Source organism: Vulpes vulpes, chromosome 15 (genome assembly GCF_048418805.1).
Source record: "Vulpes vulpes isolate BD-2025 chromosome 15, VulVul3, whole genome shotgun sequence".
In the NCBI taxonomy this organism is placed as follows: domain Eukaryota; kingdom Metazoa; phylum Chordata; class Mammalia; order Carnivora; family Canidae; genus Vulpes; species Vulpes vulpes.
Genome location: NC_132794.1, coordinates 12,167,071 through 12,455,428, shown reverse-complemented (window position 1 = coordinate 12,455,428; position 288,358 = coordinate 12,167,071). Strand labels below are relative to the sequence as shown.

At 46.4% G+C, this 288,358-nt stretch overlaps 4 protein-coding genes across 11 annotated transcripts; 2 read left to right on the top strand and 2 right to left on the bottom strand.

Annotated features, from left to right (window-relative positions):
• Positions 1–49,637: 49,637 nt before the first annotated feature.
• On the bottom strand, positions 49,638–62,998 carry MIS18A (MIS18 kinetochore protein A). Its single transcript, XM_025985178.2, has 5 exons — positions 62,618–62,998; positions 58,685–58,751; positions 53,818–53,940; positions 51,183–51,279; positions 49,638–50,618 (listed from the first exon to the last, which is right to left on the bottom strand). Exons 1-5 carry the CDS (start codon positions 62,961–62,963, stop codon positions 50,538–50,540), a joined length of 714 nt encoding a protein of 237 aa, XP_025840963.2. The 5' UTR covers positions 62,964–62,998; the 3' UTR covers positions 49,638–50,537.
• Positions 62,999–82,855: 19,857 nt separating this feature from the next.
• Positions 82,856–107,075, top strand: MRAP (melanocortin 2 receptor accessory protein). The gene is made up of 3 exons (XM_025985179.2): positions 82,856–83,498; positions 104,125–104,224; positions 106,516–107,075. The coding sequence occupies exons 1-3, from the start codon at positions 83,393–83,395 to the stop codon at positions 106,643–106,645; spliced, it is 336 nt and encodes a 111-aa protein (XP_025840964.1). The 5' UTR covers positions 82,856–83,392; the 3' UTR covers positions 106,646–107,075.
• Positions 107,076–108,586: 1,511 nt separating this feature from the next.
• On the bottom strand, positions 108,587–200,276 carry URB1 (URB1 ribosome biogenesis homolog). Of its 2 annotated transcripts, none has more exons than XM_072740844.1 (39): positions 199,458–200,276; positions 176,149–176,288; positions 174,789–174,940; positions 173,495–173,627; positions 167,753–167,849; positions 165,357–165,442; positions 163,603–163,728; positions 161,146–161,270; positions 157,224–157,419; positions 155,623–155,760; positions 153,218–153,391; positions 152,429–152,558; positions 151,702–151,818; positions 150,488–150,600; positions 148,791–148,910; positions 147,263–147,379; positions 146,158–146,296; positions 145,195–145,365; positions 143,988–144,181; positions 141,834–142,073; positions 140,953–141,132; positions 138,707–139,562; positions 137,445–137,646; positions 136,556–136,742; positions 134,461–134,519; positions 132,667–132,860; positions 131,342–131,452; positions 130,849–130,912; positions 127,653–127,824; positions 127,105–127,207; positions 118,141–118,301; positions 117,434–117,545; positions 115,919–116,025; positions 115,053–115,196; positions 113,555–113,664; positions 112,971–113,168; positions 111,585–111,826; positions 110,585–111,184; positions 108,587–109,376 (listed from the first exon to the last, which is right to left on the bottom strand). In XM_072740844.1, the coding sequence occupies exons 3-39, from the start codon at positions 174,938–174,940 to the stop codon at positions 109,198–109,200; spliced, it is 6,549 nt and encodes a 2,182-aa protein (XP_072596945.1). In that variant the 5' UTR covers positions 176,149–176,288; positions 199,458–200,276; the 3' UTR covers positions 108,587–109,197. The 2 variants fall into 2 exon arrangements, with proteins under 2 accessions (XP_072596945.1, XP_025840908.2); XM_025985123.2 differs by lacking the exon at positions 199,458–200,276 and adding an exon at positions 179,061–179,329.
• On the top strand, positions 198,847–279,396 carry EVA1C (eva-1 homolog C). Of its 7 annotated transcripts, none has more exons than XM_072740848.1 (8): positions 198,847–199,201; positions 237,200–237,396; positions 240,508–240,631; positions 249,434–249,586; positions 260,205–260,348; positions 268,582–268,653; positions 270,075–270,164; positions 278,345–279,396. In XM_072740848.1, exons 1-8 carry the CDS (start codon positions 199,042–199,044, stop codon positions 278,719–278,721), a joined length of 1,317 nt encoding a protein of 438 aa, XP_072596949.1. In that variant the 5' UTR covers positions 198,847–199,041; the 3' UTR covers positions 278,722–279,396. The 7 variants fall into 7 exon arrangements, with proteins under 7 accessions (XP_072596949.1, XP_072596948.1, XP_072596951.1 ...); XM_072740847.1 differs by having other exon boundaries at positions 268,582–268,662; XM_072740846.1 differs by having other exon boundaries at positions 198,901–199,255.
• Positions 279,397–288,358: the final 8,962 nt, after the last annotated feature.

Below are 288,358 nucleotides of genomic sequence, written 5' to 3'. Positions count from 1 at the left end.
ATAAACTGAGAACCACCTTCAGAGAGGTTCTGGGGTCAAGGGCCAACCCCTTCACACTATGGTGTTAGAAAATGGCTCGATTCAAGTAGCTAAGGAGGATGACTGCCCTGGTTCTCCAGAGATCCCCTGCCTCTTTCATCCCCTGGTTCCTGAGTCCCTGGCCCCCAGGAGAGGTCCCAGCCTCCCCAGGGAGAGGCCATGGGGCTGCAGCTGAGGGTTCCTGTGGGAAGGGGAGCTCATTTGCAGGGAGCCAAGGCTGGTGGCCCAGGTAAGGGGTAAGAGGAAGGTCAGAAGCAGGCACCGTAAACCAGAGTGCAGAATCGGGGGCCAAAGGCTCGGAGGAACTGAAGAGAAGGTCCAAGAGTCAAGAGAGAGAACCAGAGAGGCCCTGGGGAGTCTTGTGATGAGGTTGCTGTCTGGGGGGCCATCTATCATCCCAGCACAGCACACGAGGGCACGTGTGACAAAGGCTGGGAGTGAAGGGCCAGGCACTAGGGGCACCGGGCTCTGGTGGGGGCAGCACCAAATGCCTTATCTGGGGTCAGGTCACGATTCAGCCCTTTCTCCTCTCAGGATTCACACACTGAGAGCAGAAATGCTGAGTCTCCCTATTGGTAATTAATCCCAATTCAGACTCAAAGCACAGGCTCTTCGCTGGCCGTGTTTCTACAGCGCCACCAAGCTTGGAGTCCCCATCTGTGGCTGCGTGGCTCTGTGCACTCAGGGGTGAGCACCCCAGACAGCATTCGGACGGAACCTCCCCTCTGTCTGGAACATCCCACGAAACAATTAAAATAAAATAAAGCAAGGCAAGCTCCGAGGTAGTCACCCAACGCGGCATTTTCATTTTGTGAGTGAAAAATAAGTTGCACAACGTTTCAGGAGAGCTAGGACAGCAAAGTCCTAATTTAAGAATATATGCTAACGTGACAATCTAAAAAAAAAAAAAAAAAAAAAAAGGTGACCTGCTATGACTCCCTGTTCATATCTAGGATTAGCATCTCTGTGCTATGTTAGACTCTGGGGAGTTTGGGCTCAGGACCAAGCCCTCTCTTCACATTCTCTGTCCTCATTATTTCCAAAAAGACATTGCTGGGGCACCTGGGGGCTGGGTGGTTGAACATCTGCCTTTGGCTTCGGTCCTGATCCCAGGGTCCTGGGATCCAGCCCCACATCAGGCTCCCCTGCATGGAGCCTGCTTCTCCCTCTGCCTGTGTCTCAGCCTCTCTCTGTGTGTCTCTCATGAATAAATAAATGAAATCTTTAAAAACAAAAACCAAACCAAAAAGACATTGCCTTGTGGTGGTTTCTCACGTCACCCTATGAAATTTATCTCCATAGCTGGAGCTCTCCGAGGCTCTAATACCTGTTTCCTACCGACCCTGGCATTTAGATATCCACTGTCCGTCTATGGGTGCTGTGCGATGCATGGATTTGCGTCTCCACATCCATCAGTCAGTTCTAGCCACTGCCAAACAGATGATAAAGCCCAAGGACCTAAAAAGAGTTTTTGTTGTCCTTGATCACTGTGCTTTGTTCTTCTTTTTTGATCGTTCTTGTCTTTATTGATTAATGTCTGGCAAATTATATGGCCAGTAGGCAGCTTCGGGTTATCTTCTGGAGAGATCAATGATATCACAACCTTGGGGACGGCTTACCACAAACGGTGACAAGATGCTAAGAGCTTCTGTACTGACATCATGATTATGTAATGTTCAGCATGTGCCAAAAACTTTTAATGCTGATGAATGAGTTCTGAGCAGTGGAAAGGAAATGCACTATCTGCACTCTGCATAGGCTCCGACGCACGCATCGGGGAGGACGATTCGTGGGCCCAGAGGATCCCCATGGCTGGTAGCACTTCTTCGAAAGGCCAGTGCTTCCCAGCTCCACAAGAGTTTCACCACCACTTGATGGAACCGAGTCAGGTGCTATTTTGCAAAGAAACTGGGTGAAAGTGGCGTCCATGTGTCCAAATGGGCAACCCTGCAGGCTCCATGGAAGAGGTCATTTCCACTTCTAGAACACGTGTAGATTCAAGAAGTGATGGATTAAAAAGAAAGGGTTTTTGATTGATTCAATGCTTGCGGCATCGAGGGAAAGGTCCCGGGATCCATAAGGCTGAAACTGCATATTCTGGGTGACTTCACACAAATGAAATAATCACATTAAATTTTGAAATATTTTGATCGTTTATGTGAAACCGTCCACCTGCTTTCTGATTAAAGCCCGGCAGAGGAGAGTTTCCTTGTAATCTCCTCCCTTTTTCACTGGAGGGCGGGAAACACTTTTCACAGATGCCCTGGAGCTGTAAGTCAAGGGAAGGACAGGGAGACCCGGAGCCTGAGGTCTGGATGGTGCACCCCAGCCACAGAGCTGTCTTCCTCACCAGCGCTTGGCCCAAACCAGCCCTCCGTTGTTTCCAGTCCCTTGTCGTGCCTCTAATTCCACAGAAATGGCTATTTTGCTTGGCTTTCACCCCATTTCTCATGCAGTGCAACATGTCTGTGCAGCCACATGTCCAAGAAAGTGAAATGGAAGAGATTAAAAACAGATTTGTCTGGTGAACAGGTGTCGAGCATTATCTAATAGCAAACTAAATATAAAAAGGGAGACTAATTAGAGTCCTGGCATCTCTCCGGCTGTTGGTTTCATAGCTCGTTAACTCTTGAAATGCTCCTCAGATGGAAGACCAGAACTTACTGAAAAGGAGACAGTGACTCCACACCCCTGTATTTGGGGGGCATAGGAGGGTCTGTGTCAGGGAAGAAAGAGGGTCAGGGAGGGCAGTAGTACCTCCTGACGATGCCCAACAATGAGGAAGGCTGAGAAGAAGTTGCTGTCCTAGTGTGGAGAACCCACCCTTCTAGAACCTTGCTCCTTGAAGGGTGGTCCTTGGACCGGCAGCATCAGTATGCCCTGGGAGCCTGTTAGATATACAGGGCTCCATCCTAGAGGTACCAAATCGGAAGTGGTATTTCTAACAACTGATTGCCAGTTGACTTGTATGCAACTTAAAGTTTCAAGATGCACAGATCCTAGAAATGAAGTAGAGCTCATGGTGGGATGGGGTAAGGCTGAGGAGATGTTTCCTGAAAGAGCAGATTTGGGTGGGTTTCTTGGTGATTAGCTAGGCAAGGGTCAGCAAACTTCTTCTGTAAAGTCCAGACAGCAAATATTTAAACTATACAGTCTCTGTCACTACTAGTCAATCCTATCATTGTGGGGCCAAAACAACAACCACCACCATAAAACAAATAAACAAAAAAACAAAACAAAACAAACAAACAAAAAAACAACCCAGCCATGGACAGTATGTAAATAAATGGGCATGATTGAATTCCAGTGAAACTTTACACAAAGTAGGTGCTGGGCCCCATTTGGTTCATTGGCAGTAGTTTGCTGACCCCTGTTCTAAGGGAACAAGTGTGTCTTCATACAGTATGGAATATTCTAGACCAATTATAGGTTTGATTACATCTGATCTTAAACTTGGGGACTCACTAGCTTCTGAACCCAGCCCTGTCTGTGAGACGGAATACTTTAAATCAAGGCCTTTTTGTTGAAAATTAGGGACATAAAATAAATAAATAAATAAATAACATTTAAAAAAATTTTTTTAAAAAGAAGAAAATTAGGGACATGTGATCTAGTCCTGTTCCTCAAATATGCTTCTTTTTTTAAATATATTTTTTAAGATTTTATTTATTTCTTTGAAAGAGAGAGGGAGCACAAGTGGTGGGTGGGACAGAGGGACAAACAGACTCCCCGCTGAGCAGGGAGCCCGAAGCAGGGCTTGATCCCAGCACCCTGGGATCATGACCTGAGCCTAAGCCAGATGCTTAACTGACTGAGCCACCCAGGTGCTCCTCAAATATGCTTCTGATTGTAAGACATGCTTAAAATTTAGGTTATTGCATTGGCTGCTTGGGGCACTTGCAATTATCTCCTGAGATGATCCTCAGTAGGTAAGAGAACCAGAGAAAGAAGAAAATTAGTTACTTAAGGTAAACCCCACATAGTTCACCAGAGCTTACAAACATTTTTGCCCAGTTGTAAACTAGAGCTGGGGTTGGTGTCCTACCCTTTCATCTTTTATGGCCAGACCGTAACCCCCATCATGATGTGTGCCTCTCATACTAACTCCTCTTTCTTAGTCTGCTGTATGGGGGTCCGGATCACAGAAAGCTTTAGAAGAGGAAAAGAATCACCGAGAAAAGACTGACAGCCAGAAGCACTTCAATGCTGAGTTAGCAGGCACCCTCGCCTGACATTGCAAAGACTGGCTTAGTTTTATGCGAAGGACCAACAAATACTTCTGGACCTCATTAACTTCTGTGACCTCAAAGCAACCCTATAAAATTCCACTATCTGGGTCTGGGTTCCCCCAGGAGCAAACCCTGAGACAGAGATTCTCATGCAGGTAGTTTGTTTGTGAGGTGATCCCAGAGGCCCCCGATAGGAGAGTGTGGAAGTGAGACAGAGAAGAGAAGGAAGCCACAAACGTACGTGCTATCAAGGCAGCTACTACTGTGGGCAAATGAGGCTCCAATCTGCTCGAAGTATCCGTGGGCATCCTGGGAGCCGGTGTGAAACCTGATTCAGAATTATCTCACCTGAGGGGCAAGGGAGCTGGGGTATTTATATACCAACCCCATCAGCCATTGGTTGGTGGATGCTCCCAAATAGTGAGAATGAGGGGAATACGATTGCCCTGAAACGTCCTTCCAGACTGTCCCAGGCTAGAAAAACACCTCAAGCAAAGTCACAGGTGCTGGCAGATAGAAATCAGGCTGCCATGCTGAGAAATGGTGAGCACCGACATCTGCCAGGTCATCATAGACTACAACTTCTTTTCTTTTTTTTTTTTTTTTAGATTTTATTTATTTTTCCATGAGAGACACACAGAGAGGCAGAGATATAGGCAGAGGAAGCATGCAGGGAGCCCGATGTGGGACTCGATCTCAGGACTCCGGGATCATGCCCTGAGCCAAAGGTCAACCACTGAGCCACCCAGATGCTTTTAGACCACAACTTCTATAATCACCCTCTCTGAGCATATAACTGAGCACAGATTTCTACTAACAGACAGAGAAAATTGATGTCAGCATGGGCTGCATTCAGCTGCAAATAACAGAAAATGTGACTAAATAGGGGTTTAAATATATTAGAGGTTTTGTTTTTCACATAACAAGAAGTTGTGAGCCCATCAGGTCTAACGTGGTGGCCCCTGCGATGCCATCAGAGATCCAGCCTCCTTCTGCTCTACCGTCAGCCATCCTAATTGTATGACTGACCTCACGTTGGTCAACTGATGGCCGCAAGATGACAACTCCAGCCTCAGCACCCTGTCCATAGTGGAGGCAAGGGGAAGGGGAGAGATCGAGAGTCATGCCAGCTAAGTGAGCCCCATTTAAAAAAGCTTTCCTAAAAAGTCCTACTTGTTTGCATCCTATTTGTCTGTAAAGGAGATGGGGAGATGGAGATTTAATTTTAAATGATTGCTGTCTGAAACAAAAATTGAGGTTCTGTTGGTAGAGATGTAGAGGACACATGTTGAGTAGGAAATTACCAGTTAGTGCCACTAAAATGTTTCCCACACATATGCTATAAGGTTGACACACTACTAACCCGAGGTTGGGGGTGAAAGGGGAAATTTATTTCCTAGATATATCCTACTTCCTAGAAAATATTTGAAAACTACAGACTTTTTGGACTGAGGATAAAGAGAAGGGAACCTAATCTACAAAAGACAAAACTCAAAAATTCCTTAGGGCAGGCAGACCGCTAACTAGGGCAGGCTCTGTTATAGCAAATGCCACGCCATTTGTTGGTCACTTAAATGACTTATTTTGCAAGCCTGGCCCAGCATCTAAATAAAGACGGCCAGTTTCTGTGAAGTCAACAGTTGTAACTTTTTGTAACTTTTTTAACACAGCTTAACCTTGCAGATTATTCTTCTCTTGTTTCCAAAACTCCAAAAATGGCAGTAAAGGAAAAAATTTAAGTGTAAACCACAAGGACAAAAAGAATGGGGCAGGAGCCCAGATAAAAGATTACAAAGTAGAAGGAGGGTGTTGAGTGATGAGTACAGGTAAAGGAGCTCCAGAAGACGTACAAAGAAGTAAGCCATTCCCCCCACTCTACAAATCATGGGGAAAGCCCAGGAAATGGAGACCCCAAAAACACAGAAAGAAAAGGTAAGTCCCAAGGCTGAAAGATGAGGACAGTCTAAAAGTATACACAGGACAGTTGAGTCTCTATTTTCCCACCCCCCCCCCCCCCATCTCCTAGAACGGATAAAAGAAATTCGTTCTGTAGAGAAATTGAACTAAAAAGGGTTCAACTCAGGCAAGCAGGAGGCAAATGGAGAACCATGATTAAAAATATGGGAATTAAGTGAAAGTGTATGTACAAACTGGTGGAACCCTTGTGCCCTCCCCCACTCTGAACTTGGGAAGGCAATTAAACTTGTCTCTAGAGTTTCTGAAAAAACACCAGAATAAAGACCTGCAGCTGTTGACATCTTGGGATCCCCAACTGAAATGACTGCCTCACTGTCCACTGATTCTCTGGCGAAACCTACCAATCAAAGATATCACCCCCAACACAGGAATCTCCACTCGGTTTTGGATTACCTCACTCAAATATGAATAGAAAGCTGGATGGTCCCTGATACTCAAGGGAAGACCACAACATTAAAGACAAATAACAAAACAAACTAGGGATTATGAAACCACAGGTTCTAGAGATACTGTTGGAGACAGAACACTAGTTTTTTATTATTGTTTTAAATTTTCAGTAAATTCCACCCCCACCATAGACTCCAGCAGAAGGACTCTCTCTATCTCTCTCTCAAATAAATAAATAAAATCTTTTTAAAATAAATAAAATAAAATAGCAACAACCTTAAAGTACAACTTTTAATGGACAGCAAGAGTTGATAAATAAAAAACCCTTGTTTAAAAAAAAAAAAAAAACCCTTGTTTTCCATGAAATGGATGGCCAGTTCTGGGAGGCACTCTGTATATGCCTCAGAAGTTTTGGCAGAACGAAGCCACCTTTGCCTACCTCAGTGACTTAACTAACACACCTGTATGTGGGCTTATCCTTCTTCTGTGTCATTCTCTACCCCTCCACCATTCTTGGTTTCTAGGATCACATCTCTAATAAACTACCTGCACTGAAAATAAACCCCACTTTATTCTTCTTCTCCTGCCCCCCTACTTAAATCCACTCTGCAAAAGCTACTTTCTGTTCCACCATTTGAATGAAATGTAGAGCAAGTCCTCTGATTGGTATGTGTATGGAGAAGGATACCTTTATTAAATAATTTAAAAGACTTCCGGTCATCTATAATCATAAAAATGCTTCATTTCAGTAATTGAAATGTCCAGACCTATCTAATGGTATGGTCGTCCCTCAAATTTAAAGCTATGCCCCTTTGACTATTCAGGTCTATGATAGCTTGACTGTCACAGGGGATGGACAACTCAGACTTGTGCTTCATCTCTTTTCAGTTTGCTAAGCAAAAGTTCTAGCCTTTTCAAGGTGGGAGCAGAGGGAAGAAGGGAGAGGTAAGGAGATAAGAAGGTTCCCCCCACTGCCCCTTTTTATTCTGATGAGTGCTATCGTGAGATGGAAAAGCTATTTCTGAGCTGGGTGTATGTTTAGAGATGATGCCTTCTCTTATGGGGCACTTTGGGAGAGAGCAGAGATAGCCCCACCCCAACAATTCTTGGGAATTTCTCATCTGTAATTCTCTTGACAGGCAAATGCCCTTCCCTGCTGGCCCCCCCCCCCCTCCCCTTTGGCTCCTGGGAATCCAGTGGTCTACACCCCTTTCAGGACCAAGATGCTCTTCCAGATTGTCCTCTTGGACACAGGTGACGTCTCCCATGTGAGCTATCTGGCCCAAGTGACATAGCCTTCAGTTTTTGCTCTGACAAACTCTGGGAGCACAGGGCATCCCCAATGCTGCCACTTCTTTTGTCCCTACCACCAGAGCCACAAGGTCTCATCTTCAGATTTTTCAGGAGTGATTCAGACACTACTAGGTTCACTCAAGCTCTTGGAGACTTGGAGTAGGCTCTGGGGGGACCCACTGAAGCCCCTTTCCCTAGGCTATAGGTGAGGGGGGAAGTACCACCCATCACCTCCATATGTATTGCTGTGGAATGGAGTCAGGGAGTGTTGTGTTACAATTCTCAGCTGTTGATAGTTCTCTACAAAAATGTTCATCTAATCCCCAACTTCCTAGGTTTCTACAGCCCTGTTTTATGGACTGGAGCTGGGTGGTCAACTAAGGGCAAAATCTAGTTACTCGATTCTCTACTGCAAGTCCTGCTTAGGTGACCCCATTCCTCACTTTGGAAAGTGGGAATCATTACGATCTGTTGTCTTGGAGATGCAGCCTTAATTGAGAAAAAAAGTGGGGGGAGTGTCCCTGTTTAACATCCTGTTGCACATAATATACAAATTGGCTCAGCAGTAAACAATATTTACAAGGTCCTAATAATGTAAACATGGGAGACTGATATAACCAAAAATAATGATGGGAACCTAATGAGAGATGGGAAGCAGCATCACAGAGCCATTTCATCCACAGAGTGTGTAAGTCAAGGCTCCTAGGTGTAAACAACAGGTTCTATTCTGGCTCATTAAAGCAGGAAATGAGGTTTTTAGAGGATATATAGCAGGTGCAGTCCAGAATCTCTGGGAGCAATGTCTGACATACTACAGGCTGCACTCGTGGATGCTCCTCTGTTGCCAGTGCCTGGCACCCAAGCTGCAGCCAGCACATCATGCCACGACACCCTAGACCATGTGTCAGAGCCTCTGACCCTCTGACCCTTTGGCCTCCCCGAAGCCAGACCTATACCTCCATGGGCACCAGAATACACCTTCCTCTGCATGCCTCTTTCTCCATGTGCTCACTTCAGAATCAAACTTCGACCAGGTGCATCTGATTGATGACGTCCAAATTACATCGCTGCACACCCAGCTGTCAGGGAGGCTGAGAATGCGATTTTTATGGCTTCTATCTTGGGAATGCAGGAAATGACCAAAATATGTGGAATCTTCAAAAAATATCAAGCCTCTACCAAAAGCAAATTTCTCCTTCCAGAAGTCAATAGATGATGACAAAAACTGATAAATCCAAAAAATTGCAGACAAGCATCTTATCCAGAAAAATGATGGTAAATGCCACAAGAAACAACTAGAGCAGAAAGTCCCGGAAAGAAGGATGGAAAGTAAAGGGTAGTGGGTTAAGGGATAGCTTTTTTTTTTTTTTTTTTTCAAAGAAGTTGTTGGGAAGTGTGAATTTTTTTTTACAGCGTGTGTATGTGGTACCCTGATAAATATAAAACTGTTAAAGGGGTCACATTTTATAAGCATCAGACTTGAAAGGTGACACATCTCAGATACCCCAGGGCAGCTGGCCCAGTAGAACCACATGCTGCCAAATACCGAGTTTGCTGCTGATCTGCCCCCAGCTGTCTGCTGTGGAACTTGCTGCTGGATCTCTTGCTAACCGTTCAGCGTTGGCATAAGTGGGGAAGCAAATTGGCTCTTGTTGGATTTTTTTCATCCACGATAAATATGAAGACCACATGAAAGTTTAAAAGAAAAGTATAATACCAAGTTTACCAAACATTTCTCAATGCAGGATCTTACATTTTACAAGGCTATAGTTTCAAGGACAGACCAGAAGAGCCCACTGTGCCTCTTTACTTCATGTGCCGGGGCCAGCTTCACAGGGGTACTACCCTATCCCAGAAGGATCCCACACTTGGTGCTCTGCTGTTGCTGTCTCAAAATCCTTAATAGTTTTTTTGACAGGAAGCCCCTGGATCTTCATTTGGCACTGGGTCTCGCAAACTCTGCAGACAGTCTTGCATGTGCCTTAAAGTCCAGTACTAAATTTAAGAATTAAACGAAGAAGACACATTAGTCAAGGTTTTAGTATATTTTCCTGTCTCTCTCTGTGTCTGTGATTCTTAATCTTGGGGCTCCTGAAATTGCACACAGCCCTTTCTGTAGACATGTAAACCATGCACCCGTGCATTTTTCTTGAGGTCTTAGTCTATATCAGATTCTCAAAAATTCCACGACCCTCGAAAGTCTAAGAACCACCAATGAGATTTGACCTTCCAGTTCCTCGTTGACAACACAGGATAAGTGTGTAGATCATCCTAAATCACCTCTCAATTTTGTTGACAGTAGGTGGTGTGTAAATTATAATGACATCATGTGTTCATTCTGTAGGCTGAACCATGTGCTCACATTTCTCATCACCAGGCATCCCTCCCAATGCAGGGGACAGCGCCAAGCAATGGGCAACCTTCCCTTGTTTAAAGTGGTTGGAAATGGCACAGCTGTTAGATTCTTTTCTTAGGCAAAAACTTAGGTGCTTAGAAGCAAAGTTGTCCGTCTGGAAGGAGTCGTTTTATGTATGCAAGGCAGCCCATCAAAAGGAAAATTCATTTGATACAGTGTGACTTTAAGAGTTACTTGCCTTTCATGGAATCCTCTTGATAATAATAAACTCTGAAAAAAAGTAGAATCAAAGCATGTTAAAACTGGATGGGCTCCTAGAGACGGATGGGAGCTGCTCACACAAAAAAGCTGAGCGTATGTTAAAGCATTTTAGGGACAGTTTGCCAAAGTTTATTTAGTCTTGTGATTTTGACAGGTTAAATGGACCTTTGAGATCTTTCTTCCTCAAACACACAGGCTCACTTGCATAATTAACAGAGTCCCACAAGAGCAGGGGGTGGTCTTAGCTCCAACGTCTTGCCTAGGATTCTAGAGTTAGCACAGGGCTCTCACATGCCCAAATTACTATATTCCATTTTCTCCATTTTCCTTGGGGTAAGAAATATCATCCATCATTGTTCAGGTAAAGAAATCAAAACCCAGAGAAGTTGCATAATATGCTCAAGGCCTAGAACGGGGGTGGTGCTGCTGACTCCTAACCAAATTCTGCTTCCCCTACCTCTCCAGCTTTGGGAGACATCCAGGCAGTGACACTTCCCCAGATGGGTTCTCTGCAAAGTCTCAGACTTTGCAGTTGAAAGTTGGGTGGCTCTGAAGGCTCTGCTGGGAGGCTCTCGCATCCACTTCTTAGCACTGTGATCTTAGGCAGGTCACTTAACTTCTCCATGCCTCAGCCTCTTAAACCTTATAATTAGAACAGTAATACTACCCATCTCTTAGAATTTCAGTGAGAAGTGAGTTTTTATATGTAAAAGTCTTTCTTAAAAGTCCTAGCTTGTAATAAGCAATAAGCACCATGGTATTCACTGGCACTATTAGTGGTAATACTATTATAATTATCCTTACATGTCACCAATATTGGAAATTATTTCTAAATAGCTTCCACAATCTGGAGACAAAAATAATCAGGAGACAAGAAGAGAAGAATCTTGGTGTTGTTTTGATGCTCACACTTGGAGACCTAGAGATGAACTCTTCTTTATTTACCATTTATATTTATTTTGTGCATGGCCTCACCACGTGCTCATGCATTTTTAACACCAAGCCAAGAAGGGCTTTGGGCTGACAGTGTCGATTGGATGGGATTGATGTATTTTAATGTGCCCTCCTCCCTCCTCGTTCTGTACATTGAATGGTGACACTAGGCTGTCATGAATACAAAGGTCTCCTCAAAACTAATTTCATTGTCCACTTGGAATGAAGTTTGAGGAGCAGAAATGCTGTCTCTGATAAATCAGGGTGTTAACAATTCCATGGTTGGGGAGAAGGCAAACAATATGACCCACTCATTCTCCTTAGAGGCATTAAAAGCGGATCGACCGTTATTCCTTCAAATATATTTAAATTCCCCTGCAATCTGCTGTCCAGCCACTCAGCAGCCCACACAAGCCAACCAATGGGCAGGATTTTTACGTGGAGAAATGAAGGAGTAGATGTATGACTATTTCAGTAAATCGCACCTCACTCTTCTTCCTCTGTATCAATTTCCATCAGGAAATTAAATGCACCCCCTGCCAGCTGTGTTCCTTCACTGGCACCTCAGAGGCCAACTCCTAACAACAGGATCTGTTCTTAGACATGACTACCACCTCGCCCTGACCCTGTCTGCGAGGTGTCTGGAAGATAGGTACGCTCAGCAGCCCCCCTGCCATCTTTGAGCTTTACTTTTAGGACCTCCTAGCAGGCAACCAACCCATGATGGAAGCCTAAGGAGGGGGGTGTATGTTAGATGGGGGATTTGAAACTTCTCTTTGTGAGTTTTCTGATCCTATTTCTGACCATTTGGCCAGGCATTTTTCTGGTGGACTTCATAATAATCCAGGCCACAACAGCCAGAGAGAGAGAGAGAGAGAAGGAAAGAAAGATCTAAAATACTATGCACAAAGAGAATAGCCCAAACTACATGATTTCATCCCCATCTGCATTGATGGAATAACTTTATGCTTTCAGGGACTAAGTATCTAGTAAGACCAGAGACTCCTTTTCCTCCTCTGCTGGCCCCTCACTATCTCCATATCCACAAAGAGACTCCGCAGCTGCACTCCGTGCCCCAATACACACTCTGATTTCAGCACAACAGATTCATTTAGAGAACTAATTGGTAAATAAGAGATCTTTGGCAAGAAAAGAGGTCTAAAATTAATAGTGCCTTTTAACCAGAGGGTGAGTATGGGGTGATTACAGTACTCATGAAATAAACCTGCTGGGGGAAAGACAGAAGCGAGGCAAGTCGGAGAGGGAAGGCTAACATCAAGGCGACCCGGTGAGTTTTTTGTCTGAGTAGCTGGATGACTTTCCCTTACATAAAGTTGTTATTCAGATTAGTAGGAGAGGCTTGATAAGTGTCAAATGCAGAGCAATCAGAAGATATGGCTTTAATGTGTCCTGAAAATGCAGTCATGCCTTCGTTCTTCTAATATTCCGGTGTTTGCAGGATTACACAGCAGCTCACTGCCGCTGTCCTGTCCCTGAATGCCCTGGACTTTGCTTCTCAGCTGCAAGGCCCTAACTTATATCAAGACATGAAGGATGCTGTCCAAGAAAAAACTGGAGAAGTCAGGCTCTCACACCCACTTCTCCAGGAGGTCTGAAAGCTCAGTGAGGGGAGACAGGGTGCAGGCTTGCATCCAGAGCCCCGCCCCCCGGCCTAGGTAGACGTGCAGGTGCTGGGGTCACTGGGCAGGAGGCTCCCAGGCTTGGGGCATCGGTGCCTCAAGTTCTTCTCAAGACTCCATTCCCAGAGTTGCCAAGGTCTCCCAGTCCCCATCTGTCAAGTTGTTAGAGAACATCAAGTCAGATGACATGCTGTGTCGCCAGAGGCTGGGGGCACACACCTCCAAACACTGCTGCTGGGAGTGTGAACTGCTATCTCAAAGGTGGGCAGCTTGGCAATATCTAGCCAAATAAAGAAATGCACATGCCCTTTGGGAGAGCCATCCCACGTACACAAAGTGCAGTATCACTAGGATCTCCGCCGTAGCATCATTTGCACTAGAAAGAAATTGGACACAACCTAAAAGTCTATCACAAGATGCCCAGTTGTGTAAATGATAACATGCATACAAAGAAAATTGACATTGCCATTACACACAAGAATCCCTGCCCCCCCTACAATCAATCCCTGACACAGGATCAGCTCCATGATACTATGAAGTAGAAAAAGAGAAGGGCACAAGCTTGTGTGTAATATGCTACTATTTGCCCGCAGCGTACATTTGTGCGCGTACCTGCTTGTCAGAATTACTCTGCAAGTGTCTGCAAGGAACCGGTTAACTGCAGTTCCTTCTAAGGAGAAGCCTCTGGAAGCTGAGAGTCAGGAGAGGAGAAAGAGTTGCTTCCCAGCTTCCAGCATGGACCGTAGTCTAGTATTAATTTTTTATTTTATTTTTTAATTTTTTTTTAATTTTTATTTATTTATGATAGTCACACACAGAGAGAGAGAGAGAGAGAGAGGCAGAGACATAGGCAGAGGGAGAAGCAGGCTCCATGCACCGGGAGCCTGATGTGGGATTCGATCCCGGGTCTCCAGGGTCGCGCCCTGGGCCAAAGGCAGGCGTCAAACCGCTGTGCCACCCAGGGATCCCAAGTATTAATTTTTTAAACAAACAAACAAAAAAAACCCCACAGTTATTTTTTTTATTTGATTTAAATTCAATTAATTAACATAGAATGTATTATTTGGTTTCAGAGGTAGAGGTCAGTGACTCATCGGTCTTTTTAAATTTTATGTATTTTTAAGATTTTTAATTTACTTATTCATGAGAGACGCAGAGAGAGAGGCAGAGACATAGGCAGGGGGAGAAGCAGGCTCCCTGCCTGGAGCCCAATGTGGGACTCGATCCCAGGACCCCGGGATCGTGCCCTGAGCCAAAGGCAGATGCTCAACCACCGAGCCACCCAGGTGCCCCTCATCAGTCTTATAGAACACCCAGTGCTCATGACATTACCTGTGCTCCTTGATGCCCATCACCCCGTTACCCGACCCCCTTACCCCGCCCCCTCCTACAACCTCCAGTTTGTTTCTTATGATTAAGAGCCTCTTATGAAAACCCCTCATTTATCTATAAAAGGCATTATGACTGTCATCTGGAATTCTTCTAACATTCTAAAGGTCAGAAGTCCAAGATCAGTCTCACTGGGCTAAAACCAGGACTGGTTCTTTCTGGAATCTCTAGAGGAAAATCCAATTCCTTGCATTTTCCAGCTTCAAGAGGCTGCCTGCATTCCTTGGTACGTGGCCACACCCCTCTGGCCTGTGCTTCTATGGTCACATCTCCTCTCCGACTCTGACCCTCCTGACTCCTTCCTCGAAGGACACTTGTAATTAAATTGGGCCCAGAATAGTCCACAATATTTCACAGATTCTGGGGATTAGGACATGGACATCTTTGGCATCCATTATGCAGGCTACCCCAGGGTGCATGGGCAAAAAGTATTCCTGTTCTCACCTCATTACTTTTTCCACTGTTTCTCTTAGAACATTCTAGTGAGTACCTGCCATTCCACAGCAGGGTTCACTGCGTTTAAGACCTCACTGTCTCACTCTCTTGAGTGCCCATGTCCTTGACCCTACACTTCTCTACTTTTATTCTCTGATAAGCATAGCTATCAGGTCCACCTTCAGAGCCTGGAAGCCTCCACTCTGGGATGGGACATTTGAGAATGTTCTAGATTCCCCTGGTGGTTTGCTCAGAGCTCCACATCTTAACAGCTAGGCCTTACCTAGATTGCCCAATGCATCCAGTCCATTGACATTTCTGACAATGCCAGATACATTGGCCAGAGCCCTGGAAGGTGAGACAGCTAGGATTTAGACAAGGTCACAAGAGTCATAGTCAGGGCGGTTTTGTGCCACACTTCCCAACCTATTTTTTACATATAAAAAGTTGACCAGTGACCCCTTTATTAATTTTCTTCTATCAGCTCATGAGTTTTAAAAGCTTTTTTCTTCCATACGATTTATATTTACTAAGTAGCAGCCTGTGCGTTCTACTCACAAATTAAGGCATGATTTCCATTAAGCTTTCAAAAATACCCAATAGTCGGGTGCCTAGGGGTTAAGTTGATTAAACATCTACCTTCAGCTCAGGTCATGATCTCAGGGTCTTGGGATTGAGCTCCAGTTGGACTTCCTGCTCAGTGGGGAGCCTGCTTCTCCCTCTCCCTCTGACCCTTTCTCGCCACCCCCCACTCATGTTCTGTCTCTCTCTCAAATAAATAAAATCTTAAAAAAAAACACCCAATAGAAACACATAAACCTCCATTACCATATCTAGGGATAAAAGTCTTGAGAGTCCAAGCAGTCTGGGTGGGGAAATGCAGGTACAGAAATAACACAGAGATAACAGCAATGCTAGTTAGTCATAGTACCAAGAGCACCGAGTGGAGGGTTGGGATGCCCGGAGCTGTCTCCACACTGCCACTCACTAGCTGTGCGAAGTGGGGAAGTCACATCCCTGCTCACGATCTCACGGTCCTCATCTGAAAATCACAGGCCTCTGCCCAAGGCTCTGATTTAATAGGCCCAGGGTGGGATTTAAGCTTTGGTATTTTTAAATGTTCCCCAGATGACTGAAATGTGAAGCCAGGGATGAGACCACTGGTGGAACAGGATCTAGCCACCTCAGAGAACACGCCGGGCCCCTGTCTGATAGCTGGTCCGGGACGCCTGGGGGAAACACATGGGAGCCTGCGTGGGAGCAGGAGGGCAGCTGGGAAGGCAGGTGGGGCAGTCTGGCAGAGGGAAGCAGGCCAAGCAATGCCTAGAGGCTGCAAACATTGACTCCCAAGGGGCTCAGGCCACCTGGTGAGGCCAAGCAGAAGAGCTCTTGGCAGTTCTGACATAGCTCATCAAGTCAGCGACAGCCAGAGCCTAATGTGATTTGAAAGCCTCCAAAGGAGACATTGCAAATCAGGGTCACAGCCGGGGTGGTCAGCAGGCTGCTGCCGAGGCTCGCCCGCTGTCCCTCCCCAAGGAGCATCTCCCCCCCCACCCCCGCACTCACCCCGTCTGAGCTGAATCATCCTTCCACCAACACCTACAGGGGCAGCATTGCGGGGCAACATTTAGGAGCTGGCTCTGGCTCTGGCCTGGCTGTGAAAAGCTTCTCCCCTACCAGTTCTTAAACAGAAAAGATAGTGGCTTCCCAGCAAGGCTGATTTCCCAGACAACAGGAGCCTGGTAGGCCCAGAGGCAAGGGATAGAGGCATGAGGTGGTAGTGGGTTGGGCCTTGGGCTAATGTCTACTAGGAGCTAGCCTAGGACTTAAATGAGGCCAAGGTAGGGCAGGATATATTACCCTCACTGAGATCCTATGGCGAGTTGGTGTCCATCTCAGAGGGAGCTCTAGGGGGAAAGCAGAACCATGCTGAATGTCCCCTTTTGTTGGGACATAAAATTAATTGCTGTCTTTCTTCTCTGCCCTGTTTCTCATGCCCTTTGTCCTATAGAGGATTCTGGAGGAAGCCTCCCAACTTACTTGGAGTAACCATGAGTCCTCTGTCTCTCTGGCATGTGATGATTTTGCTCCATGATTACAGTGATCTGATATCTGAACCCAAAATGGAGAGATAGTTTAGTATATAAGGTTTTCCGATGGTAGGTTTTCCCATTATTTGAAACTCCATGTAAACAAAAAGATACCCAGATAGAATACCAAAATCTAGACCATGACAAAAAAAAAAAAAAAGTAACATTCAAAGATGAAATTCCAAGACTTTGTGATGCCATCGCCATAAAAATGCACTGCAGTGGGGGTACGAGGGAGGTGTCAGCCAAAATGGTGGAAGAAGGTAGACTGATGATGCACCAAACAATAGGCCAACCAACAACAAAGAAGCTAAAAAGAAAAAGCCAAAGAATGAGTTATTCACAGGGGTTTTTGAAAAGCTCCAAAAATATTCCTGGGCTTCTAGAAAGCCACACACATACATAGGATGGTAGGCATGCCCTGCACTGTATTATGCTCAGGAAAGGCTGCAAAGGCCGTAAGCTCTCACCTCCAACTGACCTTGAGGCTGTGTGCAAGCAGGAAGTGAAGGCCAAGGAGAAGCTGTAAACTGCCTGTCTGGGTGTTGAAGGTCTGCCCCTCAGGACACACACAGAGCTCCCCAAGAAGCTGGAGAGACTCATTGGTGCTAGGTTTTTAAGGAACCTCTGTCCCATCATGAAGCACATCACCAAGTGAAATAAGCAGAGACTTCATGGCCATCCATGACAGAGAAGACAGACTTTACAGGATTCATTCAGAAAAGCCACTAAAACAACACAACAAACCCTGGAGAGGGGTAAGAATCTGATTCCTAGAGTTGCCATGTTATATTATTTCTTATATTTTGTTTATTTATTCATGAGAGAGGCAGACACAAAGGGAAGCTCCACGGGGAGCCCAATGCAGGACTCAATCCCAGAACCCTGGGATCACGCTCTGAGCCAAAGACAAACTCTCAACCACTGAGCTACCCAGGTGCCCCAATATTATTTAAATAAGGTCCCATGTGACCTCTGATATATCAACTCCTAGGTATACATATTCAATGGAAATAAACATCAAATTCACTTAAAAATGTGTACACACATTTCTAGCAGTCTAGTCATAATGGCCAAAAAAAGAAAAGAAGCAACCCAAATACCCATCAATGGATAAATGGGTGAATGGATAAATGGATAAATAAAATGTCGTGTGTGAATGCTATGAAATATTACTTGGCAGTAAAAAGGAAGGGACACCTGACACACACTACTATGTGCATTGACCTTGAAAACATTATGCTAAGTGAAAGAAGCCAGGCAGAAAAACAGTGGCCTCAAAAATTTGCCCTTCCTCCCTCTTTCTCTTCAGGGTGTTAGAGATGAGAAGAATCATGAGGAACTTGGAAATCATCGTTCTACCTTTCTTGCCCAGCTCGACATACACAATAAGACCATTTCTATTTGACAACGTGATGTAGCCACAAAGAGGCAAGTGTCTAAACTCCCTTAACCTTTACATCCTATGCAAACAAATAATAGTCCAGTGTGCCAAAGAGCAACAGGTGTCTTTAAAGAGGCCAGAGTTTAATTGCTTTCCTGGATAAATTCTTTGTTTTCTAAATAAAGGCAAGAGTCAGTGAATTCAAGGAGTTCAGCTCAGTTCAGTGAGCACTACAGTTGTTTGCTGTGCAAATGACCTATTTAGAGATGAATCCGATTTCTGAATTTTCTTCAGTCGCTTTTAACCAAGGGTCTCAGACATCCCTTGTTCCATAATCTTCGGAGTGGAGGTGGAGGAGAGAAACAAAAGAAATAACAAATTAATTATATCTTGTAATCTGTAGGAAACTACCATTTGGGGATTTGCTATTTTGTTTACAGGCAAAAATTGCTGTGTGCCGCGACACTGTAATCAAAATGACTAGCAATGGGGAAGGAATTTCAGGCATACTGGCTTTTTTTAAGCTTAGGCACAGAGAATAAAGTATGCAATAGCCACATATTTTGTTCTGTTCAGAAAAACTCAGTTTTTTTCTCTATAATTGCTTGACCTTGGCCATTAGTTCTGTGCTGCTTCTTATTTTACTATTTGGGGCACATGTAAATCGTCTTGCTGGGAGTTGTAATTCGGGTCATCTAATTTTGCAGGAAGGAGAGCCTAATTAGATCACCAGTTATAGGCAAAAGCTTGGGTGGCTGGAATTCACAAAGATCTCCCTCCACCCCTACCTCCACCTTCACTCCCAACCCCCATGGGCTGCTCTGTCTCCACCTTGCCCCTGGCTATGGCCAGTTGATCCAAGGAGGGAGACGCTAGGCTCAAACTGGGCCAAAATTTGAAGAGACTCAAAGCAGAAGATGTGCTACAGAATACTTGACCAGTATTCCTCAAAAGTGTCAAAGTCATAAAAAACAAGGAAAGCCTGAAAATTTCACAGTGTAAAGGATCCTAAGGATTTACACTATGAAATGTAATACAGTGCCCTGGATAGGATCCTGGGACAGATAAATGTTATTAGGTTAAAAATAAGGTTAGGTAAGGGATTCCTGGATGGCTTAGTCAGTTAAGCATCTGCCTTTGGTTCAAGTCATGATCCCAAGGTCCTGGGATTGAGTCCTGCATTGGGCTCCCTGCTCAGTGGGGAATCTGCTTCTGCTTCTCCCTTTCCCTCTGCCTGCTGCTCCCTCTGTTTGTACTTTCTCTCTTTCTCTATTAAATAAATAAATAAAATCTTAAAAAGAAGAAAGAAGAAGAAGAAGAAGAAGAAGAAGAAGAAGAAGAAGAAGAAGAACAGAAACATAGAGACCAAAAGTACTTGGAGCTGAATGTTATGGCACCACCCTGGGAAGCAATCTGTATGGTTCTGCTGCTGAGGTCCCTGCAATTAGCCCTAAATTCCATTAGTTCTTTCCATTTCTTTCCCACAGTCCTAATGTGTGAAGTGAGCAGGGGTGAATTCTGTTGCTTGCAACTCACAGATCTTGCCCTCACTTTCTGCTCCTGTGTCCTCAGGAAAGAGGTAGTCCCAGATCTCAGTTTATAAGGCAATGGTTGGGCTGTAACACAAATCGCTTGCTGTGATTTCCACAGAACTTCCTTCCTGACTGAATTCTGTAGTAGTTTGATGTGGAGCAGCACCTTTTTTAGCCCTCCCTCTTCTCCTAGCATGAGACGTCTACACACTTCTCTACAGAGATGTCTCCCATGCCCATAGCAGACATCGCTAATTGATCACAACATTCATTCTCTGAGCAGGAACGCAGAATAATAGATGCTGGGGTGTGCAAGCCAGATCTTCTTTATCGGCAAGTATCCTTGTCCTTCTCCCAGCTGCTATGAATGCCACCTGCTAGAGGCTTACACCTGCCCTCACCTCCAGAGAATTGCCTTCCACAAAATGAGATGTGGCTCATCTAAGGTAGCCAACAACCAACAACTGACAAATAAGGGATTAGGAAAGTCCAGCCCTCCTGCCTCAAGGCAGAACCAGCTGTAAGGTGTGATTTGTGCGCCCAGGCCCTCAAGGCATCATACTGAAGCTAGGCTGCAGCTGAGACTACATCTTCATGTGGCTCCTTCCATACCATTTGGCTTCCTTTGCTCCCTTTCTCTGGAAAGTCCTCCCTCAATGAACCGAGAGCTTTGGAATCCCTATCTCAGGTTCTGCTTCAGAAAACCCCCCTAAGACATCTGACACAGAGTCCTTTTCAACATGGTGCCCATGGTGCCCCTACCAAGATATGAGCTGACACATGAGGTGAAACCTGTGTGACATTTCTACCGGAAATAATACTAGCAAATAGGAGAAATTATACCAGCACACAAGGAAACATTGACAGTCCAGAAGCCTAGGTGAACTGTTGACTTAACCACTGGCTCCTGCAGAGTAAAGACTCTGTGACTTCGTTGTTGAGATGCAGGATTTAGGTATGGTTTGGAGACCTGCCCACTTGTATTTCTTCTTCTTCAGTCCATCATTCAGGACAATAATTCTACAGGAAGGATGTCTGCAAGACAAAGTGGATAAAGATGGAGTTAAAGAGGTACAGTCTTTACTCCAAGAAGTTGGCATATCTAACAGTAGGAGGCATTTCTCACTCTCTTTGGCTGAGTATCGTAGTTAAGGAGCAGGTGCACTGTCTTAAGAGCATCCCCACAGGTGGCGTCAGGGAAGTATCACAGTTGGGCATCTTTATTACTAAATATAACCTTGCTTTTTTCCATGCTATTATTTAATGCCAGCTGAGTTTTACAAAAATGGAATGTATTGGGTAGGAAATGGGTAAAGACTGCTAAAATACAAACCCAAAATAACAGTGGCGAAAAATAAACCAAAATCTATTTATCTCTTATGGAGAAAGCCAGGCTGGTGTGGTGGCTCAATGGCACAGAACTTGAGGGGCTTGGAACTCCTTGTACCTTGCTGATTTGTCATCCCTAGGGTGTCATCCTTGTCCACTGATGGTCCAACACAGTTCTAAATTTCAGACACTTGGAAATGGCCAAGGGTAGAGGAGAGGGCATCTGTCTCTTCCATTTAAGGGAATGATCTGGATCACATATCACAGTGGCTCACTTTCCATTGATCCAAGAGTTTGATACAAGCCACACCTAACTCCACGGGAGCCTGGGGAAGAAAGGATGTAACCTGCAGTCCAGATAGAAACTGAGCATTCTTTTCATTGTGAGAGAAAAGAGAATGGATCTTCAGGGACAGAGAGGTGATAAGATGTCACAAACACAAGCAATGACCTGAAAAATGGCGTCATCTTAGGGTAAGTGGGCTGATTGATGGTCTCAAATGCTCCAGGTCAGTGCCTCTGGTCACCAAACTCTGGTTTTCTTTCATTGTGTCCCTCCTTCCACATCAACTTGCTTTGGCCAATGAAATGTGGGCAGAAGTGATATGTGCCACTTTCGGCAGAAGCTTTAAAGACCAATGCATGGTTCATGGTGTGTGTCTCTCTTCTCTCTGCCATGAGACTAGGGGTGCTCTAGAAAGAGGCTGCTCCACCAGCCTCTGAACTGTAGATGGTATGAACAGAGCACCAGCTTCCCCAAGATGGGTTTACAGGATGAGGGAGAAATAGACCTTGATGCTGCTGTGGGCCAGTGAGATTGCTCGGTGGCTGGTGTGTCACGGCAGCATAGCCAAGCCCAGCCAGCCAGATTCAGCACCCATGTCCTCCTGCCAGCAGATCTGCAATGGAATCTTGGTTCAAAAAGTGCAGCCCATTGACATAAACATAATAGTACTAATGGATGCCTTTTATCAAACATTTACGATGAGCTAGGCCCATTCAACTTCACCTGGTGTTGATAATCAATTTACAGATGGTTCCTAATGCCTGCGCTTTGTAATTCATCACTTAAATGCACACCAGTTACTGCTTCTTGAAATAACCCTACTGGATGAATCCTTTTATAAAACAAGAATCTTTGGGGAATAAGCCCTGCCCCTAAATATGTTTCCTGAGTTCAGCTTTTCACAAATGGCAAAACTATAAAGTTATGTTCCCAGTAATTAGGAGAAAGTGATATTAATGATTTTATTATTAATGTACTACTTACCATTAGAAGGATGGCTAGGATATTAGGACCGCAAGTAGGGGAAGAACCCACTAAAGTGGTTAAAATGAAAAGGATGGGAATGCCTGGGTGGCTCAGTGGTTGAGCATCTGCCTTCAACTCAGGGCATGATGCTGGGGTCCTGGGATCGAGTCCCACATCAGGCTCCCCCCAGGGAGCCTGCTTCTCCCTCTGCCTATGTCTCTGTCTCTCATGAATAAATAAATAAAATCTTTTTTTTTTAATATAAAGGATGTTCCTAATTCCATCAAAAGCAAAAAGGCAAAAAGGCAAAAAAAAAAAAAAAAAAAAAAAAAGCAAAATGGCAGGGAAGCTCTAGGGTTGGTTCACTGGCTCTGTGGTATTATTGAAGACCCAGATATCTTCCATCTTTCTGCTCTGCCATCCTCAGAATGTCAGTGATGTCACTCTCCTCATGGTCCCAAGGAGGCTGCCACAGTCCCCAGCACCATATCCACCCATGACAACCTCTGGCCAAAAAAAAAAAAAAAAGAGGGGGGAGGAAGAAAGGCAGTGTTGCCTCACTTGTCTCTTTTCCTAAGGCTGGAAAACCATTTTCAGAAGCCCCACAGTGGATCCCAACTGTGCTACACAGGCACTTTGCCCACACCAAGCCACAAGCAGGATCAGGAAAGCAAAGTTCTGGCACTATCAGCCTCTGCTGTGGGAACCTGCAGGGCCAAATAGGACAGAATAGGTTGTACCTGCAGTGACAAACACCCCCAAATCTCAATAGCTTAATACAACTCACATTTGTTTCATACGTTTATACCGAAAGTCCATGAAGTCTCTCAAGGATCCAGGGTGCACCATTTGTAATGCAAGGCCTCCTCCGTCCCCACGGCAGAGGAAGAGGTAGCTGGAGAGTCATATGCCAGCTCTTCTTTACCTCACTCTGAGAGTAATTTGTTACTTCCACCTTCTTTAAACACACCTTGTCCCATGACCCTGCCTTGCTGCAAGCAAGCTGGGATGTGTACAGGGGTGGATGAAACCCCATCTCCGCCATACTGGCTTTTTCTTATTATTGCCTCTCCCTGTGTTACTCTCTTGCCCCTTCCTCAGCAAACCCTAATCCCATCACCAATGTGCCCTTATTTCTCTGGCTAATGTTGTCTCTCCCTTCTTCAGATTCCCGTGGGTCCAAGTCTTCCATGAATCTTAATAACTTCTTCTAAGTCAAAGCATTCTTTCGCTACCTGTTGTTGCTGTCGAGAAGAGGGAGGGATGAGTTTGGGAAGGAGATGGATCAGGAGTCTCTCATTTCAAGGCATGTTCTGCTTTTTCCTAAAATGTCTAAATAATCATTCTGACTTCATCCTATGAGGATTCATTTCCTGAAACAAACCTTTCTCGGCTCCATAAAAGAGATGCAGATGCCCTCCTGTTGACATAATGTCAACTTTATAATTTCAGTTGTGTAAAAAAAAAAAAAAGTCCTATATGTGCAGTGGAGAGAAATCTTAGCAAAATATTGATAGTGTTCATACCTGTGTAATGGAACTATGAGTAATTTTGATTTTCTTCTTAACATACAAACATAACCCTTTAATGGATAAGGATGGGGAGGGACTTTTCTTTTCTTTTTTTTTTTTTTTTTTTAAAGAAGTCAAGCTTCTATCAGCTCCAAGTGTCTCTTCCCTACATTTGCACTCAGGGTGACCAGGAGAAGTTAATTGCTAGCACAAACATCAAGTAATATAATTATCAGGGATTCATTTTCTGGAGGGGAGGTAGGAGCCAGGGACAGGGGGAAGGCTATTTTACCTGGACTTAAGGTTGAGACCATCTATTTGATTTTCACTTGCCAGAAACCACCTTCCAACCTGCCTCAAATATCTTTGGACCCCAGCTGATACTGATAAGCTTTGACAGAAAATAAAATTCTAGTCATTTTTACCCCAAAATATTGGCAAGAAAGCCAAAGAAGGGTAAAGAATTTCCAACCCCACAAGCTTTCTTGAGCTGTTATTTATAAGACTCTCAGCAGGAAAAGGTCCCCATGAAGGGGTGGTTACAGGCGGGCATGTGTGAGCTGCCGCAGAAGAGAAATGAGATCCTTGACAGACTCTGGGCCCCAGGAGGCTTTCATAATATTCTGACCACAGAGAAGCCACAAGAAAGAAAACAGAATGGGAGAAAGGCTCAGCTAAGTTCCACCTTCTGGTTTGGTGTTTGCTGCTTCTCAGATAATGAAAGCTCAAACTCCGTCTGGCCCTCCGTGGAGGAGAAGTGCTATGGGGCTGGTACATTAATTATACACAGGGGGCCTTTTCCTAAGGAGAAAATCTTTAGTAGTTTGAAAGAAAAATACAGTATAGTTCCCGGGTTGTTCCCGCTCACATTTCCTGAACCACAGGCTTCTGCCTCTTTTTGAAACTGCAGAAACAAAGGCATTTCTAACTAAAGAAACAGGGGCCTTTGATGCAGGAATCGAATCTTAGTTGTTGGGAATCATGTAGGAATAATAGGCCCACATCTGGTGGGGAGCACTCAGTAATATCAGGGTCACTGTGTGGAGAGGTTCTGGAGACCAGCAGGACCAACACTGACCTCTTATTGGCACTGGGCAAAATCAAAGGATAGAGCCAGACTCTGTTTCAATGTCTGCAGGGTGAGGATGATAACAGCCATGACACTGTCATTAGGATTAAGGAAAATAAACCACAATGTCAGAGGTTTATTGTTTTATTTACTTACTTACTTACTTACCTACTTATTAGATTTTTATCTGAGAGAGAGAGTGTGTGCGCTCAGAGGAGGAGCAGAGGGAGAAAGACAAGCAGACTCCGTGCTGAGCATGGGGCCTGACATGGGGCTTGATCCCATGACTCTGAAATCATGACCTGAGCCAAAACCAAGAGTCAGATGCTCAACCAGCTGAGCCCCCCAGGTGCATCATTATCATCATCATCATCATCATCATCATCACCACCATCATCACCACCATCATCACAGTTTCATTGTTGTTTTTGAGCTTTGGTTGGTTTGGTTTTTGTTTTCTGTTTTCTTTTTTAATTATTTACTCAAGAAAATTTGCCCAGCAGTCACTTCTCAGTGAACTGTTACTGCCAAGTCCATCTACACATCTCCTCCCTGGATTCATTTATTTGTGGCTTACGTTCCTAGCAGCCACTACAATCCCAGAACACAGGTAGTGCTGCTCATGGGTTACTTCTGGGAGACTTGACAGATGCTGGTTAAATATTTTAGAAATTTCTCTTTAAAGAAAGGGGCTTAAAAAAAAAAAAAAGAGGTTGCTCGAGCTGCTAAAATGAGGTCTTACCCCTCAAAGTCACCTTTAAATGTCAAGGTTGTATTTGGCTTTCAGTATTTTTGGAGGGACCTTAGAGATTTTGTATGTGTGGTTTCTTTCAAAGTCAGTATGATGGTATTACCTACTCATAATCTTCATACACAGGTTCATGGCTCTGAAAATTAAACATATAACTAACTATTCACTTTCAGGTTTAAGTAAATCATTTAGTGTGGTTATTATGAAAGTAGAACTTTAAATTCTTCACTAACCAAAGAAAACACAATCAAAATCCAAGCAACATTCCAGGAGAGTGCTGCTCTATTTGAAGAAGCAAAGTGTCTGGTTGACAGTGAGAAACACGCAAGAAGATAAGAGGGCCAATTCCCATAGATGTGACACGGTAGTGGTGACTTAAAAATGATCACTCGTGGTACACCTGGGTGGCTCAGTGATTGAGCATCTGCCTTTGGCTAATGGCGTGATTCCAGGATCCTGGGATCCAGTCCCACATCAGGCTCCCTTCAGAGTCTGTTTCTCCTTTTATCTGTCTCTCTCTCTCTCTCATAAATAAATAAAATCTTTAAAAAAAAATCACTCACTAACAGTTCTGCATCAGTGAAGATGGTGTGCTAAGTCAATGCATTAGATCCTGAGGATCTCCCTTTTTGGGGAAGGAAGAAACATGAAGTCCTTGAGAATTTAGAGAGCCTCCAAGCCAACCTCTCCAGGCTTATCACTTGTCTCCTGGAGCCGACTGAAATATCAGAGAAGGGACAGTGAGTCAGAAACCCAGCCTGTCCCTGGGTTTCTTTCCTTTTTTTTTTTTAAGATTTTTTATTTATTTATGAGAGAATGAGAGAGAGAGAGAGAGAGAGGCAGAGACACAGGCAGAGGGAGAAGCAGGGTCCATGCAGTGGGACTGGATCCCCTGATGTGGGACTGGATCCTGGGACTCCAGAATCATACCCTGGGCCGAAGGCAGGCACTAAACTGCTGAGCCACCCAGACGTCCCCTATCCCTGGGTTTCTGACCCTCCCTGACCCCTAACACCCAGAAGAGAAACACATGGCAACCCTCCATAGCTGAGAGACATCACAGGCAACATTTCATTATAAAGAGCACCATTATGAAAATTGACTTACCAAGCTATTTCCATGTCCCACAAAAGGCTGAAAGAAATTTTGCTTTGTTGGTCTCTTGACAATCAATTGCTTACTAGAAAAACTCTTTACAACAGTAAGAAACAGCCTGATACTGACTAGTTTCCCAATATGAGCCAATTCCACTCCAGGATGAAGGATGATAAGGCTTCCAATGACCATCACTTCTCAAATAGATGTGGACAGTTCAGTGCCAGTTTCCTCATTCATATTATTTTATTGAATAAAATAGGTGATCTTAGATATGAAAAATAACATTTCTCCCCTGGGGTATAATATAACTATTTCATTTTCATTGAAAAAAAGCTATAAGCCATAAATATATTTCTTTACCTGAATTGGGCTATACTAAGACAAAAATATTTCTCACCACTGCAAGACAGCAAAATGTCTCTGTCTGTTCCTCATTTGTGACATAGTTACTCTGTGAACAAAAAGCCTCTTGCTGAATGTGGCCTCTTATCCATCTTCTTGAATGTAGACAGCACTCAGCTCATACAACGTTAGTCATTTTATTCAACAAATGTCATTAAGCACTGCTATGTGACAGGCCCTGTACTGGGCAGATATAAAGGAATGCCACTGTCCCTGCCCTGCAGAAGCCCACAGGGCTGGGGTGCCTTGGTGGCTCGGTCAGTTAAGCATCGGACTCTTGGTCTCAGCTCAGATATTGATATCAGAGTTTTGAGTTCAAGTGCCATGTTGGGCTCCACACTATGCATGGAGCCTACTTTAAAAAATATATATATTCTCCTGTGGCACCTGGGTGGCTTAGATTATGTTCTCAGGGTCATGAGATAGAGCCCCAGGGCAGCCCAGATGGCGCAGCGGTTTAGCGCCACCTGCAGCCCGGGGTGTGATCCTGGAGTCTCAGGATAGAGTCCCACGTCGGGCTCCCTGCATGGAGCCTGCTTCTCCCTCTTCCTGTGTCTCTGCCTCTCTCTCTCTCTCTCTCTCTCAATAAATAAATAAAATCTTTTAAAAAAAAGAGAGAGATAGAACCCCAAATTGGGCTCCATGCTGGGAATGGAGTCTCCTTAAGATTCTCTCTCTCTCTCTCTCCCTCCACTCCTCCCCCATCTTAAAAAGAAGAAGGAAGAAAGAAGAAGAAAGAAGAAGAAGAAGAAGAAGAAGAAGAAGAAGAAGAAGAAGAAGAAGAAGAAAGAAGAAGAAGAAGAAAGAAGAAGAAGAAGAAGAAGAAGAAGAAAGAAGAAGAAGAAGAAGAAGAAGAAGAAGAAGAAGAAGAAGAAGAAGAAAAGAAGAAGAAGAAGAAGAAGAAGAAGAAGAAGAAGAAGAAGAAGAAGAAGAAGAAGAAGAAGAATCTCACATAGCTGAGGGTCTGAGATAGAGGGACCAGGGCTGCAAAGAGGCAAAGGTGGAGAGGTCAGTTCTACCTGGTAATGTTTCAAGAGAACTCTTCCGATAAAAGTGTGAGCTGAGTCCTAACAAATGAGTGAACTCTTTATTCATTTATCTGTCTCCCCAGGACAGTGTGGTAGTAGTAGAACAAAACAGAGGAACTGGAAATAGACCCGCCCAAACATGACCATGTGATTTTTTACAAAGGTGCAAAAGCAATTCAATGGAAGAAGGATGATCTTTTCAACACATGTGCTGGAACAACTGGATGTCCATAAACCAACAAAAAGAAAAAAAATAACTTCGGCGTAAAGCTCTCACTTTCTATAACAACAATGAAATTCAAATAGATGATACTCCTAAATGAAAAATATAAAACTTTATTTTTTTTTAAATTTTTTATTTATTTATGATAGTCACACACACAGAGAGAGAGGCAGAGACATAGGCAGAGGGAGAAGCAGGTTCCATGCACCGGGAGCCCGACGTGGGATTCGATCCTGGGTCTCCAGGATCGCGCCCTGGGCCAAAGGCAGGCGCCAAACCGCTGCGCCACCCAGGGATCCCAAAACTTTAAAGAAGAAAACATAGCAGAAAATCCTTGGAATCTGAGGTTAGCAAAGAGTTCTCAGGGCCCCAAAGATTAAAATTGTTAAATTGGGCTTCAGCACAATTTAGAAGTTTTGGTCTGTGAAAACAGTTAAGAAAAAGACAAACTACGTATCTGAGAATCACATAGCTGACTGAGGGGCCTTGCATCTAGAATATATCAAGAACTCCCAAAAATCAGCAAGGAAGCAAACAACTCCACTTAAAAAAGAAAATTCAAAAAGCTTAAGCAGATGCTTTACCGAAAAGTAATATGGGTGCCAGATGAGCACATGAACAGGTGGTCACCATTAGTCCTTAGGCAAATTCAAATTTGAACATCCATGAAGCACCACCATACATCTATTAAAATAGGTAAAATTAAAAATCTGATAATAGCAAGTACTGGTGAGGATGTAGAGGAACCATAACACACAAATATTTCTTGTAAAAGTGAACATAAGACCATGCCATATGACCATGACCCAGCAATCCCACCATTAGGTATTTACCCGGAAGTGTGAGCATGTGTTCACTCACAAATTTGTATGCAAATATTAATTCAAAGGGGGTTTTTTGTTTTGATTTTTTAAAAGATTTTATTTATTTACTTGAGAGAGGGAGAGATCATGCATGAAGAGAGGCAGAGGGAGAGAGAGAGAGAGAGAGAGAGAGAGAGAATCTCAAGTAGACTCCCCACTGAACACAAAGCCTGTTGCAAGGCTCAATCCCACAACCCTGAGATCATGACCTGAGCCCAAATCAAGAGTCGGATGTTTAACTAACTGAGCCACCCAGGCACCCCTCGAGGTTTTACTCAGAAGCAGGAGACAGCCCAAAGGTCCCTCCACAGTGGATGGAAAACACGGTGCTGTACATTCACACGGTGGGTCATCACCAGCATAAAGAACAGCTAGTGCTTCCTGCAGTAACGTGGGTGATCCCAAAAGCATTATGCTTAGTGAAAAGAGGTCAGACATTAAAGACTACACCCTGTAGGATTCCCTTATTCTAAAATTTTAGAAAAGAAAAGAAAAAAAAACCACAGTCACAGAACAGCAGGCCAGGGGCCAGAGGTGAGGAGGGGATTTGGTTGCAAAAGGGTACAAGGGAAGTTTTGAGGTGACAAAATTTACAGTTATGATGTAGAACATTATCATATCTATATCATAACCATAAAGGTAGTCACATGACTATACCTATTTGTCAAAACTCGTCGAATTGTACGACGATCCCTGGGTGGCGCAGTGGTTTGGCGCCTGCCTTTGGCCCAGGGCGCGATCCTGGAGACCCGGGATCGAATCCCACATCAGGCTCCCGGTGCATGGAGCCTGCTTCTCCCTCCGCCTGTGTCTCTGCCTCTCTCTCTCTCTCTCTCTGTGACTATCATAAAAAAAAAAAAAAAAAAAAAAAGGCAGAGAACTACAGGAAAAAAAAAAAAAAAACTTCAGTTTCCACTAATTTTATTTGTATATAAATTCTATCACAATAAAGCTGATTTCTCTAAAAAAATTGACAGGAGGCAAAGCCTCATAGATGAAGCCAAGACATTTGAGAAAAGGCATGACAATGAAAGAATTTGCTCCGGGAGACACCAAAATATACCATAAGGTTATCATAATTTTCAAAGTGTGCTATTGATCCAGCAACAGACAAATAATCAACTGACTTAGAGTCCAAAACCTGTAGCGTCCACATCAATGTACGTATCTAGCAAATATTTTAGGAAGCAATTTAATTAGTGGGGAAAGAATGGACCATTGAAGAAATTGAGTTGAAATCTGGGTTCTGTTCAGAAAAAGAATTCAAGTTAGCTCCATAATTCACACCATTCTCAAAAATTAAACCAGAATTGGTTAATTGGGCATTGACCTAATATAAAGGCTCACTCTATTGATCTCATTACCCTGCTGAATGCTGAGGAGAGCACTTAGCTCATCAGGGTAAGGTCTTACGGTAAATAAAAAGGATTCTAACAAACACCCACGCTAACTGTAGGCACTTCTGCTTTCCGAGGGGAGGTGGCATCGCTCGTCACAGTGGGAAAGTAAATGTCTGTGTTGTTTCCTGCCACTTGCACAGACCAGAGAGAGTGAAAGGGTGAAGTCCCTGCTAACTCTTCTGAGATGTCAAAGGGTGAAATCCCGGGGAGACAGGGTGCTTTGATGCTCCTTGGATGTGCAGTGGAGGGGATGAACAGCTAAAATTCTCTCTGCATAACAAGGGAAATGCTGTGGGGGAAGTGTCTTCAAGGAGCAGAGGACCCTGCAACACGAGAAGAGCTGCAGCTTGGCCAGGAGGAAGGCAGGGAAGAAATCCTGGTGGCGGGCTAGCCAAAGGGCTGCCAGAGACAAAGAGGGCTAATGGCTGATGTGCAGTGTTAAGCTGTCAGTGTCCTGCAGTGTGACCTCCCCTCTGTCACATCAGGTGTCAGTAAAGACTTCTCACCCTGAATATCTTGGGTGGTCGTCCTGGGGACAGCAGCAGTGTGGAGAGGCCTTTCTTCCCAATTCCTGGTATTTCCTTTCATGAGGCCAACATCCATTAGCAGAAGGCTCTTCCATCATCTGTTGGAAAGAGTTGCCGGGTCATCACTCAGCCCCGGGCTCCATCCCTCATCCTTCAGATCTGGCCAGATCGAGATCTGGGACACACGGATTTGGTCTCTTGCTCCTTGGCCTGTGTATGATTCTCTGGTTTCTATTAGGAAACTCAGCACTGTGCCCTAGGGCACTTTCTCCTCCCCTTTTTGCTTATCCTCAGTTACTTCTAGATTCAGGTGAAGAGGGGAGGGTGCAATTCCTTGAGCCCTCAAACTCCAGCAAGGGGTCCTGTGTGAAGTAAAAGCCCCAAGAGTCATCCAAGTGAACAGTCAACCCAGGGCAGGCTTCTCTCGTGGGAACATTCCAGAACCCAGAGTGGAGGAGACCTTGCTGGGGTTATCTTAGTCTGACTCCTGCTCTAACTCCTTCACTTTGTTGCCAGAGCCTTCTCTCTCAGTAACTGGCCTTCAGAGTTCCAGGGCAGCATCTGGAGCTGTGCAAAGACATCCCAGCCGTGTCGGCCACAGCTGGAGCCTGGCAGATGAGGTGATGACTGAGGGGAACAAGCAGAGAGAGACTTTCTCTGAGACTTCCCTCCCAAAGCATGTGCTGCTCTGGCTCCAAAGGGCAGAGTTTCTTTGTTTGGTTTTGAGGGGGTAGGTAGAGAAGCACAGAAGAAAGAGAGATGAGTTCCTTTTGACCAAAAAAGTCAGCCACTCATGAAGGATGACTGGCTTCAGCCCAAGCAAAGATTATGGGAAACACCCAGTTCTGAGCAAGCACAAATGCTTTCTCAGTTATTCTAGCCAACACCCAATTACTACTCCTCACTTTGGCACCCTGCCCTTAACCACTGCAAGGCTCGGAGTCAGTGAGTCCTTGGATCATTGAGTCCGCTCATCTCTCTCTAACCACCCCCATTTTACACCTGAGGAACAGACTCAAAGATGACATCTCTTACCTACTTGGTGAGCAGTGGTACGGCCCAGATTGGGAACCTGAACCCAGAGTCCCAAGTCTCTTCCCATGGCTTGAGATTCCATGGCTCCCCTGGAGGAGGGTGAGTCCCCTGATAATAGAGACCTAGTGTTTTGCCTGGAGAACAGGAGTGGACCACCATCTTTTAAAAATTTTTTTATTTTACTTATTTATTCATGAGAGACACAGAGAGAGGCAGACACATAGGCAGAGGGAGAAGCAGGCTTCCTACAGGGAACCCAATGCAGGACACAATCCCCAAACCCCAGGATCATGCCCTGAGTCGAAGGCAGATGCTCAAACACTAAGCCACCCAGGGGCCCCAGAAGTGGACCACTGTTTAAAAAGAGCCTACCATGTTCCCATCACCGGGGTAGGGACATTACTGAGAACATAATTTTAGGCACATCTCCCCAGCCCCCAGCAAGCCCCTTTGTTGTAGGGAACTGCTATGGGCTGAATCGTGTCTGGCAAAAAGTCCACACACTGAAATCCTAACCCCCAGTACCACAGAATGGGACTGTATTTGGACAAAGGGTCTTTAAAGGGGTCATTAAGTCAGAATGAGGTCATCATCATGGGCCCTTATCCAATATGACTGGTGTCCTTATCAGAGGAGATTAGGACACAGACAGGACAGAGAAAAGACCATGTAAAGACACAGGGAGAAGATGGCCAACTACAAGCCAAGCAGCGAGGCCTCAGAAAAAAAACCACATCTACCAACATCTTAATCTCAGGCCTCCAAAACTGTGCAAAAACATCAAGTCCTGTTGTTTACCCCACCCAGTCTTTGGTATGCTATCATGACAGCAGTAGCAGACTAATACAGGCATCTGCTTCCTGGCCTACCCGTGCTTCTAGACTGGGACCCTGCCCCTCTGGCTGTTACTGAGCCACACAGACACTTTACATCAGAGTGTACACACCAAAGCGTAGGTGAGTAGGTGGCACGCACAAACAATTGGAGCCAAAGGGAAATAAAACCCATGCAAGAGTTGTGTTCATTTTTCTACCCTTCTCTGTTTAGATCGAATGAGGTTGGAGATTGTAAGCTAGGTTTTCAGTGGAGCTCTGGCTCACTCAGGGAGACCAAGACACAGTTTTGGCCCTACTGACCTCACAAGTCCTCCCTAACTCTTCCCCTGCATGGAGCTGGGCAGCTACTCCAGCAGCAGCAGGACTTCATATTGTCTAGAAGAAATATTTGAACCCTGAGTCTCTCTTCCTTCCTCCCCCTCTCCCATTTGTCTCATAGCAAAAGGACACAAACCACCCTTTGTCCAGGACAGTAAACTTGCCTTTCTTTCATGGGGCTCGGGAAGTAAGAGGAATCAAGAAGCCAGGGGGGAAAAAATACATATATATGAAGAAAGGGCTTGGCTGGCAAGGGTTTCTGGGCATTTTTCTCATCTTTATAAAAATAAAATTACTTTCCCCCTCTTGCTTTGGAAAACCCCCAAAACAAACCCGAGATCACTTGTATAGCTGTCATTAAACTTCCCCGGCTGACCAAGGCTCCAAAGTTTGCTGGCAGAGAGAACGATGGTGGATATGGCCTTGCCATCTTGTATTTCAACAGGGATGCCTGAAGTTTGGGAGGGGGGGCCTCCTGGAGCCATGAGGGAGCAGTTCAGGATTCTCTGACATTTTGCAGACCAGGGGAGAAAGGCTGCGTGCGGAGGTCTTTTTTCCACTGCACAGCACTCTATCCCAGGCCCCCCAGACCCACTGCCTGGGCCTCCTGGTTGCCCACACTCTAACACAGGCTCTCAGGGGGAAGAGGACGCCACAGAAATGCAGTACAATGTTGAGCAGAAGCTCACTGACAAATGTTTGTGTTTCCATCATCCAGAAGCCATAATTGAGTGTGTTGAGGTGAAGGCTAAGGGGAGGAACCATGGATAGTCCATTCTCGGCAGGGAAAAAACACACCAACGTGCTGCTCAGAGCTCCACATTGATGTGGCAATTTGCAAAGCAGTATTTACGGAGAGTCCTCTTAGCCTCTCAAACCCTGTGCAGGGTGCCACATAGGCCTCTCAACAGCCCCGTTTCGCAGAGGGGAACACTGAGGCTCAGGAGCCAGCTGCTGCCTGACAGAAAGGAGCAGGGGAGAAACAAACAAAAAACCCCTGTCTTCCGACTTCAGACTCCTCTCTCCCTTGCCTTATGCCCAGGCTGTGAGCTGACCACCAGCATGGATCCCACCAGCCCCCAATATCTGAACCTAATTAAGCCTCGATTCTCGCCCACAATTTTTTTTTCCAAAATGAAAATATCTATACTCAGTTGTTTGGGGGTTTTTTTTGTTTTGTTTTGTTTTGTTTTAAGTAATTATATAATACACCCTTGTTAAAAAAAAAAATGTTTTTTGAATAACCAACTAAGCCTCCCCTGTCCTGACAGCAAGTCCATAAATCCACCCACATTAGCAGGACCTCATGTCTCTTCTGTCCCCCAGCTACTTCTCGGAGCTCCCCAAAGACACACATAGTGCACACAGGCTACCCCCCAAGGCCTTTGGGGCAGCGCCCGTCCCTCCTTTCCCCTGCTGGTGTCCAGAGGAGACCTCAGAGCTTCCAGAAGGCAGGATTGAGCTTCTCAGAGGCTGACTGGACAGTGTAAAGTCTTACCTCTCACTAGCCACTCTGGCACAGACCCTTGGGCAGCCTTCTTCCTTGCCCTTCTCTCTCAGTTGAGAAAGCCCCATAGAATTAAGAGCCCTGGTGGGGCCAAGAAGGGCAAAGAAGGGCTTTAAACAGCTTCCTCCAAGGCTGTCCCTTCAGAGGTGATGAAGAAGTATCAGTGAGCCTATTTCTCACTAGCATGCAAATAGCCTTGAGGGATAATTCTCTAGGATGATTCTTGTGGCTCCTAAAGATGCTAGATCAATACAGAGTCTCCCTCCTCTCTCCCTCCCTCCCCCCTCCTCCTTTCCTGCCTCTCTCTCCCTACCCCCCTTTCTCCCTCCCTCCCTCCCCTTCCTTCTCTCTCCTTACCCACCTCTCTCCCTCCCCTCCTCTCTCTCTCCCCCTCCTCCTCTTTTCCTTTCTTCCATACTCCCTCTCTCAAGTTGGCCTAACCCCAAACCCTTAGGTCACTAACCACCACCTCCCCTTGAGAAACCACTTCCCGTTAGCACTTGCTGCCCAGGTGGGAGGAAGCTCCAAACGTGACCTCTATCTAACCCACCTGGGGCTTCTGTATATCTCTTCTGAAACTCATCATTTAAGAGAAGAAACCCAAATAAAGTCTGTCCTTCCCCTTACGATTTGTCAGCAATTGAAAAAATGAAGTCATCAAACAGAAACAGGAACTGGATCTCTGAAGGCAACCCCAAAAAAAGTTACCTACTTATTCCAAACGAAGGCTTTTCCCAAGCTCCGCTGAAGGCAAGAGACCATCTCTGTGCAGTGGGAATTAATCCCTCCCAGAAGTGCCCGAGTTTTTCTGCTCGTGGTCCGTAGTAGAGACTCGCCTTTTCTATTTATCAGGTACTTCCAGCCTTTCTTTGCACTTAAATAGCAACTAAAATAAAAGTCGGTCATACCAGTAGGGCTCCCCCTTCTTCTCTGTTCTCATCAGTACAATTTTAAAACCTGGGGAAATGTACTGCTACATTTACTTGGTCAGCGTTATATGGCATATTTAAAATATCCAGGGGAACTTAAAATAATTGCAGTGGAGGTATCTACAGGCAGGCAAAGAAAGGGCTTCTAGAAGCCTGGCACTTGTCTGTCTCCGCTGGAGCTGAACCGGTGTACTCCCATCCCTCGGCCCCAGTACACCAGCTGGCAGAAATACCCTCCCCTGTCTGCTCCCTCTGTTGATTAAGTTGGCCTCCTACTACAATGAAACTCATGTTTTCGAGTCATCTCCAGGGAAGAAAAATATGTTAGCTTTACAAAACACCTTGCAGTGAACTCGAAGATGTTGTCTTTACGGTTTGGGGTTTACCATTTCCTTCCAATGCAAGCCATCTTCCAATGTGGGTGGGAGTGAATGTTCTTTTCTTTAGGGACCCTGAGAATTAACAGTGGAATTCCTGCAAGTTACTTTGATGGCAAGCTGGGTGGGAGGTCCTCAGCCCCCTCTCTGTGGCTCCTACTGTTGGCTCACCCATTCAGGGAGCACAATGAGCATTTACTATCTGCTCCTTGCAAGATGAAAAGGTGCCCCCCACCACCACCACCACCGGAGTTGTGCACTGATGGCCTGTGGGTGAGGGTCAGAGGGAGGGGAGTCTTTGGACCCCTTCCTGTGTGCTGAGCAGTATTTCATCCCCCCACCCCCACCCCACCGTGCCTTTCTGTCCCATGGGTGAATGGCAGGTATGTGGGAGGCATGCATGGTTTCCAGCCATGGGTGTGTCGTCTTTGGGGTTAATTCAGGCTGCAAATTTCCATTCATGCTCCTGACTTGCCCCCTTGGGGCCCGCTCCAACTGGAGCTGGAATTCCCAGGATTTTTTATTAAAATATTTCCCCCAGACTTGCCTTCCAACAGCCGTTGTTATCTCTGACAGCAGGCTGGCCTCTGTCTCTCTCAGGCTGGACAGGATCAGCCCCAAATTACTCTCCTGTTTCAGAGCAGTGTCCTGGCTGATGGCTGAGGGTGAGGGAGCGAAGAGGGGGAACTACCCATGCCTCCTCCATACCCACCCACTCCCCCTCCCCCAACCATTTTACACCAAGGGTTACTTCCTTTGCAAAGCCTGTGCTCCCTCTGCCTTTGGTTTGTGATCATCATCTGGAAGGCAGGCAGGCAGGTGTCTGATTAGCCTGAGTTTCTAGTAGCTTCTCCCTGGAAGCGCTCACTCAGGCGCCATGACTTCCAAATTATGCAATGTTTGTTAGTTGGTTCATAAAAATCAGTTTTCCTAGAGAATGTCAGAAAATTGGAAGAAGTTTTAGTCGATGTAATAGAATTTTTCGAAATAGCATTTGGGGCCCCTGGGTGGCTCAATAGGTTAAGCACCCGCCTTCGGCTCAAGTCACAATTCCAGGGTCCTGGGATGGAGCCCCACCTGCTCAGGGAGGACCTGCTTCTCCCTACCCCTCAGCACCTTCCCCTGCTCATTCTCTCTCGTTATCTCTCTCTCTCTCAAATAAATAAATAAAATCTTTTTTAAAAAAACAAAATGAGGGACGCCTGGGTGGCTCAGTGGTTGAGCGTCTGCCTTTGGCCCAGGGCATGATCCTCCAGTCCCAGGATCGAGTCCTGCATCGGGCTCCCTGCATGGAGCCTGCTTCTCCCTCTGCCTATGTCTCTGCCTCTGTGTCTCTCATGAACAAATAAATAAAATCTTTTTAAAAAAATTTTTTAAATAAAATGAAATAGCATTTTGCAAAGAAAGTCATAAATCCCTATAAAGGTAAATTGCTTTATGACTTTATTTTTTTATTATTATTTTTTTTGCTTTATGACTTTAAATGGTTTTTCACACACTTACCTTATTGGATCTTTACAATAATCCAGTTCAAGGAACAACAGCATTGCTCATGTCTAATTTTTGTTCTGTTACAAATCAGAAAACCTAAACAGAGAGGTTAAGGTATGCACTCGGGATTATGTGTCTGGGCCAGAACTAGAACCCATGTCCGGTCCTCCATTTTTGTCACGTGTACATTCCACAATCAGATCATCAACAGACCCCAGAGTTAACGGGTCAGATGGCCCACTGAAGTCACACATTCCAGAGTCACTCATTATATACGCAGAGATTCTACTAGATGTTCAATACCCTGTTGTCTGTAATACAGAAAATATAGAAACAGTCTCGTACCTGATGCCAAGAATTTGGGTAAACAAACTACTCACTACTATGAAACATTACATAGTTATTAAAACAATGTTCTACAAGCACATTTGCTGATACGGAAAACTGTTCATAATATGATAATAATTATTATTACAGCTATCATTTTAATAATTATAAGTATAGGCATAAGTAAAATGCGTAAGAGAGGGTGTGCAAGGATCCATACTAAAATCTGAATAGTGCTTGGATTACAGATGATTTTATTGTCTTCATTTACCTGTATCTTCTCATTTTTCTATAGCAAAAGTACATTTTTTGAGTACTTTGCAATGGACCAAATATTGTGTTGCTCCCCAAATTCATGTTAAATCCTACCCACAGGGACATCTGAGTGGTTCAGTGGTTGAGCATCTGCCTTTAGCTCAGGGTGTGATCCTGAGGTCCTGGGATCGAGTCCCACATCGGGCTCCCCTCAGGGAGCCTGCTTCTCTCTCTGCCTGTGTCTCTGCCTCATTCTGTGTCTCTCATGAATAAATAAATAAAATATTAAGAAAAAAAAAAAAAGAAATCCTATCCCACAGTGTGGGCCTTCAGGAGGTGATTAGGTCATGAGAGTGGAGCCCTTGTGATTGGGGTCAGTGCCCTCTATAAAAGGAGCCCCAGAGAGGCCCCTTATCTTCTCCCCCTCACTTGGGGATATAGCAAGGAAACAGCCACCCACAGCCAGGAAAGAAGGCCCCCCAGAACCCGGCCATGCCAGTGCCTTGCTCTGGGACTTCACTTCCAGCCTGCAGAACTGGGACAAGTAGATTTCTGGTGTTCATACCCCACCCAGTCCATGGCATTTTGTTAGAGCAGCCCAAACAGGCTAAAACATACCTTTGATTTTTATTTTTTATTATTTTTTATTATTTTTTTTTAAAGATTTATTTATTTACTCATGAGAGACTCAAAGAGAGCGGCAGAGACACAGGCAGACGGAGAAGCAGGCTCCCTGTGGGGAGCCCGATGTGGGACTCGATCCCAGGACCCCAGGATCATGACCTGAGCCAAAGGCAGCCGCTCAACCACTGAGCCACCCAGGCGCCCCTGTTCACTTCTTTGACACCCTGTCACATTTCCCTTAACTGCCATCCAAAGCCTCCACGTTTCTTGGTTTCCCTCTTCTGTTCCCCCATGACCCCCTGACCGGTCTCATCAGAGGACCAGGAATCTTGATCACAGGAGCCTGGTGATTTTCCATCTCCATGGGCTGGGAAGGATCTTTGTTCCAAGGACTCCTTACTGTGCAACACAGAAGGCAGGGAGACGTGTGCTGGCCTGCCTCGGATGGTTTATGTCTGTCAGGCCTGCTTAATTGTTAAATCTCCCCCCGATCCCTGTCTAAAGTGCCCTGGTTTAGGGGAGGCTGGGTGGCTCAGTGGTTGAGCATCTGCCTTTGGCTCAGGTCATGACCCGGGGCCCTGGGATTGAGTCCCACCCACATCAGGCTCCACAGGGGGAGCCTGCTTCTCCCTCTGCCTGTGTCTCTGCCTCTCTCTGTGTGTGTCTCTCATGAATAAATGAATGTAATAAATGAATGAAGAAAGAAGAAAGAAGAAAGGAAGGAAGGAAGGAAGGAAGGAAGGAAGGAAGGAAGGAAGGAGAAAGAAAGAAAGAAAGAAAGAAAGAAAGAAAGAAAGAAAGAAAGGAAGGAAGGAAGGAAGGAAGGAAGGAAGGAAGGAAGGAAGGAAGGAAGGAAGGAAGAGTCCTGGTTTGGACAATAAATTTTACAGTCTCAGCAACAATGAGAAAAACATTGCAAAACCAGAGCTGCCCTGGTTGGGGGCTATCCCTAGCCCCTTAATCCGCATCTTGGCTCCTGCTAATCCTCCCACCCCCACCCCCCATGTCATGACAGAAATTATTTTTTTCCAGTGAGAATTCTGACCCCGTTACTCCTTCATCCTTGGAGGGTCACCCAGTGATTTCTCAGCCCAGTGATCTTCCGTGCCCACCACCCAAGAGTTCCGTTTAAATTCAAATCCTCATCTCAGCACTGGGGCAGATAAACGCAGGACTTATCCTTCCAGAGAAAAATCGGAAACAGGCCTGGAACCAGAGTCCTCATTCCCAGATTGTCTTGCCGGGTGCTGGTTCTCTTCAGAGCCACGTCAGGAGAGAGGCTCCAGGGCTCCCCCCCTTCAGCCCGGGGAGGGAGACAGCAGGGGTTGCCTTGGAAACCACCGGGTGGGCTGGCATCACAGGGTTCTGCTGGGCCTGCTCTGTGGCTGACATCCAGCCCTAACTGCAGCTCTGGTTGCTCATGGCTTTGCCAAGGGGGTACAGTGACGGGGGCTGGAGGGGAGACCAGGCAAAAGTAAAATGACTACAGCAGGACGTACGTCTTTTTCACTGAACATGCAGCTCAACGGGACCTGAGCCATGACAAGAGGGATCAACCAAAGTATTTTAATGATTCATATCCTCAGGGAGGCTGGGGGGCTCAGTAGGTTGAGCATCTGACTCTGGGTCTCTCAGCTCAGGTCTTGATCTCAGAGTTGGGAGTTCAAGCCCTGTGTTGAGCTCCACACTGGGTGGGGAGCCTGATAAAAAAGAAAAAAGAAAAAGAAAAGAAAAGAAAAAAGAGAAGAGAAAAGAAAAGAAAAGAGAAATAAAAGAAAAGAAGAAAGAAAGAAAAGAAAAGAAAAGAAAAGAAAAGAAAAAAGAAAAGAAAAGAAAAGAAAGAAAAGAAAAAAATTGATTAATCTTCTTAATGAAACAGTGGTGGCCAGAGATGCTGTTAAATCAAGTGTTCACGTGCCCGCGTGTTGATTCTTTTCAGAATTCCATGAGCTGATTCAAGAATATCTTCAAGACAGCCACCTGCCAGCCACCTACGTACGACCAAGCAGCAGCAGCAGCAAATGTGGGTGGCACTTCCATTCGAAGGCTCTTTTGTGGTCTTGGTTCTCCAAAAGGGAGAGTATTGTCAACGTCTATCTGATTCCAGATGCTTTGTGGGATCTATCAGCCACGGATCAAGTTTGCCACTTCAAGTCAATGCTTCATTAGAACAACAAAAGACCTTCCGATTTACTAGGTTAATGAAAGGAGGAACCTTCTCAATCATTCTAGTCCAGCCTCTTCATCATAGAGATGGGGAAACCAAGGCTAAGTGACCAAGACTTGCTCTGCTAGTCTAAGCTCGGCAGGACCCAGACCCCCCCACTTCCCTCCGCCCCAGGCTCAGGGCTTCCCAGTCCAGTCTGAGGTCACAGCACCTCTTTGGCTGGGCCACCTTCTGTTGGGTAAAATAATGTAATGCTCGAGTATATACACACATACCTAAAGACTTCCATTTCAAGTCTGACTTCAAATGGGATTGTCCAAATTTACCTTAGGGTCTTGGAAAATGGATGAATCTGAATACAATGCTTTTGAGGCCTCATCCCAGAAAAAGATAATAGCATTATAGCATTTCTTCTCATTTCCAGAAGAACGGATGGCGTTAATACATAGGCTAGGATTCCTGGGATCAGCCAGGTGATCAGATCAGCCAGGTGATCAGAAATGTGTTTTTTCAGGCAGGCTGACACCTCTCACTTGGCAATTCCCAAGGGCTCTGGGAAACACCACATTCAGGACTGGGAAAGCATCAGGGGAGGGGGCTTAGTAAAGAACCTGAGTCATGGAAACTCCAGAAGTGACTGCAAGAGAAAACATAATTAACTTCTCAGTGTAAAACGTTAAGTCTCTTGGGGGAAATGCTCTGCTCGTGGGAGTGTAGGTGTAGAGAATTTCAGGAATGAATACCCAGCAACCCAAGCTGCCGGCAATCTGGTGGGGGGGTTAGCAGGTGGGGGGGTGGGGGGGAAGGCCTTGAATGTGATTTTAATTAAGGAGCTCGGGTAAGGCTACCAGAGGGATAGACTTCCAGGTCGAGATGAAGCACCCCCCCCCCCCCACCCAGGGCAAGGGGCCTCCTGCTGCCACTGGGCCAGCCAGACACGATGAATATTTATGTGGTAAAATGCGGCCCCTTGTGGTCAGATTAAGGAAAAAATATCCACCCTGGAGCAGGATGGTAATACTAACCTACTTCAATAGGGGGGTTGCAGAGGGGGAGATGGGTGGGGAGATGGGGTAACCGGGTGACGGGCATTAAAATGGCATGTGATGGGGGTCCCTGGGTGGCTCAGTGGTTTAGTGCCTGCCTTTGGCCTGGGGCATGGTCCAGGAGTCCCGGGATCAAGTCCCGCATCAGGCTTCCTGCATGGGCCTGCTTCTCCCTCTGCCTCTCCTTCTCTCTCTCTCTCATGAATAAATAAAATCTTAAAAAAAAAAAAAAAAAAAAGGGCACGTGATGAGATGAGCCCTGAGTGTTATACTCTATGTTGGCAAATTGAATTGAAATAAAACTTTTTAAAAAATAGGGTGTCATATGGAGGGACAGCAAAAATCACCAGGGTGCTCAGAGAACTTCATAATCGTGATAAAAACAGATGAGCATGAGCATGGTGATGAGGTGCCTTACTCACCGTCCTCTAAACCAGCGCATCTCAGATCCCAGCACGCGTGGGGACCACCTGGGGGGTCTTGCTGAACTCAGGTCCGGGTCAGAGCAGGCCAGAGAGTTCCCAGGAGATGCCCACCCTGTGAGTGTCCGGGGCCTGGACAGAAGGCCCCTGCCCTCGGGTGGACCCGGGCCGCACCATCAGATTCCTTCGCTGCAGGGCCCCCGGAGAGCATCCCCAGAGGTCCCAGTTCCCAGACACCTGCAGGCGTGGACAAACACTGTTCTCTTGCCTCTGCAAGCTCAAGGGCCTGTCCACCCCAGTTCCACGGTTTACTTTCTCTACCCCGACCCCACCCCCAGGAAACAGTGTCCTGAGCCAGAGCCCACTCCCTGACACCTATCTTTTCAGCAAAAGCAACTATTTCGGGTTGCCATAGGGCTGTGCCTACTGGATTCCCAAGGGATTAAAAGCCACGGTTTCCTTTCCTGGCTTTCCTGATCACTGAACATCACTGGCAGGATGTTTCCAGGGCCACCGACTTCCAAACCTCCTTTGAAGGTGGCTAACGACGTCTATGGGCCGGGCTCCTGACCCACAAGCTGGGGCCTGAGGTCCACGGTGATCCAGGTCTTGTTTCTAGCAGCAGGGCTGTCTTCACACACACACACACCCCATTCCAAGAATTCACTGCATTAGGTTAGGAAGAAAATGTTTGATACAAAGTATTTTTAACTTCCATGTGGGAGGAGAAAGAGGGACTAGATAAGACCAGAGAATGATCACAGGTGGGTAATTACACATGTAAATGAGTCCAATTTGATCATTTTTCCCTTGAATTCCTGTTTACGTGGTTAATGGTGAATTCTAACCCCACACCGCCACGGCGTTTTGGGGAGATTTCTTTTTATTTTTCTATGTCAATTCTGAAATACTGAAAGCAATTTGGAATGCTCTGGCATCAACACTTTTCTGAGCTCTGTGGGTTTTTTTCCTTGCAGATTTTTCCATTTACCATCATAACTGTACAAAGTAGACGGGGAACGAAAATTTTTTCTTCATTTAACAAGTATTAACTGCCTCCAGCATATGAGGCCTCACAACATGTTGGGCCTCTGGAAAAACAAAACCAAACAAAACCTGTTAGTCTTGCCGGAAAGTTTCCCACGTAACCATAGTACGAAATCAAATGAGGCAAGAAAAACATCCTGAAGTAATTTAGGAACGATGAGGTGGGATAAATTACTTCTGAGAAATCGGCAAGGGCTTCTTGGAGGAAGTGGCATCACAGCAAGGCCTTGAAGGACAATTAAAAACTGTAAATATATATACATATATATTAAATATATATACATAGATGTAAATATATATATTTTTTTTCTAATGGCATATGTAAGACACAGAATGTTCTGGTTGGCAAAAGCTCAGAGTCTCCGATAAGAAAAATGGGAGATAGAGCCAGGAAGCCATCTGGGGCCAGACTCAGAGGCTAGAGTCTCAGTTTAAGAGACTTACACCTGTATTCTGTGCGCCCTGGGGTAATGCCAAGGATGGGAAGACACCTTTGACAGCGGCGTGTTCCTTGGATCGGGGGTAGGGGATTAACAGCTCAAAGACCAACTAAACCATAGTTCAACCAAGTGATAATGAAGCCTAAGGTGGAAATGGTGGGGATGGGGATGGGGGGACAAATGGGTCTGGGAAAGGACAACAGACAGGACAGTGAGGTGGAGGTGGGGCAAGGAAGGAAGAGCTCGTGTGACCAGGGTTTCAGGTCCAGGGCACAAGAGGGAGACGATGTCACATGGAGGGCACCTGGCGGCGTCTGCAGGTGGCTGGGAATTCAGAACCAGGGCCTAAGGGGCACAGTCAAGCCTGTGGGACTTAGAGACTCAGGATGGTCACTGAAGTCATGGCAGGGTGAGAGGTGTCTGAGACAGAAGAGGGGAGGCAGGAGGAGGGAGGGCAGGAGGGAAGGGGGGCAAGCAGGGAGGGTGGGAGGGCAGGTCAGATGCTGGTAAGGATGGAGCAGGACAGCACACGGGTGCCTGGGTTTGACCAGACACCTGAGCACGCTTGCAGGGCACTAGTGGGGTGGACAGTAGCTAGGGTGTGAGCAAAAGGGGACGTGATACAGCAGTATTCCCTCCCCCCCACCCCACCCCCCGCAAGATGTTCACTGAGCACTCGCTGTGGGGCTGCATCCCTTGGGGCATGACCCGGGACCCGAGACCCCTGCCCGCCCAGGGTGGGGGGGTGAAGGGGAATGGGGAAGGTGGGGGAGTGGGGGGGTAACCCTCCAACAGATGGCACAGGGAGGTGGTGCCAGGAGATCCAAGATGCAGCAAGAGGGAGACCCTGCACCAGGCCAGCGGGGAATCTCAAGGGAGAGACAAAGGAAGTGGAGCAAAGTCTAGGCAAAGGGGCTCAATCAGCTCCGTTTTATAGAAAAGGGAGAGGTTTGTGGCTTCGAGGTCCTTCTAGACACTAAGGTTGCAAGCACTACAGGCAGTGACTCACCTTCCCTTACGTATTTGAACACTAAGAACCAAGGAGGCATCGCTATGGCAGCTCGCGAATAGAGCCAGGAGGCAGCAACGCACGGCACAGCCCTGGGAATTTAGGCCTGAGTTAACGTCTCTGAGCCTCAGTTTCCGCATCTGTAAAATGGGAGGAAGGATTCCAGTGAAAGAGGGTTTTGTGAGAACCGGGTGAGCTCCCAGCTCCCAGCACGGTGCTTGGTACGTAGGGTATGATCACTAGGTGTTTGCTACCAAAGCGCAGAAGTCATCCCCCGGGGAAGCAGCTGGGGGGAGGAAGCAGCTGTCTGGGAAAACCTTTGAAGGCTTCAGAACATTGCTCTCCAAAATGGTGACCTACTCTTATATTTGGTTTGGAAAACGTTGATCAAACATATATCCCCACTTCTCCAGAATCTCTGTTACTCTCAGGAAGCTTCCAGAATTCTAAGCCCGGGCTCCTGGTAACGGTACAGGGGTCAGTGGGAGCCACGTGAAGGTGACAGTGTGCATGGGGAAGAGAACTCAAGTCTGCAAAATCAGCTCAGGGATTCTCACCTCCCCCCACCCCCCTTGAGTTATTTCTCATTTCCTTTTTCAGCTCACATAAGTTAAGAGGCTGAAAGGGCCCTTGAGGGGACCTTGTCCATCTCTTCACCTTAAAGTCAGATGGAGGATATCTAAAACCCTGGTGGTAATTGTTTAGGGGGGGAAAGAGTTAGGGTTAATTTAATTTTGTCAAGCTAGCAGAAGTCGATAGGCTCTGCCTTGAATGAAATGAGGCTGGTTCTATTTCAAATCACATTTGGCCCAATAAAATTTGACGCCGGCACATCACTCCTCTGACCCCTCGCTTCATGCTGCCGTCTAGTTATTATCACAATTTAGACAAGTGTACACATTCCGAAGAGACTACAGTTACATAGATTGACCTTGACACGCATGCCACCGTGATCACCTGCCTAGATAAAACCCCTGCCAGACAGCTCTTATTAAACAAAATTAATGATCAGTCCCCAAAACAAGTCTGGCTTAGATCAAAGAATAAATGATCTTCCCTTAGTTCAAAGTAATTGCAAATGAGCTTTCTCTGCTGGTTCATAGGCATGCAACCGCCCACCTATTTATCTTATTCAGGAAGAACAAAAATATATATATACAACATTGACTATTGATACAAAATTTTTAGTCGTTAGCTTTCAGGTTATTTTTGCTTTTGCTCCAGAGACCATGAAGAATGTGGCTGAAGTCTTAAGATGGTGTTTCATTTTAGGTTTATTAAATGAAAAGATGTTAGGATGGAGTCTTTCTGGGTGATGAAAAGAGAAATCCGTTTCTTTCTCTTAAACTTTAAGTCAAACAGTGTGGAGATTTAAATAGACACAGTAATGTCCTGGGGAACCATCTGGTGGGGGTGGGGGGTGTTTTTCAGGTTTTTTAGCTCGGGCTGGTTTTTCTGGTGTAAATACTCCTAGCCATGGCCCACTCGAAGCTACCAACAGCTTAATAACCAGCTCACAAAATTCCTGACAATTTAACAGCTGCCTCTCAGCTCCTGCACAGCCTGGAGCTAGACAGAAGTAACCGGTCTAAGATTTCTCTCGCTCCTTACCTCTTATTTGACAAGCAAACTCAGCTGTTAAGCCACTAAAAAGTGTGCATTTCATACCATCTGATTACACTTAAACAGGTTTTAAAATAAACATTTCCTTAAAAATAGGTAGTCACTAAAAATCAGGTTGTAAAAGATTTAATGATGCAGAAACAGTTACAGTTTAAGTGAAAACAGTATGTTTGGTGTGGTTCCAAATTTGCAGATAAAAATGACTACGAAGATATACCCCAAAAAGTGATGAACTTTTTTAGTTGTGAGATTATGTGTCGGTTTTATTTCCTTCTTTGTGCCATTCTTTTTTTTTTTCCTAAGATTTTTAAAATTTATTTGAGAGAGAGCATGAGCAATGGAGGGAGCAGGAGGGCAGGGGGAGAGAATCCAGAGCAGACTCCTCGCCCCCGCCCCCAAGCAGACTCGGGGCTCGACCCCATGACTGCAAGATCATGACCTGAGCGGAAGCAAAGAGGTGGACATTCAACTGACTGAGCCCCCCAGGCGCTTCATTTGTGCCATTCTTTTTTTCAAAATTTCTACAATGTTCATGTAGTATATTTGCAGTTGGAGAAAAAAATAAATTCAATAAATGGTAACATATTTATTATGGTGTTCCAGATTTCTCCCTTTACATCCATAGAATCTTATGAGTATACTAGCTAGGAGAGTCAATCAGATCAACTCTATTTTAAATAAGGCTAAATTGTTGTCACTTGATTTTTGTGATGTGTTACTGTTTCCAAAGTACTCTCATAAGCATTATCTAATTTGATAACCTGTGATTCAAGGGAAGGTTATCATATCCTCATTTTACAGATGAGGAAACAGAGGCTCAAAATGATGAAATAATTTGCTCAAGGTCACATGGCTAAGAAAGCGGTTGAACTGGGATCCCGAACCAGGACTTCAGCTACCGGTAAGACCATCTCTCAAAAACAAGCTGAGGGAAGCCCCACTCGCGACTTCTTTGTTCAAGAACTTCCCACTAAATGCCTAGACCCAATTCTGCAAGGAGACATTCTCCTGATTTTGCCCATTTTAAATCTCCAGAGCTTGACTAGAATCATCCAGGTAGACTGCATTCTGTCCAAGCAGAGATGCTACACAGAGCAATGACCTCAGTGGGCTCTCTGGCTTAGAAATCTACAAAACACGATGGGACCATTTGCTGAGAACTACAGAACCCACACTCTGGGGTGAAACTCTATAATGTTCTACACATAGTTAGAAGAGTCTAGAAAGGCCACCTACTAAGTTCTGGCAGCAGGTTCCGTAGCTTCTTACTAAAGAACTGGGGAGTGCCCTTTACAGGAAGTGCTTAAGAACAATTTCTGGATCCATCTACCTGAAGGCTCTTTGCCAGGTCTTCCGTAATTCGGACTGAACGTCTGTTTCTTGCTTCCGCACCCTCACTCCTGCTCATAAGCAGTGCTTTACTGGAACTTGGTAACCAGAAACGAAAGCAGTATTTTTCAGGTACAAGGTTCAGAAAGAAGAACCCATTGCCTCAAGTCTTGTAGATTTTAGGATATACAGGATGAGTTTTAAAAGTAGCATTCTGATGAGACCTCATGTGAAGCCAGAAAAGCCAGGCTTGCCAGGCTTTGGGGAAACAGGTGGCCCCAGGAAAGGCTGGCCCAGAGTGGGGGGTCACCTCCTTCTCCAAGATGTCATAGAGCAGCATGCAGGGAGGACAAAGCAGTCCCACTCGGAGTCCTCAGGGTGAACAGTTTGGGAACCTCAACATCTCTCTCCGCGGCAGTGGCAGGCAAACCCCTTGGTGACATCACGGGCAGAGGCCAAAGATGCAGACTCTACCTTAGGAAACCCAACCACCTCCTGGGGATTCCCATCAGATGCTTCTGTGAAGAGCATGTGGTACAAATGTGGATGACCTTTTCATCTGTACCAGGAGTAGTCAGTTAACTTCATCTGTAGGATCCTAAAAGGAAAGACAACGGTGGGGATGGCTAATCAAAGGCCCACACTAGAGGTAAGCCTAAAGCACCTGAGCTAAGCTTATCTCCTGATCCACAAGAGAGGCTTAGTCAGCACTATGGATATCAGAAATTATTTTTCATTGGTGAAGTGAGTAGTTTTCGAGATGCGTGGATTGGCTAGATATCCTGCCCCAGTATGAGCAGGGAAAAAGGAATTAGGGAGCCAAACCACCTGTCCTTTGGAATAGCCCTGAAGTGACTGCTGGTGTATTGTTCCCTGCACAGCCAGGAAGTTAGCTGAATCCTGCTGTAACCATACTCTCCCATCTGTTCTGAATGAACTTTCAGGAAAGCTGCCCCTAAAGCACCTGAGGGGACAGACACTTGGGACTGCATCAAGCTGAGGTAAGAGGACTGTCTTGTTCCTGGTAGGTACAAGTATGTGTGTTCTCTCCACCGTTTCCTACCTGGTCGCATGTCTGTGAGAGGAGACCTAGAGGGCTCACTCATTTCTCATTATCAGCTAATCTATCAAAAATAATTCAATAACTGTAAGTGAGTCAGCTGATTTGACTTAAGACCTTTTATTAGGATACCTTTAAGAATTATCAGAAATAAATAGGGAGCTTCTGAGCAGAAACTGAGTTCTCACTCACACAGAGTACTAATCTGGTACTCAGATTAGTGGCCTCATCTGTACCACAAAACAGAAAGGGGCCTGGAGAAATCTGGGGTTACCTTTACATTCCTGAGCAGGCCTCCCACATCACCACAACCAGTAAATGTGTTGAAGTCATGGCATCAGGATTTCTGAGTTCAGTTAAATACCACAACTCAGTTTTGTAAAAATCAATCTTAAAATACTTGGTTTTAATCTTTATTCTCCCACTTTTAAAAATAGCACATGTTGCATAAGTCTCACATTGAAAATTCCACAGAATCCCACCCTCAGAGATATATTATTCCAGGTTTTGGGGGCCATATAGTAGTAAACAAACAGACCAAGTGGAATTCTACTACCATTAGAATATATTCTATTCTCCTCTTGTGCAAGTTTTCAAACAGTTCTGACAAATAATTCAACTGACCAGTTTCTTCAGAGAGCTTTATGGATCTGTTTTCAGAGAGTCAATCAAACAGTGGATGGAAAAACCTCTAAGATTTTCTTGCCATTCAATATTAAATACTTCCCAAGGTATTAGAGGTGAATGAAATTTTTTTTAAAAAAGACTTTATTTATTTATTCATGAGAGACACAGAGAGAGAGGCAGAGACACAGGCAGAGGGAGAAGCAGGCTCCATGCAGGGAGCCCAATGTGGGACTTGATCCCTGGTCTCCAGGATCAGGCCCTTGGCTGAAGGCGGCGCTAAACCGCTGAGCCACCCGGGCTGCCCTGAAAATTTTTTTTAAAAGGAAATGAATTCAATAAAGAGAAATAAACACTTCAGAAAATGAGGGCAGTTTCTTATCAAAGCAAAAACTACTAAATTCCAGTTTCAGCAAGTATCATAAAATGACTTTAAAATTCAGCTTTGGGAAACAGCCATCCTTTTAGGATCTTTTTAGCCATCCATTTACTACATCCATAAAAGTAATTCTGAAATCCTTCTCACTTAGTCAACACATGAGACCACCACATATACATACAGCCACTTAGAATTCCTTCCATTCTAAGTGAAATCAAATGAGAACCAGAATTGCTGCATATGAAAGAAGTGTCCATCAGCAGGGAGTCCAGAGTGGGGGGCTTGGAAAAGATTTCAGTTTTTGCAACTGGTAAAGGACAGTTTTGATTCAACCTCCCACAGCTTCATTTGTAACGCTTTCAAAACATCTTCCATCTATTGAATTGAAAAAAATATTTTCAGATACACATATGATTATGATTAAAATCGCACATGATTAAATTATTAACGTATGTATTGCTAATGAGATTTATGAATATGTTATGCATTACACATGAAATTATTTAGAGGCATAAACTAAATTTTATGTAAATAAGGCAGAATTCTATTATCAGTAGTTCTCAACCTCTAACCTAGAGCTCTTTTATACACTCATGGGTATCCTGCCTATCTGGCTGTGAGAAGATGTTAACATTCAAAACTCAGGTTGTTTATACCATGAGAATTGAATCAAATGAAATATAGTTTACTAGTTTTAGAATATATACTGTCTTGATTGAGGCATGAAATGTCTTATAATTTTTTTGATTAAGCTTTAGCTTAGTTTATAGTTTGGCTAACCCCCAAAATCAACTTTCCTAACAACTGAAATAAAATAAGCACTCTCTTACCATGAAAGCACTAAGATCAAAACAGATGCCATTCTGAGGATTATTTGTGGAGGAGCTCACTAAAAGAAGTTGTTCACACAAAGATATAAAAAGTACAGAACGGAATTACCTGCTTCAGAGACTTTTCTATTTCAACTCTGCTTTCAAGATTAAAAAGTTCTTTATCTTCTGACACAATTTGCTTTTCCGAGGATCCTAAGATATAACTGAAGTATAGTGCAGTACAAAGTTAAAATATGAAAATGAGGCAAATATTAAATTCATGTTAATTAAATAATATTAAAACTCTTATGTTACACTACATGTTTGTACTGAGTAAACACAAAATAACTACTTTTGTTAATAGCAACCTACATAGGAAGTTGTGCTGCATAAAATCATGTTTTTCTCCATAACAGATTTGTCCAGGTATTCCTACATATTTTCCAATATTCTGAGCATTTCATTACTGGAACAAGTTTGCTCTTTTGTTAACTGAGTGGCAAAAGATTAACACTCATAGTTCAAAATTCTATGATTAAAAAGTTTAAAAAGATCCAGAAGAAGCCACTGCATTTTTACTTTCTATAACTTTTTGGGAACATGTGTACTTTCAAATTTGACTTTTAGTAAATAACGTATGGAGTCAACTCTTCGTTACTTTGATCTGGCAACTTCAACGGTTATCTTAAAACTCACGTTCTGCTCGGGTCCCTGGGTTAGGAGACACTCTGCTGTAGAAAATACGGGATAAGAGAAATATGGCCTGCAAATGAGGAAAACAGGCCCACTGTTGCGAACCCAATAAATCTAAATGGCAAATAAGAAGGTGCTAGATTTCTCCGAAGAAAACTTGATTAACTTGCATTTCTTTCTAAGTCTTTCATCACTTGTAGCAACTTCAATGTCACTTCTTTTGTCAAATAAGAACAAGCTTGCTTTGGACACCTCAGTGAAAAATTGCATGGGAGGTGAAATTGCAGAAGCCAATTAACATCCAGTTTAGGAAGGAAGAATGAGATGAAGGAAATGAAGGGGCAGTAAATCATTTACAAAACTGTAAATTGGGGCGCCTGCTGGCTTAGTCCATAGAGCATGTGACTCTTGGTCTTGGGGTCATGAGTTTGAGCTGACAATGGGTACAGAGACTACTTAAAGTCTTAAACAAAAAAGTAAATAAACACTTCTAAAACCAGCCAGGTTCCTTGGCATTAAAACTCTGCCCTAAGAGGTAACTTTTACCCTAAACTTCAGCTGTTCAGGAAAAAACAACTTCAATATTATAATCTCCTGTGGCAAACAGTCTTCCAATGTTTTCTTTTATACAGAAACTCATCACTTTTGAAAGTTTTGAACTAACCCAACTGAATTTCATGCCTTTCATGAAATTCACTTAATTTTCACACATCTTAGTAATTTCACACATCTTAGTAAAATTCCCATGGAGATTAAGGGAGCTTCTGTTTAGACCTGGGTCTTCTATTTATATATTTAAGCCAAAATAGATCTCTCTCCAGATAGACATACATGCTTACAACAATGAGCAATACCTGTTCTATCATCCTTTTGTTTAAGGACTGTAAGAGATTTATGAGTTTAAAATTTTGATCAACACCTGTCTACTTTCAAACAAGGTGGCATATTACAGTTATCAAAGAATAAGTAGCTGAGAAATCATAATTAGGAAAAAAAACACAGTCATATCTTTTCAGGAGAAAATCTAAGGAATTCAATGGCAGTGACAAAATACCTCAAGTAATGAAAAATATAGGCATTCTTTTCTTCTTAAATTGTTCTTTCCTGATATAGGAGGTTTTTAAACGTCTTTAAAGTCTTGAAGGTCACATCTTTTGTAGGATAAGTGAAAATACATTGGGGTCAAATGAGTTATTCAATTTTGTGTTTCTAACTGAATAAGGCTAATGAATTTAGAAGACCTTTAAGATATCTGAAACTCTTTAACTGACATCTGTCATCAGCCTCCTATTTACCTTGTTTCCGAACATGTACTTGTATAGAAATCTTGGAGAATGAAGGCACTTCCTCGCATACCTCAGAAAAAATAGGCGATTCCTTTTACTAGACCCATGAAAATAGCTGGACTTTGTATTTCTACTTTTTCCAGAATACCAAAGGGACTTCTCTCCTAACCAGTTTTTAAATTCCTAATTCTTGATGATATTTTAGGCAGCTAAAAACTAGGGGAGAAAATAAAATGAACGACACGTATTGATCCACACAACTGCTTAAAAAAAAGTCCTATTGAATTAATTCAATTTTTAGGAAAAATTGAACATATTTTTTACTCTGGAAAAATGTTCTCACCGTGCTTGCTCTTTATAATTTAGAATGTATGATTTTCAAATACCAAATACATCAGGTCAAAACAAAACAACAAAAAATCACTGGCTATATTGTCAGAAATTATTACTTAAAATTACATTTTAACCAAATAGTGTTGATTTAGTTTGGATGTTTTCATATTAATTTTTCTGCAAAAAACTATCTGAGAAATCAGTTATGAGGTATCCATTTGTTTATCAAGCTTACCTTTCTTTTTTTTTTTTTTTTTTAAAGATTTTTATTTATTTATTCATAGAGACACACACACAGAGAGAGAGAGAGAGGCAGAGACACAGGCAGAGGGAGAAGCAGGCTCCATGCAGGGAGCCTGAGGTGGGACTCGATCCCGGGTCTCCAGGATCACGCCCTGGGCTGCAGGCAGCACTAAACCGCTGTGCCACCGGGGCTGCCCTCAAGCTTACCTTTCAATGGCTTCAACACTGAGGCAAAACAAGTCTCTCTTGTAATCTAGATTCTTGGGTGTGCATCTATATACGTAGCCAAGATTGAGTGAGCACCCTGTGCAGTACAAAGTCTCCAGAATGCTGCAATGAAGAAGTGCCATTGTTTTAGCAAAGTAGCAACTCGTTATAACAAAAATCCCATTGTTAAAAATCCATAAACATTTAACATTTAAGTTGCTAAAATATGTCAGTCCAACCTTACTAAGTCATGTGTATAAAGAAGGGGGGCGGGAAATGATAGTAAAATGTTTATATTAGAAATGTAGACAGTTAAGGGCAGCCCGGGTGGCTCAGCAGTTTAGCACTGCCTTCAGCCTAGGGTGTGATCCTGGAGACCCGAGATCAAGTCCCATGTCAGACTCCCTGCATGGAACCTGCTTCTCCCTCAGCCTGTGTCTCTCTGCCTCTCTCTCTCATTCTCTGTGTCTCTCGTGAATAAATAAAATCTTAATAAAAAAAAAAAAAAGAAAGAAATGTAGATAGTCACCTCGAGGCTACAGTGCCTTAAGCACTTAGTGACATACAGAAAAGTGACAAGAAAGAATACTGATGTGGTGTTTTTCTAGGATGTAAATGCCTCAATCTGGTATTAAGAAAAAGTATCTAAAATTTGAAAATAAGATAAGGATTCCACATGCCCTTTCAATTTCATATTGTCCAATACGACCATAGATAGATTTGTTCTATAATGATCCAGGGAACAAACATTTCAGGTTTGTAGGCCATGTGGTATCTGTTGCAATGATTCGCCTCTACTATTGTAGCACAGAAGCAGCCACAGACAAGACATAACTGAATAGGCACTGTCCATGTTCCAATAAAAGTATATTTACAAAAAAAGTGCCTGGCCCATGGGCCATACTTTGCTCTCCTGGAAGGTAACACTGGTTGTTCACTAGTTACTATTGATTAGGGCCCAGACTCTCTGAAGTTAGATGATAACTTACAGAAAGATTAGTAAAATTAGTAATTTGTAAAATTATAAATAATTTTAGTCTAGTAAAGACACAAATGTTCTCTGCTAGTAGGAAAGGTAACTTCAAAGGCTGAGGCTTTATTGTCCTGTGGGACATTAACTAAATTTGTTCTACAGAGAGTATCCTCCTCTAAACCAGCTTTGCCATGTTCTGACTGCCTCAGTAATGAGTTAAATAAATCTCTAACATGTTCATCTATCTGTTAGGGTTGCCTTTCTCTTTTTAATTATACTTTGACCTAAAAAAAAAAAATAATAATAATAATAATTATACTTTGACCTAACACTTTTCTTCCACTATGGATATGTTCCACATAGGCAACTCACAAATATTTTACTTAATGATTCATGTTCTCTACATAATTGTTCCTTCATTCTAGTTATTTCTCAGCTCAGGCTCTGCATATTTGAATATAATCTCCCCTACCAATGTTGATTCATGTCTTCTTTAAATCTTAGAATCCAGTCACCCAAATGCCTTGCCAAGCTGATCTATCCAAATTTGCCATTCTATAAATATCTATAATAAACCACAATCCCAACATATAGCAAATTGATGATAACTGAAGATTGAAATCTAGTGATCAGGGACACCTGGGTGGCTCAGCAGTTTGACGCCTGACTTTGGCTCAGGGCATGATTCTCGAGATCCAGGATCGAGTCCTGCATCGGGCTCCCTGCATGGAGCCTGCTTCTCCCTCTGCCTATGTCTCTGCCTATGTCTCTCATGAATAAATAAATAAATAATATCTTTTAAAAATAAATACATAAATACATAAATCTAGTGATCATAATATACAACCCAAAAGATAGTTATTATTTCAAAAGAATTATATAATTCCTATTGATATTGAGCCACCTGTAATAACTAAATAGCTACTCCTGTTACTGAAAAAATGGAGCCAACCAAGACTCAAACAACATATTATAGACTGCATTATTGTTTACTTAAATATACCAAGAGACTTAACTACTGCATCTACATATGGAAGAGAATGCCCAATAAATTTTAAGTTCTCACTAGTGATAAAATTAGCTAGATAGTATGACACTGGTCATATATTAAGCTCCCACATGCTTTTATATTTTATATTTTTATGTATATTCTAAATATTTTAATATTTTATATATGTTTTTTATATTTTATATTTCTTAGTAAATAAAGCCCGGGAGGCAACCCTATCTATACTACCAAGAGTGTACAGGAAAATCTAACCTCTATCTAACATCTAATCTAACATCTCTAACCTCATAATCTTGAGGCTGCCATACACAATTACCAAGATTGTGAACTAACATATAAGGTAGGTGTAATCAGCCAAGAAAAGCTACTTAAATAAACCCAAAATACAAAACACACTGATCAACGGATAGCATTGTTTTATCCCAAATTACCAAAATCAAAGTAAACACCAGTGAAGAATACACACAAACCCATTCATACTTCCAGAGTGATCTAAGGAATGATGACGAGAGTGTAGTTACAATTATTGCAGTGTCTTTCTGCTTTCACCACTGGCAAGGGTTTGGCCAGAACTCACCATTAACGCTGAACAACAATACTGAGAAAGCAGTGCCAGAAATCATGGAGTGATTTTCTGACAGAAATGAGTAAGGATGTGAGAACCTTAACAAATGACAGAACGAACCCAGGAAACAGCACGGCTACCTTTACAACACATTTCTGAGCCCCAGGGACTCTTGCTGACCAGCTACAGGCAGCTCAGGCAACTATTCCATAGGACAGGCATCCTAAGGCAATATGGTTATCTCCTCAAGTGTAGAATATGGGACCTTAGTCAATGTCCTGAATTTGAATTTGTGTGGCATAAATGATGGGTTCAAGAGACACACATAAACAGGACTAAATAACACTGGCTCACAGAGTAAGAGTCAGTGCCCCCTTACAGTTCTTATCAATCCTAAGAAGTGCTAGGAAGTCTTTAACACAAACCTCACAGCTGCAAATCTTTTAACAGTGAGAAAACAGACCTTAGGCTCAGATCAGGCAGGCAATAGCATCTCTGCTAGAGTTTAATAACATCTGTTTTCATTGTGGTCCACTTCTAGTTAACAGCAAATGATATGGCAGTAATATTAGATTCCTTTTTAAATTTATTAAATAAAAATCCTGAGTCAATGTAATAAAAGCTATGAAGTACAAGATAGCAAAGGTGGTAGATGGATATGGCAAAAATGGTGAAACTGGCCTCAAAATGGCTAAAATTGGGAAGGAAAGAAGAAAAAACACTTTGCAAGAAGGAAGGAGAGATACAGGCATCATCCTAGCTCTAACTACTAAAAAGTCCTGTGGCTTTAGCAAACTTCTAATCTCCCTAAAGCCTTACTTTCTTCAAATGAGGAATATCTAAGGCTGGTTTTCCAAACTGAGGTCACCTGCAGCACATCTGTCACATCCACATACTATGTGTACTACTATTAATTTAATTCTCCTTAGAGTTTTTTTTTTTTTTAAGATTTTTTTATTTATTTATTCATGAGACACAGAAAGAGGCAGAGACACAGGCAGAGGGAGAAACAGGCTCCATGCAGGGAGCCCAATGCGGGACTCGATCCCGGGACTCCCGGATCACTCCGTGGGCCGAAGGCAGGCACCAAACCGCTGAGCCACCTAGAGATCCCAGAGTAATTTTTTCATTGAAATAATACTTTAGGGGGATCCCTGGGTGGCTCAGCAGTTTAGTGTCTCCTTTCAGCTCAGGGCACGATCCTGGAGTCCCAGGATCGAATGTCACATCAGGCTCCCTGCATGGAGCCTGCGTCTCCCTCTGCCTATGTCTCTACCTCTCGGTGTGTCTCTCATGAATAAATAAATAAAATCTTAAAAAAAAAAAAAAAAAGAAAGAAAGACTTTATTTGGATGGATACTCCAGTATTACTTTAAAATGAAAAACCAGGGGAAGCCCGGTGGCTCAGCGGTTTAGTGCCGCCTTCAGCCCAGGGTGTGATCTTGGAAACCTGGGGTGGAGTCTCATGTCGGGCTCCCTGCATGGAGCCTGCATCTCCCTCTGCCTGTCTGTATCTGTGTGTGTGTGTGTGTGTGTGTGTGTGTGTGTGTGTGTGTCTCATAAATAAATAAATAAAATCTTTAAAAATAAATAAATAAATAAATAAATAAATAAATAAATAAATAAATAAATAAAATAAAATGAAAAACCAGTATTTTTAAATACACACTAGAAAAACATACATGATTATTAATTTGTTTGGTTGTTTGTATATCACCTAAAGTTACTTCATATATATTGGTTAAGACCCGTTTTGGGCAACAATTAGATAAGGGAAAGCCTCCCATTCAGTTTATTGAGGATGCTACTTGTAGCAGTGGGTGGCAGATAATGCCAAGAGAGTGATCCCTTTGACCCTTGGAATGGCAGCACCGGGCCTGGGATCACTGAGCCCCTGTGCTGGTTGCTTCTGGCCTCATGCAGAGAGGCATGTACATGTGTATAAGTGTGATACTAGCATTTTCTATGGGTTACATGACATTAAAAAAAAAATACTATTGATCTAAGGCAACTTTGAGATTTTTATGATACATTTTCTTTTTCTACTTTTATTTTCAGTTTGCTTTAGCACTAAGCCCAAAGACCAAAAAGAGCGCAGTACGTAACTTAATATATTTAGAAATTCTTCCAACACGATATCTAAAAAAGATGGCCATCACTCAAGAATTGATACATTAAAATGACTGATTCTATACTGATCACCATGAATAAAGTCTTACCCCAATTAATCTTACCGGTAATGATTTTATTAAAGATTTTTAGTTGAAAAGTAAACATTTTCCCTAATACACATATTCACACAGATAAAAGCTTTACTCACCAACCATTTTCGTTCTTACGTTTGGATAGTATCTGTTCTTTATCCACAGAAACATTACAGGAAACACCTGGAGCAAAGTAACAATAATTCATTAATGTGGTTTGCTATAATATACGTGCAGATACTTAGAGAACCTCTAATTTAATTTTTACTTTAGAACTCTGAGAACCAGGGGGTCCCTGGGTGGCTCAGCGGTTTAGCGCCTGCCTTTAGCCCAGCACATGATCTGGGAGTCCCAGGATTGAGTCCCACGTCGGGCTCCCTGCATGGAGCCTGCTTCTCCCTCTGCCTGTGTCTCTGTCTCCTCTCTCTCTCTCTCTCTCTCTGTGTGTGTGTGTGTGTCTCTCATAAATAAATAAATAAAATTAAAAAAAAAAAAAAGAACTCAACCAGAGAAAATAACAGCCCAAAGTCACACATACACAAGGGTGGTTCAAAATTAAATGTACGGAGGTCTTCTGGAAAAAAGATGGCAGAATGAAAGTTATTTCCTTCTCTTTCTTGAAAACCACTGACATTAATAAAATGAGTAAAATTAAGGGGAAAATTCCACTGCCAGTAAAGCTTGGAACAATTGGAACCTCAATCACAGACTACAAAGAATGCCTATAAGGTATAATAAAATTGGGATAAAACCAAGAAAGATGCTAAAAGCCAATGTACACATCCCTAGATGTTAAGTGCGGAGATCTCCGGGACCTGTACAGAAATCTCTCCTTTAGACCATAACTTGAGAACAGGAAACATTTCCAGAGGGTCCAGGTCCAAGATACACTAAAGGAAGGGCATGGAATGGAGGGAAATGAAGAAGGGACATCACTCCTAAAAATGTCCAAAGCGACTGATTTCACCTCCTACAGTCCCCCTGAACTGGGTGAATTCCACCTTCATCAACCCAGCTGCCCAAATCAGAAAGCAGGGCATCATCCTTTATTCTTCATCCCCTCCATCCTGATCCCCCATATTCCACTCCACTGATAAGTCCTGTCAATTCCACCTCACACATTGCACTTCTGTTCCCAAGCCATCACTACCTCCTCTTGCCCAGACTATTGCACTAGCTCCTACTGACCTTCCACATCCATGCTTATTCTTCCCTTCAGTGCTTCCTCCAAAGAAACATCTGGGTCCTATCACCCCCTTGCTTAAACACCTCACTCAATAGAATAGATTCCAGTTCTGAAGAACGGCTTCCAAGGCCCTGAATTTGCTAGCCCCCTCCTTCCTCTCTTTTATTGCCTCCTTCCTCTTCTTTCTGCTCTTCAGTCACAGAAGCCTCGGGGCCTTTGAACTAGCTGCTCCGTGCCTGGAAAAAGCAAAGAGCATGATCCCAAAATTGTACATGTTGTCAAGTTGTCATTCATGTAAAAGAGAACAGAAAGACATTTTCAACAACTCAAACTCAAAGTTTTCTTGGGGATTAGGGCAGAGGTTGGGAGGGTCTACTGATGACGATTAAAGAAATAAACAACTCAGGAATGAGAAAGCAATTAATAAGCTTTCTTGTATTAGTAAGAGTCCTGGAGTTGAAAAACAAATTCATGCAAATGTTACATTAAGGCTCAATGACCCTGCTATGGCTAGAGAACTGAACTTAAATGTTACAAACCTTGACGAAGTAAAAGTAATCAAACTAACTCAAAACTGAGGCGGAGGGAATGGAAGTTAACTCAAGAGTTCATTTCTTTATCTTTCATGGCTGTAGTAGTGAATGGGAGGAGTAAATCGAATGGTCTAAAGCTGACAGTTTTTAAAATTTAAAAACTGATACAGAAAAAGTAAATAACATAAGTGTTTTTATATATAAAACAAAAAAGAAAACAGGCAAAAAAAAAAGGAAAAAAAAGCATGGGACAAGATAGAAAAGAGGCAAGATAGAAAGTACAAGCAAAATGAAAGATTTAACACCAAATATACTATTTCTTGCCTACTAAAAAAGAGATGCTCCTACTGTATCAAAAATCTCAACCCAAGTGCAAGCTGTTCTAATGGCAGCAAGTCTGAAAACAATCTAGACTTCTATCAACAGATACAGATCAAGAGGATTAACAGTACCTCCGTTAGAAAAATCACTTAAGTGGCCCTTCCTAGACATTCTGAGCTCATGATACACAGTAACCCACTTAATCCTAACTACCCCATGAATGTACTATCCTTCTTTTACAGAGCACAAAACTGAAGCACAGACAGGTTAACTAATCCGCCCAAGAATACACAGCTATTAAGTGGCAAGTCAGGATTCAAATATAAGCAAGTCCAGAACCTCCATTACCATGCAGTATTGCCTCTCAACAAGAGGACACCAGAAGTTCCTAAAAATGTAAGAAATATCATGTGGAAACATTCAATATATATACAATTTTTAAAAATAAGAATGCATAAATAGTATCTCAAGTGTGGTTTTTTTTTTTAATTTAAATTTGTTCATACATGCATGAAGGGTATCTGGAAGGATAAATGAAACTAAGGCATGTGAGTGTCAGTGTGGGGGGAGAAGTCTTTTTTACTTGTATACCCTTCTGCACCTATTAAAGTGCAAAGAATCTTCATGGTTACCACTTTGTAGCCCACCCGACCCACTGAACTAGATCTGTGAAGACAGGGCCCAGAAATCTGTTTCAACCAGCTTGCAGGTGACTTTTAGGCACGCTAACATTTGAGGGGCTGTCGCCCGGAGGGTGGGGGAACGAAGCTGTAGAAAGCAGGTGTGTTCCTAAATCCTCTTCTCTGGGTGATGCGTGGGGCGGCGTATTCATTTTAATAACTAGTAAAGGGGCTCCCCAAGCCTACTGGCCGCCAGATCTCCAGCAGCTCTAATCTCCTCCAATATCCTTTAGTAGGTGCAAAGAAATCCCAATGAATTACCACGGGAAATAGATGTTCTTAGGCTTATGTTTAACAATCGAAAAGGACCCAGCAGTTAATGTCAATGAGCGAATGCATTTTTTGGAAAACAGCAGGTCCCAAAAAGTTCCAGGTAACTGGCGGACGCGCTGTTCTTCTGTCTTCTCAATGTTCTATCCCAAAAGGGAAAACATTCCACATAGCTCAATAAATCCCTGGTGAATTTCTGCCACTAAAATATTTCTAGAATTCAGAGCGTAAACTTGATCTTGATAACCACAAGTCCAAAAGGAATAGCCATTTTTACGCCCATTCAGAAAAACACGTGAACTGCTCCCCTAAAGAAATACTACGCAATCAACAATATGAGAGTAGTGGGAAAACATACAGGTAACTGGCATAGCTAGTGTTAGAAGCTAGGACTCAAGCCACCTTCTTGACTTTTTTTTTTTTTACTATTAACTCCTTCCTCCCCAATTCTGAAGGGATTATTGGTGCTTTTATTACAAGTTTCCTTTTTGAATTTTTTTTTTTCTGATAGTAACGTGTTCTGGCAACTCTATGGTTGTTAACACTTCCGAGAGGAAAGGCATCCGCTAACACAACTAATAAGATAAGAAAAATCAATCCTGACATCCCCCTGCAGGAATCAGGTAGCTGACAAGCTTAATTTCCCAAATAAACCAATAATAATATTACTTACCAACTGGCAGCTAGCTAATTACCAATTAACAGCTAGCTAATACCCCAAATGCTTACGGTTTAGTTGGTCATTTTTTACTGAGCAATGCACACAAAGATGCTGATTGAATCGCTGCTCTTCTGGGCTGGGGGGCCTGGGGGGGGAACCCCAGAAAAGGGACTCATCACTCGCGAGCCCAAGGTGCCAGGGTGACCATCCTCCTCCCCGTTTCCCGGGACAGCTCACCTTCCCAGATTTTCCTGCTTGTAAAAACCCCGGGCATACTCGAAATAACCCCCACCCCTTCTCCTCCCCGGTCGTTCGGTTGCTGCACCCCGGGAAAGGCGGCGGCCCCAGGCTCCTCCCCACCCCCACCCCCCTCTTCCACCCTCCGCTCGGCAACTGACAGCGCAGCAAGATGCAGTTGGCGTCCTCCTGGCTCGCCACCCAGCTCAGCGAGTCGCCCAGCGGCCGCCTGCAGCCAGAGCACAGAAACACCAGGGGCCTGTCCTCCTCCTCCTCCTCCTCCTCCTCCTCGGCCGGCTCCGCAGTCTCCTCGCGCCGCGTCCCCTTTGCACAGGCCACCGACGCGTCCCCGCTCACGGAGTTCCACATGCTTGTCCACTTCTGCAGCAGCTGGTGACGGCTCGAGTCTTCCGAGAGCCGCCTGCCCCACTTGTCCTTGTCGCCGCCACACGCACAGCTCGTAGAAGGGCATCCTTCCAGACAACCGGACGAACCGGCGCCCGCCATTCTTCCAAACCGCCCGCGCCGCGGAGCGTCACGGGAAATGCGCCGCTGCGCATGCGCGGGGCGGGGCAAGGAGGCGGAGGTCGGAAAGGGGCGTGGCCTAAGGGGGCGGAGCCTGAGGGAGATGAAACTGCGGGCAACCCGCTAGTGCGCATGCTCCTTGTCGGGCTGAGCCCAACCGGGTGATCTCTGGGGCTGAGTCAGATTTTCCATCATTAGGAGGTTGGAGCTGCTGCAGATCTGGCGGCCAGTAGGCTTGGGGGGCCGTGTTGAGCCCCTTTACTAGTTATTAAAATGAATAGGCCGGGCAGCCCGGATGGCTCAGTGGTTGAGCATCTGCCTTTGGCCCAGGTCATGACCCTAGAGACGCAGGATCGAGTCCCACATCGGGCTCCCTGCATGGAGCCTGCTTCTCCCTCTGCCTGTGTTTCTGCCTCTCTCTCACTCTGTGTCTCTCATGATTAAATAAATAAAATCTTAAAAAAAAAAAATGAATAGGCCGCCCCATGCACCACCCAGAGAAGAGGATTTAGGAACACACCTGCTCTCTACAGCCTCCGGGCAACAGCTCCTCAATTGTGAGCGTGCCTAAGAGTCACCTGCAAGCTGGGTGAAACAGATTTCTGGGCCCTGTCTTCACAGATCTAGTTCAGTGGGTCGGGTGGGCTACGAAGCGGTAACCGTGAAGCAAACTGGAAAAGCTATTTGCCTTCCCTGAGTTAAATGGGTCAGTACTGAGCCCGGGTTGTCAGGAGGACCAAGTGGATAGGATGTGCTTGAAAATAGTTTAACTGCAATGTACCGTGTCCATGTTAATTAGTCTCCAATCCGAGGAAAATTGCCTTCCCTCCTACTTTTTTTGGTGTTCAAGCAAGCCTGACCTCCCTGAAAAAAAAAAAAAAAAAAAAAAAAGCCTGACCTCCCTGGACTGTTGTTCTCAAGCACAAGAGTATCTCTATACAACATTGATAGAACCCACATCTGTTCTTTGAGCAGGTGGGCAGTAACCTCTGAATTCAAAGGGGTGATCTCCTTGCCTCACACTGCAGGTTCTTATCATCAACACCTGAATTCTGTGGTGGGATATCTCAGTAAAGAAGGAATGCAAAGGTGCTGCTTGATTAGTTTCTCACCCATGCACTTTTGCCTTGGTAGGTCCATTCCCCTATTAATAATAATTATTATTATACGAATTACATTTTACAACTGTAATGCTATAAAGATGAATATATAAATATTGCAGACTAAAACATTTTCTTGGGACACCTGGGTGGCTCAGTGAGCAGTTTAGCGCCACCTTCGGCCCAGGGCGTGATCCTAGAGACCAGGGATCGAGTCCCACGTCGGGCTCCCCGCATGGAGCCTGCTTCTCCCTGTGCCTGTGTCTCTGCCTCTCTCTCTCTCTCTCTCTCTCTCTCTCTCTCTGTCTCTCATGAACAAATAAAATATTTTTAAAAATATATTAAAAAAAACATTTTCATTGACCTTGAAGTTCCTTTTTTTTCCTTCTGATTTTAAAAGAAATTAAAACATCCTCATGGGGCTGTAAAAATATCACAGGCCCCAGGCACTGTACCTAATGGAGAAGTCGGCCCCAATGCAAAATGAATCCCTCTGTAATCACAAGTATGTTTGTATTATGAATATGAAATATATAGATCCCCCACAAAACCATATTTTATGTGGGACAAATGCTTGAGTAAGATGACCTTGGACTCAGTGGTGGCAGGTGCTTCCTGAACAACCATTCCAACCCCTTCCTCTTAGTTATACAGCTGGGAGATTTGCACAAGGTTGAGTTCAACCCTCATGTCCGCTAACATCACTCTCAATTCCAGAAATGGATCCCCAGAAGCTTAACCCAATTAGGTAACCCATCTCTCTTCCACTGTCACTGTGCAGTGAAGGCCCCACCCAAGACTTGAGTCAATCAGCACACTGTGCTCTCTTGGTGATAAGAATTGGTCAGTTGAGGGCAGCCCCGGTGGCGCAGCAGTTTAGCGCCTGCCTTTGGCCCAGGGCGTGATCCTGGAGACCCTGGATTGAGTCCCATGTCAGGCTCCCTGCATGGGGCCTGCTTCTCCCTGTGCCTGTGTCTCTGCCTCTCTCTCTCTCTCTCTCTCTCTGTGTCTCTATGAATAAATAAATAAAATCTTAAAAAAAAAAAAAAAAAGAATTGGTCGGTTGAACAACTGCACCTAAGTTGCCAGGTTTTGTCCAGTCAGAGCAAATCTCAGGACTCTTGTTCAGTGGTTGAAGGAAGAGATGTCCTCTTTGCTCCCTGGGTATGAACAAGGAAACACATGCCTAGATTGCTTCAAGCAGCCATCCTGAAAACCCGGGAAAAGGCTGAACGAAAGAATCACAGAGTAACTGAGCATCCAACCTCTGGACTCTTTCAGGTAGATGAACCAACAAATCCTCTTTATTGTGAAAGAGAGTTTAGACTGCTTTGTATTATCTAGCAACTAAAAGTGTCTGTAATGATCTGATACAGTATGTTAAAATTGAGATTTTGACTGGGACTCCCAGGTGAAGCAAAAATGACATACCACAATGTGCAAGAGACAGATGGCCGCCCTCCCCTGGGGAGATGTCCAGAGTGGATGTTGGAGAATTAATTCCCTCCTGTCCTTAAACCTCCTCCCACATTTTGGCAATATGAAGGACTGGAGAAAATGGCGGCCAAGATGACTTCATAAGAGTCAGGTTGTTGAGCTGTTTTAGTAGCACAACAAAGATGAGCCAGATAGGAACTTTGCTGGTTCAACCTTCCCACCTAGAATCTTAAATTCTGCCCAAGGTAACCTGGAAGGGTGAAGACTCTCCAGCAGTGAGCATCCAAGTATGGAAAGGCCTCTGGAGAACCAACCCAAGAGGAGATCTTCCTGGGTCATGGGTGGGCAGCTGGCGGTGGGAGTGCAGGGAGTTTCTGAGGGGCCAGGGGAGAGTTGGCTCTAACCATGCCAGGCCAGAGAGTGCAAAACCAGATTATGATAGAACCAATTAAAGCAAAAACTGTTTAGTCCCCTTTGTTCCCCATTTCAGCCTAGGAATGGAAATAGCAAGGAACAGATAAGGTGAGAAAGAAAGTAGAGCCAGCCATACACCCTTCCCGCACTAGAGGAAGGTGTCCACCTATGTGTTCCACCTGGGGAAGGAGGATTACAATTCTTATCCTGGAGAGAAGACTGAAGTGGTGATTAATATCTTGGACTGGATACCATCATTCTGCAACTGAAGTAGCTGCATAACTATTTACTCCCTAGAGAATACACTCAAATTGCAATAATATAAGGAGGGTTTCTTTACAAAGTGTCAAACAAGAAAGGTATAGCCAGCATGTGGGAGACATCCTCAAGGGATCGGGAACCCATGTTAACAGCCTTGACCCACAAGGACATGGGGAAGGCATTTTCCCAAAGCAAAGAGAGCTGTGAAGAGCTTACCACCTTGGGAGGATCACCTTTCCTTCAAGGGATGCAGCCAGCTGAGTTGACCTCACAAGGAGAGTGGCTGGAGATTAAATTCCTTGACCTTGTTCTCACCCTTTCCTCCAGTATCCTGCTGGCCCATTGCCCAAGTTCAACCAGAATCCATAGGGCACATAGCATATTGATGTGGTCCATTACAAGTCTAGTTGGTGAGTGGACCTGGAAGGACAAATGGAGGGAACCCCACACACAGACTGCCCTTGTCGTCACCCAGGAGCAAAAGGAAGGCTATGCTAACCAAACGAGTGTTAAAGTCATAGTAGGAAGCAACATTAAAAATAAGATTCCATTTTGATTCCATCCTTCTATCCTTCTTGCTCAACATATCCGTCACTCAGACTACCTGATTCAACTCTCATTTCTGGCTGGGTTCAAAAGACTGTATGATTAACAACAAATTCTAGTCTAATAAATATCTATGGCTAGCACCAGTAGAAAGAGAGACAAAGCAAGAAAATGTAACTAGGGGAGAGAAGGAACAAAAAAAAAAAAAAAAGGAGAAGAAACAAATGAGACCTTCATAATTTTGCTGAAGAATTTATGCCTTTTGAAAAGTACACTAGCAATTGAGGAAAATCAGAAATTAATGGCTGCTGATTACAATCATGGACTACATTTAAATTGCTAGACTTCCTTACCCCTACACAAGAATGACAATGAGGAGTGATTGCAAGTCCCTGGAGTCAGTCAGCTGGCCCGGTTAGTATGTAGAGAGCTGGCTGCAGCTGCATTTGAGAACCACTTGGTCCAACTCTTACTGGGAGAGATACTGGGAACCAAATGGCATCCATAGCTGCATTCTCTGACCAGCTGGCACCAAGAGAATGCCATGCCGGGCATTCAGCCCCCAGGGACCTTCTGGCACAATCAGAGCCCTCCTCAGGGATAAAATGTGCTTTGGGAAAAGTTTGGTTAGATATTTCTATGTGTGCTTCAGAGGTGAAGCTCCAGGAATATGTTTCACCTTCTTAAAAATCCTCACAGACAGGATGTTCTTTAAATAGTTCTGTTTCCCTCTCCCTATTTAATGTGTGGAACCATGCTTTTCTGGTCTTTAACAGAGATATTTAATTCTCATGCAAGTTAAAAAAGAATAAGGAGAAAAACGTGATTTTCAGTAAATTCATAATATATTTGAGCTGGGAAAGAATCCCAGAGATGCTTAATCTACACGTCTCACTCCACGAATAGAAAGGCTGAGGTCCAGTGTGGTTCAGGAGTCATGGATCTAACTCACAGAGATTAGTGGACATCTGGGCTGTTATATGTGCAGTACCCTTCCTCTTCCTAGGAAAACCACTCCACTCCCTCCCTCATTCCAACAATGTGGCTGCAGTGGGGCTTCACATCGTGAAGGTCTTACCTAAGGTGGGCCCCATCCCAGACCACCACCTTCCTGGCCACAGAGATTGGTTCTAGGTGAGCAGGTGTCAGAACTAGAGCCAGTCTGAGTCCATCCCTGGAACTTTTCATGCCAAAGTTGGGAGGGAGAGTCTTCTGCTCACCCATTCCTCTTGAGTCATGATCCCAAAGTTGTCATCAACCATGCCTCCAGCTATGTGGAACATCCTGGCGTGACATGACCCTCAGTGAGAAACAAAATATGAGGTGCAGATTAAGAGTAACAGCAGCATCCCCATTCTCACCGGTCTCCATCCAGTTCTGTGGGTACCCCTCATAGCATGTTCCCATTAAGACCTGCTGGTGTTTAAGCTAGTTAGAGTCAAGTTTCTGTCACTTACTACCAAGAGTCCTGACTAATACACAGATTTCAGTCTAGAGCCTAGGTCTCTGGACCCCAAGTACAGTAGTCACACCACTACACCAAATTATTGAAATATAATACCATATATTTATGGGACTCCTAAGTGGCTCAGTGGTGGAGTGTTTGCCTTTAGCTCAAGGTGTGATCCCCAGTCCTGGGATTGAGTCCCACACTGGCCTCCCTACAGGGAGCCTGCTTCTCCCCCTGCCTATGTCTGCCTCTCTCCGTGTGTCTCTCATGAATAAAAAAAAAGAAATCTTAAAAAAAAAAGAAATATAATACCATATATTTAATACTGCCTTGTAGTTTTCAAAATACAGTCTTTCAAGGGGCCTAATTCTGGAGAATTATAATATCATGTAAGAGAAGAATGCATTTCCAGTATAAAATTCTGAAGTCAGCCTTTCACATTCTTTCCAAGCATTCCTTTGTTTCCTCTGTTCTTTCCATTTTTAAAAATTATATAGCGAGAGGAAGGTCTCAGGGAATAAAAATCTTTAATGCCTATTCTAAACACCCATAAATCTATCTTTTAACTAAGAGGAAGTTCTCTAAACTCAACACAGACTGATCAAAAAGTAAAAACTGTAGCTCCTGATTCTGGAATAATACTAAAGAGACCCTAAGTATCAAAGATGCAAATAATGTATCTTTAGAGAGATTTGAGACAATATCACATCCACAGTAGAAGTGGAAGAAAAAATTTAAGAAAATTCACAGAGAGTAGAATAGAATAATTTGAGAATAAATATAAAAGATGGGGAAAAGATCAAACACATAAGCAATCAGTCCAGGAGGTCCAACATCTGACTAATAGCCAGATCAAGTACACAGGGAAGACAAAATAAAGAACAAATAGTCGGGATGCCTGGGTGGCTCAGCGGTTGAGTGTCTGCCTTCGGCTCAGGGTGTGATCCTGGAGTTCCAGGATCGAGTCCCACATCGGGCTCTCTGAGAGGAGCCTGTCTCTCCCTCTGCCCATGTCTCTGCCTCTCTCTCTCTGTGTGTGTGTCTCTCATGAATAAATAAATAAAATCTGGGGGATCCCTGGGTGGCGCAGTGGTTTGGCGCCTGCCTTTGGCCCAGGGCGCGATCCTGGAGATCCGGGATCGAATCCCACGTCGGGCTCCCGGTGCATGGAGCCTGCTTCTCCTCCCTCTGGCTGTGTCTCTGCCTCTCTCTCTCTCTGTGACTATCATAAATAAAATAAAATAAAATTCTTTAAAAAAAATAAATAAAAATAAAATCTTAAAAAAAAGAAGAACAAATAATCAAACAAATAATATAATATCATTTATTAGAGTGAGGGCATTTGGGTGGCTCAGTCAGTTAAACATTTGACTCTATCTCAGCTCAGGTCTTGATTTCAGGGTCATGAGTTCAAGCCCCATGCTAGGGTGGAGCCTACTAAAATAAAATAAAATAAAATAAAATAAAATAAAATAAAATAGTAAAATAAAATAAAATAAAATAACCAACTGCTCAGCCCAAGAAATGAAAAAATCTCACACCAAGACTTATCATAGTGAAATAAGAGAACTCCAACTCTCCAGAGAAGATTCCAAAGTTTCAAAAAGAGAAAAAAATTGCAAGAATCAGAGTGACATTACATGTCTCATTAGAAACTCAACTTCAGAAGCTAGAAAGTTCACAATTTAGAGGGCAAATAAGTTTCAGTCAAGAATTACATACCCATTCAAATCATGATCCAGCGACAGTTGACATTTTCAGATATAACTGAATGTAGAAAATACATCTTCACCATATCCTTTCTTATTAAAAAATGTGCTGCAACAAGAAATGTGAGATGTGAAGCCTCACTAAAAGAAAAGCAAATATTTAACATATGAAAAGATTCTCTGCCACGTTTATTTTTAAACTACACTGAAAACCAATAGCTCCCTTACTGGTTTGATAAAATTTGGAAGTTTGACAACATAATTTCTGGTTTAGGACAGATAGTTTGATACATTGCTGGTAGAAATACAAGTTATTATAACCTCTATGGAAAGGAATTTGACCATATCTAACACAATTACATTAGTGTGTAGCCTTCAACAGTACTCACTTTCGGGAAGTATTCACTTTCGGGAATAGATTCCAAGAATATGATAAAAACATGAACACAAGGCATTGCAGCACTATTTGCAATAGAAAAACTGAAAACAACCCAAACATCCACCAACTGGGACCTGGATGAATAAGCTGTACTATATCCATACAATAGCAGCATTAGGTATTTGTGGGAAAAAAAAAAAATCTCTCCATGCCAGTGGGAGATCTCCAGAATAAGTTAAGTAAAAAAGCAAGATGTATTAAAAAAAAAAAAGAAGAAGAAGAAATGTGGTTATTTTACAACTAAAAATGGGGGAAGAGAAAGACTGAATACTTATATTTTAAAAATAGAAGGATAAACCAAAAACTTTTAGAAAGTGCTCACTTGGATGAAAGTCACAGGAAGGGAAGGCAGGAATAGAAGCTAGAATTCTACAAATATACCTTATTTTGTGTATTTGACTTTGGGATCATGTGAATATTTTACATAATTATGAAACTGAATTTTTAAAAAGCAATCTCTAAAAATTGAAATATTCAATATATTTAGTGAATGGCAAACTGCATAGGGAAGAACTGTTTCAAATGAGTTTAAAACGTGATTTTGACTATACATATTTGATAGGAGATACTCAAATAATGAAAAAATTGCCCCCTTCATAAAATGTCTCAAATTGTTTTCAGTAATCATGTTGTTCCTATTGTTGATACTGAAATTATGATAACAATCATAATCCTATTTATGTGTATATCGCATATTGAATAATTTTGTTAGTATTGTTGGAATAGGATTTTAAGTTTTGAAGAAAAGGGATACAGCTAAGAAAAATAAGGTTAAGTGAAACTCTACGGTTGTAATTTTGAATTAGATTTATTTGTATGAACTCATGATGTTTTATCTTAAAAAATAAATATATCCTAGCTCCCTACATTGAATAGGTCTGAACATGTAACCAACCCAACAATAATAAGCACCCTTAGTGCCCAGATTATGATAACTAAACACCATTTCCCATTAAAAGAAAGCAGGAGTCCTTGGGAGAAATAGCTGAATTCATGGTCTGGGGTAAGAAATGTACAAAATGAGCCTGGACCATCTTGTCATTCCAGAAACCAAGGAGGTTATAAAAATCAAGGCAAAGCAAACTACTAATGTTACCAATCTGAAGCAGCTCTCACTGTTCAAATATGTAATTTGTGCATCACTAATGGTAATAACTATATGGATTGGAACACATCAAAAAGATTTAATTGCATGAGCTCATAATGACTTTTAAAACAATCCTCTCACTGTTCACTGGGAGGAGCTAGAAAACCCAATCATTATTTTGAAAACTGGCAATTAAACAAACAAGTAAATCAAACATTTATCCCACCTTGGGACACCTGAGGGTTCAGTTGGTTAAGTATTGGACTCTTGATTTTGGCTCCAGTCATCATCTCAGGGTCATCATCTCAGGATTGTGAGATCGAGCCCCATGTGGGGCTCCATGTTGGGCATAGAGCCTGTGTAATATTCTCTCTCTCCCTCTGCCACTCCCCACCCTTCTAGTGGTCTCTTTCTCTTTCAAAAAACATACAATCAAACATTTATCCCACCTCGATGTGAATTGTTCCTCAAACAACCAAATAGTTCATGAAGGAAGGTTTTCTTTTTTGTTTGTTTTTAAAGGACAGTAATAATGAAGGAGGGATGATAGAAGAAGGGGATCACTATTTTTACAATGCTTAATGCATTAAAGAATTGCAGCAAGAATGATCACTGGCTGGTACTTTCACAAAAAAGAGACAACCAGACATTATGTGTCTCTTGAGGGAAGGACACCACACCACCTATGAGGTACTCTCGCCAAAAAAATCAAACCAAAGCCTCTAGATCTAATTTCACTTTCCAGGAAATACAGGGAATGAAGAACATGACTAACTCCACCATGGCATCCAACTGGCAAGGTCTTCAGGGCAAATAATCCATTTCCTCAACAAATAAATTGCAAGTTCAAAAAAAAGAGAGTGGGAGGAGGGAGAAAAAACTGTAAATTTAACTAGACTTCAGAGCCATAGCAACCAACTGCAACATATGCACCTTATTTATTTGCTCCTGATTTGGGCAAATTAAAGAAATTATGAGACAAACTGGGAAAATTTGAACGTCAACTGGATATTTGATGCACTTAGACAATTATTATTCAATTATAAGTTGGATAATAGTATTATGGTTTTATTTTTTTAAAGAATCCTCTTTGAGAGATACAGATCAAAATATTTACAGATGAAATGATATATTTAGAATTTGCTTTGCAGTAGCCCAGAATAGAGGGGAGTGGACGGGAGTACAGATAAAACTAAATTAGCTGCAACTTGATCATTGTTGAGGCTGAGTGACGGGTACATGAAGTTTCATTATGCTATTTTTGCTGCTTTTGCAAATGTTTGAAATTGCCTTTGATAAAAAAAAAAAATTTCTAGTCATGCAAAGTTTGCGATTTCTGCTATAGCCCAATGCTTGTTTCATATTAAAATGTTAACTCTTGGAGCAGTCCGGGTGGCTCAGCGGTTTAGTGCCTGCCTTCAGCCTGGGGCATGACCCTGGAGTCCCAGGATTGAGTCCCACATCAGGCTCCCTGCATGGAGCTTGCTTCTCCCTCTGCCTGTGTCTCTGCCTCTCTCCCCCTTGCTCTTTCTGTGTCTCTCATGAATAAATAAATAAAATATTTTTTAAAATAATAAATAAAATAAAATGTTAACTCTTTACCCAAAATCATTGTTATATTCCTATGCCTAAGTGTAACTGTTTACCAAAAATCTTTGAAGAAAATGGACACTCTACAGAAAAATGCTGTGTTTACTTTAAGGCTTTGTATGCCTACAACATAACATTGTCTGCTTACATGTGGAAGGCTGAATAATAGCTCCCCAAGATATCCATATCTTAATTCTGAAACCTGTGAATATTACTTTTCATGGCAGAGGGGACTCTACAGATGTGACTAAATTAAGGACTTTGAGATGCGGAGATTATCCTGGACTATCTGGGTGGGCCAAATGTAATCCTAAATATCTTTCTAAGAAAGTGGAAGAGAGGGAGCACCTGGGTGGCTCAGTGGTTCAACATCTGCCTTTGGCTCAGGTCATGATCCCAGGGTCATGGGATCGAGTCCTGTATTGGGTTCCCCATAGGGAGCCTGCTTCTCCCTCTGCTTATGTCTCTGCCTCTCTCTCTCTCTGTCTCTTATGAACAAATAAATAAAATCTTAAAAAAATAAAAAAAATAAATGTTAATCCTCCCTTTCTAGGCGTCTTCCTTTTACCTTCTCCTCTTCCCTTAACATGTAGTCACAATGACAGCTAATGAGCATGCACATTTCCTATAAAAGAAAACACCGTCAAAAAAACAACTTCACCTTCAAGCTTCAGGTTATAAATTAGAGCGAGAAGAAAAACAATGCCAACAGATAAGGTCTTTGAGGTATTTGCTAATAGAAATATGTTATTACTATGTCAGAGAGTGACCTTGATGGGAGTGTTAGTTCTTACTAATGTCAAAGGGGGAAAACATTGTTTTATTCTGGTTTTCTCCCAGGGTACTTTCATGAGTATTTTAAAGTCAAGATTAATGCCAGACCAAGAAATTCATTTTAATAATCAGTATTTTGTCAGGGAAAAGTGAAAAGTCCAAACTAATGGGATTAAATTATGTTCAATTTCAAGAGGGAGGGAGGGAGGAAGGAAGGAAGGAAGGAAGGAAGGAAGGAAGGAAGGAAGGGAAGGAGGGAGGGAGGGAGGGAGGGAGGGAGGGAGGGAGGAAGGAAAGAAAGAAAGAAAGAAAGAAAGAAAGAAAGAAAGAAAGAAGGAAGGAAAGAAAGAAAGAAGGAAAGAAAGAAAGAAGGAAGAATGGGATCCCTGGGTGGCTCAGCGGTTTAGCGCCTGCCTTTGGCCCAGGGCGCGATCCTGGAGACCTGGGATCGAATCCCATGTCAGGCTCCCGGTGCATGGAGCCTGCTTCTCCCTCTGCCTGTGTCTCTGCCTCTCTCTCTCTGTGTGACTATCATAAATAAATAAAAATTTAAAAAAAAAAAAAAAAGGAAGGAAAGAAGAGAGGGAAGAAGGAAGGAAAGAGGGAAGGAAGGGAGGAAGGAAGGTGCTTATTTTATGTGTCTTCTTGACTGGATCACAGGAGGCCTAGATAACTGATTAAACACTATTTTTGGGTGTGTCTGTGTGCTTCCAGAAAAGATTAGCATTTGAATCAGTGGATTCAAATCCTACATAGGAGGATTGTATGTAGATGGTGGATGGTTTCAATCTACTGAGGGCCTGAGAGAACAAAAAGCTTGCATTCATTCATTCCCTATCCAGCCGGTGAACTGGGACATGGATCTCCTGCATGGCTCTCAGACCTTCAGTCTGACTCTAGAATCTATACCAGCTGCTCACTGGCTCTCAGGCTTTTGAACGACACCACTGGCTTTTCCAGACCTCCAGTTTGTAGACGATGATATATATTATTGGGATCTATCTATATGGGATCCATCTATCTATCCACCTATCTATCTCTCCTAAATCTCCATATACATCTCCTATTAGCTCTGTTTCTGTAGAGAATCCTGAAGGAAATAAATAATCCAGAAAGAAAGAAAGAAAAGAAAAAGGTACATTTTTTCTTGATTTGATTTTCCTTGATTTGAATTTCCTAAAATCAATACCTTGATTTTTTTTAAATTTATTTATTTATGATAGTCACAGAGAGAGAGAGGCAGAGACACAGGCAGAGGGAGAAGCAGGCTCCATGCAGCGGGAGCCCGACGTGGGATTCGACCCCTGGTCTCCAGGATCGTGCCCTGAGCCAAAGGCAGGCGCCAAACCGCTGCACCACCCAGGTATCCCTCAATACCTTGATTTTAAAAAGGCTACATAAAGATGTGAAAATCCTCCCCTAAACCCCAACCAACCTCTTAATTTCAATCCATAGATATTCTTATACAAATCTGTTGACCTTTAGGAAAGTCTATAAACTTCTGAAGGCCTTGTCCCAGCCTCACTTCCCAGAAGGTGGTGGACCCAGGGAAGAGACTAGGTTCCAGATCATCCAACAGGTGGGCTCAGCAGAGTTGTGGGGTACTGTCAAGCAGAACTCTGTAACACCTTACTGACAAACTGGACTCATGAAGAATTCCTTAAAATGGAAGAGTAAATTTTGATAGTTTACGGATATAATTCTTCAGAAATAGGCAATTGAATTAAGTACTTTTTGGTTTTGTTTTGGAAACAGCTGTTTTAAAACAGCATTTATTTTGTTTACAGATCAGATAAAATTTACATACCGTGAAAAGCACAAACCTTTTTGTTTGTTTTTGCCTTTTTTTTTTTTTTTTTTTTTAGAGAGAGAGAGCTGTGGGGGAGGAGCAGAAAGAGAAGGAGATAGAGAATCTTAAGCAGTGTCCATGCCCAGCACAGATCTGCATGCAAGGCTCCATCTCATGACCCCGAGATCATGACCTGACCCCAAACCAAGAGTTGGATGCTTAACTGACTGAGCCACCCAGCCACCCCTGGAAAGCACAAATCTTAAGTATACAATTCAATGAGTTTTGAAAAATGTACATACATATGTAATTCACATCTGTGTTGAAAAAAAAAAAAAAGAAAAGAAAAAGAAAACACCATCATCCCCAGAAAGTTCCCTTTGGTCTCTCCCCAGTCTCTCCACAACTGCCACACCCAGAGGCAACCAATTAAAAAAATGTTTTTTGCATGGTTTTGCCCTTTCCAGCATCACACCTGTGGAATAGTACTCTATCAGGCTGTATGTGCCCGGTGTCTTCCTTTCAAAGTATTTGTACCATCTTGCATCCCCAGGAGCAATATTTGAGATTTCCAGTTGTTCTAACTTACCACTGTCGGTATTTTTTTTTTTTTTTTAAGATTCATTCATTTATTTGATCAAGAGAAAGAGCGGGGACAGGCGAGGGAGAGAATCTCAAGCAGAGTCCTCGATGAGCACAGAGAGAGCCTGAGGGGGCTCAACCCTGAGATCATGACCTGAGCCGAAATCATGAGCTGGGCATCCAACCAACTGAGCCACCCAGGCACCCCAGCACTGTCATTTTTTTTTTAATTTTACCATTCTGTTTTATAGAGAGATATCTCCTGGTTTTATTTGCATTTCCCTGATGACTAATGATGTTAAACATTTTTTAAAATGTGTATATTAGCTACTTTGTGTACCTTTCTTTGCGAAGTATCTGTTCAAGTCTATTACCATCTTTTAAATTGGGTTGGCTTGGGATCCCTGGGTGGCGCAGCAGTTTGGCGCCTGCCTTTGGCCCAGGGTGTGATCCTGGAGACCCGGGATCGAATCCCACATCGGGCTCCCGGTGCATGGAACCTGCTTCTCTCTCTTCCTATGTCTCTGCCCCTCTCTCTCTCTCTGTGTGTGTGACTATCATAAATAAATAAAAATTAAAAAAAAAAGAATTAAAAAAATAAATTGGGTTGGCTTTTTTATTATTGGGTTATATATTCTGTATAAAAATTCTTTATTGGGTCCATAATTTGTGTTTTCTTACAGTACCTGGCTTGCCAATTTGTTTTCTTAATGGTTTCTTCTGTTAAGCAGAATTTTAAGATTTTAGCAAAACACTATGTATCATTATGCCCATTTCTATTTTTTTTTAAATTGCTGAGATTCTAATTGGGATTGCATCGAATCTATAAATCAATCTGGGATCAACTGATATCTTAATAATACTGAATTTGTATTGTTTCACCCATAAGCACGATTTTTCTCCCTAAGGTTTAGGTCTTATTTAATTTCTCTCAGTAATATTTTGCATTTTTTAGTCTTGCACAGCTTTTGCTAATTTTATCCCTATGTCTTTATGAGCCATTTTTTTTTACACTGGCAGTAAACATTTTTAATAGTATCTAAAAGTATAAATTATATTTGAAAGATGTGTATTCGGGGATCCCTGGGTGGCGCAGCAGTTTAGTGCCCTGCCTTTGGCCCAGGGCGCGATCCTGGAGACCCGGGATCGAATCCCACGTTGGGCTCCCGGTGCATGGAGCCTGCTTCTCCCTCTGCCTATGTCTCTGCCTCTCTCTCTCTCTCACTGTGTGCCTATCATAAATAAATAAATAAATAAAAGAAAGATGTGTATTCTGCAGCTGTTGGGTGTAGTGTTCTATGCAGTTAGGTTGAGACGATTGATAATTATATTAGTTTGCTGGGGTTGTCATAACAAAATACCAAACCATGAGTAGGTTAAGGAAGGGAAATTAATTTTCTCCCAATGGTGGAGGCTTGAAGTCTGAGATCAAGATGTCAGCAGGGTTGGTTTCATTCTGAGCCCCCTCTCCTTGGCTTGCAGATAGCCACCTTTCACTGTATGTTCACATGGCCTTCCCTCTGTGTGTGTCCATGTCCTAATCTCCTCTTTTCAGTAGAGCATGCCACTCCTGACCTTGGGGTTGTGAGTTCAAGCCCCACACTGGGGCAGAGCTTATTTAAAAAACAAAACAAAACGAAAAATGAATTTAAAATACTATTAAAAGAAGGTCCATGGCATGCAGCACCCAAATGTGGGCCTTCTGCCAAAGAAGCAAGTGGGAGAAATTTAGGAGTTGAGGAATGAAGATTAAAGAGTATGAGGAAGTACCTATCCCCTTACAAAATAAGGACACCAGCATATTGGATTAGGGCGTGCCCTCACAGCCTTATCTTAATTTAAGTACCACTTGAAAGACCCTTTCCCCCAATAGAGTCACATTCTGAGGTACTGGAGGTTAGGACCTCAACATATAAACTGGGAGGGTACACAAATGAGCCCGTAACAATAGTGTTCTTTATGTATTCTACATCCTTTTGGGTTTTTTGTCTAGTTATTCTTTTTTTTTTTAAGATTGTATTTATTTATTCATGAGAGACACAGAGAGAGAGGCAGAGACATAGGCAGGGGGAGAAGTAGGCTCCCTGCAGGGAGCCCGATCTGGGACCCGATCCTGGGATCATGAGCTGAGCCAAAGGCAGACATCAACCACTGAGCTACCCAGGCATCCCTTGTCTAATTATTCTATCAAAGATTGATCTCCCAGTGTTTAAAACCCAGCTTTGCAGATTTTCCTCTCTCCTGTTAATACCTTATGTTTTTGTCTCATGTATTTTGTGTTCTCTCATTAAACACATGCAGATTTTTCACTTTTATGCTGTCTTTGAGTTAAATTTTATCCCTGCCTAGTAGGATATGCTTAGATGTGATTTTCATTCTATTTATTTCCTTTGGGGTTTGCCAAGCATCTTAGATCCCCAAGTTTATGTTTTTCACCCAATTTAGGGAATGTTCAGCCATTATTCCTTAAAAAAATTTTTTTTCTACCCCATCCTCTCTTTCCTGCCCTTTGGATTATCACTTATACATATGCAAGGCTGCTTTATCTGTTCCATATATCACAGAATCTGTCCATTTTCTAAATCTTTCTCATGGTTTCTTAGATTGAATAAGTTCCTTTTTATTTTTTTTAAGATTTTCTTTCTTTCTTTCTTTCTTTCTTTCTTTCTTTCTTTCTTTCTTTCTTCTTTCTTTCTTTATTATTTATTTATTTATGAGAGATACGAGAGAGAGGCAGAGACACAGGCAGAGGGAGAAGCAGGCTCCCTGTGAGGAGCCCGATTTGGGTCTTGACCCCAGGACCCTGGGGGGATCAGGACCTGAGCCAAAGGTAGACACTCAACCACTGAGCCACCCAGGTGTCCCTGGATAAGTTCTAATTATTGCTCCTCATGTTCCCCAACCATACCTACTATCATCTTCATTACTGTGTTAAGCCCATCCCGTGAAGTTTTCATTATAGATTCTATACTTTTCGAGTCTGGATTTTCCTTTTTTTTTTTTTGATCATTGTTTTTAGGTTTCCTTTCTTTGCTCAGATTCCCCCATTTGTTCATTAACTTTGGTCATGTTTCCTGTTTAGGTCTTTGGTGGACGTATTTATAATAGTTGCTTTAAGGTCCTTGTCTGCTAATTCCAATATCTAGACGACCTTGGAGTTGGTTTCAATTGACTTCATTTTCTCCACACCAGAAGTCACAGCTTTCCTGTGTCTTTGTCATTCCAGAGGGTTGTTTTGTTTGTTTACGATATTCTGAACACTGTGGATGACGAATCTTTTCCAGATTTTGTCATTGTTATCTGTGGGCCAGTTAGTGTGATGCATGCCACTCCACAATTACTAAGAACCATTTGAATGGGCTCTGATTTCATAATTTTATAGGCCAAGGACCCAGATTCATTGGCAATTACATTATTCTTTGCAGCCTTAAGATTTCTGGTTTTTAGAAATAAGCTTGGTTTGTCTCACCTATTAGTATGATTGGTGCTGTCAACAAATACTGATATTACAGCTACTGTGTAAAGTGTGGTCTTCATCTTCAAAAACTTTTAAGAGTAGCAAGGGAAGTTAGGACGTGTACACAAGTGAATGTTAAAATGCGGTAGACATTACTAGAATAGCTAAGCATGACAGATTGACAATAACAAAGGTTGGTGAAGAGAGAGAGCAACTGAAACGTTCATATTTTATCAATGACACTTTTCTGTGGAACAAGTCACCCCAAAATTAGTGGTTTAGAGGAAAAATAATTCATGTAGCTCAAAAATCTCACAATTCTGAAAATCAGTTCAGTAAAGTGAAAATTAGATTTTTGCTACGCTCACTCATGGGTCTCCAGTTAGCAGCCAGCCAGCTAGGGTGCTCTGCTCTGAGGGGGGATAGTTGGCTGTTGACTGGGCAATAGGTCTCTGATTATCCAGCTTGCTCTGGGTACTCTTGCTTGCTCTTATTCACACAGGGACTGGGCAGGGGTACAGGAGCACAGACACATGGAAAGGTTTGGCTAGTACCTTTTTAATTTTTATTTATTTTTTATTCTTTATTTTTTTAAAGATTTTATTTATTTATTCATGAGAAACACAGAGAGAGAGAGAGAGACAAAGAGACAGAGACAGAGGCAGAAGCAGGCTCCATGCAGGGAGCCTGACATGGGACTTGATCCCGGGTCTCCAGGATCACTCCCTGGGCCAAAGGCAGGCGCTTAACTGCTGAGCCACCCAGGGATTCCCTATTTTTATTTTATTTTTATTTTTTTTTAATTTTTATTTATTTATGATAGTCACACACAGAGAGAGAGAGGGGCAGAGACACAGGCAGAGAGAGAAGCAGGCTCCATGCACCGGGAGCCCGACGTGGGATTCGATCCCGGGTCTCCAGGATCGCGCCCTGGGCCAAAGGCAGGCGCTAAACTGCTGCGCCACCCAGGGATCCCTATTTTTATTTTTTTTAAGTAGGTTCCATGCACAGTGTGGAGTCTAAAGCGGGGCTTGAACTCATGCCCCTGAGATCAAGACTGATCTGCAGCACAACAGAGACATGTGCTTTTCCTGTGTATACACGGAAAAGAACTGTAGCCATTCTTGCAATATGCCATACATATAGTACTTTGTGGGAGTGTAAATTGGCACTGATGCTTTTGAAGACGATTTAGTTGTATCTAGTAAAGCTATCTATCAATTCTATTGCTGATATATACTCAAGAGAAATTAGTGCTTATGTCTACCCAATACATGGAAAAAAGTGTTCAGGAGCACCTGGGAGGCTCAGTCATTTGGGCAGCTGCCTTTGGCTTAGGTCATGATCCTGGAGTCCTGAGATCAAGCCCTGCATCAGGCTCCCTGCTTCTCCTTCTCCCTCTGCCTTCTGCTCTGCCTGCTTACTTTCTCTCTGTCAAATCAATAGATAAAATCTTTAATATAAAAAGGAAAGAAAGAAAGAAAGAAAGAAAGAAAGAAAGAAAGAAAGAAAGAAAGAAAATGTCCATAACCCATTTATTCATAATTACCAAACCCAGAAAATAATGCAAATGTTCATCAATAGAAAAATGGAGAAATGCATTATGGAACATTTATATAATGGAACACCATATGGAAAATAAAAGAACAAAGACTGGTACATGCAGCAATCTGGTGAATAAAGAACCAGACACAAAAGGATACATATTGTGTTGTATGATTAGATTAGATTAGATTAGATTAGATTAGATTAGTTGAGGTTTGAAACTGGGCAAAACTGATCTGTGATGATAGAAGCCGGAATAGTGGTTTCCTTGCTGTGTGTGTTGGGGGGGAGGAGGGTGAAGGTAGTTACCTGGCAGGAAGGAATGTGAGAGAACCTTGACATTCGAGTGTTCTCTATCTTGATGTGAGTGATCGTGTGTATGTGTGTGAGGGTGTGTGTATGTGATAGTCATCAAGCTATATCTGTAAAATTTAGACATTTAATTTATTGTCAATTATACCTCCATTTAAAAATACTTTTAAAAAATATTTTATTTTTTAAAAGCCATCTCTACACCCAATGTGGGGCTTAAACTCACGACCCTGAGATCAAGAGTCATGTGTTCCTCCTACTGAGCCAGTCAGGCTCCCTTAAAAGAATTTTTTTAAGGGGTGATGGTGATGACAAATACATGTAATTGGAGTAAAGAGGAGAGGAGGGCACTGGGGCCTGGCAGGACTAGAAGTTGTTTTGGGCCAACGGGAACTTCATCTTGAAGGAGCCAAGGAGGAGGAGGGTTTGGGGATTGGTAGAGTGAGAGGCAAGCTCTCCAACCTGACTCGACTACTCTCACACTCTGCATCCACTCCACCTGCCAGTCTTGCACATCCTCTTGACCCCAATGTTCCAACTTTCTAAGTTGAGAATGAGGAAAGGAAAAATTATAGTGACAGGAACAGATAATACATTAAATTGCTTAAAAGTATCAAAACACGGGGACACCTGGGTGGCTCAGTGGTTGAGCATCTGCCTTCGGCTCAGGTCATGATCCCGGGGTTCTGGGATCGAGTCCTGTATCGGGCTCCCTGCAGGGAGCCTGCTTCTCCCTCTGCCTATGTCTGTGTGTCTCTCATGAATAAATAAAATCTTTTTAAATAAAAGGCTCAAAACACGTACAACCCAAATTAAGGAAGAGCTAGTAGAACAATTGTTTCTGTTCAACCCATTCTTCAAAGTCAGACACATCAAACCTAGTCCCAGCAAAAGCTTTAGTATCATGCTGGGGACACAGGAAGTCCTCAACAAATGCGGATGGGGACGTGCACCCTATCAATGCCCAGCTTTACTCTGCAGTGTAGACGTGAGTTAACATTACTAGTTGGTATATTGGAGGGAAAGGCCCCACCATTCTGGGAATTTTGACTTCCTTACTGATGACTCTCAGAGGCTAACTCCTAGGGCTCCTCTCACATTGAGTCCTGCTCATTCCAAATATTTGGAATATTTCTCTCGATTGCACCCAAGGCTCTTAAAAAAAAAAAAAAATGAATGGATAACTTAGAGTCATTCCCTACTGAAACCTCAAAGAAGCCTTGTCACACGTGTCATCAGCCAAAGGCTGGGTGAACTCTCAGCCCTATTGCCTAAGAGCCGGATCTGTGTGGGATTCCGGCCCAGGCAAACAGTCTTTTCACTAGGGACAAAATGCAGCTGATTGCTTCGTTCCTGGGGGGCTTAGATAAAAGCCAGGAGGTGTTCTCAGTTGGGCCAAGTGGGTACTCTTGGTTTAATTAACTGGCTATGTGTACATGAGAGAGGCTAAGTTCAGGGCTGACATCACTCAATTTCTGCGCTCAGATATTAAATCTAAGGCAGTGATTCGCTGGTTGCTCAATAGCCCCAAGAACCGCCTTCATGTAAGTCAAGGGCACTGCCAGCCTTTTGCTGTGGTTTTATTAATTTTTTAAATCATAAAGCAAGCAGCGAGTGTCCTTCCAGTCCTATTAGGCATCTTGTTTTTCAAGGGGTCCAACCCAGAGCTTTTGCTGGTAACCTCAGTCTCCTGCCTTGTAGCTCTGTTTATTTTGGATTTCTATCAAGGAGGGACAGGGTGGAAAGTTCTACGTGGGGGCTGAGATGTCAGGCACAGCCCCCTGGCCTTTCTCCCAGCCAAACAGCTCGGAGAAGTGGGCAGGCCTTGAGCTCGGAGACCCACAGACACACTTGGATGACTTTACAGAAATCCTGTTGGCCAAGCTCTCCCAGGGCTCCGACCAGCTCCGGATGCAGACATGGCCAACGAGACCAACGCCTCCACCCTGTACGACAGCTACGAGTACTACCTGGACTACTTGGACCTCATTCCCGTGGATGAGAGGAAGCTGAAAGCCAACAAATGTGAGTTCTGAACCGGGGAGGCCAGCCAGGCAGAGGCTGGGGGTTGGCCCAAAAGACTTTCTCCACTCACCTCCAACAGATGTCAAAGAGGAGCTCAAACATGACCCTCTACTTGGAGATAGAAGACAACAACCCAGTGGTATCTGGTATTAGGCTTGAATTAGGCTTGAATCTAACCCCCTAAGACCCTCAGCCACTTGGGGAGCAGAAATGCCTTTAAGGCCGATTTCTTTGATTGCATTTGATTTGTCTGGGGTTCCAATAAGCACGGTGAATTTCTTCGAATGGTCGATTTTGCATTCTCTCTTGCTCTGTGCAGATTCGGGAGAGGTCATCGTGTCCACCCCTAAGATAAATGACTTACTAATTTCTGTTAAAATACCAGCCTATTTAATTTTTTTTTTGTATTTTTTTGTTGGAGTTCGATTTGCCTACCTATAGTATAACACCCAATGCTCATCCCGTCAAATGCCCCCCTCAGTCACCCAGTCACCCCATCCCCCTGCCCACCTCCCCTTCCACTACCCCTTGTTCTTTTCCCAGAGTTAAGTGTCTCTCATGTTTTGTCACCCTGATTTTTCCCACTCATTTTCTCTCCTTTCCCCTATAATCCCTTTCACTATTTTTTATATTCCCCATATGAGTGAAACCATATAATGTTTGTCCTTCTCTGATTGACTTACTTCACTCAGCATAATACCCTCCAATTCCGTCCACGATGAAGCAAATGGTGGGTATTCTTCGTTTCTAATGGCTGAGCAATATTCCATTGTATCCATAGACCACAGCTTCTTATCCATTCATCTGTCAGTGGACACCGAGGCTCCTTCCACAGTTTGGCTATTGTGGACATTGCTGCTATAAACATCGGGGTGCAGGTGTCCCGTCGTTTCACTGCATCGTTATCTTTGGAGTAAATCCCCCGCAGTGCAATTGCCGGGTCGTAGGGTAGCTCTATTTTTAATTCTTTGAGGAACCTCCACACCGTTTTCCAGAGTGGCTGCACCAGTTCACATTCCCACCAACAGTGCAAGAGGGTTCCCCTTTCTCCACATCCTCTCCAACATTTGTGGTTTCCTGCCTTGTTTATTTTCCCCATTCTCACTGGTATGAGGTGGGATCTCATTGTGGTTTTGATTTGTATTTCCCTGATGGCCAGTGATGCGGAGCATTTTCTCATGTGCTTGTTGGCCATGTGTAGGTCTTCTTTTTTTTTTTTTTAATTTTTTTATTTATGATAGTCACAGAGAGACAGAGAGAGAGAGAGAGAGGCAGAGACACAGGCAGAGAGAGAGAAGCAGGCTCCATGCACCGGGAGCCCGATGTGGGATTCGATCCCGGGTCTCCAGGATCACGCCCTGGGCCAAAGGCAGGCGCCAAACCGCTGCGCCACCCAGGGATCCCTGTGTAGGTCTTCTTTTGTGAAATTTGCTGTTCATATCTTTTGCCCATTTCATGATTGGATTGTTGGTTTCTTTGCTGTTGAGTTTAATAAGTTCTTTATAGATCTTGGATACTAGCCCTTTATCAGATAGGTCATTTGCAAATCTCTTCTCCCATTCTGTAGGTTGTCTTTTAGTTTTGTTGACTGTTTCCTTTGCTGTATTGAAGCTTTTAATCTTGATGAAGTCCTAGTTCATTTTTGCTTTTGTTTTCCTTGTCTTCATAGATGTATCTTGTAAGAAGTTGCTTTGGCCAAGTTCAAAAAGGGTGTTGCCTGTGTTCTCCTCTAGGATTTTGATGGATTCTTGTCTCACATTTAGGTCTTTCATCCATTTTGTGTCTGGTGTAAGAGAATGGTCTAGTTCATTCTTCTGCACGTGGTTGTCCAATTTTCCTACCACCATTTATTGAAGAGACTGTCCTTTTTCCAGTGGATATTCTTTCCTGCTTTGTCAAATATTAGTTGACCATAGAGTTGAGGGCCCATTTCTAGGTTCTCTATTCTGTTCCATTGATCTATGTGCCTGTTTTTGTGCCAGTACCACACTGTCTTGATGACCACAGCTTTATAGTACAGCTTGAAATCCAGCATTGTGATGCCGCCGGCTTTGGTTTTCTTTTTCAGAGAAAGAGAACTCTGGCTCTTCCACCCCTGGCTATTCAGGGTCTTTTCTGATTCCACACAAATCTTAAGATGATTTGTTCCAACTCCCTGAAGAAAGTCCATGGTATTTTGATAAGGATTGCATTAAATGTGTAAATTGTCCTGGGTAGCACTGACATTTTCACAATATTAATTCTTCCAATCCATAAGCATGGAATGTTTTTCCATCTCTTTGTGTCTTCCTCAATTTCTTTTAGACGTGTTCTGTAGTTTTTAGGGTATAGATCCTTTACGTCTTTGATTAGGTTTATTCCTAGGTATCTTATGCTTTTGGGTGCAATTATAAATGGGATTGACTCCTTAATTTCTTTTTCTTCAGTCTCATTGTTAGTGTATAGAAATGCCACTGATTTCTGGGCATTGGTTTTGTATCCTGCCTCACTGCCAAATTGCTCTATGAGTTCTAGCAATCTTGGGGTGGAGTCTTTTGGGTTTTCTAAGTACAGTATCATGTCATCTGTGAAGAGGGAGAGTTTGACTTCTTCTTTGCCAATTTGAGTGCTTTTTATTTCTTTTTTTTAAAGATTTTATTTATTTATTCATGAGACACACACACATACACACACACACACACAGAGAGAGAGAGAGAGAGAGAGAGAGAGAGAGACAGGCAGAGGGAGAAGCAGGCTCCATGCAGGGAGCCAGATGTGGGACTCGATCCCAGGTCTCCAGGATCACACCCTGGACTGAAGGCAGTGCTAAACCGCTGAGCCACCCAGGCTGCCCGCCTTTATTTCTTTTTGTTGCCTGATTGCTGAGGCTATGACTTCCAGTACTATGTTGAATAGCAGTGGTGAGAGTGGACATCCCTGTCGTGTTCCTTATCTTAGGGGAAAGGCTCCCAGTGTTTCCCCATTGAGAATGATATTTGCTGTGGGCTTTTCATAGATGGCTTTTAAGATGCTGAGGAATGTTCCCTCTATCCCTACACTCTGAAGAGTTTTAATCAGGAATGGATGCTGCATTTTGTCAAATGTTTTCTCTGCATCTATAGATAGGATCATATGGTTCTTGTCTTTTCTCTTGTTGATGTGATCTATCATGTTGATTGTTTTACGAGTGTTGAACCAACCTTGCATCCCAGGGATAAATCCCACTTGATCATGGTGAATAATCTTCTTAATGTACTGCTGGATCCTATTGGCTAGTATCTGTTTGAGAATTTTTGCATCTGTGTTCATCACGGATATTGGTCAGTAATTCTCCTTTTTGGTGGGGTCTTTGTCTGGTTTTGGAATTAAGGCGATTCCAGCCTTGTAAAATGAGTTTGGAAGTATCCCATCCCTTTCTATCTTTCGGAACAGCTTTAGAAGAATAGGTATTGTTTCTTCTTTAAACGTTTCATAGAATTCCCCTGGGAAGCCATCAGTCCCTGAACTTTTTTTGTCTTGGGAGGTGTTTGATGACTGCTTCAATTTCCTCCCTGGTTATTGGCCTGTTCAGGTTTTCTATTTCTTCCCGTTCCAGTTTTGGTAATTTGTGGTTTTCCAGAAATGCATCCATTTCTTCTAGATTGCCTAAATTATTGGCATATAGATGCTCATAATACGTTTTTAAAATCGTTTGTATTCCTTGGTATTGGTTGTGATCTCTCCTTTTTCACTCGTGATTTTATTAATTTTAGTTTTTTCTCTTTTGTTTTTAATAAGGCTGGCCAATGGTTTATCTATCTTATTAATTCTTTCAAAGAACCAACTCCTGGTTGTGTTGATCTGTTCTACAGTTCTTCTGGCCTATATTTCATTGAGGTTGCTTGAATCTTTATTAACTCTCTTCTCCTGCTTGGTGTAGTTTTATTTGCTGTTCTTTCTCCAGTTCCTTTAGGTGCAAGGTTATCTTGTGTATTTAGGTTTTTTCCAACTTTTTGAGGGATGCTTGTATTGCGATGTATTTCCCTCTTAGGACAGCTTTTGCTGTATCCCAAAGATTTTGAATGGTTGTATCTTCATTAGTTTCCATGAATCTTTTTAATTCTTCTCTAATTTCCTAGTTGACCCTTTCATGTTTTAGCAGGATGTTCTTTAACCTCCATGTGTTTGAGTTTCTTCCAAATTTCTTCTTGCGATTGAGTTCAAGTTTCAAAGCATTATGATCTGGAAATATGCAGGGGACAATCCCAATCTTTTGGTATCAGTTGAGACCCGATTTGTGACCCAGTATGTGGTCTATTCTGGAGAAAGTTCCATGTGCACTTGAGAAGAACATGTATTCAGTTGTGTTCAGATGTAAAGTACGTATCTGTGAAATCCATCTGGTCCAGTGTATCATTTAAAGCTCTTGTTTCTTTGGAGATGTTGTGCTTAGAATATCTGTCATTTGCAGAAAGCGCCGTGTTGAAGTCTCCCAGTATTAGTGTATTATTATTTAAGTATGTCTTTACTTTGGTTATTAATTGATTGATATACTTGGCAGCTCCCACATTAGGGGCATAAATATTCATGATTGTTAGGTCCTCCTGTTCGATAGCTCCTTTAAGTATGATATACTGTCCCTCTTCATCTCTTACTACAGTCTTTGGGATAAACTTTAATTTATCTGATATGAGGATTGCTACCCCAGCTTTCTTTTGAGGATCATTTGAATGGTAAATCGTTCTCCAACCTTTCATTTTCAGGCTGCAGGTGTCCTTAGGTCTAAAATGAGTCTCTTGTAGACAGCAAATATATGGGTCTTGCTTTTTTATCCATTCTTTTCAGTTTTATACCTTTATTTTACTTTTTTTTAAATTTACCTTTAATCAGTGATTAGTTCTCATCCACATTAACAGTCTGTAGATTTTTTAAACTGATGACAGGTACGTAGGTAACCAGTGTGTAGAGCTTGTTTGGTGAATCTTCATCCTCATTACATTTTCTGGACTACCACACATGGATACAGTATGGAATATTCCTTATTCCTTTGGCCCAGAGCTTTGTTGAGCCTGGTGTCAATGCACACCTCTGGAGTTCCCATCTCCTTCATGGAAAATTTCTGGATTTCTTTGAGTGCCCGAGGGGCACACTTCTTGAAACCCACTCCATGGATATGTTTGTGAATGTTGATGGTATATTCTCTGGTCACTACCTCATTGATTGCAGAATGGCCCTTCTTCTTGCCACCCTTCTTTGCCAGGCCCTAGTTGGAAAAGAAGGGCGTGAGGTATTGTGGGAGAGGGAAAGCGGCATCCTACCAGCCTATTTTAATCTTCCTGGTCCCAGGAAGGACCAGCAGAACAAACCAACATCTTGGTTTCTCTGAGTCTTTCATCTCTCTCTCTGAGTCTTTCTCTCTCTGGTTAAGTTGGTGCTCTGTGAACAATCTTCTCTGATTATACCAGCTCCTCCATCAGGATGACAAGTTAGCTGAGGAAATGAGTATGAAAAACAAAATAGAAGAAAAACAAAGTCCCCAGTACAGGGGATGCATCCTCTGCCAGCCCCACGTCTCCTTGGGGATTTCATGCCCTCCAATCACAAAATCTGTCAAAAAGTAATTGTAGTCACTAAAAGAAAAAGGATGCTTTTTATAGGAAAAGCAAGAGAACCTGTTTACACACCAGCTCAAAACTGAAATCTAGGGACACCTGGATGGTTTAGTGGTTGAGTGTCTGCCTTCAGCTCAGGTCATGATCCCGGGGTCCTGGGATTGAATTCCGTATTGGGCTTCCTGCGGGGAGCCTGCTTCTCCCTCTGCCTGTGTCTCTGCCTCTCTCAGTGTGTCCCTCATGAATAAATAAATAAAATCTTAAAAAGGAAAAAACGATAAATCTGAAATCTATTTGGATGTTATTGCTAATAAAAGGCTGATCCCTGGCAGAGCCTTGGAGGAAGTCATCTAGAATGTCTTGTGAAAAAGTGTTCCTATTTCCAGTTTCCCTTACAACCTCCAGAAGCCTAGGTACCCATCCATGTTTGCTGAGGACTTACTGTGTCCCCAGCATAACCCTGAAGCTTTTGGGGGGAATGATAGATTTGGTGTGTGTTTTCCAATGCAAGGTATATACTCATGAAATTAAAATGCAGATTTTGGCACATACAGCTCACAATAAGGAGGACATACAGTGATAGGGAGAAAGTGGCAGGGCTGAAATAAAAGCCCACTCATATGTATCAACAGAAGTTCAGAACTTCAGGATACATTTTCATCTGGAAAAAAATATAGATTTGGTTTTTTCCTTTTTTTCCCCTTGTTTTGTTTTCAAAATGTAGATTTGTATTCAGGAAAATCTTTTTTTTTTTTTTTGTAAAGATTTTGTTTATTTATTCATGAGGCCAAATATTTATTTGATTTTATTTATGTATTTGACAAATGAGGTTAAATAAGAAACTCCTCCTCAAACTCCCAAATGCAATATAGACCATCTCCATGAGGAAACGGTTTCAGGGGAAGCCCAGTTGCTGGATTTCCCCTGCCACCCTAGATGTCAGGAGTCTTTGACACCCACAGAGAGAGGTACTCCTTCTGGCTTTCTTTATTCCTGTTCTATCTCAGTCTTTATGTGTTATCTGAATTTAATTTCCATTTTTTCTAAAAAAGAAGTTTGGGGCCAGACAAAAATGCTCTCCCAGGATGTTTATGTCCTGGATGGGTCGTTGCCTAGCTTGTTCTAGGCGATCAGCTGGGAGGCAGTGGCACACAGATGGAAGGAGCCTTCCAAGCAACAGAACACCAAGGACAAAGGCTCTGAGGCAGGGGAATGAATGCCCACTGTATCCCAGGGATGAAAAGAGAGTGCAGTGACTAGTTCCTTGCATTTTGGAAACTACCTTGGAAACATCTTTTATCCCCCTTGAAATGGAAACCACTTCATTATTTCATAAGTCAGTGCAATCCCTCAACCAACAAGAAAAATGATCAGTAGAAATATGAACAAATGATACAAAAAGACAGTCACAGAAAAAGAAACTCAAATAGCCAATGAATAGGAGAAAATGCTCAACTCCACGAGTACTCAGGGAAGTGCACTGGGGAAGGACACGGAGATACCATTTCACACTCATTCGATCGGCAGATACTAGAACATTGATATTCAGAGTGTCCAGGTAGGAAGCAGAGAAATTAGTATTGCCTTATGCTGCTGAAGGAAAGCATCCAAGGAAGATGCCATGAAAGCTTACGTCAACAAAGTAGAAGATCTAAAGAAAAAATATGGAATATAACGGCTGGATTTGGCTGCCAGCAGTGCATTTCGTCTAAACTGATCTAATGCCTTGTTTTTCTAATACTGTGGATGACATGAAATCATGCAAATAGCCCGTTAACCTAGGTGCTGAAGACCATGCAGGACATGGCTCCAACAGAGTAGGGGTTGCCATGGTTACTGACCTGCACTGAGTAGTTTTTATCCAGAAATCAATTAAAGTTGCATTTGTTACTTTTAAAAAAAATGAATGAAAACCCAATGAAAATTGGGTTCACCATTTTGGAGATGGAATTGCCAAGGACCAGAAAAGTCGAAGATAGGGGCATCTGGGTGATTCAGTGGTTGAGTATTTGCCTTCAGCTAAGGTCGTGATCCCAGGGTCCCAGGATTGAGTCCCACATTGGGCTCCCTGCATGGAACCTGCTTCTCCCTCTGCCTATGTCTCTGCTTCTCTCTCTGTGTCTCTTATGAATAAAAGACTTAAATCTTAAAAAAAAAAAAAAGAAAAGAAAAGAAAAGAAAAGTTGAAGATGCTCACAAGGCATAACCAGGCATAAACCAGGTATCCCTGTCCCAGGCGCCCCGAGGGAACACTTGTATGCAGCCACAAGGATACATGTATTTCCGTGTTCACTGCAGCACTGTTTGTGATAGTCAGAAATTGGAAATGACATCGTATCCATCAACAGGAGGAGGGATAAATAAGTTATGATCACATTACTATCACCGGCAATATAGAAGTGGTTATAATGCATGAGCCAGATTTGCATGTGCCAATATGAGCAGATTGCTTAAGTATCATGAAGGTAAAAAGCCATGGGCAAAATGTACATCCTACAGAATTAACTTATGTTAATTATTAATGATCCTATTGATTATAATGACATCTCCTTAAATTAAAATGACTTTGTTATAATTAATCGTGTAATTAATTTATATTAGTTTGTAAACACAAAACACACATGTTCTTTGCTATGGGGGTGCATACTCCTAGGAAGACGTAATTGCATTACATCAATTTTAGGATTGTGGTTTCCCCTGAAGGGGAAGGGCAGTGGCCTGGGGGGGAGGGGGGTTCCAACCTTATCTGTAATCATTTAATATCCTTTTTTATTTTTTAAAAGATTTTATTTATTTATTCATGAGAGACACAGAGTGAGAGGTAGAGACACAGGCAGAGGGAGAAGCAGGCTCCATGCAGGTAGCCCAACGTGGGACTCGATCCTGGGTCTCCAGGATCACACCCTAGGCTAAAGGCAGCACTAAACCACTGAGCTACCCAGGGATCCCTAATATCCTTTTTTTAAAAAAGGATCTAAAGCAAGTATTTGGTGCATAAATACTCTGTATTTTTCTATATATTTGGAGCACTTTATACTTCAAATTTAAAACACATATGTATTTATTTTAGAGATACAGCACATGTGTGAGTTGAGAGAGGGGCAGAGGGAGAGGAGAGAGAGAGAGAACCTCAAGCAGACTCCCCCCTCCCCTCCCCAGTGCAGAATCCAACAAGGGGCTCAATCCCAGGACCCTGAGATCATGACCTGAGCCAAAGCCAAGAGTCAGCCACTTAACCGACTGAGCCGCCCAGGCACCCCTAAAATATATATTTTTAAAGGTTAACATGCTTTTAGTAAAAGATTCAGACAGTAAATTACTTCACTCTACTGTTCAGAAAAAAAATCAGTGTTAGCATTTTGATGCCTGGCTCACCAGGGTTTCTCTGTGTCTTACACCCCTGTGTACACGGGCACACACCGCTGTGCACGTATACACAAATGGACTCCTACTCTTCATGCTGTCTGTAATAACTCCTGAGGGGAAACTGAGAACTCCCTTGAGTTACCTCCCTCCTCCTTGGCCCCGTCTGTGACTGTGTCAGGCAGGGCCCAGCTGGTGGCAAAGTGGCCATTCTCTCTAGTGGATGGACGAGCTCAGCTTGAGGGTGGGGGTGAGGATCCTGAGCCTGCTGGAGGTTGATGACAATAACTCCATGCTCTGGACAGTCTGGCAGGATTGTAAACAGTTACTTCATTTTGACAAGGACCTTTTTTTTTTTTTCTAATTGTGAGAAATGTATATATTTTGTTACATCAGCCTGAACTAAGACAGCACCTCACATAAGTGGAATCATACGGTATTTGTCCTCTTGTGACTAACTTATTTCACTTAGTCTTCAATGCGACAAGGATTTGATTTTCATTCGTCTCAACAAGGCCCACTTCCGCACCATTCCAGAAACACACCAGACCTGTCTTACCTTCTTGCTTTTTGCTCATGATTCATTCAACAATCAAAATTTTGTAACTATCCATGATAGGCCAGGCAGCTAGAAGGAGGCACCAATGCAAAAAGGCTAAATCCCTGCCCCTGACTTTTCTCAAGAATGATTTTATTACCATTATTACCTATTTTATGATGGCGTGTTTCCAAGTGGGTTACAGACATCAGGACATCCCTCCACCAAACTTAGGAAAATAGTATCAAGTAAGAACACGCCACTATATCTAAACATTTCAATAATGATGTCTCGGTGTCATCTAATATTCAATCTATATCGGACTTTCCTCATTTCCCTAAAAGATGCTTACGAGCCACTTGGTCTGCTCTGTGTTGATGTGCTACATCGGGTGACATCCCTGCAGCTGGCTTTTGCCTAGAACGGGCCCTTTTTGCAGGAGACACGGACTCAAGGAAGAGAGAGAGAGAGTGGGCCACTCTTTTTGTCCTCAACTGTCCAGCCAGACAGCAGATGCGGATCATGAATAAGCTGCTCGGCGATCAAGGGTGTTGTGCTGGACATTTGCAGAAGTTGCCAGCAGAGCACAGAGAGGGAAGTTGTAAGGAAGGCTCCACGGGAAAGATGGGCTAGGCTGAGTCAGCTGACCCACAGGGTCTGTGGCAGGCCCACAGAGGACCCGCCCTCGGTGGGGAGAACAGTCACACGGTGCTTCCAGGAAGCATGACAAGGAGGGTGTTTTGGGGAAGAGTGACACGGGGGTCACACGGAGGGTGGGCAGACCCTTCCAGATCAGCCACAGAAGATTCACGGAAGCTGCAGGGAGTCACTTAAAGTTATAAGTGGAGAAGAGACAAGGTCCAATTTGCTTGCTAAAAATATCCCCCTGGCGAATATAGGAATTTGAGGTTTGGGTGGGTGGTGGGTGACACATAGGCAGGAAACAGCCACACACTGGGCCTGGAAGCATAAAGTGCAAAAGATCTCTACCCTCAGGAGTCGGCAGTCTAGGAAGGGGTGTTATGGTGTTGCAGCCACGGGGAATGAAAGTGGTGGGGGGTATCCTGGGGCCCCGAGAAGCCAAGGGACTTCCTCAAGGTCACCCAGCAAAATATTTGCAGAGCTGGGACTTCAGTTCTAGGCTCCGATCCCTTAGGACTGTTCCCAGGACACTTGACATGATTAGTGGGCAGCCTCTCTCTCACCAGATGGTAGGAAGCAGGAGAGCAGGGGCCCGTCCGGGTCTTGACCGCTCTATCCCCAGCCCCTGACTGCGCCTGGCACGCGTCGGGCACAGGCTCTGCAGAATGAAGAAATAAGCTAAAGCGAAGGAAGCAGCTCTTGTGCGCGCTAATTTTCATGATGGATATCTGTCGTCAGTTATCAGTGTGTTGCCCTCTAAATACGCTCTGTGATCAACGATGGAATTCCTTGAAAGTGAGCCGGGAGTTAAGAGGCCCTGGTTGGGGGGTGCCTCCTGTGGCAGGAGGGCTAGGGGTTGGCGGTGGGGGTGTGAGGACATGTGGTGTAATCAGCCCCAGTCACTGGTCCAGAACACAGTCCCTTCCCGTGGCAATAACCTCCCTGCAGCCATCTCGACCTGGAAACCGAGGCCTCCTGGCAATCCGTGGCCGGTGGGGGCAGGAGTCCCAAGGCCCTGACAGGGGGACTCCACTACCCGTTGTGGGTCATTTGTACCCCACCGGAACTCTGGAGGGCTGTCTGTGGTTTGTCCAGCAGCTCCAGACCAGCTCAGGCCTGGCTGATCCAGCCAACATCTCCCCGATCCAGTGGCCAAACCACCTCTCCATTGAAGTCTGAACCTCTCCCAACTGTGTCCTTCCTTGGTGTTATGCGCTGGGCTGTGGCCCCCACCCAATTCCTATGGTGAAGTGTTCACCTCCCACTCTTAAGAGTGTGACAATATTTGGAGAAGGAGTGGGGGTATCTTCAAAGAGGTGATGAAGTTCTATTGTCCAAGGGTGAGTCCTAATCCAATATGACCAGTGTCCTTATAAGATGAAATCAGGGCCCAGACACCCACAGAGGGAAGGCCACGTGAGGACACGGGGAGAAGACGGCCATCCACCAGCTGAGGAGAGAAGCCTCAGGAAGAGTCAACCCTGTGGACACTTTGGTCTTGGACTTCAGAATTGTGAGAAAATCCATTTCTGTTCCTTGAGCCGCCATCTTAGTCTGTTCAGGCTGATATAACAAAACGCTGTAGGCTGGGTGGCTTCTAAACAACAAAACAGGTACTTCTCACAGTTCTGCAGGCCGGGGAGTCCCACGTGAAGGCCCCAGCAATGGTTGTGTTTGGCTGAGGGACCTTTTTCCCTGGCCCCCCGCTGGCGTCCTCTGGCTGAGTCCTCTCAGGATGGAGGGGGTGAGGCAATCTCTCTGGAACCTCTTGTAGAAAGGCACTAATCTCACTCATGGGGGCTCCACCCTTATGACATAAGCACCCCCAGAGCCCCCACTGCCAGTGGGCATGAGGACCTGACATAAGAATTTAAGGGAATGGGGGCGCCTGGGTGGCTCAGTTGGTTAGGCCGCCGGCTCAGGTCGCCATCCCAGGGTCCTGGGCTCAAGCCCCACATTGGGCTTTGTGCTCTGGGAGGGGGAGCCTGCTCCCTCTGCTGCTCCCCCTGCTTGTCCTCTTTCTCTCTGTCAAATAAATAAATAAAATCTTAAAAAAAAATTAAGGGAATGCAATGTTCTGGCCTTAACACAACCTGAGCAAAGGAACACACCTGGGGCCCCTCCCTCAGCCCCAGGGGCACCTTGGAGACTTTCCTTATATCTTATAGATACTCTTTTATCCCAGTTAATAATGTTTTATATCAGACTTCCCATTTGTCCTTCTGTGGGGTTTCTACCCCCTGCTGGGGCCTAAGCTGCCTCCGTGTCCCCTCCAGTCTTCATCTGCATAATTGCAGGGAACTGCTGCATTGAAAGCAGGCTCCTGGAGCGCAGTCAGGAAGCTGCTTTAATTTTTTTCTGGGCCGCAAACCTACTTAGTGGTGCCGGCTCTTCCCCTGCCCCTGGGGACAATCTGGAGCAGACCTCATGCTCACTCTTAAATTAAAAAAAAAAAAAAAAAAAAAAAAAAAAATCTACCAATCAGTCTAGTTAGCAAAGCGAATGTCTAATCCTATAAAATAAATTTCAAAAGAGTTTAAAAACGAGCCACCTTCAAACTTCATTCAAAGTGAGAACTTCCTGGGGCTCCTGGGTGGCTCAGTGGTTGAGCGTCTGCCTTCAGTTCAGGGCGTGATCCTGGGGTCCTGGGATCGAGTCCCACATCCGGCTCCTTGCAGGGAGCCTGCTTCCCCCTCTGCCTGTGTCTCTGCCTCTCTCTGTGTCTCTCATGAGTAAAGAAATAAAATCTTAAAAGAGAGAGAGAGAGAGAGAGAAAACCCAAAGGAGAACTTCCTCTTTCCCTGGCTCAGGGCAGGGGTGCCTCTTCCTTTTTTGCTCTGCTGGCAACTTTCTCCTGGCCACCTGCCCCATCCTGGTTTGTGACACATCTTCGCTGGGGCACAAGGGATGGAATGAAGTGAAGGGCAGAAAGGACAGCGGGGTTTGGCAGTGAGGCAGCTCAGATTTTTTTTTTTTTTTAAGATTTTATTTATTCATGAGAGACACACAGAGAGAGGCAGAGACACAGGCAGAGGGGGAAGAAGGCTCCCTGCAGGGAGCCCCACGCGGGACTTGATCCAGGGTCTCTAGGATCAGGCCCTGGGCTGAAGGCAGCACCAAACCCCTGAGCCACCGGGGCTGCCCCAGCAGCTGAAGACCCCAGCACTGTGAGCCCGCGGTGTCCCCCCAGGGGGCCTGCTCTGCTACCCTGTTCTTGTCAGCTTTGCTTCCCTTCCTCACATCAGCACGGTGCAGGGGGCGGGGGGGTGGTCCTCTGCATGTTCCCTGGGACGACAGTCACCAGCTCTGGTGACCGGTGTGGGGAAGGTGACTTTCCTCCGCAGCTGTTATTACTTCTTGGCTAAACTCTTGCACTGGCCTCTTCCTGGCTCCCCTGCCCCCCAGTCACGCTGGGGACTGGCCCTAGTCTGGGGGGTGTGGTGTCCCCTGCCTGGAGCAGCAAGTCAGCCTGGCTCCTCCTTTCCTGGCGGGAGCTTTGTGAGATCCCCCACCAGGGGCCATGCTCTCTCTTGCTGGCCTTGTGACCATTTGATCCTCAGGATTCTGTGCTCTGAGGCCAACCTCTACCTGGACTGTTTGGTTAGAGGCCCACCTCCCCTCCAGGCCGTGCTCAAGCATGCGTCCCTTTAGGCCAGCTCCAGGCCGGCTCTGAGCCCACACCCTCCAAGGACACAGCTCTGTCCCTTGTCATCTCAGCAGAAGGGTGGTTCCTTCTACTCTCCTGATTGCCGAATCTCTCGCTTCCCAGATTTTCTCAAGCACACATCACATTCCAGTCCACCATGTCCCATTAAGTGCAAAGGACACCTGCAGAGTGCCCTGGAGTGGCACTACTGCTCCTACAGGGTGCGGGGCCATGGGGGAACTCTCTGCTGTCTCTAAAGAAAATCCCTTCGAGGTAAGGATCCCAAAACTAGATTTTAAGCAGCCAACACCTATGCTAGTCTATTCGGGCTGCTGTAACAAAATATTATAGACTGGGAGCTTCGACAACGGCCATTCATTTCTCACAGTTCTAGAGGCTGGAAGTCCAAGATCAAGGTGGCAGCAGATTTGCTGTCTGGTGAGGACTTGCTTCCTGGCTTGTAGACAGCTAGTTTCTTACTGTGGGCTCACATGGCCTTTCTTCCATGCCTGTGAATGGAGAGAGCCTGGGGGGAGATGCAGCAGAGAGGTTGGGGGGGTGGGATGGGGGAGAGGGAGAAAGAGTCTTCCTTTTCTTCTAAGGACACTAATCTCATCATGGGGCCCCACCCTCATGATCCCTTCTAAACCTAATGACCTCTCACAGGCCCCACTTCCAAATACCATCAGTCTGGAGATTAGGGCTTCCACACTGGGAGGTGGGGGGGCATAGTCAATCCACAGCCCCGCCTTTCTACAGAGCCCACTATGACCACCCTGTCTCCCCTAAATATTGCAAACAAGAGCTGGCTGCCTATGCTGTTTTGTACTTTGCTCTTATCGACTCAACAATGTTTCGTATCCTAGTGGGGTTAAATATTCTTTCACAAAGATTTTGCAAACAACTGCATGGTGTCCTAGAAATTTGTATTTTTGAACACAGAGAATGATTGTCGGATTTTGCCAGTACCAGCAGTGGACTTGGGGAGAAGAACAACTTCTGTTGTGTGTCAAGTAAAGATGATCTGGCCTACTTTTGTCCACAGTATTTGAACCCAAAGAAGTTTACTAAATAATCAACAACAGCAAACCGCCCCAACATGCAGAAACAGAAATCTCCATCATCCACACTCTGGGCTACTGTTATCACTGTGTCATTTTTGTTTTCTGTAATGATCAGCCAAAGGCAGTGTCAGGCGGTCTCAGGGAAGCTCTGTTGTTACTTGGCTTTGAAGGTCGGTAAGGTAAGCATGAGGCCAGGTGAGGATGGACAGAGGTCACATGCAGAAAAGCAGGGGAGCTTCATTGCTGACAAATGTACCTCTCTCTCCTCACCAGTTCCTCTGAATTGGATCTCCGACTCGGTCAAACAGATCAGAGAGCTTCACCTCTCAGTTCTGTGCAGAGGTACATATCAAAGGCAGAGTGATGCTGGGCATGGAGCCATGAGCCAGGGATGCTTTACGGTGAGACAAAGTCAAAGCTTCTGGAAGGTCACCTGGGGCGGCTGGTTGAAACGTGGAAGACCAGGCTGGGTTTGACTTTCTGTGCCAAGTAGAGAAGGAAACAAAACAGAAGGAAAGATATCCAGATTCATGCATTAATCTAACAGGCAGGAAGGATTTTAAGATTTTTGTGTTCATGCCCATACACTGGAATTTATTCCATCATGATGGGCAGATCATTGGAAACATCTATCATCTATCTATCTATCTATCTATCTATCTATCTATCTATCTATCTATCATCTATTTTTTTTCCCCATGGAGCATTCAGCGCTGACTTGAAGGCTCTGGGCTGCTCTTTCCCAGGGTGGGCTTGAAATCGGGTGTGATTTTGTTACAGGGACTTCACAAGGATTTTTATCCTTGTGATTTTCAGATGTTTTCAGGGAAAGGTTAAGAATATCCCCAATACTGTCAAAAAGGGGGAAATGCAACTCTGTTTCTTGAGGATTTGCCTGAGCTAATTATATGTTTGCTTTTCTATCTGTCTCCTTTTCAGAGGCAAAGCTTAGGGGAAGACAGTCCCAGATACCAATGTCACCCCAGCAATATATATTATTCTAATGCGATGAATCTCCAGATACTGCTCGGATGCTCCCTTGGAGGGAGCAGCAAGATGGCTTGATTTCCCTTGGGTAGTGCCTGGCTTTCATGCTGTATTATTTACTTCTCAGGTCAAGAGGTCTTCTTCCTTTAATTATGGCTTAGGAAAAATTTGTCAGAGCCTACATCGACTTCCCCTGATGTACTACTGGTTCTGGCAGATTCAATAATAAGGTGGTCTGTACATCGGCTGCTCTCATGGAAACAGGTCACTAACTCATCTCTTCTGAACACAAGGCAGAGAACTCATGATACATAATTCTTTTCTTGCGTCGGAGCAATTAATTTCATGTTACGACTTTAACGGAGACTTCTGACTCTTCAGCAAATGGTCAACCCTGTGGGTAGGACATAAGTAGTGAAAGTGATTTTTAAACAAGATTTGAGCCTGTTTACCTCAGAATGACTTTCCCATGGAGGTAGCCCCAACTAGAGGAGCTACACATGAATGATTCCATTATTGTTCAAAAACTTCATGGGACTCTTCTTTTGGAACTGACTTTGGTAGTGACAGCATATTCTATGGGACATCTGCAGTGCTAAACTACGTACATCTCTCCAGGGTGGATTTGCTTTTGGGAAATAGTTAAGAATCACCCATAAACCAATCAGGTGAATGGGAGGGATGATGGAGCTGATTGGTACCACCTGGGGGTTGAAAATAAGATGTGATTTTACAAAGTAGCAAAACTGGTGTGTGTGTGTGTGTGTGTGTGTGTGTGTGTGTGTATGTCCTTGATGGTAATTCCAAAAGAATAATTGAAAAGTACTTTGAGGGACCCCTGGGTGACTCAGAGGTTGAGCATCCGCCTTTGGCCCAGGGTGTGATCCTGGGGTCCTGGGATCAAGTCCTGCAGGGAGCCTGCTTCTTCCTCTGCTCGTGTCTCTGCCTCTCTCCGTGTGTCTCTCGTGAATAAATAAATAAAATATTAAAAAAAAATAAAAAAAAAAAATAAAAGTACTTATGAATCTTTGGCAAATGTTTGTAAATGTTTAATCAAGATACGTATTTCAGGAAAATTTATATGACTATGATAGAGGATGATTACTGTGAAAGTCAGCATCCATTTGGGTTTGTAAGTCTTGGTGTGCTCATTGAAAAAGTCAGCTTGTTTACTGATTCAATGAAGAAGACTGGTTATGAGTAAGAGGACCAGACGAAACAGAAGTAGGTTTCTCTCTCAACGTAAAAGTCTGCAGGTGCTGGGTCTGCTCCATGGAAGCCTCAGAAGCCAGCTTCCTTCCAGCTCCTTGCTCTGCCTGCCCTGGACCTGTCCCTCAGGTCCGAGCCTCCCGCCAGCAAAGTAGAGTAGGGACCCATGAAGGGATCCATAGTTACTAGAAATCTAGCAGTCAAAAAAAAAAAAAAAAGAAGAAGAAGAAGAAATCTAGCAGTCTCTGTAGGACATGTAGGACATCCAGGAACAGCCCCCTCACATCTCATTGGTCAGAACCTTGTCACATGACCATATCCAGCCAAAAGGAGCCTGGGAAATGTAGTCTTTATCTCAGGCCTCAAGATGCAGGGCCTCTGTTACTGTGAAAGCACTTGCGAGCAAACATTAGGATGGAGAGCCACCTGTCTACACCACAATCACCTTTGCTCATATACTACATTACGGCAGAGCCTGAAGGACACAGTGACATCGCCTGCCACAATACCCTCTTAACAGAAATAATAATTTTAGTTCTTTTTTATCATTTCACAACCATTAACTAGGAATGGTGCCATGTGCATTCTGTATGCAAATCATTTTATTTAATCCACCCAGCAGTCTATATAATACACACCATCACCCCTATTTAACAGGGTTAGAGATGTAAAAATCCCAGATTGCCCAAGATCCCGTGCCTAGAAAATGGCCAAGACAGAGTTTGAATCCAAAGCCACCCACGTGCAGAACCTAGGTTCTTACCCCCAGTGTTGTTCCCCAAGAAGGGAAAAAAAAATCTTGGAGTTAGTCTCCTACCAGGATGCTGGGACCCAAATGCTAATTAGCAGCATTTGGAGGAATGCTAAAACAGGTTTAGCAGTTAACAAAATTTAACAAAACTGGGGTGCCTGCCGTTCGAGTAGGGAGTATATGGGTCAGATTACTGACCTATAGCTCCGAGGTAGGGTGAGAAATCCCCAATGTGATGCCGCACCATGCCTTCTTGTCAATGGATTGTGGATGCCTAATCTTCTCATTCTGCCAGGGGGGGAGGGGAAGAGAAGAGAGGGGGAGGGGTGAAGTGGAGGAGGAGGAGAAGGGGGGGAAGAGGCGGGAAGGGAGGAAGTTTTCTGTGACTGGGCCAGTTTCCTTGTCAAGCCAGCCTGGTGCTCCCCATTGCAAAAACAAGCTCAGGGATGTTTAAACATTTCCATCACCAGGGCAGCTCTTCCCCTGGAACAGAATGTTCTCTCCAAGCACTTAGACTGAATCTTCAGTGGGAAGAGGAAAAAGACCCGTATTTTTTTGGCCATCTTTTTCAATAGAGCATAAGGAAAGAGAATTTAGTACAGGAAATGGCTACTGATAGCCTTTCTGGTCTGAGAAAAAACTCAACTCACGCTTCTCTGAAGACATCGTGTTCTGTGCAAGGTGTCGCGTCATTTCCTGCCCAGTTAGGTGGGGATAGTGACGGAGGGCCAGGTGGACCAGTGTGAGCCCAGGGGAAGGGGAGGGGCTGTCTCAGCTCGGAAACTTTTGACTGTTTTCTTAGAGGCCCGGACAGAACTTACCTAGGTGCTGAAGACCTCAAAGCCTGTATTATTATGAAGGAGAGAGAGCAGTGGTGTCTGCCTAAATCTAAAACACCCTTACAGAGGAAACCCAAAACTTCTGAAAGCATTTATCCCGTCACACTTTGGGGGTTGTAAAATCAGTTGTGACCAGAGCAGGTGTTCCAGCATCGTGCGTGGTGAGCAGAGAATGCTAAGAACTTCAGAGGCTCCTTTCAAAAGTCCTTCAGTTTAGGACAGACAGTAACGACCCCATTCCCTGTTTCCTGGGAGCCCACAGGCCCCCTTAAACTGGTCAGTGCTCTGGGGCGCGACCATCTGTTTTGAGAGAGGATGTGGGGAAGCCAGCCTGGGGGCTTTCATTGTCCTTGTCTCTCCAGAGCAGGAAGGCCAAGTGGCTGATGCATTGTTACATCAATGGCGGTGGGAGGGTGGTGGTGGTGGTGGGGTGGGGTGGTGGTGGTGGTGGGCTCTGATTCCTTTGGCAAGAACTGCATCTATTTATTATCTCTTCCTTGTAACTGGTTCTGATGCTGTTAAGGCCTAAGATCAACTTTTAACAGGATTTCACTTTCTCCGGCTTGGGTCACGGAGAGTTGAGGCGACACTCTACTCCAGTACCATTATTTACCCCTAGGGCCTTCACTTCCAGCCCTATGTGAAGGACACATTGATCTCTAACACTCCACCCATCCATCCATCCACCTACCCATCCATCCATCCATCCATCCACCACCCATCCACGCACCCACTCATTCATTCATTCATTCATTCATTCAGTTTGTTCCTTTCCTCATTTGTGTACCCATTCATAAACAGAACACAACACAGGCAGGGCTGGCTTACCCCCAAAGTACTGTGGGGGTTCAGGGGAGGATGCTGGGGGAGGACCGACCAGGAGAGAGGTGTCGGCCATTTCTGCTGCACTCGTTTGGCCCCCTCTGAATCCTTCACAGCCCCTGGCCTGAGTGGGTGCTTAATAAATCCCTGTGGGGTGATCACCCTTCAGTAGCCTCCTTTGCTCACACATGTAGGTGCCATAGCAGGTCCAGTTGGGGGCATCTGGGCCTGGGGGCATGAGCGTGTCTGGGCTAAGATACTTGCACATGCCAATTATGAGTCCGGTGCCCTGTGCCTGCCCCTAGAGGAACCACTGAGAAACATTATCGTATTGCAACAGTACCTAGTGACTTGTAGAACATTCCTGATCTGGAGCCCAGGAGAACAGCACCTCCTGGCCTGCCAGGCTCTGCCTAGGGCCCCAAAGAGGCCAACGGTGTTTCCTAGTTTCCCTGCCCCTCCAGCCTCTGGCCCCAAATACAGGCACATTGCTATTGCTGCCTGCCCAGGTCTTCTTCCCTCCTGATCCTACTCGCCAACTCCCCCCACCCCTCCCTCCCACCCGCACCCGCCCCTGCCCCCTGCTGTTCGGATGCCCCTGACAGAAAGGGGCCAGTGAGGCCTGGGTTAAAAATTCTGCCTTGCCCGCCTCGGGAGCATTGCAGTACCCTAGTCTAGCTCATCTCCTCCTAATCTCTTGCTCCCGGGGGCTCTAAGGCTGCCCCCAGTGGAGCAGTCACCAAAGGCCCCTGCAGCCCTCACGGTGAAGGGGAGGTTGGCTGTCACACGAGCTGAGCTGCCCTGCTCATAGCCCTTTCTTTGCTCTCTGAAGAGGAAGGGGAATGAGGGAAGCAGCACCACCAGCAAACCCATGGGGTGCCACCCAATTCAGCAATCTCCCTAACTCACCCTGCCCTAGTTCTGGAAGAAGTCACTTCCTTGCTGCCCTGTTCCTTCCCAAGATTGTTGTTAATGGAAAGTCTTCCCAATGGTCACTGCTGAAAGGCTGGAAGAGAGAACACCTCTGCTCAGGGCCCTACACCCCAGTGCTCGGGGGGCCCTCAGTTCCCCTGGTCCAGTGCTTGGGGGGCCCTCAGCTCCCCTGGCCCCAGTGCTTGGGGGGGGGACCCTCATTTCCCCCGGCTGTGGGCTTCTGTGGCCATCACGCTGAGATGCACCAACCCTCCTCCTGCAGATCTGATTGTCATCGCCTTCTGGGTGAGCCTGGCACTTTTCGTCATGCTTCTCTTCCTCATCCTGCTCTACATGTCCTGGTCAGGCTCCTCACAGGTGAGGTGAGTAAGGAGGGTGCCGATGCAGGTAAGTCACTGGGCTAAACAGTGAGTGACCGCAGGTCCACGCCATGGACTATTATTCAGTTGCAAAAAGGTACGAATCACCGATTCATTCACTCCGATTCATTCACTCCGACGCGGATGCACTTCAAAGACACTGTGCTCAGTGAAAGAAGCTAGACACAAAAGGCTCCATATTGCAGGATTCCATTGATCTGAAACACCTAGAATGAGTAAAATCCTAGAGACGGAAAGCAGATTAGGGCTTGCTCATGGGGCCAGGGCTGCTTTTTAGGATGACAAGAATATCTTAAAGCAGAGTTTGTTGATGGTTGCACCATTTTGTGAATATATTGAAGATCTTTGAATTTTTACATTTTAAGCGGGTGAACTTTGCTGTATATAAACTCTATCTCAATGAAGCGGTTAAAGAAAATAAAGCCAAAGTGACCCCACATGCCATTAGGTCTTGCCAAATGACTCACTAGGAAAAGAGGACCCAAATTTAGGCATCTATGGCCATTATTGAATCCCTACTGTGTGCCTCAGTAGCACAACCGGAGGTAAAATCTTGGAGCTCCAAGCAGTAATTAGCTAATAATTAACTTATCTCATTGTAGGTTAATTCTCCTGTGCTAGACAATTGGCCCACCACATCCAATTTCCCCTTCTAGCTTAATCTGCACCCCCCCCCTCGCCCCCACCAAAGCTACTGCTGTCCTTAATGATGGTTCTAGCTAGGGACCTTGTAGTGCCTTTCCCTCTGCCTCAGCTGAGGGGATCAGGGGTGGGCAACTGACCCAACAGAGCCTGCCCAGGGCTGGTCAAAGCCCCTCGAATCATGGCCTGGCAGGAGAGCTGGGGCCAGGGAACACTGAGTGGTCTGGGGGGAAGACTGGGGCTGGCCGCCATCATGGACCAAGCTATCTTGGGGAGTGGAAACCATGAGCCAGCACAGGAAGCTGGCAGCAGAGAGATGAGCAAAGCTGGTCTGGGAGAGGAGGGGATGAGGAGTGCAAAGCCCCTGAGAGAAAAGAGGGGAGGCTTGCTACCTGGTGGGGTCCCATGGCCAGTTCAGGGGGGACCTGCCCATCTGTGAATGTCCAGGTCTACCTCAGGGGGCCCTGTCTCCCTGCCTCCACCCTTCCCTGCCCAGAGTGGCTCACCAAGTCACTTCTGGTTCATCTTGGTTACCAGGGGAGGCCGGGGCCGGCTCCTGAGCAATAAGAAATCTATTCTTTTCTTCTTAAGAACTCACGTTGAATTTAAGCAGATTGATACCCCAAGAAGTACCTGGGGTGGGGCGGCAGGGGGGACGGTGGAATGAATGCACTCTTCTAAGGGGGCTTGTCGCCAGCCCTGTGCTAGGGACAGTTTGCAAGAATGGTCGCCTATCCTCCCAGTGGAAAGATCCCCAGTCCGGAGGGCACACAGGCCGCCGTGGGTGAGGAGTCCTGCAGGTCTTTAGGGCTACAATTTTATGGGGCAAATGGATGATGCTGTTCACCTTGGCACCAAAGAAAGCACTCTCCAGGCACTTTGAAACAGCCAAGTGGGTCTTCAGTAAGCCTTGGGAAAGACAGGCTGAGTTGCTCCTTGAGGAGTTGCTCTTTCTATGCTTAAAAAAATAAATACATAAATTGTGCTAGTGTCGTCTGAAAGGAGGGCTCTGCTCCATCGGGCCCCCTTCCTGACCGTCTTCACTCATGTGGGAATTATAACTCGTTGAAACTAGTTCTCTGGCATAGACTAGTTCTCTACCAATGTTATCACCTCAGGTTGCCCTGATGATAGCTAGGAGGTGATTACGGTCCCATTTCATTGATGAAACTGAAGGCAGGTGAGATGTGGTGAGCTGGCTCACGCTGGGCAGCTGTGCCCACTGCCCCCAGCACCCCACGTTCAGGAGAGGCATCCAGAGTATGGATTTCTAGCTAAGATACAAGTTGGCTGGAGGCAGAGATATCTGAGCTATATATTCAAACATGGATGGATGGAAGGTCAACCTGCCTGCTCCCCATCATAACTGGACAAGAGGGAGAAGTGACCTCAGAGGGAATGACCTAGGGTCAAGGTCACCATCAAGCACTACCTGTTAATTTCTCCACAGTGGTGACCTTTGTGAGCTGGGCTGACCCTCTCCCAGGGTCTGGTTCCCTAGAGGAGGTGCTTCAGCCCTGTGCTGCCTTCTTTACGGGCTTTGGGCAGGCAGGACAGTGCCACAGGAAAGCATCCAGTAAGTTCTCTCCCCAGCTTTGATGCCTGTCTCCTCTCACCTGCTCTGTCCACAGGAACAATGCCCAGCACCACCCAATATGCCCCTGGAGTCACAGCCTCCACCTCCCACTCTGCATCCGGAGACACCCCACAGGATCCATGGAGCTCGGGCGAGGAACCAGGGAGCGGAGTATCCAGCCCTGAGCAGTGGTTGTGGCCAGGAGCCCCTCCGACTTGCCCCACTCTGCCCCGCGAGACCCACCCTCCTCTCCTCCAGGACTGACCTTCGATGGGGACCCCCACAGCATCAGCTGACATCCAGAACAAGTGGGGCGAGCCTCCGCCTGGAGACAGAACCTCTCAATCATAGAATTGACATCAGCAAATCGGTGAACTCAAACCAACCAGGACACCGAAGTGCCTTTGCAAAGCCTGCTTGCATGTAGCAGGAAGGGCAACTAGGCCAGATGTACTCTCCAAGGGAACACAAATATGCATTATCCGGGGCCTGCAGGACCCATCCTAGCACAGGGAAGTAGCCCTAGATATTGCTGATTTTTAGTGCCTTTTACCTGCATACTTACTCTTTGTGTTCACTTTGGGAAGGGTCGAAAATAAAACATACATGAATTAACTCTAAAAAATATTTGCTTGCTTATCTTTACTGGGACATTTTTTAGCTTCAACTCCTACTGCTGTAATATAGTCTTTCTAAAATATTTATTTGGGCAGGAGGAAGAGCACATGCATGTGTGTGTGCATGTGTGCGTGCCAGGGGAAGGCCAGAGAGAGGGAGACAGGCAGATGCCCTGCTGAGCAGGGAGCCCAACATGGGGCTCCAACCCAGGATCCTGAGATCATGACTGGAGCTGAAACCAACAGTCTGATGCTTAACCAACTGAGCCACCCAGGAGCCCCATCTTGCTGTAATATTTGTCAACCCTTGAGTTCTAGGTGGATCTGAACAGTCTTTAGGACACTCAGGGAGGGCTGTGAAGTTCCTACCCATCCCCCACTGACAGCAGCACAGGCCCTGCCAGGCTAGTTGACCGTGGTCAAGGGACCCAAGTTACACTCCCAACCTCCTCAAAGCCTCTAAAAGACAGATTCCAAGAGGAGAGGGTCTGCATCAGAATGTTGTTGCGGGACCTCTTTGAGCTGCTAGGATGGGTCCCGTCTGGGTGACGTTATGGGACCTCTGGTCTGAGCTCTCCGAAGGATCAGTCCTCTAGTGCTCAACGGTCTGGCTCCAGCAGAGACAGCACCGAAGTACAGAGCCCACAGAACCACCCCACCCCCGCCCCAAGGCAGACTGACAGTTTCTCCAGAGGAAGGTCCGCTTGGCCTCACCTGACTCGGGGCTGTGGGTTAGAGGGGAGATGAGGGAGGGAAGACTGATGAGCTCTGGAGACACTGCAGTGGGGGAATGGGGGGTGTGTGGGGGGTGTGGGGAGTGAGAAAGAGCATGCAGCCCTTCTTACTTGAATCTAAACACAGGATTCTGACTTAGGGATGGTCTCCAAAAACATGGTTGTGGGTGTTTGGGGGAAGATGGGGAGACGAGGCAGCTGCTCCCTGTTTTCTAGATAATGAGCCCATATGTGGTGAGGGGACTGGAGGCAGAGAAGCATTACTCGTAACCTGGTTAAAAATCCTAAATTGTTGGAACGCCTGGATGGCTCAGTGGTTGAGCATCTGCCTTCGCTCAGGTCATGATCCTGGGGTCCTGGGATTGAGTCCCTCATTGGACTCCCTGCAGGGAGCCTACTTCTCCCTTTGCGTATGTCTCTGCCTCTCTGTCTCTCATCAATTAAAAAAAAAAAATCCTAAATCGTGAGAAACAACTAGAAATGAGCCTAAGGAAGATTGGAGGAATATGAAAGTGTAAATGCTTGAGCTGAGCCGATGGACAGGGAACACTATTGTGCTGACCTGTGACCTGTGACCAGCCCCTGGCGGCCAAGCTGCTCAGGAGGGGAGTGGGCACTCGGAGCTCTAAGTCCCCAGGCCAGAGCTCTCCTGAGGTTTGTCAGCTGCTGCTCCAATTAATACAGGAACCTGAAAAGCCAAATCTTGACCTCTAAAACAAAGGTTTCTGTGAAACAAAATGACCTATTAATATCAATCAAGAAAAACACAAAAGCCTAACAAAAATAGACATTTATTAACAAGTTATAAAATCCCAAATCCCTCTTTTGAGACAGTTTAAAAAAAATACAGGCTCTCCTCCCAAAGCAGAGGTCAAATCAATTTTATACTCTAAGGATCTACATAACACCCTTTTACTTACTAAAATAATTACGGGCAGGAGCTCATTCACTCAAAAAGTTATACAAAGCTTTGCAAGACTTCTCATGGAAAGAAAAGCTGAAACATTTCACACTCTTTTATCTGACATATCATATTCTTGGACATTTTAGCTTAAATATCTACAAATTCCTTAGGTGCTCAGAAATGTTACTTCAATTTGAGGTCTTTTCTTTCAAGAGCAACAAAGCCGAGAGGAAGGGTCTTACCTTTTGGAACACCGAACGGGCTTGAGGCCCAGATGGACCCATGCCCATCACAGCGTTGACCACGTTGTATGCACAGTCCCTTGAGCTTAATACTTATTGGTGACTTAAATAAGTCAGCTTCACTTGTCAGGAAACTGAGTTAATATGGACAGAACTTGTCATTATATAAGCCTTGCTTGGAAATCCTGACTCAATGAAACTTCTAGAACCTGGTGCCAGGAGGTGTCAGGTGGCAGGGCGTCAAGCATCGGGGACTGAGGCGGCGATGTCCTTGCAGAGGATGACGATGGCCTCATCACCACCTGGCGTGTCCTCTGTGGCGTCACAGATCATTTGGACATGACTTAAGAGGGTGTCTGGCCGCTGAGCCCCCAGCCAGATGTCCTTAATGTAGAGAGACACCAGGAATGCTGCAGCAGCTGAGGAAGAGGCGGACATGATCATGAGGACGCAAACCTACTCCGCTGGAAGTCAGTCATCCCCCAACCCCCACCCCACGCACACGCATGGGACCCAGGGGCTTTATCAGGAGGTGAGGTGAGCGTTTGTTTAAGACAAACTTAAGACCCGTGCCTTTGCTTCACTTTGGGGTTAATCTTTGTTACTTTAAAGTTTATCTTTTTAGGTGCAGCTGGGGGGCTCAGTGGTTGAGTGTCTGCCTTCGGCTCAGGTCGTGATCCTGGGGTCCTGGGATCAAGCCCTGCATCAGGGGCTCTCCCACTCTCCCTGCTTGTGCTCCCTCTCCCTCTGTGTGTGTGTGTAAAATAGGTAAAATTTTTTTTAAGAAGTTAAAAATTAAATTTAAAAAATTACCTTTTAATTTGATCATGTGTGGAATGTAAAAAAAAGTTACTACAAGCCAACTTTCTTCCTGGTTCTGACCACTTGTGCAGAGAACCAGAATCGAGGTTTGAGAAAAGGTTCCAAGGCTCAGTTCATTTCCTCAACGGAATAGGTGAGGAAAAAGGGTTTCCTGGGCCCAGACTCAACTCCCCAGCAGCATCCAGATGAAAGAAGAGGTCGCTCCCCAGGGGAGTTCATCTGCCCAGACTCTGGCCTACCCGCCTTCCCTGTCCCCTCCCATCCCTGGTGAAAGGAACAATCTTCTCAGATGGAGGCGGCCACACACACGTGGTCACAGCCTCCGTCTTCTTCCTTACAGTCTTTTAAAGCCTTTGGTCTTCGGTCATTCATTCTTTGCTGCATTTAAGCCTTTACTAAGCACCAGCTAAATGCTGAGCACATAAACTGTGGGCATATACGTACAAGTCTACACATACACACACGTCTGCAGCCATGTGTATGTCTGAACAGGCTGTGACAGGTAATTCTTCCCTTGAGTAACAGCTGAAAGGCAGGAAAGCCGCCACTCTGCACTGGTTCTGGGCACCTCTTTCCACTGTAAATACTGTTGTCACTGGGCTCTGACCTGAGAGCAAAGGCAAAGGCCTCTTCTCCCTTCACGTCCAGGGCCTGATGGCAAACTATCTGTGATCCTAAGAACTCTGGCTGGGCCACACAAATACTTCATCGAAAGTACCTGATGGGTTCTAAGAACTGGGGGTTGCTCCCCAGCCCGCACCCATTCATGCATCCCTTCAGCCTTGGACCAAAGACCTGGCCTCACCTCGAGTGGCTTCATCCTCCTCCTGCAGACATGAGAGGCAGAGGCTCTCCATCACCGGGTGGAAGGGGCTCTGCTCGGGGTCCTGGGCCGCCACCAACTGCAGCATGACCGTGTTGAACAGGCAGGCAACACTCTGCGTGGGCCCCACCAGCTCCTCAGCACTACAGAACCGGCTGTACAGCTTGAATATGTTACTCCTCACGGCGCTGTCCCTGAGAAGGTCAGCCACGACCACTGGCTGGGGCAAAATGTGGCTCTTGAGCCAGCGGAGGAGTCCTGAAGTCTCCACCCTGCTCAGTGGGTGCTCAGCCACTGACCACAGCACCCACCTGACCACCAGGGGAGCGGTGGCATACGCGAGGCCTGGCGTATCGCTCTTGGGGGTGGCCTGGTCCACAGGCTCCTGGGTCCGTGCAGGGCGGGGGAATGCTGGCCTCCAGTGGGTCAGTATGGATCTCAGGAGGCCCCTGCATATCTCCAAGGTAGACGCCTGTTGCTCAGGGTCAGCAGTCTCCTCTGCCTCCCCAGGCCTCCTTTTCCGGCCCCGTGGGCCTTTGGCTCGGGCTGGCACGATAGGCTTGTTCCTATCCTTGAGCATCTCTGTTACACACAGAGAGAGGAAGGCAGTGAGACTGATGCCTGTCTTCCCCACACTGATGCAGGAGGCAGGCAGGCAGGTAATACAGGGGGGAGGAGGGAAAGGCAGAGGAGGGGCAGCTTACAGGTCCCAAGTGCTGGCCCCTGCTTGGCTCCCACAGGACTGTGATGTTCACCACTACTCTTATGACGAACCCATCCGATCCTCAGCACAACCAGAACCACCCGCTATCGCTCAGAGTGAGCGCCGACAGTGCCAGAGCTGGGACTCAAAGCCAGGGTTCCCCAAGGAGGGAGGACGCACCCTGTTCCTAAGCCTTGTTGGCTATGACTATGCTGCTCAGAGAGGGACAGTGCCGGCTGCACTGTGGGGAAAGCCAGACAGCCGGGGCCTGACACTCACTCAGTAACTCCTTGACTTGGTATTTCTCAATGGCTGCTCTCAGGTCCTCCTGGAGCTTCATGTCTCTCTCGAGGAGGCTCCATTTGTGCAGGAGGACAAGGACATCTTTGGTGGACAGCACTGTCTCGTTCATGGTGAAGCGGTTCATGTCGCTGAAGGCCTGCATGACGGTGGCCCGGTACCTGAGCACAGACTCGAGTGCCCCGAAGAAGTGAGTCAGCTGGGCGGAGGCCAAGGTCGGCCTATGGGGAGCCAATGTCACAGACTGAGCAAAAGCTGCGGCCTCGTCCCGTAGCCCAGGACCGCGGTGGCTGGGTGGTGCCACAGGCCCAAGGGCGCCAGCGGTCCACCCACTACTCGAATGTACCTTCAAACAGATGTGGAAGTGGAGGACCCAGCACAAAGAACAGGAAACGCCAGGTGCACCCAGGGGGGACCCGAGTCTCACCTTCATGCCAGAGGCACAGAGATTTCTTGGAAACCCTGGCGACCCGGAAGAGTGTGAGGGTCTGGGCACCAGGCACCTAACCAAACACTGCAGGACTGCTGACCCCGCTGCGCCTCAAGGCGGCTCAGACTCAGCCCCACCCGAGGCCAACCTGCTTATGGGCACTGCAGGAAATCCACTCTGAACTCGAGGGAATTTAAAATTCACTACCATCTGCTGCACACAATTTTAACATTATTTCAAATAGCAATCAGTTCTCAAACACCAAATGTGTCTTTTGACAACCCTGGAATAAAAAAATGGGTCTACTGGCACTGATTTAACAATTTAATTCATAAAGACGAAAGGCCAAATGCCCTGTGCTTTATCAAGAAAGCTCTCACTCTGAGATTATAATCCATTTGAGATCAATCTTCTGGTTCCGATCAGCATACTCTGTTCCCAAGTCAGAACTCCGTGAGTGCACAGGCTCTATTTTCTCTACGACAGTACAATCTGAGGAGGATTTAGCTCTCTGAGGAAGTGAAGAGCATTATTCCAAGGGGCCGGATGAAAATACTGAAATGTTCTAGAAGATTCTCGGGTACATGAGTCTGTGTGGGCTCGTGAAGGCAAGTCTCAGGACACCCTGACTTTCTTAGGTTTAAGGTCATGGAAAACACGTTCTTTCTACAGAACATCACTTCGAGTGCTTGAATCAAACCATCAAGTCATCTGCCTACTAAAGATGACCCAGTAGGACATGTTTAGGTTTCTATAATATCGAGTTCTCAGGGTCTTGGAAGGAGCGCCCTAAAGTTGAAGCAGAAAAGCAGCAGCAGATAAAATAGGTTTTCTGATGCTACCTGCAACCAGCAGCGGCTGCGGAGCCGTGACCAAGGGGACTGCTGAGAGGCGATGCCCACAAGTGACCCATGCCTGGCGGGGCCGGGGCTTACCTCAGGTGCTTCGTGAGCACGATGAGGACATAAAGGAACTCGCTGACCACGTGCAGGGCGAGCAGCTTCGGGGGCTCCTGGGACCCCAGCCTGCAGGAAGGCTGGCCTTCCAAGTCCACTCCCTTGTCTCCCAGGTTGGTCACCCAGAGTGTGTGCAGCAGGGAGATTATGTTGGACAGCAGCTGGGTCTCCAGAAACCTGAAACCAAGTGCAGAACGCTCAGCGCCCCATCCTCTCCCTTCGGTGACCTCGGCTGGAGCAGGGGTGGGTGGGAGCATGGGCCACACTATGCCCATGGGCAGCACCTGGCGGTGGGTGGCAGGCTGGCCCCTCTCCCAGCAATTCCATCCGCTCACCCCCACCGCAGCCCCCAAGGCCCAGCATCGAAGTCAAAACAGGGAGCCTGCCACACAAATGCAGCTTCAGAGTCCGCCTTCTAGCTGGACGACCAGCTGAAATCCCAACCGGAGAGTATGGGTTCTCCTGCACATTTCCAGTCACCCCTAAAGCCAGCAGTAGACACCATGGTCTCTACCCAACTCTCTTCCCATCCAACACACCTCTCACACACACAAGGTACTTACTTGCTCTCAAGGATGTGTAAGATCCACGTTAAAAGGCTATAGTCCCGTAGGATCTCATACGCACACTGGGCGTCCCGGGCAGCATTCTGCAGAATTTCCAGGATCCAATTCTGAAAACCCAAAATGAAGAGTTACCTCTCGGTATGAAAATCAAATTTCCTCGAGCAAAGGAACAAGTTGAACAACATGATGGTATGTTATCCTTCCAGGGGGCGGCTGCACACGGAGCTTGCTTTGCTAAGTCTGGAAGAGGGGTGGCCGTGCCGGCCAGAGAACACGGGCCTTCACAGCAATTGCCAGGCCCTGGGGGTGCCCACTCCTGCTGGTCCATCGTAAGGAAACCAACCCACGGGCACGAAGTTGCAGCTCAGAAACCACGTGGTCCAGATAGGAGGCTGGGAGAGAACGTGGAGTCCTGCTGCGCCCAAACAGCTAGCAGCCCATTTTGCCCTCATGGGGAAACTGGGCAACTGAGGCAGCAAAAGTACCTTGGGTTTTAGTTTTAGCATCTGGAAAGGAAGACATAAAAAAAATGGGACTGCCCCCTAAATGGTTAATTGGGTGTTTCAGAATTCTCACATGTCATAAAACATAAAAACTACCATATCCAAATTCCGTTTATTCCAGTGAGTATTTTACTCCTGACTTGCTCTCATTTACCCACATTTTATATATCACCAGATGCAAAAGCTGACGGGGCGAGCAATTAGTTCAAATACCAAAGGCTTTGCCCAGTGACTCTTTCCAACCACCCGTGGCATTGAGCACACTCTCACACGAGCTGTTGGTCAAGGAGATTCTGTTGTTGGCTCTGACACAGTTGGTTTTAACTCCTGATGCTAGTTTCTTAGCTGAGTTTTCAGAATCTACAGCTTCTGTTCATTTAGTGACATTCTGGTGGCTCAAAACTGTCTCAGTGAAAGCACTTAGTCATTTAAGGAGGTTATTTGTCCCTAGACTTTGTAAGCCAGCTCCAAGGCTCACGACTTTCGGTCAGTTCCTCCCTCTGCACAGGCCTTACTCTCAGGCCAGGACACAGCCAAGAGGCCATGACAAGCAGCATTTCACCAGAGGACAGACGGTGGTGGGTGCCAGCCCCACACGGCAATATGAAAGGCACTCATGGGATCTCACTTTCCCTCGTCGAAGTCAGTTTAATGGCAAATCAGTAGGTTGGTCATGTCCTGGCTGGGATGAGAACTCACCTGGGTGTGACTTCCAAAGAAAACCTTCAGGGAAAATGGGGCGCACTGGGTGGCTCAGTGCCTGACTCCTGGTTTTGTTCAGGTCATGATCTCAAGGTCATGAGACTGAGTCCTGCATCGGGCTCCACCTTGAGCAGAGTCTGCTTGAGACTGTCTCTCTCTCTCTCTCTCTGCTCCTCCCCTGCTCATTCTTTCTCTCTCCCCACCCCCAAACCACCAAATAAATAAACAACCCCCCCCCCCAAAAAAAGTACAGACTTTTTATTTTCAAACAGATTGTGGGACCTGCCTACCTGTGCCTCCTCGTCACACAGAGGGCTGCTGAAGAAGGAAAGGATGATGTGGAAGATTCCTCGCCTGGCGTAGAGATTGTAGCAGTGCTTGTCCCGCATCCCCTGCCGTAGGATCCCGAACACCCATTCCCGTTCTGTCTTTTGCTATGAGCCAGGCAAACAGAGACTACTGTTAATAAGTTAAAGCCCTTTTAACTGACGGCTCTTCAACCCCACTCTTTCCAAGTGGTGGCAACACGGCAGCAAAAAAATTTCCATTTCTGAGTATGTCATCTAAAGTCCTCAATAGTGGGGGCACCTGGGTGGCTCAGTTGGTGAAGCGTCTGCCTCTGGCTCAGGTCATGATCTCAGGGTCCTGGAATTAGCCCTGCGTCAGGCTCCCTGTTCAGCACAGAGTCTCTCTCCTGTCCCTCCTCTCCACTTGTGCTCTCTCTCTCTCCTCTCTCAAATAAATAAAATCTTAAAACAAAAAAAACAACTTGATATTTGATTCAGTTTCTTCAGGTCAGAAGTAAAGGAGCAAGTCAAGTTTAAACTCTGCATTGTGTTGACTCACACATGTGTCCTACAAAAGCATGTTTAATACTTAACCCAGGCATCCACCAAGAAAATATTAACGAGAATGCCATAAAACTTATTAGGCCTCTGAAGTAGAGTTTTTAAGGTGTGAGAAGCCACCTAAAAACGAATACATGGAATGAAAAGCATTTCTGTAAGAGAGCCTACGTGATCTTTCCCCTTCCTGACCTTGTTCCAACAATTATGCTGCTGTACCGTCAACAGTACCTGGGGGAACATGTCAGAATGACAGCAGGGGCTAATAATCCAATGTCTTTTGGGGATCTCGGGGACTTCAGAAGCATTACCTCAAAGTCGGAGCTGTAGAAGAACTGGTAGAAGCCAGGCACTTTGTTCATATTCAAGTACTCATGTGACAGCAGGAACTTGTTGATCTTCAAGTACATGTGCTCCTCTGAGAACAAAGGCAGACGGTGGCTTACCGCAGGCACCAAGCGCCACCCCCATGCTCTGCTGGAGGTGGGGAGCAGGGGTTGAGGGGGTCAGGCATAAATCTCTGCGCTGTGGAGCTTTTGTATCCTTATCCAGATCCTCAGTTCTCGAGAATCAGACTGCAGTAAGACTGCCCCACTCTATGCCGCATACAGGCTTTCTCCCCCGGTTCGGAAACCACTATGGGATGTTGCCCACCCCCCCAACAGCAGCCTCCTACTAAGCCCCGATCAGCAGGTATGCAGAGGGAGACTCGATCAGGTCACACGGAGAGCTGGGGGCTGACACCCACCCTCATCAGCCTCTCACTGAAGGGCACTGTCACAGCACAGGAGGCTCACACACCCCCAGGGTCACTTTGCTCTGGAACGCAATGACACCAATGTGGACAGACACCTCCTCCACTCTGCGTTGCTTCCCACTCTGGGATGGATCACCGCTTCCATCCTGTACAGACTGCAGGGATCCTCGGAGGCCACCCCATGACCACTGCTGCCCAGGCCCCTGACCCTGACATGAGGTCTGAGGCAGCAGAGGCTGGACCAGTCACCGAAGCCTCTGCTAAGACATTTTCTTAAAAAGTGTTTCTTTTCTTTAGAGTCTACAAATGACTGTCTTCCCTCCTATAATTTCTAAGGGGAAGAAAAATCATAAAAACTATACAGGAATTGGTGGATACCAGATCTGAATTCTAATAGCAACCTGGCTGGAGATGAACTGTGGGGCCTTGGACACGCTATCTGATCTGGGGGGCCTCAGATGGGTGGACACTGCCTCACTGAATGTGACCATGTGAAGACTCTAAGAACCCATGGCCTGTAATGGTGCCAACATGTGTATTCATGCCACCTCAGCAGTGGTAGTTTGGGGTGAGTCACAGAAGGAGCTGGTTCTCGAGCCCTAGCCAGCACTTACGCAGTGACACATGGACCAGATACCTTCTGGGTAAGGACCCACAAGCCACACAGACTCTTACTTCCAAGTACGGATCCGTAGCTGCTGATGGACAGACTTCCCATGTTAGGCGCCCTCCTGTGCAAGATCCACATCCCCCCCAACCCAAGTGCTGTGATATGCGTGTACCTCAGGTTTACACATCTATCAGCAAATGCAAATACATACTTCGTGCCTATCTTGTATACACTGGTCTACACTGGGCTTTCTCACTGTTTTTTTTTTTTTCTTTTTCTGATTTCACTCACAGGGGCCCATACAGAGCTTCCTCACAGTCATGCTTTGTTCCCTGGCCACTTCTGTGGACATCCAAGTGGCTCACTGTTACATGCATGGGATGACCCAGACAGGTCCTTTCTCACACGTGTGATGGATAACGCCTGCAGGATTAACGCTGACAAATGGACCAGTGGTACCTGGTTTCAAAATCTGCTGGGCTGCCTTGGCAATGAAGAGAGTCAAGGTGAAGGTGAGTCTCATGTTCTGCGTTCGGATCCCATTCCGGACTACATCCAACAGGTAAAGTAGCTTAAAGCCAAGAAAAAAGAAGGAAAAAAAAAAAAAAGGACAAGAATTTTCAGAACTGTGACCAGCCTTGTCTTACGCTGCTTCCACTATAGTTTTGCTGGGTTGCCTACTCTTCACATCCCAGAGGCCACTGAAGATGATGCTCATGATGGCAATGCCCCTGCTCACTGCCATCTCAGAAACACTTCTGCTTTTCCTTGAGAACCAGGCATGTGCATAAGGGCATAGAGAACCCCTGGCCCCACGCCTCGACAATCCAGTCTGTTCCCCTTCCCTGCCACCTTGGAGCATGGACTTCTGGGGCTCTGTGTGTTCTGGATAACAGCTGCCTTAACCACGGAGTTCAGACCAGAGAAACTGAACTGCTTTGCCCACCTACAGCCAAGAAGTATTTGAAAGGGGAGAGTTTTCTCAATCTCCCCAAAGGTTGAGAACTAGAAGCAATCTCCAGCATTAATCCCTAAAAGGGAACGGACCTGGCTCTTTATCAGAAGTCTCCTGCCAACACGCCTATGTTTTCCCCAGAAATCCTTCTACCAGACCTAGTGGAAAGCCAGCTCTCTGAGGTCTGCCCAGGACCCTCAGCCCCACTCACCTGGGACTGCTCTCGGAACCGTGCCCCCTCTAGGTGCGAGTAGTAGGCTGCGAGGACGTAGTAGGCTGCAGCTCGCATCTGGGGGTCATAGCTGCTGAGGGCTGCGACAGTTAGGCCCAGAGAATTGGAATCCAAAAATTTTCGACAATCCACCACAAATTCTATGAAAGTAAAATACAGCATTTAACACACACACATACACACACACACACACACACACACACACACGGGATGATCACGATGCTTGTGTAACATGTAGAATTAAATTTCCTTTTGCATTTTGCCAACATCAGCTATGAGTGAGCGATACAAGAAATGAAGTCTCTCCAGCTCCCCTTAACTTCCACTTAGGTTGGATAAAAGCCTATCTTCTCTTGCATGGCAATAATCCATACTTGCAGCTTCTAAAATGCTTGTCGATCCCAATCAGGATTATTTCATTACTTCGCACAAGCATTCAACAAGCCAGAGAAGAATGGAGGTGCCATTCAGACCTGAGATATAAGATCCCAGCCTGCCGGAGGCCTGGGAAACACGACTGGGAAGCTGGCAGAGAAAAGCAGCTCCCTGTCTCTATCTTGTTCAGCCCGCAGCATCTGGATTCCTAGCCACAAACATCAATCTTAAAAATACAAGAGGCAGGGAGGCTAGAAAATTCAGTCAGTGCAAACTTGTCTGATCTTTCAATTTCCTTATTTTTATTTTTATTTTTTTTTTTATTTTATTTTTTTTTTAAATTGAAGGAAGGCTTTCCTTTATTTTTTCTTTTTTTTTTAAATTTTTTTTTTATTTATGATAGTCACAGAGAGAGAGAGAGAGAGAGGGAGGCAGAGACACAGGCAGAGGGAGAAGCAGGCTCCATGCACCGGGAGCCCGATGTGGGATTCGATCCCGGGTCTCCAGGATCGCGCCCTGGGCCAAAGACAGGCGCCAAACCGCTGCGCCACCCAGGGATCCCTAATTTCCTTATTTTTAAAGATTTTATTTATTTGAGAGAGAGAGAGAGAGAGAGAGAGAGAGAGAGAGGGAGGACACAAGCAAAGGAGAAGGAGCCCAATGCGGGGCTTGATCCCAGAACTCTGAGATCATGATGAGCTGAAGGCACTGAACCACCCAGGGCCCCTGGCCCATCAATTTTATGAAGGATTAACTTATACCCATTCTCCAACCCTACTTCTTTCTTCAAACAAACAAAAATGTCACAGAAGAGCGGCTTACCAAGCTGGAGCAAAAGTTACAGTCTAAAGAGCTTGCTCGCTGATGTCCGTCTGTCACCCGTGAGGCCTTGTGAAAACTCACAACCACTTCAGGAAATGACATGACCAAGAGAGAAGGCCAGATATAAAAGGGAACTCACCGGACCACAACTTGAAGGATGTGATTACCAATAACAAAATTCAGAACACTTTAAATCCTCTTTAATAAAGATCTAGGCCTTTTTACAATAAAAACACATAAATGCAAATAAAATGCTTTTACAACATAAACAGATCACAAATTATGTGATTAAAACTGTGAAAGGGGATCCCTGGGAGGCTCAGTGGTTTAGCGCCTGCCTTCGGCCCAAGGCGTGATCCTGGAGTCCCAGGATCGAGTCCGACATTGGGCTCCCTGCATGGAGCCTGCTTCTCCCTCTGCCCGTGTCTCTGCCTCTCTCTTTCTCTGTGTCTTTCATGAATAAATAAATAAAATCTTAAAAAAAAAAACAAAAACTGTGAAGAAAAGCCTTAGAACAAGGATAGGTCACTGTGTTTAAAAATGATTAAGCAGCAGGTCTGGTCATGATAATCACCCACACAGACGTTCTTTAGACTGCCTGGTGACCTGGTTAAATTAGGAACCAAACACAAACCAACTGACATGACGACCCCAAATGTGTAATCTTGGAATATACTACTGATACAAGAAATACCACCAATAATGTTTTTAAAAGGTCAAACACTTTTTCCTTAAAGTTAGACTTAAAAGGATAGCTTTGGCAATTAAAAAAAAACCTGAGAATAAATAAGAAAAAGAAAAATTGTAATCATCAGCTACTTCTCTGTAATCCAAACAGCTCCATAGGCATATAATTGTCTTCAAATGCGTGGCTGCCCAAAAGCATAGAAATTCCTTTACACCATCAAGTTTCCTTCTCCCTCAGGAGTAGCAGAGCTCCTTGGACCTTCCACCAGCATCTCCCCTGAGGGGTGACCAATGGTGATGCAGACACATACATACTGTTCCCTTCCTCTGTCTCAATGTTTATATCATAACAAAGAATAACCAGGCTTTCCACTTCCAGCCACGAGAGTGGCAGAAACCTGATTTACCTGTCCGCCAGAAGCAACTAAAAAACTAGAAATGATACAAGGATTTTCAAGACATTGGACACGAGGCAACAATTGACAACAATCTGAGAGAAAAAACAAACAGAATGAAACTTCTCACTGTCCCAGCTCGAAGCCTGGAGATTTCTAGGCTAAAATACAGGGAGGGCAAACCTAGGCAGAGACAGGAGAACTCAGAGTTGTGCAGACAGAGCACACAACTGGGAGGCCAAGGTGGCCAAAGTGCACAAGGGAGAGGCCCAGAGAAGAGAGCTCCAATCAGAGCACCAGAGTCTTCAGCTGAGTTCCACTCGGCAAGAGTGCATAAGGAAGCTACCAGAGCCTGAGGAACAAGGGGAACACGGGGGACACCAGGCTTGTACCTGCCTGGATGTAGGTCCTGTCCTCACCAGCCAGGGCAAAATCCTCACAGTTCATAGGGAGAGGGCAGACTGCTCAGAAGGATTTAAAGTCAGCTGTGGGGTGAAACACTGCTGTAGTGCCACCTCACAGAGATTCAAAGCAAGACTGGAAGGATCAAACCATCTCTAAGTAGCTCAAAGGTGTCCTAGAACAAGCTCAAGAACATTCACAGGAATATAAAAATATCCAGCACCAAACAAGGTAAAACTCATAATGTCTGGTTTACAACAAAAAATTATCAGATGTTAAAGCAGGAATAAAGCCCATTAGAAGAGAAAAATCCGTATGAAAATGACTCAGATACAACAAAGGTAACAGGAACTAGGATTCTGTTGTAACTACTACAACTGTATTCTAGATGTTCAAGAAGCTAGAGAAAACACTGAGTATGTTAAATGGACACACAGAAGTTATAAAAACTCAAACTGAGGTTCCAGACATGAATATTAAAATGTCTGAGATGAAAAATGCACTGGAGGGGATTATTGGCAGATCAGACATTATAGACAAAGAGATCAGTGAACTCTAAGGCAGCAACAGAAATGATCCAAATTGAAACACAGAGAGGAAAAAAAAAATTAAAACCTGGAACAGAACATCAGTGAGCTGTGGGACAATTTTCAAGCAGGTTAATAATATTTGTGCAGTTGGAGTCCCTGAAAAGTTTGAAGAAATAATGGCCAAAACTTTCCAAAAATTGACAAGAACTTCATAAATGTAGAACCAAGAAGCTCAGTGAATACCCCCAAATAAAAGAAACAAATCACACTAAAGCACACTCTACTTACATTGCTTGAAACCAATGAGTAAACAAACAAAAAATCTTCAAAGCAATCACACAACAGAGAAACAAAATAAAAATGACAGTAGATTTCTTTTTTTAAGTACGCTCTGTGCTGAGCATGGAGCCCAACGCAAGGCTTGAACTCATGACTTTGAGATCAAGAGTCAGATGCTCAACCAACTGAGCCCCCCAGGCATCCTGATAGTAGGTTTCTTGTTAGAAACAATGTAACCCAAAATCAGGTGGCAGCATCTTTTAAGTATAGTAAGAAAAAAACAAACTTGTCAGCCTAGAATTTTATACCCTATGAAAACCTTTCAAAAGTTCTTTTTTTTTTTCCTATAAAGAAGCTGAAGAATTGATCAACAGATGTGAACTACAAGTTCTTCAAGGAAGTGTTTGAGGCAGAAGGAAAATGAAAGAAGATGGAAATCTGGGTCTACACAGAGGAGTTAAGAGAACCAGAAATGGTAACTGTAAGATGGTGAATATAAGACACTTAAATCTCCTTAAAAGGTAACTAACAATTTGAAGCAAAAATAAAAACATATTGTGAGGCTTATAGCATACAGCAGTAAAATGTCTGGTAAGAATAGCATGGAAAGTGAGGTGGGGCACAAGTGGATTGATTCTACTGTAAGGTGCTTCTACGTATCCATGAGGTAGTATAATCTCACTTGAAGGTAAACTGAAATAAATTGAAGGTGAGTTCTATTAACCCTCAAGCTACATACACATATGCACTGTAGCTAAAAACCAACAAAGAAAACAAAACAGAATCAGATCAATAACCACATTAAATATGAATGGTGTACACATCTTAATTAAAAGGGAGAGATGGTCAGATTGGGCTTCAAAAAGGCAAAACCCAAGTACATCTGTCAACAGAAAACCACTTCCAATATCAAGACACAGATTAAAAGGATGAAAAAAGAAAAAATGGGAGACTTTTGGGCTCTAAGAGCATACAGACTAAATCTCATTTGTAACAAATGACAGTGACTGGTTTTGATGAAAAGCGGCTCAGCAGCTTAGTGCCTGCATTTGCCCCAGGGCATGATCCTGGGGTCCCAGGATCGAGTCCCGTGTCGGGCTCCCTGCACGGAGCTTGCTTCTCCCTCTGCCTATGTCTCTGCTCTCTCTCTCTGTTGGTCTCTCATGAATAAATAGAATCTTAAAAAAGAAAAAAAGAAAAAAAGGCAGGGAAAAAACCCCCAAAGCTTTAAAAAAGCAACCAATTAGGATAACTTTGTTTAGGAGAAGAGATGTGTTAAGGTACACCTACATAACCTATACACCAAACACATGTAAAGGGAATATATTTGGGAAAGAGAACAGTCTAAACATTCAATATTACACTGGCTAAAAACAGCTAGTACTCAGCTGGCTAGGGTATTTTTAGTAATCACTGACGTTCTGGAAGACAAATGGATTTTCCACGCATCCCTGAGGAAAAGTCAATTTCATGTTTGTGGTCACCTGCTGTTCTATGAAGTCTTGGCTTTGTTAACACTTCAGGAGGAGAGCTGCCCTGGGGTGCTCAAAGTATAGCAGGCTATCAAAACGTAGTTATAAACGCCACTCTCTGTTTCAGGAAGCTTGCACATAGCAATTTGGCCTTCTGATAACAGATCTTTGGATTGAAATGGTTTAACCAGCACAATTAGCAAGGATTAAGAGAAAAAGCCCCCCAGGTTGTATGGGCTTTGGCGGTGTACAGCCGTGCTGCCAGAGTACCAGGAGCTATCCTCACGTCTCTTCCTCGAGGGTGGCCTGGCAGGTGAGCGAGGAGTCCACAAGGACCTGTGTCCCCAAGGTCTGGTGACGAGGCTCAGAGAACTGCACACTGGCCTGCCTCTCTGCTCTGTGATGTACGTGAGTTATGAGCTGAAGCTATCAGCCCAGTTCTGTTGAGGACAAGAATTCACTGTGGAAAAAGCATTTGTCACTGCTGCTGCTGTGAACAGCCCTGGCTGACCCTGTTTCTCAGCCAAGGACTCAACGCCGGGAAGCAGGAAGGTTAAGAAAATAGGTTCCCATTTGCAGGAAAGGCTGAAATGGAGCCGCGAGGCTATGGTTTCTCTGACGTCTGGCAGCCACGCTTAAAAACTGATCATCTGCCCAATTTAGGATCTCAAGATGTCAGGAACACTGGGACCCGGGGGCCAGTGCGGGAAGTGAGCACGCTGTTGAGAGCTTCTGCTCCGTACCCAATGTGAAGGAATCTCACAAACACAATGCGTGGTGCATAGAGCTGAGACAAAAGAACACATCACGAAGAGCACCATTCCCATAAAGTTCAAATACAGGGCCCTGGCTCCTGTTGGGGAGGAAGGGGGTACTGCCTAGGAAGGGGGCCTGAGGAGCTGCCCGGTACATTCTGCTCCTTGATCCAGCTGGGTGTTTTCAACAAAACTCCCACTACACACACAGGATTTGTGGTCGTTCCCATATACCATGCTTCAATAAAAGCACACTTAAAACATTCTTTATGCTTACTTCTCTGCCAAGGGCAGAAGTGAAAAGAAAAATACATGTTAAAAAATAATTCGAGAAATAAATTCATGATTTAATTCAACAACAATAAACCTAGCCTACACTGCCCACATGCTGTTCAGAGATTTCTGTTCTGTTCAACTTACCATTTTACTGCCAGAAATTTCCCTTTCCCTACAAACTGGTGTGCTTCCCTTTATCAGACAACAAAATTTGTTTAAAACATATTTCTGCCTTTGGTTCTGGATGATAAGTATTCCTGAGCAAAATTTAATGATCTAGTTTGTCTCGTCTGTTCTTTTTAATTTTTGTATTTTTAGATCTTTATCCACCTCTTTGCTTTTAAAGATTTTCTACTTTGTTGTGAAAGATTTTAGTGTAATTGGTATCTTAAGCTATCACAAATCTTCTTTAGGGTAGACATGTTTAGCAAATTTTCCTATCCGTATTATCCCTATAAAACTCAAAATAGGCTGTATTTGGAGATTTTCTTAATTTAAAAGACCATTTAATACTTCTCTCAACAAAGGCCTCCCAGACACTGTCCACCCATCCAAGGGTGGCATTTGAGATTCTGAGAACAACACTGTGTCCTAATCTTAGGATTTTTTTTATTAGTGTTTTCCAAGGTTTTTTTTTTGCCTTCTGTCTCTCTTAAAATCTCTGAAGGGAGGGAGCAACAGACTAAGTGATTTGCTGTAATCCACTTGAGTTATCTCCTATTTTCAGACTACGGAAAATCTATTTTTGTGTTTGATAAGAAACAGATCTCATGGGGGCTGAAGGCGGGGGAAGCAGGAGAGCATCCGGGCCGCACACTGGTCCCTGTGGCTCTGTTAAGCTCCCAGAAAGATCTCTGCTTGCTCAGCATGGTGATCGGACACTGGCAGGAAAGGTCCCCACTGCCCCTGCTCTCTGGCAAACAAAATCTGGCTAAGCCACAGAATGTCATGTTCACTGAGGCTGGGGGGCCACGGCAACCCCAGGGGTCACCAGTGAGAAGACCCAGCTCCGTCATCTTGTTGTTAGGAAAGGCAACGGTGCAGGATCAGCAAATCTGTTCACATGTACGAGCACCAGAGCATAAAGGACAACTGTAAGTTGAAACAGGGGCAAAAGAGCATGAATAAGGAGCTGTGGTCTTCTGCTGCACCAAAACCCAGGCGGCCCGGGGGTCCCTGCAGGCCTCACGCTGCCATGCCAAAGAGCAGAGACACAGAACACACGCCTGCACCCGCCCACCACGCCTGCCCCTGGGTGCCCTCCATGGGGGCCTGACTGGAGTCACGACAGGCCGCGAGGAAGCAAGCGAGGCCCAGGAGCACATGTGAGGAACAGCTAACACGTGTCCCTGCTTGGAGGAAACAACGGCTGGAGCTCAGGTGGGAAGACAGTGTCACCACACACCCTTTGGTACCACCTGAATTTTGAACTGTGACTATATCATCCAAAGTTCAAAATTACTTAAGTTACATGTAGAATTCTGGGAAGATGGAGCTGACGTTATTTTCTCTGTTTTTACGAGTTAAGTACAACTGAAAAATCCTGGATTGATGGAAGATGACTATAAAAGGTGGAAAGGAAGCTGACCAGCTAGGGGTCTTCAGGTGAATTCCCTAAGTTTTCTTTCTGCTTCTGGTGTCCTAGACTCTGAGCTGAAGAAGCCAGTGACCAGAAAACCAACTGGCACAACAGAGCCTGAAAACAAGCCTGCTCTCTCTAGTCTCTAGATAAAAGACTAGAAAAGGAGCAGCCTAGCAAGACAAGAAATCTGGACAACTGCTCTGCTCTGGCCAAACATCTCAGAGAAAGCCCTGGCCCCGCTCTCACCCACGCCAGCAAAGGCGGAGTGTGGGGCCTGTCAGGTTGTGGGACAGGACCCCAAGTCCCCTGTTGGAGTGGTGTTTGTCAGAAAAGGCCCAGAGAGAGGTGGGAGGCAATAAACAGAGGCCCCTCCTGCTCCCCGCTGGGCATCAGAGGAGGCTTCCTCATCAGGAGAGGCCCAGTGAGGAGCAGCCACAGGTCCCTCCTGCCTCTCCCAGCCAGGAGTATCAGTGCAGGTGTGATCCGTAAAAAGAAAAATTGATCAACTGAACTTGCTCAAAATGAAGAACTTAAGCTCTGTGAAAGACGTTGTCAAGAGGATGACAAGATAAGCTATAGACTGGGAGGAAATATCTGTAAGTCACATATCCAACAAAGGACAAGTATCTAGAATATATAAAGAACCCTCAAAACTCAACAGTAAAAAAAAAAAAAAAAATCCCATTAGAAAATGGGCAAAAGACACGACAAACATTTCACTGAAGAGGACATACAGATGGCAGATGAACCAGAAGACACTTGTCGTCATTAGCCATTGGGAAAACGCAAATGAAAACCACAATGAGATAACATTACATGCCTATCGGTGATGAAATACCACAAACCAACAGACCTGCCGCACCTGGGAATCAGACACTGGTCCTCACCAGTAGGTGCACGTGCATGCATGTCATCTGTCTCCTCCCTACGTTCACTCAACAAAGACTCCTACCGTCTGGCTACTAGACACAAAATGCAGTTTCACTTTCTTAAACCAAGAAAAAGCCAACCTTGGCAGGTTCTCGCTTGATCTCAAGGATAAAGTCTGATGCTATTCGATCATTATCTAGTGAGAATTCAGAAAAGGCCCTTGCCATTGAGAATTAGGAAAACATCAAGAATGAAGGGACGCTCCCAGATTTTAAAATTACAATTTTTTAAAAAAAATCACTGTATATTCAAAACATTCACTGTTACTTCTGAAAATCACTGAAATGAAAAGGTGAGAAGGTGGATGAAAGCCCTTTAGGATTAACAATGAGCCTTCAATTACATGGTGGTAATTCCCATGGACACCTGATTGCGGTCACAGCCCTGGCCACGCACAGCAGGTGCTGCTTCTCCCCCCCTGCCAAGGGCCATGGTTACCTGGCCTGGTCAGTTCACTGAAGAGATGTAGGAGAAAGCAGGGATCGTAAAGACCATCGAGATCCATTGTGCTCCGGTCCTTAAATATCAGTTCCTGTGTGTCCTGAAATAGCCCGAAACGAACAAAAATGTGTGGTTTGGCCCCATGAATGTAATAACATGTGAATGCTTATCCTTCTACATCTAGAGTTCAAGTTATTTTGAATATTCAAAAGCATAAGAAAAACCCCACCAGTGCTTCTGCATGAAATGGTTATCTTTGGGATCTGCTTTAAAAATTAGTCTTTCTGACAGGGAATCATGAATGGAACAAGCATGGCCAGTGTTGATATTGGCTGAAGCTGAGTGACAGGTCCACAGGGGTCCTGTCTTGGTACCTGCGTACACAGTTGGAATTTTACTCAAATGATGTTAATGATCCATAAAAGAAATAGCGCTTGTATCTTACGGTATGCTAAAGCTGAGGGTGCACACAGAACCCCCAAAGGGGCGAGCAGAACAACACCCTCTGCCACTGGGAGTGCTCCCTGATGACCCCACCCCCGCACCTCGGGGGGCAGCAGCCTCCGGTTCTGGGGGAAGTGGAGGATGGTCTTCATCATCCGGTCCCGATCCAGCAGGCGGAGGATGTCCCCGACGCTCGGCTGCTGCCACAGCGACTTGCCCAGGCTCCGGCAGGTCTTGTGATGCTCCACCGCTGCCGGGCCCCACAGCAACACTCTGGAGCCGGGGAGGGGAGAAGAGACAGAAAAGAATTCATGATGATGACGAGGACCATCACAATCACAGGTAGCTTAGTCGAGCAGCAAGCACATGCCAGGCATTGTCTGGGGCATGCGACATGTGTTCTATTGTTTAATCCCCGTTGTAACAAAGGAGGTGGTGGGGGTGGTGGAGGCAATGATGAGGGTGGGGGGGACAGGGTGGGGGGATGATGACAGCTGCATGGAGCTTATGATGTGTCACTTACTCCAAGCCCTTCACCTGTGTGACAACCCCTCCCTAAGGTAGGTACTCTTATGATCCCCATTTTGCAGATGAGGGAAGATGCACAGAGAGGGTCAGGAAAGTTGCTCAGCTGGTCACTTAGCCCAGCTGGTTAGTGGCAGAGCGGGAATGCAAAACTGAGAAGTCTGGCTCCAGAGTCCAGTGGCTGGGCCACAGCAGCTCTGCCCCCACAGCCTTTTAGCTGTCCGTGCCTCGAGTCTACCATATGAACGCCTCTACCTGGTATGCCACCAGCACCCGCTGCAGCTGCCCCAAGAGACTACCTTCCCTTCCTTCTACTTCTCTCCCCACTATCTCCCACCCACCTCCCCACCGGTGGAGGATGCTCCCTGAAAGCCCCCCACGGGGGCCACTTCTCTGCCCCACAATATCTATCAGCTGTCTCTCCTGGATGGAAATGATAGTATTTCCATCTGATACTTAAGATCCTTACTAACCAGCCTGTCCGGCCTTCCCACCACCTTTTCCCTACACGTATCTTGTGATGTACATAAGTGGACCCGCTCACCATTCCCAGAAATGTACTGACTTTCCCGACTCCCAGTGGTAGTGACATTGTTCCCTCCGAGTGGCACCCCAGGCTCCTTCAACCAACCCTCACCACCATCAAATCCCTCCAGTGCCAACCGGGTCATGAAGCATTCCCTGACTCCCCTAAGGAGAGAGTGCTCCCCTAACAGCTTAGTTACATCACCAAAGGCCAATTAAAAAGTTACATTTACAATAATCTGATCCCCTTAACAGACAGCAAGGCTGTGTCTCACTCTGGGTATTCCCAGTGACACTGGTCCCAGCACCCTGTAAAACAGCCAACGTTCAAAGAACATCTATTTAGTTAAATATTTCTAAACTGGGGGTGCCTGGATGACTCAGTGGTTAAGGGTCTGCCTTCAGCTCAGGTTGTGATCCCAGGGTCCTGGGATCGAGCCCCGCATCAGGCTCCCTCTCCCGCTGCCCCTGCCCTGCTCATGCTCTCTCTCATGTGCTGTATCTCAAATGAACAAATACAAATCTTAAAACAAACAAACAAACAAACAAAACCTTCTAAACCAAATTCTAAATATAGACTTCTGGGGATCCCTGGATGGCTCAGTGGTTTAGTGCCTGCCTTCAGCCTGGGGCATGATCCTGGAGGCCCGGGATCAAGTCCCACGTCGGGCTCCCTGCATGGAGCCTGCTTCTCTCTCTGCCTGTGTCTCTGCCTCCCTCTATCTCTCTGTGCCTCTCATGAATAAAAAAATAAACTCTTTAAAAAATAAAAATAAAAAAAATAAATAAGTACAGACTTCTTTCTGTGCAGGTCAATAAGAGTCACTCAAGTCAAAATATAAATCAGCCTCTTCAGGAGGCTGTTCCCCAGTGGGGAAGCAGGCAAGCAGCTGACAGACTGGAGACACCCGTCGATGGGGCACTGTCCGCTGGTGGCAGATCCTTCCACCGGCCGTCCACAGAGTTTCCATGTGCTGGAAAGCAGAGTTTCCGCTGCTCCAGGGGTGGAAATGGATGTGACGTGCAGGCTGGCTGACTGAGGAGACTCTTCTGTTCTCGGCTGTACGGAGTCCTGTGGGCACCACCTCCCCTCTCCCGCTCCTCCCACAACCAACTCTGACCCATCTGGGCAGCCCAGTTCAACTGTCTTCAACTCTCTCAGAGACAGCGGCTGAAATGGCTCTTTCTTCACTGAGAGACTGTTTCCGTTTTGTTCTCCTTTACGGACACATGGTCTGTTTACTCCAGAAAGGATACAGCTGACACAGCACCAATGTCAAAGCAGTAGGGGGAGGCCAGCTCATAAGGGGAAGGGAAAGAACGGCTATTCATAATCTGCACATCCTCAAGAGATAGAAAATGTTCTTTTTCTTTGCAGGGGGCGGGTGGTTCTTTGGCTAATACAGCTTTTATCTTTAAAAAGAAGTATTCCGCCATGAGAATTATTTTTTCTCCTCCCTGCAGAGTCCTCCTGAACTATTTATGTTGGCCCAGTTCACTCACTTTCTGCCTTAACGCACCAAACTCTTCTTCATGAACGTACTGGGTAGGTGTTGGGGGCTGGCCCTAATGACAAGGAGAAAAGGCGACACTAGGGTAGCCCAGAGCATCTAAGCTGCTTTCCATGAATAGCACATCGAACAAAAGTCCCGTTAGGCCAGACCCTGGTGGTGGTGGGGGGGGGGGGGGGGCGCAGGGCCCATAGGGGAAGGCACCCATCTCGGCCCCTCAGGCCCAAGCTGTGCTGAGAACCCAGGAGGGACGGACAGAGAGGCAGACAAGAAAGACACATTCGGACAGAACAGGTCCAGAGACAGACACAGCGTGTGCGTGCCCGGAGAGGCAGAGAGAACATCCCTTAAAATCCAGTCTGCCCCTCCCTCCTCTCCCCAGCAGCACCCCATCCAAGTCACTCCTGTCCAAAGTAAATAGTGAGAAAAAGGACTTTCAGAAAAATCAACTAAACTAGACACTCCAGCTGGAAATGAGGGTGGGCAGTTCTATGACAACCAGGAGGGCCACCCTGACAACGCAGCCCCCTGCCAAAGGACCATCCTGAGACCGCGAGGCCAAGCTTTCCATGGGAGCTGGTGTGTGAGCTAGGGGAGCTCCATCCATGCCACTCTCTCCTCAAGAATCAAAAACGTATGAGGGAAAATTTGGAGAGTTTGCTGTGCGGAACACACTCCCTCAGTCCGGGGTAACAGCTTCAAAGCCTGCTGCTCACACCTCCAAGCCCAACCTCACCTGAAGTTCACGAGGCTGAGGTTGTTCTGTTCATAGGCCCGGAGAAGAAGTAAAATCTTCTGGTCTACAAGTCAAATCAAGTCCATTTAGAAAGCTGAACCCCTCATAGCCTCCTTCCATCCTGTCACACCACCTGGGCTCATACTTCCTGGTCACACTGCCCAGTCCCCTCACACCCCTTGGTTATACACTTGCCTTGTCTCTTCACACTTCGTGGCATATAGCCTGGTCCTCTTACACTCCCCAGTCACACTCCTTCCTGCCTGGTCTCTTCACACCCCCGGTCACACTGTCTGCCTGGTCCCCTCACACCCCCCGGTCACATTGTCTACCTGGTCCCCTCACACTCCCTGGCCACACTGCCCGCCTGGCCCCCTCACACTCCCTGCCAGACTCACACTGCCTGCTGGTCCCCTCAGACTCCCTGGTCACACTGTCCGCCTGGTCCCCTCACACTCCCCAGGCATATACCACTCAGTCCTCACACCCTTACCCAGCACGCTGAGAGTGGCACCATAGGCCCCCAGAAGCACCGCAAAATGGCTGCTTTCACAGACAGAAGGACACAACTTCACCACCACCGACATCAGATCCACCAGCGCTTCTGGAAGGAAAAGAACACTGAAACACACAGCAGTGCAGGGGGATATGCACACGGAGAGAATAGAAGTAGAGGAGGAAGCACTTCGGGGAACTTTTAAATGCTTAAATATTCTTCTCTGAACAATACCAGTATTTAGACTGTGCCTTGTCCCTCTTTTTCCTTTTTTTATTTTTACTTATTTTTTATTTTTATTGGAGTTCAATTTGCCAACATACAGCATAACACCCAGTGCTCATCCCATCAAGTGCCCCCCTCAGTGCCCGTCACCCAGTCACCCCCACCCCCTGCCCACCTCCCTTTCCACCACCCCTTGTTTGTTTCCCAGAGTTATCTTTTTCCTTTTTTAAAAGATGCCCATGTTCATAGTCATCTCCCTCCCCAGGTCTTCGGCCAGGCTGTCATCACTTTTTTTACTCCCCCTCCCAAGTCTTAGGCCACCACAGATTTCAACACCTAAGCGTCTTCCCCATGACTGTGTCAGCCAAGAGTCTAATCTCCCTCTGCTCCTGCCTAAATACAGGGCGGGCCCTTCTGGTCTTCCTACCACCCACACCAGGAACTTGGGGGATAGTTCTCTTCAGTCGAGCAATCCATTACACACCGACCCCATGGGGATTTCTACCGGGTCTGAGCATGTTAATCCTGTTCCTAAACAGAGCATGGCTTCAAGACGACTGGACCCTACAGACCATCTCCTCTGAACTCTCCCGCAGCCTATACCAAGCTCAAGAGCATGGTGCTGAAACAAACCCCACAGAACCAACTAGGGGCAGAGCTTTCAGAACCTGGGCTTTCAGAGAGCTTCCTGGCAGGGAACTACCAGCGGGGACATTTGAACTCTTCACCCTTGACAAAGGCTTCGATCTTCTCATTAAAGCATTTCACACAACTAAACAACTTTTCTCAGGGCAGCCGAACTTCCCCTAATTCCCAGATTTTAGCACTTTACCACAATAGGGCAGTTAAGACCTCACACACAACTTCTGGAAGCCAGAACAGACTCTGAAAAGAGGTCTGTATTTGCTCCTTGGCCCCAGGTCAGAGGAAACACTTTTTGAGCTTTGATTTAATAGAAACAAAATATCCTAATGCCATTTTGGTAAAGCTTCCTTAGCTCTGAAAACAGGTGTGAAACCTCAGTGTATAGCTAGCTCCACAAGTCAGGACATAAAATCTGCCCCTGAAATGGGAGGCTGGGGAGGAGAGGGGGTCACCTTTCACTTGATTGTCTGGGCCTTCCTCTTCTTCAGACTTCAGGAGAGTTGGCAAAAACAGAGAATGTTGTGTGAGCATCATGTGGACCAGTGGAAGCTGGATAAGCTGTGAGCACATGGAGTTTTCGGGAAGATATAGGTGCTGTATGGCAGCATGGAGGGCCTTTAAAAATGCGTGGTCCTGATACCGAAATCTAGGAGGCAAGAATCGAAGGGGGAAAGATCTTCATACGGGGAAGTTTGATTTTGCAGGAGACGATAAAAAAACCTTTTTCTTGGCATTTTATTAAGAAAAACTTCGAACACGCCACAAAGATGAGAATATTACAGTGTGTTTCTGTCTACCTGTTTCGATTTTGCTGTGGGACCCTTGCTTTATCATGCACCTAGCCACCCACCTGTCACAGGGGGGCATTTCTGAAAACAGGGAGGGGACACATTTCCCTGCAGGATGAACACCAAACAAACTTCCTGTTTCGTTAAAGTGCCAGGAGGCAGCAGAACAGCTGAGCCTGAATCAAGATGACCCTCACTGCTCAGCATACCTTGCCAGGTCAGCCTCCCTCCTTCCTTATTTCCAGCTACTCAGAACTCAGAACTCCCACCCAGTGGTTCGGATGCCTTCTGTTTTAAGCCCCTCATAAACCCACCGAAGGAATGAAAGCATCATCAGGCTCTTGAACGAAGCAGCTTTCCAGTCATATGTGAATAATGTTGAGAATCACTTAGCATATAGTGGGCATTCTAGAAATACAAACCAAAGCCTGAAAGAAATGTCACCATTTTGTGATGGTGATCACTGGTGGTCATTTATCTGTGACCCTCCTTCACACCTTTCTCTCCTCTTAGGCGAGGTATTTTTCTCTGTTTCAAGGTGGTGCCTGACCAGGAAAATGAAAATGATAGGCACAATGAAACCCCGTTTTGTGACTACCTGGTTACTGAACACCGAAGAGTCTGACTCTAAACAGCCAGGGAGGTCTGAGGAAAAGATGTGCTAGGTTAGCTCAGAAACTTTGGAGAGAAAATTAAAAATTTAGCCAGACTGAAGCTCTGCCCACACTTAGTGCCAGTGAATGGCCCTCCCTGAGAAAACCTGGCACGGGGCACTGAGAGCCAAGCAGCCCTCACTGCGGGCATGGGAGGGAGGGAGGCAGATGTCCACCAGCAGGGGGCTGGCTGTATAAACTGCGGTGTAGTCAGGAAACAGGCTTGCCCCCCACCCCCCACTGGCCCTGCAGCAAAAACAAATGGGCTGAGATCTGTGTGTATTAGCCTGAGTCAAAAACACCTCAGTGCAAAAAAAAAGGGGGGGGGGCGGGGCACATAATGTGATACATTTGTACGGAATGTGAAGCCGACTGAAATAACGTCACTGCTGTTTAGATACACGCTGTTTAGGGCTGGCATGCAACCAAAGTAGGCAAAGGCCCACAGCCGTGACAAAGCCTGACCTCAGGAAAGTGATGCTTGAAGGGGAGGAAGGAGAATGAACCAGGCAAACACAGGAAGCTGTCAGTGCTTATTAAATCTGGGCGCTGCTGCAGGATTCTCTGTGTGCATCTGGTTTCTAAAACGTATTTCATTTTTTAAAGGCCCTGAGATCCAGAAGCAGACCCCATGTTAATAGGCCAATCATCCAGCTCTCTGGCCTTCTGCAGCTTGTCATCCCCAACACAGGAGCAGCAGAGGCCCACCCCCACCCCCAACGCCGTGCTCATGAGCTAAGTCTGGCTCTGCATCAGACACATACATCCCTTACCCAGTCACAGCGAGAGGATGAAACGGACTTACTTGAGTCCAGTCTTCACAAATTTCTGCCAATCGCCAGGATCAACTTCATTAAGGGAACTCTGTGAATAAAATAAGCAAGAAATAGTCACAGGACCTCTTCAATGCATTTAAAACAGAGAATACAGAACTTGAATTACAGCTATTCAGGAAACACGAATATAGTTACCTAAGCGACCCACGAAAGCAAGTGGTTGTTTCTTTCTTCAATTTTTAAAAGTGTTTTATTATTTCTGCTAGCAGCTCTGTCATTTCATTAGCATGTCTACGACCACCAAAGGAGCAGGAGAAAACTCCCTGAAGTCCTGTTCTTTCCCTTGCCCACCATTTCAGAGGGCACCAGCGGCCTGCAGCACGCACAGGGCCAGCCACATATGGCTTCAACACAGGACAGCGCATCCCTGGGGGACGACCTCTGCACCACCAGCAGAGACAATGCTGATCCCATCACTGACGCAGAGAAAATCTCCAAATATGGTGCTAAGTTATATCAGAGGGGTGGGTGCTCTGGAGGGAAGGGGATCTTCTGGGATGATGACAATCTCTGATGGGAGTGTGGGCACAAGGGTCTATGCACTTGTCAACACTAAACTGTACACTTAGGAGCTTGTATGTCTCACACACACACACACACACACACACACACACACACACACACTGGATTTCACGTGAAAATGAGTCCTCAGTTAAAAGGGTTGGTGAGGTGGGCCGAGAGTAGGGGGCTGTGTGTGCCTGGGGACGGGGGCACAGGGGATCTCTGTACTGTCTGCTCAGCTCTGCTGCGAACCTAAAACCACCCTGGAAACATGACATCTATGAGAGACGGGAAAAAGGAGAGAGAGAAAAGGAGCTGGGGAAGGCAAGGCAGACGGCGTGCCCGGAGCACAAATCCCTGAAGGGCACAGCCCGCCATCAGCCAGCAAGTCAGCCTGCTGGGTGAGGGGCCACACGGGAAGGCCCAGCACCCTCCTCTACACTCTGCTCTCTCTAGATCTCGGGGGTGTTCCTTGCACCCCCCACTTCTGCCACGTTTGGGCTCCTAGGAGCCTTGAATGCACAAACCTGTGACACAAGGAATTAAAGCTGAGATAGAGATTATAAAGTCTCTTAATACAACGTAAGCACGCTGCTTGATCTCTAACCTACCAATCTATTTATCACACAACTGTCACCTGGGGTTGTTCTCTTCAGGATTACTTTTTAAATTTTGGGTCCAGAGTTTAAACACAAGTCACAGACTCTGATTTTTACTGCAACTTTACATCATGCACTAAGGAGTAATTCATATGCTTCAGGATGTTATTTTTGTGAAGAATTTAAAAAAAAATGACACTTCAATAAAAGGGAATAATGACCAAAAATAAGAGCTGAATATTTCCAAATTTTATGACAGCTCTAGGCTAATAGCGGCAAGAAGTTCCGTGAACCCCAAACGTAAGAATCTTAAAGAAAACTATTCTAAGGCACATCATGATCACGTTGTTTTAAACAATATAAGGAAAAAAGATCCTAAGGTAGGAAAATAAAGAATGACAGATTTTTATCAAGACCAAGGCGTGCCAGAAGACACTAAAGCAACACTTTAAAATGCTACAGGAAATACAAAACCTGGATTGAAACGCTTCTCAACTCACTCTGAGTTGATCCTAAACCAGGCAAAGAAAGACTGCTAGAAAATAAAATCACAAAGAAAACAAATATCCCACCTGCACATAGATGGAAAGATTCATAATATGAAATATTAGCACATCAAATCCAACACTATGAGAAGACTAATCAAGCAGGTACATCCCAGGAACGTAAAGTTACTTTTAACGATCAAAAATTAATGAATGTAAGTCATATTAACAGACTTAAAAAAACAAAACCATAAACCATCTCGGTAGAAGTACAAAAAGCACTTGACAAAATCCAATATCCATCCTTGGAAGACGGCGGCACATGGTTTCAGGACCTGCCCCCCGCCTGCCACTTTGCCTCCCAGACACAGCCCCGCTCATCTCCCACTAGTTCTTGGAGCACATCTGTGAATTCTGGTCTGCCTAGTCCACACTTTCCCTTAAGAGTGTAATCAGGCTCTCTACGAAAAGACACCTACCAACAGATCATTAAATCTCAGCAGCATCTGCCTCTCTTCATCCTGGGCACTGTTGTGGTCCGGCTGGCCACTACTGAAAGACACGATCAGCCATTTCACACAGGAGTCCAGCAGAGTCCTTCTCCAGGCACGCAGCTCTTGTGCCGACCCTTCCAGGACTGCAGAGACAGAGTCAGCCACACTCCAACTGCAGCAGAAGACAAGAGGCACAGAGTCAGGGCGATGGCCTAAATCCCTCCAGCTTTAGAGTAGCTCACATTACAGTGGGCCATCGGGGCAGATGCCCTGGTCCTGCCCCCCTTCAGCACCCAAGCACGGAGTCCCAGGCTGCCCTGGCTTCCTTGGCTCCAGCAGATATACCAGCATTTTTACAATTACAGGAAACAATTATTATTTAACCAGGAAACAATTATTATTTAACCAGAAACAAAAATTTGTTATCCAGACTTTGCCTAAATTAGACTGTCTCAGGGTCAGTATTACTGACACGCTGGGCCAGATTATTCTTTCAGGGGGAGGGGAGGGCAGTCCTATGCATAATAAGATATTTAGCAGCACTCCTGGCCTTTACCCTCTAGATGCCAGAAACCCCCCACCCCCCGCCACCCCATCGTGACAATATAAAACGTCAGATGTTGCCAACTGTGCCCAGGAAGGTGCAAAGCCACCCCTGGTTGAGAACTGCTGCTCTCAGGGAATCTGACCCAACCAACCACTCTTGGAGACGTGCTTGCGCTCCAGGCAGGATGGCTGGAAGACTTCTTGTAGGAAGTGCTTTCTCACCGACTGTCACCACAGCAGCACAGCAAATTCTCACCATTTTATAAAAACTAGAGGGAAAAGTGAAGTGGAAAGGGGAACGGCCACCCAGCGATCTAAGCCTTCATACCTCTTGTGCCTGCCTAGAGTCTGAAGCAAGCCAGGCAGATGGGCCATGAGGGCAGCAAGGTCCTTGGCTCTTGCAAAGGGGACCAGCTGGGCCAGGACCTCCTGATGCAGCCCAGACTCTGGGGGCCCATCCGTGCTGAGCAGCCTGGTCTGCAGCTGTCTCCAAAGGGCCTTCCTCAACACAGGAATGACAGCAGAGGACACTAGGTAGAGACGAGGAGGAGAGACAGTCACACACTGCTGTGCCGGGCCCAGCATGCACCAGCTTACAGAGCCCCTGGCTAACTTGGAGGAATCCTGACTGGCTGAGGTCACACTTGTAGCTCCTGGCCTGGGCAGGAGCACGATGGATGTCATGGAGACTGACCGAGGCAAGGCCCGTTTGTTAACCACTGACCAGCACGCCACTGGTCACCTCTTGTCAGTCAATCCTCCTGAGCCTAACGCCTTGCTCAAAGCTGGTAATGGGACTGTGAGTACCAAAACTCTGGACTCACTCGGGATTTGTGCCCCAAAGGCACAGGAACCAGGGGGGCCCGTCAGAAGATGTGCACCAGGAATCACTAGAGGGGGCGCCTGGGCGGCTCAGTGGGTGAAGTGGCCAACCACTAGTTTCGGCTCGGGTCACGATCTCAGGGTTGTGAGATAGAGCCCCACATCGGACTCCCTACTCGGTGGGGAGTCTGCTTGAGATTCTCTATCTCTCTAAAAGAAATAAATAAAAAAATTTTTAAGACTTTTTAAAGTATCTATTGTCATTGGTGTGAAGTCATGACACACCAAGGCAAAGCGGTAAGTGAACCACCATTCACACACACGATAAAGGGGATTAAAGTAGACTTCAGGTGGTCACAAAGTGCCTCAGACCTGAAACCCTACAGGTAGAGGAAGAGGGCTGGGCCCAAGCTGCCCTGCCTCAGCGTCAATGCACCGACCCTCTTTCTGGAGGGGACAATGGGACAAGACGAAGGGCAGTCACCCCAATGCCTCCCCTGCCCCAGAGCTGACCCTTTGTCGGCCCACCCCTCCCCAGCTTCCGGTGGGGGGCTCAGGGTGGACAGGAGCATCAGGGCAGCATCTCAAACCACAGGCTGAATCCCTCCTCTTTCTCCATCTCCCAAGCTGGGTCCGTGGCTGGAGGAGAGACAGAACCTCACCACGTCGCAAACGTGGAAGGTACAGGTGTAGAAAGGGACCTGCAGATCCCACCTCCTCCGCCCCAGACTCACATGCCCAGCTTCCCAAAGCCTCCAATTTCCGTACCTCCTGCCAGGCGTGCAAAGCGGCCCTGGGTCCTGCCCTGGAGGTACACGTGGACGACGGGGAGGAAGTCATCGAGGTGCTCCTGGAGGCAGACCCCCACGCCGGGCCGCCCGCACCACAGCTCGAACCGCAGCAGGTGGGTGCAGCTCAGCCGCACGAGCAGGGTGGCCACGCTGAGCGCAGGCTGCGACCGCCGGGCCAGGCAGTCGTCGAGCAGGTCCGCCCGGACCGCGGGGGCCAGCGCGGGCTCTCTCTGCAGAGCATGGAGGAATACGGCATCCAGCTCGTCCACGGCCAATGTGGGGAGCAGAGCCCCCAGGCCTTTCACAAACTCGGAAGCCCACAGGAGCTCGTTGCTCTGCAGCTGGTCCTGGGTGCTGCCAGTCAACAGCTGGACCAGGGTCTTGCCAAGAGCGTTCAGATGTCTCTCCTTCTGGGGAGACTTTGTGGGTCGCTGGGTCACCAGCTGGGCCTCAGGCAGCCTCAGCAGGGCCAGGATGACCTCATGGAGCTGGGCGCCCTCCATGTAGGGATGCAGTCCCTGCAGGGCTTCCAGCTGCGGGAGGGTCTTTGGTGGTGACGTGGCCGGGGCCGCCCTCCTGTTTCTCAGCTCTTTCAACACGCTCTGGGTGATGGCCTCCGAGTACCTGGCCAGGAGGCTCCGCTGACCAATGCTCTGGAGGACCGGGGCGCTTGCCATCAGTAGCTGCAGGACCCCTGCGCTGAGATGGGCTGCCAGAAGTTTCACAAGGATGGGGCTGAGGGTGTGTGGAGGAAGGGCCTGTTGCTCCAGGGCCAGGTACCAGCCCTCCAGTGTGGGGTGTCTAAGGATGGCCACTAGCACCTCCTCCAGCGTCTGAAATACAGTGACAAGGCACAGAGCTCACACATGGCCCAGGGCGAGGAGGGAGTAGGATGGAGGGCAGAAAATAGCATTCCTAAGCCACTCCATCCTCAAGCCTGAGTTCTGACACCCCTCTCAGGGGTGCCCCACAGAATCCCAACCCAAGCCCAGGCCAAGCTATGACCTGACTGTAGTGCATCGCCTCCCCAGGTGACTGTGACAGCTGGATCTTGGCTTGGCCAGTGCCCCACCCAGACTGACAGGTGTCGGACGAATTCAGCCTGAACGAATTTACTATACAACAAAACTGCTCTCCGCCAGGGGATGGGCTACGCAGAAACATCAAAACGTGTTGAAGATCAATCATCTGGTTTCTGCTTAGCAGCCCTGCCCTCCAACATCAATCCCATTGAGGAATGTGGGTTTCTCCTGAGAACGGAGCAGCGTGATCAGTGTGGGAGAGACCCTGTGTCTGGGAATCAAGCTGCTGTGTGAGCCCACGAGCCGGAACTGAAGGTAGCACGCGGGCGGAGGCTAAGCCTTGAGCAACCCTGGGGAACTAGCTCTGCCCCAGCACCGTGTTTAAGCCATGGAGCAGAAAGCGGCCGAGCGCCCTTGCTGGATTAGAGACTAATCTGATCCAGCCGTTCTAAGCAGCTGTGCAGAACACAATTCCTAGCAATGAAGTGACACCAGTCCCCAGGGACGGGAATACATTCTCTTCATTTACTTGTCAGGTAAGGAAAGAGGAGCCCGTCACACCTTCCAACAGAGAAGCACAATTTCCTGTCACCACCTACCAAACAGCTAACAGGTGGTCCTGCACCCATAGACACCTCCCAGAAAGTCAAGCCCGAGATCAAAGGAAGGAGGATGTCCATTAGGAGTGAGACATGAACGTGGCTGCTTCCCGAGCCCAGGAAACCAGGGAAAGTGGCAGACGGTGAGCAATGCACCCTGGCCCAAATCTACAGTGGCCTGGTGGTTCACAGCAGGGGAGGGGCTTCCGCCCAGAGCCACAAGTTCTCGGGGTGAACTGACTGGCCACCATACCCGCTGCCCAGCCTTCGTCCAACACAGACTGCAACTGCCCAAAAGGAAAGCGTCCCCGTTGTCTCTCCAGGTGCTCACATGTCCTCCGGTGTAAGACAAACTGCTCACAGGGAGGGCAAGTGGGAGCAGAGAAACAGGTGAAGAGCTACACACCCAAATGATACCAAGCTTTTCTGTGGGTGCAGGGGTCGGGGGTGTTTCCAGTGTCTCCTCCACAGGGTTCTATGTTTCTTTATTTGCCTACAACGCACACGTCATCTTGGACCAGAAGCAGAGGGAAAGCCAGGGTCTGAGAGTGTACAGGAAAAGGCTAACAGGAAGGAGACCCATGGAAAAAGGGCAGCAGTACCTTGTCACTGGCCAGCTCCAGCGAGGCCATGGACTCCATGTCTAAAAAGAGGTCAGCCTCAGCCTGGGCAGCCTGGCATTTCTGCTGGTTCTCTGCATCCAGCTGCACACAGTGGACGACCAGGCACCTGAGGAGATCCAGGAGGAGCTGCAGGAGGGCAGGCCCTGTACTTCGGCCCAGCTGTGAGGACAAGAGGCCAGGGAAGGGCTCACAGTCACAACGGTCACCACCGACTCCCTCTGTGCCCAAAAGCTGCCATGTTACCAGAAATAAGGACTGAGGAGGCACGCTAGAGTGGCAACTCCTTATAAAACACCAATAACCTCAAAATCCTTTCTCCGTATGGTGTGTGCCCTAAATCTTAATGAAGTGTGGTTTACCTTGACCAAGATGAGGGAAACCCAAACTAACATGCTATAAACCACACCGGGAATGGAAAGCCCACCAAGGAACTCTACTAAATTCAAACTTAGGAAAGACAGTGGGTCTGGCAGTGCACTGATCCAGTCTGCTGTTGGAAGGGCCCTGCCTGATAGCTGCCCCAGCAACACGGTCGGCCATGCTACCTCCAAGCGAGGCCCGCAGGAAATGAGTGCTAAAGTCACCTGCGCACATCTGTTCCAGGGAGGAGAAGCAGCCCGGCAGAGTGGGGCAGGGAGTGAACTAGCAGCCTGGGCTCCCTGTGTGTGTGTTGGGGGGAGGGCGGGCAGAGTGGGTGCCCTGCAGGTGTCACATCACCAAGTCCCTTCATGTGCAACAGGGTGACGAGACTCCAGGATTCTATCATCACGCAGTCTGGGCCCGACTCAGAGGGGGCCACCCTGGGGGCAGAGTGGTGAAAACATGTGGGGGCGGCAGGGTGAGGCAGGAGTGGTACGGACCTGGCCAAAGCTCTCCACAGTGCTCCTGACATAGAGCAGCAGGTGTTTCGCCGAGCGCAGGACCTGGTGCATCGGGATGTGCTGGAGGGCCACCCGCAGCTGTGTTTGAACCTGCTCGTCCAGGAGTGAGCCTTCGCTCTCGTAGGCTGTCTGCAGCAGGGTGGCGAAGGAGGTGGCGGGAGGGCCCTGGGGACCAAGGTTGCCTGGTGTCTGAAGGGGCTTGGGGAGGCCGAGAAAGCCCTGAGAGGAGGAAAGACAAACAACCACAGGTGAGAACCACAGTCTGCAAAGACAGGTACAGGGGGATGTTCACGACAAAGGAACAGTTCACTGTCTCATTCTATTACTAAAAAATATGTGACCACATGGCGGTTTACTTAAATAAATTAAGCCCTAATGTTTTCAGTTACACGGACATTCCTAGAGGCCGTCAACACAGCAGTGGACCAGGGAGGTGTCCACACACACTGGGGAACAGACGCTGCGACTGGAGCTGCGTGGGACAGACACTTCACTCAGAAGAGTCGCTGGGCAGCCAAGCATCTGACTTTCGATTTTGGCTCAGGTCATGGTCTCAGGGTCCAGGGATTGAGCCCTACAGCAGGCTCTATGCTCAGCCGGGGGTCTGCTTCTCCCTCCACTCCTCCCCCCACTTGTGCTTGTTCTCTCTCTCTTTCAAATAAATAGAATCTTTGAAAAAAAAAAAAAAAAAGAGGATTCATCACTGGAAACTGGGAGATTGCAGCCGGGACAGAGCCAGCTTGCTAAGCTGCATGGCCTCCAAAGGCCTCCCCCGGGAGCCTCGCTCAGAGAACCTTTTTGGGAGGCTAACAAGACAGTGGACAGAATGAAGACAAATTTCTGGAATTCCACCTCAAACCGAAGTTGCTTACTTCTACAACAATCTCCATGCTGCCTTCTCTAATGACTCCACATGCCTTTCATTACTTTAACTCCAAACACTCCCAAGGCCAAGGAAACGAGGCTGCACGTGTCTGGAAAGGCAGCAGGGCTCCGGGTGGGGTCCCTGGACCAGCAGCAGCGCTGCATGGGCACCGCCCGGAGAGGCCAAACCCCAGAGCCTGGGGTAGAGGTGCTGAACCAAACCCACTGAGCGTGGGGCCCAGAGACTGTGGGTGGTACTCCTTGGAGGGTGAGAAGCACTGCTGGGACCTACTCAACAAAGTGGATACCTGCCTTCCAGCACCCATGCGGTGCAGCCCTGAACTGTGACGCTTCCTCTGGGCTCTGAAAGACCACCACCAAGTCTGAACCACAGGCTAGCCAGCGGAGGAAGGTGGCAGTGGCCGGGAAGGGTGTGGATGTTGGAGCCCAGGGCCTAGGTGGGATCCTGACCCCCCACTTCCGCTGCTGCCTAGTGCTGGAACCACGCTGTGCCTCAGTTTCCTCATGTGTGTAATGAACCCAGAAAGTCCTAACCACCTTCTCGGAGTTGCTGTGAGGACTGACTTAAAATACACATAGTATCCTCAGCACCACCGTAAGCAACAGCTACAGGTATCACAAGACAGAGGCCCCGAGCCACCTGCTTTTTCAAGAACAGCTAAAATCCAATGCATACACAAAACACACACCACAAAGTTAATTTCTTCGCCCCTGCCCCCTAACATTTGTAAATTCTCTGCACTGGGGCCAGACCTGCAGCACCCCATTAGAAGGATATAGTCCCCACCTAAAGAGAATTCTTTGTTTCACTTTCCCAGTCTTCCTAGAATGGAGACTGCTGAGGCCCAGTAGGGCCTGGTCTGACAGCTGAGCCGTATTGCCAGGTGCAAGCTAAGGCCCGCTGAAGAAGGCCAGAACTGGGTATGCCAGATGATCTGACAAGGAGAAAAGGCAACTTCCTCCCTCCCTGAAGCTGGCACCTGATGAGGCAACCATCCTGTCAGCAGGAAATTCAATTCCACTGCATCACCGAACCATCCACGCTCCATCCTATCAGCTGAGCAGCAGTGACACCACTAAGCTCCTTCTCTTGTGCAGGGAAATCAGAAGGTTAACACGTTTCTTCCTGGAAACCGAGGAGCTGTAAAGCTACAGAGCTGGGGCACAGGCAGAGTGACCCACTGAAGACACCTCGGGATTTTCTAGGGAAAGGCCTGGTTTCCCAGGAGCAGTGATGCCGCAGCTCACCGAGGCCTCTCGGGCTGGCTCTGGGATCCAGCGGCTGTAGTATCTGTGGAACCGGGCCAGCTGGTGGCAGCAAGGTGGGAATGGAGGCTCCAACTTGTCGTAAGCCTGAAGCAGCAGACACAGAGCCAGAGGGTCTCTCTGGGTATGGAGGAGATCTGTCAGCACGGCTGTCAGATAGACCACGATGTTCTCTCCTGCAAGGGAATGAGATGCATGAGGGCAGCCTGCTGGGACCACCCATCAATAACACCAACTCCCATACACATTCCACACTCAGCAAAATGCATGCCAATTCCACAAGGGATTAGGTAAACACACTGGAAGGCAGGTGTGATCACTGCAGAGCTCACCCAGGTTCTGTTTCATTAAATGTGTGACACACAGTCAGGCTTCAGGTCTTGATGCCAGGAAGTGGGGATCCAGGCACAGAAGAAGTGATACAAAAACTACCTGGGGCTGAGACTTGCTTGGTGCCCACCAAACCATCTCTTGTTCCTAGCCCATGGGCCGCCCCTGTGGTTAGCCTGGGACCAAGTGACTGATTTTTTAGCCACATCTAGGCAAGGCTAGAACAGCCTCTGCTCAACTATCTGCTCTCTCTTCCTCTTCCAGAGTGACCCTGGAAGGCATACATTGAAATGGCACAGCTACAAGGTGCCAGGATCCCTGAGCTGCCTCCTGGCAGGCAATCACCCAAGACAGCAACGTGACCTGCACTGGACTACAACAAAGTCTAGAAAGACACCTTTACTCATTAAACCACTACAAGTTGGGGCTTACTTGTTATTGCAGCAAAGCCTAAGCAAACCTGACTAATCACACCATTGTCATCTATGAGTACTTGCTTGGTTCTAGGTTCTGGCAACTCCCAGGAAGTACGAAGGACTCACACTTTAGCACTGTGATAGCAAGAATAAACATCGAGGACAAACCATCAATGTTCTAGCAGGGGTCTGCACAGCCACGCAAATGCGTTACTATGGACTTATCCCTCAAAGGACCAATTTCCCCGAAGTCCAGCTAATGTCTAGATTCTTATCTGTACATGCTTAACTCTAAAGGCCAGGTAGCTATCAAGGTGGTGGGTCTGAACCTTGTTGCCTTGGATTTTCAACAATTATTTTCAGAGGCCCTGGAATCACACCTCCTACCCCACGGAGACCCAGCTGGATGGTGCACCCAGAAGATCCTGACGACAGATGGGTACCTGTTTCACTTTCCGTCCCAAGGAGCAACTTATTTCTGGCTTCTAGGGCTGCAGGAACCACTGCACTGAATGGGAACGTGAGCAGGATCATGTCTTCATTCAGAAGGAATCCAATTTCCTCATCCAAGCCTTCGCTGCCCTCCACCAGGACATCCACCATGTCAAGAACATCTGAAGACAGAAAGGGGACAGTCAACCTGAGGCAAGAGCCACCAAAGGACCCTAGTGCAAAGAGCTCCACAGGAAGGTATAAGAGAATGTTTGGTAAAAGAGAAAACATAAAAGCTAAACCTCTCTGGGGAAAAAGACTTAATATGAAGCTTGTTCTCAACAGATGAGGACATCAGCTATCACATCTTAAGATCCTTGCCAAAATGCAGGATATCCAGCTTAGGTGATAAGAGATTGAAGTTTCCTCAAGTCACACCAAGAAGTCTGAAAATCTCAACCTGGATATCAAGGCAAGTGAGTCGGAATCTGAGAGGCAAGAAAGCATAAGGGTTTTGAAGCACAGACCAGAGCCAGTGTCTGGATTCAAATCCTGACTTTCCTATGGACTAGCTATGTAAATTTGCTCTAATTACCTAAACTTTCTGTGCCTCAGCTGCCTTATCACTGTATAATATGACGATGAGGACTCCTGCCACAAGGGTGGTTCACAAGGTTGCAGGAGATAGATTTAGGAAGAGTTGCCATCAGCACCTGGCACAGAAGAAACACTGCACAAATAAAAATAGCTCAGCACATAGATTCTGTACATACTCCCTGTTATTATGAGCAAGTAAGGCAATTTTCACTTCCAGAGTAGGCTGATCTTTTGACTAAAAGGAACAGACGTCTGAACTCTGCATTAAGACATTAATTCTCATTTTCAATGTTCATTTTTCTCATTTTCATCACTGATACACCACGGTGGCTCCATCCTCAGGAGCCTGAGGAGCACAAAGAGGCAGTGACACCTACCGTCAATGTGAGAGATGGGAATGCTGACATCATCAGCATCCTGCTTCGTCCCAGTGGCCTGCAGTGTGCTGGCTTCCTGGACAAAGTCGGATGCTTTGTCTGTGTATAAATAGGGATTCGCCACCAACGTCAGTAAAACCTGGGCATTTAGATGGTCATAACGTCAGTAAAACATTTGATGGTCACAAATGAAATGAAAATATGCCCAAAAATGTCACTGGTAACATTAAGGGAAGAGCTGGGGCACCTGGATGGTACAGTCAGTTAAACATCTGCCTTTGGTTTCAACTCAGGTCATGATCTCAGAGTCCTGAGATTAAGTCCTGTGTTAGGCTCTGCACTCAGCGTGGAGTGTGCTTCAGATTTTTTCTCCCTCTCCCCCCGCATCTACACACACACACACACACACACACACACACACACAGACATGCACGCACACACATGCGCGCATACTCTCTCTCTCAATTAAATAAATCTTTAAAAAAAAGTAAAAAGGGAAGAGCTAAAATGTTAGCAGTCTTCAGTAAGAACAATAATTCTTCTACATTTTTTTTAAACTTTTGTTACAGAATATACGTATTTATCTATTTGAAGATCTTATTTATTTATTTATTTATTTACTTACTTACTTATTTATTTATTTGAGAGACCTAGTATGAGCAGGAGGTGGGGGGAGCAGAGGGAGAGGGAAAAGCAGACTCCCTGCTGAGCAAGGAGCCTGTTGCAGGGCTCGAGCCAGGGACTCCAAGATTGTGACCTGAACCGAAGGCAGACGCTTATCTGACTGAGCCACCCAGGTGTCCCTTATAGAATTAAAAAAAAAAATTTCCTTTAAGTATAAACCATTGCTTTTAATATTGCTCTAAGCATATCACTATTTTCATTATGCAAAAACAAATCCCCAAAAGGAAATTAGTCAACAGTAATATATTCCCATTTTACAGATTCTCAAACTAAATAGATTCTGACATCTCAGCAGGAATTAGAAAGTAAATCAGAAAACAGTGGGCTTTTGGCACTGGTGCTTCAAAAATGTCTTCATTTAACTGAAGGCCACTTGGCATATTTAGGAATATGCTCCTTTATGCTGAAAATACATGCTTACGCGTTCCAAAAACTGAATCACAGTTTCTTGTTTCTCTTCCACAGTGTCATCTAAGTGCTCCAGCCACAGCTCCAGCTCCTTCCATGTGTGTTCGAACACACCCGTGTCCCGCAGAATCTGTCAGGAAGCAGACGCGGAGGGGTAGGGGTAGGGTGGGGTCAGAGCCTCATCTGCAGTTCTATTCCAAAAGCCACTCTTTCAAAACAACACTCCCAAGGTTGACGGAAACAAGGAAAAGTGATCATTCTGCGCTCCACCAAAGATCACATGACCCCTGGCTTTGCTACTTCCTATTCCTTTCTTTCAACTCCTAAATGATAAATAGAAAAAAAAAAAAAAAACCCAGCTGCTACTCAGGAGTCTGGTTTTTATATCTGGATCTTTCCAAAGACCCCAGGTAAACATGTATGACCCGGCCCCTCACAGCAACCAGCCATCAGCTTGCGTGAAATTCTCCAAGATGACACACCACTGTCATGTCGTGTCACGTCCGTGCGGCCCCTCAAGCCTCAAACCCAGGACCAGTATTCCAAAGAGAAAAGAATGTGTTAACAGACAGGACCTTGGACCATAGTGATTAAATGACGTCCCCAGATGGCCTGATGCCATGGACTCAGAGTCTGAGCAGCCCCACTGCATGAGCCCTGCGGCAGAGTGCACCAAAAGGAGACCCAGCTGTGCCAACACCACCCACGTGCAGTCAGCGATCACGAAATTAGGCCAGGGTCAAGTACAGGCCTATAGGGAAACGGCAACTTGTTGAGATCAAGACCCAGATGTTCACATTCGTCAAACAGTTCAGGCCAGAAGGTTGTAGGGTAGCAAGATTATTAGCCCCTCAAAGAAAGGTAAAATCTCTGCACCCTAAAAACAATGCACGTGAATTCTGTAGCACCCCTGAGACATTTGCTGTGTGACAGAAATGAGGAATTAGATTTCCTCTGGCTACATCAACTAAGTACCGAGTGTAAGAAAGAGAGGTTCATGGTACAACTCCCCTTCTCCGCCACTGACTTTGACACCTTACTGTGGGTGATGGAGGAGGTCAGGAAGGCTGAGGTCCAGAGAAGGCTGAGTCTGGACACATGGGAAGAGGGATGGTCTATGCAAATAGTTCCCTGAAGGGCCGGAAATACATTTATTGAGCCTACAATGTACAAGGAGTGACTACTATGTGATCACAAGTACTCTCCTCTGCAATCCTTTCGGTTTATCATTCCCATTCACCATGGGAAAATGAAGTTCAGAGAGCTTGAGTAATTTGCCCCATGCCACCCAGGAAGGAGTAGAACCAGGACTCAAATCTGGAAACAGGACCTCAAAGCCCATGTTTTCACTTCACTGTGCTGCCTCTCAGGAATGTGGCTGAGTTTAGATGTCACAAATTAAAGCTGCCATAAAACCTCCTACTTTTAGGTTTACAGAAGTCTTGATACACCTTTAATTCTTAACAACTGTTTACTAAGCACCTACTATAACAAAGAGTAAAAAAGCTTCTCTGAATCAGGAACCAGCAGAAAATGCTCACCTTTATGATCAGCAGCTTGGTCGATGACTTGAGCTGTAGATGGTTACTGGTCACAAACATTTTCATTAGTAAGTAAAATACAGATCGTTCTCCTCCAATAATTTCTGCATCTGGGCCTTCCTGGAATTTGAAGAGCAGCACGTTATAAACATTACAGAGGCCACTATATGCTGAGCAAACAGGTACCGCATGCCCAGTATGCTTCCAGGCCTCTTATCTCTTCTCATTTTACCTGTGACCTGGCAAGACTGCTGGGATTTTAGACATGAGGAGCTTCAGAATCTCAACCAAACCCCAAACAGCAGTTGGGGAACTAAGCTGGCTGCATTTCAGCAAGATGCTGGTCCTGATAGAATCGACCCCTTATGAGTAATTTAGCCTCTCACAAAGGCCTCTGAGTTTCAAATGCACATCTCAGAGAAGTACATGGAGCTCCAGATCGTCGGTCCAAATGCCAATAAGACTGTGTTTGGCTGGAGTGTCCCTGCAGCCCCTGGCAATGACGATGACCCTGAACATAAGAGCTGGTGTTCATGAAGCCCAGCAGACTTTACGTTAAAGCAGAAGGTGGGGCATAGAATATAAATTAATATTTGAATACTGGTTCTTGCAAAGAGGCCTCTCCCTCTGTTCACTTTTTCAATCATCAGGATCCCACTGGCCCTATTCAGCTGGGGTGAAAAACTCAATGATGCCCCTGGCTGGTCATCCCTCTGGAGTCGGCAGTGACCTCACGGTGGGATAAGGAGGTTGAGAGCAAGGCTGTGGCCACACTGTCTGTGGCCAATTCTGGATCCTCCAGCTAGGGCTGGCATCTTGCACAGGTGTCCTAACCACTCTGTGCCCCGGCTGCCTCATCAGTAAGTAGCAGTAAAGGTGCAGATGCATGGAGCACGCATGTCAATCCTCAATTGTGATGCAGGTGAGGATCCAGCAACCCCCCCCAACCCCACCGCATTGGCATGCCTTTCCGGAAATATGACATGTGAAAACGCCCACAAACGTTTCCACACGATTGGTTCTGTAAGATTTTAAATAAGATCCAAGTCACTAAAAAAACAGTCATCTGAGCTACTGAGAAACACACTTTGACAATGCTTAATTTTGCCTGGTCACTTTTTCTTTGAATAGAAGTGACACGGCATCCCATGCTTAAGTACACAAGTGAGGATGTGCTGCATCTGGAGTTCCCTTTGATTCAACATCATATTCTCCAGAATGTTCTAGAAGATGCTATTAAAGGCAGAAAAAAATGCCAGCAAGTTTTACAGATTTTTCCACCAGCCAGTATCCTCTCCGGCTTGGTATCTACTCCGATCTCTGTCTTAAGTTCTTCTAGAATAAAGGACAAAGGAAAAATAACGTATTTTATTTCCAGAAAGGTTTTAAAATGACAAGCAAGATGTAAAATGTCGAGATAAAAAAAAGAAACAACCCAAAACTCCCAGCACCCAGCAATGATATCGTTTCAGTTAAGGACACATGAAAACATCTTATTTTGCAAAAGCAGAGAGACTAACAGCCCTCCTGGTTCATGACGCAGGCCCTGGCCTCGGCCCTAGAAGCATCTGAAAGGGGAACTGCAAATGTCTTCTCTGTAACTATCAGGTTCTGATCCACTTACAAATTTCCAGGCCAAAAAACCAACATGCCCAAGTGTGAGTTACCAGAACGCGGGAGAGCTCTTTGCTTCCTACCTGTGCTTTTAACCACAAAAACTTGCTGGCGGGCAGCTCCAGGGCCACCTTGAGAATGTGGTGCTGCAGAATAGGAGGCACCTCCTCGCGGAGGCCCTGCTCTGAGATGACGCCTGTGGGCAGGAAAAGAGGGAAAGAGACAGAAGTCAGGTGGATGAAGGTGCCCAGCAACTGCAGCCCCTGGCCGAGGGGACCTCCCATTTGCAGAAGAAGGGGGAATATGGGGCTCTGTCCTGCCCTATCCTGGGCCCACTCTTCTGCCTAGACACAACTCCCCTGACACATCATCCCACCCTGTGGTCTGTCCCAAATCTTCAGTAAAAAGCCCCAACCGTACCCACCCAAAGCAGCCCCTTGGCCCACACCGACCTCTCCCTACAGCCTGAAGCCTGGCAACTGATGCTGCCCCCCTGGGTGTGGTCTCTCACTGATGTTATCCCGGGTGGGAGGCATTAGCCTTACTCCCCATACTGCAGGCATTTCGTGAGTACACTGTGGCCACCGGAGCCCAGGACTAGGTCCTCATCCTCTGGCCTGAGTTCGGATTTCTCTTTGCTTGAGAACAACATGGTATTAAATGGTAAATGGCCACATTCTGGTAAATTTTGTATTCTTACAGCAAAGAGGACCTTTCGCCTTCCAACAATTAAAAAAATAATTATAGGTTTTCATTAGGGTTATTCCAATAGCTTATATAAATCCCAGGAATGGCATTTCTGCAAGTTTTCTTCTGTAGGCCCATTTATAAAGCAGATTTTATTAGACAAAGTTTCCACCAAAGAAACGTGACCAGACAGGCATAACGTTACCTTTACAAGATATGGTTTGAACCTGTCTCACTGGGTAAAATATGAGTAAACTTTGTCAGAAGTATCTGCATGAATGAGACATCCCTTCGAAGTGGCTCTAACTTCTGCATCCCTGCGCCTCTGAAAAGAGGCTTTCATGTTACATGATCTGTCACTCATCCCCAGGAGACAACTCAGGCTGCCTGGCTTCTCTTCTCTGTCTGTGGCTGCTAAGGGTTCCCTGATCTTTACTTTAAAAAGCCTGGCTATTTAAAAAAGTATGAGTCCAAATGCAAATAACCAGGCCGATGGATCACACTTGCCAGTGAAATGGCCCGCCAGCCCTCCTGGCCCCCAGCTCCAGGGGCTCTTTCATCCCTGCTGGCAGAAACAGCAGAGGGCCACCTGCAGGCTCCTGAGACGCACCTTTCAGGAGCTTGCTGAAGTCAAAGTTGTACTGCGTGACCACGTGTGGGACCACCTTTTGGTATAGGCATATGACCTGGAGCAGAACGGCTTTCAGAAGAATGGTTTCAGCATCATCTGAACCAAGATAAAACACCTTAAATTAGAAAGCACACTCGTTCTTTGCCTTTAATCAGCAGTCAGGAAGCAGCCAAGCCGTCTGTGAACCACTACAGTCAGCAACACGCTGAACACAGAGGCTACAGATAGATCCCTATGACATCAACGTGGTAAAGGTCAAGACTGTCCAAACGGATTGGGTTTAAATCCCCATTTGTTGCTGTGACCTGAGACATGTTAAAGTTACCCTGTCTACTTGAGCATCCTCATCTGAACAATGAGGACATAGCACTGCCCACCCCCGCAGGACCACCATATGGATTAAGTAGCACCCAGGCAGAAGGTACAAGGCCCACTGCCTGGCAGGCCAACAGCAAGGTCTGAGTCAATGTATCTCATTACTGGGGGGACTGGTTACCCCACCTCTACTCACACAGCAAAAGAGAGGGCCATGGAAAGTCCAGAGCACATGGTACCCATCATTCAAGTCTTTAGAGGGGTCATAGTACTTGCATAAAGCCTGCACACATTTCCAACAGATACTCTGAAAGCCCCTCTAGACAGGAGGTGTCCCCAGCTGCCTTTGCCCCCTCTGTCCACACACAACAGAGCCCCGCGCAGCCCTCACCTCGTTCGGGAGCCGCACAGGTGGCAGGAGTCCAGTGGTCCCTCTTCTTTCCTTTCTCATCATCCTGTTTTGTGTCCTGTTTTCGAAGGGACTGCCAGACCCACACAATGGTGTTGAGGTCTGGCAAAATCTAAAAGGGAAAACAAACAAAAACCCTAGTCACACTAAACAAGGGAGAGAAACAAATGAAATGAACCTACGAAGAAGAAACAACAATGAAGAGAAGATAATGAGCACATGTGGGTGTGTGTTAAGTGTGTGTAAGACACGGGATGTGGAGGGACAAGAGGCCCATGCCCCTCCCCGCCCCCCGCGACTTCTGCTCTGTGCTGATTCTCACAATTGCAGACAGCATGGACTTGGTGACCAAACAAGCCCTGAAAATTACAACAAATTGCCTGATGACTCATTCCCCTGCAAGACACTGGGAACAAAGAAAGCTGACCCCTGAGTGGCTGGAGGTCTTGCCCAGCATGACCCCATCTACGATGATTGCCCTTCCCTACTTATCAGAAGGGTCCACAGGGAAGAGAGTGCAGGAGGGACCTCCCAAGTCACCCCCTCACTCTGGCCCCCCCTACAGTGTGGATGCGGTGACTGGGGAGGGAGAAACGATGAGCTCCCGAAGGGACTGAGGTCCCATGGAGCATCCCAACCCCTCCACAGCACTTCATTCTGCACCCAGCCTGTCCTGGGACTGCCTCTCATCTCGGTGTACTGGCCTGTGACAGCTGGGAGGAATGCCCCAGAACCTCATCTGGAATGGCCAAAGCTGGTTCCCATGCCTACCTTGCTCAGAGCTTCTCTGAAGAGCTGCACAAACTCTCCCATCACTGTGGCCGTGTACACGCCTGATCCTTGCCACATCTCTTTATTCAGGCAGTGGTCAATAGTTTTCAATGCTCTTTTCAAAATGACAGAAATAAGGGATAAAGCTGTGTGTTTCACTGACTTGCTGTCCAACTGGAAAGAAAAAGAGGTAAATCCACAAGTCTGTAGGCTGCACGGTGGACACAGACCTCCCAAGTCCTGGGTCTGGCTGGCTCTTGCCTCTCTTGGGGGGAAGCAGCAGCCTGGGGACCCTAACCTCTTGACCTCCTGCAGAGCTGACCTCAGCAGTGGCAATACAAAGAAGAGTCTAATAGTTATTTTTAATTGTTTCATTGTCTGTGTTTGGTCAGTCTTTCTCTGACAGCCACTGAGCTCCTATGGATTATCCCCATCAAGAACAGCCACGATCTCACCAGAACCCCACCCTGGAAAAGCATGTAATGTCATCGAGTGCACAGGTGACAAAAAAAGGCACCATGCACTGAGTATGAAAAACCACCTCCAGGCTTGGTAAGCATGCAGCCCCTCAGTACAGGCCTCCAACAACCAGACTCTACCTGGGTTCAGAATGACAGCCAGGAGAGTGTTCCAAATCCTCAGTTGCTGCAGAGATGGAATAAATAGCTCAAGAACCTGAGCTATAACCAAAATGAGGGTACATCCTGGGAGACCCGGGCTCAGGCCTAGCCCTCACCAAGTCCATCGGGCCCAGGTGCATTCAAGGTATGGTGCAGCCCCGGGCTCACTGGATGGGCCATGAAGACTGGCAGGCAGGCAGGCACACACAAAGTGGCTTTCTGATGGGCTTCCAGTTTAGCAAGCATGACACCACATTTTCCTAGCATTCCAATTAGCTAGGGGTTCATTTCGTACGGATGCTGGACATGAAAGTAGCGCTACATGAAATGCCCTAAGCCAGCAGTGACTCCCTCTCCATAATCGTTTCAAAGGCAGGGCCCGAACAAGTGTTCGTGGGCACACACTGCCTCCCAACACCTCATTTCCAGTTTCTAAAATGGGCTCTTTTGTGATTCTAAAATCAGAAATTAGACTAGTAAAAACTTTCAGATGACACTGTAAAGAAAAGAAAAACGTAAAACATACACACATGTACACAGAGTCCACAGCCTTAGCAGCCACCCCCAGACACACTCCCGAGTCGCCGGTCTCACTGTCACAGTCAGGAAGGGCCCACTCAGGATGAGGCCCACCCAGGGGACACCCCCTCCCATCAAGGGCACTACCCCCTGTCCTGAAACGACACTGGGAGAGGGAAGGGGTGGCTTTCCATCCCAGACCACCTGCCAGAACCGCTCCCTGGGGGCACCAACACAGCCGCTGTGGACATGGTCTTCCACCCACAAACGGCAGCTCCGACATAGGCCTTTCAGTTCTGTTTCCTCGAAAGCCCCTTGAGATAAAACAGTCTGTGCCTCTCATCAGACTAATGAGCAAGCGAGCTGGGTCCTAATTTTGGTTATTGTGATTTGGCAACCTGAACAAATGGGCCTTTCTGCCCAGCCCCACACCGGCTTCCACTCTGCTCCTTGCCCACTGCCCACTCTTAGCACAGAACCTGGACAGGTACCAGAGATGTGGAGCCCCACTGCACAACCAAAGGAGTCCTCGCCACTCTGCGCTGACTGCCCCATCATCGCTGGGACCACCTCATGCCCATGCCACTCAACACGGCAGATCCGAGTCCTGCTGTATCCACGACCCAGCCTCTCCCGGCTAAGCCTCAAGGCCACCTGGGTTTAGGAGGGACTGGCAGGGTCCACAGCCATTCACTCAAGGCCTCGGTATTATGCACGTGTCCCTCAAAACACAGCTTTTGGAAGGACTTGAGGACCTTCATAACAATGAAATTTAATTTTTCTGCAAATGTGTCACATTTTTTTCCATGAACATGTCCTCTCAAAATACCTGAAACCAGCTGATCCTCAAAGTAAATGTTCTCCACTATTCACTTAAACCACAAAAGACAAGATTTGCTAAATTATAGTCCTACTCCATCCACGAATCCTCAACTGATACTGAGCTGAGGGGCTGAGCACACTGCCCTTCCTAAATCCAACAGACTCCCACCCTCTGGCCAGTGTAGAGAGCAATGCAGTGCAGAGAGCCATGCAGGGGTCTGTGGTCCTGCTCTGTGCTGGAGCAGTAACATCAGCAGCTGCATCCCCTGGCAGGAATGCTCCTCGGGCTCCAGGGTCCCTTGCCCAGGTAAGTGGACTCACGGAAAGCCTGAGGCTCATTGACAAAACACCATCCAATAAATCCAAGCAGGCATTCTCAGAACGATCCCCAAAAAGGCCAATGTGGTGAACTGAGAAAGCTCTAGAAGAAAGGCAACCACTTACATTTAATGCTTGGGTGAACATGATCTTATTGCACACCAGAGGTGCGGTGGTCACCATCACCATTGCCAGGAGCCGAGGCAAGGGGATGAACTCTCTGGTCTGAAAAGCCCGGGAAATGTCTGGCTGGGCCTCATAGATCTACGAAAAAGTGAAAAGAGCATGAGCTGGTTACGTTTCAAGCCTGAGCCTCACTGTAGGCACCCCACAGTGAAGCCATTCCAACGAAATGATTATAAGTGATAAAGGTCCAAGGCTTGCCACGGAACAGGGTCCAGGAGATTAACCTCTGAATCTACTTGTTAGAGAAAAGTCAGATCACGAGACTGTTACCAGGGCAGTGACCTGCAAAGCAGAGCTCAGCTTGCAGCCTGGGGAGCCCCTTAAAACTTCTGATGGCAAATAAGTCACTGCTAGAATTAACAAACGTATTACTCTCAAGTTACTGCACTTGATGGGCACCTGACGAATCATGTCATCTTTTGAATACTTCATGACTACACTTTGGGGTAGGAATATTTTATATTAAAATAAAAAAACATTCATGGATGACAAAATTGGACCTCAATGAGGTTAAGTAATTTTCCCAGGGGCACAGAGCTAGAAATCAGTGAAGCAAGGACTTGCACCCAGGCCTGCAAAGGTCATGCATTTGCCCCCTACCCTTCCCTGGGCAGAGCAGCTCCCAAGGGGGGTGATGGCCACAGGACTACCTTCCCCCAAATGAGGAGGCAAGATGCCTCCTTCTTGTCCCAAGATATACATGGGTACTGCATACACACACACCCAGGCAAAATGAAAGAATATTTGAATAAAAGCTTGTTTTACAGATAATCCCATGCTCAGATCGAGGCACAAGAAAACAATCCTAGATATTTCACCTTAGGCAGGCCACAGATCAGAGAGAGCATAACTGAGCCAGGCAGTACGGCCAAAGAATGTACAATTGGTACCTCCATTGTGGTGGATGAAGGAAGGCTGTTGCCTGTGATCAGAAGATGTTAACAGTGGTGCCTGAGTGGCTTAGTCAGTTAAACAGCCGACTCTTGGTTTTGGCTTGTGGGATCAAGTCCCACGCCTGGCTCCATGCTCAGCCGGTAGTCGGCTTGAGATTTTTCTCTTTCCCTCTACCCCTCCCCCTGCTCATCTGCGTGCTCTTTCTCTCAAATAAATAGATCTTAAAAAAAAAAAGATATTAATGCATAGTCACTTAGATTATTTCATAGCTTACTTCAAGCTGTTCTAAGTACTTAAAACAGTAGTCTTTAGACGATCCTACATTTCAGACATTTCACTAATTCCAGCCTAAATGTGCTAAAATTCATTAAGATCTCACTCTAAGCAAAATCTGGATGAAGGCGATGAATTTGGCTTAACAGACTTGAAAGGCATCCACCTCAAAATTCAGCTCAATGAAAAGCTGAATGTCTTCAGAGGACCAGATGCCAGCCTGACACATTCTAAAGTATCCCCGAAGAATGCCTGAAAGGTTCTCCATCCTGACGTTCACGGGCACGTCACTGTCTCTCTCCCTAGGCACCATGTCCCTGCTCCTGACACTCTGCCCACCACCTGACACACTCCGGAATGCCCAGGTTTGTTACCTTGTTCAGTAGTTTGATGTTATTTGACCAAGTGGACTTCACTCTTGGGAGAAAGGAAAATGTGACTTCCTTGAAGTATTTGTTCAGTAAGTCCGGGCACACTTTGAGGATGTTCACCACAAGCTCACCCACCAGCTCGTCGTCAGCGGCCGTTTTCAAACCCAACAGGAAGTGCAAGAGGGTCAGGTTCCCACCTCTGCCAGAGAAAGGAGAGAAGGGTCTGCAGCATTTTCAAAACACACCGTGAACACAGTTACAACACAAGGGGCTGGCAAACAGCACCTCTGAATCTCCCTCATGACACAAAGTGGGGTGTTCCCATGGCCTGTGGGGTTCCAGCTCTCCAACAAAGGGCTTCAATTTCCCCCTGTATTTCTGAGTGGCTGAAAGTCTCCACTTTGTCCTGTTCTCCCATTTCTCTTTGCCTCCCTTGAGTTCCATTTGATTTTTACGCAGAGGAAGAAACCCACTGTCTGTCTCCACCCCATCCACCTGCCAGTCTGCCCAGAAGTCAAGGCTACTATAAAGAAAGGACCAAACCCACAGGGAGGAAGGAATCCACTCCCAGAATTTCACTGTGAGATTTTCCTGACCTCTTTCCTCTAAATGCACATGAAAAAGCACATGTGTAAAGAAATATGCATGTTGAGCATTAAGTATAAAAGAGAGGATATGTTTTTCCTTTGAAAATATTTTTACACGAAGTGCTTACAAAACTGCCTTGTGGTCCACAGTGCCACAAATTTCTGAAATGCGACAAAATGACACAGGCTCCACGGGTTTTCCACCTCCTCTGTTTCTAACTTATTTCTAATTCCTGTGCCTTCACTTAGCAGCCACAAGCAGCTCATCTAGGGGGAAAAAAATCTACTGTATGAAAATATTCAAAACTTGTCCCAACGTGGGCAGTTTTCAAAAGTGTAAGATCAGGGCAGCCCCAGTGGTGCAGCAGTTTAGCGCCGCCTGCAGCCCACAGCGTGATCCTGGAGACCCTGGATCGAGTCCCACATCAGGCTCTCTGCATGGAGCCTGCTTCTCCCTCGGCCTGTGTCTCTGCCTCTCATTCTCTCTCTGTGTCTCTATGAATAAATAAATAAAATCTTAAAAAAGTGTAAGATCATAAAAATAATAATCAAGAAAACCTGTGGACATTAAAACTTGCAGAAAATAAGCAACTAGCCCAGGATCTACACAGGCAAACCCACAGGACTCTATGTTTACCCCCAGATCCTTCTAAGGAAGGATGATTTTTCATTTCTGCCTGTCTCTGGGAAGTTATAATTCCAGAAAATCTCAGAATTTACCACTAGCATGCCACGTTGATAGCTTCTAGGATCCTCACGGTTCCATATCCCCTTATAAAACTGACTAAAACTAAGATGCAATATGCAGTTTTACATATAATTTTTCAAAAACTGCATTAGAGGGTAATTTGATCAGAAACCTATGCTCTATAAGCCTAAAAAGCTTACATTCTTAATATGAAAATTTCACGAGCAAAAGTTAGTGCTATCAAACGAACACAATGCTGAATCTACAAAGTACACTAGAAATACGACACATCCACATGATTTCAAGCAGTTTGTAATAAAATAGATGACATTTATATTTACAGTGTGCAACATGTGCCAGCCACTGCTCCAGGCAGTTTCCACACGCTACTTTTCTCTAAGGTGGATACTAATTTTGATTCCATTTTACAGATGTGGCAACAGAGGCAGAGAGAAGCAAGTATTTGTCGAGGTCTCACAGCTGACTCTAAATTCTGTTCTCTTAACTTTCACACCAGGGGTTGACAAACTACAACCCACCATCTGTCTTTGTAAATAAAGCTTTAATTGGAACAGTTACACCCATTATGTCCATGGCTGCTCCACTACGACAATGGTAGAGTTGAGTGGTCACAATACAGACTGTATGGCACACCAAGCCTAAAATATTACCTCTCCCTTAGAGAAGTTTACCAACCCCGGCCTACGCTATAGTGCCTCGCTTTCAAACATTCACGATGTGCCAGGCACTGTTCTAGACCCTGGGGATCCCAAAAAGACCAGCCTACGTTCTCATCAATTCTTGTCTATCAGGTAACAAACAAGTAAATAAATAAATGTGCATGGTGGTACTAAGTCATGGTCAAAAGCAAGAGCCAGGCAGAAGGGCAGTGACAGAAGATGGGCTATTTCAGAAAAGGGTTGCCAGGGAAGGCCTCTCAGATGTAGTGACATGAGCCCTGAATGGAGCCGCAAGAGCCTTACAACTACTGCCAGACAACACATTTAATTTTCTCAAAGTTTTACATCAATATCCCCACAAACAAAATTCCCTTCCTCTCCTAAGTGCAAACATCTGCATTTGCCCTGGCTTCAAAAAACTGATATAAGCCACAGCTTATTTGAACAAAACCATACCTACAAGTTGATTCAAATATGTTCATCAAATGATGATCTATTTTATGGGTCTTACAGAGGAAAATACATGTGTTTTAGGCATGATGTTATATACTACAAATCTTATATATTACACGTTATTATATATAGCATATGTTAATGTTAATATATGCTATATAATATGTATATTAGATTATAAAAATCTGCTGTTATCTTTAGCAGGCAAGTGAGCTGATTTTTTTGCTAATGAGGGAAAAGCTACACTATCATGAAATAAAGTTAAAAGAAAAAGAAATGAGGTGGGGCAAGTTAATTCACAATAACCTCAGAATCAAAACAAGTCACAAGCAGGAAAAAAATTTCCACTGTGTTATCTCATTCTGAAGGAATCGGTCATCTGCCTGGGTGCGTGAAACTAAATCAAACCACCTGTATCTTTATAAAAATAAAATGCCACAGAGGGAGGGAGGGAGGGAGGGAGGGAGGGAGGGAGGTACATACATAAATAAATAAATAAATTCATGATGACCAGAAAATATTCCTAATATTTTTACAATCGAGAGGGGCAGAAAAGCAGGTTAATAAATCCAACAGTATGCTATTTTGGTTATTAAAAACTAGTAACATGGATATGTATTACAGCTAGACTAAAACAGAAGGATAATTCTGGGGCACCTGGGTAGCTCAGTCAGTTAAGTGCCTGCCTTCAGCTCAGGTCATGATCTCAGGCCGGAGATCAAGCCCCGCATGTTGAGAGTCTGCGTCTCCCTCTCCCTCTGTCCCTCCCCACCCACTTTCCACACATGCTTACCCTCTCTCTCAAATAAATAAAACCTTTTTAAAAAGATTTTTATTAATTAAGTTTAAAATAAATACACAAGCTTAAATTATATAAATAAATAAATGAAAGAACATAATCTAAACTATCAGCTCTGGGCTTTGCTTCCTCACTGATGAAATGGCACCATAACTGTGCAACATAAAATGAAATACAAAAAAACCAAACCGTGAAAACCTAGCTCATTAGCGGCTGTCTTTGAGGAGAGGAAGGACTATTGTGCCTGGTACGAGGATGGGCATGGAACCAGACTCCCTGGGTTTCAATCTGAACTCTGGGCCTGACCCAGAGTTGACCAACCTCTGAATGGCTCACCTCCCTTATCGGTTAAACTGGGATCACAGTGGCTCCCACCTCAGGAGAGCATCGAGGCCCGCAAAGGGGCTCACGCTCTCTGGGGAGGCAGAGGTAAAACTTACCCTCAGACCCAGCCAATGCCACATCCGGAGTGAAACCCGCGGCACCTCACTGGGTGAGACATCGACTGGGCTACCCCAAGCCCTTTGCCCTGAGGGCCTGTAATGAGCAGCCACTCTCTGGGTCACCAAATGTTCATCGCTGAGATGAGTTAGTTAATGTCTAGAATCCTAGTTGTAACCCAGCACGATCCCATCACTCCATGGGTCTTCCCAGCAAGTCACGTACGTGAGGAGTACTGAGGAGTGCACACTCGGGGTTCCCAGGGGTGCTATCTTACCTGCTGAGGGTGCCGAGCGATGCGTCATAAAAATTAATCCCATGCTTGAGTGAACAGCACAGATCCATCAGGAAGGTGTGGACAAGCTCCCTCACCATGGTTTTCCCTGCATCCTCAGCAGAAGCCTACAAGGTTTTTTTAAAAATTCAATGAAAATCTCAAGTTTATAAGCCTCGGTAAGAGCTGTGGAGTAAAACTGGATAATACCAGGCATCTGATGACCTCTTAGAAAACATCTTGAATGCTTCGTATCATTCAAAAAAAACAAAGAACAGAAACACCAATCAAGATTTAAAAAACCCACAGCTTATGCATGTAATTGAAAAAGAAATTAATAAGTTAAATAAAAAACAACAACAACAAACAAGCTCATGGACACAGAGAAAGAGTGGTGGTTGCCAGAGGTGGGAGTGGCAGGGTGGTGAAGGAAATGGATGAACTGTTTTTGTTTTAGTTCAAATAAACTGAGTTAAAAAAGAAAATATTTCTTTTTGAAGTTGAATGGAGTTGCTAGAACAAGAAACTACAGATAACTCAACATTTTTATGTTATTTTGTATTGTTTCCAAGTACTTGACAATAAGGGTTCTCATTTAACTTTTACAGCAGCCCCATGTGTCTGGCAGAGCAAACCAATGGTACAGCTGAAGTCCCCACAGGGCTAGCGAGTGGAGAGCAGGCCAGTATCAGAGCCCCCATGATTAAAAAGTTTCTCTTTATGAGGCACCTGGGTGGCTCAGCAGTTGAGCATCTATCTGCCTTTGGCTCAGGGTGTGGTCCCGGGGTCCTGGGATCGAGTCCCGCATCAGGCTCCCTGCATGGAACCTGCTTCTCCCTCTGCCTATGTCTCTGCCTCTCATGAATACATAACATCTTTAAAAAAAAAAAAAAAAAAAAAAGTCTCTCTTTACAGCATATACTTCAGTTACAGAATCATTTCTTTAAGCTTCTCTTTGCTTTTGTGCTGATACTGTGATAGAAGAAATACAGCTGAACTTTGAACAACACGGGTTTGAACTGCACAGTTCTGCTTATGCGGATTGCTTTCCATACAGTGCAGTACTATAAATGTATTTTCTCCTATGATTTAATTACTAACATTTACTTTCCTCCAGCTTACTCCACTGTAACAGCACGGTATATAATACACATAACATACAAAACATGTGCTCATCGACTGTTTATGTTATGGGTAAGTCTGCCAATCAATAGTAGGTTATTAGTAGTTAGGTTAAGTTTTTCAGGAAGTCAAAAACTGTATACAGATTTTTGACTGCATGGGGGTCAGTGCCCCTAGCCCCTGCCTAGTTCAGGGGTAAAGTGAATTTGGTCTGCACCCCCAGTTCCTGGAGGAGGGCTTCTAAAACCGCTGTACATTCCTGAGTGGTGGGGTGAGACTAATGTCCATATGGAGTTCTAAAATCCCCTAGACTGTCCTGAGTGATAGGAGCATTTTTTATTCTAATGAGGCCAAACTCTTAATGGGCTCCTGGATAGCTTCTGGCTGGACACCAGAACATAACCAGTGATGAGAGCATTACCTAACTCTGAATTTGAACATCCTCACCTATAAGGTAGAACCATTAAAAAAAGAAAAAAAATACTCTTAAGAGGGACAAGTTTAAACCTGTATTTTTAAACAAGCTTAAGAATGACTTAATTTCTCTTGCTCTTTTGAATAAAATTCCACGTTTGGGAGTGTTTTTATTAAGCCCCCAAGGCTTCCTGGTAATAAAGCATACAAAACATGTTGAAAACAAGAGGACAGAGGCAAGTCACCAAGATAAAAGGAGGTAAAACACAGGGCTCTTGAGAGGTAAATTACTATAAAGTTCACAGGAAGTCTGAGCCTTCACTACTCTGGCCAACTCCACGTTCAGAAACACCCTGAGGAAAATCAAAATTAGGAGAATTAAAAGGTACTCCGGGCTTGGGTCAACTCAAGAGCAACTGGTCTAACTCAACACTTGAGTGACTATTACAAAATAAATCACACATGTCAGGAGTTGAGGAAATTGGGGTTTTCCTAAGGCACTTGGGATCCTGAAGTGAAAGCAATAGGCCTTGAAATTCTAAAGGCTCATATGGAAAGAACAGAAAGATGGAAAAGAAGAGGTCAATGAGAAAAGGAAGAGAGCCTGGATCAATACCATGTGTCTACAGGGCAAGCCCTGTAGGGAAACCAGCATGTCACTCAGCTAAAGGAGTAAGAGTTTTCTCTTTAATGGGAGGGGAAAAAAAAAAAGTCTAATACCAGAATACTGCAGAGATTAAAAAAAAAATAAAATGTGAAAGACCATATTACATCTAGGTAGAGAATTAATATAATCATAAGCCAAGACCCAGATCAAATGGGGGATCTTTTTTTTTTTTTTTAAAGGCAGGTGGATTCCTCAGCCTCCAGCAGTGAGGACCACACGCTAACAGTAAGGTCAATTCAGAGCCAACAGGACTGTACCTCAACATTTTCCAGGTTTACATCAACAATCCCATTCCAGCTGTAGAGAGCTGCTATGTGGTTCAGTAACTGCCCAGTAAAGAAACGCACCTTCTGGGTTTTGGTGATATTTTTATTGTGAACTACCTAAAAACAATAGAACAAATTAATTTCAAGGAATTTGATTTTTAGAAGTGTTTCTTGTACTTCGTCATTACAAAAACCACGTAGGCCTATGGCAAAATGCTTGACTGAAAAAAGGAAAAACATGAAGAGAAAAACAACAAAAGTCAACAACCTCTGAACCATCCTAGGATATGCACAGTTAGCATCATGGTACATTCCCTTTTAGCTCTCTGCCCCACAACACATAATATATACGTACATACCATTTGTTTATTTACCTCTTTGATATTATACTTAGAGTTTTCTGCCTACTTATATAGCATGAGCTTTTTCCACATTATTAAAAACTCCTTTAGGGATCCCTGGGTGGTTCAGCGGTTTAGAGCCTGCCTTCCACCTAAAGTGCGATCCTGGAGTCCCGGGATCAAGTCCCATATCGGGCTCCCTGCATGGAGTCTGCTTCTCTCTCTGCCTCTCTCTCTCTGTGTCTCTCATGGATAAATAAATAAAATTAAAAAAATAAAAATAAAAACTCCTTTAGAACCTCATTTTGGAGGGCTCGATATCACTCTAGCCTGAGTAACCATAATTTATTTCACCTTTCCCATGGTGTGTACAATTAGGCTGTTTCCACTCTGGCTGTCATCAGCATCCCTGTACAGAGTCTGTATCCCTGATTATAGGGCTAGAAATGGGGCACTGGTTCTCAGCTCCCCATAAACCCACTCCCAGAACCTCTAGGGATGTGGCCCAGATGTATGTGTTTCAAATTTGCTTCCTGGGTGATTCTGAGAACCTCCCAACACCCCCAAGGCTAGGAACATCTTTAAGACCTTTGACACATACTGCCAGACCTGCTCTAACACTTCCTCCACAAAAGTACCTGATTCAAAGCATCTCTGCTAGCACTGAATATCATTGTTTTAAAAGATGAATGCTAATTTGATAGGTGAAAAAAAATCTGTTATCTCCTGACTTATATTACTTTTAGTCAGGGTTTCTTAACCCCAGCACAATTGACATTTTGGGCCAAATAATGGTTGTAACAGACTATCTTGTGCAATACAGGATGCTGAGCACCATCCCTGGCCTCTGCCCACTTGTACTTGTACCAGTTGTACTTCTCCAGTCATGACAACCAAAAATGTTTCCAGGTGCTTTCAAATGTCCCACAGTGGGGAGGAGGGGAACAAAAATCACTCCCAGCTGAGAACCACAGTTTGAAATATTACGCTAACTAGCTATTTTTACAGGGACTACCAATTCATGGTTTTCACTTTTTCTACTGGGAGGATCATAGTTTTTCTAACTGATCATTTAAGTCGCTTCTGTATTAAAGACAGCGATTCCTTCAGCCAGTTCTAAAATTTCTACCAGATGCTTGTAAAAGGCGGAATATGTAAGGTAATTCAAAATAATGTTTTGCTAGGTGTGTAAATGAAAAACAGCTGTAATTTACAGCTTTCAATTAATCCAATGGCTTCCCGTGAAATAGTGAGCAACTCCTGGTGTGATAATATGGAAGCCTTAAGAAAGTTTTCCATTTCACCTATAAGTCAACCCTAATGTGTGCCCTACACCATTACAGCTCTAGGGTCCTGTCAAACACTGGAAAAGACAAATGACAGGAACACTGAATAAACACGTACCTTGGTTTTCAGCGTGGATAACAAAATATTGACGGTAGAAATCCTGTCTTCCTTTATGCCTGAGCTAAAGATGCAAGGAATAAATTCTGAAAGTAAAAGGTTCAAAGCATTAAACTCAGAAATATTTTGAACATGAGAACAGATGAGAGAACATTACTTCTTAAAATGGCACAGCACACAATGCCATTTTTTTTTAGGTTTTGTCTTTCTTAAAAATGCAAGTTTACAGTAGGAATAACTACTTCACAGGAAATCAGTATCTAAAGGTAAAACAACAGAACCATTAAAGTTCATTAGTTCTGTTATTTCACTTTCCATTAATTTAAATAAAATTAAAAATAAATAAATAAATAAATAAATAAAATTAATTCTGTATTGACCGTTTGAATGTACGGTATGATTACGATTTTGCTAAATGTCTCTCTTTGCTTAGAATTGCTCAGAGTTACATTTTAAATGATGGTCATCAGGGGGACCCCTGGGTGGCTCAGCAGTTTGGCACCTGCCTTCGGCCCAAGGCATGATCCTGGAGACCCAGGATTGAGTCCCACGTCGGGATTGAGTCCCACGTCAGGCTCCCTGCATGGAGCCTGCTTCTCCCTCTGCCTGTGTCTCCGCCTCTCTCTCTCTCTCTCTCTGCTTCTCCCTCTGCCTGTGTTGTCTCTGCCTCTCTCTCTGCGTCTCTCATGAATAAATAAAATCTTTAAAAAACTAACTAAATAAATGATGGTCATCATTTTATTGACTGGTGGTAGAATTCAGAATGATTGCTTTTCAAACTTCTGGATCCCCAAGGAATCAGCCACCACAGCTTGATGCCATACCATTGCTAATGTCCTGGTGATACAGGGCAGAAACTTCAGAGCAATTATAATTTCACCTGCTCCAGAGGTGCTCCACGGACACACATTCGACAAAAGCAAATTCATTCCCCAAAAATGAAAAATTGGAAAATACCAGTTACTAAATAACAGTGTTAACCTCTAGATTACTAGCTGTGAGCCTTCTGATATTCTGATCCATATTCTGTTCTATTTATCTTTTAGTAAAATGGGGTACTTGACAGCTTTACACAGAGTTTATACCTAATTGCATACTGTTTAAAAGGCTGATGTCAGGAAGCATATGTCAACATCATTTTTAATAGCTGCATTCCATCTTACGATTAGCCCTCAGTTTGCACAATCAATGCCTTGCTGGTGGACAGTTAGGAGTTCAATTTTCAGCTAATATGAAAAAATATCCCCTAAGAAAACCTCTACTCACATCCTTAATTCTTCCCTTAGGATAAATGACTAGACATGGAAAGGCCGGATCGAACGTGTTTAAAGTTCTGATGCATACTGGCCTAAATGCCTTGCAAAACACCAATTGAAGTGCAGCCCTGTCTGTTAGCAGTGTAGGTGGATAACCCCAAATCACAGTCCTTTAATGAAAGTCAGATAGCTGAGATGAGCCAGGGGAATTCTGCAGAACTCCTAGCCCTGGCAGCAGCAGCAGTTCCCACAGGAGCTGGCCCCAAGCAGGAAAGGCACACAATGAAGGTATCTCCACGGTGCTTCCTCCCTAGTGCAAGGTGGCTATGCGCACGGACCAGGGCTGATATACAGGGTGACCAGCACCTACACCTTGTTATTAAATGGTGCCTGGCAATCATCTGGAGAGAGCTTAGGTCTTCCACCCTGGGGGAGGTGAGAGACAGGCTGGAGACCCAACCACATGGGACCACAGGCACCGTGTCATTCCTCCAACAACTCCCAGAGCTCCAGCAAGGGCGTGGAACCTCACCCCACCTGCAGACAGGGCTGGATTCTAGGGGGGGATCATACAGAGCAATTGCCATGTGCTAAGTGTGGTCTGGCACTACTATTCCCTGTCTTACTGAATCTCTTGATAATATGCAAGTGTCCTCAACTAACTCAACTAAGTCCAGCCTGGCTCTAGGGTGACAGCCACCAGAAGGTGGTCCAGTTGGAATTCCTTGAAGCTCTATAAGTGATATTCTGGTTAACATTTGGTAAAGCTATCGAAGCAACTAAACTTTATTTTTTCCTTAAGTACAAAGGAAAACCAGGTAGCCAGGGTACATATCTACCCATGTTCTGAAACCATAAAGCCCCCTTTGTTCATACGAGTCTCTGAAGTTTGCATCCATTCTTTGTTGGGACATCGCTCAGCATTCCAGGGAACATAGCAAGAATACCTCTGTTCATGCTGACTAGCCACCTCCCAACCGCACTGACCTGACTGGAAGCTTCACCACATACGCATCCTTCATTCTAGCGTGCAGCAGCAGCTGTAAAAGCTGCAGACCTTTTTTATCCTGGGAAAACTGCTTTGCAGGAGACTGCAATCAGCTGCAATCAGGCTTTGCTATGAGACAGAGGCACACCTACCTTTCAACTCCAGCACTTGCATGATCGTGCTGTCATCGCCGGCAATCAGAAAGGAAAGGGCAAACTGAATGTAGGCCAGCCGGACATCATGCACACCCTAGGGGGAAGGAGACCATGTGTCATGTGTGTATCCATACCCCTTGCCCAGCGCCAAAGCAAGAACGCAGCAACGGAAGTCTCTGGTCTTATGCTGTCAGGAGGCTCAAAGTCTAAAACCAGCAGTCATCTCTCTGTGGGAACACAGGGTTTTTTCTTTGCTCTTTTCCCTCCATCTTCTGCTCTATTTTTCTTTCCTTCAAGCTGTTTCTACATACAAAAGTATGGAGGTCCTGGGTGGCTCAGTCAGGTAAGTATCTGACTTGGTTTTGGTTCAGGTCATGATCTCAGGGTCAGACATCAGATCGAATCCTGTGCTGGGCTCCACATTAGGTGTGGAGCCTGCTAAAGAGTCTCTCTCGGGATGGGCTCCACATTGGGTGTGGAGCCTGCTAAAGAGTCTCTCTCGGGATGCCTGGGTGGCTCAGCGGTTGGGCACCTGCCTTCAGCTCAGATGGTGATCCTAGGATCCGGGATCAAGTCCCGTATCAGGCTCCCTGCGAGGAGCCTGCTTCTCCCTTTGCCTGTGTCTCTGCCTCTCTGTGTCTCTCATGAATAAATTTTAAAAAAAAATTCTCTCTCTCCACCCCCCTTCCCGTGCCCCTTCTCTTAAAAAAAAAAAAAAGAAATCAAATGTCAAGAAACAAGCCAAAAATAAAAATTATCAAGATGTCTATCTGCATTACATCTTTTCATCCACTGTGCTTAAAAGCCATAGCATAATGGCTCACTGCTACATAAACATAAAAGTATGGATAAAGTATAGTTGTGTCCCCTTCCCCCATCATACTTAAACATTTGTGGTTCATGGACCACTTCAGCATAGAGCAGAAGATTCTCAGCCCATCTAGATACCATCTATTTCACTTCCCAGTGAAATCATATACACTTTTTTGAAAATCCAGAGCCAATGGAAAGACCGGTTCTACTTCAGCTGACACCAATGAGGTGATGTCTGGGTTATACAGGTACTATAAATTAGGTACTATAAATGCACTCTGGACATCAAAGCACAGATGCTGTCACATTACAAACCAGTGTGGCCTTTCCAGGAGAGTGGACATCCTCAAGGAGGGCCCACAGGCCATGGCCAGTCGTCAACACTTCAGGGGAAGTGATGGGGACCATCTGATCAACTATCCCTCCCAGTAATTTTAAGACACACATCGTGTCTTCTCGTCTGTTTCAAACCCTGGTGGCTGATCATGTGCATCGCTCATTGGCTGTACTAGCACTAGCTCATACACTGGGATCCTCTGGTGCTTCAACTGTACTCTCCCCCTACTTCAGTTATTCCAAAGATATCTTAATTTGCTGCAAAGAAGCTAATACCATGGAGAATTATTGCCCTTGGATGCCTGGAAAAATTAAGAAGTCTGTCTTCCAGATAGTTCCATTCCTATTAGTAATGGCAGGGTGGTGGTAATGATGGTGGAATGGTGAAGAGGAGGACATCACTGTCATTTACTGAGCACTTACTATATTCCAGACACTAAGTCAAAGGCTGCAAATGTGTGACTTCATTTACTCCTTATGACAACTTGAGGTGGAGATGCCTTCTATACCCATTTTACAGATGAGGAAATGGAAATTTAAAAAACTCATTCCAGGCCCCATAGCTACTAAGCAAATATGTCCTAGAATTAGACATTGTTCAAACATACCGCTTCCTGCTCAACTTCATGTCTGACTACAGAGAAGTGCTTTCTTCTCAGAACTTCCAGAGCATTTTCATTTTGCTTTTCCTCAAGATGAAAGGACCACACTTGGAACCATGTAGGTCTCTATGTGAGTATTTCATTACTTCTGTCTCGTCCTGCCGGGTGTATGTTTCTCAGGGAGAGAAGAAAGGCCATCTGACTCATACTCTGCAACAACTGGATGGGGATCTTACACGTTGACTGTATTCCTGGGTCTACACCTCCATCCATGCCCCACAGCATTCCAGCAAGACCTTATCAGACCTTACTCCAACTCCACTATGAGCTTAAAACCATCCTCCTTATTCCAGGGACTACTCTAGAGACCTCCTCACAATGTGGAGTTTGGATACCATGTGAAAATGAGCTGCATTTCCTCAGAGTACAGCAACGTTTTGGTGCCTTAAAAACTCACCAATTCAATGTTCAAACACCAATTGTATTCAAGATTCCATGATCTCAGGCCGAGAGAGGACATGGCAATGACTAAGATATTGTCCCTGTCCTCAGGAAGCTTAACATAAACACTGCTCCCAAGCTACCTAGATGCCTGGTCGTTGAAAGAAACCTGTCAACTAATCCAAGCAGTTAACTTGTTAGCCTTATCTATGTATGCCTTGTGTTTCAAAAGAATGCTGGTATGATGCTGAAACTTGCCTGGTAAGATTAAATTAGGTTCTGTGCTCTGCTAGCTAGTTGGGAAGGTTCTACACGTTCTGGGGTTTTGGTTGTTAGGGTTTTTTTTTGTTTTGTTTTGTTTTGTTTTGTTTTTTGTCCACTAAGTCCTGGAAGCAAGAGTCCTAGAACGTAGATCTCAGTTATCTACTATTCTAGATCTTTCCATCCTGCTTATACACAGCAACTGGGACAAGATCCCCTGCAGGGTACCAGCCCGCCCCCCCGCCCGCCCCAGCAATGAGTTTTGAGCTGACACGGAATGTCTTCACCTCCTGGTATCCATCTTGTATATTCCAGCCAACCCCAAATTTCAGGTTCCTGACATTGTGGACAAGCCAAGATGCCCAAGAGAAAGCATCTGCACCCCACTCCAAGCAGTCACGGCCATGCCTTCTGCTCAACCTCGACTAGACAGCCCCTCACTGTCCCCTGGGCCTCCACCTCCATCCCCAGCAAGCCCCATCAAAGGCAAGAGGGTCACATGCTTACTCCTCATTCCTACTCTGTGACTTCACAATGCTATTCATCCTAGGAAGAAAACATCCTGAACTCCTTATGGCTTGTTCTGCAAAACACTGTCTAAAATAGACCAAAATACATTTGGTAAAACTGCTTTTTGGCAAACGACATGAACAGTGCTTTCTTTGGCTGGATGAAAAAGAACCATAATCCTCTCTCCTCATGAGGCTAATAATTCCCCTCAAAATGTTAAAATGCACTTATTAAAAAAAAAAAAAAAGATCTAGATAACCATCAGCTTCTTCAATAACTAAATGACATGAAAAAAAAAAAAAAGGTCAGGGAGAGGGGATCCCTGGGTGGCTCAGCGATTTAGCGCCTGCCTTTGGCCCTGGGTGCAATCCTGGAGTCCCAGGATCGAGTCCCACGTCGGGCTCCCGGCGTGGAGCCTGCTTCTCCCTCCTCCTGTGTCTCTGCCTCTCTCTCTCTCTCTCTCTCTCTCTCTCGCTATCATGATTAAATAAATAAATAATTTAAAAAAAAAAAAAAAGACTGGAGAGGAGTAGGGATCGAAAACTCAACATTAAGAAATTTAAGAAACATACCCACCAAACACAATACGTAGCCCTGGTCTGGATCCTGATTTGAAACACAAAGTGTAAGGACATTTCAGAAATGGTGGGGAAAAACTGAGACCAAACTGGGCATTTGGTGATATTAAAAGTTATTTACGGTAACATGTACAAGAATAGTACTGTGGTTTTGTGTTTTGTTTTTTAAAGATTTTATTTATTTATTTAGCAGAGAGAGCACAAGGAGAGGGAGTGGAAGAGGGAGAAGCAGATACCATGCTGAGCAGGGAGCCTAATGCAGGGCTCGATCCCAGGACCCCAGGACCCCAGGACCATGACCTGAACCGAAGGCAGATGCTTAACCAACTGAGCCCCCCGATCGCCTCTGGTTTTGTTTCAAAAGGTTGCTTTCTATTAGAGATACACACTGAAATATGCATGAGGGAATATGGTTCACATGTGGGATCAGCTATACCTGATTGCCCCAAAACAAACCAAAAACACGGCGGAGGTAACCGTCTGCAGCTGGAGGATGGGTACATGGGGGGTTCTCTGTGCTGCTCTCTATTTTTTAACGTCCTCATTCAATATCCATGAGACTCATTCCTATGTGGAACATAAAAATTTAATGTCTAAAAACCATTTCCCATGAAAAAATAGTTAAGGTACACCATAAACTAAAAAAACACTTCCATCTTGAGAATAATTCCCATTTTACAGATCAAGGACATGTAAAAACACTTGTCAAGAGGACCCTGAGGTGAGGCAGCACATGCACAGCCTATAGCTGGCATCCATTCGGGCAGAGGAGCCCTACTTCTAGGGCTTTCTCTCGTGTCTTGGTGGGTGGTCGGGGTACTGATGTATTTTACTTACAGGGCTGAACTGGTTGAGATCAGAGAGACAGGGTGGAAGAGGGAAGGGAACTTGCATCATTACTGACAGGCCGACTGCCAAGCTAAGACCAAAGAACCGTGACATTTGCCCTAGTGTGCAAACAGCACGCAAATTCTTTTTATTAGAAATGCATTTAAATGTCAGTAACCATTATTCAATGAATGGAATCTGTTGACACATTCAGGGTATGTAAATAACTCACAGTAATAAAAAAGAATATCCATGAGACACCAAGACCTGGAATCTTCTCCTCAGAGCACACCTTATTTGTCATGCCAGGACCACCCTTAACACTGAGCTGACCTCACAGAGCCAGAAAAGTTATCGGATGTTACTATGATTAACCTTCAGCCTATTACCTGGCAGTGTGGAAACTCTTACTAATTTCCCCGAAGAGTGAGATGACAGGGTGCAGAAGTAAATCAGGCTAACGTGGCTCTCTGCTTTGGCAGACACGTGGGTAACTGTCGGTCTGCTGTCTGTGCAGGGGACCGGGGTGTGGAGTGGGGAGCCCCAGCTGTCCTCGGGGCCAGCTGGGAGCACTGAGACAACTACGGCTGGCGCGTAACAACTCTCCCACTTCTGAGTCCTCCCGCTTCTGAGTCCTCCCACTTGTGTTTCCTCCTCAAGACTCTAAACCCAAAGGAAACTTCTAGAGTCACCAGGACTTTTTTTTATAAAAGCTCTCCTGAAAACCAGTCACACTTCCATTCCCTTTGGCATAGTCCGACAGCTACTTGTTGTAAGACTCACTGACAGATAGGGACACCTGGATGGCTCAGCGGTTGAGTGTCTGCCTTCGGCTCGGGCCCTGATCCCGGGGTCTGGGATCGAGTCCCGCAATGGGTTCCTTGTGGGGAGCCTGCTTCTCCCTCTACTTATGTCTCTGCCTCTCTGTGTCTTTCATGAATAAATAAATAAAATCTTATATATAAAACAAAAAGATTCACTGACAGGAAACACAAGGAACATTAAAAAGCCATATGTGTCCTCCATGATGATGTCACTGGTTTAAACCTCCAAGGGTTTTCTCCAAAGTGGACAGAATAGAAACGGGACTGGGATGCCCCAAGGTCCATGCTGCAAGGCACACGGAGATCATTTCCTCTGCTCTGTGAAGATGCTCACAAACTGTGTCATCCTCACAGGCCTGAGCCCCCAGAGAAGCTGTCCTCAGATGTTCCTGTTGTTCAGGCTCTGCCACATGTTTCTCTACACACAGGCCTTCCTCTCCTCCCATGTGAGGACCAAGGCCAGAGAAAGGATGACAAACAAATCAAGACGGCCCTCCAAAGGCAAAGGAAATACACAGGAGGGACAAGACGCTCAGAGCTCCTCACCTTTGAATCCCTCTTGGTGGCCAGGGTGTACAAGTTCTTTTTATTCAAATCAAAATGACTGCAGACATCCCTGGCGGCCTCAGGGCCCTGGGTCACCATGGCGGCCAAAAGGTTCAGGCAGGCTCGAGCCATCCTGCACAGGGACGAGAAAATCAGGCATGTCAGGAACAGCAGAAGCACCGAGCCAGCTGTGCTCCTGGTTGTAGGGTCTGTTCTCCCCAAACCAGAAAGAGGAAGCAAAGAGACACCAGACAGGCTCTAGAAAAGAACATACAACTTGACAAAATCTCCAAACAAAGCTTAAATATTGAGTCTGAAGAGGATCCAAGGATACAAAACGTGAGATACAAAGAAGATGGCAATTTCTCTCTCTGGGAAATCATTCTGTAACTGTGAGACCCACAGCTCCCCTGCCACTGCAGGGCACAGGGGGAGACTTGTTCAGAGTAGGCTCTCAGGAGCCTTCCTGTCCCACGGCTACCCGGGATCTGTGGTTTACTGCACACCTGCCACACTCCAGGCATCGTCCTAGGTGGTGGAAGACCAAATCTTCTAGGCCACTCAAGGACTCCACCTGCATGGACCTTGCATTCTAGCGGAGGGAAACAGTCAAGAGTATTAAACCAAACATCTAGCTGTGCAAACAGACCTACAAACAGATACTTCTGTCCACAAGCAAACGGACACAAAGTGACAGCAGATGGGCAGTGGTGAAACAAGGCCTCCCTGAGATGCCACTTCTGCACTACAACGTCCTGAAGTGGAGAGGCAGGGAGTGTGTGACCAGCATGAAGAGCCACTGGGGCAGAAGGATGGGCAATGGCAAGAATGCCTACAAGGTGGATCCCTGGGTGGTGCAGCGGTTTGGCGCCTGCCTTTGGCCCAGGGCGCAATCCTGGAGACCCGGGATCGAGTCCCACGTCAGGCTCCCGGTGCGTGGAGCCTGCTTCTCCCTCTGCCTGTGTCTCTGCCTCTGTGTGTGTGTGTGTGTGTGTGTGTGTGTGTGTGACTATCATAAATAAATAAAATAAAATTAAAAAAATTAAAAAAAAAAAAAGAATGCCTACAAGGTTCCCACGACAACAAGAAGAATAGCAGGGCAGGAGTGAGATGGACACACAGAGGAGTCAGCGACAGTGAGGGGCTGGTCAGCAGGAAATGAAGGGGCAGAGCCACAGCCGTGATGGCCTCAGAGCCTGCTCAGCTCCGCTAGTGGAAGGAAGGTCAAGTGCACTCAGGGAGAGATGAATGTAGACCACGTCATGAGTAGTCTTGCCACATATGGGCAACTTACCTGTAGCCCGAGGCATACAGGGACTCACAGATGAGCTTCATGTGGTTATTTATTAGCTTTTTCATGATGTTGGTCCCTACAACATGAAAATGGGAAAGATCGCTCGCAGTCCGCAACAGTATGGCCTCCAAAACTTGAAATATTAACAGCATCTGCAAAGAAATGAAATGCCTATGCATCAGCTCATTTGGGTTTTTCTTTTCCCCCCTCCGTACATATGCTTCTCATTTTAGCCAGTTACTTTAAAACCTCCAACAGGGACGCCTGATGGCTCCATGGTTGAGCATCTTGCCTTTGCCTCAAGGTGTGATCCCAGAGTCCTGGGATCAAGTCCCTTATCAGGTTCCTTGCATGGATCCTGCTTCTCCCTCTGCCTGTGTCTCTCATGAATGAAAAAAAAATCTTTAAAAACAAAACTTCCAACAGATCCTGGGCCAAAGGCAGGAAGGTGACAGCCTAGCAGGTAGCAGATCCCCGGCTCTAAAATTAGTCTCACTTTCATAGTCCAGCCAAAGAGAGAACTGCTTGCTTATAGTTCCACAAAATGAGATAAAGAGAGAAATCTTGACCAGGCCTCACTGCGGATATTTGGGTCTTATAGCAATAACCCTGAGCTTTCAACAGGTTCATAAATATTCCAAATTTTGAACCTGTTTGGAACCAGAAAACCAGGGAACTCAGTATCTGTCTGCAACCATGACATGTGGTTTTTACCTACTTCCTTTCTGTTAAAACAAACCATGTTAAGGCGGTACCTGGCAAGCTCAGTCAGTAGATCATGTGACTCTTGACCTTGGGATTGTAAGTTTGAGCCTCACGCTGGGTGCAGAGATTACTTAAAAACAAACCATATCATAACCAAGTATATTTATTTATTTATTTATTTATTTTACCAAGTATATTTAGATTAAGAATCTATGACCCTTCCTTCTGTGTATCATTCACTAATATGAGGTTAGCACTTTCCACTAAAATGCTTTGATAAGTCATGATGCAAAACTGAATATATTCCTACAGCAAAAAAAAAAAAAAAAAAAAAAAAAAAAGTATCATCTTCTACAGAAAGCTGGTAGTGTCCTAGAATTTTTTTTTTTTAAGATTTTATTTATTTATTCATGAGAAACAGAGAGAGAGAGGGAGGCTGAAGGAGAAGCCAGGTTCCTGTGGAGTAGGGAACCCAATGTGGGACTCGATTCCAGGACCCTGGGATCACCTGAGCCGGAGGCAGACACTTAACCAGCTAAGCGACCCAGGAATCCCGTCTTGGAGATTTCTATCATATTTTCGCTCCATCAAGCTTAACACAATAGTGGCATGAACTTTTTCTCCTCTTCAGCAAGCCAGGTAAGGAATAACGTACTTCACTTTCAGGTCGCTTCTCCCCATTCAGGAGTTGGAAGATCTCTGCACACTCAACAGAAATTTTTATGTACCCTTCCACAACATCATACACGTCTTCTCGAGGTAACTTCTTGGCAGCAGCGACAAACGCTTCTAAGGCTGAAATATAGTAATGTTCAAAGGTTAACAGGGACTACCTCTTAGCAACAATCACAAGCCACCACTGTGACAAGAGGCAGATTTCTGGCATCCAGGGGACCGGAACCACCACTTACTGAGAACGAGAACACAACAGCAATGTAGACACAGGGATATCAAGGATTCTGACACAGTCTTTTCTCTATCTCCAGGGAGGGTACGGGCAACAGCATGCAAAGGACCTGCTTTAAAGCCCAACCCATCTTGTGGCGGTGATCTACCTGATGCTGCCATCGATCTACCCTTGGGCACCCTCTGGGTCCTGACCAATCTAACCCTGAAGCCCTACCCCTGCCCCACAAATGGGGTAAAATCAGAGAATGGATAAAGAGAAGGTGGTATATCTCTATCTGTGAATAGGTCTGTATACAATGGAATATTATTTGGCCTGAAAAGAAAGGGAAATCCTGCCTTTAACATCCTTTGAGGGCACTGAGCAAGAGAAGTCAGAGAAAGACAAATACTGTATGTTCTACTTATGTGAGGAAACTAAAGAGCCACACTCATAGAGAAAGAGAGCAGAATGGTGTTTGCCATGGGATAGGGGGTGGGAGAAATGGGGAGATGTTGGTCAAAGTGTACAAACTTCCAGCTATATGATTAGGAAGTTCTGGGTGCCTGGCTGGCTCAGTAGGAAGAGTATGTGACTTTTCATCTGGGGGTCGTGAATTTGGGGCCCACGTTGGGAGTAGAGTTTCCTTAAAAAATAGTAAGATGAGTAAGTTCTGGGGATCAAATGTACAGCATGGTGACTATAATTAACAGTAGTATATTATATGCTCAAAAGTTATTCAGAGCGTAGATCTTCAGTGCTATCACACATAAAAATGGTAATTATGTGAGGGGATGGAAGTGTTAACCAAGCTGGTCATCATCCACTGTACACCTTAAACTTACATCAGTTACGTCAATAATATCTCGATAAAGCTGGAAAAAAAAACCCCGAAAACCTTTCCTAATACCTGGATGAAAGCGAAACCTTACATCTGTCAATTCCACTTCCCTGATCTTTCCATCAGGAGATCTCATCACAGGAAGTTATGAGAACATATTAACAGGGAGAGAGAATCCAAGATAAAGACCAGATTCAAACACAAATTCAATTCAGCCTCATACAAAGGATTTACCGATCACCCTCTGACTTCAGCCCTGCCACATCTTCCAACTATTTCTTCTGCACCCGCCTATCAACCTGAGTTTCCTTGGGAAACCTGTTCAAATGCAGCACCTGAATGCCATGGAGCTCTCTGAGCAAAATCATGAATATGTACATGAATGACAATCTTTTAAATAATTAAGCATGATCTTTCTTCTGCCACGAACATTCCTGTCCCTGTTTCGACCTCATCCTACAACTCCATGAAAAGCCACTTATGCTGGGGAGACTTCTCTGATCTTCCAGATTAGGTCTGAGGCCTGGGGACATCAGGTACCTCTCCTTTGAAGGACTGGTACGTAGAACTCTCCGTATGTGATTTTATTGATTGTTATCTGCCTTCCCCACTTCATTATTTGTATGTTCCATAATGAGCAGCGCCCATGTCGGTTTTACTCGCCATTTTTTCCCTAGCAAATAACAGCCACTAGTAAATAATGAACAAGTGAATGAATGAATGAATGAATTCATGTGTAATTGTATAATGTGTATACATTTGTATACATTTGTATAATGTATAATTGTATTCATGTATAATTGTATAATTCTATGCTAAAGGACCTATCATCTTTATAACACTGGCTGGCAGCTGCAGGGATCAAATGTTTACAAACAAAATTTAGGGACACGTGGGTGGCTTAGTGGTTGAGCATCTGCCTTCAGCCCAGGGCGTGATCCTGGAGTCCCGGGATCGAGTCCCACGTCGGGCTCCCTGCATGGAGCCTGCTTCTCCCTCTGCCTGTGTCTCTGCCTCTCTCTCTCTCTCTCTGTGTCTCTCATGAATAAATAAAATCTTAAAAAAAAAAAAAGATTGTTTAAAAAAAAAACTTACAGAAAAGAAATGATTAATTGGAGATATTCTGGCCGTCAACTTTATAATCCCTTTAGCCCAGGGACACTGTTTTGAGACAGCACCAGTGTCTCCACATAGCAGCGGATTCAATTGCGGGTTTTTTTTTTTCCCCCATCACCTACATACTTCCTCATGGATTACAAGCAGCTGTGAAGAAGGGTGATCGATCACGCTTTTCAGAAAGTGAAATTACAGAATCTGCTCCATCTTAGTCACTAGTCCAAACCTGGCCAAACCCGGTCCTTGTGGGGCTTCATGAGGTGGCTTAGGACATGTCATCGGATCAGCCTGAGTGTTTGGAGGCTCAAAGCTCCTGAAAACAGCGCTGACAGCCACAGAGAAGCAGCAAACCTTCTCACTGAGCAGCCCCCGAGCGGGCTCACAGCTGGGACTCGGCAAGTAGGTAAGTGTCGTCTGCTGCGTGAAGCGGTGGAGCCCGTATCTGCCTCCCTGACCTTTGCAACCAAGAGGCTTTGGAGCGTGCGGAGGGATGCCGCCCGGCCAAGGGAGGCGTGCAGTCGCGTGGGACGGTCACCACGCAGCAAGGGGGCCCTCCGCCGTCGAGCAGCCGGGCCTCAGTTTCCCGTCCGCACACCGGAAGGCCCGGCTCGGTGGCTCAGACGGGGAACGGCTGCACAGAGGAGAGCCGGGCCCGGCGCAGGGCCGCGGCCGGACCCCGCCCCGCTGGCACGTGCTCTCCGTCCCCGGCGGGCCCCGCACTCACCCGGCTCCGCGCCCTGCGGCTCCCGCAGCTGAGCCTTGAAGCGCACGCCCGTGAGCTCTTCGGAGCGGGCCCGCTTGGCTGCGCCCGCGCGGGGAGCCGCGCCGTCCTGGCCGCCCGGGGCCTTCCTCTTGGGGACTCCCATGATCGAGAGCGCGGGGGCGCGCGGGGACCCTCGGACCCGGGGTCGCCACAAAAGGATGCCCGGCAAGCGGCGGAGCACCCCGGCTCGCCCCGGTGCCACACGTGCGCCGGAAGGGGCGGGGCCGGCGGAAGGGGCGGGGCCTCCGGAAAAAGGCCGACGTCAGGGGCCGAAGCAGACGTAAGGGGCGTGGCCTAGAGGCGGGGCGGGGCTTCTTAGGGGGCGTGGCCTTTGAGGGGCGGGGCCTGAGGGAGGGCGGGAGACCGGGGAGGTGGTCCAGGGAAGAAGGCGAGGCTGCATCCGTGCGCACCCCCGAGTTTTTCCCAGTCTCCCGCGTCCTCGCTGGCTCGCCCGCTTCTTAGGAGGAGCGGACACCTCCCGGCAATCCCCACCCGGCCGCGGTGAGGAGGAGCCCACGGGGCCCCGCCTCCCGCCCCCGGCGGCCCTCCGGAGGCTTCCCGGCAGGTGCATTCCCCGAGGGCGCGAGTTTCGGGGTGTGGCGGCTGCACACTCACAGTTCTTGACCTGAGGGCTCCCTGACGCTGCGGATAACAGAACTTGCTGGACAAGCACTGGGATTCGATGCTTTCTTGGCTTTTTTGTGGCCCTGCAGGTTGGCGGGGCTGGGGGGCAGCCCCCGGCTAAATGCCAGGTGGCCTTGGGCGGGAGGTCTTACCCCACCCCACCCCCGCGCACCTGGGCCGAGGGTCGTGCGGGCGCCCCTAACGCTGGCTCCAGTTTCTGTCACAGCCCACACCAGACGGCGTGTCGCCCCGCACTGGCCTCCGTCCGTCCCATTCTTCCCCAAACTGATGGGAGGACGTGAACCCTTCCGGCCAAGCAGGTGCGAAGAGACGTTAACTTCTGCAAAACCCTTCATTCGTGGGCAGAGCAGCAACTTCCACGTCTAAGTTCCCGTTCTTGAAATCGAGTTGGCAGAGCCAGCCCTACGCAGTCTGGGGGCTGCCCTGAGCTGAGAAAGGATGCATTGCTTGGGCTCAGGGCGTGATCCTGGAGTCCTGGGATGGAGTCCCACATCAGGCTCCCTGCATGGAGCCTGCTTCTCCCTCTGCCTGTGTCTTTAACTCTCTCTCTCTCTCTGTGTCTCTCCTGAGTAAATAAAATCTTTAAAAAGAGAAAGAAAAACTACTCTGGTGGGGGAGGGGACAAGGGCAGGGAGTACTGTGTTTTGTAAGATGTCAATGACTTGAAAGCAGCATTAAATGCTTTGCAATAAGATAGAGATTTAAATAAGTAAAAACAGACCGTCCCATTTCTTAATACGACTTCATCAATACTTGGTTATGATTGGTATGTGTTCAAATAAATGATGAGCCAGCTCATTAAATGGGTAATTCCGTGATTCCTGGAATTCTCTGTGAGGTTGTCTCCTACTCTGAGATAATACTGCCCTGTGTTCCATAAACAGATGTGTGATGAGCATCCATGGTTGTGACCTTCTGTGGCCTGTTGGGATCTAGAGTCTCTAACAGAAAAAGCCCAGGGTGTTGACCCTGAACTGACTCAGACCTGGCAAGACTATGGTACTGGTGGAAATGCTTATGTTAGAGGCAGACTCCCTCTGTCTTAAGAGATTTGAACTGATGCAGCAGTATTAAGAGATAAGGATATACCCAAAATTCAAGCTGTAAATGACAACATTCCCATTAGTAAAGACAGAGACTTAATTCTGACTCATTGTCCACACTGGTTCTCTCCTATAGTTAATTGTCAACCACCAACTTTGTTTGCAACCAGGGTGGACCAAAGGGCAGCAGGGAAAGGTAGGAAACAATCAAAATCCCTGTATCCAGTTGCTGCCTGTATGACCTTGGACAAACTATCATCTCTCTTTACAAAGACTTAGGGAGGATGAGGGAACTTGCCAGTATTACCCAGCTAATAAGTGTTGGAGCCACTCATCCAATTTATCCTAACCCCAGTTACTATCTTCAGTTTAAAAACAAAACAGGTTATCCCAGCCTTATCCAGAGACATACCTGTTGAGGCATGGCTCAGAAGCATGGATGAATGCTTCAGACTCAACCTGATCCCACAAATCATTGATGCCAGTAGGCTAACCCCACTTGTTCAGTTATCAGGCTTACCAAACAACTTCCAGGTAGTGACATGGCTTTCTATATTAAAGGCCTGCATGAAGAGAAAGGGCTATATTTGCTCCAGAGAACATTCTATATTGACGATAAATACAACTCTATTCTCATGGCATCCTAAACTGGTATCCATTTGGGGGTCTTTGCAATTGCTGTTTCCTCTGAAACTCTACCAGGATTTCACATGACTCATACTTTGATTTCATGTGGGCTCTTCCTATCCATCTTTCCCCTTCTCCTCCTCCTCTATTTTCCTTTATTGCCTTTAATATCTACTGGTGATATTAGATATTCATCTTGTTTGTCAAACTTCTTTATTAAAATGTTCACTCTGTAATGGCACAGGACAAAGTTCCATGCTTCATTCTTACTACCTAGAACAGATTTGGTACATCACAAGGCTCAATAAATAGTTGTTGAATAGGTAAATGTCTTAGTTAATGTCAGTCTATTATAAAAGGTTGTCTTTTGGATCAAAATGCCTCAGGATGCAGGTTTTTGAGTCTATAAGCCTGTGAACTGGCTTCTGGACTGTGGCAGAATTAGCCAAGGGAAATGTTCAAACTCTAATAGCCAACCAATTCATCTCTAGTCACCACACTTTTTATTCACCCCTGTTAAGTGTGTGTGTTTAAATAGAGGTTTAAATGAATATGTCTATTCATTTAAGACTTATTTAAGAGTCTTAAGACTCATACAGACAGCAACTGGATACAGACTCATTTAAGACCCCTATTTCAGTCTTATAAGTTTAAAGATTTTATTTATGTATTCATGAGAGACACACAGAGAGAGGTAGAGCATCCCAGGATCCCGGGATCACGACCTGATGCTCAACCACTGAGCCACCCAGATGCCCCTCAATCTTATGTTTAATTTCAAGTTCTGGAAAGGGGTAAAAAGAGAAACTGAATCAGAGCCCATATAAAGTTAGTATTAAAGCATGTTTATTGCAGTCACTCAGAAGGCAAGAGGTATACATTGCAGTAGAGAAGAAAAAGTTATCAAAATGGTTTACCCTGTGTTATTTCATCTGGATAAAAACTTGTTAATGCAGTCACATAGAGAGGAGAGATACAAGTGTTTATCTCTGTTTATCTCTTTGGTGATGGATGTTTTAGTGTGGCCTTTACCAAGATCAAGACAGTTCCATCATTGGTTTGTTTAGCAGTGAGCAAAATGAAGTATTCTTTCAAAGTCCTTATGAATTCAGGTGAAGGACATGGTGTCCGTAAGCTAGAAAAGATAAGTAAACCTACAGTTTCTCAATTCAAGTCAACAAAGCACCAATAGCCACCAATATTTGCTATATGCATTGCATTATACAACTGGCTATAATAGATTCAAAAACGTGTAGCACAGTATACCTACCCACAAGGGACTTACAGTAATCACTGAGAATATGACACACCTGACAGGTTCAACAGCAATAAAGAATTTAGCCAAGAACCCAAGGTGATATGTTATAGGGCCTTGTGATAAATACAAATGAATGATTTGACAAATAGTCACATCACATTAGCATGATCCAAGTTAGAGCACTGTGAGCTTCTTACAAAAATGACAGTAAAGCAGAGAAGAAAACAGAAGCATGAAACTTGCCTTCTTTTCCTCTCTGAGGCAAAATTGAAGAAAAGTAGAAAACGTTGCCCTCTTGTCCAATATGGAATAAGTGAGCTGTAAGCGTGAAGACAGTCTTTATAAGAGTTCTGACATAGATGAAGTTTGTGTTTTGAATCTCTCAAGTCCAGTCTCTGCTCACTCATCACCCTCCACACCTGCATGCACACATCCTTGCCGCCCCTATCTTCCCGAAGCCCCAGCTGGAGCAGCTCTCCCAGAGCTCATCTCCCTGCAAAACTCCCCTCCAGAAGGATTCATTTTTGTGGTTCCCTCCCTTTGTTAGTTCTCCTTCTTCTCCATCCTTCCTCCATAACTTGTTCCCTTACAAAAGTATTTCTAGCCAGCCACCAGAAAATAGAGAACTCTGATCAATTCACCATTAGATGTTGGAGAATAATAGCAGTTTGTAGCCAACCTGTGAAAATATTTTTATACTTTAAAAGAGGACACTTGGAGATCACCACCCCTAAAATGAATTTCTAGTAATTGTGACATTGCATGGGAATGGGAATGGGGCTGGTGGAAAATAAAGAGGTCATGGATTGGGACAAGAGGAGTCTTTGAACATTGTGCGTGAATCTGCCTGTGAATTCCAGCCATTATCCCATGTCACATTTTATAAATGGGGAGCATGAATCAATTTTAAAAAATATACCTCCAAGTCCATTCAGGAAGTATGCACTGATCCTGCTAGGATAATGCATACAAGAGCCATGTCCTCCATAAATATGTGTTATGTTGGTGACTAGGATCTTAGGCCAGACCACTCAAAGCACTAGGTTATTGAATTGACAGCCCTATTTTTTGAACAGCAAAAGGTAGCAAAATCCATACCCAGTTTTGATAGTAAAATATCAAATGATACATTTCAAAGATATAATAGAGACCAGTCTATCATCTTATCATTGTGCAGAAATGGGAGAAAATTTAGAAAATTTGAGTAACAATGCATTTAAATTGATAGCAATAGAACTTTACATCTAGAGAGAATACATATTCTTTTGAAATAATAGGAAAGTCATAAAAATTGACCACATTTAGGCCAAAAAAGGAGGCCCCAATAAATTTTAAAAAATCAACATTTGCAGACCATGCTCTCTGACCACCAAGCTATAAAATTGAATCTTAATAGTAAGAGGATAGGTTTTAGGGGCACCTGGGTGGCTCAGTGGTTGAGTGTCTGCCCTTGGCTGAGGGCATGATCCCAGGGTCCTGGGATCGAGTCTTATATTGGGTTCCCTGTGGGGAGCCTGCTTCTCCCTCTGCCTATGTCTCTACCTCTCTCTGTGTGTCTCTCATGAATAAATAAACAAAATCTTTAAAAAAAATAGGAGGGTAGGTTTTTTAAAATTCCATAAGGCTGGGGGTTGGGGGGAATCTTCTACTAAATTAATCTTTGGAAAGCATACAGGAAATTATGAATGATTTGGAATGCAGCAAAAGGAACACTTTATATAGCAAAATCTATGGGGCAACACTAGGAGGAAAATTTAGAGCTTAAAATACTTTTATCAGAAATCAAGAAAGGTTGAAAACAAATGAGCTAATAGTACATGTTCCAAATCAAGAAACTGGAAAAAAGTACAACAGAAATAACCCAAAGAAGTAAGAAGGGAAAAGAAGCAAAGACAAGGAAGGAAATTGACTACAAAGAGAATGAGGAAACAACAGTAATGACAACTAAAGACCATCAGAAACCAAAAGCTGTTTGTTCTTGTTTTTTAGATTAAGTAAACGAATCTGTGGCAGGATTTTAAATAATAAAGAATATTATGAACAACTATTCTCAAAAACTTTCAAAACTAAAATAAACATATATATTTCTGGAAAAGGGCAAAAAGACCAAAATTGGCACAAAGGGCATCAGAAAATTGGAATAGAACAGTGATCATTACATAAAATGACGTGTTAATCAAACTTTTCCCAAGATACAGATTATTTTTCATGGTGAAGGCTAGTAATCTTTTAGGAAACAGATAATCTCTATCTTACTCAGTTTATTCCATGAAAGATGTAGGAAAGAAAACATCCTAATATCTTGTATGAGGCTAATAGAACTTAAATACAAAACTAGCTAGGTATAATATAAAGTAAGAAAGTGATGGGCTTATTTCACTTATGGACATAAATATGTGTAAATTAAATATTAGCTAACCTGAACCAACACTGTACTTAAAAAACAAGAAATACAAGGTTTAATATCATGTCTATGTCACTCACCACAGTAATGGATTAAAGCAGAAAAACCAATTATTATCTCAATAGATGGAAAAAGACATTTGAGGAGGTGCGTGGGTGCCTCAGTTGGTTAGGTGCTTGCCTTCAAGCTCAGGTCATGAACCTGGGGTCCGGGGATCCAGTCCTGCATGGAGCCCTTTGCTCAGTGAGGATTCTGCTTCTCCCTCTCCCTCTGTTCCGCAACCCCCCGAACTTGTGTTCTCTCTCTCTCTCAAATAAATAAACAAATAAAATCTTTAGAAAGGCATTTGAAAAAATCTTTACGATTTTTAAAACTCACGTAAAACTAGGAATAGAAAAAACTTCCTAAACTTGATAAAGACTGTATGTACCTGCATCAGACACCATATGTAATGGAAAAACTGTAGATGCATTTGAATTGTGAATGAGAACAATAGAAAAGACAGGGATGCTCACTATCTGTGCTCCTATCTATTCATACAGGTCTTGAGTAATGAGATGAGTCAAGACAAAAAAAATATGAAAGAATTAAAAGAGATAAAACTGTCATCTACTTAGAAAATTCAACAGAAACACAAACTAGAGTTGCACAAGATTGTCAGATGTGAGATCAAATCACCAAGTCAGTGTCATCACCTCTACTTTAGCAAGAGCTAATTTAAAAATATAGTAAATAAATCACTAAACTCTACCTATGAAACTAATAATACACTATATGATAATTGATTGAACTTAAATGAAAAATAAATTAAGATACATAAAAATGCCCCTTTATCAAAAAAAGATAGTAGAAAACAAGACACATTCACAAAGAGGGAGAAAACCAGAACTAAAAAATATTGCACAATATGGTTAAGGAGAACATTTTTAAAGAGATCTGACTTAATAAAGGGACATATTATGTTTGTAGAATGTCTTCATGTTGTCATTCTGTTAACTCTTCCTAAATCAACCTATATCACCACTGCCATTTCAATCAAAATTAAGACACTCAAAAAAATCATCATAACTTTGTAGGAAAAAAAAAAAAGGTCTATGAATGATTCAGTCAACAAGAATAATGGGGTCTTCCTTATCATGCATGAAGACATAGACAAGGTTTTAATAATCAAATTATACTGGTAATGGTAAAAGACTAGATAAATAGCCCAGTGAAACAGAATACAAACTCAAAATCAGACCCATTTTATGGAAGTATGGGTTAAAGACTCCAAAATTGTTTTTCATGTATCCTGGGTTGAACAAAATCCAATCGATGGATTGGGGATGATGCGGACCAGGCTTCTCACTGTTGGAGAGGAAAGTTACATAAAACCAAGACGGTTGGGGCAGAGTGAACCCTGTGGGACTGGATTAGCATTAGAGAAGCCAGTATGGTCTCATGTTTAGCTTAATATAAACTTAATATAAAGTAGCTTAATATAAACTAAGATGGGTAGATACAGACATAAGTGTGCACATGTTTTCTACCTGGGTTAGTACATATGCATTCATTTTTTAGTTCTGTTCACTGATGGGGCTTAAAAGTAGTGACACTCCAGTAGTAATTAGCACACCCAGTGCCCAGATCTTGTTTTTTAATATCATTATCGAGTAAAAGGAACCACAACTCCTTGCAAAAATGGCTGATTCTAAGGCTGGGACAGAGCACACATAAAATGAGCCTGGAGCATCTTGTAGTACCATAAAGCACAAAACTCTGGAGAAAAAAAAATAGGGAGGAGGAATATGTCAAAGGGGTATAGGGGACCAACCTGAAATAATTCTTGATGTAACAGTCTGAAGGACAAAATAATGAACATTGTATTCAATGATCATCTACCGTACAAAATAAATATATAAGTAAGTCTATACTGATATAAAAAATGATTGCACAAATAAACAGGAGAAAATCTCCCTTACAAAGTAAGTTTCCTTACAAATCTTTCTTACAAAAGTAATCCAAATAATATACGTAGATATTCCCTGCTCCAAGAAATGGAGCTTAATTCACACACACACACACACACACACACACACACACACACACACACCAGTGTAGACTTAGTAACTTCCAAAGATTAGATTAGGAAAGAAGAAAACTGGTGAATTATAGTGAAGAAACATGGCCAACACTACCTTAGCTGAATGGTCAAGGTTAACATCAGTGGTGATAAGTTCCATTGTTATCATGTACCTTTGATGTGATAGGATGAGAAGGACATCACCTCTGTAGTATCCTTCCCCAAATCCATAACCCCAGCCCGGTCACATGAGAGATGCCAGACAAACCTAAATCGAAGGACAGTAAAAAATACATCATGTATACTCTTTAAAACTGTCAAGGTCATGAAAAACAAGGAAAGACTTGGAAACTGTCACAAATCAAATGAGCCCAGGGAGACAGGACAACACAATGCTCTGTGATACCCTGGACTGGATCCTGGAACAGAAAAAGGACCCCAGGGGAAAACCTGGTGAACTGCAAATAAAATCTGGGCTTTACTTAATAGCAGTGAACCAATGAAGTTTCTTAGTTTTAATAAATTACCATGTAAGCATGAAAGGTACAGAAATTAGAGGAAACTGGGTGAGGGTGTACAGAATCCCTCACTTTTTTACTTTTCTGTAAATCTGGAATATTCCAACATAAAAGTTTATTTGATACAAAGATCTATGCATATATAGCAACTTGATGTACAGTAAACATGGCACCCCCTTTTTTTTGATGGATTTGCCATCAGAGCAGGTGTCATGAAAACCACTGCTACATCTAGGTCAAATGGGAAAGGAAAGATTCACATCAACATTGTTGTCACTGGACATGTAGATTCAGGCAAGTGCGCCACTACTGGCCATCTGATCTACATGTGAGGTAGGATGGACAAAAGAATCACTGAAGAGGGGGGATCCCTGGGTGGCTCAGGGGTTTGGCGCCTGCCTTTGGCCCAGGGCGCGATCCTGGAGTCCCGGGATCGAGTCCCGCGTCGGGCTCCCGGCATGGAGCCTGCTTCTCCCTCCTCCTGTGTCTCTGCCTCTCTCTCTATCTCTATCATAAATAAATAAATCTTTAAAAAAAAAAAAGAATCACTGAAGAATTAAAGAGGAGGCTGCTGAGATGGGGAAGGGGCCCTTCAAGGATGCCTGGGGTTTGGATACTCTGAGATCTGAACATAAGTTAGTGTCACCATCGATATCTCCCCATGAAAACTGGACACCAGCAAGTATTATACAACCAGCATTGATACTCCAGGACACAGAAACTTTATCAAAAACATGATCACAGCACATCTCAATCTGACTGTACTATCTTGATTGTTGCAGCTGGTGTTGGTGAATTGGAAGCAGCTATCTCCAAGAATGGGCAGACCCATGAGCATACCCTCTGGCTTACATGCTGGGCATGAAACAACTAATTATCGATATTAACCAGATGAATTTCTTCAGCCAGAAAAGGTTTGTGGAAATCATTAAGGAAGTCAACACCTAAGTTTTAAAAAGTTGGCTACAACCCTGACACAGTAGCATCTGTGCCAATTACTGGAATGGTGACAATGTGCTGGAGCCAAGTGCTAACATGCCTTGGTTCAAGGGATGGAAAGTCCCCCATAAAGATGGCAATACCAGTGGAACCATGCTACCTGAGATTCTGCATGGCATCTGCCACAACTCATCGAACTGGCAAGCCCTTTCATCTGCCCCTCCAGGATGTCTACCATATTAGAGGTATTGGTACCTTTCCTGTGGACCCAGGGGAGTCTGGTGTTCTCAAACGTGGCATGGTGGCAACTTTGCTCCAGCCAACATTATAATTGAAGTCAAGTGTGTTGAAATGCACTATGAAACTGAGAGAATCTCTTCCTGGGGACAATGTGGACTTAATGCCAAGAACGTGTCTATCAAAAATGTTCATCATGGTAACCTGTCTGGTGACAGCAAAAATGACCCACTAATGGAAGCAGGTGATTACATGGCTCCAGTGATTATCTCAGACTACCTAGGCCTCATCAGTGCTGGCTATGCACCTGTGCATATTGTCACATAGCTCACACTGCTTACTGAGCTGAAGGAGATTGATTGTTGTTCAAGGAAGAAGCTTGAGGATGGCTCCAAATTCTTGAAATCTGGTGATACAGTGATGCAGCCATTGCTGATATGGTCGCTGACAAACCCATGTGTGTAGACAGCTTCTCTGACTATCCTCCTCTGGGTTATTTTGGTGTTCCTGACATGAGACAGAGTTGATGTGGGTGTCATCAAAGCAGTGCCCAAGAAAGCTACTGGAGCTGGTAAGGTCATCAAGTCTGCCCAGAACACGCAGAAGGCTAAATGAATATTATCCTGAATACCTGCTACCCCTGTCTTCATCAGTGGTGGAAGACTGGTTTCCAAACTGTTTGTCTCAATTAGCCATTTAGATTTCTTTAAAGATTTTATTTATTTGAGAGAGAGAAAGCACAAGCAGGGGAGGGGCAGAAGGACTCCCCACTGAGCAGGGGAGCCCAATACAGGGCTTGATCCCAGGACCCTGAGATCATGACCTGAGCTGAAGACAGATCCCCAACCAACTGAGTCACCCAGGCACCCTTAGCCACTTAAATTTAATAGTAAAAGGCCCCTTAGTGATAATAATATGTCATAAAATCTCCAAAAGGAAGCGAGAATGTTTTATAGAACATTTGTGGGGGGGGGGGGGCGGCAGGGGATGAAGTAGAGGGAGAGAGTTTTAAGTAGTTTTTATTTTTATTTTTTTTAAGTAGTTTTTAGAACCAGTACTTTTTAATGGAAACAACTGTACCAAAAATCTGTCTCAGAATTGTCCTTAACACCACTACACTTAAAAATGGTTAAAATGGTAAATTTTATGTTACGGATATTTGACAATAAAAAATTATTTTAGAAATTTGTGGGCTCCTATCACCATTACGAAGACATAAATTGAGATTCTCACCTACAGAGGGTGCCACTGACAGTTCCTAGTGGCATTTCCTTGCCTGGTGTGCAGGAGTTGGACCTTCTGAAACTCCAGGTATCTCCCTTCCCCAAAGCCTGTGCAATAGTCCTGGGTCTCTCAGTCAATCTCTCACCTTCCTGAGGCTTTGGCTGAAGGGTGTTTACTGTTGTTGACCAATGGGAAGCCGACTGGGCATATACATGACCATCCTCTTTTCTTCTTTAGAGGAGAGACGAAGTCACTAGAAGGGGTAGTGCCATGCATACATACAATGGAATGTTATTCAGCCTTGAACAAGAAGGTCTTTCTCTTGGGAATGAACTTAAAAAAAAAAAGGGCAGCCCAGATGGCTCAGTGGCTTAGCGCTGCGTTCGGCCCAGGGCCTGATGGTGGGGACCTGGGATCTAGTCCCACATCAGGTTCCCTACATGGAGCCTGCTTCTCCCTCTACCTGGATCTTTGCCCCTCTCTCTCTCTCTCTCTCTCTCTCTCTCATGAATAAATAAATAAAATCTTAAAAAAAAACAAAATTTAAAAAAATTTGGTACATATTCATAACGGCATTATTCACAATATCCAAGAGGTGGAAGCAACCAAGTGTCCAGCGACAGGTGACCGGGCAAACAAAATGTGATCTAGCCATACAATGGAATATTATTCAACATCAGAAAGGAGGGACATTCTGACACTTGCTACAACATGGATGAATCTTAAGGACGTTATGCTACATGAGATAAGCCAGTCCCAAAAGGACAGATACTGTATGATTCCACTTATATGAGCATCTAAAGTAGTTAAACTCATAAAAACAGAAAGTAGAATAGTGGTTGTCAGGCCCTGGGAAGAGAGAGGAGAATGGGAAGCTAGTGTTTAGTGGGTACAGAGTTTTGGTTTTGCAAAATGAAAAAGGTCTGGAGGTGTCTAGTGGTGATGCTTGCACAGCAAAGTGAATGTACTTAATGCCACTGAACTATCCACTTAAAAATGGTCAAGATGTTAAATTTTATGTTATGTGCATCTTACGACAACAAAAGTAATTTATATCTGTATGTACCTACGCATATTTCTATATCTGGAGCATCAGGCCTTTGAGGATTTGAAGAGCTGGCATCAGATTTGGCTGCTGCCATTTTGGAAGAAAGTTCTTTCGGGTCCCAAGAACTCAGGTATATCACACAGGATTGGGGGGCCAGGGACGTTTCTGGGCGGAGGAAGAGGGTGATGGGATGAGCCAGGCCCGAGGAGACTGACAGTGGACCAGAGGTGGGAAGAGAAAGGGGATATTCAAAAACCAGGACTGGGGAGAGTGTCCTAACCAGTTCACAGGAAAAGGAAAACAAAATTCCACCAGGAGGCCAGGACCACTGTCCTTGACATGAACACTTTGGAAACTACTCTCTTCGCTACCTAAGGAGGGAAAGTGTATTTAATCACAAAGACATTCCCAAGGGGACATCTGGGTGGCTCAGTGGTTGAGCATCTGCCTTCAGCTCAGGTCCTGATCCCAGGATCCAGGATCCAGGATCGAGTCCCACATTGGACTCCCTGTGAGGAGCCTGCTTCTCTCTCTGCCCATGTCTCTGCCTCTCTGTCTCTGTGTCTCTCATGAATAAATAAATAAATCTTAAAAAAAAAAGACATTCCCAGGGGTTCAGATGGAAGTCAAACACTGTCTTATGCTCAGTAAATAATAATATTAATATGCTCAATAATAATAATATTGGGTATATTCATTAATATAAATAAAATATGGTTATATTTATTATCATTGCTACCATCTATGAGGATTCTACTCTAATCTTTCAGTTATATTAGCTCTAAACGGCACCACCATCCACACACAAGTGTCCACAGCGGCCAAGCTGAGATTCGAACCTCTGTGCCTGAGCTCTGACCACAGAACCCATACAATTAACCATTGCCTACACTGTGCCGGCCTGCAGGACAAGCTTGGTTTTTCAGAGCTACGTGTGCTTCTTTCCCACATACTACATCCATCAGCTTCCTTCCATCAGCACACATTCCTTTCTGATGGCAGAGAGCTGGGTAAGAAGGGTGCCTGGCCCCCAACAGGGAAGGGAAGCAAGGACAAGAGGGTGGAGAGGAAGTTAGGGGTCCTCTGGAGTAGACGAGGGTGTCTCTCCGGCCGACTCGGTTTTCTGCAGTATCTGCAGAAGGCAGTAGGGAGCAACCTTAGAGCTTCCATGGGAACTCAACACCTTCTAGTCTTGAGAGGGACTCGTCTACTCTCTCTCAGAAACTGAGTTCTGAAAACCGCTTTGAATACTTGGGAATTTTTACACTGAAATCTCCCATGGATCAGAATTTACTCATTCGCAGTGCTCTAAGAACTCCCAGGAGTTTGCTTGCATTGCATTCTTCTTTTAGAAAGGGAAAAATATGGTTGACATAGAAACAAACTGATAGCATGTACAAAAATGAATGAAATTATGAATTTAAGGGAACATCAGGGAATGTCAAGGAATCACACAGATTTAGCCCAATTTCCTGAAACCTTATGTTTAATTTAAATAGGTTATGGGCTTTTAGAGCCAAAATAGACTGTAAAGCCCAAACTTTTCATTTTGCAGATGTGGAAAATGGGGGCAGAGAGGTCAAATGCCCCTGTGTGACAGAGTAGACACTATTGTGCCTGATGCCTTTGACCTTGGATGGACTGCCATAGACACATCAGTTGGCATATCCTTAAAGGCCACCTTCTGTAGGCTTCTGGGCCAAACATACCCACACAACCCTCCTAGTGCCCCCCCCCCCCAAACCTCCAGTCCTCAGCGAGCAGGCTCTTTGCTATTGATGTGCCTCTTTGGTGCCAGCTCTATAAACAAACCACCATTTGTTGCTTTCTAAAAATAAGCCTTTTTAGCTCTGGACAACATTCGGCCTCAGTCTCCTGAGCTGAAAGGTTGGTTTCTTTGAGGCTGACAAATGGTGGCTTCTGTCTTCTGAGAACGGCTGTAGCCTGTCTTTGTTGAAAGCGCAGAGCTTTACCTTTGGTGGCACAGAAGAAAGGGGTGAGGTGCAGCGCTGGGGTCTGAGCACGCAACAGACTCCAATGTAGGCAGGCTTCCGTGGGGAAGGAAGTAGCCAGGGTGTCAGACAAGGAGGAAAAGAGGAATGTCACTTAGAGCTGAAAGAAGGGACAGGATTGCTTCCAAAGAAGAAAAAAGGCATGGAATTTATAATATCCTGCAAAGGATGCCTCTGACACAGAGCGAATGTGGCAGGTACAGGGGCACTTCTCACACTCGTGTGCAAAGAGGGCCAAGAGCACCCAATGGTGCCATCACCTAAGAAGGGACACTTTTACTCCGTATCGGCCTCCATCCCCAATTTCTGTCTTTGCCATTTAAGAAAGCTTCAGATGTTGCCACAGATGATCTGTGTGAGTTTGTGTCATAGGTTTCCACATCTGAGACAAAGAGTTAGCGGTAGCACCACGGCCAGCTTCACGGGCATGTGACCTGTGCAGTCGCTCACGGCCACATGCTCAAAGAGCCCACGCTTGGTTTAAATGCTTTGCTGCTGTTATCTCGAAATTCTTAATTATTATTACTTTTTAAAAGATTTTATTTGTTTATTCATAAGAGACACACAGAGAGAGGCAGAGACATAGGCGGAGGGAGAAGCAGGCTCCCTGAAGGGAGTCCGACTGTGGGACTCGATCCCGGGACTCCGGGATCACGCCCTGAATCAAAGATCAGATGCTCAACCACTGAGCCACCCAGGTGCCCCAATTCTTAATTATTTTTGAACAAGAACCCCAAGTTTTCATTTTGCACTAGGCCAGTGAATTGTGCAGCTGGTGCTGGTTAGCCCCTATCTCAAAGGGTTGCTGAGAGTGGTGACACTTTAGGAGCTGTAGTGTTTGGCTCATCCTCACCAGACTGTACCTGCTTCAATTCCATTCCCTGCAGTCGTGCCGAGTAACCAAGTGGCTATAACGGGTTGTGATTTTTAAAATTCCATCACAGGAGAAAGAGTTCGGGGGGGGGGGGGGGAACTGTCTTGGTGGGAAAGGTCATTTCTCTTCATGCCCCACGTTGATTTTACAAGAGTTTCCCTCTCTTTGGAGTGTGTGCTTTCCTCTTAGTTCCCCACCCTAAGAGTTTTTATGGTGGCTCAAAGTTGAGGCATTCAACTATATAATATTTAGAGAGAGGGAAATGGGGGCTAGGCAGTAACTGCTTTCCATTTGGTTGGGGCACAAAGGGACTTGGAAGTGTGGAATCCAGAGAGGAAGATAAATGGAATTCTTTAATTTTCTTGCAAGATGCCAAATATTTTAAAAAGATTTTATTTATTTATTCATGAGACACACAGAGAGAGGCAGAGACATAGGCAGAGAGAGAAGCAGGCTCCTCACAGGGAGTCCGATGTGGGTCTTGATCCCGGGTCCTGGGATCACCACCTGAGACAAAGGCAGATAGATGCTCAGATAGAGAGAAAGAAAGAAAGAAAGAAAGAAAGAAAGAAAGAAAGAAAAAAAGAAAGAAAGAAGAAAGAACGACAGACCAGCATGTGTGAAATCCAAAAGGAGCATGGTTCCATAGAAGAATGGAGAAAAGTCTGCAGTGAACAGGACAGAAATCAAAGGGCATGAGCCATCCAGGTGTCCCAAGATGCAAAAATTCTTAAAGAGATCAGATTAGGACTAAAATGTGGCTTCACAGCAAGTAGCGGAGGGGCAAAGAGGAGGGCAGCTGAGAGTTGTCCTTTGGGTTCCTCTCCCCTGTGTCCCACAACAGCCTGGCCACCCAGCACCGTCCATCCTCCCCAGTGCCCATCCAGTTTGACCACTTGCCCCTTCTCTCTGGACCAGCAAAGCCCCAGCTCAAAGCACAGCCATAGCCTCCTGGCTACGCTCCCCCCCACCCCCCGCCCCGTCATCTTCTTGGACCTACTCAGATGTTGTTATTGTTTGATTAAGAAAAAATCAGCTTTATAGAGATATAATTCACCTACCACACAACCGACCCACTTAAAGTACAGTTTGATGGGTTTTGGAATACTACGTTATTAATTTTGTGAAGTTGTAAAAACCTATAGCATTTGCCATTTTAAGTGTACAATTCAGTGGTGTTAATTAGATTCATGATGCCGTGCAACCCTCACCACTATTTCCAGAACTTTTTCATTACCCCAAACAACAGCTCTGTACCCATTAAGCAAGATCCTTCATTCCCTTGGGACACCTGGGTGGCTCAGTGGTTGAGCATCTGCCTTTGACTCGGGTTGTGATCCCAGGGTCCTGGGATCGAGTCCTGAATCGGGCTCCCTCCAGGGATCCTGCTTCTCCCTCTGCCTATGTCTCTGCCTCTCTCTGTGTCTCTCATGAATAAACAAATTAAAAAAAAAATCCTTCATTCTCTCTTCCTCTAGCTCCTAGTAACCTCTAATCCACTTTTTGTCTCTATGTGCCTTTTCTAGATACTTCACATGAGTGGAATCATACAATGTTTATCATCTTGTGCCTGGCTTATTTCACCCAGCATAATGTTTTCAAGACTCATCCATGTTGTAGCATGTATCAGAAATCATTCCTTTTTATGAGTGAATACAAGTCCGCATTTAGTTCATCCACTCATCTGAGGATGACTACTTGGACTGTTTCCACCTTGGGGCTATTGTGAATAATGCTTCAGTGAATATTGGCTTCCAAGGACCAGTTTGAGTCTCTGCCTTCACTTCTTTTGGGTATAAAAAAATCCTTGGACTCACCTTTGACCCCTCCAGTCCAGTGACACTCAGCAGCCAGACCAATCCTTTACCAACATACAGATGATCATTTCACTCATCTGCTACCAATCTTTTGGTGGCTTAAGATAAAGAAGGGAAAGCTCACAAGGTCTCAGGGTAAAGATGGAAGTGCTGAGCACAGTGCTCTCTGTATCCCTGAGCTCTGGCTGACAACTTCACATCACCAAGCCTTGCCCTTTGATTTCTGTCCTGTTCACTGCAGACTGTTCTCCATTCTTCTATGGAACCATGCTCCTTTTGGATTTCACACATGCTGGTCTTTCTTTCTTTCTTTCTTTTTCTTCTTTCTTTTCTTTCTTTCTTTCTTTCTTTCTTTCTTTCTTTCTTTCTCTCTCTCTCTCTCTCTCTTTCTTAATTTTAAGTAGGCTCCAACACAGGGCTTGAATTTACGACCATGAGATTGAGCCCCGAGCTGAGATCAAGAGTCAGATGCTTAACCCACTGAGCCACCCAGGCACCCCCCTGATCCCTTTTTCTAAAATGTTCACCCTCCCAAACACCTAGCTTTGGCTAGTTTTTGCTTGGTAAACTGTTTCCATCTTTCCTATCCATCTTACCTTTAAAACAAAACACAGGAACAGACCACCAAACTGGAAAGAGACTCATACACCCAGAGCACAAATGAGCGGTGGCCAGAAGGGAGGAGGCTGAGGGGATGAGAGAAGTCGGTGAGGAGGATTAAGAAGTACAAACTTCCAGTTATAAAAGAAATCCGTCATGGAGATGAAAAGGACAGCATAGGGAATAGAGTCAATAATACTGCAACAACAAATGGTGACAGATGGTGGCTACACTTAATTGTGGCCAGCATATTGTAATATAAAGAACTGTCCCATCACTATGTTGTTCCCCTGAAACTGATAAAACATGGTATGTCAACTAGACTCCAATAAAATAATTTTTTTTGATTTAAAAAGTCCCTGACACCTCCTTCCCTTCCACTCGGCTACCCAACACTTTGGCTCCGCGGTCCCTTTTAGTTTATGATTCTCCAGTCACTGTCTTCCTGTCTGTGATAATGACTAATATTGACCGAGCATTTACCAGCTCCAGGCCCTGTCCTACCCACGTCGCCTGTATCAACTAATTAAAGTGTCACAAGCCTGAGATTTTACAGAGAAGGAAACCAGGGGAGTGCACAGTTAGCAATGGAGCCCACACTGGCATGTGGAAGCCAGCTTATGACTATACTACAGGACAGTAGAGACTGCCCCCAGTCCTGTGGGAGCAAGGCCCCTTTCCTGTCCCAGCCCCTGCACCCCCCGCAGCCCCAAGCACACACCAGTTCATACCTAAACCACATGGGATGAGGGGCCTGATATTTGAGCAAACGTTACTTACTTACTGGCTCCTAAGTGCTAGCCATCCTTACCTACCTTCCCAATCTCAGTTTCCCCGACCTAAAAAGCGCACACTAATATGTCCAAAAGTTATTGAAAAGGTTGAGGCCTAGCTTTAAGATCAAAAAAATATATATATTAATAATCTCCACAGCCCACACAGGGCTTGAGCTCACAACCTGGAGACCCGAGAGTCGCGTGCTCTAACCACTGAGCCAGCCAGGCGCTGGGAGGAGGTTGAGTATTTTTAATGTAGATATTAAAATTCATCGCGTCTGGGGTTTGGCCTTTGCCACCCCCACCCACAGACAGGGAGGAAGGCGCCAGAAATACCAGCAGCTCCGCGCTTGCCCCTGCTGGAGCACCAAGTCCGGCGGGCCCCTGGGTCCTCGCGGCGCACCTGTACGGGGGTCCCACAGGTAAGTCGGCGCGTCTGGGTGTCCCATCCCCAAGCCAGTGCAGTAGGGAGCCGGCTGGGGCAGTGCGCCTGGTCCCGCCCTTGGGCCTCATTATCTACGTTTCCGCGTCAGGCCCGCCGAGAACTTGGCAGGGCCTCCCCGCGGTGTTCGGGAACACTTTGTGCCCAGCGCCCTCCGGCCCGGCCCTCCGCCCCTCCGCCCCTCCGCCCCTCCGCCCCTCCGCCCCTCCGCCCCTCCGCCCCTCCGCCCCTCCGGCCCGCCCCTCCGCCCCTCCGCCCCTCCGCCCCTCCGCCCCGCCCCGCCGGGACGCTCGCGGGGTCCGCGGGGGCCCCCCGGTTCCCGCACCCCGCGCGCTCCCACGCACTTGCCCGCTGCAGCCCCGAGCCCGCAGGCCCGGCCTGGGTCCCACCGCGCGTAATCGAGAGGTTCAGAAAGATGCGGTGGCCCATTTTAAAACAAAAGCCCGATTATTAGCGCTCGGTGCCGCTTATGCCCGGCCGGTGTCAGATCCTCGGAGCGAGCGCAGCCGACAACCAACCAGTACGCAAAGGAAGCGTAGTGGGCGCAAGAGGAAAAGAAACCGGCCGGCTGTGGTCTGAAACCGTCTGACCCGCTTTGCACCCCCCCTACGGTCCTCCCCCCACCCCGCGTCTCCTCGAACCCTTTCTGATTCCCGTCCTGGCCGCGTGGGCTTGGGCAGAGCGCGGGGGCCTCAGTCTCCCCCTCCGCGCAATGGGGATAACTGTGCGTGCTTGGTGATTCTGCAAGGAGGCGCGCCGCGGGGTCGCAGGGACGTGGGTGCTGGGGTCCCACACCTCCAGGTCGCCACCTCCCCGCGGCCCCTGCCGCGGCCCCGCCCCGGGAGCGCCTGGGCTCCGCGCGCGGCGCTGGCTGCAAAGTGCGTCACGGGCACCGGCCGCGCTCCTCCCGCGGCCAGGGCGAGGCTGGCACGCGGCCAGCGCGGGCCGGGCCGGGCCGGGCCGGGGGCGGGGGGTGCCGGGCGGTCTCCGGGGCGGGGACCCAGGCGTGGAAGGCGCTCCAGAGGCGCGGCCCTCGGTGCGCTGTTGGGGGCGCCCTCCGCGCGGGCAGCTCGCCAGGGACCGGCCTCCGCAGCCGCCCGGCGCGCGAAGGCTGCACTTTCCCTTCGCCCCCCCCCCCCCCGTTTCCTCCCGCGGGGCGGCAGCGGAGATCTCCTCTCGGGGGGGGGTGTGGGGGGGAAACTACGCGGATCCTTCCCGGGGCTCCTCGCCCCGCCCCACTTCTCCGCCCCCTGCCCTCCGCTGGGGAGCCGGCGCTGGCCTGCGCCGGGGAGAGGCTCCGCAGCCTGAGCCGGGAGGTGCAGGGTCCCGCCTCGCCCCGCCATGTGACGCCGCCCCCCGCCCAGGGACCCCCGTCGCGCCCCCGGCCCGCGCCCGCGCAGGGGTGCGCCGGGCACCATGCTTCTGCCTGGACACGCGCGCCCGCCGCCCGCGCCGCAGCCCGCGCAGCATCCCGGCCTCCGCCGGCAGGTAGAGCCTCCGGGGCAGCTCCTGCGCCTCTTCTACTGCACCGTCCTGGTCTGCTCCAAGGAGATCGCGGCGCTCACGGACTTCTCCGGTAAGGAGCGCCCTCCCTCGCCCTGCGCCCCCCGGCGCCGCGGTGCGCGCCCAGGTGAGCCCTGGGCCGGGGGCAGCCGCCCGCGCGGGGGGCAGGGGGGGCGCGGCCGGGTTGGGTGAAGTCGAGGCGCGCTCAGAGCCAGTGTTCTTGCCCGGTGCGAGCCTTGGGCACAGAGGTGGCTGCGCGCAGGGATGGCAGAGGAGCCCCTCCCCGCCTCTCCCCAAGGACGAAGGTGGGTAACGTATTTGGAGTTTACCTCGTCAGTTCCCCAGCAGCGGGTCCCGGCAGCGGGGACCCGACTCTGACCGATGCGTGTTCCCTGGAGCCAAAGCCTGCGCCGCGCCCAGCGCTGCACGATCCACGTGCTGTGCTCCCAGGAGTTGCGCTTGGTTTGCCGCTCGCTTTAGTCCGGCTGCGCCCCCGCCCGCCTCTTGGGTGCCCTTGTAAGGAGACTGGCCCCGGGGACGTCTGACCTGAAGTCTGCGCGGGCGGGCAGGGAGGGGCCGGAGGAGCAGGAGTTTACAGATCAGAGACTGGGGGCGGGGTGGGGGGTCTTGGCTTTACCTCCAAAAGGTACCAGCGCCCCCAACCCCCGCCAGTCCCAGTCTCCTTTACAAAAAATCAGGATGTCCCCCTCCCAGTAAACCGTGAGGCTTTTCTTTTGGGGAGACTCCCCCAGCCGCGCTCTCCCACGCAGCCGATCTCAGCTCTGGGGTTGCCCGGGTGGCTCCAGCAAGTGAGAGAAGTTTCTGGGCTGATGATGGCTACAGGAGCCGCATGCTTGTATTACCGCTGCGCTTTGCAAAGCGTAGCAAAGTCCTCGCAGTTAGTTGTAACAGACCTGGGTCTCCCTCCGGTGAAGCCGGAGGCCCTCACCCTTTCCCAGCCCCTGCCCGGGGCCCAGGAGGCGGCTCGGAACCCCACTCTCCCCCTTCTCCGGGGATCTACTGCCAAGTCCAGGCTTTTGCCTGCAGGGTCTTTTGCAATCTAATCATGGTAAATGGAGTCACTGCTCACCCCGCTGTGCAATAGACTAGTACATGGCAGAGAACACTGGCAAACCAGAAGCTGAGTTGGGTTTCTAGTTTACTTACAGAGAATGTCATTGTTAGCTGAGAGCCCTTAGGTCAGAGGTTCTTTGCTTTGAATATTTAATATCAAGGCAGTGTTTCTACCTCGCAAAGGAAGCCAAGATATGCCTATTTGGCAAGCAAACCGTGGTCCTTAAAATCGAGCACCACAGGGTCAGAATGCTGTGGTAAATGTGCTGGGGAAATGCTTTTCAAGTGCTATTGACTTTTTTTTTTTTTTTTAAATAGAACTTTCTTGGCTGCTAGGAAAGTTCTGTGTTTGCTGATTTCAGCGACGGTGAGCCCTTCTGAATCAGCCACCGTCTAGCTCTGAATATTGCAAAGAATCTTCTTTGCAAAGCTGACAAGCCCCCCTTTTTTTTGGTGACATCACTGCAACTGAACAAATATTGCTTTAGGTAAATTGCGGTGTAACCATTAGATTGTTTTCCCAGATTATAGACACTTGGGGTTTGTTTCTTTAGTGAAGCCGGTGCAGTACTTGGGGGCAGTCTGTAGGTTACCACCCAGGTTTGGAATTGTCTGTATGTAGCAACCACAAGAGAGGGGGTGCTGGAGCTCTCCAACAGAGATGCTGTATTTTGGGGGAGGGGGAAGGAAAGGGATATTTGGATACATGTACTTCTAAATGACACAGATGATAAAAATATTACTTCGGTGCTTTCGGTGTGAACCTGAATTCCAAGGTTGAAAACTCCCTGAGCCAGCGGTAGGTGGTGATATGACCAGATCTATCCACAAGCAGCCCCCATTTTTAACGCTGATCAGCCTTGCTCTTTAAGGATCTGAGGACTAGGGAAAGTGTCAAGGAGCCTTTCAGGAAGAAGGAAAGAAAAAAAAATTACATCCTCCCAAAGCACAGACGCATTCAAGTTTAAACCTAAATGTCATATTGTGTGGCATTGGGGAAGTGTGAGAGAAGGCTCAGAGAGAAGGATGGAGTCTTTCGATGTTGATCAATTTGGCTTGAAACCTTTGGGGACCCCCTGTGTGATATGCAGATGACTGTCTGAAGGTTGGTGGAATGCTTTAGCCAGAGCAGTGGATCTTGATCAAGTAATTCTAACTGCCCCACCCCACCCCAGGACCTCAAAACCTGATGCTTGCTTTCCAAGAGGCAGGTGCTCCTGGTCTTTTTTTTTAATTTATTTATTTTTTATTTTTTAGGAACTTGGAGGGATTAGAAACCAGAGGTCTGTAAGGAGACAGTGCCCCCTGCCTCCCCACAGAGCCTTGTAAGAATAGCCCAGCCTTCGACAGTGCAGATACTTGCTTGTTTTTCTAAACAAGGGAAACATCAAAAACTGAAGCTGAGGGAGGGTGGAGGGAACTTGGGAGCCCTTTGCCCTGGGACGAACGGGATGGAGGAAGGATGGTGTTTCCGCATGAGAGAAAGTACCAGAATGTCAGGGGTCCCGGCCATTGTGTGTACAGTATAGGGCTTCCCAGGAGATTAACAGTGCAGAGTTTTGGAAAGTTACTTAAGCCTTTCTCTTCTTTGCAACTCTTCCTCGAGCCTTTTCCTGGGGCTGTCAGCTGGTATAGTTTTCCTGGGTCATTGATTTTTTTTTGCCCGGGGATTCCAGCATCGGATCTCACTCTTAATAAGCCAGGGGCTGCATCGTGGCCTCCTCCTCCCCCTCCGTGCTCGTGACTTGTGCTAATCACCTCCAAGCCTACTGGGAAAAAGGCTTCCCAAATACCCCCTTCCCTCTCATCCCTGAAGATATTGAGATGCTGCCAGCGGCCACTGGAAGGCTGTCATCACTGCGTTAAAAAACATATCCCAGGAAGACAAGAGCAGTTCATGCAAAACTAGTGCCTGTGATCCTTAATCCCATACTCAGATACACTCGGCTTTCATCCATTTCCCTCTCTGGGATGGAGTTGTTTTTTTTGACTGCATTCCCACATTGGGGATTTGGCCTAAGAGGTCCAAATTGATCATTGATTTTTTTTGTTTTTTTGTTTTTTCCCAAACAGAAGTGTAATGTCAGCATCATCTTTGTTCAAAGAACAAGGCAGGGATGAGGGCTGAGAGGAGGGAGGGGTGCCTTCTTGGGTTCCAGCCATAAAAAGCAAAAGATCCTCTATATTTTGTCCTGCTTTATTTCTTTTTAATTTTTATTTACTTTTTAAAAAGATTTTAAATTTATTCATTTAAGACAAAGAGATAACAGAGAGCGAACGAGCATGAGCAGGTGGAGAGGCAGAGGCAGAGGGAGAAGCAGGCTCCCAGCTGAGCCAGGAGCCTGACATGGGGCTTGATCCCAGGATCTGGAGATCATGACCTGAGCTGAAGGTAGATGCTCAACCAGCTGAGCCACCCAGGCACCCCTGTCCTGCTTTAAAGATACGATGTTTCAGCATGTCTCTCAAACTTATTTTGCCATGTCCCTCAGGTCTCTTTTTTGTTGTTGTTTTGTTTTACTTTTTTTTTTTTTTTTTTTTTGGTTTTTTGGTGATTTGTCTTTCCTTGTCTCTCTGCTGAAGGCCAGCAGGATCTTCTCTTGTCTCCCTGCATTCCCCCTTTCTCTCTTCTCAAAAAGTTCAGAATGACTGATGGGCTCATTGAGAGGAATGGGGAGAGACAGAGGGAGGGAAGGGGTACAAAATCATTCTAGTTCCCACATGGAGGCCTAGAAAACTCTGGACTTTTGACAAAGAAGGCATGAGCATATGTCCACACATTTGGTTTCACCCTAGGGTATGTAGCAGAAGGAAAGGGAGAAAAAACACAAGGAGAGTGGGGCAGCCTTTAAAGTCTCCCTTGCATCAAGCTGTCCCCAGACCTCAAAGATGGAAGGAGTTCTCTGAGCTGATGTCCTGCTCCCTGCCAAGTAGCCCAAGCCAACACGAAGTGATGCTTGTTACCAGACCATTTGCAGCCCAGCAAATAAACCCAACCCTAGCTCCTTATTTCACTGGCTGAAAATCTCAGAATGTAGAAAAAGGGTAAGTCAATTGATCTTGAGGCCTCAGGAGGGGATGCAGGTGTCCATTTAGGAGAGAGCAAACCTTCCTGTTCTGCTCAGATAAGCGGTGGATCTCCACCCTGGTGGCTCAGGAGAATCACTTCAGTCTGAACAAATGTGGGGATGCTCAAGCAGCGCTCCAGGGCTCCTTGCTTAACTGGTCTGGGGTGGGCCAGGTACTGGTCTCATTTTGAAAGCTGCCAGGTGACTCTAGTACAGCCCAAGTTGAGAACCACTGTTCTGGTGTTCAGAGGGCAGGGCTACCTCCTGCAAGCATCAGTTCGCTCAGGGTTGTCTGGGCCTGGCTGGGTGGTCCCTCACCCCTCCTCCAGGACTCCGCACCAGGGAGATCAGGACTGTATTTTCCCAGCCATCAGTGGATCTCTGCATCGCAGCGCCTGCACGCAGAGTTCTGCATTTTCTTATGCCTTAGTCACATCATCCTTTGATCCAGGGATTGTCTTTACTTTCACAAATTTTATGGGATGAAAAGCCAGCTCATAACCAAAGGAACACAACCCGAATGTCTGAAAGAGTTGTCCAGCTGTCACAGAAGAGAGATGAAGAGAGGCGTCTGAAACTGCCAGTCTGTTTCCATGGGAAGTAACTACATTTGAAACGTGGTCTGCTGGCTCGTTCTGTAGCAGAGAAGAGGAGTCTGGGCCAGCAAGTGGCTCCATTATTGATGGCTTTTCTCTCCCAGGCGCTTTATTGGAAAGGGCAGCCTAGCAGCAGTTTCGGGCAAGGGACGGAAAGGTAGGGAGTAAAAGTTAATTGAGCACTGTGTTATGTGATTTCCTCCTCATAGCAGCCCTACAAAGTAAATATTAGCCTCACTTTCTAGATGAGAACCTTGCCCCATTCTGCCCTCAGTATCTCTTCGACTCAGTTCATCCAAAGTGAGGGCACACACGAGGCGATCCAGCGGATGTAGGAGGAAGATGTTAGAACTTTTGTTCTTTCATATTGGTTTCTTTCCAATCTTAAAAAAGAAAGAAAAGGAGTCACCCTTGGCTTAAAATTAACATAAAAATTGGCAGCTGAAGGGTACACAGTTTGTAGGTAAATGTACATATATTGGAGGCATGTTCCCAAAATGTTTCTGCTGATGGGGATCATGATTTTAAGGATTTGGGGGCCATTGGTCTCAGCCACCCTGTCAACTTATTTAACATTCTTGAAAAGGCACCACTTTGGAGGTAACGTGCACTGAAAGAATAACTGCTCCCCTGTTATCTACCCCTACCCCCATCTAGCTCCCTACACCAGCTCTACGTCTCCTGGTAAAATTTAGAGGCAGGATTTGAACCCACTAATTGTCTGGTTTCCAAAGTCCATACTCTTGTCATTCGAGCTATGTAATGGACCTTCAAAGGTAGAGGTGAGGGCTCTCTGAAATTTGATTATACTAGGTCACTATTCTAATGAGGCTGGTGTGTTTTTGTCCTTCTACAAGGATCTAGCTTTCCTTAGTAATACAAATCCTGGAGTCACAAAGATTTTAGTATTGGAAGGGTGGGTGACCAAATGACTCTAGTCTGCTCTCTGAGTCTCTCCTTCTCCCTGGGGGTCCCTAATTCTGCAACCCATTGGCTGACCCCGATGTTTGCAGATCTAAGACTCTGGTCCAGCATAAACAACACCTTCTTCACTCGACTTGCCTTAGCACTAGTGAGAGAAGTTGGTGAGTTGAAAATACCATTAGTGTACCAAATACATTCAAGTACCATGTGCCAGACCCTATTCTGACAACTTTATGTTTATTAACTCATGTAATCCTTACCACCTGTGAAATAGATGCTATGATAATAAATTGAAGAAACTGATGCAAAGAGAAGTGAAGTAACTTTGGGGGATTTGAACCCAGGCAGCTCTCCTCTAATACAAAAGCAAATTGCCAGTAGTTTAAAGCAATGCCATTTCTGTACTGTTTACCTCTTAATCCACTAGGCCCCAGATTTCCCCGGATATGTGGGAAATATGTGTACAGTTATTATCCATTCCACCTCCTGTCTAAAGATAGTACTCATATAGCCCCGAAGAACTGCTTACAGAATAGGAACTGTGATCCATTTCTGGAAATTTTGTAGAACTGGTGATCTGAAATTATTTCTCCAACAAAACATCTACAACTGCTGAGTAAAATATAACAGACATCCTTTAAATGCGTGAATGACTCAATATAAGGGATGCAAACAGGGAACAAATATGAAGAGGATCAAAGAACTGAAGAAGTTAGCTGGCATTGACCCTGTGGCTACACTAAGACCATCTGATGGTCTTTACAACCAGGGTTTAACAGGTGCATGAAAGCAAGTTATGAGTTATTAGACCAATGTAAGTTAAGAAGTTGAAATAAAGATTTTCCAATAAATAAATAAACAAACAAACAAATAAATAAATAAATACTGACATTACATACTATATAAATGAGAAAAAGAGCTCTTCCTATAAAACTGGGATCTGGAAGGGTTAAACAGTCATTAAAAAGGTGGATGAGAAACAAATCAGCCTTCGTAAAAAAAAAATGGCAAGAAAACATGTCTCAGCCTGGGCTCAGCTTTGGAGAAAAAAATTAGTCTCCCTGAAGAATATGTAATCACAGGCCTGGTTTTTCAAGAGTCTGGGTTTTAAATTCACATGATCTTTACCAAGAAACCTCATCTAAGAAACTAACAAAATTGTCCGAGGTTGGTTATGCCCCAAGACACTTGGCAAAACACACACACACACACACACACACACACACACACATCCTCCCTACATAGAGACCTCATCATCACAAGCTCCATAAGATTCCTACTGATGAAATCCTGCTGGTTATGAACACGCAATCCAAAACTCCATTATATGAGCAATAATCAGCAGTAAAAACAACAGAGTTCTTAATAAATAACAGAGGGAAACTAAAACAGAAAAACGAATAAAAAGCAAGTCTAAAACATGACTAATGAAAGGCTATAAAGATTTTAAAAAGAACAAAATACATCTGCTATCTCTACTAATACTACTATACTGATGAAAAATATATTCATTGAAATTAAAACTTAATGGATAGATCATATGTAGCTGAGGACAAAAGCAATGAACTGGAACATAAAGCTGGAGAAATTATCTAGAATGCAGCAAAAAAGGTAAAGACATGAAAAATATGGGAAAAAATCTATAAGACATGGAGGATGGAATGTAGGTTCAGCATATATCACATCCATATTCCAGAAAGGGGGAATAGGGGAAATGAGGGAGTGGCAACACTCAAAGTGATAATATCTTGGAATCTGTTTTCAAGAATTAAACAAAAGATTCAGATTGAAGCATCTGAAGCAAGATAAATAAAAATACATGGATACCTATCATATTTAAACTATAAAATACTAAAACCAAAGTGACAGTCTTAAAAAAACAATCAGAGAGAGTGAGAGAAAACAATGTTATACATAAAGTCTTTGCAACAACAACAGCGAAAGCCAGAAGCCAGAGAAATATTTTTCCAGGTTCTAGAAAAAAGAACAGAACATCCTGTCAGAGCAGAACTATATACCCAGCTAAACTATCTTCAAGACAGAGTGTGGAGATTACTGCAGAAAATAAATAGACTTAAAAAAAAGAGTGTGAAATGAAGACACGTTTACCATGATACATGCTTCCCAAAAACAACTGCTAGAGGCTATACTTCCTTGAGAAGAATGCTGAGTCTAGAAGGAAGGACTGAGTTATAAAGAAAGAAAATGGTACAGAGAAAGACACTTTACCTACGTTCCTTGCTCTGTCTTCCTTCTTAGAGAGTGCCATCTCCTTGACTGGAGAGAGATTTCTTGAAGATATCTTGTCCTTTTGACACCTAAAGCCAAGGGACAGCTTTTTGACTCGATTGAGCTCTTCCATGGCCATAGGACTTCCAGTCTGAGGTGCTCAGATGGCCCTCAGTTCCACGGTGACTACAGAGCGGGAGTTCTGTGTGAAAGAACAGGAAATGTTCAAGTCTTTCAGTTACCCTATAAGAGTCAGCCCTGTCCTGGGGAAGCTTCCTTCTCAGTGGCTTCATGCACACGCACAAACAAAGCAGCTTGGGGGGATGAATAATAGATTTGGCAGGTCATTCTCCAAATGATACCCAAACTGCAGAGCATGGAATTGAGGGTTTAGCGGTGTGCCTACAGACCTACCAGACAACTCTGCCCAGGCATAAATTTTCCATTTTCATACCCGCATTTCTGGAAACCTGTGTCGCTTGCTCACTCAGACCCTTGAAATTGAATTTCTCCTGCATTAAGAAGCTAAGGAATGAAGTGGTGTTTGGGGTTAGCTTTGACCTGAGAGCCAAGTTTTCTACACACAGAACCAGGCGACATTAAAATTCAAAACTCAGGCCACTGAATCTGAAATGTATGTTTGCAAACTGTCTGATTTCATGTCTGCCTCAGATGTCTCGTGAATACAAATCGCCTCATTTGGGGTTGGAGGAGCAGGAGAAGGAAACCTAAGAATGATCTCCAAAACAAATCTTTAATTCGGATGAGTATAATAGAATGTAATCCCGTTTCAAGTCTGTCAGCATTCCTTTGATGATTACAAATGAGTCCCTTTTCCCCTGCAACGTGGGGGAATAATCTGGATAAAATAACCCTTTTTGTCTGCAAGGGCCAGTGTGATGCATACTCGTGACAGCCTATAGAGTAGTGTTTCAGAGTCTGAGAAGAGCGCCGTGCCACCACGTTCTTCCTTTCTTTCTCTTGACTTAGAAGATTTTGCACTCTTTTTATGTTCAGCAGCATCTGAAGTTCTCAGACTCCGTCCCCCTCCGCTGTTGGATGGGAGACAGGTGGAAGCGAGACTACCCAATCCCATCTAGAAGGCCAGTTTGTCCAGCTGCTGAGGGTAATGCTTAAAGGAATGCACACAAATTCATAGCCCCTTTTCTACCGGAAGAAAAATGTACCTGAACCCCAAATCAGGTTTACATACTTCCTTTTTGTCAACTTTGTCACGAAATGAAGGGGTAGGTGTTTTTAAACTCCTCCTCCATTCTCCGAGGCCTGAACCACTGAACACACCTTCCAGAGCTAGCAAGGCCAAATGCTTTCTGGACAGGTGAGACAGGATGCAGAGATGGCCCTGGCCGCAGCCTTAGGATGAAAAGTGGTCTTGTCAGGCCAGAGCTGTGAGATCCGTTGTGTGGACGTGGTCACAGCAGGCTGTGGAGGATTCCACTGAGCAGGTCTTGAGATCTTGTCTGTTCTGCCTCTTTAACCACTGGAGTTCAAGTGTGAAGGTCCCTGTCTTCTGATTTACCTTTTTTTTTTTAAACCTAGATATCCCTGGATTTTTTTTCCTCCAGAAATCTATCTACCTATCATCTATCTATCTATCTATCTATCTATCTATCTATCTATCATCTATTTATTTATCTACATAGCCCGTGCATGAACAGGGCAGGGTAGAGAGGCAGAGGGAGAGGAAGACAGATCTTAAATTAAACAGGCTCCCTGCCCTGTGTGGATCCTGATGCCAGGCTGGTTCTGGGGACCCTGCGATCATGACCCAAGCTGAAATCAAGAGTCAGATGCTTAACCAACCGAACTACCCAGGCAGCTCCTCTCGATGACTCCCTAAAGCTATAAGTCACTGCTTTGAGGCAAAAGGCCTGCTTTCATCCCAGGCTTCTGTGTTTATTTCTGGTTAGTCCAGGCATGTTGTTCAGGGTTGTCAACATTGACCCAAAATTCCATCTGGTCCTTAGAGTAGATGGCTATCTTTATCTGGTGAAAACTCTAGGTTCTCAACCCAGGGAGGTTTCGTTCCCCACTCCCAGAGATATTTGGCAACGTCTGGAAGTAATTTTGTTTGTCACAACTAGCTGTGCTGCTGGCGTCTAGGTAGTAGGAGCCAGGGATGCTTCTGAACCTCCTACATGTCTGGAGGTAATTTTATTTGTCACACTAGCGGTGCTGCTGGTGTCTAGTGAGCGGGAGCCAGGGATGCTTCTAAACCTCCTACGATGCACAGACAGCCCACAGCCCCCACTACAAGGAATGATCCCATCTTCACGCTGGGCTTCAGGAACGCAGGGCTAGACCAGCTGGCATGTCCCAGATTTATTTTCTACATCTGAAGAGGGTGGGGAAAATTTATAATAACCAAAGATGAGTCTGGAAAACCTAGAGCTCCTTGGCACTCTTCTTCAAGGCCAACTTGCCTTCTGCAGCCACCTACAGGTGCCCAGCTCTTTAAAACTGAGGAAATAGAGATCCAGCCACTGTGGTGCTTCGACACCCTCTCACACCCCATGACTTCCCATCCCACTGCTTTCCTCTATGGAACTTGCCTGTGCCTCTGGCCCTTTTGTCCTCCTGATTCAAAACTTCCACATTCGCCATCATTACCGTCAAACTAAATATCACTTGGGAGAGATGTTCAGACTTGAAGCCAGTTGCTCACTCCCAGTGTGAGGATGCGTTGGCAACACCTCTCACTTATTTCACAACTCAGTGAAGCAATCATGTGAGGGGGCAATTTGATTTGAATTTTTAAAAGAGTGTGAAAGTTGTGAAAACTGTGCATGGATCAGCCTTTGCTCAGCACCTCCCATTGCCTCATCCTACTCTCTGCCTCCGTCCTGCACCCTCTGTCTACCACCCCTACCCCCTTTCTACCCAGCTCTGCACATCCTGGTTCAGATGGCCCCTGGCACAGTTATACCCACAGATGTGTCTGTGAAACACTGTGTTCGCCTCTCTGAGCTGCCTGTTATAATGTGTTCTGATGTTCCAGGATGTTTCTAAGAGCACTAAGTGGGTGAATGGTTATTTTATTTTTATTCTTTAAGGATTTTATTTATTTATTCTTGAGAGACACAGAGAGAGAGGCAGAGACATAGGCAGAGGGGGAGGCAAGCTCCCTGCTCGGAGCCCGATGAAGGACTCGATCCTGGGATCCCAGGATCACAACCTGAGCCAAAGGCAGATGCTCAACCACTGAGTCACCCAGGTGTCCCAAATGTGTTATTTTAGAGCAAAGTTATTCACCTATTCACCCCTGTGCTGAATGTTATACCCTTACTAGGGTGCACCTGTAGTCTATGTGGTCATGGGGTGGAGCACCATTGCAGCGCCCACACTGAGTAGAAGGAAAACCAACAGATCCCTCTGAAAGGATGACTGTCACCCCTGATCAGAGGTCACCAGATCAAAGGGCAGCCACCCACTTTCAGACCTGACCCACTGCAGTCACCGCCCCCTTTCCAGGCAGGTTGGAACGCTAGTGAAAATATTTCTTTCCTTCTGCCAAACACAGACAAAATATGGTATAGTTTCCAAAAGAGTGAACAGGGCACCGGCAGGAATGGGTGTGCAGTATTTGTATAGCTTTGTGACTCAGTACATCTGAATCTCCAAGCATTTTAAGAGCTTTGTCCAAAAAAAAAAAAAAAAAAAAAAAAAGGTCTATTGTGTGGCTGTTGGCACTGAAGAAAATAGCAGGCCTGTCAGAACTCTGTTTCAGATTTAATTTTAAAGTGGGTGATGTAAGAATGCTGTCGGACGGGAGGACTTTGCTCCTTTTCTCATTCTTGCCCATCTGGTGTGATAGAACTTGAGTTTTCAAGAATTAGTTCATATAAGAAATCAGAGCACCTTCCCTTGACACTCCTTTTGTGAAAAGACATCACGTTCATAAGCAAAGACTAATATGTTTTTAAAATGGGTATGGATCCCTGCAATGAAGCAAAAACATATTTGTGTTTCTATCTACATAAACGCACTTGCACGTACCTATATATAAAAAAGATTTTAACTATCCATCTATGTGCATATATGTATTTTTTCAGAGTATCCTCTTGCAAGATCTTACCTTTTTTTTTTTACATTTTTTAATTTAAATTCTACTTGTCAACATATAGTATAACACCCAGTGCTCATCCCATCAAGTGCCCTTCTCAATGCCCATCACCCAGTTACGCCAATCCTTTTTTTTCCAATGCAATTTTAAAAATGCAGGTCTAGAGACATTTTTGATTTTCCCAAAGGCCTCACGCATTCGATATCTACTTCTGGGTATTGATGTTATACAAATAAGCAGGAAAACTGTATTATGAAAATGTTTTCCTAGTTGTTTCCTTTGCAGGATGTTAAACAGTGAACAGTGATTTTTTTGTCATGTATATATTTTAACATAGAGTGCATGTTTCGTCCTGTCTCTGCTTCTCTTGGCCATAGGGATCATATACTATACGTAAAACAACAATGACAACAATAACAAAAACAAACAAACAAACAAAAAAAGAACTAAAGCATCACATTCAACCCCTAGATTCAACCAAACTATGAATAGGTTCTTAAGTTTCTGAGGCAAGAAAATTTCTCACAATGTTGCCAGGCACCCATCTGTGTTATGGGAGTGACTGTGCCCATTCGAGTCACTTGGGTCCTACTTTCAGAACCACCAGACCTCAGCAAAACAGCCTCTGTTTCTTCCTTGCTTTTTTCCAGAAAAGTCCCTTAAAGACCTGAATTTAAGGTTGTTTGTTTTTTGTTTTTTTTTTTCAAACATGGAGACTGTATACACAACATGGCTTATACCAGGCTGAGTCCAGGATAAAATCAGACCATGGAAAAGAAGATCAGTCTCTGGAAACAGAACACAGATAAACCTATCTCAGCTCTCCATGGCCTCAGGCCTGTTAGTGTGAGGAAGACTTGACCAGAGGGAATGTCTTAATTAATTAGTGCTGTCTGTGTAGCTAAAACACATGCACACAGAAGCTAAAGGACTCTTATCCTTAGAAGGCAGTCGGACAGTGACATGCAAACAAAACCCAAAGGGAAGACTTCCCTGGAATCTTGTGGAACCTTCTGGAATGTAGACTTGAGTCTCTCTGCACCATTTATCTTTATCACCCACATCTTCTCTTTCTGTGGGATGATAAAGTATTAGGTGGAGTATATAAGGTCTGATATATTAATTGAAAGCTTTACTTTAAGAATGTCAAATGTTGGGACCCTTGGGTGACTCAGTGGTTGAGCATCTGCTTTTGGCTCAGGTCGTGACCCCAGGGTCTCGGGATCGAGTTCCGCATCAGGCTCCCTGCAGGGAGCCTGCTTCTCCCTCTGCCTATGTCTCTGCCTCTCTCTATGTGTCTCTCATAAATAAATAAAATCTTAAAAAACAATAATGCCAAATGTTAAAAAAAAAAAAGCACCAAATGTTTGTGGCTCAGTCTCACAGATTGGGTTAAAATGGCAGTGCTGAGTATTAGATTGTAAATTAATATAATTATCAATTTGTTGTTCTTGCAAGCTTCAAAGAATGGACATTATCTGACCATATCTGCCCTTCAGTGGGCTGTGGGGAAGAGTGAATTTGCTGGAATCACAGAAGCTCAAGAACCATAGGGGAAAGTTTTAAGCGGTTCTCACTGCTGGGCTTTTGGGGTCCAGGCCTGATGCTATTACATCCTAACCCCTTCATCCACTGGACTGTCATACGATTCAACCAGGGCAATAAGTCATAAAGGGCAATGTGTAGACTTCAGACCAGAGCTGTGCGAGACAAATATGATGCAATGCGCACATGTAATACTAAATATTCTAGTAGCCACGTTGGAAAAAGTAAGAGAAAGTGGTGACATGAATTTCCATAGCAAATTTTATTTAACCCGAAGTATCAAAAGTATCATCTTTTCAACATTAGTAAAGATATCAAAAAAGCTTTTTCTAAGGATTTTTATTTATCTGAGAGAGAGTAAGAGAGCGAGTGCGAGTGAGGACAAGTGGGGGGAAGGGCTGAGGGAGAAAGAGAAGCAGACTCCCTGCTGCACAGACCCACCTGGGGCTCGATCCCAGGACCCTGAGATCATGACCTGAGCTGAAAGCAGACGCTTAACCGACTGAGCCACCCAGGGGGCCCGATATGTTAAAAATCATTAATGAGACTTTTACATTTCTTTTTGGCTTACAAAGACTTGGAAGTCTGGTGTGTATTTGACACAGCAGCACATCTCTGTTCTGACTGGCCACGTCTCAAGTGCTCAGTAGCCATGTGTGGCCGGGGCCACCATCCAAGCAGCACAGAGGCTGAGGTCTGGGATCAGGGCAGAGCCTCGGGCCTTTCTTAGCACCTTCTTCCCACATGGCCTCCGTCAGGCCTGCCTCATGTAGGGACCAGTGGCAGATGCTCGGTTGCCCCCCAGGAGCCTGGCCTCCCCAGTTGCCTCCCCGTTGCTTGGAGGAGGACTGGTGTCCTCCTGCCTCCTCCAGCACCTTTCCCGAGAGCCCTCTCTGACTTTAGTCCATGAAGGGAGAGGCCTGCAGGGAGTCACCCAAACTGTGATGGAACCTGCTAGCAATACCAGAAATCAGCCAACCCTACTCACCCAATTCTTTTTCTGCCCTGTGGATGTCACAAGGATTTGGGACTGTGTTAACCCACCTCGGGGCACTGGGACCCAGGGAGGCAAGAGTTATTGAATGATTTTTCCTCGAGGCAGCTGTTGGTCAGTCTCATCCAGAGGGGAGAGAACGCAGGTAGGCCACCAGAAAGGGACTGGCCAGGACGTTTCCCAGCTTGTTAGTGGCAGGACCAAGATAGGACCCAGGACCCTGCTCCACAGTTTTGAGTTACTGTGTTTGCTCTCAGGATCAGCTCTCACAGGAAGCAGAGCTGAGAGGGCTCAGAAAGACCCCAGCTCAGAGCTCCCCGCTCCCCTGACCAGACCACAGGCTGCTTGTCACTGTTTGGGGGCGCTTCTCAAAGGTACTAATGTCTGGAGCTAAGTGAATGTGTATCTGTCAGCTGGAACCTAGGCATCAGGTGTTTTTTTTTTAATTTTTATTTTTTTTATTCATGCAAGACACAGAGCAGAGACATAGGCAGAGGGAGAAGCAGGCTCCCTGCGGGGACCCTGATGCAGGACTCCATCCCAGGACCCCAGGATCACGCCCTGAGTCAAAGGCAGATGCTTAACCACTGAGCCACCCAGGCGTCCCAGGCATCGGTATTTTTAAATCTCCTGAGGTGACTCTGATGGGCAACCGAGGTTGAGAAAGTGCTGCCCACTTTTTAATCCATCTCTCTGTTTATTACATGTTAAATAAATACTTATTATGCTTTATCCAGACACAGACAAGGTGCAAGAATAGTGCAGAGCTTTCCTTTATGCCCTTCCCTCAGATTCCCCAAATGTTACCATTTTATCACATTTGCTTTATTCCTGGCAAAGCACAGGAAAGATGCCCTTTGCCCCTAAACCCTTCTGTGTGTTCCTCAAGAATGGGAACCTGCCTAATGGAGAACAGTGATCGAAATCAGGAAACGAACCCCCTGCACTCCGGTTTTCTGATCTGCACACCTCGTTCAGGTTTCACCGGTCGTCCCTATAACGTAGGTGAGAGCAAAAGGAAATCCCAGCTCAGCGAGCTTTTCAGCTCTCCTGTCTCTTTAGGGTCCTTATGACCTGGAACAGTCTCTCAGCCGTTACCTTTCCCGACGTTGGCCTTTGCGAGGATTACAAGACGGTCGCCGTTATAGGAAGCCCCTGAGTTGGGATCTGTCTCCTGTTTCTTCTTGGTTACATGCTCGTGCATTTTTGCGGGATGGTCACCGTGGTGACCTTGTGCTCTCAGGGCGTCCAGTGGGGAGGAACGCGATGTCACTTAGATGTCACGCTTCGATGATGGGAAAGGTGGGCGTGGCCCTCTTGCAGATGACAGGTGCCAGCGCCAGCCCTGCTCCCCAGGGCTCATTGATCCTTTTAGTTGGCCTTTTAGATATGCTCTGGCAAGGCTGCGAGGGTCCTCAGCTCAGGACAGGCAGGTCTTAGAGCAGGGGAGGGGGCAGAGGGAAAGGGCCTGGGCCCCGGAGCCTTGCTAAGGGGAACCGCTCTGCAGAAGGCAGTGCCAGGGTTGCTCCTGGCTTTGGGACCAAGTGGCAGGAGAGCATGGGGCGGGGGTGGGGTCTGGATTAGGGAGAGAGGCACGGACGGGAGACTGCTTGTCCCTGGCTTTGCTGAGAGGCCACCCTGCTGTCCTCCCGATGACTTCCACGAGTCCCTTCTCTACCCTCCGCCTACATCAGAGCCGCTCACTTGCTTTCTATGCTTTGACTTGCCTCCTGGCTCCATCTGTCTTTTCCGCTGGAGCCAGTGGCTTCCAGATTAAGCCCCAGAAATACCTGCTGTTAGGGTGATACCCAGCTTGACACTTCCCGTGACTCACCCTGTTTACTACCTGTTGCTTATCTCCAGGTCAGATGCGATTCTTACCGTTTTGCAAATACCTTCTCCCATTCTGTGGGGTGTCTTTTAGTTTTGTGGACTGTATCCTTTGCTGTGCAGAAGCTTTTTATCTTAATGAAGTCACAATAATTCATTTTTGCTTTTGTTTCCCTTGCCTTCATGGATGTATCTTGCAAGAAGTTGCTGTGGCCAAGTTCAGAAAGGGTGTTGCCTGTGTTCTCCTCTAGGATTTTGATGGAATCTTGTCTCACATTTGTATCTTTCATCCATTTTGAGTTTATCTTTGTGTCTAGTGTAAGAGAATGGTCTAGTTTCATTCTTCTGCACATGGCTGTCCAATTTTCCCAGCACCATTTATTGAAGAGACGGTCCTTTTTCCGATGGATAGTCTTTCCTGCTTTGTCGAATATTAGTTGACCATAGATTGGAGGGGCCATTTCTGGATTCCCTATTACAGCCACTCTGGAAAACTGTGTGGAGGTTCCTCAAAGAATTAAAAATGGATCTGCTCTACGGCCCAACAATTGCACTGCTGGGGATTTACCCCAAAGATACAGATGCAGTGAAACGCCGGGACACCTGCACCCCGATGTTTCTAGCAGCAATGTCCACAATAGCCAAACTGTGGAAGGAGCCTCGGTGTCCACTGACAGATGAATGGATAAAGAAGCTGTGGTGTCTATATACAATAGAATATTCCTGAGCCATTAGAAACGACAAATACCCACCATTTGCTTTGACATGGATGGAACTGGAGGGTATTATGCGGAGTGAAGTAAGTCAGTCGGAGAAGGACAAACATTATATGGTCTCATTCATTTGGGGAATATAAAAAATAGTGAAAGGGAATAAACAGGAAAGGAGAGAAAATAAGTGGGAAGTATCAGAGAGGGTGACAGACCATGAGAGACTCCTAACTCTGGGAAACGAAGAAGGGGTAGTGGAAGGGGAGGTGGATAGGGTGTTGGGGTGACTGGGTGACGGGCGCTGAGGGGGATACTGGACGGGATGAGCACTGGGTGATATGCTATATGTTGGCAAATTGAACTCCAATAATAAACAAACGAACGAACAAACTTCAGTTAGTGGAAGTTGTCCCCTTTTGCTGCTGGCTCGGAAGACTTTTTACTCCGCAGACTAAACTTATTTTATTTTTATTTTTAAAAGATTTTATTTATTTATTCATGAGAGACACAGAGAGAGAGGCAGAGACATAGGCAGAGAGAGAAGCAGGCTCCCTGTGGGGAGCCTGATGCGGAACTCGATCCCAGGACCCTGGGATCACACCCTGAGCCAAAGGCAGATGCTCAACCACTGAGCCACCCAGGCGTCCCCCTATGATTTATTTTAATAAATGATTGAAGTCTGCTTTCCCTTTTGTGCACGTTTAGGGAACAGTGCATTGGCTGAAGTTGAGAAGGGGATGGTGTTCATTTTTGTCCCCCTATCTCCCAGTTCCCCCATGGGCTCCTGGGCAGCCATGGGAAAGACAGGGCAATGAGTGGCCTTCCCTCCTTGCTTGATTTCATCGTCTTTTTGCCCAGGGTTGTCTTTGGCTCATTATCAGAATGCGTCATTCCTTTTTCTTTGTTCCCCTTCCTTGCTTCACATATTTACCTTCACCTGGGCAGCTGAGGGCTGCTCGATAGACGTCATGTTGTCACGGAGATCGTGGTCACAACACGTGTGGTTCCCAAAACTTCAGCTGCCCCTCGTTGGTCTCTTCCTCATACCTTTGCACAAAACAAGAACTAATGGAGGTAATGCTACTAAAGAAGCAGGTTTTTTTTTTTTTTAAAGATTTTATTTATTTATTCATGAGAGACACAGAGAGAGAGAGCCAGAGACACAGGCAGAGGGAGAAGCAGGCTCCTTGCAGGGAGCCCAATGTGGGACTCGATCCCGGGTCTCCAGGATCACACCCTGGGCTGAAGGCAGCGCTAAACCACTGAGCCACCCAGGGATCCCCTAAAGAAGCAGGTTTATAGAGAGCAGGTATGGGTGGAATTGTGTCCACTCACTGTCCCCACCCTGCCACCGGGAAGGTATATTGGAGTCCTCACCCCTGCTACCCCAGAATGGGACCTCCCTCATAGAGAACACCTTTATAGAAGTAATTGAGTTGAGACAAGGTTATCGGGGTGGCTCCCAATCCAGTACGACCGGAGTCCTTCAAAAGAGGAGATTGGGACGCAGAGACGTGCACAGGGAGTATATTACGTGAAGGTTACGATGATGCTCCCCAAGCCAAAGAACCACCAGATGAGGGAGATGGGCCTGGAACAGGTCCTTTCCAGAACCTTCAGAGGGAGTGTGCCCTGTGGACCCCTTGATCCCTGCTTTCCAGCCTCCAGAACTGTGTAAGGGTCCATTTCTATTGTGGAGAGTCACCCAGTTTGTGGTGCTGAGATACAGCGCTGCAGGAATTAATGCAGCAGAGCTTCGGGGAGCGAGCACTTGGGCAGCCCCAGTGGCTCAGCGGTTTAGCGCCGCCTTCAGCCCGGGGTGTGATCCTGGAGACCCGGGATCGAGTCCCACATCGGGCTTCCTGCATGGAGCCTGCTCCTCCCTCTGCCTGTGTCTCTGCCTCTCTGTGTGTGTGTATCTCTCATGAATGAATAAATAAATAAAATCTTAAAAAAAAATAAAAGAAACAAGCACTTCCCATAAGCAGTGCTGTCACTGTCCTCACGGTATAGATGACCCCCCCAAGGCAGGGAGGGACTGGGCGCTTTGCTCACGGCTACTCGAGCCCCGCTTTGGTCAACCCTGGAACATCCGCCACTGCCTGTCCACCTACTTCCCCGCCTGGCCCTTCCTTCCGTGGTTCTCCCTCTCAGGCTCCTTTCTGGGGCCTTCTTGGTGGCCGCATCTCTTGAGTATCTGCTTCCCCCCCAGTCCCCATCCTGTCCCCGTCCTGTCCACGGTTCTGCCACCAGCCATTTCCCAGGGGCCGGGGCTCCAGCCACCACCGCTAGTGCTGCCAGCTGACTTGCTGGACCCCTCCTCTGGGGGCCTCCGACCCAGGGCGCTCCGAGGAACCCCCCCCCCCCCCCCCCGCAGAACACTCCCACGGAGCCTGCATTCTGGGTGCTGAACTTCCCAGGTGCCTGTGCCACCAGTCCTCACTGTGTCCTTCCTGTCCCTTGTGCCGCATCCCTCCCTCCCCTTGTCACCTGCCTCCCCCTCCCCAGTCCAGATTCTAGGACCAAAATCAACTGCCATTTCGGTCTGGACACACATCATTTGCGGGGCCTGGTGCACAATGAAAAGGGGAGCCCCTCGCTCAGAAATCAGGGGGCATGTGCTGTTGGAGTCCTAAAATAGGCAGTTTTCTCCTCCCTTCTGTGGTCTCTCTCCCAGCTCATCAGAGTGTGTGTATTTGCTCTTCATGTTGTTCTGAGTCAAGAAAATGAGCATTTTAAGTTATTCATGTAGATTTTACTGTTCATCGTCATGTTGGGCTATGCCAGTTGGTTTTTAAAAAAATATTTATTTATTTATTTATTTACTTTGAGAGAGAGAGAGAGAGAGAGAACAGGATGGGGATGGGTAGAGGGAGAGAGAAAACCTCCAGCAGACTCTGAGCTGAGCATGGACCCTGATCCAGGGCTCCATCCCATGACCCTGAGATCATGACCTGAGCCAAAACCGAGAGTCTGATGGTCAATCGACTGCACCACCCAGGTACCCCAGGAGATGCCAGTTTTAAGTGCAGATGTAAGAGCTTGAAGGAATCTATGGGATTACAGAAATGACACAACTCACAATGTGCGCCTGTACTACACACTCATTGCCGCCCTCTACTTTGGCTTACTGGTGTGCGGGGAAGGACTGAAAATTCCCCTGACTTTGCCGTTCCTTCCCGTCCTCGTTTTCAGCACAGGCAGCGGGCTCACACAGGCTGTGACCCAAGGAAGGATGGCTGTGACGGGGCTCCTTGTCCATTCTCTTTCTCACAGTGCCATTGCCTCCCTCTTTGTTCAAAGCCAATTCTTTTTTTTTTTTTTTTAAGATTTTATTTATTTATTCATGAGAGACCCAGAGAGAGAGGCAGAGACATAGGCAGAGGGAGAAGCAGGCTCCTTGCAAGGAGCCGGATGCGGGACTCGATCCCAGGACCCCGGGGTTCTCGACCTGAGCTGAAGGCAGACGCTCAACCGCTGAGCCACCCAGGGGCCCTCAAAGCCAATCCTGATTCTGGCAGAAACTGTGGCTGCTCGGTGCTTGCTGTCTGCATTTCTGTCTACCGTCCTGGACAGAATATGCCTAACTGATGCTCGTTTTGAGTTTTCCTGAGAGCATTGCCATTGTGGGTCCACCAGAATTCTATGCTCAGGGCGTCTCAAATCACCATGAGAACACAGTGACAAGAAAGGGTGGCATCTCCTAGTGCAGGTGCCTCCTCTGCCCATGCACATGCCCCACTGTCTTATCCGGACTTTGCTTACAAAACGTGAGTTCAAATATTAAATTATGAAGAATTTCAAGATGATGACAGCAGAGCGTTAAACCAGGTGTGGGGCCTTCTGACTGTGGGGCAGTACGCAATGCTCTGGTCATAGGCCCCCGATGTTGACTCTGGTCTCAGCCCCTCCCACCCGATCCTCCTGCGGGGAGCTTAGCTGAGGGCTGCATCAGTGCTCCCCAGCAGGATTGCCACTACCCTAATTTCATCCTGGGTTTCTCCAATCCATCCAACACAGACCACTAGAAGGGTTTCTCTGAATAATAAATCTGACCAGCATCACTCACCTGCCTACAAGCCTGCAGTAGCTCCTATCTGAATTTCTTTAGGTGGAAATTCAGACTCGTTAGCTAGGCACTGCATACTTCTTCAGCCTTTGCCCCTGACCTCATACCCTGCCCCCTGGCCAGCTGTGCTGAATGTCTACACAGGCCCTCTGAGGCTTTGCACATCTGTCCCTGATGCCCAAGGCTTATTTTCACTTGGTTGGCTCCCGCTCTTTCTCCCGGTGTCACCTCCCACTTGGAAGACCTCTTGACCCCTTGGGTGTGTTTTAAATGCTGGTTTTATTGCCCCTTCTCTGTCCCCAGTGTTTTAAACACCCCCTGTGCTTAAGCATTAAGCGTAATATTATAACAAAGCGTAGAGGGAGAAGAGGTGAGTTCTTCTGTCATTCAGAGCCATGGATTCAGGGTTAGTGAGGAGCCCTTTGAGCCCAGAGAAGAGACTCTGGGCTCAGAGTTGGAGGGGGACCTTGTTCTGGCCCCATCACCAGGGGCTGTGCCACCTTCCATGCAGCCGGAGTCAAAGACTTCTCCTGGCATCTCGGAGAGCTGGTGTGAGGATCAGAAGAGCAAGGAGATGGCAAGGATTTTTTTTTCAAAGGTTGAACTTTATTAAAAAATGGTAGGAATGGATATAATTATATTCTTTTAAAAATCAAAGACAGGGGCAGCCTGGGTGGCTCAGTGGTTTAGCACTGCCTTCGGCCCAGGGCATGATCCTAGGGTCCTGGGATCGAGTCCCACGTTGGGCTCCCTGCATGGGGCCTGCTTCTCCCTCTGCTTGTCTCTCTCTCTCGCTCCCTCTCTTTCTTTTTTTTTTTTCTCTCTCTCATAAATAAATAGAATCTTTAAAAAAAATAAAAATTAAAAAAAAATAAAAATCAAAGACAAAGTCCTGCCACATTGAGAGGGGCTCTGAAGGCAATCCCAGAGTGATTCTGCATGTTGGAATTACATACGAACAGTGACCATTTAGGAGACTAGTAATTACATGGATAAATAAATCCTACTCTGGTTCGTATATAAACACACCTGATTTTCATTATGTGAGGGGGTTATATTCCATAAGCCACTGCCTTACGACACCCGAATTAACAAATACTGGACAGTTGTTCATAGGGAAATATATAACTTCTTTTTATGTGTCTTTCTGTTGAATGACACCTTATTTAACATATATTGGGGATTTGTTAATATTGAACTCATGGCCAGCAGCGCTCTAACTCATGCCTGCGGGAAACTTCTCTAGCACACACATGTTCTTTGCAAGGCCCATCCCAGCCTTCTGGAGCTGAGGCACACCTGATGGTATTTCAGCACTGTGCTTGGAGCACAGTTACCCACACCAAGCACAAAAATGTGAAAAGCACTGGTACCAAACAGACCATGGGAAGGATATTTTGTTTTGATATGAGAGCTGAATCCAGAAGGTAGAGTGTCCCCGCACCTCAGCTGGGATTGGGCCTTTTTGCTGACAACAACTTCTCAAGCTGGGAAAGGCCTGCAGCTGCTGATCTGGGAGTTACAAATAAATGTTCATAAGAAGGTGGATTTGCAAATATGGAATCGGTGAATAATAAGAATCAGCTGCCTGTGTCAGGGACTAGGGTCAGATTTTCCTCAACTTAACTTTCCAGAAGATAACAGGAGCCAGTAACTAGAGAAGAACTCTTGGGGTGGTAGAGAATAAAGGAGATAAAATAGGGCTCAGAAGTGAGTGGTGTGCAATGAAATACCTCCTCATGCCAGTCAGAATGGCTAAAATGAACAAGTCAGTAAAGAACAGATGTTGGCGAGGATGCAGAGAAAGGGGAACCCTCTTTACACTGTTGGTGAGAATGCAAGCTGGTGTAGCCACTCTGGAAAACAGTATGGAGGGTCTCAAAAAGTTGAAAATAGAACTACCCTATGAGCCAGCAATTGCCTTACTGGGTATTTATCTAGAAGATACAAATGTAGTGATCTGAAGGGGCATCTGAACCCTCAAAGTTTATAGCAGCAGTGTCCACTATAGCCAAACTATGGAAAGAGGCCAGACGTCCATCAACAGATGAACAGATAAAGATGTGATACAGATATATATCACAATGGAATATGACTCAGCCATCAAAAAAAAAACTTGCCATTTGCAACGATGTGGATGGAACTAGAGGGTATTATGCTAAGTGAAATAAGTCAGTCAGGGAGAGACAGTTACATGATCTCACTCATGCGGAATATAAGAAACAAAACAGCATCATAGGGGAAGGGAGGAAAAAATAAAACAAGATGCAATCAGAGAGGGAGACAAACCATAAGAGACTCTTTTTTTTTTTTTTAAGATTTTATTTATTTATTCATGAGAGACACAGAAAGAAAGAGGCAGAGACACAGGCAGAGGGAGAAGCAGGTTCCATGCAGGGACCCTGATGTGGGACTCCATCCCAGGTCTCCAGGATCAGGCCCTGGGCTAAAGGCAGCACTGAACCGCTGAGCCACCAAGGCTGCCTCAAGAGACTCTTAATTATAGAAAACCAACTGAGGGTCACTGGGGAGCAAGAGAGTGGGGGATGGGGTAACTGGGTGATGGGCATTAAGAAGGGCATGTGATGTGATGAACCCTGGGTGTTATATAAGTTATATAGTGAATCACTGACCTCAGCCTCTGTAACCACTAACACATTATATGTTAATTAATTGGATTTAAAATTTTTTTTAAAAGGTATGATTCACGAAAAAAAAGAGTAATAGGTATAATCACTCAGCTGGCATCATTTGCTTCGACGTGGATGGAACTGGAGGGTATTAGGCTGAGTGAAATAAGTCAATCGGAGAAGAACATTATATGTTCTCATTCATTTGGGGAATACAAATAATAGTGAAAGGGAATATAAGGGAAGGGAGAAGAAATGTGTGGGAACTATCAGAAAGGGAGACAGAACATAAAGACTCCTAACTCTGGGAAGCGAACTGGGGGTGGTAGAAGAGGAGGAGGGTGGGGGGGGTGGGGGTGACTGGGTGACGGGCACTTAGGGGGGCACTTGACGGGATGAGCACTGGGTGTTATTCTGTATGTTGGCAAATTGAACACCAATAAAAAATAAATTTATTATTAACAAAATAAATAAGAGTAGCCATCCTAAAAATAAATAAATAAATAGATAGATAAAGAAATAAATAGATAAAAAAATAAATAAATGGTTGTATGTAAAATTAAGTAACAGATTACGAATAGCAGGCATAAATGAGGACAGTCAGAAAAAAATGTCCACAGTGGAGGGATACAGAAGAATAAATAAGCAGCTTCTAGGAGAATTAGGGAAGTGTGCCCCCCACCCCCACCAGAGCCATTTGGTGCAGCTGAGCCTGCCGGGGAAGTTTTAAATCCATCCCCGGGGGGGAATGTGCCAGGGACTCAATTAAGGAGGAATATAAAGAGCATGGCCAGGCCAGCCCAGCTACTATGTGGGCGCCCGTATTTCTTTACATTTGTCCAGCCTCCCCTGCGTCTGTGAAATACAAAGAGAGAAATATTGTTACTTCCCCTAATTCTAACTCAAAACCAAAGAACAGGCAAGCCAAATGACCTGTCCAAAATCCTCCACGGATCCAGTGAGGAGGCTGTTAACGGATGTAAGGTCACTCAGACTGGGCCCAAGCACAGCCTTTGGGATACGCTATTTACATTCATTTCAACTTTTAGAAACTTGCCTGCTCTGGTTTTGTCCCCTGCTTAGGAAACAAGACTCGTTCTACCCCAAGTACAGCAAACCTGTCCTGCTCCTAAATCTAATTGCTGGGACCTTCCAAATAGCTTTCTGAGATTTATGGTGCTACTCACCAAACATCATCATCATGTCTAAAGGTAAAAAAAAAAAAAAAAAAAGGTTTCATTATTATGAGCAGTGAAATCACTCTATAATTTTCCAATTAACTGACTGCAGCACAAAATGCATGCCCTGAAGTCTTCATTTCGACGTTGAGCATATCCCATGTCCCTTGATCATCCTACACATTTCGGCAGTGGGCAGACACGAAGAAAGCAATCTGAAGTTGAAAGGCTGTTTACCAGGCGGGCAGGGAGGCAGCACCTGTCCGCCCCCACGGCCGTCCCTGGGCTGGGCTATGTGGGGCCTTCTGGTTGGTCAGCTTCCCTGAGTGTTTCTGAGAGCCTTTTGTTGTACAGGGGGATAGAGCGGCTAATTTGGCCAGTTCCAAGCAGGAAAGATCAAGTGTAGATTTCATATCTGACTTTCAAGTGCTGGTAAAAAGTTGCATTAAGTTATCAAATGCACTGCGATCCCCCTCCTTCATCGCCAAGTGGCTGTGTAGTTTGGGGGTTGCTTGGCATCCCAAAGAAAAGGAAACGTATTCCGTTTAGGTGCTTGAGGCAAATGGGGATTGATCCAGTTACCTTCACACTAACCTAATCCAGATGGTGTTCACTGAATAACTTTCTGGGTTTAGTACCTGATTACCAAACAAGGTGTTCATTTTTATGGGATTTTTGAAAACTTTGGTTGAAAAGCGTGAAGGAGCTCCTGCCGGACCCGTTCAGAATAAAATAGTGAGCATGATCATAAGATTATAATTCAAGGGATGCCTGGATGGCTCGGCGGTTGAGGGTTGAGCATCTACCTTTGGCTCAGGGTGTGATCCTGGAGTTTCAGGATCAAGTCTCACATCAGGCTGCCTGAAGGGAGTCTGCTTCTCCCTCTGCCTATGTCTCTCTCATGAATAAATAAATAAAAAGTCTTAATAAAAAAAAGTTTGTAATTCAAGCCCAACACAGCATGCTTGGAATAATTTTTAATCAGTTGATTTGTACCCTTCTTTTTCTGTGTATATATATGAAAATATGTGTGTATATTACGGTATATATATATATATATGGTATATGTCATACATATATGTATATACAATATGGTATATTACTGTGTTGTAAATTGGGGATTAAGTTCTCCCAGGATCACTCCATCATGTCCATGGAAATTATACTTAGGAAGGCATATGAAGGGATCCTGGGCTGGCTCAGTGGTTTAGCGCCTGCCTTTGGCCCAGGGTGTGATCCTGGAGACCCGGGATCGAGTCCCACATTGGGCTCCTGGCATGGAGCCTGCTTCTCCCTCTGCCTGTGTCTCTGCCTGCCTCTCTCTCTCTCTCTCTCTCTGTCTTTTATAAATGAATAATTAAAAAAAAAAAATCTAAAAAAAAAAAAAAAAGGAAGGCATATGAAATTAAAGGGTTTAGGGATACTTGGGTGGCTCAGTAGTTAAGTGTCTGCCTTTGGCCCAGGGTGTGATCCTGGAGTCCCGGGATCGAGTTCCATGTCGGGCTCCCTGCAGGGAGCTTGCTTCTCCCTCTGCCTCTGTCTCTGCCTCTCTCTGTGTGTCTTTCATGAATAAATAAATAAAATCTTAAAACAAAAGAAATTAAAGGGTTTGTTATTCTCACAGGTCCTAGAGGAGAGAGGCATGGAGGCCACACAGGGGGCCATATGGGAAGAGTGCCCAGGGAGCAGCTCAACCAAGCAGGGTGGGGAGCTGAGAGAGAGAGCACCTGTAGGCAAAGGCCTTTACTGGGGGTTAGGTGGAAGTCACAAGCAAAGGCATGAGGCATTTTATTGGTGTGTTTGAATGTGACTAGGTCATGGTCAGGGAGCCTAAGAAGGGGAACTGGTTAGCAGGGGGCCAGCCTTATGACCCCGATCACTGCTCAGGAAAATTGAAGTTTTAAGATACAATTACATAGTGAGATGTGTAGGTACTGGGTGATGCCAGTTGCTGTAAGCATTTGTCAGAATCTGCTATTCATTCCCTTCTAACCACCTCTCGCTCTGCTTACTCTGTCTTCCTCACTCTCTTACGCATTTAAAAACAATCCCCTGCCCTCCTACTATATGTCAGATTCTTTCTGGGTGCCAGGGACAGAGCGACAAATGAAAAAAGTCTCTCTTACATTCAAAAGCAGGGAAGCTGACAGTAGATCTCTGTGCAGTGAAATACAGCAAAATCAGGCATGGGGGGTGCATTAGCTGTGCTGCTTTGCAGAGCACCCGGGGGAGGCCTGTCTTACAAGGTTACCTGTGAACAGAGAGCAGGGTGTAGGGAGGAAGGGAAATAGATATTTGGAAGAAGATGGTTTTAGGCAAATAGAGCAGCCAAAGCAAAATCCCAAGGTGGGAGTGTTGGTGGCATTTCTAAGAAACAAGAAGACCACTGTGGCCATAGCCAAAGGGAGGATGGTAGGAGATGAGGGACCCTGATCACAAAAGGACATTAGGTTTTTGTTTGGGAGGGAGTTGCAAAGTCATACAGTGGATTGACATGTGTAGACAGATGCTTAGCCAGGCATGGGGATTCGAAATCCCTACACATAAATTGACACAGGGCATCTGCACAGAAAAATCCACTTAAAAATATACGTAATTCTAAAGGGGAAAGTCTCGGGCTTGATGAATCACAGGGTAGGTGTGCAGATAGAGAAAACAAGGATGTATTAGGAGAAAGGTAACAAGATAGAAGATACTTTGGGTTAGTGACTCCCAGCAACTAGCATTGGATACAAGAATTCCAAGTCCTGGGGGCAATGGGAAAGTCTCCATATGCCTGGCAGCTGGTCACTGGGTGCCATCTGGCATCCCTGAAAGATATAGGATATTCATTTCTCAAGGCGGAAAAGTCACAGAAAGAGCCAGGGGACATTGTCACTTTACTCCACAAAGGTTCGCAATCAGTTTCCAAGGTTAGATTTTCCCATATGATTAGAAGTTTGAGAGTATTTTAATCAGTACACTTTGGGATTCCTTTAAATGCTCTTGGAACAATGCAAACATGGGAAGTTTGTAGGTTTGATGCTTTTGGAAATAGCATTTTTATTTGGTTTTAAGAAAACCAAGCAGTTTTGTTCTCAAAGGGAATGGCTGACTTTGTTGAGAAAAAGTGGTCAGAAACTGGATTTCAGGAATTTGTAGGCTGAAAAGTGGCTTATCAGAAGCCAGCAAACTTAACCCAAATTAGCACTTAGCTGGTTCTTTTCGGGGATCGTTGTACTCATTTCTGTGAAAAATGCTTCCATGGCACCCTGAAACCTGAGGACAAATGATTGATGGCATAATCCCCCCCATCGTGGAGATGAGCCCCTCTTTGGGGGCCGTTTTTTTAAAAATATTTTTCTTATTTATTCATGAGAGATATACACAGAGGGAGGCGGAGACACAGGCAGTGGGAGAAGCAGGCTCCCTGCGGGGAGCCTGATGCGGGATTCGATCCCAGGACCCCAGGATCACGACCTGAGCTGAAGGCAGATGCTCAGCCAGTGAGCCACACAAGCATTCCATGGGGGAGGCAATTTCATAGAATATGAAAACAAACATCATCTACTCTTTTATCAGATGTCTTTGTCCCAAGGCCAAATCAAGGCAAAGCTGGAAAGAGGTGGAGTATTTGGAGTATTTCTTGTCCTTGCCTTCTCTGGGGCTCTCTCCTCCAGAGATTGGACTGCCAATCTATTTTCCTTCTAATACACTCACTCTCTCCTCAGGGAAGAAAAACAACCTGCCAGCCACCATATAAGGTGCCCTACTTATGCTATTTCTAATCCCTTGCACGTCAACCCTCTAAAAAAGTAAGCGTGTCCCTGGTTTTACAGATGAGATCTAAAGAGGCTGTACTCAACTTCCCCAAAGAAGCATCTGATCTGAGTCGGCCCAGAGCCTGATTTCCCCATGTCATAGCCCATGGCCACCACCTCTGTGTTTTGGCACTTCTGACCCAAGGTCAACACTCTGGAGTGAAGAACACTCGCCATCCAGTGTGTTGACAGCCCCTCGCCCTCTCCCCCATCCATCAGTGTACAGAACCAAGGATATCGCCTGCCTGAGAACCTTCTTGTCTCTGCTTTCCACTTTTGCTAATGGAGTTTTTAAAAAGTCAGTGATGTTGCGGAGACTGATGACTAATTAATGAGGCCTCTAATCCCTTTTAACGCATTAGTAATTTAACTCACTTTAATTGCAGCAAGGTCTTAACTCAAATAAATGACTCCCGGATGAGAACTGAAAGTCCTGTGGAATGGTGTCAACAATACGCATCACAAACCAACACAGTATGTTTGGTGAAAATTGAGGTACTTCTCAAAGTCCTGGCAGATTTCTACTCAACATGAGTACTGATTGAGAGAATGCTGGAGTACTTGGGTAGGCTAGCTGCTGAAACAAACGACTCCCAAATCCTAGGGGGAATAACAGAATAAAGGATGGGTTCTTGTTCATGCCGTGACCCAGTGTAATTGTAAAGCGAGAGGCTGTGTTCCATGCAGTCATTCAGGGACCCAGGTTCCCTCCATCTTGTGCCTTCCCCATCTTTTCCGGATCCTCAGAGCTGTCCTTGTCCCTTCTGTCTTCCACATGTGACAGCAGATGGGGAGAGAGAGGGAGTGGAGGGTCACATGGAATCTCTAGGGCCAGATCTGAAAGTGGCAAACATCACTTCTGCCCTCTTTCCATTGGCCAGAACTTTCTACTGGCCCACATGATTGTAAGGGGGAGTGGGAAATATGCCCCTCCCACGTGCTCAGAAGACAATGTATGGTCCCTACCCCATCGAGACTCCCAGTTCACCTTCTGTCCTCCTCTAGTCTGTTCTGGGACCAGGACCAGTTCATCACTCAAAATCAGAGAGCTGCCGTTGGTCCTCCCTAGCCTCGCGATTCCCCATCAAACACCCAACACACACACATACACCGATGGCTCTTGTTCTCTCCATAATTAACCTCCAGGTTCAACTTTTTTGGGCCAAACCTGGCCCCTAGAGAAATGACCTAAACTGACCTCATTCAGAGATCTGAATGCTCTTGGGTGTGTGGTGCCCAGTCATGAGCCCTTCATCCATTGTGGGGCCTTTCCTGCTCTCTTAGAAACACTGACTCATTGCCCTAGAGCCACACGGGCTGCCCCCTGCTCCTGCTTTTGCCAATTCTCTAAACACACTCCCAAACACAAAAGAAAAAAAAATGCTCTTCTGGAAAGGAACTTCAAACATGTAGAAACACCTTTGAGTATTTGTGAATAAAAGGGTGTAGTCTCTTATCAAAAGCATTAATGCACCGGAGGGTGCTGTCCCATTATATAAGCGGGGGAGGGTAGAGGGCAACAGAATTCTACTCTCTTCCCAGAAGGAAGATGGGGAAATTGGAAATTGGCCCCCGGTGATTAGAGGACTTTAGCACTCGGATGTAAGGCCAGCAACTGATGTACTTATATCCTGTGCCTCAAGTGACTCAGGCAGCATCATCCCTCGGGAAACCTGAACTCTCATGGAGGGCTCTGCCTTCAGAAAAGGAAGGAGGAAGAATTCGCAGCTTGTTTGGCCTGTTCTAAATATTGGCAATGTTGTAAGCCTTAATTATTTTTTAAAAGATTAAAAAAAAAAATCTCTGCACCTAACGTGGGGCCCGAACTTATAGCCCTGAGATCAAGAGTCTTGTGTTCCACTGACTGAGCCAGCCAGGCACCTGGTAAACTTTAATTATTAAAAAAAAAAAAAAAAGGAAAGGAAGAGAAGGAGAGAGGAAGAGGAAGAAAGGAAGGGAGAGAGGAAGGAAGGAAGACAGGCAAGAGGGAAGGTGTTCTTTTCCCCTCAGGCTGAGCAGTGACAGTTCTGGACCTCGAGGGTGGCCACCAGGCTGTGTACTTGTCTCTGAGTTGATGGTAAGACCATCAACTGTACTTAGAGCATCATCAGTGCTTAGAGCAGACAGGACTGACCGGGAATGCGGTTTGATTTGCCAGCGACCAAAGAGCTCTGGGGAGATTTGTGTTCTTCGGGGTTGACAGTACAATAGCCATCCCCTTGACGGGTGCTGTGGGTTATGGCTGATAAAGATGCTGATAAAGATATTGTCTGATCCTCACCGTAAAGCATGAGGACACCAATGCTGAGAGATGATGGGCACAGTCCCACACCTTACATCCCACTGGGAACCCTGCTCTGGGGTGTTTACTCCTCTGCTGTGTGCTCCTTCTCCCTGTCCCCCAATACTGTGTGATGAGGATTCTGAAGCCATATGAGATCCTGAAATCGGTCAAGTTAAGCACAGCTGTCAGCCCTGACTGTGGTTTATGAAACTCTAGATGTTTCCTCAAGAATGATGTGCTTGGGGGCACCCAGGTGGTGCAGTTATTGAAGCGTCTGACAGTTGGTTTCGGCTCAGGTTGTGATCTCAGGGTCATGACCTCAGGGTCGTGAGATGGAGCCCCGTGTCAGGCTCCAAGCTCAGTGCAGAGTCTGCTTTGGATTCTCACTCTCCCTCTTCCTCTGCCCGTCCAGCTTGTGTGCTCTCTCAGTCTCCCTAAAATAAATCAATAAATTTTTAAAAAGGAAAAAAAAGAATGGTGTGCTTAACAATAACCCTCAGATGATTCATGCAAGAAAAAAAAAGGGAGGGCTGGTCAATTCTGTGTGACAATTGCAGTCGCTGCAGCATTGGTGTATCTGTGGCTCTGGGAAGCCCTGCAGGGAAAGAACTGTGTTCGCCTTATTTTAACCCATACACCCCAAGCTCATTTTGCTATAAAACCTCCTTTCTCCCCCTGTGTAATGTTCGTTCCTCTCCTAGAACACTTTGGAGCACACCCATGATTCCTTGAAAAATTAGTCATTTACATTCTGGTCATTCTCTGGTCCCTGGAATATTTTCTGGATAAATGGGGTTTCCTTGTAAAAGTGACAGGGGTGAGAATCTCAAGAGTGACTTGCCCTTGTCTTTCTGAAGACAGAGGAGAACTCCTGCCCCTCTAAGGGGCTCCTTCCCCATGAGTTATCCATCTACCTTTTAACAAAGGGAAATATAAAAGCCTTTATCTAAACTACCCTAAGATTTGCCCAACCCAGCCAGGCCTTTCCAGATGATCCTTTGAGGAAGTGATTTCTTAACAGTTTGCTCTTCTACCTTCTTTCAGGGCAGTAAATATTTGCCCACACACATAGAGCTGGCCCGAGAGTTCTGGCTGAGTGTATTAAGAAATAAAGTATTTTTGACTGATCCAGCGTGATGGGGTATTTGATTTAGAGAGAACCATTAACATAAAGCTGCATTGGTGGTCTCTGTTTAAAAGGGGTCTCATGGGATCCCTGGGTGGCGCAGTGGCTTGGTACCTGCCTTTGGCCCAGGGCGCGATCCTGGAGACCCGGGATTGAGTCCCATGTCGGGCTCCCAGTGCGTGGAGCCTGCTTCTCCCTCTGCCTGTGTCTTTGCCTCTCTCTCTCTCTCTCTGTGTGTGACTATCATAAATAAATGAAAATTTTAAAAAAATAAATAAAAGGAATCTCATTTGGATCAGCCATGAAACCAAGGTGTGGAGAAGCTGAGCGCTATAGTCTGAATGTTAGAGTTCCTCCAAAATTCATATGTTGAAATCCTAGGCCCCAAAGGCGATGGCATTAGGAGGTAGGGCCCCTGAGAGGTGATTAGGTCAATAGGGTGGACTCTTCATGAATGAGATTCCCTACCCCCATGAATGTTTTATAAAAGAGATGCCAGAGTTCTGTAGCCCCTTCCACCATGTGAGGACGCAGCAAGATGGTGCCAGCTCTGAACCAGGAAGAGGGACGTAACTAAAATCCAACCATGCTGGTACCTTGATCTTCGGCCTCCAGCCTGCAGAACGGTGAGAAATGAATTTCTGTTATTTATAGGCCATCTGAGCTGCCATGTTTGGCTATAACAGCCTGAATGGGCTAAATGTGGTGTATTGACTCTACACAGCGCAATGGAAAGAGCACGCACACTCAGTGGGGAGGCCGGATGGCACATTGGAAAGGGCATTAGATGGGGAGTGGGTCATCTGTCATCTGCCCCTTGTTCAACCTTGGCAGCAGGCTCCTGCTCCATCCCAGTTCCTACCTTTATCCTGGGAGATTCCTGTTCCAGAGGGCCCCCTCGTTTCCAGCAACCTTCCCTTCCACCCACTTCTCACACCCTCTTCCATGGCCGCCTCTGGACGTTTCCATCATCTGCAACTGCCCCACCTCGGAACCATGTGGGGTGCAACCTCCTGCCTCTCCAGCCTGCCGGTGTGGTTGCACCCATTCTGACCTTGTTGGATCTCAGCAGACCTCTATTCTCTTGGGCCTCCCTATGCTCATTTCCTAGTTTGGAGCCCACGTTCCCAACATTGCAAGCATCCTCTTGCTAATGCCCACTTTTGAATGTGTCCAACCTCAACCCACAGTAAGAAACATAATTTACATGCAACTTAAGGCTCATCTGCATATGTATTTATAGACACACATGCATACATAGGTCTCCCCTAGCTTTAACTTAATCACAGTTATTTAAAAATCTGACCCTGGACATGAGTTCTTATACCTTCAGCCCTGTGTCTGTCCTCATCTTTGCCAAGTTGTCTCAAGAGTCATCTGTATAAATTGTGTTGTTTCCTGTGGCTGCTGTAACAAATCATCACATGCTTGGTGGCTTAAAACAGCACAGATTTATTTTCTTACGGCTCTGGAAATCGGAGGTCTAAAATCAAGGTGTCGGCAATGCTGCATTCTTCTGGAGGCTTCAGGGCACAATCTGCTTCCTCGCCTGTTCCAGTCTCTAAAAACCACCGACATTCTTTAGCTTGTGGCTGCATCATTCCAATCTCTGGTTCCACCGCCGCATCTTTTATTGATGTTGACCTTCTACTGAGGACCTTGGTGATTATATGGAGCCTTTCAGATCCTCCAGGGTCGCCTCCCCATCTCCAGATTGCTGACTTAATCACATCCCTAAAGTCCCTTTTACGATGCAAAGGAACATGTTCCCAGGCTCTGGGTATGGGCACCTGGGGACATCACTGGGAGTGGAGGGTACTCTTCTGTCTACCAGAGGAACCATCTGGGATTTCCTCCACTTCCACTCAGTTTTCAACCTTTTCCAAACTGGCTAGTGTCCCCACTCACCATCTCAATTGCCTCTCGAAAAGGTCCTTGACGTCCTCCATGTTGCTGAAAACCATGGGTGGTTCTGATTTGTCCTTCCTCCTGACCTCGTAGCAGCTTCTGACATCATGGGCCAATCAGAATGAGGTGTGGGAAGCACCTGTGGAGAACCCTGAGGTGTGAAGGCCAGTGTCCGTCCTCACGAGCATCTCCTGCTATCACTCTGGAGTAGCATTTAGTGTAGATGCGGTTGGCTGTAGATCGTAGTATCCAACCACTGCCCTTGTCCTGTCAATCCTCCATAGGCTCCATGATGTCTAGACTTTCCTCATTGGTTTAAAAGCATTGGTCAGATAACTGTAGGTAAAAATTTTTTTTTTTAAACAAACAGTTTTATTTACCCACAAAACAGCACACCTATCACGAATGTGTAGCTGGGTGAACTTTCACAAAGTAAAACATGTATCCACCCTTCAGCTCAAGAAAAGAGCTTTGGCCAGCTCACCCACATGTCCCCTCTCTGTTACTAACCCCTCTCCTTCCAAAGGTAACACTATTCTGGGGAAGCCCAGGTGGTTTTAATCTTTTTTCTTTTAAACATACTTTGGTTTGTACAAAAGGTTTAGGTACACGACAATATTGAGGGGAAGATACAGAGTGTTCCCAAATATCCCTAGTCCCTATGCAAGCCCAGCCTCCCGCCTCATCAACATTCCCTGTCGGAGTGGTAAATGTGTTACACTGATGAACCTACATTGACACATCACAATATGGACCAAAGTCCATAGTTTACTCTGGATTCACTCTTGGCGTTTTGTGTTCTGTAGGTTTTGACAATGTGTCGTGACTTTGTCCGTCGATAGAGTGTCACGCAGAGAAGTTCTATTGCCTTCAAATCCTCCATGCCCCACCCTGCTCATTCATCCGTTCCCCCAAACCTCTGACAACTACTGGTCTTTATTTTTTACCATCACCATAGTTTTGCCTTTTCCAGGTTGTCATGTTGTTGGGGTCATATAGTCTGCTGCCTTTTCAGATTGGCTTCTTTTGCTTAATAATATGCATTTACATCTCCTCTGTCCTTTTTTTAAAAGACTTTATTTATTCATGAGAGACATGGAGAGAGAGAGAGAGAGAGAGGCAGAGACATAGGCAGAGGGAGAAGCAGGCTCCATGGAGGGAGCCCCATGTGGGACTTGATCCTGAGACTCCAGAATCATGCCCTGGGCCGAAGCCAGATGCTTAACCGCTGAGCCACCCAGGTGTCCCTCCTCTATGTCTTTCTGCAGCTTTATAGCTCATTTCATTTTAGTGCTGAATAATCTTCCATTGTCTGCACATAGGCGTAAGTTTTTGAAGAAGGAATTGGATTGACTCTAGAGCAGATTTTACTGCTGGAGTATCTTCTCCGTACCTCGTAGAGTTAGAACTGACACACTGGGAGGGGCTCCCCTTTCCCCTCAAAGTATAGAAGGGCCCAGGAGGCCTCTAGAAGCCATTCTCTACATTGAGCTTCTGCCTCGAGAACATGGCTCTCAGTATGGCATGCAGCGGGGTTCAGGCCACTGCAATGCACTCATGTCATGTTTTGATGTAAATGGTCCTATGGAGATCAAGTTCTGTTCATAGGGGATAGATGGACTACATGACAGAGAGAAGAAAGGTCATGGCCCAAGCAGCAGAAGTTTCCTTCCCCACTCATGTAACAGTCTGTGGAGAAGGCTCCTTGAAGCTTCTCCAGGAATCTGGGACCCAGGCCCCTTCTGTCTTGTACCTCCAACACTCCCACAGCCTTCTCACTTCCCTCATCTAGCTAGAGGACACATGGACTGCTGGACAAGCCATTAGTCCCAGGATTAATTTAACATTTTAGCTGATCATCCAGCGTGGTCCTGGGGAATGATGTGCAAGAAAGGTTTTGTTTGCTTTTTTTTTTTCCTTAAAGATTTTTAAATGTATTTATTAATGAAAGACACAGAGAGAGAGAGAGGCAGAGACACAGGCAGAGAGAGAAGCAGGCTCCCTGCAGGGAGCCCGACATGGGACTCGATCCTGGGATTCCAGGATCAGGCCCTGGGCCGAAGGCAGGTGCTTAACCTCTGAGCCACCCAGGTGTCCTGGCAAGAAAGTTTTAGTGATGAGTTTGAAGAGCTACAAGGTGGGGGTACCAGCCTGGGGAGCTTCGGGGTGGGTGCCAGCCGAGGGCAGCATCAGGGTGACCCTGAATTTGGGGTGTGGCTCATAACGGGGAGCTGAGATCCCACAAAGGAGGTTGGAACTTTCACAACTCATGGCTTCATTGGGGTCTGCCCAATAAAGATGTTGGCCTGTGGCTCTTGGACCACCGAGGGGGGCAGTCTCTGCCCGGCCTCTCTCCCGGTGCCTGGCGGGGAGCCCAGTGGGAGTGAGGACATTGTTCCAACCAGCAGGACCCGGACTCACAGCCCCACTGCCTGATGTCAGATCTGCTGCTCAAGCAAGAGTCCACTTCCCGAAGTGAAGCCACGTCGGGGTAGCTGACCTCTTAGCCTTCTTCCAAGGGTGGAATGGAAGAAAGGAGTTGCAGTGAGAGACCTCAGGTCTGGGTTACATGTGAAGGTGGGCACCCCGACTCTTCACCTTCAGGTTGGCAAGTGTGACCAACCTAGGGCAGATGGCACGGTCCCTTTCACTGTGTCTTTCAGGGAAGGCCAGGGACCTGCAGTGGGTGCCCTTTGCAGAGAATCCGGGTCTGAGAGGATTTGGAAATTTCAACGTGGATAACTTGAGCCCAGGGCGGTCTGTGTGGGAATAGGGGAGTTCTGAAACTGCCCTCCTCCACGGCCCCCTCCGCCCCCTCAGTGGCCAAGGCCTGCCAAACCCGTCTCCCACACACCTCACCAGAAAGTCCCTGGCTTCCCTCCCAGCTGCCTTGCAACTGACCTCATGAGGTGTGAGAAGGAGGAAAAGAATCTGCATTTCAGACAAACCTTCCTTCCTCCTTTCTGAGAAGCGGTCCAGGCCGCCCACCCCTGCCAGGCCACGCGCACGGCTCCTCAGAGCCCAAGGCCCTGTGGCTCGTCCGGCCTGCTTGAGAAGTAGCCAGGGCCGCTGGGACTGGGAGCCTGTGTTTGTTTGCTGGGGCTGTTGTAAACCAATGACTGCCGGGGTGGGGGTGACTGGACACAGCAGAAGTTCATTCCCTCGGGACTCTGGAGGCCAGAAGCCTGAGGTCAAGGTGTGGCAAGGCCAGGCTGCCTCTGGAAGGTTCTACGGAAGAATCTTTCCTTGCCTCTTGCAGCTTATGGTGGCTGCAGGCAGTTCTCTGGTTTCCTTGGCTTTGAGATGTTATCAGTCCAGCCTTTACGTGACAGTGTTCCCTCTGTCCCTTCCCTTCATCTAAGGACAGCATCACACCTGTCAAGTACCAGCCTACTCCAGGATGACTTCATTTTAACTACTTACAACTGCAAGGACCCTATTTTCAAGTAAGGGGGCATCTGTGGTTGCTGAATTTGTGGTGGGACACTGTTCAACCTGTGACAGTCCCCCCACCCACCCCCACCCCTCCCTTGGAGCAGGCCTTACCCCAGAGAAGGAGGCCTCGCCCTGGTTTCCTCTCCAGGACCGGGGAGGGGTGTCACCCCAACGTAAAATGGCATCCTCTCACTCCAGGAAGGCTCTAGCTAGTGGGAGATCCGCCAACCCAAATCTCCTCAGGGACAGGCATCTACATGCCCAAGGGACACCCACTGGAAATTTTTTCCAGCTTTATGGAGATGCTTCAGGATTTCTTGGCTCCTGGCCAATCCCAAAGGGCAAGAGCCCTCCGAGCCATCCAGTGGGCCATGCCAGACCGAGGCTTACCACTCAGGCAGGAAACCTGGCACCTGCTCCTTCAGCCTCACCTCGAGCCCGGTTTGGGGTCTCCTTCATGGGCGCTGCGAGGGAAGCCCTGCCTCCCATCTTCGGACTGACCAGCCCCTCCCTGCGAGGGGGAGCCCAGGACCTCTGGGGAGTGGTGAGTTCCTGGGCCTCTTGTAACCCAGCTGAATATTTTCCAGGTTATCTAACCAAACTCCTGCAAAACCACACCGCCTATGCCTGTGACGGGGACCATTTGAATCTGCAGTGTCCTCGGCATTCTACGATAAGTGTCCAATCGGCATTTTATGGGCAAGATTACCAAATGTGTAACACCCAGCAGCCTGCCTCCCAGAGGGAAGACAGCTTAGCCTGTGTGGCTCCCACCACATTGCAGGTACTGCCTTTCGTAGAGGCTTTAAGATGATAAAATGGTTCTCTCTCATTCTCTCTCTCCCTCTCCCTCTCTCCCTCTCCTCCTCCTGCCTTCCTCCCTCCCTCTCTCCCTTTCCTCTCTCTGTCTCTCTGTGTATATGCTGACGATTATATAGTTCACTCCAAGCAAACCTCATCCATCAAAACCCCAATTCCTACAAATCACCAATTTCATGGGTGAGCTACCATTTGCATTTCGAAAGGATCCTTCACCAAACAAGTCTAGATGGAATTCCTCCTTCCTGGAGAGCTCCCTCAACACACTTGGATGGGAGTTTATCCGAGGCACTCACTCCTCAGTGCAGTGCAGACTCTTGGGCTTGCACCTCCAGGGCCACCCCTCCCCTCAGTAGCCCAGTAGGGAGGGAAGGGTGTGGATTCTTTAGTGGAAACCACAGGGAGGCAGACAGCCGAGGTCATGATCAACTTCTCAGAGAACTCACTGGAAAGGGAGACATCAATTGTGGTCTTGAAAAAAAAGAAGGTTTTCTTCTCCGGTCATAGGGTCATAGATAATGAGGTTATTCTAGTTTCGAGGGACTTCGGGCAGCCTTTGGCTGATTTGTCCTTCTATTGGGATACTATCAGGAATTAGTGAAGAGGGGATCAGCTAAGGCTGGCTGGCTTTCTTTCTTTCTTTCTTTCTTTCTTTTTTTCTTTCTTTCTTTCTTTTTTCTTTCTTTCTTTTTATTAGTTGGTATTAGGCAAAAATTGGTGTAGGAGGTCAGAGCTAGTATTTCTTTTTTTTTAAGATTTTATTTATTTATTCATGAGACACATACACACACATACACACACACAGAGAGAAAGAGAGAGAGAGAGAGAGAGAGGTAGAGACACAGGCAGAGGGAGAAGCAGGCTCCATGCAGGGAGCCCGATGACGTGGGACTCGATCCCGGGTCTCCAGGATCACGCCCTGGGCTGAAGGTGGCGCTTAACCGCTGAACCACCAAGGGATCCCCAGAGCTAGTATTTCAATAGTGATTTTGGACTATTCTTGGCTCTTTGATTATTTTCGGCCACAGGAAATGTGGGTAAAGAGATTTCCTAGGAAGACAACAGAATCATAGAACTGGCATGACTGCTGTGTGGCTCTCCCTAAGGCCCAGAGAGGAGATGCAAAAATACTGTGATAGTATAAGGATTTTTCTATTTCTCACACCATCTATTGCTTCCATCCCAAGCATCGTAGTATCTGGGTGGCCGTGTGATTGGTAAAGATGGCAGCTGAGTAGCCAAAAGAACGTGTTCCAGTGAATTCCCTGGACGTGGGTTCCACATCCTGAGGAGAGGCCACATGTTGCTTCTGGAGAAGAGCAGTTATTTTGCTTGGGTGCCCCGCCCTCCATCCCTTCCCCCTCAGATGCCCCCCAGGAGCCGTGTCCCTGTTGGCCTGCCCCTGGTCCTTACCCCATCATCCTTGGCCACCCGTCCCTGGTGCCCGGGCCGTCCCCTGCTCTCCTGGGTGCCAATAGGACAGGAGGGAGCGCCTGCCTTGCGAAACTATGAACTCCTGGCACCCTGGAGCTCCAAAGCGTGGGCACCACCCTCACCCTGCAACATGGGTGCCTGGCTCTGCCAGGCAGGCCCCAGGGAAGAGGATGTTTCCATAGCCAAGCTGACAAGTTAGCATTTGTGAACACAACTCCGATGTTGTTCAGAAGGTTTGTTTGCCAGAAACATCCCCGCGCACTGCTCTTTCATCCAGAGATCAAGAGATCCTTTATATTTTGTGTCTCTTTTGAATGGCATTTGGGAACCGTGGCAAGGTGCTCCCTCCTCCTCAGAGTCAAGTTGCCCGATGAGGGAGAGAATAGGGGCACCTTGGCTCATCTGGCCCGGGGTTAAGCGTCAACAGGAAGTCCCCCCTGTGCATTTTTCAGCTGTTATTACACAGTTTGGAGCCAGCTCTGCCTTGAGTCCCGCTCTGGGGTGGTAATACGTGGAGCCACCCAAAGAGCTGAGTCATTTCACGAAGACCCTCGGCCATGAGGACGTGTACTGTCTTCGGGGGGTCCTCAGGGTTTCCCTGGGCTTCTTTCCTGACTTCATGCACGTCCATTGGGCCCCTGAGGGGATAACCTGGTAGGGCCAGCAGCCTTCATGGAGATGCTCCAGCAACTACTGTGAAAGCAGGGTGACTCGGGCTCTTGATCTGCACTAAATTCAGTCCAACAAGAATAAGTAAATTCTTGGGAAATTTTCACTGGACGTGGTGTCCTGTTCACAGAAACTGAGTGTAAGGCTTCTGTGGTTGGCATGGGCAGGGCTTGTTCCATTTTGGAAGTAGAAGAGCAGCAGTGAGGTGCTAAGGCCCCCCCAGAACCCCGTGTAGGGGGCTCCGTGAGCTTCCCCAGAGCAGATCCCTTCACAATGGAGTGAACTGCCTGGAAAAAGTTAAGAGAAAGAGATATTTGAAGGAAAACTTTTAAGCCAAATGCTCAACAGTACAGCCTGAGTATTTCACAAAGAAGGGAACAAGTGGGTCCTGTGCCCTTGAGGTTGGCAAGAGCGGGAATCGGGTTTTTGATTTTTATCCATTGGCCTGTGTTTGGGTTGGGTCTCCAAGGTCTCCCCCAAATGCTGAGTTCTCTGTGGTCTGTGCCAGGCTGTTTGTGAGGATGGAGAGCTCCGGCTCTGAGTCCTGATCCCCCAGAGAGTTCTCTCTGCCCTCCCGGGAGGGACCTCCAAATCCCAGCTAGCCCGTACCCCGAGCTTCTCGAATCTTGCTCATGTATCCTGGAGCCCTCATGATGCGGTGGTACTTTTGCCAGAACCATCGGCAGCGCTTCCAGCTGAGGCCGATCGGAGGCCTGTCTTCTGAAGGGGGGTCTGGCACTGTTGGGTCAGATTTCTTGTTCTGGGAAAGATCAGGAGACAGGAGCCAACCTGACCACGCAGGTATACGTGCTTTGTCTTAGACACAGCTCACAGCAGCTCGAAGGTTCTTGGTATGGAGCCCGGGCCCAGGCAGACAGGTGTCCTGCCTTCTCAGAGCGGCCCGGGTGTGGGATCCCCCAGACACTGCGCCTGTGGTTCTCAAGCCTATCCTTTCTCTACTCCCTTATTTTAGAAGGTGCTGGACGAATGCCAGAACCAGCGGGCCTGCCACCTCCTGGTCAATAGCCGTGTTTTTGGACCTGACCTTTGTCCAGGAAGCAGTAAATACCTCCTGGTCTCCTTTAAATGCCAGCCTAGTAAGTAACTTCCGAGGGGGACAGCGTCTTTGGGGTGTGGGTTCCCTGTTTCAGTCACACCCCTCATGGGAATTCTCTGCTAGTTGCTGTTTGCCCAACTTAGAAACGTGTTAATAGCGATGTCCTACCCGTTTTTTAAAAAATAGCTTATGTGGGTTTGTGTGTACTTGCATGTGTATACACCCATATGTCCGTGTGCATCCTTGCAAATCCCTGAATCTAAAAAATCCTTTGTAGGGGTTCCTGGGTGGCTCAGTCGGTTAAGAAGCGTCTGCCTTTGGTTCAGGTCATGATCTTAGGGTCCTGGGATCGAGCCTCCTGTCGTCAGGGTCCCTGCTCATGGGGAGTCTGCTTCTCCCTCTGCCTCTCCCCCACCCCACTTGTGCTCTCTCACACTCTCTCTCTCAAATAAATAAGTAAAACATTTTTTTAAAAAAAATCACAGTATTTTAAAAAACAAATCCTTCGTACTATGTAAAACTCAGTTGTATCCATGCTCAAGGTGTCGGGGGTGGCGAGAGGCTTGCAGTTGCTTTTCCCCCAAAGGAGGAGCCAGTCCTCCTTTTCAGAGGATGCCCACCTTCTGCTACAGGACTGCTTGTTCTCACTGTGGCCAGTCGCACAATTGCCACTGGAGCCCCTGCTTCCAGATCTTTATGAACTCGCTTCTTCCGCTTTCACCTCCAGCAGGGGCTCTGGACACGCTGTCTCTTCCTGAGGAAAAAGAGAGCTGAAGGGTTTCTGGCTGGAGCAACCTCTCTATTCTGGTTCTTACGCTCTTCTCCGTGGCCTTGTGCCACCTGTAATGCACATCGGTGTGTGGGTAACCCGTTGCAGGCCAAAAGGAACTGCTTTTCGGCGAGCAGGTCACACTTACAGGCGGGGAGGGTCAGCCATGGGTAACTGCAGCATTCGAGGCTCCCAGCAATCCTTGAAAACTTATTGGGAAGAGAGCAATGTTGTGGCAACAATATTGAACCAAAGGATCGTATGAAGGAATAATCATTTAAAAAAAAATTCTGCATCGCCATCCCAACACATCACTTTCGCGTTTGTGTTTTGTTCTCTGTTGGTTTCTGCCTCTGGAACTCAGCATCCCCCACAAGACGCTGGCAGCCTGGGTGCAAGGGGGGTGGGTGAGGCTTTGGGTCACACACGTGTAGTGGTCTCAAGTGCACACTTGCAGAGAAAACATTGGAATCTTTCAGCAAATACCCAGCCTTCTGTCTTCAGCCCTTTCCCTACTGGGGCCTGGATACCTCAGAACTGCCCTTATGGCTTTTCCCCCACACAGTGTGTTCAAACACACATTCACACTCACATGCACACACACTATCAGGCTCATCAATGTACGCACGGTCGCTCACACATACAGGCTGTCACCTGCGTGTGCTATTGCACGCATTTACACTGTCACAAACATAACTCACACGTGCACATGATCACAAACACCCACCAGCAGGCCCGGACTTTGCACACCCAGCCGAGCCCTCCCCGGGAATTCTTGTCAACTCGTGCCTCACTCAGGAAAATCCCTTCTACATCTCTGTGCTCTGGATCTCACACCCCTCTCAAGGCTTAATCTCCAAAGTGGGCATCCTGGGGCACCTGAGCGACTCAGTGGTTGAGCATCTGCCTTTGGCTCAGGTCGTGATCCCGGAGCCCTAGGATCGAGTCCCGCATCAGGCTCCCTGTAGGGAGCCTGCTTCTCCCTCTGCCTGTGTCTCAGCCTCTCTCTCTGCCTCTCATGAATAAATAAAAATTTTTAAAAAATGGCCACCCTCCTTCCATGGTGGCAAAGACAGTCCTTTTTCAAATTGGCCCTTGTTCAGAATGGTAAGGACTGGAGAATCCGGGTGGCGGAAATACGCCATCTATTGTGATATTGTGATCTCTTGTGATATTGTGATACTCTTGTGATACTCTTGTCACATCTTCTCTGTGTTGGCAACTTTTCATACTAAAAAGTCGTGAAGGACCAGCCTCTAAAAGACGTAAAAAGGCCCTTGTGAAGTTGGGACCCCGAGTATAAGCCAGTGCCAGGCTACAGCTTTAGTCCTGCACCAAGTGATTAGGTCTGATGGTTTGCTAATTTCATTTCAGCAGAACACTTATTAAGCACCCACTGTGCACAGGCACCAGGCCCGCAGTTGGGCATGAAGAGAACTCGTTTTGCAGAAGGTTTGTGGATGGTGATTCCATCTGGGACGACTCCCAACGTTCCTTCAGCCAGCGAGCCTTTACTGACAGCTTCACGTAGCTCTTTCCTTCTTGTCCTTTAGGTTCTAGCAAATATCACTTTTCTCTAGAAAGACCAGATGTGTCCAAAAAACATCTCAGGAGGAGCCCTGGTCTCTTGGTGCCGTGCAGTAGCTGAGGGGGAATGGACCCCGGCAGGGGTGCAGGGAAGGCTTTCCTGGCAGGTGATGATGGAGCCGGGGACTGCAGGGTAGGGTTGGGCACAGAAGGAGGCCTGTGGCCGGAGGAAGCAGGGGGCTCTGGGGGGTGGGTGGGCAAGCAGGAGCACCGGCCAGGGAGCTGGGGCAGGATCCCCAGGCCCTGATGGCCAAGGAAGGAGGTGGACTCTTTCTGTAAGGTGGCATTTACGCAGGGAGGGTGCACAGCTGGGGTTTTAAAGTCCCGTCTGGCTGCCTTGTGTGGAACAGATTAGAGGCAGAGCCCTTGTGTCTTGGTCTGTTGGAGCTATTATAACAAAATGCTATAAACTGGGCAGCCTGATGGTGCAGCGGTTTGGCACCGCCTGCAGCCTGGGGTGTGATCCTGGGATCGAGTCCCCCATCGGGCTCCCTGCATGGAGCCTGCTTCTCCCTCTGCCTGTGTCTCTGCCTCTCTCTTTCTGTGTCTATGAATAAATAAATAAAATCTTTTAAAAAAATGCTATAAACTGGGAGGCTTATGATCAACAGAGGTTTATTTCTTGTAGTTCTGGAGGCTGGGAAGCCTGAGATGTAGGTACTGGCAGCTTTGGTGTCTGCCGAGGGCCCCCTTCCTCCCAGAAAACTATCTTTTTGCTATAACCACTTTGTCAGAAGGGACGAGGAATCTCTCCAGGGTCTCTTGCATTAAGGGCACTAATCCCATGCATGGGGGCTCTACCCTCCGACTTAAGCACTTCCCAAAGGCCCCACCCCCTAATAACATTGAGTTGGGCTTTAGGATCTCTCTCACCTTGAGCCTATGGGAGACCAGAGCACCCAGGGTGACATGAACATTGGTGACCTGAGGCCCTGTGGCTGGGAGGTGGCCCCTGTCAGTGCTGTGAGGTGAAAAAAGAAGGGAGGTGATTCCTACCCCTCCCTCCTCTTTCTCTGTAGCCCTCTTGCCCCAGAGGCTCTTCTTTGTGCCAACCTGAGCGTGACACCAATTGTCAAAGACGCCCCTGGTGCACCCAGGGGTGCGGGGACCCAACTCTCATCACGAAAGCATCTCTCCCCAGCTCTGCCGGTGTGCGGTGAAACCTGCCACCGTGGGAGTATTTACACCAGGGAGCTGGGCAAACACCACCAGTCAGGGCTGGCTTGTCGGCTGCTGGGAGAGCTATTTTACCAGCAAACCTCACTAGAAAGAACCTTCTTTTCTGGAATGGGCATCATGCTTCACCTCCTTAAATCGCAGCCTTTCAGGGGATCTTGGTTCCAGAGATGCTTGGGATTTAGGCAGTTCTGGGTTCATACCCCTGTGTGCCATGCAGTGGCAGCGTGATCTCGGGGAGCATCAGGAAACTTCCAGCGTTGGGTCCTTGACTCAACTGTAAAGTGAGGATGATGCACCGTCTGCATGGGGCTGCGGTAAAGAGTATAGAGTACAGCACGGCGTAGACTAAAACTCCAGTGCTGTTTGTGAGATGCTTAGCACAGGACTTGGCATGCAGTGGCCCTCGGTGATCGGTGGCCATCATTCTGGAAGGCAGATTAACATCATCCTTGCTGAAGGTGTGACTGACTGAAGGGCCCTGAGACATCAGATTTAGGGGAGGGGGGTCAGGATGAGGTTGGTCCTAGGTGCAGGCAATAGCAGGACACGAATTTTATTTTATTTTGTCTTATTTATTTTATTTTATTTTGTTTTATTTTATTTTATGTTTTAAAGATTTTATTTATTTATTCACGAGAGGCACACAGAGAGAGGCAGAGACACAGGCAGAGGGAGAAGCAGGCTCCTTGCAGGAAGCCTGATCCAGGATTCGATCCCAAGACCCCAGGATCACAACCCCAACTGAGGGCAGATGTTCAATCATTGAGCCACCCAGGTGTCCCTGTAGCAAATTTTAAAAACATATTAAAAGTGACTAAATCTCTCTCTGTATGTTGACAATATGGCATGCATGGCTGTTGTAAATAACATCAGTAATCACAGGGCCTCTTGGGGCTGGTCACCCTCCCCACCCCGCGTCGAAGGACCCCCGCTGACATGCAGGTGTGTGCGTTATTAAGGAAGCCCCACATGGCCCTCTACTTGGCAGAAGTAGGAGGGGGACCTTGTTACTGTTGTCTTTGGAGAAGATTCCTGGCTGTCCCCCTTCCCCGGGCTCCTGTCACTCTCGCCATCCAAACCCACAGGGCTGTTGGCGACCCTTCTGGAAGGCTGCCCCCGCCTTTCCTAATCTGAGACCACAGAGCACTCTTGCCCAGCGCTAAAACAAATTCTCTCTCTCTATGAAAAGTAGCAATTTGTTAGTTGTCCTGTTGCTTTTAGGACCAGGAAGTGTCACTCTTAGGTGACAGTGAATTAGCACATTCCCAAGGAACTGAAGGACCCAACATCACACAGCGGTAACTCCCAGGCACTTAGTAATGTGACACTCACAGGCCCTTCCATTCCAGGAGATGATTTGCCCCATAATCTGGGGACAGGATCACAGGAGGCCTGACACACGGGTGTTGTGTTACTCTGGGTGAGTTGGGCGGGCATCGAGGCCTCCTTTAACGAATGGGCCTTAATACACCAGAGAGGTGGTGGCTAATAAATGCACTTCATGACAAGCCTTAAAAAGTCTCTCCTAATTTTAAAAAGTTCTGATGAGGGATGTCTGGGTGGCTCAGAGCTTGGGCGTCTGCCTTTGGCCCAGGGCATGATCCCGGGGTCCTGGGATTGAGTCCCACATCGGGCTCTCTGCAGGGAGCCTGCTTCTCCCTCTGCCTGTGTCTCTACCTCTCCCTGTGTGTTCCTCATGAATAAATAAATAAACTCTTTAAAAAAATAAAAAATAAATAAAAAGTTCTGATGAAAGAAAGGAAAGAAGAAAAGAAAGAAAGAAAGAAAGAAAGAAAGAAAGAAAGAAAGAAAGAAAGAAAAAAAAGAAAGGAAAGAAAGATCCTATTAAAAAGGAAAGCTTCCAGTTTGCTGAGATAAGACTTGGTTTTCATCCTTTTTGGCGAGCTCTGCAACTGGAAGGCATTCTTAACATTTTTCAGCATTCTCCCAGTTGGAAGGGTGCTCGGGCTCTTTTGGTGTGTCTACCCATGCCCTCTGTCCTGCATCAAAGGCCATCGTTCATTCTGGACCTTTGAAGTAAGGCAGTATTTTGGTGTTGGTGGGATTTAGCATTTACTCAGAAAAAAAACACTGAAAACCTCATACCAGCGCAGACGTGACTCACCAAAATCAAACCCTCCGATGTCAGGGTCAGACTTGGTGTTCTTTTTGTTTAGAAAAAGAAAACAAAGCTTTTCTTGGCTTTAGGTTTAAACTGTTGTATTAAGATTCCAGTGACCGGGCAAAGGGCATTCTGGACATTGCTTAGTCACCACTTAAGTTTTCCCTCCTCTGTTCCTTGTGTCTTCGAAGACTCGGCCAGGCAGGGATTCTGTGAGCATCTGTAATCTGGTTCACATCTTTCATTAATCTCGAGTGTTCTCATCATCACGCATTAAGGAACAGAACCAGGCTGATCAGCGCCAGAGCTGATGGTATCTTGAGATCCTGAAGGTTTCCTCACTGCTGCTTCTCTGTCCGGTGGAGAAAAGCACAGGAATTTACAAGTGACAGAAAGGTGGAATTTATATTTGGAAATTATTTTCTTTCGTGTTTTAAGTTTGAGGCTTAAGCATCAAGGATTCCAGGACACGAAGTCCCACGACCACCCAACCGACCACCCAACCGGTTGACCGGATGACCAGGGGTTGCACTAGTGTTTACCACTCACACCTTCCTGTCAGTGGGGGACTTTCAAATTGGCTTGATTACAATGCAGAGTAAGGATTTTACATTTTGGCCCGGGGTACATAATACACCCACAACTGAAAAGGTTTTATTTTTTTTTTATTATAAAATAGTGTTCATCCTTTTTTTGCATGATGCACTTTGATGTTTTCTAAACTCTGTTTTTTTGAGTTGTGGGTCACAATTTACTAACTTGATTTCATGAAAAGAATAGAATAGAATAGGCTTCAAATAAGTTTGAAAAGCTTTAGCTTGAGATGTATGAGGGATCTGGGAATGGTCTTTGCGGGGGTGATCATGGTGGTAGTGGTCATGGGGGATGGTCATAGGAGATGGTCATGGGAGGGGTGACCATGGGAGGTGGTCATGTGGAATGGTCATGGGAGGTGATCATGGGGGGAGTGGCCATGGGAGATGGTCAAGGGAGGGGTGACCACGGGAGGTGGTCATGCGGAATGGACATGGGAGGTGATCATGAGAGACGGTCATGGGGGTCGTTATAGGGGTGGTTATGGGGAGTGGTCATGGGAGATGGTCATGGGGGGAGTGGCCATGGGAGGTGGTCACGGGGAATGGTCATGGGAGGTGGTCATGGGGATGGTCATGGGAGGTGATCTTGGGAGATGGTCATGGGGGTGGTTATGGGGGTAGTCATAGGGATGGTCATGGAGGATGGTCATGGGGGTGGTCATAGGCAGTGGTCATGGGGATGATCATGGACAGTGGTCATAGGAGATGGCCATGAGGGATGGTCATGAGGGGTGATTCATGGGGGATGATCATAGGAAGGGTGGTCATGGGAGGGGTAGTCATGGGGCAATGGCTATGAGGGCTAGTTTTCCTTCTTCTTGACACATTCTTCCTCCCTATCCCTGGCTGTCCATGATAGCCTGAGTAGCTCATGTAATTTAGCTCCTGTTGGCTTATTTGGCTGAAAAATCTTCCCATTTGCTCTGTAGCTGCAACATGGCTTGAACCTTATTCTCACCATCATCATCACAACCACCTCTTCTTACATCAATACAGAGTTGGACATTTTATAAAGCATTTTTATATTTATTCTTCAACTTGACCTATTTCAAAGTAGAAAAATCTAGTATGGGGGTGATATAGTGATTTTTTTTCCTTTCTAAAATGTTGGGGAGGTGGGTAGAAGGGAACTATACATACAAATAAATGACCATAGTCTCCTTTGTGTTTTGCTTTGTGTTGCTTTTGCAAAGTTTAAGGTAAGTGGCAGGCTAGGGAAAGGTATCTGTAACACATAATAGACGAAAGTTGGCATCCAGAATATATGAATCACTCCCACAGTGTCTAAAAATCCAAAACACAACATGCCAAGGATCTGAAGAGGTGATAAAATTCATTGATACATTTAAAGATATTAGAAAGGGGCTTAATCCAGAAGACAAGCTCAATAAATATTAACTTTTATTATTTTTGAAATATCTTTATTGAGGTATAATTTGCATAGCATAAATGTCACCCATTGCAAGTGTGCCATTCATTGATTTTCAGTAAATCGCTGAGTTGTGCCATCACCACCACTGTCCAGCTATAGAACATTTCCATCATCTCAAAAATGTCCTGTGTCCATTTCTTATCATTTTCCTTGGTTCCCAAACCTCAACCCCAACGGAACCACTAACCTACGTTCTGTCTCTATAACTTTGCCTTTTCTGGAGCTCTCAACAAAATAGGATCATACCATATGTGATCCTTTGTGTCTGGAGTGTTAACTATTATTACTTTTGGAATCAAATCATTCTGAAACATCTTTATTAATTGAATGTTTTTCCAGTACATTCTTAAAAAAAAAACAAACAACCCAATCAACTATATTGTTCTGAGCAGCGCATTTACAACATTAACGCTGTGTGACGCTGCAAAGGGAAATGTTACGGTGGTATGCGGATTAAACAAACACACAAATCTTTTCCTAAATTCTTTGGAAACAATCTGTGACCTGGTGTGGGTTGTTGTAAGGTAGCACGCGATGGCAGCCTGAGCATCAGTTGCTCTTGGATCACCAGACTAGGGGCAGACTAGGGGCAGACTCTTTATACTTTTCTAAAGAGGGCCTCTTCACAAGACACATACTCTGCTTTCTTCCCTTTTCCTAGCCAAGGAAATAGTTTGCTTTTATGTTTTCTTTTTAAATATATAAATGGGGGTGTTAGAACATTAGGAAGTCTGGCAGTGAGGCTTATTAATCGGGCTGTCTCCAGAAATTTAATCTGGTCTTTAATTCCTGGTCTTTAACTATGTGGGTCCAAGCCAACGTTTGAGGAAAGGCTTCCTTCAATTAAGGAATCTCTCTCTCTCTCTCTCAACATCCTTTATGGCCAGGCCCATCCCCAAATCCAGCCCAGCGAGCCCTGCCTTCTGTACCTGGTCCCTGGCCCCTGTTTCCTCTCTGTGCACCTGCTGTCATTCCCGCCCTCTTCCTGAAGGGAGCGCTTTTTATTCCAGGGTCAGACCCCATGGGGCTGGAGGGTTGGTTCCCACTGTCCTCAGGGTGCAGCCCCAGAGGGGGATGAGTGGCCAGGGCTTGGGCAGGGCTCCCCGATTCCTTCTGAGAGGAGCTGATGGTGCCACTGATTTTTGTTTCTGCTTCAGATGAATTAAAAAACAAAACCGTGTGTGAAGACCAAGAGCTGAAACTGCACTGCCACCCTTCAAAGTTTCTCAACATCTACTCTGCGAGCTATGGCAGGAGGACCCAGGAGAGGGACATCTGCTCCTCGGAAGGGGAGCGGCTCCCCCCCTTTGGTATGTGTTTTTGTGTGGCTACCATTCGGTGCCGAGGGGATTAGGGCCCTGGCTCCCCATCTAGTGGTCAGGACCTGGAGGAGAGGGACGTTCGAGGGCAGGGAGGAACCACCCACAGAGTCCTGCCTCCTTCTGCCCCACATTTCCAAATCTGTCCACTGTTTAGTCATTTCACACAAATAGTTATTGAGCACCCACTGTATGCAGGGCCCTGTTCTATGTGTGAGGGAGTCTCAGGTACTAACAACACATGGTCTACATGGAACTGATCTTCCAGCAATGGACAAAGAGGTTGTGAGAGAATGAACAAACAGAAGGAGCCCGCGTGTCGTATTTCAGGTCCACATATGTACTAAGCGGAAAAGCCCATGGTGGAAAGGAGGTTGGGGAGGCTGGGGTGTGCTGCAGAGAGGCATGGTCTTCCGGGGTCTCCGGGATGCTGAGCAGAGACTCGAAGGAGGACACCTACAGATACCTGGGGCGGCGTCCAGGTAGAGAGAAGAGCCTGGACCATCCCCGGTTGTTTAGTGTGCAGGGGAGCTCAGTGGGTCGTTCTTCGCAGCGATCTGCCGTCTGGTGCTGAGAGGTGATGGCCAGGATGTAGGGCCGGAAGCTCCCCCCATCGGAGTCACCGATGTTATGATTAGTCAGGGCTCTCCAGAGCAGCCGAACCCACAGGAGATGCCTATATGTATTTGGGGAAGAGAGACTGATGTTAAGGAATCGGCTCACACGGCGGTGGAGCCTGGCAAATCTGAAAGCTTGGGGCAGGTTGACAGTCTGGGAACTCAGGTAAGAGCTGGTGTTCAGTCTTGAGTCTACGTCCTGTGGGGGTACCGGGCTGCAAACAGGCAGATTTGTTGTGCTGCAGCCTGGAGGAAAATTTCTGTATTCGGAAGACCTGGCCTTTTTTTTTTTTTTTTTTTTTTTTTGACTCCAGCAAACTTTATTTTTGGCCCCAGGTCAGGGCTCCCAAAAGGCTTCCTAGCCAGTCATTTCAGAGTCTTCTACAATCATTACCAAGTGGGCTTCCTCAGGAGGCCTTGCCATCCCCAGCTCTTGACTTCTCCTGGTGCCACCCTCTCCTGTCACCTGGGCTCCAGTCTCCATCCAATGGCCCCAGGAATTCAAAGCATAGCTACCAGTTTGAAGGTGCCCTCAGGCTTCACAGGAACCACGTGGACAAAAGTCTTATAGAGCACAGCACCCTTGGGCAGCCTGGTAACCAGCTCCACAGCCTCTGTGTTGCTGGGACTGGGCACATAGACGTCCTTAGTGTAGCGGACCACTCCCTCCTCCAGGGCATACAGGTGCTTCTTCTTCCCAAGGCCCACATGGGTGCCTGGGTGCCAACGGAAGTGGCGCTGAGTTGCAAGGATGTTGCCAGCATGAACGTAGTGACCCTCCATTTTCCTGAGGCCAAAGCATTTGCCTGGTGACTTTCCACCCAGGTTTTTGGAGCTGCCACCTGTCTTCTTGGATGCATATCTGACGGCAAGAGACGCAGCCTGAGGGGGGCTCAGCAGGGCAAGATGGAAGCCCCTTGCTATGTGACAAGCACAGGGCTGGCAGTCCTTGCTTTCAGGCCTGCAGACACAGCCAGTTAATCAGGGATACGCCAGAGTCTTCAGAGAAGCCTTGTGAGACTCTGGAGTCTACAAGTTGAGTTCCTGAAATCAGGTTTCTGAAGTTTTAATGAACAAAGGGAGTAGCAGCCGCCCGCATCCTCAGCGGACCTGTCTTTGCCCTTCAGTCCTTCAACTGATTGGTTGAGGCCCACCCACATCTGGAAGGGTAATCTGCTTTACTCAGAGGCCCCTTTGTTAACTAAATGTTAAATGTCAGTCCCGTCCTTAAAATATCTTCACAACCACTTCTAGACTGGTGTTTGAATGAATGATGGGACACCCTGGCCTAGCTGAGTTGAGATGTAAAATTAACCATCACGTACCCCAGTCTGCGGTGGGAAAGCGGGCCTGACCTGTATCCTCCGTATTACCAGAGGGAACAGACAGTCCCCACGGGGAGACAGCCCAGAGAGCTGCACTGTATTCATCAGAATCTAAAACGAGCTCCGAGTGTATTAAGTTGCTACAGTCACATGTGGAATTGAACATTCATTTTTAAGAAGAGATTCATACAAAACCAGTATCCTGGATCTGAAAAAATAAAAGAATGTAAAGTCACTGACCACACAGGCAAATTCTTGGGCAAGACTAGAGAGAGAACAAAAAGCTGTTCCCAAGGAATGCGTGCCACCAAGGCCCCTGGCCTGGTGTTCCGGGAAGGAAGGCCCCTCGGTGGTGGATGGTGGAGGGTCATTTGAAGGGTGGCTCTGGTTGCCCTGGTGGCCCAGAAAGACAGGCTGAGTGAAGTGCTGTCTGGATTAGCTCTGGGGGAGAGGACTCCCATTTAACAGGCTTGGGTGCCAGATGGGGCAGAGAGGTCCTTGGTGGGGGCTTCCCATGGTGTGTCACAGCACCACCCTCTGCCCCACGCCCCCGTGAGTGACCTGGGGGTTCCTGACACTCCGGTCCCCCTCTCATGTAACACCTGCATGTGTTCCGAACATCTCCCTCCCCTCTTCCTTCGGTCCAACTACCACATCGGCCCAGGGGACCATCGCCAGGTCATTGTGGTCTCCCTCCTCCCTGGCTTGCCGTCCCCACCCCCCACCCCAGGGTGGCCAGAGGCATTCTTCTCAAGGGCCAGAGTGATCGCTGTTCTTCTGAACATCCTGTAGTGACTCCCATATGGTCTTGTCCCCTTGGCTGCATAAGGGGCCCTTGGTGACGTGAGCTATTTCTGCAAAAAGGGACCCTCCTTCTTAATATTGGGGTGGGGCACCCCATGTCTCAGGCTTGCCACATCGAACTTAGCCCCAGGTGTTTGGGGAGGCAGCACTAAGTCACATCTGCTTCCGCTGTTGCTTTGGGCAGAAGAAGTCGGTCAGCCAAGCGGGCAGATCCGCACACAGGGTGAGTGATTTACGTGCCCTGGGTCGCTGCCTTTGGTTCCTGGGAAGTTGGATGGGAGTTGGGTTTAAAGGGAAACGCAATCAGCCAAAGAAAATGTTAGCAGACATCATGGCTAAAGGACAGGTTGCCATAGAGACTTCGAGGAATCCTTAGGTCAGCCAGCTGTGCTCGTGCCATGAATAGCCCTAGTGGACGCGGGGAAGGTCTGTGAATGGGAGACCATGCCCCTTGCTTAGCGTGACACTTGGAAAGTGTCAGCCCTGGCAAAGTCACAGGGCAAAAGGAGGTTTCCTCGTCCTGGCTCCCCGGCCCCTCCCTTCCCTCACGGTCAAGGGCTTCTGTCCCTCGCCCCATTGGCTACACTTGAGGTTGGCTGTTGGCTGCATTCGGGACCCGCTGCCAAACCCTGGAGAGCGCCCGGCCCTGTGCTCTACACCCGGAGAGAGGCTCACAGGGAAAAGGAGAGGCCCTGGGGAGGCCAAGGACCCACCCTTAGTCCCTTCTTCGCTTGGCAGCCGGAGAGATATTGATAAAATAAATCTGATCACAACGCCCACCCCCCACCCCTTAAAGCCCTGTGCTTTGCCCACTGTAATTAGAATAAATCCAGTCTCCCAGGCCTCCAAACTGTGGGGCACTACACACTCATTCATAGCCTGGAGCCTTTGCACAAGCCCTTCCTCTGGCCTGGAATGTTTTCGCCCCATCAGGCCGGAACCAAGTCGGATGTCCTTCTCAGCCAGGTCTCCTGGGGCTCCCTGCCCGGCCAGGCACCTCGTCTCTGCAGTCTCAGGCGGGCCTCCTCCCCTTGTGTCTTCATGACATGGAAACCATCATTCCGTGTCTGTGGTCTGTTCCCCCAGGGGAAGGTAAGCCCTGTCTGCTGCCCGCAGGATTCCCAGCAGCTGGAGCAGGGCCTGGCCCAGAGTAGGGCCTGGATGAATCAGTGCCCCTCCTGAGGGAGGCGCCCCCATGGTCTCCTGCAGGTGGATGGTTGCCAGCCCAGAATGCGGGCCCGGTGTCGTCACAGCCTCCAACCCCTCATGAGATGCTGGAAATCCGGATTTTTTTTTTTTCTTAATGTGAAATGTTCCAACTTTTTAAAACAGTGCATGAGCCAAACAAAACATGCCTACAGGCCACATCCGGTCCACAGGCTGCCAGTGTGATCTCTGCTCTAAGAACTCAGCAACATCGCTTTGAAGAAGGGGGAAAGGCTGTTTATTCTCCATCCTGGGACCTGACATGAATTTGGTAGGATGACTGTCTGGGGCCGGGTGGTCAGGCCTCACTGTGGCGTCTGGAAGGTGATGTGTGTACAGTTCGTCTGGTGGATGAGCTGCAGTCTGGTGGAAGCCCATAGGCTCCAGCCCTGGTGCCTCCCTGGGAACATGCGTGGTGGGGGCCACCCAGGCCCCAGTGAGGCCAGGAAGCTCCGCTGAGCGTGGCTTTAGCACTGAAAAAATCCTGAGGGAGGGCATTTCCAGTTCTTTCTGAGAGATGGCGAGTAGGATCACCGTGACCGTCCAGAACCAGCACCATAAATACATTTAAGGGAAATAGGAAACCAGTGCAGCCATGGATGTTACCCATCAAGTGAGAAGCTCTTTCCTTTCTCAGGGTCTCCTCCAAGTCCTGGTGTGTGAGCTTAGAACAGTTTTTACCTAATGGTGATCCTGAAACAGATATGTTTGATTCTGGTTTGAAATTTCACTTTATATCCAGGGTGTCTTCTAGGCCGCCAGCAAAATCCTCACAAAGCCAGTCATTTCTTCACGTCTTGTGACAGGGCTATAGTATAGTATTTAATTTACCGTCCCCTGGTGGTTGGGGGGGGGGGTGTCTTACTGCTTCTGACTTTCAAATATTCTAAGTGATGTGTATTATGCTTGTAGCTTTTTCTTTCCTCTGGATTGTTTCCTTGGGATAAATTCCCAGAAGTTTTATACTGAAAGAGGGCGTGGGCATGTTTACAGTTCTTTATATGTATCCCCGGAGTTCTTTCCAAAAACTTTTGTACCAATTTATATGCATAAACAGCGATGTAAGCCTTTGGGTTTCCTTGCAACTCTGGCAGACGTATGTGTGATTTTTCTTAGGATCTAATTTAACAGATATAAGATGATCCTCTTACTTGCCTTCCTTTGAATATTAATGACTATGAACATTTCCCATGCTTTTGTGGTTCTTGTATTTGCACTCTCGCCCACCATCCCTCTAGCCTTTTCCCCTTTTTTTTTTTACCCCTGGTGGGACCCTTATTTTTCCCCCCAAGTATTTTTAGATGATGAGTAGAGCTGTTAATCCTTGACGTGCTTTTCCTGCCACCAGTCTCCCTCTCGAGAGAGATATCTAGCATATCAGTGCCCATTCACTTTGAAGGTGGAAAGTTCTACTCTGAGATGTACTTGGCATCAAGGTGCAAAGGTTAGAGAGGCGCTTCTCTTCAAGGCCTTAGACTTTTACTAACACTTTTCCTTCAGGTTCTCCCAACTGATGCCCAAAGTTCAGTTCCAAAGCCACATCCGCATTTTGAGGAATTCTTTGTATCTCAGAAACTCACTTTTTTTTTTTTTTAAAGATTTTATTTTTTGAGAGAGAGAAAAAGCACAAGCAGGGGGGAAGGTCAGAGGGAGGAGAAGCAGGCTCCTCACTGAGAAGAGAGCCTGATGTGAGGGCTCAATCCCAGGAACCTGGGATCATGCCCTGAGCCAAAGGCAGACGCTCAACCGACTGAGCCACGCAGACGCCCCAAAAAGAAGATCTTTAAAGAGATGTTTAAGGGGCACCTGGGGGGCTCAGCGGTTGAGCATCTGCCTTCGGCTCAGGGTGTGATCCCGAGGTCCTGGGATTGAGTCTCCCACTGGGCTCCCTGCAGGGAGCCTGCTTCTCCCTCGGCCTATGTCTCTGCCTCTCTCTGTGTCTCTCATGAATAAATAAATAAAATCTTTAAAATAAATAAATAAATAAATAAATAAATAAATAAATAAATAAATAAATAGATGTTTAAGTTAGATTAAGGTCACATGGGTGCTAATCCAATATAACTTGTGTGCCTGTAAGAAGAGGGAGTTAGGACACAGACACACACAGAGGAAGACCGTGCATGGACACACGGAGAGGATGGCCATCCGCAAGCCAAGGAGAGAGGCCTCAGAAGGAACCAAGTCTGCTGACATCTGGGACTTCCAGCCTCCAGAATGGAAATACATTTCTGTTGGTTACGCTCCCAGCGGGTGGTACTTGTTACAGCAGCCCTAGCCGACTGAGACTTCAATATAACACTAAACTGAAAAAAAAAAAGCTGAGACGCGCGAGAGTGATGACTAAGCCAGCTGTGAGACCAGCTTCACAAGGTGGCATCTCGCCGGCACACGAGTTCCAACACAGCTACATTGGTGTCTTACCTTGAGGTTGATGAGCCTTCAAAGATGCACCTGAAAGATCTTCCAGCAAGTCAGATCCATCAGACCCTATGTCTTGTCGAGGGGAAGAGAAGGGAAGGTGTGACAGTGAGTGATTATTGTTGGCCCCAAGTGAACACCATGGCAATTGCAAGTTCATGCAAAAAGGAGTGAGCCTTCGCACAGACCTGGGCATGAACTTTGGGAAGGCCCCCTGGCCGGGTGTCCACTGTGTTATGTCATTTCCTGCTGCAGTTACATTTTCTGGGTGGGCTCCAGAGATCCTGCTGTTTCCTTAGTAAGAGAACTAGAAAACCACCCAGTGGGCCTCAAGGTCTCGGCGAAGGCCATCCCAAGGCCAAGTGTGGGCAGGCCTCGACTTCCCAGCCAAAGAGTAAAGTGCTAGGGGTCCCCACTGCCAAGAGCAGCCTAATTATCAAAATAAACACACGTTGTGAGGATTAATTAGCTTCAGTTTCAGTGTTAAACAATAGCTAAAAAAAATAAAAATGAAATGGTTGAGTATCATGTTATCAGATGCATTGGGTGTGGAGGATGGTTTGCCAGGAAGAGAGGGTGCGCACAAAATCAGCCTCAGAGGGAGATAATGGCTTGGAAATAAATCCTGCAAACAGTTCGGAGCTCAGTGTCAACAAGGATATGGTTGGTCAGACCTGAGTCAGACCTGAATTACCTTGGGCCCCTTCCTGAAAACACACTGTGGGTTTCACTCTGACCAAGATAAACTCTTTTGCTCCCAGGATAATTTAAGAGCGAGAAGCACACCTCTGTAAATCACGCTCGTCACAACCTCTTGGGTCAAAGAGGGTTGTGGTCTTATAAATGAGATGGATTTCTTTTTCCTTCCTGCATTAGTCTTAAAGAATATGGTCAGGCACACGTCCTAAGAAAATATAAGGTTCCCCAGGGCACTTGTACAATTCTGGCAGGAGTGTGAATCAGGAGAACTCTTCTGGATAACACTTTGGTGGTGTGTGTCAAAAGCCTTAATATTTTGGGACGCCTGGGTGGCTCCGTGGTTGAGCATCTGCCTTCAGCCCAGGGTGTGATCTCAGGGTCCTAGGATTGAGTCCCGCAATGGGCTCCCCACAGGGAGCCTGCTTCTCCCTCAGTCTATGTCTCTGCCTCTCTGTGTGTCTCTCATGAATAAATAAATAAAAAAAATATTTTTAAAAAAAATCCTTAATATTTTGAATAGCCTTTGACAAAGCAATCTACTTCCAAGAATTCCTGTGGAAACTATCATGCTTGTTGTGTAGATATTTAGCTCTTGGCATGTTCCATATAGAACTTTTTTTTTTTTATCTATCTATCTACCTGTTTATCTATTTGAGAGTAGGAGAGAATGCAACGTGGAGGGGGAGGGGCAGAGGGAGAGAGAGAGAATCTCCAGCAAACTCCCCGCTGAGCATGGGCTTGATCCCAGGACCCTGAGATCAGGACCTGAGCTGAAATCAAGAGTCCGATGCTTAACTGACTGAGCCACTCAGGTGCCCCCCAACATAGAACTGCTTCTAATGTTTAAAACCAGAAATCCCCTGAATGATGATTGCATCGGGTATTGTAAATAGAGCTGGTGCCTCCATAAAATGGAGAATTATGCAAGTCTTTAAAATGAAATTCATGTTAAAATCTGCACAGCTATGTTAAATGGGAAAAAAGTAGCATACAAAATATGTGTATGAAAAAAAAATATGTGTATGACACCATTGAGGGGGAAGGGCATTTACACAGGGAAAAGTGGCTAGAAGGAGGTTCCTTAAAGGTTAATCATTTTGAGATGTTTTTTTTTTTTCCCCCGAATTTACTGGAAATTTTTATTTTTCTAGCTGTGGCTTATCTGTGCTTTTCAAGTTTTCAACTCTAAATGCGTATTTCCTTTGTAACAGAATAAATGCTAGTTACATCAGGCTTCTAAGAATAATTTCGTAATTCAGATGGCTACTTCTTCCCAATGCAGAAATCATACATCCCATTCTCAGATCTTGACTGTGAATTCTGAAGGAGTTGGGAAAAGGATTTGTGAGCCTATAGACTCTTGGGAGTGGAACTGCTGAGTCTGCAGATGTGAAATATGCCGATTTAAAAGATGCCCATGCATGTTCCAGGGTTGGTTTATACTCCCACCAGCCAAGTTCAAGGGTTTCCATTGATCCGTATCTTCTTCAACACTTGGGATTGTCAGTCTTTTAAGTTTTGCTCATCTAGAAAGTGCAAAATAATATTTTATTGTGGTCTTAATTTGTATTTCCCTCATTTGTGTATTATAGAAACAATTATATATAACTTATTATAATACATATATTACATATATGATAAATAGCCTATGCCGCAGAGTCATTGGAAACACCACATCAGTTGACGTACAAGTGCCAACAATGGCTGTCATAATGTTGTTAGGTGTTGTTATAAGTGAACCGACCTTTTAAGGTCTCTAAAATTCTCTTCTCTGTGCTCTGCTCTTCAAGCTTTTCCTTCCAGTGTGTATTATTTTTTAAAAGATTTTACTCATTCATTCATTCATTCTTCATTCATTTAGAGAGAGTGGGGGAGGGCCAGAGGAAGAGAGAGAGCATCTCCAGCGGACTCCCCGTTGAGTGTGGAGCCCCAACAAGGCTCAGTCCACGACCCTGAGATGGTGACCTGAGCCAAAACCAAGAGTCGGGTGCTCAACCCGTGGAGCCGCCCAGGCGCCCTGCCCAGTGTGTATTATTAAAATTTCCTCCAAAAAATAAAAAAATAAAAATAAAAAAATAAAATTTCCTCCAAATGGAGTTTGGTTCTCTTTCTCTCCCAGGGCCTCCCGTGCACTGTCCCTAAAGGTCAGTGGCACCATCCATTCCTTTGGGCCCCACGTCATCTGCAGAATAGAACCTGTCTTTGGCTGAGCATGCATAGGCAAACTCGGGCTGAGCATGAGTAGGCAAACTCGGGCTGAGCATGCATAGGCAAACTCGGGGCCTTTTCCCTCTCGTTCTCTGTGGCTTCCCCGTCCGCACCCACTGTTCCAGCTCACGGTCGACCCCCTAGACTCCGCTTAAGTGATGCTAGCCCACTTAATGTGGTGTTTCTGCCTCTCTGTCTTGCTTGCCTCTACCCAATTCATGCACTTTCCCCCGTGACCGAGTCCCTCTGCCCCATAAAGCCTGTCGTGACCACTGTGGTCCATGCCGATCGCTCCCGTCTCTGACCCCAGCACCTCTTGTCCTGGCCACGTACTGCTGACACTCACCCCCTGTTTCACATTGTCAGACATCAGGTCCCACATGTGGGTTTTGTCTCCAGCTCCAGCGTACCCTGCGAATCCAAGGTAGACTTCTTCTGACTTGTTTTTCCTGACAGCACATGGCACCCCCTGGTCCTCACCTCTGACATGTTAGATTAATGTTTGCTCATTGTGATGGCATTGCGGCAGGTGCTGAAAAACATGTCCTCATGTCTCTTGGTTCATTTCATTCATTCATTCATCATTATTTTCTGGGTTTCTGCACCTGGCCAGGATGTGGGAATTAGATGACAAACAAGATGGAAAGAGTCCTTGTCCTCTTGGAGCTTCTGTTCACGTAGGGGTGATGGATTCTCAGAATAGACAAGTAGGGGTGCCTGGGTAGGTCGGTCGATTAAGTAAGTGTCTGACTCTTGATTTCAGGTCGTGATCTCAGGGTCTTAAGATCAAGCTCCACTGATCTGGCTCCATGAGCAGCATAGATCCTGCTTAAGATTTTCTCTCTTCTCCCTCTGTACCTCCCCTCCGCTCGCATGCTCTCTCTCCAAAATAAACAAAAACAAACAAACAAACAAATAAAAATACTTTAAGGAGTGGTAAGAAGCATAAAAAATAAAAATCTTCATATTTTGCCTATTCTGTATGCAGGGCTAGTTATATAATTTGCGGGGCTTGATGGAGAATGAAAATGTAGGACCCCTTGCTCAAAGATATGTGAGAATTTCCAGATGGTGACAGCAGGGCGTCAGCATAATAAGCTCAGGGCTGTCCTAGCACATGTCAGGAGGCCCACTCTGCCTGTATGGTACTTAGCCCATATGATAAAGCATCTCAAGTATTTTAATGAGACAGAAAATGATCCCAGAAACTAACTCCATGAGCTCTGAAATCCAGCCTAGTGTTGTTACTTACGTAAAGTAGCATAAGCTACACGGTAGCCAGATACGGATGCAACATAAAATTTCTTGTTGACGTTCCCTGCCTTTCAGACTGCTTGTCTTATTCGGCTTTGCAAGTATTATCCAGGAGGTGCTATGGGAAGCAGAGATGCAAAATCATGGTCAACAATCACCATTTCGGGAGCCCCTGTCTGCCAGGAGTGAAAAAATACCTCACTGTCACCTATGCCTGTGGTAAGAAACTGCTCGAAGTTCGTTGCCTCTTTGGGAGGTGATGATCATGGGAACAAAAGGCATTTTAATGCGACAAACCAAACGATGCTACTCCTGAAACTGTGTTTGTCTTACACAGTATCCAACAGTACCTTTTAAAATCCTTTATTTCTGTGTACGGGGTTCACATTAGATAAGCAATGTGAGTTCTTCAGTCAAAATTTGTCTTAAAAGGTCTTTTAGCCATCAGGTTGGCAGCAAATGGGAAGAGTAGGAAAATAATAAGCAGGGGCAGCCCGGGTGGCTCAGTGGTTTAGCGCCGCCTTCGGCCCAGGGCCTGATCCCGAAGACCCGGAATCGAGTCCCGTGTCGGGCTCCCTGCATGGAGCCTGCTTCTCCCTCTGCCTCTCTCTCTCTCTATGTCTCTTCTGAATAAATTAAAAAATCTTAAAAAAAAAAAAAAAAAGAACAAGCAAATGAGAGAAGAGTGATTTTAATCTGGGTGCTTAGGAGGCTCTGAAATTTACAGGGCGTGTTATTCAAGCTCACAGAAGTGTTGTATGGCTCCTGGTTAACCTTGCAGCCTTGGTTTGAGGCTCTAAATGACTAACTCTCTCTGCTGCCAACAACCATTTTATCTGCATACCCACAGCAGTGAGTCAACGGATCAAATGCTCACCCGAAAACAATTAAAAATGTTACACGACAGCATGACTTGGTTCTCCCAGTGTCTTCAAACAAGAAAATGAAATGCCTGGTTCATTAGATCCCAAGTTTAGAGAGCTACCTAAAAGTGAGTCGGCACTAATTAGTTGAGGGTACCGTGGATTTCTGGTTGGTGGGCCTGACATGTGGACCGTTGATATTGAAATGATCGTAGGAGCAAAAGGAGAACAAAGAGAACCATATCTAAAAAAAAAAAAAAAAAAAAAAAAAAAAAAAAAACCTGATGTCTGTGCTCGTGGAAACCGCTCCTCCTCCCAGATATCCCCATTTTTTTCTTTTGGTAGCAGCTTGATTGAGATGTAATTCACAGGTCACCCGGTGCACCTGTTACAGCACACAAATCAAAGGTTTTAGAATTGGATTCCAGAATTTAATTTCATTCACAGGATGTGCCCCCATTACCGCAGTTAACTTAAGAACGTTCTCATCATCCCCCAAATAAATCTCACGCACTGTAGCTGTCGGCATCCGTCCACTTCCACCTCCCCACCCCAGGCAACCATCAGTATGCCCTCAGGCTTTAGTATTTGCCTCTTAAACAGCTCATAGAAGTGGAATCACGCAGTATGTGGTTTTTGGGGGCCGGCGCTTCTTTACGTAGTGTTTCCGAGGTACATCCATGCTGTCGCTTGTGTCAGTACTTCCTTCCTTTTTGTGGTCTAATAATATACTGATGCACCCCCAGCCTTTTATATCCTGAGCTAAAAATGTTGTCCTCTGTGATATCAGGGCTGTAACCGGTACAACAAAGGGGGCTGCATAAATGCATTTCCAAAATAATAGCACCTATTCTGGCACTGCAGGAAGTGTGGTTTTACTTTCCTTCTTGGACTTCCTTCCTGCTCCCATGCCCAAGCAGCTCTGGGCAGCATCGAGCGTATTCTGGCTGGGGTTCCCACGAGAAGCCACACAGATCACTCTGAAGTTCTAGTAACATCCAGCCTCCCCAGCTGAGTGTTGGAGTGTAGCCTGCAAAGAGGTGAATTTCCTGGTGTTCCTGCAAGAATGAGGGGACAGCCCCTAGGACTGGGGCTCTTTTTTTTTTAAGGATTTTATTTATTTATTCATGAGACACACAGGGAGAGAGAGAGAGACAGAGAGAGAGAGAGAGGCAGAGGGAGAGAGGGAGAGAGAGAGAGGCAGAGGGAGAAGAAGGCTCCATGCAGGGATCCTGATGTGGGACTCGATCCTGGGTCTCCAGGATCAGGCCCTGGGCTGAAGGCGATGCTAAACCACTGAGCCACCCGGGCTGCCCTATTTTTCTTTTTAAAAAAGATTTTATTTATTTATTCATGAGAGACACAGAGAGAGGCAGAGGCACAGGCAGAGGGGAAAAAGCAGGTTCCCCGTGGGGAGCTGGATGTAGAACTAGGTCCCAGGACCCCAGGATCACGACCTGAGCCAAAGGCAGATGCTCAACCACTGAGCCACCCAGGTGCCCCTGGGGCTCTTCTTAGCTGAGAGAGGGTGGGCTCTCAGGGCCTAGAGGTCCTGCTTCAGTTCATGCTGCTTCTCCCTCATTCATTCATTCAGCATGCTGTGGGCAGGTGCTCTGTGTCTAAGTGGCATCAGTGCCAAGAATTGGGTAGTTAGGAAAAAAAAAAAGGCATGGTCCTTGTCCTTGGAATTATCAGTTGAGGGCGAGAGATGGATGCTAAACAAACACACAGGTAAATCTGGCAGGTAGGTCTGAGCAGCCATCGAGGCATGGAGTAGGTAGAGAAGTGCGGAGCTGGTGAGGTCAAGGTGGCACGAAGTAGCCCCAGAATGGCCAGGACCCAGTCTTATGGGGTCCTGGGTGGAGGTGCAAGTGGAGGGCTTGCGGTGGAAAAATCAGCCCACCATGGTGACTGGACTTTTTTTTTTTTTTTTTTACTTTTATTTATTTATTCGTGAGAGACACAGAGAGAGGCAGAGACACAGGCAGAGAGAAAAGCAGGCTCTCTGCGGGGAGCCCGATGTAGGACTCGATCCCAGGACCCTGGGATCACAACCTGAGCTGAAGGCAGACGCTCAAACACTGAGCCACCCAGGTGCCCAAGCAGATACTTCCTAATCACCTTCTAAGTGGTTGATGTTTTAAAACTATACTCTCCTTCACCCCCAGCCAGATGGCTCTTCACTGTGTAACCTGAATCATTAAAACGTGATTTGCAATGTCTGAATATTTTCTAGGTCACCAAATGGGAATGCGGGGTTTTACATTTTTAAAAAATTTCTCCCACCCGATGTGGAAGACTGAGGATGTCAATAGTTTCTGAGTGAATCTGCCCTAGTTAGCACTCTTTGGCTGTAAGTGAAGAAACCAATTTGAGCTGGTTTAAGTCAAAAGGGTGTTAAATGGGTGGGTAACAGGGTGGCAGGAAGGCCATGGAAGCCAGGACAGGGCAGCAAGTCCTCAGGGAAGGGCTGACACCCGAAGCTCCAAGGTCATGGCAAACCTCTGGCATCTCTGCTCTCATGGCTCTTCTGCTTCCTTATTCTCTCTCTCTCTCTCTCTCTCTCTCTCTCTCTCTCCTGCACACAGCATCCCTGTGAGCCTGAGCTGGATGGCACATGGCCACCCCCTCATATGTCCCATTTCTAACAATCATGGAGACGTGCAGTCTGACCATCTTAATTCCAAATTTCTACCAGAAAGATATTTAATTGGCTGGGCTGGGTCAGGTAAGCCCCCCTCTTTTTGATCTGCCCTGGCCAGAGACCATGTGACATGGCTTCCTAGAGAGGGCCCCAACCAAACCTCTACCCAAGTCAAGATGCTCCTACGTAAGAGGGTCAGGGAAGAACCACCCCATAGATGTCTACTCCAATACCCTGCTTCTAACTCCAGCAGCTGGTCCAGATTTGCTGTTCTACCCAGATTTGCTGTTCCCCTATGTCCACACAGGGGAGAGGACACCCCACTCCAAGGGGTGGGGGCAGAGGTGCATTAGGAACAAGTACTGAACGTCAAGCTCTAGGTCCCTTTTTTTTTTTTTTTTTTTTTTTACTTATTTATCCATAAGAGACAGAGAGAGGGAGAAGCAGGCTCCATGCAGGGAGCCTGACGTGGGACTCAATCCCCGGTCTCCAGGATCACGCCCTGGGCTAAAGGCGGCGCTAAACCGCTGAGCCACCCGGGCTGCCCTAGTCCTCATTTCTATAGAAACACATGCCATCCGTCTCTAGTATGAGCCAGGCAGTGGGGCAGGGATGCCTCACCCACAGTAACCCTGATTGCGCCTTATGGTGGGGGGGGCAGGGGAAATTACAGTGGGAAGTATGATCTCTGCTCTGGGGACTTGGGGGACCAGGAGGGCTTCCTGCAGGAGGTGGCATTAGAAGCAAGTGAGACCACGTGGGTGGGAGTCAGCAAAGTGAAGGCAGGGGGAGGGGAGGGCAGGCTAGGCTTTTAGCCAAGGGCGGTGGAGAGCCCTGGACAAGTGGTCTCAGGGGACATAATCGGTTTGCATTTTGAAAAAACACTCCAGGGGATCCGTGGGTGGCTCAGCAGTTTGGTGCCTGCCTTTGGCCCAGGGCATGATCCTGGAGTCCCAGGATCGAGTCCCGCATTGGGCTTCCTGCATGGAGCCTGCTTCTCCCTCTGCCTCTGTCTCTGCCTCTCTCTCTCTTTGTGTCTCTCATGAATAAATAAATAAATAAATTCTTTTTTAAAAAAAAGTTAAAAAGCCCTCCTCCCTATTTTATAGAGCTTTATTTAATCCTGGCTCTCTCTCCCACCAGGTGCTTAGGCAGGGCAGAGGATTTTCGCATCTCTGCAGAGCCCTGGGGTGTGATTCAGGCTGTGGGCCTCTTGCTCTTCCCACTGCAGGCTGCACGTCTGGCAAATGTCAGACCGCTCAGCGCAGGGCACACCGCCCCGGCTGGGATGCATCACTGCACTGCTCCTCTTCAGCAGTTTGCTAAATGAGGTCCCCTCTCTGTGTGTGTTCCCTCCAAGCTTAACCACGAGCCTCACTTCTTGGTCATGCTGGCTTCAGACTTTCCTCCTAATAGGATAAGCCAGACCTGGAAAACTCAGCTCTGCCCCTCACATCTGCAGGGAGGGCTCGTCTCCGTGTCCACAGCTGCTAGTACTCCAGGGTCACCAAGACAGAGGCACGGCCAGCATCCCCACCCTGGTCACTCCTGAGAGGCACAGAAACACGTGGACCTCAGCCTAGGGCCTCCCAGCTCCTCCCAAGAGAGGGGGCAGGCAGGTGGGGCCAGGATGGGCAGATAGGAAGGATGGTGGTCCCAAGATTTAGGGCCAAGGGGAACAGGTGCCAGGATTTGGGGAGAAGAGGGATGTAGTAACAGAATTTGGGAGACAAGAGGGATGCGGTGCCAGGGTGTGAGGGCACTGAGATAGGAGGTGCTAGAATTGAGGACAGGCAGGATGGGGATGTGCCAGGATTTGCAGGTTCTCATGCAGTCTGGGCTCCTCCTGAAAAGGAGGGGAAGTCAAGCAGAGACATCGTGCTTGTCTCTGACACGAAGAATCCTTTGGGGCGCTACGTTCAACCTGTGGAAACTTTTTTCTTAACATTTGCATTGGACCCACGCTTGGCACAGAAGATTTATATGGGGGCGGGGGGAGTAGAAAAGAAAAGAAGTCGAGGTGGGTGCCTTGCCCCAATTCAGCGAATCACCTCTGGTTTTACCTAAACAGACTCGCAGGGACAGATTTCCGAGTGGAAATCACTTTGTCATCGGGATGCTACACAGCTTCACAGGGGCCCCGTGGACACTGCACAAAATGTCCTGTTTAAGCGTGAGCCTGGGGCCTGACGTATTGAGAGCTCCTGAATAATGGTTCGCTGGTCTTTTTACAAACACATCTAAAAATGGAGAAAATTAAAAAAATAAAAAAATAATAAAAAATAAAAATGGAAAGAGGCAGGTATGAGGGGTGGTAGTAAATTGCGCCCCAGCCCCATCTTCATCCTTGAAACAAGGAGATGGAGGAATCTGACAGGTGTGTTGACACCTGTTATTTTCAAGTTCTTAGAGATTCTCCCCCAAGCAGGGCCGTTTGCTGACATGAGCCTGCGTCCCACCCGGCAATGGGATGTCTGATAAGGGCCTGGTTATTCTGCAAAGCTCGTCTACACTGTCCTTCCTCTCTGAGCTCTTCCCCTTTCCCAGAACACAAGGCCTCTGGCATCTGCAGCGAGCCCAGCCAGTGCAGGCTGCATCCTGACAACAAGCCAGGGGACAGGTGTGAAAGCGGTGCCACCCTGGCAGGAGGGCTTGCTCCTGCCGAGGAATCAGGGGCGTCCTTCTCGGGGTGCAGAATGCCTAAGAGGCTGCTTCATCAGAAAGCATTTTGTGGCAACACGATTTCAGCTCTCTGGGGGCGCTGCCCTGGTCCCAGAATCAGTGATGTGCTAGGCTCAGCCGAGGGGTGTCCCTTGGGGTCCCTGGACAGCTTCCACCCCGCCCGTCACCATCACTTTACAGCCCTGCGTGTGACTCTCCCTGCCGATGGGTACGAAGGCGCCAGGGTCTCCGCGCATGGCAGGTGCACCATTTAGGAATGCTCTCTGGTTATTGATCCTGGGACACCCCCAAAAGAATTTAGTTTGAAAAAGGAAATGAGGTTTTCTTGCTGCGGAAGGTGTCTTATCAGCTCTTTTAAAAAATTCAGTTCAGCTGAACTTGCGAGGTGTGTTGGCTCACTGTTTCCTGTTGCCACTTCTCCAGATACCAGCTGGGCTAAAGAACAAACAAAAATAAATGATACTCTGCAGCAAAAATATTTGGTTTCCTACCCCTTCTCCTGTCTGGCTGTGGTGCGCTTCGCCTTCAGAATTCTTTTTTTTTTTTTTTTAAGATTTATTTATTTAGTCATGATAGATATATATATATAGAGAGAGAGAGAGGCAGAGACACAGGCAGGGGGAGAAGCAGGCTCCACGCAGGGAGCCCGACACGGGACTCCATCCCGGGACTCCAGAATCGCGCTCTGGGCCAAAGGCAGGCGCCAAACTGCTGAGCCACCCAGGGATCCCTTTTTTTTTTTTTTTTTTTTTTTTAAGATTTTATTTATTTATTCATCACACACACACACAGGCAGAGACACAGGCAGAGGGAGAAGCAGGCTCCATGCAGGAACCCCGATGTGGGACTCGATCCCGGGACTCCAGGATCATGCCCTGGGCTGAAGGTAGGCCCTAAACCGCTGAGCCCCCCCAGGGATCCCCCTTCAGAATTCTTGCTTTGCCCTCCGCGTGCTACCATCCTGTCCACTTTACCAGGGGCATCTTGAGATGAGATGGCTTATTCTTTAGGTCCGTTTGCTAGAATCTTTAACCATCTCCCCAAAGTGTCTTTTACTCTGCCCTCTTCTCTTCTTTCTGTTGCTCTTAAAATACTTAGAGCATCATTCTTGCACGCAGCCCTGGAATTCTCTTCAGGCCCATTAAGGAAGCGAGGACTCAGAGCTGTGGGTGCAAAGCAAAGTTGGATCCAGGAAATGTCTGCAGTGGATCCTCAGTTGGTTACAGTCATTTTGTTTCACTGTATCTCAGGGAAGTTTATGCTCAGAGTTACAGTGTTATTGGTTTTTTTAAATGTTATTTAGAGAGAGAGAGTGAGAGAGAGCTTGGGAGTGTGGTGGGGGCCCACTCCGCGCTGAGCGCAGAGCCGCACGCAGGACTCGATCTCATGACCCTGAGATCATGACCTGAGCTAAAACCAAGAGTCAGACACTCAACCAAATGAGCCACCCAGGCACCCCTAAAGTTAATAGTGTTATTTGAGCTGTGATTTACATGTCCTAAGGTTCACCCATATTTAGCAAAAACAGTCGAGTTCTCGTAAATTTACAGAGCTAGCTGCACGACGGCCACTTAATTGTAAAACCCATCCGTAATCCCCAAAGTTCTCTGACACCCATGTGCAGTCATTCCCCATCTCCACCCCTGACTCTAGGGAAGCACTAACTTATATTCTGTCTCTATGCATTTACCTGTTTTGCATATTTCATATTAATGGGATCACACCACGTATGGTCTTTTGTGTCTGGCTCCTTTCACTGAGCATAATGTTTTTGAGGTTCATCCATGTTGTAGCAGGTGCTAGGACTTTGTTCTTTGTTATTGCTAATTATTCTATTGGGTAGATATACCGTATCTTGTTTACTTGGTCTCCAAAATTTTACCTTTCTGGGACATTTGATGCTCACAGAGGTACCATTCATATATGTGTGTGTGAGTGTATCTGACAAGCAGAGTGAGTAATTTACGTACTGATTTGAAAATGGATTTTTAAAAAATCTTATCTTCATTGCACTTAAAAAAATATGTTAAGGGGCACCTGGGTGGCTCAGTGGTTGAGCAGCTGCCTTTGGCTCAGGGCGTGATTCTGGGGTCCTGGAATCAAGTCCTGAATCAGGCTTCCCATGGGATGCCTGCTTCTTCCTTTGCCTATGTCTTTGCCTCTCTCTCTGTGTTTCTCATGAATAAGTAAATAAAATCTTTATTTATATAATATATATATATAATGTACAATGTATTTAAAATATTTCTCTTTTGGTTTTTAGTTCCCAAGAACATACTCACAGCGATCGATCCATCCATTGTTAATCTAAAACCTTCTTTGAAGCAGAAAGATGGTGAATATGGTAATTTTTATGGCTTACTACCAGCATTTCTCTTTAAGTAAAGGTAAACAGCCCCACGTGACCATAGTCGGGTGCCCAGTGGTTGGAATGAAAGGGGATGTCAGGAGGTGAGCTGGAGTTACCAGCTCCGACAATGGCAGTGCTGTGGCGATCGGTTGCAAATGGTGGCCGACTGTGTTGTTTTTCAAATTATAAGTGGAATAAATCCTCCTTCCATTCCCCTCTGATTTCTTAAACAAAATATCACTTGGAAAAGGAGATCTGCTCAGAAACAGATTTGGGGCTCCTGGATTATATGATGATCTTGTTGGAAAGATGACTCCACCGGGAACCTGGGTGAGCCAGACCCAGGCTGGACCTGAGGGCCTCCAAACACATGCCACCTCCACCCTCGGTTTTCACTGGGCTCTTGTGAATAGGAGGGGGATGAACATTTTGGTGTGTTAGTGTGTGGTTTTTTTTTTTTTTTTAAATCAAATCTAGAATGGAATTCAGACCCTTGGGGCTCCTGATGGAAATTCCCAGGTTTCTGTAGAACATCTAAGATACTGCACTTAGTGTGTTCAGAGGTTGTTTTATGTTACTTTTATTACATACTTGAGGTCTTTGGGCCCTAAGTATAAGATTAAATATTCTTGACGTGGAAAATAAGAAAGCAGCAAGAAATAGAACTCGCCCCTCATCTCAAAGCTTGACAATAACTATTGTTAATGCTCTGTTCTTCTGGTTCCCCCCAAGCCTGCTCTCTGCCAGGCTCTGCATCTCCCAGCCCTGCTGCTCTTTCTAACAGGGTTCCCCCCTCGACCCCATGAATATCCTGGTCCCCCAGCAGTGGAGGCCCAAGAGCTCTGGGCCACCTTTTCTTAGACCTGCCTGACATCCTATGGGGCCCCCAGAACTCTCAGGCTGCCCATCAGGAGCTCACTGAGCTCTAGCACAGCAGTGTAACCAGGCATCTGAAACCAGACCTGCCCTGCATTTTGCTGTTATTTCCAAAAAAGTAGCCCTGCATAATCTCCCTCCATAATGTCCCCTCCCATCTCATCGATGGTCAATAGCACACACAGAAGCTCTGTGATTAGGTAAACCGTTATCATGCCTCCCAGAGGTATGATGAGTCTGTTGCTCTTAGGATGGGAAAATCCATTTGTCCCCTTCTGTAGTAGGGTGGATGAGTGGCCCTTGAAGTTGGAACCAGCACGTTTTAGAAATTCTAAATCCCTGGTATCATTTAATATTTTCAGAGACTATTGACTAAGTGCTTTTCCTGGCTTAGCCTTCTGTAATTCAGTTAGAGGCCCATTTATTTGATTTCTATGACTTTTTATTTATTATGGCAGTCCTGGGCTGGGAGCAGAAGGCATACTGTGAATAGTTGTCATTAATCGGTTTTATGTTTTGTTATGAAACAGGTATAAACTTTGACCCAAGGGAACCGACGCTTCTGAGGAAAGATGGAGTTATTGTTAGCAATTCTCTGGCAGCATTTGCTTACATTAGAGGTAGGTCAATGGATTGAAGCTTCCTAGAACGCTAACGGCTTTACTAAGGTCTTACTAACAGATGTGATGCTTAATTATAACAGCTGAAGAAAAATGACTTTAAGTTTGACTCAGCAGCTGGGGGCTTGCTAAGATCTGGGGACACAGAGGCCTGGACTCAGATACAGTTCCAGCCAGGCTACGCACGAGAGAACACACATGGGGAGGAGGCAAACAGATAAAGTCACACGCCCAGGAGTTGGGTTCCATGAATATTTTCTGCTTTGAAAAGTAGGAACCTGAGGAATGCATTCCCCAGCTCTCAAAATTTGGGAAAGGCAGAGGATTATTGAATCCCACCCTTGGCTGGAAGAAAATGGAGTTAAAAGATCACTTAGTAAACAAAATGGGTCATGCTCTGCGAAGGCAGCGTCCCCTCCTGAGTCACCAGCATTACTTCTCACAGTTGCCAAGTTTTCCCTGATAATCCTCCCCCCAAGGATCAGTCAGACGCAGCCCTCCTTACCTGCAGGGCCAGAACTGCTCGTCAGTGAGGGGATGGCACCTACCATCTTTCCTCACCTGCCCTGTTTGCTCACCTTAACATAGACCGGATTTTTGAAGTGTCAACTCTGCAAGTTTTGGCAATGCACGCCTGACTCTGTTCAGGGAGGCCAAAACCTCTGAGGCCTTTGGTTAGATTGGTGCTAATATACTGCATTATGGCATTACTGTTCATGACGTGCCAGGGCCTTCCTCAGAGGAAAATAAAGGTGTAAGGAAACAGCCCAACACAGATCAAAAGTCTTGGGATCCTCTACGCTTCCATTGTCTTCCCGCATCCATAGTCTTCCTGAGTGTGGTGTCGTTGTTGGCTTCCTCTAAAAATCTAAAAATTTGAAGGGAGAACCCTTCAAATCACTTCAAGCACACTTCCATTTGTTGCTGTTCCTGATAACATGCATGAGGTCTTTCCCTTCCTTATGTATAAAAGTGGAGTGTGCTAGAGGTAGAAAACACAGGAAGGAGGCAAGAAATAGAACTCCCCCCTCATCTCAAGGCTTAAACATAACCATTGTTAATGTTCTTTTCTTCTGGTTCCCCCACACCTGCTCTCTGGCAGGCTCTGCATCTCCCAGCCCTGCTGCTCTTTCTAACAGGGCTCCCCACTCTGGACCCCATGGATATCCTGGTCCCCCAGCAGTGGAGGCCCAAGAGCTCTGTGCCACCCTTGTCAGAGTTCAGAGATGTAAGGATTTTTATTGTCGAAAATAACCCCATATTTTCAAAGTCCCTGGATTGCCCCCTGGAGGAGAAGCATCATGAACATCCTCCAGGGAATAATGATTAACCAGAAGCAAAGATGAATTTGCTCGTTGAGCTGTGGCCATGCTGGGCCTCATCAGTTCTTCTTGACAACTGGGTTGGTCAGCTTGGGCCGCCATGACAAGACACTGTAGGCTGGCAGCTTCAACAGCAGAAATTCATTTTCTCACCGTTCTGGAGGCTAGAAATCAAGGTACCAGCAGAGTCAGTTTCTGGTGAGAGTTCTCTTCCTGGTTTCTAGACAGCTGCCTTCTCATCTGAGAGGGAGAAAGAGAAATAGAGAGACAGAGACAGAGGAGGGGGAAAGAGAGATTAAAGGAGGAAGGGAGAGAGAGGAAGAGAGAAGGACGGAAGGGGGGAAGAAAGGAAGGAGGGGGAAATAGGGAGAGAAAGAATGCTCTCTGGCATCCCTTCTTTTCTTTTGAAAAATTATTTATTCATGAGAGACACACACACAGAGAGAGAGAGAGGCAGAGACACAGGCAGAGGGAGAAGCAGACTCCAGACAGAGAGCCTGATGTGGGACTCGATCCCAGGGCCCTAGGATCACGCCTTGAGCCAAAGGCAGATGCTTAACTGCTGAGCCACCCAGGCGTCCCATCCAGCATCCCTTCTTATAAAGACACTGATCCTGCTGGATCAGGGACCCCCCCTTAATGACCTCACTTAACCTGAATTACCTCCATATAGGGCCTATCTCCAAATATGTTGGGGGGGTAAGCCTTCAACATATGAATTTGGGGGGATGCAATCTAGTCCATAGCAAAGACCCTGAGCAAGAGGACTCTATTCTCCCATTCTGCACATAGAGAAGCTGAGGGTCCTAGGAGTTGAGCCATTTGCCTGAGGCCACAGTATGGATGCCAGCCCGGCCATGATTCAGACTCAGCAGATCCAAGACCCCTGCTCTGGTTTCTCTGACAAAGGATGCCCTTCCGGATCTTAAGGGATGGACGTCATCTGAATTACTCCCTTCCATCCTTGGCTGTCCTTTTGCACACTCATTACTCCCAGAAATCATACGAAGGATTTATTCATTAGCACCCATCTCTCTGCTAGACATTAACATCTTAAGGGAAAATGTTTGTTCCTTAGTTATTTGTCACACCCAGGGCCCAGGACAGGCAGGCACAGGATGCATGCCCAGTTGGTAGCTAATAGATGAGTAGATGATGAATTTTCATGTGGTGTCATGAGCTGTCCTGCATCTTATTATCACCCCGTGTTTGCTATTTATAGGTAGTCAAAGAAATGCAAGGACTTCATAGCCTGTTACTTGGTTTTATTGAGGATTGATTAGGCACATCCATCCCCAAAAGGCATGAGGAGGAGGCTTGTCTGAAGAAGAAGCCACCACCAGGAGCAGCTGGAGCTGAGAGTGAGCAGGGCAGGTTCTGGAAAAATCAGCTTCATATTCAGTAGATTGGGGGAATCCAAAAGGACATTTCCCCAGGACAGGCTGCAAGTGGCTTTGACACATTGGCACTGTCACATACACATGGGGGACAAGTGGACTGGAAACCAAAACGAAGCGAGGAGCTTGTCCCAGGATTTTAGAACACAGGGGTTGGCAAAATGGACGTGAGAATGTCCAGGGGTCTCTGACACCCAGATTTCTCTTTTGGCCATTTCAGTGACCTGTAAAGCTGTCCCCAATAGTGAGGCATTGTTTTAGCCATGTTTGAACTTTACCCTTATCCTAACCATGTAGACCTTGATCCTTCTAGAATCTAGATCATGGGTTTGAAGGAGCCCATAGAAAGATTCTGAAATTAGAGAAACAGAAAGGAGAGAGAGAGAGAGTGTGTGTGTGTGTGTGTGTGTGTGTGTGTGTGTGTTGGGTTTGGGGAAGGCAGCTTGTTAGCTGGCTCAGCTATCAGACCCTAGCAGACTGTGCTTAAGGAGCCTTATTTGGACAATCTTGCTCAGAACCTGACTCTCTCCACCTAATAAGTATTTCACTGACATCTGCTTGCTCTGTGTGTTTAGCCCACATCTACCTGCAAGCATGACTTTGGTGTCCTAATATTTCTGTCACTTGCCTGTAGTGCTGTCTTTGGCCCCCTGGGAGAGCTTGCTGTGGACTGTCTGGGTGCACGGGTTACCTGGGGTAACTAGGGTAGCTGGGGTCATGGGTCAGAAAGCAGAGCTTCTCCTGAGATGCGGAGGCATCGTTGTTTTATATGAAAGGAATTCTAGGCCACCAGACAAACCCACATTGAAATAGAAGCATAATAACACATTCCAAAGTCAGAGTTACATGATCCCCTGTCAGGGAGGATGATTGGAAATCAGCACCGCCTTGTCACATAGGTGTGGATTCTGATGTGTTCCCACGGTCTCTAATCTCTGGTTCCGTGACAGAAAGTTATGATCACATCCATCAGCACTGTCAGACCAGTGCCCAGTCTACTTTGTGCTTTCCCCCAATAGTAGCAGGGCCCCCGGAGGTGGAACCCTGGCCCTGGCCTCTCGGTGTCTTATTTGGACACAGTAAGTTGGAGCTGGAGCTCATGTTGGCTCCAGACCAGAGATCTAAGGGTCAAGGAGCCTTCAAGGCCACAGGCCTCCATTTAGAGAGGTTCCTGTGAGCTTACTACGGCTGATGAAATTAAAGTTGTTCAAGTAACCCTGTGATGAACCAGCTAAGGCTGGAGTGAAAACACTATAGATAGCATAGTTTAAGATTCTGTCTTTCTGGAATTCTGTTTAAGATTCTATCTTTCTGGAATACATGATAGGAAAGGGGTTAGGAAAGCCTAAAGTGGTCCAATTGATTCTGGATCAATTGCACTGGACGTGCCCCCAGTGTAAAGCAGGGGAGCTGCGGAGAGAGCCCGGGCACGAGCTTGAGGTCCCAGCCCCATGGTGGCTTTGGACAAGTGACACGGCTGCCTCAGGAGGGTCAGGCCCCTCACATTCATTTTCCATCAAACTAAGACCTGGTGATTCTGTGGCTTCGAATGAGTTGAGTTCAGATGACTGGGAAGCCTTGCTCCAATGGGCTTTGCTAAGAATTGCCGTGTTCTTCATCTTTGATCACTGGCTCTCATGGTGTAGACGTGGCCTAGAGATCGATCTCTTGGCAGGAGGCATACCTGAGCCAGGAGGCACCTAGAATCTGATACATGAGAAGCTCTCCATGCAATAGAATCCAGACTCTTACTTCCCAGGAGCAGAGGGAGAGAGGAAGAAAGCTAAGGGACATTATGGAATCTCCACCCACAAGGTACCAAGCCTCGGACTTTAGATCCACAACCCCTCCTTCCATGCACTCGGCAGGTGTTTGTGTAATCCCTGCTCTACACTGGGTGCTGGGGATTTGGTCAAGAACAAGACAATTGGGCCCCTGCCCTCATGGAGTTTTCATTCTATGGGGTGAGAAAGGACAAAACATGCTCAGCGATTTAGTGACATTCCAGATGCTATGAGACCTACTGACAGGAGGACCTGGCCCAACCTGGGGGTGGGGGCATAGAGGTCCAAACGAAAGAGGATAAAGGAATATTCCAGGCAGAAGGAACAGCACGTGCAAAAGAACCAAGGTGTGAAGCCATCTGGCTCCCATGAGGAATGGAGAGAGGCCCGTGTGGCAGGAAAACAGAAATCGAGGGAGGAATGTCTTTGGAGTTGAACTTGGGGAGGAGGGCAGGGGTTGGGTCCTAGCAAGCTTTGTAGGCTATGGTCAAGATTTGATTTTTAGCTTATGAGAAGAGGGGAGCCTTTTAGTGGTGTCAAGTAGGGTGGTGATGTGGTCCAATGTGCATTTTTTAAAAAATTGCAGGGGCTACAGTGGGAAGATGCATGAAAGGGGCATGGGGTGGGGAGGAAATGGAGTAGGGCAGAGGTATCATTCCTGGTTTTCAGATAAGTTTATTCAATCGCAAGGCATCTTAATGAAAATGAAAATTCAAGCCATTTGCCAGGAGATATTCACAATATATAAACTGTCCAGTGGTTATTTTTAAGAATATATAGAGACTATATAGAATCTTTCTGTAAGAGGAGAAGTGCAAACAACCCAACACAAAGAAAGGGGGGTACCTGACATGAGCCAGCACGCTGAGATGAGAGACTACGTAACCATCTGAAGAGGTAGACACCTGAAGAGGTGTAATTCAGGATCAGGGGAAATGAAACTCAAGACCCTAGTGAGATACGATGTTATACCCAGAAGACTGGGAAAAAACTAAAATCTGCTCCTAGCAGGTGCTCGAAGGAGATGTGGACTTGCAGGATTCCTCTGACGCTGCAGCCACTTTGGAAACCATTGGCCGTATTTCCTAAAACTGACATCCCTTAAACGTCACCCAACTCCATCCTAGGTGAGGACCCAAGAGAAACACCTGTATGTGCACATGAGGGACGTTTATAGGACTGGTCCTGGCTACGGTGCCCACATGGCAGGAACCTGACAATAAGCCAGATGCCCCCCCAGCAGGGGAGTGAATGATGGACTAGTATAAGGCAACAGCATATTAAGTTAAAAACCCCAAAACATTAGGTCCCAAACACGATCTGTGACAATATACTCTTCATAAATGTTTTTGGAATATATAGAGATGCAGTAAACTTATAAAAACACAAGCAAAGGGGTAATGACTGTGGAATTCAGAGGGTAGTTACCTTGTCGGAGGGAAGCTGGGAGGGGGAATGGACAGGCTGTTGTCAAGGCTCGAGAGGTGCCGATAATGGAATTCAAAATTATTCATTAAATAAACCAACATAAAGTAGGAGGACCATGTAGTGACTGATGAGGAGGATGTGTCCTACCCTAAGGATTGTGATTAATTTAATTCAGTTCACCTAGAGTCCTTAGAAAGGAAAGGAAGAAAGGAAACAGGGAGGAAAGAAGGAGAAGGTAGCCTGCCTGTCTGGGCAGAGCCAGATCTTGAGCCCTCCTCTGTCCCCGGCGCATGAGGACCAGGTTGGCCCACTGCACAGCTGCTGGGAATGCCCGAGCTTCTCAGAGGATAGGAGGAACATGGGTGGGGATGGTTTCTCGGGAGCTAGACCATCATGAGAGTCTTTCTCTCTGGAGCTGGCCCTGTCCTGAACTGTGGGGGGCTGGAAAGAACACAGGTGGGACTCAGTTTCCCCACCCACAGTGCTACAGAGATGATGCCGCAGGCATGGCTGTTGATGAGGCTCAAGGTTTAGGTTTTCTGGGGTATAGGAGGAGAGGGAAGTGGCTGCCTCCAAAGCCCACAGTAGGGTGCCCCAAGAATGGGGAGATTGGGGAGGACAGAGGCTGGGAGGCTTGGGGCGGGTGGGGTGGGTGCAGCAGGGAGAAGAAGGGGACATCCAAAGAGACAAGAAGGGGGAGTGAAGTCAGGAGTGATGAGTCTACTCCCAGCGGAGGCTGTGATTTGTGGGCAGAGAAGGAGAAACATCTGTCTGGTTGCTTCAGAGCCTCTGGCCTTCCCATCATTTTGTGTTGTTGCTTAATGACTTACTCCCACATGTCAGCCTCATCCTCATTCCTCCTCCTCACCCAGAAAGGAAAACAGCCCTTCCTTGTCTCGCAGAGGATGCATGGCTGTGTTTGACCAGATCTTCAAAATACTGGACCCTTAGGAAAAACCTATCATTATTAGTAGCACTACAAACACACCTCGCTGCCCCTCCCCAAGACACATCCCTTTGAACTCAGACTTCTATGTCCTTTTCTTTTTTAAATATTTTATTTATGCATTCTTAAGAGACACAGAGAGAGAGAGAGAGGCAGAGCCACAGGCAGAGGGAGAAGCAGGCATGCCATGGGGAGCCCAATGTGGGACTCGATCCCAGGACCCCGGGATGATGCCCTGAGCCAAAGCCAGATGCTCAACCCCTGAGCCACCCAGGCATCTCCAACTCCTATTTTATATTTTGAGGGAGTATGCTGGATCATAATTTCCCAGAGAGGGAGTGCTCACCCCTTAAGGGGTGCATAATTAAAAAATGGGGAGAGTAATGCACAGTCCTTTCTGTGCTGGGTTAATATAAGGATTAAACCTATTAAGGACTTAGACCTGAGTATGTAGTACAAATTTGCATTGTTTCTATTATTATTATCATACCATCATTTGGATGTCAGAAAAACTACCAGAACTTTTATTTATATTTATTTTTTAGTCTAAAGAAAAGGAGCTTTGGGATGCCTGGGTGGCTCAGTGGTTGACGTGGCTCAGGGTGTGATCCTGGGTTCTGGGATTGAGTCCCACATCAGGCTCTTTGCGGGAAGCCTGCCTCTCCCTCTGCCTGTGTCTCTGCCTCTCTCTCTGTCTGTCTCTCATGAGTAAATAAATAAAATCTTAAAAAAAAAAAAGAAACAGAGCTTTGCTAACATCTACTATTTTAGTAATTACATAAATATATGTGTATATATATATATATACTTTATCTATAAATTGATTTTTCACAATTTACTCCTGATGGCTAATGGTTTATTGAGCATCTACTATGTGTCAGGAAACGTTCAGAGAGTGTTACAGGAATTAACAGTATAACAGGAAGCTGCTATTAGCTCCATTTTCCAGGTGGGGTGACTGAAGCACAGAGGGGAGCACAAGTTATAAATATAACTTGGCCCGAATCACACAGCTAGTGAGTAGCACATCACAGTTTGCACTCTGGGGGTCCAGCCGCTGAGGCCCCCTGCCATGTGTCCTCTCATGTACATACCCACATTGACTATCTATGCTCAAAACCTTTTTTTTTTTTTAACTGATGAGGGTACAGGATCAGATAGATAAGGATGGTCTCAAAGACACTGCCCGGGACTGGCATTCTGCATTCGCTGCTGGTTCGGGCAGACCTCTGCTTCTGTGGGACTTTGGATTGGCGACGTCTGACAGCTTCCCCCAGCTCCTGACCTGTCCTTTCCCCCACAGCCCACCCAGAGAGAGCAGCCCTGCTCTTCGTGTCCAGTGTCTGCATCGGTCTGGCGCTCACGTTGTGTGCCTTGGTCATCAGAGTGTCCTGCGTCAGGGACCTCAGGGATTTGCAGCTGGCGAGGGAGCCCTTGGTGCCAGAAAGTGACAAGGCTGAAGAAGACAGCGAGGATGAGGAGGGGGAGGAGGACTCCTCGGACTCTGACTTTCCAGGGGAACTGTCTGGGTTTTGTAGGACTTCATATCCCGTCTACAGTTCCATAGAAGCTGCGGAGCTGGCAGAAAGGATTGAGCGCAGGGAGCAAATCATCCAGGAAATATGGATGAACAGTGGTTTGGACACTTCACTCCCAAGAAATTTGGGCCAGTTCTATTGAAAAAGAGATGCGTCTGGATGCGACCACACTTTGTGAAGAGGGAAGGATCCCAAATGCCCCTCTGGTTCTGTTTCACTTGTACCTTCTATGAAGGAGTATTTGTCATGTCATCCAATACTGGTGAAGCCAGAAGCTATTAAAGGGACATTTCACACTGTTTACAGCACATTTCAAAATAAATTGGGAGGGAAGTCTTTGTTTTCTCTATTTATTTAAATTTATTGTTATACATGAATATAGAATGCCCGTTTATTGAGTGCTTGGAATGCCAGGCACTGCTCTAGCTGCTTCTCATGTACTAAGTCCTTTACTACACCCCCCCTCCCCCCACACACAGCTTCACGAGACAGTGCCATCACCCCACATGACAGATGAGTAAACAGGAGGTCCCTCTACTTCCATTAAAAAAAAAATTGTATTGATACACAGGACAGCGAGCTTGAATCCTTCCACTGCGTGTTCACTGGCGGTGGATTTTAATCACTAACAATGCTCTTTGTTTAGGACGGGGTCAGCAAAGTTTCTCTTTAAGGGCAAGATAACATTTTAGGCATCGTGGTTCGTGCCGTGACTACACAACTCCGCCACCGAAGCTCGCAGGTAGCTATACGTAGCTAATACACCATGAACGAATGTAGCTGTGTTTCAATAAAGCTTTATTTAGAGACACCGAAATTTCTAATTTGATTTCATTTTCACGTGTCACATATTATTCTTTTTTTTTTATCAATCACTTCAAAATATAAAAGCCTTCCCTAGCTCACAATATAAATGCCTTTCCTAGCAGGCATTTGCCTGATGTTGTAAATAAAATATGGTCCCCAAGGCCTAAAATATGTACTCACTTGCCCTTGAGAGGAAAAGCTTGCAAATTCCTGATTTAGAATTTAGAGCTGCAGAGCTTCCAGTGGCAAAAGTGGTCAGTCAGCTGACCCAGCAACCCTTTGATCCCGTGGAGTTACCTTTCAAATCATTGCAGGGGAGCAGAAGAAAAAAAAGGTGAAGAAAACAGATTCCTGATGGGAGAAGTGGGGAGGGGTTCCTTTGGACAGCTCCCCCTGGTGGACAGGAAACTGTGGATTGGAATAAGATTTTTTTCTTTTTTGTCCCAGTGGGGCTGAGAGTATAAAAATGATGCTGTTTTATCCATCTCCTATGCCCTCTATGAACGAACTCTCTGCCTTGTCTTACATCATCATCACATCCACCCGGCAAGCTGGCATCTGCAGATGAGGAAGCTGAAAGCTGACAGGTTAGTCCTGGGGGCCCAGTTCACATGGTAGAAAGTGCTGGAATGGACTTAGCGATGAGGTGATCAGGGAATACTAGCTGTCCCTTCAGGAGCCCAAGCAATGCTGGGTACAGAGAAGGCATTTTTCTCTCAGTCGCCCAGGGCCCGAGGGTGAAGAGCCCATCCGAAGAAAGCAGGAAAGGGTGGGTGTGGAGTCCCATCCACCAGCCCCGATGCCTGCACTGAGGACAGGTCTGCAGTCTTGTTTAGATTTTTTTGTTGTTTAGATTTTTTCATCCAGTTTGTCTTCATTCATTTGAGCTGCTGCAACAGAAATCCCACCGACTGCATGGCTTATAAACAACAGAAACCTATTCCTCAGGGTTCTGGAGGTTTGAAGTCCAAGATCAAAGTGCAAGTAGACACGGTGTCTGGTGAGAGCTGGCTTCCTAGTTCACTGTGTCCTCAGCGCAGAAGAGGTGAGGGAGCTCCCTGAAGCCTTTCTAATAAGGGAACTGAGCCAACTCATGAGAGTTCCACCCTCATGGCCTAAGCATCTCCCGAAGGTTTCTCCCCTACATACCATCGCGTTAGGATTTGACATGCGAGTTTTGGGAGGATGCAAGCATTTACTCTGTAGTACAGTCGACATTCCCATAACATAAAATTCACCACTTTAAAGCGCACAGTCCATGTGTGGCATTTGGCACGGGCAGGATGCTGCGCGACCACCAGCTGTTACTCCAAAATAGTTTCAGCCCCTGAAAATAAAACCCCCTACCCTAAGCCATCACTTTTCATCCCTCCCTCCCTCCAGCCCTCCAGCAGCTACCAATCTGCCTTTTGTCTGGATTTACACATTTTGGAAAGTTCATAAAAATGGAATCACATAAGGTGTAGCCTTTTGCGACTGGCTTCTTCCACTTAGCACCGTGTCTTCAAGGATCGCCCATGTGTATCAGGGCTCCAAGCCTTTTTATGGTCAAAAAATATTCCATTGTATGAAAAGACCACGTTCTGGGTGTTCATTCGTCTGTTGGTGGACATCTGGGTGGTTTCCACTCTTGGCTGCCGTGGCTACGTTTCCGCAAACGCCTGTGTGCTGTATTTTAATAGCAGTGAGACCACATACAAATCGAGGACTGCAGACTTGTTGAGAAATCCTATGGTTTCCACTCAACAGAGGGAAGGGAGAGGGAAGGCGGGTCCGAGTGACATCCCCTCCCTTACCCCCTACTTCTGCTGTTTCAAACTGACCCTCCCAACACTGACTTCTGAAAAGGCTGGAAGGTAGGGATATTGGCCAAGAGAGGTGTCCTCCAGACACGCCGGCCTGGTTTGGACACAGGCTGAAACTCCTCTAACCCTAACCCCTAACCCTAACCCTAACCCCTAACCCTAACCCTAAACTTAATCCTAGGGTTACTAGGTTACTCAGTTACTTCCAGGTAACTGAGTCCTCCGTAATGTAGGGTCCTGGGAGAATTTGACGGAGCCTGGGAATGACAGGTCTTAAATCTGGCATAAGAGATAAATCTCTTCTAGGTCACAGCAGAGAATGAAGTGAACACATGGCCTCATTGTTTAACTTTTTCATGAGGATTTTGTTCTGATCAAAGGGAACCCTTGTCTTTTCATTTCCCTGAGCCCAGCAAGGAGCACTGTGGTCTGGTCCCAGCTCCTAGAGCAGCCTGTCCCCATTGTCTCCATATCCAGCTTTCAAGCAGCATGTCCTCTCTGGCCCCATTGACACCAGTCCTGTCCGTCTGATGACTGTCTTCTTGGGGCCGTAGAGAACATGGCAGCTGAAGGGTTTCACTTGACCAGTCGGAGAAAGTGCTTTGCCCACATGGACCTGAGTCGTAAAATTGAATGTCACAGTCAGGTTTTCCGTTATCTGAGTCTTCCCTGACTCCCAACCCCCACCCTTGACCCACTCCCCCCACACAAACACATGCACACTCCTCCCAGGACCCCTGAGGAGAGAGTAGGAGGACAGGCCCACCAAGGCGAGGGCCAGTCTTTGGCCTGTGCAAATGTAATGAGCTGTTTATTTGCATTTTCTGAGCCTCAAAGAAGAATGCCATGTTCTTCTCACGGACAGAGCCTGAAGGATCCTGCTGAGAATGTGTTTGGATGGGCACGGAGCCCGGGAGGAAGAGGACCAAACCAGATTTGGATGAAGGGTTGCTGATGGAGTGTGGTGGCTGGAGGAAGCTCCGGGGTGGCAGTCCACCCAGGGAGTGTGGGGTGCACGCAGCTGCTGCTCCTCCTCCTCGGCTTTATGCATCTCTGGGCAACAGACACCCCTCTCTTTCTAAGCTGTGGGGTCCTGGAAGTCCCATGACAAGCAGCCAGGCCTCGGCGGGAGGGTTGTGCATGCCACTACCTCGGTTACTCGCTGCAAACGCCGACTCTCCAGACATGAGCTGCCTGCTGGGAAATTCGGCCGTTCTGGATTGAGTGAGCTTGTTTGTTAGGGGGGCTGCTGGTACTGTGGGGAAGCCGAGTGCTCAGGGCCACTTTAGGGAGAAGCAGCACACACCCTGGCCCCAAGCAGGCACTGGGAAGCCCCAAAACCTGCCCCACTGCTTACCCCACAACCATGCAGTGCATGATGCTGTGTCCTGGCCAGATCCCTGGCGGCTGCAGGGCAGCTGCAGATGGCCCAGGCCTGGCCCTTTCCTGCAGAGTTGGCCCTCTTCGTCTGGGTCTTGGTCTGCTCAGGCTGCTGTGACAAAATGCCGGGTACAGGCAGCTTAGAAACGACTTAGAAATGTCTTTCTCAAGGTTCTGAAGGCTGGCAGTCCAGGCCGGGGTGCCAGCACGGTGGGGTGGGGGCCCTCTGCCTGGCTCACGGCCAGCATCTTGGCATCTTCTCCCACGGTGGAAGGCACAGGGGAGCTCCCTGGAGCTTCGCTCATAAGGGCACTAATCCCATTTGTGAGCGCTCTAGCCTCAGGGCCTGATCACCACCTAAAGGCCTCACCTCCTAACACCACCATATTTGGGGTTAGGATTTCTGCATATGGATTTTGGGGGGTGGGGACATTCTCAACAGAGTGATTTTCTTTTTTTCTTTCTTTCATTTTTCTTTATTTTTTACAATAGACTTCATTCTTTTTTTAAAAAAGATTTTATTTATTTATTCATGAGGGACAGAGAGAGAAGCAGAGACATAGACAGAGGGAGATGCAGGCTCCTCATGGGAAGCGCAATGTGGGACTCGATCCCTGGACCCAGATCATGCCCTGAGCCAAAGGCAGGCGCTCGAGGCACCTGGTTGGCTCAGTCAGAAGGGAAAGTGACTCTTGATCTCTGGGTCTTGGGTTTGAGCCCCCTGTTGGGTGTAGAGATTATTAAAACAAACAAAACAAAACAAAACAAAACAAAAAAAAAACAACTTTTGGGCAGCCCTGGTGGCTCAGCGGTTTGGTGCCGCCTTTGGCCTGAGGCGTGATCCTGGAGTCTGGGGATCGAGTCCCACATCAGGCTCCCTGCATGGGCCCTGCTTCTCCCTCTCCCTGTGTCTCTGCCTCTCTTTCTGTGTCTCTAATAAATAAATAAATAAAATCTTAAAACAACAACAACAACAACAACAAATGCAGGCACTCAACCACTGAGCCACCCAGGGGTCCCACTTTCTTTCTTTTTTAGATTGTTATTTATTTATTTGAGAGATGGGGGGAGCATAAGGAGGGCAAGGGGCAGAGACAGAAGCAGACTCCCGGCTGAGCAGGGAACCCAACGTGGGGCTCGATCCCAGGGCCCTGAAATCACAACCTGAGCCACAGGCAGACGCTTAACCCACAGAGCCACCCAGGGACCCCTGAACAAAGTGATTTCCCACCAGAATTCCTCCTTCGAGCACTCCTTCACCAAAATCACCTGTGCAAGCACCTCCATCTCAGGAAACTGCCCCGCCACCCAGGGTGAGGGTCTGGGGACCTGGGCCCACGTCCCGGTTCCTGTTGGTCCCACGTTGCTGACACCATGTCACTCGCAACCACAGTGGGAGCCGGACCCCAAGGATCACCAGTACCCTTCCCACGATCAAGTGTTGCCAGGAAGGAGCCAGCCTCGGATCTGGTGAGCTGTGGAAGGGGGGTGCCCACATGAGCTCCGTTCCACTCTGCCCTGGTCTTCTCTGCGGATCCCCAGATACCAGCTCCAGGCTACCTGGGGGAGAACCACGGCCTGAAGTGGGGGGAGCAGAGTGGGGGCTCTGGTCCACTTTCTCCCCGGGGCTGCAGCCGGTCCCCCTCCCAGCAGCCCACTCTGCCCAGCCTGGACATACTGGAAAGCACCGCGGCCCTGAAGCCTGCACCCTGCTCCCTGCCTCCACCCAGACACTGGAACACGTTGGCCAACCAATGGCCAACCAACCATCGTGGGCACCGCTCCGTCCCTGACTCAGGGTTTCCCCTCCTGCCCTCTTGCCCCCCAGCCTTTGCTCTGACTTGGTCCTAGTTTGATCTTGGGCTGACCCATCTGGGCCTCAGTTTCTTCTGCCAACAAATGGCCATAACAACAATCACCCCCTTCCTAGGGGTGTTGAGGGCGAGCATGCTTCACGCGCAGTACGAACAACAGTACAGGTAAAGGTTTGATCATCAATTATGCTTCCTCCCCAGCAGCAGTGGCCAGCCTGGCCAAGGCTGTGTCACTTAGCACCCAGAGACTGGGACAGAATTCAAGGGCAAATCAGAACAAGCTTCCAAGGGAGGGGACAAGGCAACCCCATTGGGCCCTACTATGGAGAAGACTTTGTAGAGACGAACAACTGTCCGCAGGCCTAGGATGCAAGTGTCAAGGCCAGACCTTCCCTGGGTTCCTCAGCCAGGTCCACTGTGGAGTCTCCCACGCATGGCCTTAAATGGCCACGCCCGGGCCTGACAGGGCAGTCACGATCCCGGAACTACGGTCACTTGGCTTTAAGAAGCCCATTGTAAGCCTGACCACCAGGGAAGAGTTGGCCAAACTCCATCCCAAGACTGGACGGTAGCCCGGGAGATTAAATCCTAAATAAATACTCCAACTAAATGCCTTGACTAAGAAGCCATGCTGGTCTCTAGTTGGAAATAAGGCAAGAAAGAGCCGTGATAACATCAACCACACAAGGGAGTTCAGGAAGCCGGCTAATAACCCGAGGTCACCACATCCTTTTTAGGATTTCAGATCACCGGGCGCCTCGTCCGTGGGGTGCCGTGCTGGCTCCCCAGGGAATGAATGAGCCAGCCTCTAATGGCAGATGTGGACAATCCTAGGCAGCTCTGTCCAGAACGGAGCCACTAGCCACTCATGGTTGTCTAAATTTAAATCCAAATCGGTTGATGAAATACAGAAGTCCGCTTCTCGATCACACCAGTCACATAAGTGATCAGGAGCCACATGGTGGCTACTGCTTGGACAGGGTGGATGGTTCTGTTGGGCGATGCTGAGCCAGTGGGTCATTCAGACACACAGACATGAGCCCAACTCACTGTAGTGAACATGACAGGTATTTCCTTGGGCCTCACCGACCAGGCAGTGAAATCAGATCCAAATTCCAGGCTCATATGTGTGGGATCCGGGTACCACTTACACCACCTCCACTCACCTTCTGGGGGATGCCTGAGGCCTCTGTTGCCCTGGTGTGAGGCACAGGCAGCCAGCCGGAGCTGCAGCCCAATGTTCGTGAGTTCCTACCCACTGCAGAGCCCCGGCCTCGGGAGCCCAGTCCACCTCCCCTGCCCTGGCCACATCCTGTCACAGCTGCTGCCACCAGCACTCCTTGGGGCACTGAGGCTGCCGCTAGTTCCTCTTCCTTTGTCCCTTGAGAAGAGTGGGGCTTACCTAGCAGAGCGGCCACCCACCCACCAATCTAGCAGCCTACCAGCATCCAAGGAAGAGTCCAGGGAAATGTCAGGCCAGGCCCGTCGCACCCCAGGAGCCTTGTCACCACTGCCCTGGGACTGGGTCACCATGATCTCACCCCCATCTCCCTCCTCTTCCTCTTCCTTCAGTGTCTCACATCTCCATGGAACCCAGGAGCAGAGCCGACTTTTCCTTTATCCTCTGGACGTCCTGGCTTCACAAAACAAGGTAGAAGAATGACAGTAAATGGTCAAAGCAGGTGGCCTGAGAGCAAAGAGAGATGGCAAGGATGCTCAGCCTGGTCCTCAAGGAATGAGCAGAATTTTTTTAAAGATTTTATTTATTTATTCATGAGAGACACACAGAGAGAGGCAGAGACACAGGCAGAGAGAGAAGCAGGCTCCATGCAGGGAGCCCGATGCAGGACTCGATCTCGGTCTCCAGGATCACGCCATGAGCGGAAGGGAAGCGCTCAACCACTGAGCCACCCAGGTGTCCCGGAACAAGCAGAATTTTGAAAGGTGAATCGAGGTGGGGAAGTGCAGAGACAAGCAGCAGTGAGAGGCCAGGAGGTGGGAGCCGGAAGGGCATGTTTGGGAATGGGGAAGAGCCAGAGTAGGGAGGTGCCGTGGGAAAACAGGCTGACGGGCGGCGCAGGGCACCAGAGGTGGATCTGGGCTCCAGGCCACGGGACTAGTCTGACACGTGGCAGGAAGGACGGCATCACAGTCCTTGGGCAGCACCCTTCCCGGGTGATATGGGACTCACCTATCCAGCCCACCCTCAGCCAGCAGGGCCTGGCCTCAAACTCTTGAAACAGTAATTGCTTCTGATGTGACTGATCACTATCCAGTTATGCACAATATCTTGGAAATAGCAAATTACAGCTTAATTCTGTCAGAGAAATGAAAATCAACACTTTTTAAAAAATATTTTATTCATGAAAGACACAGAGAGAGGCAGAGACATAGGCAGAGGGAGAAGCAGGCTCCGTAGGGGAGCCCAATGCGGGACTCAATCCCAGAACCCCAGGGTCACGACCTGAGCCAAAGGCAGACGCTCAACCACTGAGCCACCCAGGCGCCCCAAAAATCAACACACTTAGAAAGCTCATCTAGTAACTGGCTCACAGGGGGTGCCTTAAGATCATCCAGGGCCCCAGGAATTCTCCTAGCAGACCCCCTCTTTGAAAGGTTCCCAATCTTTGCTTGAAGACCGCTCACAGCCTGACTGCATCTCAGAGTGGGTCCAACAGACAATCCAACTGGGAATTTATCTTGAGGTGAACATGCCGCCTTCCTGCTTTTAAGCAAACTCTCTGGCATATCATGAGCTCAGCCCGCTGGACTCGGGCAGAACAAAAGGAGGAAAGTTGGTCACTTCCTATTGGGGGTACAGATTCATTCCCCGTACTTTCTCCGTTCCAACTCATGACTCCATGGTTTGAGTCCTTTCAAGAAAAGAAAAATAGACCTTGTCATTTCCTATTGTTTCAAAGACAGAATCCAGCCTGGGAAAGATTAAGGCAAGAGGAAGGGGGGACTCGTGTCCAGATGACTAAACACCAATCTGACCTGGAAAATGCTCCATTCGTTTCTGCGGGGGGCGGGGGGGGGGGAGCTGCAATTAGAAGCGTGTGTAGAATCATGACATGACCTCCCTAAAAGAGAAAAAGGAAAGCGCTCCCAACTCGCTCACAATGAACTAGCAAGAGAATGTGTGTTACTAATCTAGGAAGAATGTGCAGACCCAGTGAGTTGCCTCCCAGCTCTGGGCTCCTGAACTTCCTTCCTTAGGACTTGGCCTCTGACTGGAAAGCCTCCGGACTCTGGGAGAGTGAGGTGTGTGCAGTCAGCGGAGGGGGAGTCAGGGGTACAAGCCAGGCTTGTCTCCACCCAGGGTCCTGTTACTCCAGTCTTGCTTCCATCCCTCTGATCACACATGAGCAGAGCTCCTTTTCTGTTTTTCTTTTTTTTTTTTTTTTTGCAGAGCTCCTTTTCTTATTGAAGATGTCTTGGGAAGAATTTCAGCTGTTCTGGGAAAAAAAAAAAAAAAAAGATGCATTGTATTATGTGTTCACATGAAGTGGATAGATCTCTGTGTCCTGACACGAAAAATCCTTGAAGCCGTATTATTAAGTGAAAAGTGCACATTGGGGATCCCTGGGTGGCGCAGGCATTTGGCGCCTGCCTTTGGCCCAGGGCGCGATCCTGGAGACCCGGGATCGAACCCCACGTCGGGCTCCCGGTGCATGGAGCCTGCTTCTCCCTCTGCCTGTGTCTCTGTCTCTCTCTCTCTCTCTGTGTGTGTGTGTGACTATCATAAATAAATTTTAAAAAAAAGAAAAGTGCACATTGTAAAAACAAACGAGCGTACATCATGATTCCGTTCATGTAAAAAAAAAAAAGACTAAAAATTAAACTGTGTTTTTTAGATATGTATAGAACTCGATAGGTCTGTCCCTACCATTTGCAGGATCTGAGAGAAGAAAGCACATACCATATAGCCAAGTACTAAAGTCATGCTGTACAAGTTAAAATGTAGAAGAAT

What these genes read in the sequence shown, in the direction of transcription:
- MRAP (XM_025985179.2), top strand. Translation starts at nt 83,393, where the DNA reads ATGGCCAACGAGACCAACGCCTCCACCCTGTACGACAGCTACGAGTAC. An exon ending in GAAGCTGAAAGCCAACAAAT is followed by an intron (nt 83,499 to 104,124) that starts GTGAGTTCTGAA and finishes CTCCTCCTGCAG; the next exon opens with ATCTGATTGTCATCGCCTTC. An exon ending in TCAGGCTCCTCACAGGTGAG is followed by an intron (nt 104,225 to 106,515) that starts GTGAGTAAGGAG and finishes CTCTGTCCACAG; the next exon opens with GAACAATGCCCAGCACCACC.
- EVA1C (XM_072740845.1), top strand. Translation starts at nt 199,042, where the DNA reads ATGCTTCTGCCTGGACACGCGCGCCCGCCGCCCGCGCCGCAGCCCGCG. An exon ending in CTCCTTTAAATGCCAGCCTA is followed by an intron (nt 240,632 to 249,433) that starts GTAAGTAACTTC and finishes TTTCTGCTTCAG; the next exon opens with ATGAATTAAAAAACAAAACC. An exon ending in AGCATTTGCTTACATTAGAG is followed by an intron (nt 270,165 to 278,344) that starts GTAGGTCAATGG and finishes TTTCCCCCACAG; the next exon opens with CCCACCCAGAGAGAGCAGCC.
- URB1 (XM_025985123.2), bottom strand. Translation starts at nt 179,202, where the DNA reads ATGGGAGTCCCCAAGAGGAAGGCCCCGGGCGGCCAGGACGGCGCGGCT. An exon ending in TAAACCTGGAAAATGTTGAG is followed by an intron (nt 161,271 to 163,602) that starts GTACAGTCCTGT and finishes AAAACCTTGTAG; the next exon opens with GCTTCTGCTGAGGATGCAGG. An exon ending in CCAAGTCAAGGAGTTACTGA is followed by an intron (nt 111,185 to 111,584) that starts GTGAGTGTCAGG and finishes TGTGTGTAACAG; the next exon opens with AGATGCTCAAGGATAGGAAC.
- MIS18A (XM_025985178.2), bottom strand. Translation starts at nt 62,963, where the DNA reads ATGGCGGGCGCCGGTTCGTCCGGTTGTCTGGAAGGATGCCCTTCTACG. An exon ending in CGTAAGAACGAAAATGGTTG is followed by an intron (nt 53,941 to 58,684) that starts GTGAGTAAAGCT and finishes TCTTCATTGCAG; the next exon opens with CATTCTGGAGACTTTGTACT. An exon ending in TAGAAAAGTCTCTGAAGCAG is followed by an intron (nt 50,619 to 51,182) that starts GTAATTCCGTTC and finishes TCAATTCAATAG; the next exon opens with ATGGAAGATGTTTTGAAAGC.